General features: G+C 54.8%; 18 protein-coding genes across 44 annotated transcripts; 12 read left to right on the top strand and 6 right to left on the bottom strand.

Moving 5' to 3' along the window:
• Positions 1-3,606: 3,606 nt before the first annotated feature.
• FGFR1 (fibroblast growth factor receptor 1) lies at positions 3,607-34,826 on the top strand. Of its 7 annotated transcripts, XM_076358906.1 has the most exons (18): positions 3,607-3,654; positions 10,747-10,955; positions 20,829-21,092; positions 21,865-21,948; positions 22,491-22,666; positions 24,639-24,762; positions 25,547-25,737; positions 26,465-26,615; positions 29,030-29,233; positions 29,823-29,967; positions 30,142-30,263; positions 30,398-30,508; positions 30,653-30,843; positions 30,988-31,110; positions 31,282-31,352; positions 31,893-32,030; positions 32,629-32,734; positions 32,850-34,826. In XM_076358906.1, exons 2-18 carry the CDS (start codon positions 10,865-10,867, stop codon positions 33,024-33,026), a joined length of 2,469 nt encoding a protein of 822 aa, XP_076215021.1. In that variant the 5' UTR covers positions 3,607-3,654; positions 10,747-10,864; the 3' UTR covers positions 33,027-34,826. The 7 variants fall into 7 exon arrangements, with proteins under 7 accessions (XP_076215021.1, XP_076215018.1, XP_076215016.1 ...); XM_076358903.1 differs by lacking the exons at positions 3,607-3,654; positions 26,465-26,615 and adding an exon at positions 27,321-27,465 and having other exon boundaries at positions 10,803-10,955; positions 29,030-29,226; positions 29,822-29,967; XM_076358901.1 differs by lacking the exons at positions 3,607-3,654; positions 26,465-26,615 and adding an exon at positions 27,321-27,465 and having other exon boundaries at positions 10,803-10,955.
• Positions 34,827-46,011: 11,185 nt separating this feature from the next.
• LETM2 (leucine zipper and EF-hand containing transmembrane protein 2) lies at positions 46,012-53,983 on the bottom strand. Its single transcript, XM_076358830.1, has 10 exons — positions 53,861-53,983; positions 52,643-53,099; positions 52,342-52,485; positions 51,869-52,003; positions 51,212-51,415; positions 49,865-49,984; positions 49,134-49,244; positions 48,904-48,990; positions 48,087-48,161; positions 46,012-47,440 (listed from the first exon to the last, which is right to left on the bottom strand). The coding sequence occupies exons 1-10, from the start codon at positions 53,905-53,907 to the stop codon at positions 47,390-47,392; spliced, it is 1,431 nt and encodes a 476-aa protein (XP_076214945.1). The 5' UTR covers positions 53,908-53,983; the 3' UTR covers positions 46,012-47,389.
• A 1,191-nt stretch (positions 53,984-55,174) lies between these two features.
• NSD3 (nuclear receptor binding SET domain protein 3) lies at positions 55,175-106,442 on the top strand. Of its 8 annotated transcripts, none has more exons than XM_076358925.1 (24): positions 55,175-55,191; positions 68,013-68,740; positions 72,396-72,464; positions 72,921-73,080; positions 73,527-73,681; positions 74,509-75,012; positions 75,828-75,954; positions 79,939-80,039; positions 82,477-82,522; positions 83,120-83,250; positions 83,817-83,945; positions 84,632-84,758; positions 85,161-85,358; positions 85,962-86,132; positions 90,398-90,547; positions 92,891-93,047; positions 93,632-93,834; positions 94,307-94,419; positions 95,248-95,517; positions 99,026-99,142; positions 99,534-99,675; positions 100,251-100,357; positions 100,727-100,931; positions 102,538-106,442. In XM_076358925.1, the coding sequence occupies exons 2-24, from the start codon at positions 68,057-68,059 to the stop codon at positions 102,777-102,779; spliced, it is 4,308 nt and encodes a 1,435-aa protein (XP_076215040.1). In that variant the 5' UTR covers positions 55,175-55,191; positions 68,013-68,056; the 3' UTR covers positions 102,780-106,442. The 8 variants fall into 8 exon arrangements, with proteins under 8 accessions (XP_076215040.1, XP_076215042.1, XP_076215043.1 ...); XM_076358927.1 differs by lacking the exon at positions 55,175-55,191 and adding an exon at positions 59,178-59,298 and having other exon boundaries at positions 85,164-85,358; XM_076358928.1 differs by lacking the exon at positions 55,175-55,191 and adding an exon at positions 59,178-59,298 and having other exon boundaries at positions 90,524-90,547.
• Positions 106,443-108,604: 2,162 nt separating this feature from the next.
• Positions 108,605-114,191, top strand: PLPP5 (phospholipid phosphatase 5). Of its 4 annotated transcripts, XR_012997054.1 has the most exons (8): positions 108,605-108,678; positions 108,975-109,083; positions 110,535-110,625; positions 110,859-110,922; positions 111,698-111,822; positions 112,221-112,391; positions 112,741-113,051; positions 113,662-114,191. XR_012997054.1 is itself a non-coding variant. In XM_076358815.1 (7 exons), exons 1-7 carry the CDS (start codon positions 108,605-108,607, stop codon positions 112,908-112,910), a joined length of 804 nt encoding a protein of 267 aa, XP_076214930.1. In that variant the 3' UTR covers positions 112,911-113,540. The 4 variants fall into 4 exon arrangements, 3 of the variants coding, with proteins under 3 accessions (XP_076214930.1, XP_076214933.1, XP_076214931.1); XM_076358815.1 differs by lacking the exon at positions 113,662-114,191 and having other exon boundaries at positions 112,741-113,540; XM_076358818.1 differs by lacking the exon at positions 113,662-114,191 and having other exon boundaries at positions 108,622-108,678; positions 112,260-112,391; positions 112,741-113,540.
• Positions 114,130-126,438, bottom strand: DDHD2 (DDHD domain containing 2). The gene is made up of 18 exons (XM_076358814.1): positions 126,390-126,438; positions 125,963-126,171; positions 124,450-124,640; positions 123,502-123,591; positions 123,010-123,130; positions 121,859-121,948; positions 120,525-120,660; positions 119,669-119,877; positions 119,452-119,522; positions 119,144-119,263; positions 118,835-118,930; positions 118,192-118,320; positions 117,930-118,085; positions 117,747-117,849; positions 117,498-117,662; positions 116,828-116,990; positions 116,392-116,510; positions 114,130-115,824 (listed from the first exon to the last, which is right to left on the bottom strand). Exons 2-17 carry the CDS (start codon positions 126,162-126,164, stop codon positions 116,420-116,422), a joined length of 2,133 nt encoding a protein of 710 aa, XP_076214929.1. The 5' UTR covers positions 126,165-126,171; positions 126,390-126,438; the 3' UTR covers positions 114,130-115,824; positions 116,392-116,419.
• A 2,943-nt stretch (positions 126,439-129,381) lies between these two features.
• BAG4 (BAG cochaperone 4) lies at positions 129,382-135,071 on the bottom strand. 2 transcript variants are annotated; one of them, XM_076358842.1, is made up of 4 exons: positions 134,988-135,071; positions 132,637-132,897; positions 132,022-132,264; positions 129,382-130,892 (listed from the first exon to the last, which is right to left on the bottom strand). In XM_076358842.1, the coding sequence occupies exons 1-4, from the start codon at positions 135,069-135,071 to the stop codon at positions 130,389-130,391; spliced, it is 1,092 nt and encodes a 363-aa protein (XP_076214957.1). In that variant the 3' UTR covers positions 129,382-130,388. The 2 variants fall into 2 exon arrangements, with proteins under 2 accessions (XP_076214957.1, XP_076214958.1); XM_076358843.1 differs by lacking the exon at positions 134,988-135,071 and adding an exon at positions 134,448-134,629.
• Positions 135,072-135,233: 162 nt separating this feature from the next.
• On the top strand, positions 135,234-138,709 carry LSM1 (LSM1 homolog, mRNA degradation associated). Its single transcript, XM_076358844.1, has 4 exons — positions 135,234-135,328; positions 135,777-135,845; positions 136,832-136,947; positions 138,196-138,709. Exons 1-4 carry the CDS (start codon positions 135,283-135,285, stop codon positions 138,364-138,366), a joined length of 402 nt encoding a protein of 133 aa, XP_076214959.1. The 5' UTR covers positions 135,234-135,282; the 3' UTR covers positions 138,367-138,709.
• Positions 138,710-140,399: 1,690 nt separating this feature from the next.
• LOC143170564 (G protein-coupled receptor kinase 5-like) lies at positions 140,400-149,817 on the top strand. The gene is made up of 16 exons (XM_076358965.1): positions 140,400-140,497; positions 145,470-145,565; positions 145,714-145,826; positions 146,714-146,791; positions 147,024-147,124; positions 147,197-147,289; positions 147,378-147,441; positions 147,517-147,657; positions 147,736-147,926; positions 148,011-148,048; positions 148,245-148,334; positions 148,429-148,637; positions 148,719-148,856; positions 148,938-149,075; positions 149,170-149,301; positions 149,402-149,817. Exons 1-16 carry the CDS (start codon positions 140,446-140,448, stop codon positions 149,519-149,521), a joined length of 1,794 nt encoding a protein of 597 aa, XP_076215080.1. The 5' UTR covers positions 140,400-140,445; the 3' UTR covers positions 149,522-149,817.
• A 961-nt stretch (positions 149,818-150,778) lies between these two features.
• STAR (steroidogenic acute regulatory protein) lies at positions 150,779-156,459 on the top strand. Of its 5 annotated transcripts, none has more exons than XM_076358800.1 (12): positions 150,779-151,125; positions 151,220-151,314; positions 151,610-151,751; positions 151,929-152,058; positions 152,163-152,245; positions 153,489-153,661; positions 154,266-154,379; positions 154,665-154,792; positions 154,874-155,032; positions 155,632-155,816; positions 156,006-156,099; positions 156,193-156,459. In XM_076358800.1, exons 1-12 carry the CDS (start codon positions 150,902-150,904, stop codon positions 156,298-156,300), a joined length of 1,635 nt encoding a protein of 544 aa, XP_076214915.1. In that variant the 5' UTR covers positions 150,779-150,901; the 3' UTR covers positions 156,301-156,459. The 5 variants fall into 5 exon arrangements, with proteins under 5 accessions (XP_076214915.1, XP_076214917.1, XP_076214918.1 ...); XM_076358803.1 differs by having other exon boundaries at positions 151,017-151,125; positions 153,485-153,661; XM_076358802.1 differs by lacking the exon at positions 151,610-151,751 and having other exon boundaries at positions 153,485-153,661.
• Positions 156,460-157,038: 579 nt separating this feature from the next.
• ASH2L (ASH2 like, histone lysine methyltransferase complex subunit) lies at positions 157,039-177,116 on the bottom strand. 4 transcript variants are annotated; one of them, XM_076358796.1, is made up of 17 exons: positions 166,943-167,063; positions 166,537-166,606; positions 165,463-165,608; positions 164,573-164,661; positions 164,111-164,205; positions 163,881-163,976; positions 163,558-163,653; positions 163,244-163,319; positions 162,525-162,542; positions 161,054-161,147; positions 160,463-160,680; positions 160,074-160,241; positions 159,525-159,718; positions 158,998-159,090; positions 158,545-158,643; positions 158,184-158,243; positions 157,039-157,724 (listed from the first exon to the last, which is right to left on the bottom strand). In XM_076358796.1, the coding sequence occupies exons 4-17, from the start codon at positions 164,643-164,645 to the stop codon at positions 157,617-157,619; spliced, it is 1,488 nt and encodes a 495-aa protein (XP_076214911.1). In that variant the 5' UTR covers positions 164,646-164,661; positions 165,463-165,608; positions 166,537-166,606; positions 166,943-167,063; the 3' UTR covers positions 157,039-157,616. The 4 variants fall into 4 exon arrangements, with proteins under 4 accessions (XP_076214911.1, XP_076214913.1, XP_076214912.1 ...); XM_076358798.1 differs by lacking the exons at positions 166,537-166,606; positions 166,943-167,063 and adding an exon at positions 177,018-177,116; XM_076358797.1 differs by lacking the exon at positions 162,525-162,542 and having other exon boundaries at positions 166,943-167,062.
• Positions 168,599-171,709, top strand: LOC143170600 (nodal homolog). Its single transcript, XM_076359026.1, has 3 exons — positions 168,599-168,887; positions 169,504-170,294; positions 170,393-171,709. Exons 1-3 carry the CDS (start codon positions 168,599-168,601, stop codon positions 170,543-170,545), a joined length of 1,233 nt encoding a protein of 410 aa, XP_076215141.1. The 3' UTR covers positions 170,546-171,709.
• Positions 177,117-177,535: 419 nt separating the features above from the next.
• On the bottom strand, positions 177,536-185,234 carry EIF4EBP1 (eukaryotic translation initiation factor 4E binding protein 1). Its single transcript, XM_076358847.1, has 3 exons — positions 185,023-185,234; positions 179,355-179,525; positions 177,536-177,945 (listed from the first exon to the last, which is right to left on the bottom strand). Exons 1-3 carry the CDS (start codon positions 185,168-185,170, stop codon positions 177,914-177,916), a joined length of 351 nt encoding a protein of 116 aa, XP_076214962.1. The 5' UTR covers positions 185,171-185,234; the 3' UTR covers positions 177,536-177,913.
• A 14,019-nt stretch (positions 185,235-199,253) lies between these two features.
• On the top strand, positions 199,254-201,617 carry ADRB3 (adrenoceptor beta 3). Its single transcript, XM_076358747.1, has 2 exons — positions 199,254-200,548; positions 201,578-201,617. The coding sequence occupies exons 1-2, from the start codon at positions 199,254-199,256 to the stop codon at positions 201,615-201,617; spliced, it is 1,335 nt and encodes a 444-aa protein (XP_076214862.1).
• Positions 201,618-204,986: 3,369 nt separating this feature from the next.
• Positions 204,987-206,522, top strand: LOC143170478 (nucleoplasmin-like). The gene is made up of 5 exons (XM_076358822.1): positions 204,987-205,158; positions 205,388-205,470; positions 205,580-205,699; positions 205,978-206,071; positions 206,437-206,522. The coding sequence occupies exons 1-5, from the start codon at positions 205,095-205,097 to the stop codon at positions 206,520-206,522; spliced, it is 447 nt and encodes a 148-aa protein (XP_076214937.1). The 5' UTR covers positions 204,987-205,094.
• A 5,565-nt stretch (positions 206,523-212,087) lies between these two features.
• On the top strand, positions 212,088-214,948 carry LOC143170555 (prolactin-releasing peptide receptor-like). Its single transcript, XM_076358939.1, has 2 exons — positions 212,088-212,628; positions 214,315-214,948. Exons 1-2 carry the CDS (start codon positions 212,216-212,218, stop codon positions 214,946-214,948), a joined length of 1,047 nt encoding a protein of 348 aa, XP_076215054.1. The 5' UTR covers positions 212,088-212,215.
• Positions 214,949-217,554: 2,606 nt separating this feature from the next.
• Positions 217,555-232,631, top strand: RAB11FIP1 (RAB11 family interacting protein 1). 2 transcript variants are annotated; one of them, XM_076358823.1, is made up of 6 exons: positions 217,555-217,936; positions 220,892-221,334; positions 221,820-222,615; positions 223,596-225,935; positions 227,256-227,361; positions 229,378-232,631. In XM_076358823.1, exons 1-6 carry the CDS (start codon positions 217,584-217,586, stop codon positions 229,594-229,596), a joined length of 4,257 nt encoding a protein of 1,418 aa, XP_076214938.1. In that variant the 5' UTR covers positions 217,555-217,583; the 3' UTR covers positions 229,597-232,631. The 2 variants fall into 2 exon arrangements, with proteins under 2 accessions (XP_076214938.1, XP_076214939.1); XM_076358824.1 differs by lacking the exon at positions 223,596-225,935.
• An 842-nt stretch (positions 232,632-233,473) lies between these two features.
• BRF2 (BRF2 general transcription factor IIIB subunit) lies at positions 233,474-236,954 on the top strand. 2 transcript variants are annotated; one of them, XM_076358854.1, is made up of 4 exons: positions 233,474-233,627; positions 234,299-234,358; positions 234,712-235,033; positions 235,978-236,954. In XM_076358854.1, exons 1-4 carry the CDS (start codon positions 233,474-233,476, stop codon positions 236,687-236,689), a joined length of 1,248 nt encoding a protein of 415 aa, XP_076214969.1. In that variant the 3' UTR covers positions 236,690-236,954. The 2 variants fall into 2 exon arrangements, with proteins under 2 accessions (XP_076214969.1, XP_076214970.1); XM_076358855.1 differs by lacking the exon at positions 233,474-233,627 and adding an exon at positions 233,689-234,020.
• A 401-nt stretch (positions 236,955-237,355) lies between these two features.
• On the bottom strand, positions 237,356-268,207 carry ADGRA2 (adhesion G protein-coupled receptor A2). The gene is made up of 19 exons (XM_076358852.1): positions 267,987-268,207; positions 259,294-259,365; positions 248,132-248,203; positions 247,956-248,027; positions 247,574-247,645; positions 247,300-247,463; positions 247,010-247,223; positions 246,492-246,656; positions 245,687-245,888; positions 245,448-245,597; positions 245,152-245,313; positions 244,746-244,955; positions 244,468-244,669; positions 243,997-244,205; positions 243,729-243,856; positions 241,594-241,717; positions 241,260-241,405; positions 240,979-241,068; positions 237,356-240,689 (listed from the first exon to the last, which is right to left on the bottom strand). Exons 1-19 carry the CDS (start codon positions 268,205-268,207, stop codon positions 239,495-239,497), a joined length of 3,870 nt encoding a protein of 1,289 aa, XP_076214967.1. The 3' UTR covers positions 237,356-239,494.
• Between the last annotated feature and the right edge of the window lie 1,722 nt (positions 268,208-269,929).

Raw genomic sequence — 269,929 nt, 5'->3', positions numbered from 1 at the left:
TTGCTGCCTCTTGATGCTGCATCTGGGAGCTGGTGCGTGGAGGTGGGTGGCAGAGGAAGGCCACCCCACAGCCTTGGGTTGGCGAGCAGAGGCAGAGGTGGGCAGCCTGACAGTGCTGAGCGTGCAGACATGGAGCCTGGAGGGTGTGTGTGTGCGTGTATGCGAGACCCTGCGCAGGGATGCAGATGGGACGGTGCATGTCAGGGTGTCCCTGCAGGCAGGGTAGGAGGATGCGTGTGTGCCAGAAGGTACCACCCCTGCACCCTGCCCCACGCTCGGTCCCATGCTGTGAGAACAAGGAGGGCTTGCAGGCAGGCTGTGAAAGCTGCGGAGTCCCCGGGGAGCTACTCCCCAAGTGCCTTTGTTCCTCCGCAGCCAAGACAAAACCCTGCAAGCCCCAGCCTCACAAGCCTCTTTCTTTCTCTGGCTCTTTTCTGTGTCAGGGCAGCTCTGCAGTGTCCCCCCGCTTCCCAGCCACCTCCCTGCCACTATCCCAGACACAGCCACCAGCCTGGGGCAGGACCGCATGTGGAGGCAGGGTCTGGGCCATGGTTGCACACTGGCCATCCCAAGGCCAGGAGCCCCTCTGCTGGGATGCAGACCTTCCCCTGAGATGCAGAGGGGACACCTCCCCATGGTGTCCATGCCAGCCTGCCGTAGGCCTTACCACCTCCTGTCTTTTCAGCAGCAGCCGGTTCACTCTCCCAGGCAGAAAGAATTATTTTTTTTAATTGAGAACCTGCTGCTCCCACATTAGGAGCAATGCCCATCAGCAGCACAGGAAAACCCCCAAGCTCAGCCTGGGGAACTGCAGCACTATTTGGAGGAGGCAGTGGTGTGACCAGAAGCAGGGGAGCCGGAGCGGGACAGCCTGGTGACTGTTTGGCTTCCTCGTCCTGGCCTGGACACAGCATTCCCATGGGAGCGAGCTGCCCCAGCCCTGCTGCCCATAGGGTTTCAGGTGGGATTTGCTAAACCAGCACAAAGCCCAGGATGGGCACTCCAATTTCCACGGCAGAGCTGAGCACCGGGCAGTACCCGATGGCACGGTAAACCTCCCTGGCTAAGCTGAACCTGTGTGTTTGATGCTTCTCCCCACCGGCTGGTGCTTGCAGGCTGTCCCGGGGACTTGCCCGACACATGGTAAGTTGTTCAGCTGTTGTGGTAACTGAGACCTACTTTAAGTTTTTCTTAATCCTGTTCTTGATTAACTGCAGCTAAACTGAAACAAGCCTAGGTTCATGTGAAATTAGCATCTGCATTGCCTCGAAATTGCACCACCAATGCAAATGCGTGTGGAAGAGCCCAGCACATCACCCCCCTGGTCCAGGAGGAGGGCCACGGGCCGGCAGGGGCTGGTGCTGCTTGCTGCTGCCAAGGCACAGTCCCCCAGCCCCCTGCCCGTCCCTGCAAGTACAGGCAGGCAGTGAGCTCCAGCTTGGTCCTTGGGGCCCTGTTGTTCCTCAGTCTCAGCCACGGCCCTCGGCAGTCCCCCATCTACTCTGGGGGAGCGTTCGTCTCCCTGTTCATCCTGGAGGACCTGCTCATGCTCCACTTATGCCACCAGATGGTGACAGCTCATGGTCACTCCTGTGCTGAGCCCCAATGTGATGCTGAGGCCAGGGATGCAGCCAAATCCTTCAGCCTCCCAGGAGCAGGGATGGTTTTCCCCATTTTCTGCCATTTGCAAACACCTTTACTTATAAAGGCCTAAGAACTTGTGTCCCGTTAATGCAGTCAAGCAGATAACTATCCCCAAGGAACAGCAGCAGCAGAGGTATGAACCTGTCCCCTTTCCATCACGAGGGTGCAATCCTATAAGGTCCATTTCAGGGCCAACGTTAATAAGTCTGGAACAAAACCTCAGTGGGAGGCACAGCTGCTCTGGAGGAGAGCGTGGTCAGGAGCTGCTGTGCAGGGCAGCTCCCCCAGCTCATATGGGTGCCCAGCCAGAGCCCCGGCAGCCTTGCTAGCAGGGCACCTTCAGCACAAAGTGGCCTGGCTCCCGGCTGTTAGGCGATGAGGGGACAGGAAAGCAGGGCTGGGGGTGAGCGGCTGCCTGGGCCACCCCAAAGGTGCATGGGGTGAGCTGTGCTTGTGGGGGGCCGGGGTTGGCTCTGCTGCCCTGATGTCATCAAAACTCTCCCCATGTTCAGCTTGCTGGGAGAATAGTGTCCCAGCAGGTGTGTTACCTTCCCCCCTTCTCCCTGTCCACACATCTGTAATCCTGGAAAGAAAATATTCAGTGGGTCTTGGCATGGCAGGCTGAACAGTTGCCTGAACCAGCAAGAGGCTGCTCCTGAAGATGGATGCCCAGCATTTGGTTCAAATATAGCTCTGGTGATTGACAGGGCTAATTCAGTCTGTCCTCTTCCCTGTTATAACTTAATCGCTTACACATTGCCTCGCGCAGGTCTTTCACTACCAGCCAGAGATGTCTTCATTCTGGGATGCCCTGACTGACTTGGAGGCTGACTCGGGGCTGCTCCCGTGCTTGTGCCTCCTGCACAGAGGCTGAACTGCCCTGCACCGTCTGTGTTGCCCTGAGCCAGCCTGGCTTTGGGGGAGCTCGTCTGAGCTGCACAAACTGGGGCTCTGTGGGGTGGGCTCCCACATGGGAAAGTACCGAAGACAGGCTGGGTTCACTGGCCTGGCAATATCCCACCTTGCTCTCTGGCTTGGGGACCCAGTGTGGTCCCAGCTGGGACTGAGCAGAAGGCACACGTGCTGCTGTGCACGTAGAGAGTTTTTGGGGTGCTCTGTGTTAGAGCTGCTGTGTTCCTGCTTCAAACCTTGGTGGAAGGTTGCCCGATGTACACAGCCGGGAAGGGGCAGGGACTGCAGCAGCGGTGGTTCCTGGATGGCTCCTGGGAAGGATTTGGGTCTGGCAACTCTTTAAAAATCTGCTCACAGAAAGTGGGTACCCCGGGGCCTTGCTTTGCAGAAGGGCTAGGCTGGGGGCTCTAGGCTGCCCAAAGCTCTGCCCACACCTGCTCCCTGCGTGCTGCTGCCTCTGGACTGGGTGCTGGGCAAGGAAAACAGTGGGGTGCAGGTGATCCCTTTGCCTCTGCCTGCGGCACGGGGCCCGAGGCTTCCCCGGTGCAACCAAGAGCAACAGGGCGAGAGGTGAGCATCACGGCGCGGCGAGTGCCTGCTACGCGCAGCCTGGGCTGGTTTCGGGGTGACAACCGCCTGCAAAACCTAGTGGGGACTCCCGGCACCCCAATGGCGGGAGGCTGCCGGCAGCGCAGCCCGGGGGCTCCGGGCGGGGGGGGGACGGGGGACGGAGGACGGCCCCTTGGCGACTACAAGCCCCATCAGGCCGCTGAGGAGGAGGAGGACGGAGGGTGGGAGGAAGGCGGGGGAGGAGCCGGGAGGAGGCGGTGGGGCGGTGCGGGAGCGGCTCAGTCCGGCGGCGGCGGGCGCACGGCGGGGACGCGGCGGCGCGGGCAGCGGCAACGGCAGCGGCGGCCGTCGGGGCGGCCGCGCCTCCGGGAGCGCCTCCCGCCGCCACCTCGGGGCCGGCCCCGCCATGGGGCGGCCGCTGTGAGCGCGGCGGCGGCGGGGCTGCGCCTCTCGCCCCGGCCGGGGCTCCCCTCCATTGTTCCCGGGAGCGGCGGGCACCGCGCCGCCGCCGCCGCCCGCGGGGCTCCGGTGAGTACCGCCGCCGCGCTCCGGCCGGGGCTGCCCGAGGCCGGGACCGGCACCGCGGCGGGGAGCGGGACCGCGGGGCATCGCTTTGTGCTCCGCGCGGCTGGCGGCGGGGGCCCGATCCGGGACCTGGGACCACTCCCGTCCCGCGGGGATCCCCGGACCCCCCCGGTGCGCCCGTCGCCCGTGGCGGGGCCGCTTGACGACGGCCCCGGCTTGCCGGCACCGGGGAGGCTTCGGTTTGCGGGCGCTGGAGGTTTGCGGGCACCGGGGGGGCTCCAGTTTGCGGGAGCTGGGGGTCTGCGGGCAGCGGGGGGGCTCCGAGTTGCGGGAGCCGGGGGTTTGCGGGCACCGGGGCGGTCCGGTGTGCGTGTGTCGGGAGCCCCGGTTTGCAGACCCCGGGGGCTGCAGGCAGCGGGGGCCCCGGTTTGCAGCCGCTCCGCGGCCGGAGCCGCTCGGCGGGCGGCAGTTTTGAAAGGCGGCGGGTCCGAGCCCGTCCTTCGGGCCGAGCCGAGGCTGGAAACCTCCCCGCAGCCCCGGCCCCGGGGCGGGCTGGGGCCCGAGACCCCTCCCGGCTGCGGGGGAGCCCGGCCGGGGAGCTGGGGGTTGTTTTCCGAGTTGCTGCCTGGCCCCTGTTCCCGAAAAGTTGTAAAGCGGGAGCCTCGCGGCTTCCAGAAGAAGATGGAAAAGGAGCTGGGTTTGGTTTTGTTTAAGATTTCGGATTCTGGGGCGTTGAGGTGGTCACCGAGGATGGAGGTGCTCGGAATAACGCGGTCCTAGAGTTTATGTTTCCCTTTGTGTTTGCAAGCTGCCCGCGGGGCGGTGGGGGACTCCGAGTGCCTCCTTTATCCAAACTCTTCGCGGGTCTCTAGGAATCGCTCTCGTTTGTACATGGCGAACGCGCAGGGAGTGCGGCAGTGGCGTAGCGGCTGGCTACGCGTGCGATGCGATAGTTATCTGCTGGGCCGATGTGCGCAGCCCTCAGCACCGGGGTGGGTTTCGGGTGGCGTTTTTGATTGCGGCGTTTGTGATTTTTGCTGTTGGGGCCGTGAGCCGCGGTTGCAGCCAGCTGCAACCTTGTGTGAGGCAGGAGCAGAGCTGGGAGCAGGGGCTGCGTGTCCATGTGTAACGTGTTCGGGTTACACCGAGGAGCACTGAAGCCACCTCGCGATTCCCTTCTCTGCCCGGATTGTTGAGTTACTGCCCCGTGTCTTGAGTGTCACGGCTGGCTGGTGCAGCTTCCTTCCCGTCAATGTTTAAACCTTAACAGTGCAGTTTGCCCAACTGCTTGCATTAGTAAAACAGATGGGCTCGGAGGCTGCTGGTCTGCCAGGGTCCCAGCCAGAGTGAAATTGGGATTTGTGTTGAGGCGGAGGCGGTGATTTGCTCCGGCTGGAGATCTCTGGGTGCTGACCAGCTGGATGTGAGTGTGCGTGCAGAGGAGTGGGGGCGCAGGGGGGCAGCCACCCTGCCCAGCCCTGGGGATGCTGCAGGAGTGCGGCCCCCGCAGACCGCTCTGGCTAGCAGCCATTTTCCCCACACAGGAGCACTTCCTCCCTTAATCTCTGTGGTGGCTGGCATGCACTGTTGCCTTTTTGTTGTGTTGCTCAGAGAGGATTAAAATAAATAGTCCCTGCCCTGGCAGGGCGAGGGCAGGAGCAGCGCTGTTCCAAAAGCATCCCACGTGTGCATTCGTCGGCTCCGGGCTTTGCTACGTGCGAGGTGCCTGCCATGGGAGCGCTGCCTGCCCCAGCCGTGCTGGGAAGGAGCTCAGATTGCTTTCAGGTGTGAACTGGAGCTCCCTGTTTATTTATCTACCTAAAAACGTAAACTGAACTAGGACCTGTATTGCCTCCAGCCCCAGCTGGTTTCCCCCTGATGCTCTGGCCCCCCAAGCCCTGGCTGCTAGAAGGGGCCACTCGACTGGGGCTGGGTCGCAGATGCTCATCCCATCCCGGCAATTCAGCTTTCTCCCACACTGGGGACCTTCTGCTTCTGGACGTGAAGGCAAATGTGAACAGTTGGGGATATGCGTGCTGGAGAAGTGTGTGTCCTTCTCCTCCCAGCAGCTTTCCTTGGGGGAGCTGAATGTAGCGAAAAAACCCCATTCAGCTCCTTCCCAGGCTGGATAACAAGCCTCTGCCTCTTCCAGGGGATGGCAGGCTGTGGTTGTGTCCCAGTGTCCCTGTCCGGGACCAGTCTGCTGCCAGAGCAGTCAGTGGTACCAGCCCAGTGGCGATTTTCGGGTACCAATGAATGCTCTGTAGGTCTGAAAATCAAGCCCTCGGGTAGGGATCCCTGAATTTGAGGATGCTTCTTAAACTGAACTGGTTTTACAGAGATCTGTGGGTGAGGCTGGGCCTTTCCCCATCCTTCCTGCCCCACATGACAGGCTCCCCTGCCGCTGGATGCCCACAGTGTGCAGTGAACTCAGTGCTAGAGATACCCCGGGTAGCTGTAAGGCCTTGCAGCAGGCTGCAGCACATATGGCCGGGAAGGGTTAATGCAGTATGTGTGCTGCACAGTTGGATATTTATTTTTCCAAGCATGCGTCTGCTTTAAGCATTATAGTTTTTCCCTGTAGTTATATTTGCAGTTGTGTTTGCTTTTTATTTCAGCAAATACTTGGTTCCTGACCTGAGCTGCTGGCTGGGGCAAGGGAGCGCTGGGCGAGGGAAAGGCTTTTCTCCGTGTTGCCCACGAATTTTGCCTTTGGCGTGCCCTTCTTCCCCAAGGGCGCCTGGAGGGCTGCTTGTGTTGAGCCTCAGAGAAAAATTGAGTTTCCTTTCTGTATTTTGGAGCTGGAGTGCATCTGTGCCAGGCAAGGTCTCACGCTGGCAGTCACCACCTCTCCACCCCAAGAGACGTGTGGCCCCAAGCTGTGTGCAGCCCCCCACCCCGGGCTCCTGAAGCCTTGCAGACCTGGGAGCCGAGCTCAGACTCTTCTCCCTGTTGAATTTGGCCTTGCCCTGTTGTTTTTCTGCCTGCTGCGTTACACGCTGGTTGCTGGCGCCGAGGCACCCCAGCGCTCGCCTGCCTCCGGGACGCTCTGATGTGGTGGATGCTCCACAAGCCAGCTCTGCTCCAACGGGGAGGCGGCGGCTGCGTGAGCGGAGGCAAAGCTGCCCCGGTCCAGAGCCATCCCAGCCCCACCGAGCCGACCGGCAGCAGCTACCCCCCTGTCGCAGCCAGCAGCACGAGCACACGGAGCCTGCTCCTGGGGGATCAGATCAGGGGCTCCCCTGCGGGACAGCACGGCATTGCAGAAAGCCCCAGGCTGAGCCTGGGCTCTGAGCCCCGGGTGCCCCAGCCACGCACCCTGCTCCGGCACCAGCTCCTGCCTTTGGCTCCTTGGATGCATTCCTGGGGATGAGCTGTGGGACGGGAAGGGGCTTCCCCGCTACACTCAGCTCAGAAATTTTCAGCGCAGGCTGCCGCCCGAGTGTGGAAGGTCCCGTCTTGTGCCGTGTCTCTGGGACAGCTCAGCCTGGTGACTCACGGGCATGGGAGAGGCGAGAGGTGAAAGTGCAGCCCTCGGTGTTCCCGAGGACAACAGGGGAGACAGATTGCATGAGGCTGCTTCTCACGAACGCACGGGCGTACAAAGGCGGTGTGAGAGCATCTTCCCCGACACGCGGGTGTGCAGGGAGCGTGTGCCCCTGGGAGGGTGCACAGGTGGGCACAGGGGTGTCCGTCACTGCTCCGAAATAGCTCTGTGGGTGTGATGACCAGTTGTAATTGCAGTCTCAGAGGCAGGTCTCCGAGGGGCAGTTAGCCCTGGCTCCTCTCTTACTGCTTCCATTTTTAGTTGTTTGAATCCACCCCTGAGCAGTAAATTGCAGTGTGCCAGGGCCGTGGGTAGCGGGGACGGTGCCCGGCAGGAGCCGGAGACCCACCCTGCTCAGGCTGCCATCCTCCCGAGCAAACGGTTTCCTGTTGGGATTTATATAAAAGCTGTATAAACACAGAGAAGAGCCATGCTGTTGTTTGCACAGGTAGGAGCACTCTCCCCGCTTCCTCGCCTCCTTGCCGAGCGGGCGCAGAGGAGCCCCAGGGGGGCAGGGGCAGGCGCCGTGGGGCTCCCCAGGCTCCCTTTTACCTTGGGAAGGAGGGAAGGGTCTGTGCTGCCCCATCCCTTTAGCATCCACTCCTCTCTGAACACCAGGATTTCCTAGGGTGCTGCTGAGCCTGTCCGGGGGGAGCAGGCAGGATGCTTGGCTTGACCCCTGTGTGCAGGATGCGTCCCTGTCCTGCACCTGTCTGCCTTCTAGCAAAGCCATAGCTGCTGCCACCTCCCTTTCTGCCCCGGGGAGCCGAGCATTGGTCGTGCACTCCCTCTGGATCTTGGCACGTGTCCCTCCCTCCCTCCCTCTCCCTCCCAGTGACTCTCCCAGACGTGGGGCAGCTCTTCACTGCCAAGTGATCCATACGCCATGGAAATATGCTGCTGTCGAGCCCCTGAATCAGCTGGAAGGCGCCCGCTCCGAGGTGTATCTGGAGAAGGGCTTTGCTGTGCGCCGAGCCAGCACTGACTCATTTTTCAGGAACTGCTGCTTCTGGAGGCGCTGCGCTCCCCTCCCTCCATCCCTCCCTCCCTCCCTCCCCTCGGCGCGGGGCCGGCTCGGGAGGCCCACGCAGACGCTCCCCATTAGGGCATGTTCCGGGGGGCATGTGCTGTCGATAAACAAAACCACTTAGAGACAGAAAATAATTTCCAGAAATACCAAAGACTTTTTTTTTTTTCCCACAAAGAATTCCACCTCCCCCTTCCAAACCCTGATAAATTGTTAACATTCAATAACTATTTTAAAGCGTGCTGCCTGGCGCCTGGGAGCGCTGGCGCTTGGAGATAACGCCAGTGTTTGCTGGGTGCCGCTTTTCTCTGCCCGACTGCTTGTGTCAATACTTTGGGTCCCAAATGTTCCTGCACCAGCCAGAGCCAGAGCAGTTGGGGCAGGGAGGAGGCAGCCGGAGCCCCCAAACCTGCACCCCGGCTGGGTTTTCTTGGGCTGCAGAGGCTGCTCAGGATGTCTGAGCTCCCCGGGCGGCACCCAGCGTTAAACAGGAGCCCTGTGGGGCTGGCGCTGGTGGCTGCTCAGCCCATTCCCAGGGAAAAGCCAGCACTTCGGGCAAGAGGAGCGAAGGGTCTCGCTCCCTCGCTGGAACAGGAGAGGCGGTGGCCGGAGCTCCGACGGACCAAGTATGTGGGGAGGATGAGTAGTGGCTTATTACTCACTACAATTATTACTCACTGTTTTTAACAATGCATGCTTTAGACGTCTTACGGCGAAAGGAAGCACTTGTTCACACAGCAGGTTGGGAACGGCTCAGCACGGGACTTCGGGGAGCACGAGTCAGTGGGGAGAGGAACGGGGTGAGCTCAGGATACTCGGCAAGGGCTACGGGGCATGGAGGTACGGCTGCACCCTGGGGAGGTGCTCTGGCCTCTGGCTGCCAGAGCCTGGAGGAGGGTTTCGGGGATGGTATCATCCTGTCCACACCCTGGTCCTTGCACTTCTGGAGCATCTGCTGCCAGCAGCACCCTGGCCGGACCAGCACGGCCGTGCTCGGGTTGTGCAATTAACTGGGCAGGGATCTCGCCGGCAAGCTCTTCGGCAAAGCCCAGTAGGACAATTAATGACGACCAGTGTCAGGACCTCCATCCCAGGCTTCTGCGGAGTGGCAGATGTGTCGCGGGGGTGGAGTGCAGGGGTTTGCTCGCATCCATACTGCTGGGAACAGTTGGCCAGGGGCGGCTGGGCTTGGGCTTTGGCTCCAGTGTCCCCCTCAAACGTGTTTTGGCAGAGCTCCACGCTCCTAGTGTGGCAGGAAGGAGGGACAGTCAGAGGGAAGGAGGGATGAGGGCCGTAGAGGGCACATCCCCGGGGCACCCTGAGCTGGGATTGGGCTCCGCTGGGTCTCCCTGTGCCAGAACCTGGCTCTGATGTCTCCCTGCACGGAGCGGTCCCCTGTCAGGGGAAGGGGATGGGGACCCGAGGGGACGGGTGGGCTGGAGAGCCTGGCGTGAGAGCTGGCAGGGATGAGAGCGAATTGCAGTATCGGCCGTGGAAGCTGGGGGATTTCTCCCCAAATGGCCGCTCCGAAAACAGCTGTCAGTGGAAAGAGATCTGCCGCACGCGGGAGCGGGGTGAGGTGCCGGCTAACCCCTTCAGCTCCAGGAAGGCGTTTCCATAGGGGGTGGCTGCGTGCATGCCCTATAGATCCTATGGGGATGGAGGGGGCTGGGGTTTGCAGCAGGATCTGCTTCGCCCGGGGGTGCACGGTGACATGGACAACGTCAGATTTTGGTCTGGATACATGGAATTTGCCTCAGCGAAGCCTTGGGTCAGCCACAGCGGAGCAAGGTGCTGCTGGTCCTGGAGTGCCCGGGGGTCCTGGGCTGGGTCCTGGCGCTGTCCAGGGCGTTTGGGGCAGAAGATGTTGTGGAAACAAGGGAGAGAGGCAGGAAGGCATTTGCCTGCAGGTGTGTTCGCACAGGGGAGAAGTGGCTTTTCAGAGCCCAACAGAAACATTTCTTCCATCCCACGGAACTTGTCAAGATTTTGAGATTATTTTTCATCTGAGCAAAGTTAAAGAAAACTAAGAAATTTGTGGGAGCTGCCACACTGTGATGACCCAGCTTGGGCCGAGGGGGTTTTTGTTTCAAAAATTTTGCAGCATTTTGATCTTTATGGGAGTTCCTCTTTTCAGCACAAACTAAGTGCAGGAAGAGGAGAGCAGAAATCTCTCTTTCTTTAACCGTAGTTTGAAAATTTCTCCCACCGTTCTGGGAAATTTTGCTGCATTCCATTCTGCTTCGCCAGCGGTTTTACTCTCGACACATCAGCGCTTTTATGCAGGAAAACATAACCCTGCCAGTCAGCGCTGGGTCGCTTCAGGCTGCAGAGGGGTCTGCGGGGACCTGCCACCATGGGTTCGGGGACATCTCGTCGTCTGGGCTGGATGCTCGAGGAGCATCGCCTGCGATGGCGAGCACGTCCCACCCGCAGAGCTGTGCTGTGCACAGAGGGGGCTGGATGGTGGGATGTGGGGATGCATCTCGCCCTGCCCTGACTCTGCTTTCCTCGTTCGCAGCTCGGAAGGGCTGACGGCCCGGCGGAGACCCCCCCCGCGCCCGCCCGGGGCCAGCCCGGGGTCCCCATGGAGTGGGAGTTGCGGAGCCCAGTCGCCGAGCAGTAGCCGCAGCAGTGGGATGTTTACCTGGCGGTGCCTCATCCTTTGGGCTGTGCTGGTCACAGCCGCGCTCTCAGCTGCCAGGCCGGCCCCCACCCTGCCCGACCAAGGTAAGACGAGCAAACCACCACGGCCGCGCCGGGGAGCGCCCGGCTCCCTCGGCCTTTGCGTTTCTCTTCTGGCGATAAGATAGCTGGTCTCCCTTGCAGGAGAGGCAGAGGCTGGTGCAAGGTCCAGCCGCAGGGGCTGCTGCGGGGGCGCGGGCGCGTCTCCCGGCAGCAGCACGGTGCTGTGTGGCCGCCCGGGAGCTGCTGACTGGTGCCAGTGGGGACGTGGTGCATGTTGTCTGCTGAGGGCAATTTGCGTGGGCACAAAAAGTGCGTGCACGGTTCCAGCGTTGCCCGTGGACGTTTTAAACCTGGAGGGAAATTGTGGCAAAACCCGACGTTGTTGGTTTGGAGAAGGATACAAAGCCCTGGGGGCTGTGTCCCCAGCAGGGGGGTCATTGTGTGTCACGGCACTTGCTTCCCTGTGATGATCTGCAGCCCCGAGACGAGTGTGAAGCCTTCTCCCACCCCTGCTTGACACTGGGGTGATCCTGGGCTCAGCAGGTGGGGACGAGGATTTGGGTGCAGGGTACCGGTGCAGGCTTTGCCAGCTGGCAGCGCGTGGGATGAACGCACCCCGCAGAGACCCCTGGGGTGCTCCAGTGTTGCTTCCAGCTGGGGAATGCCCACGGGGCTGGGTTCAAAGCCAGGTCTGCCTCAGGCAGTTCCTGCAATCCTGATCTCTGCACCGTTGTGAGGCGTCGCTGGGGCTGGGGAGCACAGCCGCAGATGAGGGCATCCCCCTCGCTTTTCATCACTGCTTTCCCCTAAAAGCCTTGCAAAGGCTTGTGGCCCGCGACGGGCAGGCTGGGGGTTTGCTCCTGCCGCAGCCCTGCAAAGCTCCGGAGCCCGGTGGCATCCCGAGATGCAGTGGATGGGCTGAGTGGGTCACCTGGCCCTGGAGACAGCTGGCCCCGATAGAAAGCACCGCTCTAGCATTTCAAAGCCTTGGCCTTCCCCTTGGTGAGGCAGAGAATAAACAGACCAGGCAGCGCCGTGTAGGACTTCTGACTTACTGCCTTTTGGTTTTAATTACCCAAGAATGTCTGGTCTGTGGGGTACTGCTTTTCTTTTTAAGGCTCATTCCCCCTTCCCTCTTCCTCCCACCAAAACCCTGAGAGGCTGATTGCTGGTGCTGCCGGCACAGTCCCGGTGCTGCACGGTGCCCCGTTGAACAGCCTCGCTCCCCGTGCCCGCGGTCCCTTCACGGCTCAGGGCTTGGGACAGGGCGGGAGCTGGCACCAGCAAGCAAACTGCGCTGCGGCTGGTGTCCCCACACCGGCCTCGGTGGGGGACAGCTGGGTGGTCCTGGCTGGAAGCATGCCATGATGCTGTGGCCGGCGGGCTGGGGTGAGTGCCTCTGGTCCGAGCAGCAGGTACCCTGGTCACAGATACATCCCATGAGATAGCTGGAGCTGTGCGTGGTCCCTGGGGAGCTGCAGGCTCCAGAGAGGAGCCCGGGCAAAGCATCACTCACGGGGACCATCTCCGAGATTTTTCCATTGGCATGCTTACTCCCTGCTTCTGTAAATAACGCAGCTGACAGTGGTAAACATGTTTTTCTCAGGAGATTGCTCTTCCTGGAAGAGGTTTCCTCACAGTGTTTGGGGTAAGGATGGCTCTCATGCCGCCGAGAGAGTGGTGCTGGCAGCCTCAGCCCTGGCTATCACGTTGGGAAAGCTGTTGGGGTGTTCAGGCTGAGGGCTAATTTGAGCAAAGGTGGGTTTCAGGGTGCTTAAGGAGCTCTGCAGCCCCCCGAGGGTTTGGGTAGCAGCATCAGGCGGCGGCAGTGGAGGAGGAGAGGTTGGAGAGGAAGGAGCTGGTTCCTCGCCAGCCTCATGCCAGGGCTAACAATAACCTCTGGAAACGTTTCCCGACATGGTTCTCACCAGGGTGGCCAATTAGTGCCACAGCAGGAGCCTGGCTGGGGCAGAGTCCGTCCCTTGGCTCTGGGGCTGGCTGGTGGGAACAAAATGTTCCTGGCAGGACATGTGGGATGGGTAGAGCCGGTCCTGGGCCAGGACCCGCAGCCAGGGCCGCGCCGCCGGCACCTTGCAGGTCACCGGCCAGGGCGGGCTCCGGATCCAGCCCTGGGGGAGTTTGGGGTCCCACGGGGTGTTCATGGGGGCTCAGCTCCCATGCTGTGGGGCATCATGTCCCCGAGGCTGGGCTCACTGTCGTTCCCCTTGCATTGCCACCGGCTCACGAGCATCGCCTGCGCCGGCCGGGGGGCAGCAGCGGCCGTGCTCGGGTCCCCTCCGCAGCAGAGGCAGCAGCTTTCCCGGACTTTGTTCTGGATGTTTATGGGGTTTCAGTTTACTCCCAGTTCTGAGGCAGCTAAGCTCCCTTCTCAGGGCGTGAGTAATCCCCCGCGCCCGGCCAGCGGCCCCTGCCTCGCTGCAGAGGAGGATTTTCAGTTGCTGGCCCGCCTCTCCTCGTGGTGTGGGGAGGGGGCTTGGGAACTCTGCCTTTGTCAGGGGCTCGCTCCTGTTACTCAAAAATCTGCAGCAAATAAAATATTAATGGGCACTTACTGCATTTTATAGTTACCTAAATTTGGAGGTGGTAAAAAAATCCTAGTTAAGAGGAAAAGCCAAGAAATTTCCATGAGCAACCTCCATCACCCTCCCTCACAAAGCCAGTCTTTGTCTTCAGGTTAAATAGAAACCTGCAGAAAATTGCCGAGGGGATTTTTTTCCTCTCTTCTTGTCTGCTATTGTCCTTGCGCTGTTCAGGCATTTCCACCCACTCGGGGTCTGCCTCATCCCTGCCTGGGGAGTGCTGGGGGTGCAAAGCAGCCAAGCAGGTTTTCGTGGGGAGCCAGGCACTGCCGTGTCCCAGGGAGGGGGTCCTGCCTTGTGCAGCTTGTTTTGGGGCACGCTCAGCCCCAACAGCCACCCTGGTGCAGCAAATACTTTCCCAGGGGATGCATCTGCCCTCCGGAGTGGGGGCGGGGGTTTGTAGAGGAGCCTGGGGCTGCAGCCCCCCACCAAGAGGCTCAGGGTCCCCGTTGGGGCAGGGGGCGGAGGGCTGCCCCATTTCCCGGTGCCGCTGTCCGCCCAGCTGGTCACAGGCTTAACCTCCCCCCGGCCCCATCTGCGGGGCCAGCGGGGGCCCTGGCTCCCAGGGAGCAGGGCTTTGTTGTGCCGGGCTCATCCAGGGGGTCTTGATCCGGACCCAGCGGAGGCCAAAAGTCCGGGGCCGGGAGAGTGCTCAGCCCGGGCACCTCTGGGGACCTCTGTGAGCATGGGGCTGTGCTGCCTCCTCCTCTCCCCAAAACTCTCTCAGTGCTGGCAGGAGCATTACATGTGAACGTGGAGGCTGTAATCTGCACCACCCACCCCCCCCCAGCAGCAAAGATGTTTGGGGCTCTTTGGCACAGCTGTAGCCTGGGACATGCTGTCACCAGCCACAGCATCCCTGGAGGTGGCACAGCGAGGGTCCTTGGCTTGTCCCCGCTGCTCCCCGGGTGGACTGCTGGCCCTTGGCTTTGTCCTCCCCTCCCCATTTCCCTGCTGTCCAGCCCCCCCCACCTTGTTTTTGCAGCTCTCAGTGTCTCACCACCCCTTGCCCCAGGGGTTCAGGTTTGGAGCAGCCGACTCCTTGCTGGAGCCCCAGGAGCAGCTTAGAGATCCCCTGCCAAGCCATGAAGCCTCCTGCACTTTTGCTGTTGATGGCAGCAGCCCAGGATTGTTACCGGAGCTCGGGGGGGGGGCCCCGCAGCCCCCACGCGCACCTCCGAGCCCTCCTTTCCCCCAGACCCCGATTGCTGCAGCCGCTCTGTCCCCAGCTCCCTGGGGCATCGCCGTGTCCTCTGGGGCATCACGCTGCTGGCCTTCCCCTCCCAGCCTGTTGAGCAGGCATTGTTCCCTGCCTCCCGCCTTTCCACTCGGATGCTGTCACTCCGGCCCTTAATTGAGGAGGAAAAAAAGAAATATGAGTCTTTGGGAAAAGCAGCAGCACTCTGCTGGAGCCTGGGCTGGAGAGCTGCCCCATGGTGAGCGGAGCCACGTGAGGGGGGTGCAAGGGGGTGTCCGTGTGTCTGGGGGCTGGCTGGCTGTCGAGCCCCCCCATGTGCAACAGCCCGGGGCTGCTCAGAAGAGATGTGGGGAGAGGAATGCAAACTCTGCCTGCGCTGGCAGTGAGCCAGGGCCCAGGCAAAGCCAGCGGTTATTGCAAAAAGCCATAGGCACGTGTGCGGGTTGGGGTGTTTGCTTGTGCCCCCTGGGATGGGCAGGATCCCCGGCTGTCCCATGCCTGGGGGGAGCCGATGGGTGAGTGTCTGTGGCCCGAGCTGCTGCCCCAGAGGGTTCCTCTCTGCTGCAGAGCTCTGAGCGTGGCCGGGGGTGTCCCCAGGGGGAAAGGGGTGGATTTATTCTGACAGCTTTGCAAACTACCAACACGCCTGTTAATTAAGTGCTGCTTCATTTGACGTGCAGGCTAGGAAGAGCGGGAGTGCCCGGAGCAGTACATAAATCTCCCTCTCCCTGCCGGAGGAAGCATCCGGGGACCAGAGGGTGGGGAGAAGCCCGCTACCTCCTGGGCTGGCTTCGTCAGGAATAGCCGGTGGTGCCTTGAGCCCCCCAAGGAAGAGCCAGTGGTGCTTTGAGCCCCCCCAGGAAGAGCCATGGGTGCCTTGAGCCCCCCATGCTTGCCTGCTGGCATCTCCCTGCTGCAGTCTTTCCCCAGGGAAGGGGAGCCAGGGATGTGCATCGCCCCGAGAGCAGCCGGGGTGCAGGGATGCTGCTGGGAGCATCCCCCTCTCGGGGCATTCCCCCCCCCCCAGCGCAGCCCAGGCTGGGGGGGGGCAGCAGGGCGAGGAGCTTTTTAAATAAGAAAGAAGCCAATCCCTGCGTCCCGGTAAGCGCTTCCTGTTGGGATTAGCGGGGCTGCCGGGCATGTGTGTGCTTTTTCTTCAGGAAATACCTTCGGAAAGCCCCGCTGGGGTCTCCAGGGCAACCGGTGGCCGTGGCCCCGCGCCCCCCGCCCGCATTGTCCCCGCGCCGCTTTGTTGGCCGCTTTATTGCCATCGCCATCGACGGCACAGCCCGCGGCTACCGCCGTTCTGGGGGGCTGCACGCTGGGCTCCTCCACCATGTGCATGCACAGGCCCGGGGGGGCATGGGCTGCGTGGAGAATGGGGGGGCGAAGGTTAATCTGTGCCGCTTCTCTCCCCAGGGCCGCTGCCCTGTGTCCCTATCCCCTGCCATCCCCGGTGGGGGCCAGCCCCGGGGGAGCCGGTGACAGTTATATGCACTTGGTGACACTCTCCATCTGGCCGGCGCTTGCCAGGCTCGGCTCCGTTTTCAGTTCCATTTCAAAGCTGGAATAAAGTAATAAAACCACCGCGGGCTGCTCTGGCCGTTGGAGCGTGCATCTACTTTTCGGGCTCGTTTGAAAGCGGAGGCACAATCCACCAGGGCTGGAGCTGCGCCTCGCCCAGGACCTCGGCGCTCCCCACGGGCTGTAAGCACTGCTGTCCCCAGTGCACCGGGACAGGACGGGGCTCTGCCCTGCAGGATCCAGACCGGGAAGCTGGTGCTGCCTCCCCAGCCTGAAGAGTTTAAGTTAAAAAGGGAACAGCAGATAGCTTAGATGTGCCAGATCTAATGTGTGTTTTGCTGCTTTCTCCAGGCAGGTGAGCAGCAGGCGCTGCTGGTATTTTGTTTGCTCTCCACCTTGGCCATTGCCCTGTTTTGCTCAAAGCGGGCTGTAAGCACCCCTGCAGCCACGCAGCTCCTGGCTGGTGCTGCTGCAGCCTGGCGTTGCTGCAGCCTGGCCGGGGAGAGGAATCCCACCCGCCGTGGGGATTGCCCAGCGCCGACCGACCTTTGTGTGATGCTGGGAGCAGGCAGAGCCTCGCTGTGCAGCGCGAGGGCAGGCAAGGGCCCGGGGAGGAGAGCCAAGCGTTTGTCTGGCTGATTAAACTTTTGCTAACGTGGCCTGCTCGGGGCTTGCTCACGCCCCCGATGGGAGCAGCCGGCCGCGCTGGCGGCTCTGCAGAGGAGCTGCACCTGGTGCCTTGGTTTAGATTACAGAAAAGCAGAACCTATGAGAGAGATGTTTCAGGCTGATGGAGTTCAGTGATCAAACAGGCTCACCCTAATTAACATACGTGGAGGGTACGCTGGTAACACGGCTCACGCCACCGGCGGCTCCCAGGCAAGGGGCAGCCCGGGACCACACTGCTCCTGATGCACCGGCTGCGATCCCTGGTTTTACAGAGAGGCTGCATTTCCAAGGGGACTTCTCTGCATCAGCTGCCGCATGACCTGGGCTGCCCCGGTGCCAGCAGGGCTGTCCCGGCGGCCGTGGCGCTGTCTGCCTGCCAGGGCTGCCCTGCAGCACCATTGTCCAAGCCTGCGCGCTGGCCCAGCCCCGCTCCCGCCCGGAGGGTGAACTAACCTGGACATGCTCATTAGCCTGTGAATTCGTTTTCAGGCCGTTCCCACCATGCTGTGTTTTCCGCCTTATCCCTGAGTGCCAGAGATGTGCTTTGGGTTACCAAAGGGCAGGATCCTGCCTTGCCCTCTGCCTCCTCTCTCCCGTCCATCACACTCGACGCCTCCGTGCCTCCCCGGTCATGCTGTTAATGCAAAACAGGCTCTGACTCGGAGGGGCTGGGGGAGGGGACTGCTGCCTTTGAAAGGCGATCTGGCCACACGCCGGTGGACCCCCAGCCTCCGCCGGCCCGGGCTCCTCGGCGCAGCAGAGCCCACGGTTCGGTGGCCTGAAGGAGCGGTGGCACTTGCACAGGGTGCCCGGGGACCGACGTGATGCTGTGTCCATGGGAAGGGACCTGCCTGAGCCTGGGACGCTGCTTCCTTGAGCCCCGGCGTCAGACTGGGGTGCCTCGAAGTTTTCCCTCCCTCCAAAGACCTTTTCTACCCCCAGGCCACCTCCTCCGCAGTCTGCAGGTCCAGCTGAGAGGTGTTTGCGGAGCACGGGGCTGGCAGGAGCTTCCCTCCCTGCGCCAGCACGGGCAGGTTTTCCTGCAGACCTTTCTGGGCAAGCTGATGGGCAGGAGCCCATGGTGGTCCCTAGGGGAGGCTCAGTGAGGAGGTGACTTGTACGAGCTCTTGGACCACAGTAGTGTTTTGCTGCCTAGAACTGATCCTGCACTGGCCCAGCATCGGTTCAGTTGCAGCGTGGTAGGACCCCACAGGTCCAGCAGTGCCCGCCGCGCCTCGGCACCGTGGGATGCCAGACCCCGGACCTGCACGTGGCTCCTCATGTGCCAGTGTGCGGGTGGCCAAGGACAGGCAACAGGGACATCCGTGGGAGGTAGGGGTCCTCAGCAGCTCCAGCCACCTTCTGCAGGTTATTCTGTTCGATAAGGAATGTTGGTGCGTGGGGAGGGGCAGACCTGAGCACAGGGGGGGTGGAGGGAGCGAGATAAGGGCAGATATGTCTGTGGCTGCAGCTCCGCGTTTCATGTTGGTTTGGGTTTTCGTGGCTGCTGACCTTGCTCTGTTTGAGAAGGGAATCAGGACGGACAGGAGGACGTTGTGTTACTGAGTCCCTTGGTGTTCAGACGGACGGCGACAGGACATCACTGCTGTATTGTGTTCCTTGGAAGATGCCTGTGACTAATCACTTGAAACACAAATCAGAGCTACTAGAACTGTCCTGCGAGGCTGCAAGAGAAAACCAGGGGGAAAACAGGATTGCAAAAGCAAGACCCTTCCCCCGCCACCTAAGGGACTCCCACCAGTCTTCACCTTCCACATTAAAACGCTTTGTAACCTCTTCCTGATGGATCTGGAGCCCTGGCTTTTGGTCTTCTAGCAGCTGAGGAAAGTGAATTCTTCCCCAGCATGCTGTTTTCCTTCAAGTGCTAAGCAAAAGAAAAAGGAGAAACTCTCAAGCTGCTTGTAGATGTTTTCCCCATGAAGCTTCTCATCAGTACGAGAAGAAAAGTGGCCAGAAAGTGAAGTGCGGATCACGATGCGGTAAACGAGTTTCTGGAGAGCTGAGCTTTCACTTTTGGCAGTACGGAGCCGCTGGTGGGTCCTGGGAGGAGTGGTGCTTTGCTGATGGCCCCAGCCCCTTGCTGCCAGCCTGTGCTCCCTGCCTGCGCTGGCTCAGCTCGGGGATGTTTGACCAGGAGGGTTTAGTGCAGGCAGAGCCCCTGTGCTGGCTTTCGGCAGCTGATGGGCCCAGGACGAGCTGCTCCACGGCTGTTCAGGGGTGTGTGCGGAGGAGAGGGGAAGATGTTGCGCTTGTCTGGCTTGGTGGGCACCAAGAGGTGAGGGTGATAACGTGTGTTAGTTCTGCAGGGAGACAGCCCCTCCAACGCGCTCTCGGATGTTGTGGGTGTTCGTAATTAGTTGCTATTTTGCAAATTGCCACACTCCTCGCTGGGGGCTGCGTGGGTCCCAAGGGAGAGCTGTGGCTTTGCTCTTGCCCCCATGGCCAGAGTACGGTGCCTGCGGGCTGCGTGCCCGCTGAGCTCCTCGGTCTTTGTGGGGGACAGCCCTCGAGCCGTGGATCAGCTGAAGTTTGAATGTTTCCAGACCATTTCTGCTGGGCTGCCTGCGCAGGGTTTGTTGGGATTTTCCAGCCCCCACTCTGGACCCCTATGATACAGAACAGTTACACTGTGGAGACCTTCGGCCGTGCCCCACATTGGCTCTTGCCCTCAGCCCGCCCGAAGCTGGCCTGCCACCGGCCCAGAGGTGCAGTGGAAATTCCTTCCAGGATGCTGCTGAGCAGCTCTGGCCCCCGAGAGCAGCGTCCGCAGCAGCGCCGTGTGCCCTTCCGTGCTGCTCCTGCAGCAGCACTCGGGACCCGGAGCCGTGTGCACCAGCCCGTGGTGTTCGTTCCTGGGATGATGTTCACGCTGCATCCGCCCTGCACCGTCGCAGGGAGCCTCAGCGCCCACGGAGCTGCAACAGCCTGAACCCTTCCTCGGGCTGCGAAATTTGAAGAGATGGTTTGAAACCCAGTCGTCTGCACCAAGCCCAGGACCGAGAGAGCTACTCGTGCACCACCACGGAGGGTGGAGGGCAGCGCTTGAGGACGGAGCTGTGTCTGTGCTACCAGGGCCAGAGGAGAGACAAGATCACATAGCAGCGGGATGGAGAGAAAGGATCTTTGTGCTGCTCACACAAATGTCGCATCGGGGAGCAGCTGCAGCTCTCCCTGCCCTGGGTCGCTGCGAACAGGAACGCCGTGGCCGGCACCTGTTTTGCCGGAGCTCCCCTGGGCTGACCTTTCCCAGCCATGCCGCTCTTGCAGACCCTTGCTCCCCTGCCTGCTGTCCTGGCACAGCCCCCTCGTCCCCTTGGCCTTCCTGCCCCTGCCTCGAAGCGCTCTAACCAGGGCAAGGCATGGGGACCCTGGCCCGCTTCGCTGGCTGCCCGCTCATGGTGGTGGGGATCCTGGGACCCCTGCGCAGTGGCAGAGCCGAGCAGGGATTTGGGATGCTCCTGGGAGAGGCCATATCCTGCCCAAGCAACTCGTGCTGCCTGGGATGTTTCAAGTTGCCCGTTTCTCCCCCATTTCAAAACCCCTGCCATGGCACGCTCCCTCTGGGCCGAGCAGTGCTAAGAGACCGAGGGGTGCGCAAGTGCTTTTGAACTCCCCGGCCACCGAGTGGGTCCTACCATGGGGATGAAGCGCTTGGTGCTGCTTTGGGTGCTCGCAGCCTCTGCCTCTGCCTCTGCCTCCCCTCCTCTCTGCAGCCACCGCCGCCGGCTCCCCCTCCCCTGGGCTTGCTGGGGCAGCTGGTCCTCGGTGCTGCCGCAGGAGCATCCCAGCAGCGCATGTTGCCTCATTAACACAGAGCCGCAGCAGCAGCAGCAGCATGGTTTCCTTTGGTCTCTATTTCTTTTCTCCTTTTTTTTTTCTTCTTCTCTCTCCTAACTCCTCCAGTTCTGCCCAAAGCAAAAATTGAAGTGGAGTCCTACTCGGCCCACCCCGGTGACCTCCTCCAGCTGCGCTGCCGGCTGAGGGATGACGTCCAGAGCATCAACTGGGTGCGCAACGGCGTCCAGCTGACCGAGAACAACCGGACGCGCATTACCGGGGAGGAGGTAGAGGTCAGGGACGCGGTGCCCGAGGACTCGGGGCTCTATGCCTGCATGACCAACAGCCCCTCGGGAAGCGAGACCACCTACTTCTCCGTGAACGTCTCAGGTTCGTAGCGGCCCCGGGCGCGCAGGGAAGGGGCAGCCCCGGGGCCGGGCTGCGGAGCAAGGAGCAGGCTGCCTCTGCACGCCTTTGCATGCTCGCTGGCACGTGCACCGGCCATGCGCGGATCTGTCAGGCTGCGCGGTGAGTTCGGGGCGGACCTGCGATTTGGGGGTGCCCGGGGGAGTTACCGGCACAGCGCAGTGACTTCCCGCCTGCTGCGGTGCAGGGAGAAGCGGCTGGAGGTTGTCGCCTGTTTGTCTGCACGGGGCTGGGTGGGCAGCAGGGCTGCCCGCAGGAGTGGGCACGCGCTGGGCGTGAGCCAAGGTCCACTTGGTGTTGACGGGGCGCGAGGCTGGAGAAGAACGAACGCTCGAGGTTGGGAGGTGTCTGCCGAGGCTTGGGGCGTTTCTGTGCCTGCAGGGTCTTGGCTGCTGCCCCAGAGGGGTTGGTGGCACCAGGCACGGGGCGAGGAGCCGTGCTTGGACACACGGCGTGGAGCTCTGAAATCACCTCTGGGGGCAAATTGCTCCATGATGTCCATGGGCTGTGAGCACCGGGACAGCAGGCACTGTCAGCCCTGGCTGTGCTGGTGGACATGCACAGCGTTCACCTGGGATCCCCACGCCTCCCCACCGTGCATCAGCGCTGCCCTGCCCCAGCCGCCCCACTGGGCACAGTCCCGTGCCACCAGCCCATGATGCTCCGGTCCCTGACTGGCCCCACTCAGGAAGGGTCCATGCACGAATGTTCAGCTGGGACATCTCTTCTCTTGCAGATGCGCTCCCCTCCGCAGAGGATGATGATGACGAAGATGATTCCTCTTCGGAGGAGAAGGAGGCGGATAACACCAAGCCAAACCGTATGTGCAAGATGGGTTTGCCCGTGGTGCTGCCCTGGCCTTTGCGGGGGGGCAAGGGGAAGCTGGGCACACTTGCAAGCATCGCCCAGGGATGGAGAAAGGCAGGCAAGGATGGGCAGGGGCTCCCGCTCCAGCCCAGGGCATGCAGCGGTGGTGAGGGCTCGGCGGGGGGAGCAGGTCTGGGTGCACCCGGGCAAAGCAGCCTGGTCAGAGCTATGGGATGTGCTGGCACGGCTACGCTGGGGTAACTGCTGGTGCAGCCACACATGCTGAGCGTTCACCTCGCAAAGAAAGGGCCTCGCAGGGCTGCTGTGACGCCGGGATAACACCCCATGTCCAGGAGCTCCCCTCCCTGTCAGAGCTAGGGTCAGCTGCCTGCACCTCTCTGGCTTCCCAGCTTGGCCCTGCCCTGGGCATCCTCAGGGTTAAACCAGGAGCAAAATGCTGGAGCTCCCTGTGGCTGAAGCCCCAGCGGGTTTGGCTGGTGGGTTTCACTGGGAGCCTGTGCCGGCCGTGCTGAGCACCCCCACTCTGCTCCCCAGAGGCCATTGCTCCCTACTGGACCTATCCCGAGAAGATGGAGAAGAAGCTCCACGCTGTCCCCGCCGCCAAAACGGTGAAATTCAAGTGTCCGTCGAGCGGGACGCCCAACCCCACGCTGCGCTGGCTGAAGAATGGCAAGGAGTTCAAACCCGACCACCGCATCGGGGGGTACAAGGTACCGGAGCTGGGGGGCCGGGGCGGTGCAGGGCAGCACCCTGCAGAGGCATTGGGGAGGCAGCCCCTGGCCCTGCCTGCGCAGATGCTGTGGGCAGTTGCTCTGGGCTCAATCCGGCTGGGTGCAGGCTCTGCACACCTCAAGGGGCTGGGGCTGGAGGGCTCGCTTTGGAGCAGCGCGGGGAGGGGGGAGGATCAGGAAGGGGCTCTGCAGCTTAAGAGGCACCGAGCCCCCTGTCCACACAGCCCCCGGCGGGGGCAGATGGGCCCCTCTGACATTCCTGTTGCAAAATAGCCTTATGGCAGTGACCTGCTTCTGGGTCATGTTTGCACCAGCTCAACCTCTGGGGGAGGGGGCAGATGAAACCAGCCTGCCTTTGCCAGCTTCGCCTAATCCCCCTGCCGAGGAGAGGGGGTCTTGGCATCCCCAGCAGGCACGGGGGCTCCCTGGGGCTGCAGGGATGGACGGGACCCTCCGTTGCCCAGCAGTGGTCAGCAGGAGCTGTGCCAGCAGCCCAGGGGTACCGGCTTGGCAGGGAGGGTGCCCTGGCCACAGTCGCTCCCTGAGCTGGGCAGGCGGCTGCAGAGCTGCTTCCCCAGCACCCACAGCAGGTCCAGGCTGCAGGTCCTGCCTGGGCAGGATGGGGGCTCAGCTTTCCCCTTTTCACGTCCCCAGTCTCGCAGTGGGGTTGCTGCTGCTGCAGAAGAGCCCCAGCAGTGGGACCAGCATGCCAGGACCCCCCCGAGCTTCTCCCCTCCCCAAAGGAGAGAGTGGACCGCACTTCTCCAGCATCCGGGGCTGCTATCGTGCTGGTGGCAGCTCCAGCCCAGGGACCCCCCCGGGTGACCCTATGAGGAAGCACCATCCCCTTTTTTCATCTCTCTCAGATAGTTTTCTGGAGCGGGGCTGCAGCCTGTCCTGGGCTCGTGCCCCTCGGCGGGCATCTTCTGGGGTGGGACCCCCGAGCCAGCCCGGCTGGGTGCTGCGGGGCCACAGCTTTGGTCGCTCGCTTGCCACTGAGTCATGAGCCGTGTCATGTAACTGGGATCCAGCCGTGGCCCTTCGTGCCGCAGGCTCCAGCCAGGTGCCAGGGACGTGCAGCAGGAATGCGGCCACGTCACGGCTGTCAGCTCCGTGTAGCACATCCCGGGACACACACGCAGGCTTACGGGAGGGGAGGAGAGGGGCTGCTGGCAGTGCCGTGGCTCCCCAGACGGTGACAGCGCGGTGTCCTGGATAGCTCGTGGGGCTGAAATGCGGGACTGAAATAACCAGTTTCCAGCTGGGAGGGAGGAATGCAGCCGCCCCGGCAGGGAGCAGGGCTTGGGGAGGTCCTGCCAGGAGGAGCCGCAGTCAGAGCCGGCAGCGGCTGGGCGTAGGAAAACCGTCCCTGTGCCCCGTGGCCGGGAGGGACCTGGGGAGCACTCACAGCCCAGCTGAGCCACCGTGACCCATCCCAGAGGAAACGTGCCTGGTCAGCAGCACCCACAGAGGTGTCCCGCGTGCACGGTGTAAAACGCCCAGGCTGCACCCTGCCCGCTGACCGGCATGGTGCCCTCTCACCGGTGGGGCTGGCCGTGGGGAGCAGCACAGGTCCGAGCCCCAGGGCCAGCCGGGGGAAGCGGCTCTTCCCGGGCTGCGGGAACAATGCCGGTCTGTTCCCTCCACACGCTGGGGCTGCCGGAGAGGGGTGACCCTGCACGCCGGGCGAGCCCATCATGCTCGGCTCACAACATCTGCTTCTCGGCGCAGTTGGCTCAGTGGCGAGGCTGTCCTGGGACAGCTGGGAGCAATTACAGTCCCTCTGTAGGAAAGGGGAAAGGTGACCTCAAAGGGAGATTTATGTCCTGCCTGTATGGCAGTTGCCGAGGGGCTGAGCCAGCTCTGACGTGAATGGGAACGAGGGCTCGAGTGCTCCAGCCCACCGGCGCTTTGCACATAACCGGCTCTGTCATCATCCCCGTGCCCCCAGGTCCGCTACGCGACCTGGAGCATCATCATGGACTCGGTGGTGCCGTCTGATAAGGGCAACTACACGTGCATCGTGGAGAACAAATACGGGAGCATCAACCACACCTACCAGCTGGATGTCGTGGGTGAGGAGCGCAGGGCTGGGAGGGCTTACCCTGGGTCCCCGTCCACCCCACCCTCCCTGAGCAGAAATGGGTGCTGCACCCTACAAAGATGGGGATGGGGAGCGCTCACGGGGACGGGGCACACTCGCTGTCCCCACAGCCGCCCACCCCGGTGCACATCTCTGCAGCGCAGCGGGTTACGAGCAGGTGAGGAGGAGGGTTCACCTCAACCTGTTCTGGGGATTTTTGATTGTGCTGGAAATAATTTCATAGACCAGACAGAAACTTTTTCTAATCACCTTATTAGCCATAATTCCCAGCTGGGAAGGCTGGTCTGAGCAGTTCCACATGTGGAGCTGCTCTAAATGCCAGTAAATGAACCATTAAAAATGTGATTTAATTTGATTACACTGAGCAAACTGAAGGGAACAGTCAGCGAGGTGAACAAAGGGGTTTGTTAATGCTGACTCACCACAGTGGCAGCCGCTTTGTTAACGGCCGGGGCCCTCGTTAGGTTTGTTTGACCTCTGACCCCCCTGAATAGGTACTGACGTCCCCGCACCGGGATTTCACCTGGCCCCAGCCCCAGCCCCTCCTGGCTGCTCTCACCCCACTGCGGGGGGGGCGCTGGGGAAGGGGACGCCACGGCTCTGCCGGGTACATCGGTGCCCACCCCAACTGGGGGTCCTCATGCATGGGGGGGCTGCAGGGTGCACCCCTGCGCAAGGCAGGTGCTTCCCCATGGGCGGGTGGCCGAGCACCCCGAGTCCTGTCATAAGGTGCCCTGTCTCCCCGGGTCCTGCAGAGCGGTCCCCGCACCGGCCCATCCTGCAAGCAGGGCTGCCTGCCAACAAGACGGTGGCCCTAGGCAGCAACGTGGAGTTTGTCTGCAAGGTCTACAGCGACCCCCAGCCCCACATCCAGTGGCTGAAGCACATCGAGGTGAACGGCAGCAAGATCGGCCCTGACAACCTGCCCTACGTGCAGATCCTGAAGGTAAAGCCACACGCCAGGCTGCCCCAGCCCCCGTCCCTGCAGGCTTGCCTGTCCCGTGGGGCAGGAGCAGGGCAGGGGCAGCCATGTGGGATGGCAGCCGCACTGCCTGGCGGGCGAGAGGAGCCGCCTGGGGCTGGGGACCACTGGCTGGCAGCTGAGCGGCCTCGAGGCAGCGTCGCCAGCCTGCCCCGCTCCACACCGGGGTGCCCTGGAGGAGCACGGGGTGAGAGGTGGGCAGGGAGGGCTGCCCCGGCTCCTTGGCCGCATACAGGCAATGCAATCCTTTCGAAGCCCTAAAGGCATATGCTGTGGGGCTGGGTGGGCTAGCCCGGGGAGCAAGCACGGTGCTGGAGGTGGGGAGCTGAGCCCCTGATACGTCCCAGCGAGAGCAGCTCCCTCTACGCGCCAGTGGTCCTGCTCACAGCAAGCGAACCAGCTGCTATGCAAATCCCCGGGGCGCGCAGCCGTCCCCAGCTATGCCCCTGGCCCCCGGGGTGCACAGCCATCCCCAGCCGTGCCCCTAGCCGAGTTGCCGGGGAGGAGCAGGATTACAGCCCCATGACTGCCCCTGCCTCCCGTGGCCCCCCCGTGAGCAGCCCCATCCCTCCCTCCCGGCAGTGGGTACCGGGGGGGAGCAGCCCCCGCGCCGGCAGAGCCGGTGCTGATGCTCCGGGCGCTGCCGTTTCTGACTGCGTCAATGTGACTCCATGTTGTTGGTCTGTTCCAGCACTCGGGGATTAATAGCTCTGATGCGGAGGTGCTGACCCTGTATAATGTGACAGAGGCGGAGAGCGGGGAGTATGTTTGTAAGGTTTCCAATTATATTGGCGAGGCCAACCAGTCTGCGTGGCTCACTGTCACCAGACCTCTGGCAAAAGGTAATCGGAAGAATGCCCGGCAGGGTGTTTCCTCGGACCGTCAGTCCCCGGCGGTGGAAAACAAAACTCTGGGCTCTCTTGTTTCTGCTGTGTTTCTGGTGCGACAAGCCATGGAAAAATACTCAGCGGGGCCGGCTAAGTTTTGTGCTCTGTGTATGTGTGCGTCCCGGTGTTTCTTCTGTGCGCTTCCCACCCCGTCACGCAGACACTGAAGCGGTGTGCCAGGACTGCCCGGGTGCCTACCGGGTCCAGCACCACTGAGCCCGGGTCCCTGCGGGCGCTGCCCGCGCCTTCGCACCCAGCCCGGGCGCCCCATCTGCGCGTGGCTGGGGACGGCACGGTGCTGCATCCCCCGTCTGTGCTGCCCTCCTGTCTCCGTCCTCCTGTCTCCGTCCTTGTGCCTCCCTGTGTCGTGCAAGTCAGCCGGCCGGCTCTGCCTGAGGTTTATTTTTCCATGTAGCCCATTGCCAGCATGTTCAGATGGGCAGGACACTCAGTTTGGTGAAGGGTTTTTAACCAGCATCTCCTTAGGTCCGCCTGGATGAGTGGTCATCCTGAGGGTCTCTCTAGCAGGTCTGCAGTGGTCTCTGTCTGCTCCCCGGGGGTCTGGCAAATGAGACTGGGCTCTCCCTCCTCTCTGGCCTCCTTCCCAGAAGATCTCATGTCGTTTGCTTCTCCGTTTTTTGCTTCCATTTTTCCTTCTAGACGGCTGGCGTTAACACAACAGACAAAGAAATGGAAGTCCTTCACTTAAGGAATGTCTCATTTGAGGATGCTGGGGAGTATACATGTTTGGCGGGTAATTCTATTGGGATCTCCCATCACTCTGCATGGTTGACAGTTCTCGAAGGTATATAGTCCTCTTCCTCTCCCTTTCCTCCCTCCTTTCCAACGTATGCATTGCGGTCCGGGAGAGAGCGCTTCCTGGCCCCTGCCCACCCGGTGCTGGTTAGCGTGCAGCAGGAGAGCTGCAGGGCTGCTCTCTGCAGCTGGAGCGAGACGGGGCAAGCATCCCCCTGCTGTGTGCCCCCCTTCCACCCCCCGATTGGGGTCTGCCCCCCTGCTCTCTCCCTGGCCCAGGCGATGCATACCCAGGGGAACTTAACCAGGGGCTGCTCTGCTGGAGCAGGACGGTCCCGAGTCCCAGGGCAAGGCCAGCGCTGCCCACACAGGGGGGCACGGAGCTCCCAGGCAGCAGCGGGGTTTGGGGGGGTGCTGGCAGCGCTGCCTGCCTGCCTGCCAGGGAGCTGGCCTTGCCCTGTGGCACGGGACCCGTGCCGGGGCTGTGTCGCTTCTGCTGCGCTGCTGGGGACGGCTGCCCCTGTCCCCATTGATGCTGCTCCTCGGGCATCAATGCTGCACGGACCAAAGCCTGATAACAGCAGCCGGGAAAGTTTTTGGGGTGCTGCATGGTTGCTTTCCAGCCAAAAACTTTCCCCGTTATCAGCCAGTGCTTTTTCAGCCGGGTGTGTTCGGAGGTGGGACAGAAAGCTTTGACTCCCTCTTACACCTCTCTCTGAGGCTCTGTTCTTTGGGAGGGGCTGCCAGGGGGGATGCAATGGCAGCTCCCACCATGCCAGATTCACCACGGTTTGCGGCCGCGCTGGACCATGCCATGTGGCTGCAGCTGCTCTGAGCTGTTCATGGCACTGCCACCTCCTCTGCCACCGGCGGCCACCAAAGCGGGGTCTGCCCCATGGCATGGCGGGGATGGGACCTTCCTCCCCACCAGCCTGGGGGTCCCACGGCAGATCGCTGCCAATGGAGGTGCTTCTGGCTGCTCTGCCCCAAGCTCTCCCCGGTCATTATCAGTAACGCCTGGACTCCCACAGCCCCAGGCACTGCTGGACAGCCCCCTCCATCCCACCGTGCTCAGAGTAATCCCCGGACCCCGAGGGACTTGCAGCTCCGACTGTGGGCAGGGCACAGCAGCTGGGAAGGGGACCCATCCCCAGGGGTGCCCGCGATGCCCCATCCCTGCGGGGTGATGGAGGAGAGCATCCCCAGCACAGCCCTGACCATAGAGCTCCGCTGCCTCGGCGCAGCCGGCGCTGCTGTCCCGCACAGCCCTGGCCAAGGGGACACGGGCACTGTCCCCCCCACTTCACACCTTTCTCAGTTGACCCCTTCCCAGCCCAGGGCCCCATCCTGCCCCAGGCGCGTGCCTGCGGATGCGGCAGAGGCATTGCCCAGCTGCAGGGGTGAGGAGCCCGGGGGTACGCACAGGCCTTCCCCGCCGGATTGGGCGGGCAGCCCCCCTAGTCCCTGCCGCACGCTGCACCAAGGCCTCTGGCGATGCAGAGCGTGTCCCCATCGGGCACGGGGAGGAGCCGGGGGGGCTCCCCCCAGCACCGCTCTGCTCCTTTGCCCCGGGCAGGCTCACGGGTGCTAACACCCTGTTCACACCGACCCAGCTATTGAAGACACCCCAGCCATGATGACATCCCCCCTCTACCTGGAGATCATCATTTACTGCACTGGGGCGTTCCTCATCTCCTGCATGGTGGTGACCGTCATCATCTACAAGATGAAGAGCACCACCAAGAAGACAGACTTCAACAGCCAGCTGGCCGTGCACAAGCTGGCCAAGAGCATCCCCCTGCGCAGACAGGTAACAGAAAGTAGAGAGGGGGTTTGTTTGCACCTACTGCCCCTTCTGGGGGACCTGCCCTTTTTGGGGGGAGTTTTCTGGATGAGGATGTATGGGGGGAGACCCAGGACCATCTCGCCCTGCTGCACGTGCCACCCTCTCCAGCCTTGTGCCCGTCCGTGGCGCGGGGTGGGGACCATCAACGGGCTCTGCCCTGGACTGGCAGTGCAGCGAGCAGGGGGTGCTACATAGCCCCTCCTCGTCCCCTGGTCTGCGGGGCTCAGCGAGGGTGATGAGGAGGACCAGAAGGATTTACAGTGATTTGATGTTCAAGCAGAAGAGCATATTTTACACACTGAGGAGACAGGAGGACTCCCAGGCTGTATATTTTGTGGTATCAGCATGCTGGAAATTAATTAAAAATTATTTAGTCCGGGTTCAACGTGGAAGCAGCGCTGACGGGGCCCCACGCCTGCAGGCAGCGCTGGGGGGGCAGCAAGGGAAGGGGGCTGCGGGTTGGGGTGCGAAGGCTCCTGGTCAGCATCTCCCTCCCAGCGAGGGCAGCCACCCACGGCACCCAGCGCTGCGTGAAGGTAACCCACGGTCCCCGCTGCAGGTGTCGGCCGACTCCAGCTCTTCCATGAACTCAGGCGTGATGCTGGTCCGGCCCTCGCGGCTCTCCTCCAGCGGCACCCCCATGCTGGCCGGCGTCTCCGAGTACGAGCTCCCCGAGGACCCGCGCTGGGAGCTGCCCCGGGACAGGTGAGGTCCCAGCCCTGCTGGGTGCGCTCTGCCCCAGGGACGAGCTGCTGGAGCAGCCTGGGTGGGAGCTGGGTGAGGATGGCGGCACCGCCGATGTCGTTTGCCAACGCCAGCAACCAACCTGCTTCCCCCCACGGCCGCTGGCCCCTGCGTCAGGGTCTCTCCTCCCGCCAGGCTGATCCTGGGCAAGCCTCTGGGAGAAGGGTGCTTCGGGCAGGTGGTGCTGGCAGAAGCCATCGGCCTCGACAAGGACAAGCCAAACCGTGTGACCAAGGTGGCGGTGAAGATGCTCAAGTGTAAGCGGTGGCGAGAAGTGGGGGGGGGGCCCGGCACGATGCCACAGCCCTGGTTGGGGCCAGGTGTGTGCAACGTGGGGGTACCCAGCCCAGCCTGGCCCCCCCGCCAACCGCTGCCTTCTCCACTGCTTTAGCCGACGCCACGGAGAAGGACTTGTCTGACCTCATCTCTGAGATGGAGATGATGAAGATGATTGGCAAGCACAAGAACATCATCAACCTGCTGGGAGCCTGCACGCAGGATGGTGAGGGCGCGTGGGCGGGGAGGGGGCGTCCCCTCTGCCGCCCCTCCGGCTGCCGTTCACACGCTGGGAGGGGTCTGACCCTGCACCCACGGGGACAGGAGCCCCCACTCCATGGTCCAGCTGCTCATTCTGCTGTCCCTGCAGGACCCCTCTATGTGATCGTGGAGTACGCGAGCAAAGGCAACCTGCGGGAGTATCTGCAAGCCCGGCGGCCCCCCGGCATGGAGTACTGCTACAACCCCACCCGCGTCCCCGAGGAGCAGCTCTCCTTCAAGGACCTGGTCTCCTGTGCCTACCAGGTGGCCCGGGGCATGGAGTACCTGGCCTCCAAGAAGGTGAGGAGCTCCTGGGGGGCCGTGGTGGGATGGTGAGCCCGGTGGCTGGGCTCGGGGGGATGCACCCTTCCCTCCCAGCCTGTTTCATCGTGGGGAACCATCTGGGGGCTTCAGGGACCACCTGACGGCCCCGCGCTCGGTCAGTGCATCCACAGGGACCTGGCGGCCAGGAACGTCCTGGTGACTGAGGACAATGTGATGAAGATCGCTGACTTCGGTCTGGCCCGTGACATCCACCACATAGATTACTACAAGAAGACGACAAACGTGAGTGGTGGGCGAGGGTCTTTGCCGGGGTGGGCAAGGGCAGCAGCACTCTCCGTGCCGGGCATGCCCCAACCCGCGCTGGCGATGCCACGGGTGTGCAGGGCTGCCCCCCCCCAGATCCCCCCACTCCCTGGTGGCACAGAGCCGATGTGGGGCTTTCTTGTGTCCCAGGGTCGCCTGCCGGTGAAGTGGATGGCCCCAGAGGCTCTCTTCGACCGAATATACACTCATCAGAGCGACGTGTGAGTAGCGGCTGCGGGACACCTGCTCCCTGCCCGGCTTTGCATGCGATGTGCTGGGTCAGGGGGGGGACGGGGAGCCAAAACTGCCAGCACAGGGGGAACCCTCGCTTGTCTGCTGGGCGCTCTGCTGTGAGCTGAGGGACATGGCCCTTCTTGGCCACCCCGTCCAGCAACGCTCTTGCTGCCTCCATCGCTGCCAGCATCTCGCAGCATCTTGCTGAGGTCCCCTCCCGCCCTGCTGCATCTTGCGTAGCAGCGCCCAGCGCCCGCTGGTGAACATGACATGCACCGTGGCGAAGTGCACCAGATGTGATTCGTCTTAATTTAGTGAAAATATAATTAGCATCAGCAGACAAAATATTTTTAATCCAAATTATATTTGGCAATGGGACTTGTTTGTCTTGCAGAGCAAATCAAAGCTGTTTGTTTGCTGGGAGGGACAAGCACTAACTTCTAACTGTACCCAAAGCTTTGAAGTGGGGGTGTCAGCTCCACGGGAGCCGGGTGCCCCAGCGTCTGCCCTGTGTTTGCCCCGGGCAGGTGGTCCTTCGGCGTGCTGCTATGGGAGATCTTCACGCTGGGTGGCTCGCCCTACCCCGGCGTGCCAGTCGAGGAGCTCTTCAAGCTGCTGAAGGAAGGTCACAGGATGGACAAGCCCAGCAACTGCACCAACGAGCTGTGAGTGTGGCGCTGGGCCGGGGAAGGAGGGGGGGACGCTGGCACCCCAACACCCCCTGCCCGGCCGGGGATGGGCACCACTTCCCCTCCCTGCGCCCCCGGAGCCGGGGCTGCAGCGGCAGCACGGGGTCGGGAACCTCTGGGTGCGACCGCCCGGCCCAGGGCGCATGCAGGTGCATGGGGGGCGGGGGGAGGACAGGCAGATGTTCAGAGTTACTTTCCCAGCAGTTCCCAGCCCTGCAAAAACATCAGCTCAATCTGTTTGCAATAATCAACATCTCCCTTTGTTATTTCTCGGCAGGAGTGAATCCCAGGATGACCCCAGAGCAGGGACTAGCTTAGCTCCCCATACATCCTCCTCCCGAGACAGCCCCGCGCCCGTCCCGGCGCCTGCGGTCGGGAGGGCAAGCAGGGAGTTCCCTTCCTTCCACGCAGGGGATTAGCCCTAAATCCCTGGAATGGCGTCTTTGCTGGCTGCGGATCCCAGCCCGAGTGCCGGTGGCCGTCCCTGGGTGCTGCTCTGCTCCCGTGGGTGGGGGGTCCCCAGCCCCAGCCGCTCGCTCCAGGCTCAGCCCTCACCTCCCCTCTGCCCACCCAGGTACATGATGATGCGGGATTGCTGGCACGCCGTCCCCTCCCAGAGACCCACCTTCAAGCAGCTGGTGGAAGACCTGGATAGGATTGTGGCCATGACCTCCAACCAGGTAGGAGAGGTGGCAGCCATGAGCCCCCACCTGCACCCACCCTGCCTGGGGCAGGCGCTCCCGCGGGGATGCCGGGTCCCCTCCTGAGCCCATCCTTGGGGTTCATCCCTCCCAGGAGTACCTGGACCTCTCCATGCCGCTGGATCAGTATTCTCCCGGCTTCCCGGACACCCGCAGCTCCACCTGCTCCTCAGGAGAGGACTCTGTTTTTTCCCACGACCCTCTTCCAGACGAGCCGTGCCTTCCCAAGTTCCCCCCTCAGCACACCAACGGCGGACTGAAGCGACACTGAGGGTGGCACTGCCAGCAGGGACTGCCATGCCGTGCCCGTGCCCGCGGGCTGCCGGCGGATGCTGCCTGCGCAGCCCGGTCATGCTGAGCTATTGCAGAAAGGGTTCAGAGACACAACCGTAGCATCTCACGTAACCAAACCCACCCACCTCTCATGCCAGCTTCTCCTGCCGCCTTAGTTGTGAGCTCTCTGCAGCCCAAAGGTTTTGTTCTGGTGTTTTTTTGGTGTTTCCTTTTTCTTTTTAAAAAAACCTCTTTTCCATGAAGTCTGTGCTTGAATATTTCCACTTGGTTAAGCTGAAATCCTCTCCTGTGGGCAGCGCCCAGCCAGGGAGCCAGCCACCCTTCCCGGGATGGCATGTCCTGGCAGGGCATGGAGAGCCGGGCTTACCTGCGACTTGGAGAACTCGCTAAGCCGAGGCCAGCGCCGGGTTTCTGCGGCCACGCGAGCTGGGGAGGAGCATCGGTGTGCCAGAAGCCTCGCTGGCATGGCCGGCCGGCGCGGGAGTCCTGCCGGCGCGGCGCTCGCTGCCCGAGATGCTCTGGGGCTGGTCCCGCAGCTCAGCAGTGCCAGCACCGACGGGCTTTGCTGACCAAACCCCTGGTACCTTGGAAGTGGGAGGTGCAGCGTATACATGGCTCAGCACTGATAGTAGAGGCAGCCAAATACACCAGTGCTAAAAACGAAAGTCCTGTGTACATAGCTAAAAATATGTATAAATATGAATATATATTTACATGTCTTTTTAAAAGGGTTGTTACCAGAGATACACCAGTTTGGTAGTAAGGTACTAGTGGCTGGTAGATATCAGTTGCTATAAAAAAAAAAAAAGTTCATATATTTTGCTACTTTTGCTGTTTTTATTTTTTTAAATTATGTTCTAAACCTATTTCAGTTTAGGTCCCTCAATAAGAATTGCTGCTGCTGCTTCAGTTTTATATGGGGTTGTATTAAACAATAATAATAATGTGTTGATGCCTTTTGGGAATACGTTGTCATTACGTGCCTGGCCTTTCCCTGGCCCCTGCGTCCCCCTGCACCCCCCCGGGCTCTGGCGGGGCTGGGGCCGGGCACCGCTTGCCAAGCGCCCGCGGCACCATATTGGTGTGTGGGGTGCCGGGGCATGGGCGTGCCCTGCGTTTTAGGCAGTGCCGGTGAGGGGTCGGGACGGTGCCCTGGGGAGGGGGCTGCAGCCCCTGTCCTGGCGGTTGGCTCCCGTGGGAAGAAGCGGGGGTCCTGTGGGCCTCTCGCAGCCCGCTGGTGTCACGTCGGTTGCATGCCGGCCCCCCCGAGGCACCGGGACACCGGAGCGGTACCATGTGGCACTAACCCCTCCAGCCCGGCTCAGTGCCTGGTCCCAGCCCCGCTGCGCCCCGGCCGGGGGACGCGTGCCCTGCGCAGCCCCCACTCCCCGGACGATGCCTGCCAGTGCCTTACCGGCGCCCGGGGGAGCATCTTCGTCCAGGGCACTGTGCCCCCCCGGCTCTGCCCGTCCGTGCCCGCCGGTCTCCATCCCAGAGGCGGTTGCGGTGCCTGGCTGCCCAAGCTCTGCTCTGCGGAGCTGGCACCGGTTTGCTGTGCCGGGGAGGATGGGGCATTTCCCTGGCCGGGGGCAGCCGCCGGGGAAGGGACTGCGCGTGCCCCCATCCCTCCCTGTCACTGGCGTTGAGACTCCAGAGCCAGGACGCTATTACTTGAAAGTTTATTTTGCCTTTGTATGGAGAAATATTATTTGTTGTAAACTCTTCTGTAATGAATCTGGAATTCTTGTAATTATTAAAGACTTTAACCGAGACTTTACAGCCGTGGCCCCATCCCTGGGTGTGGGGGGGGATGCTCTGGGCTGGTGGGCGATGGGGAAGGGGCTGTAAGGGGTCCAGGTGCTAAAGCTCATCCAAGCGACCGGTGTGGGAAGGCAACGTTCAGAGAGTAGCAAGGAATGGCGGCTGGTTTTGTGGGAGCTCTGTTTTTCATGGCTTCAAAATTCCCCATAAAAATATTCTCCCCTTCAACAACCAAAAACCATTTGCCTCCTTTTTGCTACCAGAATGACGCACGCGCAACTGTGACAGTGTCAGAAAGCGTCGCCTGGCGGGTCCCTTCCTGGGGACGACCCACCTGCCCGCTGATGGACCGGGTCCCGCTGGCCCCCAGGCGAGGACCCTGCAGAAGGTGCCGCCGTCCCTGTGAGCCCCCGGCGGGGCTGGGGCGCTGGGGGTCCGGCCGGGCAGCCCTCCCCTCCTGACATAACCACTGCAGCTCTGGTTCGGTCTCTCCACTTTTCCTGTCTTCTTTTCTCCTCCCAGGACGGAGCCGGTGCCAGCCCCAGCCTGTTCGCATTTAAACTTGACCTGCTGCCTCCAGAAACCACTGGCCCTGTGAAAGGCGTTTCATCACCTGAGAAGCCCCGGGGCGGTTAAAGATGCTGCTGAGGACCCTCAATTGGGGCATCACGGGGGCATCCTGTGCCCCACGGCCCCCCGAGCTGCTCGGGCATGCGGGGTCCGGGCGGGGGTGCCGGGTGGTGGCTCACCCGGAGGAGGCAAGAGGCTGCCAGCCCCTTTAGCGAGTACTTCAATGGTTAAGATGAAACGGCTGCAGAATCACCAGCCTCACCGGCCCTTTTAAAAGCATCTGCTTGTTGCTATTTCCCTGTGTAAATTAAATCGATCAGCTGTGCTCTGCTCCCCCTCCCCCCCCTCCTAAATTAAGTAGAGCTTTTAATCAAGTGATTTATGTTGAATTCACAGTCCTAGATTAAACTTGCAGCCCAGGCAGCCGGGAGTGGGGGGAGTGGGGCTGGGGGTCTCCATAAATCACTGCTCTCCCTGGGACTGACTTGGCAAGGCGGCGGGGAGAGCTGGAGCTCGTGTTTACATCATCAGAAACTGCTGCTATCACAATCTTCTGCTCATTTCCTGGGGTTACCAGGAGGGCAATTAAATATGATAATAAGCAGAGCGACTCCAGCAGCGCTGCTAATGCGCACTGCAGGGCTGGGGAAGGGATGGGCACGCACAGCCGGGTGCCCTCTTTGTATCCCCTCGGGGACCCAGTACCCCGGGCATGGATGGTCCCTCCCGCAGAGCCCTGGGGGTGCTGCGCTGCCTTTCATCAAGCCGAAGCCCTGGAGGTCTGCAGGACGGTGCTGCCTGGACGCTGGCCCCGGAGCAGGAAGATCTGGCTCCTCTCTGCTCTTCCCGGTACAGCATCCTCTTCACGTGGGCAACTCCAGGAGATGGAGATACCCCAAAGCTGGCGTCAGCACCCTTCACTCGCAGAGCCAGCACGCGGGTGGCCCCCACACCGACCCCACACGGAGCAGGACCCCGAGCCATCAGCCCTGAGGGCAGCAGCAAGCCCGGGACAAGGCTTCAGGAGCTCATCCTGCAACCCTTGTGCGGGATGCCCTGGCAAGCCCCGCTCAGGGCTGCACGGGGACCTGTGGGACCAAAGACGTCCCCATCACCCAGAGCTGCTGGGTCCCTGCCTGGGGGGGTGCCTGCGGCCCCTCCAATGATGCCTGCGGCCCTTCCAGTGCTGCCCAGCACCAGGCCCTCCCCGCTGCAATTGAACTGAGGTGGTGGGTGGGACGGGGTCCCTCGGGAAATGACCCCAAAACAACGGGGGGATCCGGAGTCGCTGCCCGTGGGAGCCCCCCGAGCGGGTGGCTGGGGCCGTTGGGCATTGGTGGCTGCCGAGCACTCAGCCCACGATGGCATGTTTGGCTCTCACAGCATCCTTTGTCTCTTCCACTCCTCGCCTTCCTCTTTCTCTCCTTTTAAAGCCCTCCGGCTGTGCAGGACCGAGACAATCTCTTGGCCCCGGCCCAGGACCTGGCTGCTCCGCTCGGCGCTGAGCTGTGCTTTGTCCAACTGCCAGCCATGGCAGGAAACCTTCTTTGCAGTTCCACCTTGACGCAGGGTCCCACGGCCTGGCTCCCGGAGCACGGCTCAGCAGGTGCGTGGGGAGTGAAACCCCCCCCTCGGCTGCCCCTCCGCCCCGCACATCCCACCCAGCTGTGGGGTCAGTGCTGCCGCAAGGCAGCGGTATCCAGGGGTCCGGCTCCAGCCCACCCCGGCCACCCACAGCCCGGCGATGGGCCGGTGTCAGCTGAGCAAAGACGGAGCCAGATGTGCGCAGCTGCAGCAGAGGCAACAGGCAAGGGGGCACGCAGCTCCCTCCAAAACCCTTGCTGCGCCTTGGAGCTGCAGCAGCTGTGTGGCACCCTGCTCCATGCGGTGCAGGCAGCAGGATGGGCAAGGCAGACCCCCCGCCACGCAGGCAAGCGCAGTGGGCAGAGGGGTGCCAGCAGCCCCCGGCACTGCCTGGTCCCACGCAGCCCCTCTTGCAGCGCGGCCGATGGCAAGCAGAGCAGGAGGGAGGTCGCGGCGGCGAAGCCGGGGCAGCTTTCCAGCCGTAAATTGCTTCCTTGTGAGGGAATAACCCTGCCCCCCCCTCCGAGAGGCGGGGGACTGCCGAGCAGAGACCGCGACCGCGGGAAGCTCAGCAGGAGCAGGGCCATGGCCACAGCCCCCAGCAGCCATCATCTGCCTGGGGCTCAGGGCGGCACTCCCCAAAACCCCGGGGATGTCCAGGAGTAGACACCCCTTCACCCCCTTCTCGCAGTCTCATCCGTGGGGTGGATGCTGGGCGTGGGGTGCTGCTAGGCAGGGGCAGAGGAGGGCAGGTCTGGAAGGGGCCGCTCGCACACGGGGGTCTGTGACTGTGCCCAGCCCTGTGGTGGCTGTCGGTGTCCTGGCACGCGTCCCGACCCCGGTCACACCGTCCGCTCAGGCCCTCCCGAGGTGGGAACTTGGCACGGCTGTCAGCGAGGCTCCCCTGCTGCACATCACCGCACTGACAGCTCGCGCACCAGACCCTGTCAAACACCACGGATCGGCTTCATTTCATCCAAACAAAACATCGGTTATGAAACGGGGCAGCTGCAGACAATTCCTGCTCCTGTCCAAGCCCTGCCACTGTGCGGCGGGCTCAGAAGGGATCCTGCACCCTCCACACCCCTGCGTGCTGCCTCGCTCCGCACTGGCCTCGCAGCACAGCTCCGGGATGGGATGCTCCCAAATCCTGAGCGCAGCCCGTGCCGGGCCGGTGGTGGCACCGCGGCTCAGCTCCAGCTGCGGGGGGAAAGCCCTGCAGCACGGGCAGGGGACGAGCATCCCCCCAGCATCCCTGTGCCGTGGCCGGGGCTCCACTGGGTGCAGCCAGGGCGCGTGGGGGTGCAAGGATGGGCAGGGGTGGGATGGGTCCATGCCTGGCAGAAAACCTGGGGACGTTGCCGCCTGTGCCCCGTAACGCTCCGCGCAAGGTTTGGCTATCGAGCCCTTGTTCTACATTACTTTAAGCTGGTGTAAGCCTCCGTCTCCTTTGTTACAAATTTATAACAGACAGAAAGCCTGCTAGGAATGCAACGCTCGAATACAGGAGGCTATAAATCTCAGCCTTTGTTGTGCTTGGGCCTCACTAAATCAGTGCTTTTCCCTCTGAATATTAATCTACTATGAAAGTGCTGACCAGTGCATCTTTCCCCAACAGCTTTCTGGGGAAGAGGCTGACGCAAGGACCAGGGCTGGCTGTGGCACGGGAGACGTTTCCAACCAGCATCCAGCAGAAATCCCCCATCTCCCAGGCAAGCCGCTGCCCCCGCACCGGCACGGCATCCGCTGGCGGGATGGCGGCAGACATGGGTCCCGCCATAAATCCCAGCTCCGAGCCGGGAGCAGCGATAGCGTGGGGATGCCCGGGGGAAGGATAAACCGGCAGAGGAGTCGGAGCCGAGGGGAGGGCTGAAAGGTGTTTGGCACTGGCGTGGCTGGAAAAGCTCTCCCCACGCCAAAGCACACACGGCCTTGGATCTCTGCAACGTTTAATTTGCCCGATGCTCAGAACAGAATCCAGTAATTTATGGGGCTTTGCTGGGTTCGCTTCCTCCGCTCGCTCGGGGGGGGTCATGTAGCAAAACCGCTGACTCTCCCCTTTTTGTGCCTAAACCACTGACTTTCCCCTTTTTGTGCCTATTGGGTAAGGGGGTCCCAGGAAGGCGCCTGGGGACCCGGCACACCGGGCAGAGCTGAGACTCGGGCATGAGCTGCTGGCACCCGCAGCGCCTGCAGGCTCCTGCCGAGGGTCACGGGGGACCAGAGCTCCTCTCTGCAGCTTTGCAGCACAAATCCACCCGGGAAGGACTTGCCTCTCCCAAACCAGGGGCCAGTTGCCTGCCGGGGGGGGAGGAGGTCGAGCCCCATCCCCCCGGAAAGCCCTGCGGCAGCCAACGGCCTGCGAGGGCTGGGGGGAAGCAGCTGGGAGGGTGCAGGGATTTTTGGTCTGAAAATGTTCTTTTTTCAGAAATGTGTAAGTGGCCCAGGACTGCTCTGGGTTCGTCCACCTCTGCCTGGCTCCAGTGCCAGGAGAAGGGAGGGTTTGCTCACAATTTGTGCTCACCTTCAGGCTAAACACCGAAGCTGGCGACCCTGCCGTGCGGCTGGGGGTCACCGTGGCAAAGCCTGGGAAGAGCAAGCCCCAGCTTCCAGAGCTTTCTAAATTAAAAACACAGGAGGAAAACAGACACGAAGCGACCCCTCGCGCACACGCCAGCGTGGCGTGGTCACAGCAGAGCGCAGCCGGGAGGAGAAGGCTGCGGGGAGTACCTTCATTCACCCTTAGCTCACCCGCAGCCGGGCGGCCGAAGCGCAGCACCCAGATGATGCCGCAGGCTCCCTGCCAGCCCCTCTTCACTCTCCATCTGCAAAACCTCTCAGCAGAAGAATGTGCTGTTCCCTCTGCGGCAGGCGCAGGCTGGCTCTGCCTTCGTCCCGCCCAGGACACCCCGCCAACCTCCTCCTCTCCCTCCGCCTCGAGCAGGGGCTGCCGGGCAGGAGCATCCCAAGGGAGCTGCTGGGAGCCGGCATGGGGTGGGTGCTCAGAGAGAGCAGGTAGGCAACAGGGACAGCTTGCTGCAAGCTTGCTGCGAGCTTGTTGGGGCTGAGCCGAGCCCCAGGGGCTGGGTTCCCACCATGGCCCTGGGTGCCAACCGCTGCTTCCCATGTTAATTACTGTTAATGACCATAAAACCAGCAGAGAACAGGCCTCCTCATGCTCCCACGCCTCGGCTGAGTAACTTGCAGCTCCTGACACCCCGGTGAAGCTTCCAAGGCTGCGGAGCTGAGCAGCTCACCTGGATCTTGGGTTGCCCGGAGGAAACATGTTGTGTTTAAGCCCCCCGTTTAAGGATGGCAGCAGTGGGTGAGTTTCAGACGGCTGCAGGGCTGGGGGGACGCCTGACCCCGGCAGACAGACCCATCCCCGGCCAGAAGGCATCTCTCACGCAACGCGGCATGCTCAAGTGCTGCCGGACCTTTTGGACAAACCTGCTGCTCCTCTCTGGGCTGGTTGAGCCCAGCTGGCAAAGCAGCCGCCGAAGGAGCTATTATCTGATCATTTCACCTCAAACTTCCCTAGGCGGTTGCTAAACACTGCCAGGAAGAGTTCAGCTGGGTTCAGAAGTTGGAGCAGTCGCAGGCCTGGAACACCGGGTGGGAGAAGATGACTTCCCTCATTATCTTGTATTATGTGGTATAAGATGTTCTCCTAAGATGTATTTAAGGACTATCGGAGTGGCAGTCTTTCAAGGGAACATTACCCATTTGCAGGAAATTAAGGGTATTATCTCAGTAATTTTCTGCCTACCTCTTGCACCGAGACCAGAAAAGCCCCTGACAATTTGAAATTCAACTCCAAATTCTCCAAACACCCTGAAAACTTTCCAGGCTGCCAGAATAACGTGGTGCTTGTTCCCCGTCCAGGCCTGCCATCGCACCGTGCAGAGCTTGGCGGTGGGAGGGGATCCCACCCGAGATGGGGATGCAGAGCGGCTTGGGGGCAATGTGGGCTCCCCAGGTGCTGGCTGGGCTCTCTCTGGGGCTGGCACCCCCTTCCTGCGAGCCTGGCAGGGCCAAAGCAGCCCTGGGAGGGGGGCACGTGTCTTTGCCCCTCCACAGCCAAAGGGTTCGCTGGCAGAGCTTGTTCTTCCCCGGCTGACTCCCAACTCCAATCTGTATCAGGGCAGGAGCAAACAGCCTCCCTGGGCGCCGGGAGCTGGGGCAGAGAGGTCTGCGGCGCTCAGCAGCCGGGAGAAAAGCCTTTTGAGTGGCCACGGGTGGATCTCCCGGTATGCCGGTCCACCAGCTGCGTGGGGCAGATCACTGCAGAGCAGGCTGAGGGCTGGGGTTTGAGCATCCCCAGAAAGGAGCATCCTCAGAGGTACAAGGCCTGTGGAGCACTTCCGAGACGTGCGCAGGGGCAGGTCTGGAGCAGCCCGTCCCCAGGGACTGGGGCATCAGCCTGGGGCAGCCCCAGCAAGCCCCCCCCGTGCTCCGAGTGTGCGTCGGCAGGACGGAGCCATTTCCCTCTCCCTCTCCTCTGGGGGCAGGAGCACCCGGGCGCAGCCCCCCATTTGTTGGGTGACCCGACCCGTGAGCTGTCGGTGATTTGCACCTTGTCACAGCCCCGCGCTGCCCCCCGGGACCACCGTGCTCTGAGCAGGACCCCTGGCAGGGGGGGGTGTCTCCTCCAGCTCCTGGGCTGGGCGCACCCGAGGATGCCGTGCCCCCCACACCGCACCGCTCCCCCACCGTCTGCAAAGCGGGAAGGGTTCCAAAAGCAAAGCCCTGCTCCCTTGCCCGCCCCCGCAACCCCCTGGCTCTGCCAGAAGCCCCTGCAGAGGCAGGGCCGCCCCCGCCCCCAGGGAGCCCTGTGCTGGTGGGCGGAGGGTGGGTCCCTTTAAACCCGGAGCAGGAGAAGGGCTCCTGCCCTATAGCCGCCCTATGGCCTGCAGCCCCCGGAGCATCCCGGGCACCACCGGTAAGTGCTCCCCGGCTCTGGGGCTGCGTGCTCTTGCTGTTATTATTATTGTTCTCTAGGGAATGGTTTATTTTTTGCATAATTGAGGCTGTGAAATGGGCTGAGAGGGGTCTTCTCCCCGCAGCTGCTCGCTCCTGCCTCTGCCCCAGCAGCTCAGCTGCTGGCAGCAGGTTTTCTCTGGAAGTGTTGCTGGTGAGCTGCCGCTGTTAACTCCCATTCCTGGCTGTTGAGAAACTCAGTGCTTGGCCCTTGCCTCTGCAGAGGGCTGTGGGCACGTGCTATTACTCAGAACCCTTGTTCCCAGGGTCAGGTGTTCAGACGCCCCAGACAACTCTGCTTTAGTGACTCTCCTCCCTGTAGGCAGGTTAGAAAACAGGACAATGTTGATTCTACAGCTCCAGAAGCAAGGACAGAAAACCCCCTCCTTCTCTGTGCTCCCGTCTCTCCCTAACAGCCCTTATCGGGGCAGTGTGGCTGACGCTGCCCGGGCACACAGCTGCATGCAGCCTTGACGCTGCTGCGATGAAGCAGTGAATATTCCTCCCTGCAATCTGTGACCAGGTGGGCTCAGACCTCCTCAGGTTTGCAACAGAGTGTTTGTACTGGTTCAAAATCAGCTTTTCCAAGCCTGTCCCTGTTGGATTGTTTACCCCAAGAAGCTGATGTCCTGATCCGGCTCAGCTGTTAGTGCTGCTGGCATACCCGTCCGTGTCAGATGCAGCGTTAAGGCAGGGGAAAGATGAGCCCGTTGCTGCTGTGCAGAAGGTACCTGCCAGGTTCTCTTGCTGCATCAGGCAGGCTTGCTTCCATGGGCTGCGAGCACAGTAGTGAGGAGCTTGGTGAACTGTTAGGAGGGGGGGAAGCGTGTCTGCGTGCTGGTGGTGCTTGCACAGGGGCTCACTTGGGGGGCCTGGGGCAGGGCACGGCACCAGCTGCGGCGCAGGCTGCAGGAGCAGCGACCGGGTGGCGATGCCCATGTGTGTGTGGGAGCCTTGGGGAACCCATCTCCAACGCGCCTGTGCCCCATCGATGCGCTGCCCTGGGGGGCTGTGGAAGGGGCAGGAGCAGGTGGGGAGGCTGGGTCGCAGGCAGCATCTCCCCACTGCCTTGCCCTGCCCGTGGGCGGCACGGCAAAGCGTGGGGCCAGCTCTGCAGCACGCACGTCCGAGTGGGTTTGTTTTGCCTCTGTTGGCTGGAGCTGGTCTGGATGCAGCGCCGGGGTCTGAGCTTTGAAGCTCAGCTGCTGCTGCAGGCGCAGAGAAAACAGAAACCTATGAAGTCTGGTTGGTGCTGAAAACGCTTCATTACTCTGCGCTAATGAATGGCTGATTCTGGGAATTTGAAATTCCTCAGCCGTGATGGGTGCCTTCAGACGAGCTCTGTCGAGAGGGTGTTTCTGGGTAACGCTCCCTCCTGCGGCTCTTAATTGCCCCTGGAAATAAAAACAGTTTCTCAACCAAACTTTACCTTCCCTGACGCAGACGTCGGCTTGTTATTGTAGGGTTGCGTGCAAGGACCATGTGCTGCTCTGTTGTTACAGGGCTGCAGCCAGCTCTTTCAAATGAGAAAGGGCTCACAACGCGCCTTGTACATGTGGCTTTTATGCGTTGCTTGGGGAGCTGGAGCTTGAACCCAGCAGGGCTGTTGGCTGGGTGTGAGCTGGAGGAGGGAAGCTACACGCGTGGCTGTCCCCCCTCCAGGCTGGCTCAGGTGGCCCCAGATACTGGGGAGCAGTAGGAAGAGCAAGCGAGATCCCAGTGCGGTTCCCAGTATGTCTTGTCTTTACAGGACCCGAGTGTTTTTAATAGTGGTTGCCGAACATCACTTATACCTGGAGCAGGATCCTGGCGTAAATCCGAAGGGCTTCGCAGACGGCAGTATCTGCACGCAGGATGTGCAAGGTTTTGCATCTATTTTTAAAGGCTTTTGCAGGTTTACGTTTGGCACGCGCGGCCTGGGCCTGGCCCTGCGGAGCCCCAGCTCTCCAGCGATGGGCTGGCAGCCCTGCTCGCTGCTGCGGGAGAGCCCGGGGGGGGAGGATGCACCGGCCACGGGGACGCAGCTGGGCGAGCACCGTGCATCAGCAGCGGGCCGGGGTGTTCCCAAACGAGGGGGTTTAGCGCCGAGCAGCCCGTTTTGGGGCTCTTCGGTACAAGAATTGGGCGGTGCTGCTATCTACCGGTGGGAAGTGGCACTGGCCGCACCGGCGGCCCGTGGCCGTGGCTCGGTGCGGGACCAGCCCTCCCCACGCGTGCTCGGACGGGGGCGATGGTGGCCGCCCCGCTCCCGGCATGTGCAGCTGGCAGAGCCCGGAGGAGCCAGGCGCAGCCCGGCCTCTGCTTCGATGCCAGCGACGGTTTCCAGCTCAGGGAAGGCACGGGCTGAGGTTTATCTGTGCGACTCGCGCGTAGACTTAATTACTTAACATCGTACTAGAAAAACATGTCCCGCGGTAATAGTAATGTAAACTATTGACCGCTGGCAAAGGACGGGGGTTTGGGGCAGCGTGGCAGAGCTGGAAACCCCGTCGATAGTAATGGAATTGTTGTATGTATCTGCTAGTGTGGGACAGGGATCAATTCCCTCCGATTGCGTTAGTATTAGCTGAGCCACCCGTCCTACAGAGACGGCTCTCGAGCTGCAGTTAGGTATTACCACCGTTTGCAAACAAATCGGGGGAGGCCTCCAACCCTGGCTCTGTGGCAGTGACCCTGTGGTGAATGGTACCTGCTTTTCTACTTCTCTTGACGCTGCACCCACGAAAGCACACGCGCTTACTCTGGCTTCTGAATTGACACAGCAGCTTCAGTAAGTGACGCGAAGATAACGAAGTTCCTGAATGCCCTGCTTGGCTGGAGTTGTCTGAGTCCCCACAGCAACAACTTACTCAAGCTTATTTCACTGCCACTTCTTTTCTTTTGCGCTTCAAGAAATCCTATCCACAGTTACACTGAGCTTGTTCATAGAATCATAGAATGGTTTGGGTTGGGAGGGAACTCTAAAGGTCATCTAGTCCAACCCCCCTGCCGTGGGCAGGGACATCTTCAACTAGATCAGGTTGCTCAGAGCCCCGGCCAACCTGACCTGGAATGTTTCCAGGGATGGGGCGTCCACCACCTCTCTGGGCAACCTGTGCCAGTGCTTCACCACCCTCGGTGTAAAAAATTTCTTCCTTATATCCAGTCTCAATCTCCCCCCCTTTAGTTTAAAGCTGTTCCCCCTTGTCCTCTCTCAACAGGCCCTGCTAAAAAGTTTGCCCCCATCTTTCTTATCAGCCCCCTTTAAGTACTGACAGGCTGCAATAAGGTCTCCCCGAAGCCTTCTCCTCTCCAGGCTGAACAACCCCAACTCTCTCAGCCTTTCTTCATAGGAGAGGTGTTCCATCCCCCTCATCATTTTCGTGACCCTCTTCTGGACCCGCTCCAACAGGTCCGTGTCTTTCTTATGCTGAGGGCTCCAGAGCTGGACGCAGTACTCCAGGTGGGGTCTCACCAGAGCAGAGCAGAGGGGCAGAATCCCCTCCCTTGACCTGCTGGCCACGCTGCTTTTGATGCAGCCCGGGATACGATTGGCCTTCTGGGCTGCGAGCGCACATTGCTGGCTCATGTCCAGCTTTTCATCCACCATTTACCGTATCAAAAAGTCGAACTTGCCTCCTGTCTGTGAGACGGTTTAGTGAACTAGCCTGGCTCTGCAAGCCCAGTTTGTGTGCTTTAAAACAGGGAGACTTTTCCCTTGCATAGCTCTTCCCACTTACCTTGAATTCAGGAATTCCATCTCGCTGTTTACACGCTTTAGCCACAATACAGAAATTACTTGTGTTCTTTTACTTCTGCACACTAACCTCAGTGCTCAACACCAGTGAAATCTTGCACTGAACAACATTTGTACTCAGCTCTTCAGGGGGTGAAATGCTTTTCTAGACAAAGCGGGCTCTGCAGATGTTAGGTCACAGTTCTGTTCAGATAACAGCGACTGTCAGTGTGATCAAGGAGACAAGGCTTCTGTTAGACAGACAAGTAGCCAAAGGCTGTTCTGTCTCAGTCAGCAAAGTAATGGCTACCAGCAACATCTCATCTGTGCTACACAGAGGCAGGAGTGACACTTGAGCAAGGGGGTTATTTTATTGAAATAACATTCGTTCTCATTTACTAACCACCAATTAAATACAAATATTCAGCATTGCATACTGGCTGCACTAACAAGGCAGGGGTGCAGGTACAGAACTAAGAACACAGGACAACGGTAGCTGCCTTCTGCAAGCTGTTTCTGCGCTGCTAGTAAGAGCCTGAAGTCACATGTTCCAAGTCTGATAACACCTGACCTTGAGATGACTGGCTTTTTTTGAGTCGGATTGTTCTAAAGGCTGTCTGACCTCCAGAAAAGACATTCCATTCTACTTAGCACCAAGTCTAACTTTAATTTTACAGTAAGTATAAATATACATATTTAAAATCCATAATGTGAGTAATTTCTGAGCATTTATGTAGGACAAAGTAAAAAAATTAACAAATGCTAAAAACAGCTTTTCAGTATCCTCCTACAGAGTCTACCAAAAAACCAGTCAACACTGGAGTGTGTGAAGAATCACTTTGTAAAGTATAGTAAGTCTGAGAGCACTTGCTGATGTGTAGTTCTGAGCCTGATAAGGTTTAACCAAGTCTTACACCGGACTTGGGAAATGTGTGTGGGTCCCCAGGTTGCTACCTCACATGACCCAGCGGGATCCTAAAAATGCAGGGCTCTGCCTTCTGTAACAGTACCTGGCACCTGCTGCGGCTCTTACTGATGAATGCAAACGCTCACGCAGTGGAAGCTGTCCTCTTCGCGGCTCTGCTCTTGTCCAGCAAGTTCCTAAGTCTTTCTGAACGGTTACGTTCACCCACGCCATTGAGAGTGCTGGTCCTCCCTTTGCTGTGGTTATTCTCCTTGGTACAAATGGGACCGTTAACTACAATGGCTACACGGGTCATTCTGTGCACGAGTTATTGGTTAAACTACGCTAACTAGGATCAAGAGCTTGAGCTTGTAGAGCTGCGGCAGCAGGGCAAGCTGCAAGCCCTGGATATGTGGGGATGTTCCTGCAGAGGATTTCAAACTGCAGAACAGGCTTTACTGGACTTCCAGCCTAGCTCATTCTGCGCCGAGGCCTTTATGACAATGAAAAGCTGCCTTTCCTAAGGTTTAAGAGCACAAACACCTGGTCAGTAACAGCACAGACAGTAGCATCATTATTAACATATTTACAACATAAGTTAAAATGGCGGGGGTAGGGGATCCAGTACAAACGAGAAGCCGGTGCCATCCAGACAGCCTCAGCACGGCCTAGCTGCTAACACGCTTGGAACAGACGGAGAGGCCCCTGAGGGCTACTGACACCTTTTTGTGCAAAGCAGCCTCCTGGAAAATCACTCTTCCCTTTTAAGGGGGTGCAGAGATGAAAGCTCTTCTCCTCCCGTTAGACAGTCCTTGCTGGCTTCAGGCTAGACTCCGTTGGCGCCGGCCTTGCTGCTCTGAGATGCTTCCATTTTAGTCTAGGTGTAAGAGAAAGTTGCAGATTTTAGGCAGTACCAATACAAATGCTGCTTAAAATTCAAAACCTTTTGTGAAGAGGGTATCTTCCCATTTAATACAGGAGGCCGCTCTGGAGAGTAACAGCTGGCTAAGAACAAAGTTCTTCAGGGTAAAGGAGCATTCTCCTGTCGATGAAAGTCAGCCTGGACTCCCAAACTTGCCTGAAGTGGGCATCCTAGGTGTATACATAAGCAGCTAAATTGAAATAAAATAGTCACAGAACGAAAATGGGCGAAAGAAAAGGCAAGTCACTGTAGAAATACTTTTACAGATACAAAATGGCACTTAACACTATGGTGGTTCTGACGGAAGGCACGTCTATCCTAGTGGTCCAAAGCAGATTATTAAGGAGGAGTTCAAGGAAAGGGCATGCTGGTAATTCCCCACATTTGGGGAATCTGCTACCTTCCCCAATTTGACTGCAGTCTCTCAGTCACATGTGGTATTTTTGTATTTAACAGCCCTCAATGCAGTTCTCGTCCACAACTTCTCCAGTCGCTCCTTGAACTTAACATTCACAACATCTTGTAGCACAAATTTCCACAGTTTGTAAGTTGTGTGAAGAACAATCTCCTTTGGAAAGTCTAAGAATTTTGAAAAGCTTACCTCTCGTGGGGGAGGCTTCACTGACACTTCCGAGACTGGCAATTTCTCTGTTGGCTGAGATACAAATTCTTCATTCTTTAAGGAAAAAGCAGCTTTAAGTCACAGAACCCTCTCGGAAAACAAAGCTCTAGCTAGACCCTGTGCAGTCCCTTCTCCTTTCTGAAAAAGGCTGCTTCCTGCAATGCATGTTTATGTCGGCATTTCCATCATTTCCCCAATTTAACAGAGCTATTTGGAAATATTTCTAGCAGTTGACGCAATATTCTCCTTGAATTTCTGTTGCTGCTTTTATCAGCTTGGACTAATCTAAGGAATTCACTTCTGCCTTATGCTGAGAACCATATGCTCTGGCTTTCTTACTCTAGGTATTTTGGCTCCCTTTGTCCTGGACAACTCAGCCCAAGTTCACTAGGAGAGCTGAAAACAAGTCACCTTTAACTGGCTTCTCCGAGGTGAATGTACCTGGATTGAAGTCTCTGTATTTATGTGAATACAGCAACTTAGAAGCTTGTGAGTGCTCCTCTGCTGGAAACCAGTAACACGGTATTGAATAACCAGCTGTTTCCAGCAACAGGACAAGATGTGCCACAGCAGATCTCTGTACCCTTTCATCGTCTCTTGAGTCAGACTATGCAACTGTGAGGCTTTCAGGCAAAAACATGTACACAGTGCAAGAATGCACATTGCTTACGTGCTCTGCGCAATGGTGTCGAACGCTGTTTTTTGTCTGGCTGTGGAAAGGTTTGTTCACACGCTCTTCCCAAAGATTACAGCACTACACACTCTTTTTCCTACTTGTAGACTGCTATTTTCTAACCTTTCTTCCCTGTACAATGGGGGCAGGATCCACTAGGGTCTCTTGACCTTCAGGAATGGATGTCATGATTTCAGCAGTTTCATCTCTCTACGGAAGAACATATAGTTCAGTACAGTTATGACTTCAGTCCACTTGGAGGATCAAAGAACAAGATTCGTGTCACAGTGCTTCATTTTTATAATGTGTAATGGTTAAACTATTAACCTGAAAGTTTTATTCAAACAGCTCACCTTATTTTGTGGAACTGGAACAGATTGTGGCTTTACATCTATTAAGTACAAGGCACGGGAAAGCAGGAGCAGAGAAGGTGGAACATTCTCTTTTAAATGCAGATCCAGCCACTGTTAGAAGAAAACAGAAGGAAAAGTTATTTCATATTGGCTCTATGTCAGTACTTTTATATAGCACTCTTTGTCCTTAAAGATCTTAAAGCTATCTTGAGTTTGGCTAATACAGTTTTAAGTTACCACAATGAGAAGAAATAGTTTTGAAGAGTTAAGAATACCACATGGAATACACACTAGAGAGGAAGTTTCCAGCTACTAGTGAGGTACCAATATCTCTACTGACAAACAGCCAACAGTGAAAGCTAAGTACTTTGACTTATCTACAGCCTATCTGAAATACAGCACCTACAGCAGTTATTTGTATCTGTTTGAATGCTTATAAAAGACTAGTGTTGGCTCTACTACAAGTCTTGGCTCCTTTAGAAGCTTAAAACATATTCTGCCCCCCTGCTTCATCTTGCTTCTAGCTGGCCCTGATGCTACTTGGTTTTCTCTTTAGTCTAAGACGTGATCTGGATACTTCATGCCTTAAAGCTCAGCTACACAGGTGAGGATCCAGCTAGAAACACTTGCATGAATTCTTGGTGAAACTGTGCCTGCTCTATCTGAACACCGCACGCCGTTCTGTCCTAGGAGAAACCTTGTCAAACGAGACCAGACCAGAGCGTACTCGCCTGTCTGAGCTGTTCCTTTAGTTGCTCCTCTGAGAGACCCAGTGATCGCATTCCTCTGGCTCTGCATGCGCTCTGCAGTTCAGACACGCTCAGGCCGTTGACTCCTTCCTTGGCAATCATCTGAAATGAAAAGGAACGTTCCTATCTAGGCACAGAGTAAACCAAAACCCCGATGTACTTGATGACCTTGAGCCCAAGAAATGTCTGTTTAGGTAAATGTGCATAACGTCATACCAATACAAAGATGAGACAGAAGTGACTTTGTAGATAATTCATTCTGTCCTTGAAAGCTGACAGTCTTCAGCTACAGGGGATGAAAAACTTTGATCCCGATTATTTTGTTTTTCCCCCAGCTACTGGGAATTTCACTTTTTCATGTGATCCTATAGGTTTGGAGAATTCACCCAAAGACAGGTAACCCTGAGGATTGTCAAGGCTGCAGGCTTTAAAGCTGAACGTGTGGTTAGTTGCACATGCCTTTCAGAACTGGCCACCTCTTACTAGCAAGAAGTTTTCCGGTCTTTCCTCTGTGTCGTAATAGGATTCTTAACACCATTTCAAATTACAGTTCCAAGACAATCATGAAGCGTAGGCTGGAAGGGACTTCTGGAGGTCCCCAGTCCAACCTCCTGTTCAAAAGGGGGTTAAAAGTTTCTTTACATTGCTCAGCCTTTTCCATTTATGCTTTGAGCCTCTCTAGGGATGGGGATTTCACAACCTCTAGACAACCCGTTTTCCACTGTTTACCCACTCACCGATTATTTTCCTTTTCTTATCAAGCTGGAATTTCCCTTGCTGCAACTTATGACCATTACCTGTTGTCCTTTCATTATGCACCTGCAAGTCTGGTTCCATTTTCTAAATAACCCCATTAGGCAGTTGAAAACAGCAAGCAGATTATTCCTTGGCCTTCTCCAGGCTCAATAAATCCAGCCACTTTATAAACTAATATAAACTCATGCTGAGTTCAGTTGGTTAAAATCTGGTGTTTCCATAAAATATTTATTCCAGAATTGGAACCTCCCTTTTTTACAAGTTAGTATGACTCCAGAATAAAAATATAAGGGTGTTCTAAACAGTGACAGTATCTGCAGTGCCACACTTGTTAGGGTTCCCCAAAGGCAGCAAGGGCGCAGGAAGGTGAACTCCCATTCTGTTTTTCTCTGGAAGCTCTCATGGGGAGAATCCCACTCCCATCAATATTAAACTTCACATCTGAGGACGGAGCGTGGGCAGTGACACACGCCTTATGTAAAGCAGGCAGTCTGTGATTCAGAGGGCGGAACTTGGGATTGTGAAAAGCGTGCATTTCACCAAAGCAGTACATCTGTGCTACTTTAAACTTACTTCATCATCTGCCTTGATAGTTCTGAGTCTCAGCAGAAGTTGAAAGCGGAGCAGATTGTTGGTGCCAATGGGCTGCAGCTCAAGCAGTTTGCAAAGAGCTACCAACTGCGGCCGTTCCAAGTGTTCCAGGGTCAGCTCATCCTCAAACAGCTTGGAGAAGCGTACGATCTCTTGGGTACTGGGCTGGTGGCCGGTGTGACGAATCTAAACAAAGCAGAGGCATCAGGGCCAAAAGCCAAACTAAAACAGAATCACAGTTTGTGAATCCCCTTCCCCCTCTAAGGAAGAAGCCCTTCCTGTTTCTCACACTGGTGTTCCCGTCTCTCGATGGAAAGAGAATGACATAGTTAAAAGGCCAAAGTGAAACAGTGTTTTTGAGGGGCAGCTTAAAGGATTTCAGAGGGTAAAACTTTCACTGTTGTTCCGGGATGGAAATGCTTGTCTGTACAGATAGCTCTGACAGATGGGGTCAAAAGCTAGCGTCAGGAGGGTATTAGCTGCAAGAGGGTATCCAGTTAACAATAACAACTGACAGGACAGCTCTGTGCAGTCAAATCTCTCTGCAAACTTTGTACAAAACCCATAGTCTCTGCCCAAAACAACAGCACTAAAGCTGGTGTAAGTAGGATAGCTGTCATCCCCAGCACAGCCCTTTACCTGGTGTACGTAAGAAGAGAATTGTTTTCCTTGCCCTGTATCTGCTTTGTTCCTTTTGGCCATCTCTGCAATGGTCTCCTGCAGGAACTTTGCTAACTCCAGCTTTGCATTTAGTTTCTTTTTCTGCTTTTCTTCCTTCATTTAGGAAATAAAACATAATTAGAAATTCCACTTGAAAATCAGAAGGGAGGGGATTCTGGGAAAGAGATGAAGTAAGACTGCAGTACTGAAAGCAAATAGGCTTTGGTTACTGTGGAAAATGAAATTGCTGTGCACTTTCCTACTGATCACAGTGCAGTCTTCAAATTCTGCTGTCCTGTCTAGGAACAAGCTGGGAATGTCTGACCTAGACGTGTGTGCGAGGCCGATACTCATTTACAGCAGCAGGCAGGAAACAACAGCTCTTTATGCAGTTGTACAGATGTTCTAATGAGCTGGAGGACACAGTCTACCTCTTCAGAAAGGACACAAACCTTTTTTGACTCAGTCTCAAACGTCGAGGGCAGCATTTCAGGAAAGAGTTTCAAGAATACAGGTAACAGAAATTCCATGAAGGGGACAATGACAAACACCAGGAAGGGAACCAGCCGGAAGAGATCTGCGCAAGTTCTCAGCAACTGTACAGAGAAGAGCACAGCAGAAACTATTATTCAACCCGACAAAAAAACGTATGTGTTCCAGAGAAGTGCGGAAACCGAGCGGTTAAACTTCTTTCATTACAGTAAGCCTCTTAATGCATCATTTTAGCAAGGGGTTCGTACGTCTGGCACTTACCCTTCGTCTCTCCCTCCTAGTGAGGACCTGACCATGCAGCAGCCTCCACACCATCCTGGCAGCCACCTTAGTGTCAATCCAAAGCAAGTGGAATCCATTGTAATAGTGTTTCAGTTCATCCACGATTTTTTGGCGTAAAGACTTTTTTCCCACGGGAGTCTCTATGACTTGTTTTGTTGGAGTTTTAGCAGGCTTAGTGCCCTGGTTTACGGTACTTCGGTGGGGCGGAGGTTCATCTCGGAGCTCCTGACGCAAGCAGGCGGACGTGTGAAACGTTTGCCCAACTTTAGCTGGTGAGTGAGGTAGGCCAGCGCCCAACCGCGCGCAGGGCAGCGATGGCTGGTTTCCCGAGTCTCTCACGCAAGTCCGGTTGAAATGAGAATCCACTAGTTGGACAAAAGCAACTGCTGGAGAGTATGGAGACTTGGAGTGCGCAAGAAGGTGGGAGCCTCTGAAACTGGAGAGGTATTTAAGCAAGTAATGGTGCATTGTGGCTAAGGTACCTAGGTGTTACACACAAATTAGCGTTCTTAGTGCCAAATTAGTCTCGTGAAATCGATCTTGTGGCTGCCTCAGTATCTGAGATTCTGATCCTTCAGCAATGGACAAAATATTGAGAATTTGTCCCATGCCAACGACGTTTCTCTTGGGGGAGAATAACTCAAGACTTCAGGCCGCCCCTAGGAAGCCCTTCTACCAGCTGCATTGGCTAAAATTTGCCAGTTGCAAACAAAGAAAAGCCAAAGACCCTTCTCCTCTGACCAAGCGTTTGGAACAGAGTTCTCTGTATTTCCTGCCCCGTCCCTCCCCCAGCAACGTCAGCTGGAAAAGACAGGCTGCACGCTGAGGAGAGGCAAGCGGTCAGGTAGCTTGAGCTGTTACTTATGAAAGAGCTAAGAGCTCACAGACCGCTATGCGTTATGACAACTGCCGAAAGACATAAATCAAGCTTTGTACTTCTCATGTTTAGCCCGGTACTCTTTTGGAGAGTTACTCTCGTTTAAAGCATTGATATCGCACCCAACGCGTGCGCTGGCAAACATCGGAACAGCGCCAGTCACCTTAAATAGATCGCGGAAGAAAAGCGTTAGCGTGCCAGGGAGCCTCCTTGCTCCCTCAGGTGCGATCGTCCCCAGCCTGCTCCATCTCCAACCCACCGCGAGCAACAACAGGGACGCTGAGGCACGGAGCACCCGTAGAAACCAACCCGCGCCCTACCTCGGCCTGGCTATCGCGAGGAGCACGCTGCAGCCGCAGAAGGCCATGGCGCCACGGGAGTCACCGGCTCTGGCTGGACGTGGACAGCGGAGGGACCCTCATCTCCAGCAGCAAGGGCCAGCGGCCGGGGAGCCTCGGGGCGCGGGCGGTGAGCGCTGCGGCCCGCCGTGCCCTGGCAGGACCCGCCAGGCCTCTGGCACATCACCTTCCCGCCCGTGCCGCTGCCGTGGGAGCGAGGGGAGGCGTGAGCGGGGGCTGCGGGGCGGGACGGCCCGCCCCGGGCTGGCGGGGGGACGGGGCCCGCCGGCTGACGAGGCCGCACCGGGGCCAGCACCCGCGGGTTCCCCACAGGCTCCCCCGGCCGGGCCGCGCCCCGGCGCCCTGGTCCCTCCCCGCCCCCCGGCTGGGCCGTCCCAGCCGTCCCGGCCCCGCTGCCCCTCCCCAGGGCCGGCCCCGGCCCCGGTCCCGCCCCGCCGGCCCCGCTCACCGCCGGCCGCGCTCCCCGCCAGGGGCCCGGCCGCGGCCCCAGTCCTCCCGGGCTGTCCCATCGCGCCCTGCCCGCGGCGCTCTAGCCCGGCGGGCGGCCCTCTGTGGTTCCCTCTCCGTCACGCCATCGCGTTGCGTCACAGCCCCTTCGGCCGGAGCCAATCGGAAGGCAGGACTGCGGCCCTGCCGGAGGCCACCCAATGGGAGCGGGGCGGGGCGGGGCTTGACCCGAGGCGCCCTCAGGAAGGGCCGCTCATTGGCTGCGAGGGCGGCAGCGGCGGCGGCGTCCGAGAGGGCGGGCCTTGAAGGGTGATGTCACGGGCCGGTGCGTGACGCCATCGCGAGGCGGTGGGGCTGCGCGTGACGTAAGGGAGGGTGAGGAGGGGTCGCGCTCGGGATCGGCCTGGGGAGACGGGAGCCCCGTGACAGCGACCGGGGCGGCCTCTGGGGTGAGGCCTGGGGTGAGGCCTGCGGCGGGGCCTCCTCCCCGGCCCGGTGCACGGGGCAGGCGCGGGCCTCGGGGCCTCGGGGCCTCCCCCCCCCCCGGCCCGTGGGGGCCCGGGGACCCTCCGTTCTCCCACTCGCCGTGGTTCTTCTGGTTAGTTTCTGCCCCGGCGCGCTGCCGGGATCGGCAGCGCTCCCGCCCCGGCAGGGAGGCCGGAGGAGCTCCGCGGGTGGCCTGCCTTCACCCGCGCCTTTTCGTTCTTCTTCAGGTAGCGCCTGGAGAGCGGGCGAGAAGCCGGGAGCCATGCGCGGAGACGGGCTCCTGGCCGGAAGGGACTCTCTGGTCCTGCTCCGCGCGCCTGCTGCATCCCGCGAAGCCTTGGCTCGAGGCCCGGCGAAAGGTAGGAGAGCCTGTTAAGCAGTTGACGCGCTCGCCAGCGTCGTTTCGTCGGCAGCCGCGTCGGACGTTGCCTGGCGCCCTTAGAGGGTTTTCAAAAGGGACACCGCCGCCGGTAGTTCAGCGGCCCGCACTGTCCAGCGAAACGTTGATAGCATCCCTTTGGGTTTTTTTTGTATGGAACAAAACTTTGCTTTTGCGTGAAAGGTCCCCGTTTAAGTGATTGCAGTTTGTGTCTATATATAGAGCAGAACATACCCTGAGCAGCTGCGCGGACGACGCGGCATGTAGGAGTAGAGTCTCCTTTTGCGTGTTACCGCCTGAGAACAGCTTTGCATGGAATTAGGTGTCAGAAGGAAGTTTCAAGCCCTGAGGTGTTTGAGACAAATACTGCGGGTCGGCGGATCTGATGAAACGCGTAGGCAGCTGGGGAAACGTTCTCGGTAGGTGACAGGAGACTTGGTCTCTCGAAATGTCTTCTGTGTTTGAGAGACTGGGGGGGGGGGGGGGGAACATTTTATTGCCCGCAATGAAAAAGGTTTGCAACCCTTTGGCAGCTTCGCTAATGGGTGCCTAAGCAGATGAACAGTATTTAAAAAAGTAGAAAATAAAATTGGGAAGGATGGGTAAGAAACGGGACAGAAAGCTCACGAGGTCTGCCAGCAGAGCTCTCGGCGCATTGCTGTGTTTTCCATCGGTTGGAAAGCACATTTCCCATAAAGGGCCGGTCTCCAAGTCCTCTAAATTCTGAAAAAAAAAACCCCACCCCACCATTAACCCAAATACTTTTTTATTGTCAAAAACATTTCTGCATTGTTAATGCGGACCATGTAATAGTACAATTTAGTTCCTGTGTGCTTTATTCTGCCAGAGTTGGTCCTGCTAAACCACGTCCCCCGGGTTTGCAGAGAGGGTTTTGTTTTGGTTTTGTTTTTTCCCTTGGGAGAGGCTCTTGCTTGAGGAAGTGACAGAATAGGAAATTAAAACTAGATGAGTAGGCAAACGCAAACTCCTGTCCTCTGAACCCAGCTCAAGAAGGTGTCCTTTGTTCATCACGCTAGCGTGGGGGATCTGCGTTACCGTACCAGCGCTCCAGCTTTCAAGAACTTGGAAACGCTGATTTTTGTCTCCCCAGGGATGTATTTCAATGTGAATTTGTGAGATGGCTCCTGAGACAGTGCAGACCAGAGTCGGTTGGATGTGCTTATTTACCTTCTAGTTTTCACGGTGTTCAAAACTGTGACTTAAACATGTTTAGATTATGTCTTCAAGAGTTTTTCCTGCAGGAACGAGGGCTAGGCGCTCCTGTTTCAACGAGGACTGATACATGGCTGCTCCCTCGCTGTGTTAAGCGCTGGGCCTGTGGGAAAGTCACTAAAGCGGTGAGGGGTCAGAGCCCCCCCTCGACGCTGCCTGCTTAAAGCCCTGTTAGAGAGCTGCAGCTTCCGCGCTGCTGTTCGGAGCCGTTCGGAGCCCCCTTAGCAATGCCACCCCTTCTTTTTGGGAACGGCACCGGGCACAGAGCCTTTGTCTGGGAACAGGCATCGGTTCTGAACCGTTCCGAAACACACAGGCAGCACGATGTGGGGCACAGCTTCTGGAAGCGATTAGCGCGCTGCATTTAAAGGGGAACATCCTTCAGGGAGAACACAGCACCTCTTTGATTGTCCAAGAATATTGTTTTCTCTCGCCTATGTCTTCGGGGTTATTGTAAAGCACGCAAGTGTGTGGCGTATAAGGAACGCTGGGGCCTGTTACTGATGGAGCTGCGGTCGCTCGCTGGCTTGATCAGCGTGCGATGATCTCCTGGAGCTGGAAGTGCGGAGTCGGGGTCCCGAGTGCCTGCAGAGCAACGGAAGCGCTTGTCCGAGGGCTGGGGTCGGGTACCCGGAGGTTCATCAGCGCAGCCGCGCGGTGGTCCCGGCAGGGGTGGCGAATTACTGCGGCTGGGTGTGCTTCTGGTAGCTGGTTATATCTTGTAGTCCCTGCGCGGGGCAAGCAAAGCGGCGTTGTACGTTTCCCCGCACGGATCACGCAGCCTTCCTCGGGGGCCGGGAAAGGTGAAGCTGCTGTGGCGGCGCTTCCCTCGCCCGCGTTCAGCTTTAGCTCTGCCCGTAGTTTCCCAACCGACAGATCGTTTCTGGTAAAAACTATCAGGAGCAGGAAAAAGTAACGCAAAAGAAAACCGAACAGGAGAAGAATGGAGGAAGAACCGTAACTCCTGTCAGAACGTTCATTAGTGTCAAAAGGAGCTGGAAAGCAAATAGATTCTCATCCCTTGACTGCTTCAGCTGCGGGAACGTCGGGACCCCCTGTATATTAATATTAACCTTAATGCTTAATATTAGGCATTTAGAATTTGCAGAAGGGAGGAGGAGAGAGAGAGAAAGCCTCTTCTAGGTCACCTTCATTTTTGGTGCCTTATTGTGTTTAAGGAGGAGGAGAATCGCTTTTTAAATTCAATTTATTACGGCAATTCCCACCCCACACCCCCCCACCGAGACAAAAAACCCGCCTCCTCGTTGTGGGCTCCGAGCCTCTGCTTTCTGGGCAGTGGGAAATGCTGTGAATTTGGAAATCGTTGCTCAGTGACTCGTAAAGCTCGTGTCTCTTCAGCTTCCTCTTTCACGTTGGGTCATGTCTCTCTCTCTACCTAATTCTTCTTGTTTTATTGTCTGACTTTTTTTTATTTTCTGGTAACAGACGTCATCTTATCTTCCCATCTTGTTTACTTTCCATTCTCTTGTGCTTTTTTTGCTTTCCATTTTCCTTTTTTTTTTTCTTGCATGTTAATGTTTTTGCTGCAGGAAAGATTTATTGTGTGCGCTTCAGTTGTGTTCTCTTCCGCAAAAGAAAGACTTGAGGGTTGTGGAGGAGGGGAATTAATTGCAAACATCTCAATGCACGATTTTTTCAGCCAAAATAGGATCAGAAACTACTGAGGATGACAGCATTTTCTTTCTCGATCCAACCCAGGCGCCAAACCTCAGGAGCTAGGCCTGGGCTCTGCAAGGCACGTCACGATCTCTCCGGCAGAATTTGGTTTTTTCCCAGGCCTCGCGCCGCCCGGCTGCAATGAGACGCGGGCGGCGCATCCCGGCCGTGCCGTCCCTGCTTCCTAACAGCGCTGCAAACGCGCGGCATGGTTTGGTGGGGCGGCTCCAGCTGCGCAGCCGGGTCGGTAACGCCTCGGCACGCGCTGGGCTTCGCAGGAACGCGTGCCCGGCGCTCGGTGCCGGCCGGCGTCTTCGCTGCTCAACCCGCAGCCGTCGTTGCGCCGGTAGGCGCAGCAGGGCCAGCCGGGGCCGCCGGAACCGCCGTCCTCTCGCCACCTTCACCTCTCTGGGCTTACGCATTGTGTGCTTGGCTAGCAGGCGGTACGCTTCACAGCTTTTCGCGGACGCCGCAGTCAGGCTGGGCTACGCGGAGCGATGGCTCAAGAGCGCGCCGTCGCCGTCCCCGTCCCAGCGGCTGGATTACCGGGGCAGCCGGCGCGGGTTTCATTGTGCCCGGGACGCGCCGTGCGCCCCGCGGGACGGTGAATTTAAACGCCTGATGACTTAGAGCGGGTTGACGACCGCGCTGACCGCCGCGGCGGCGCCCGCCCGCCTCGGCCCCCGCCCGCGCCCCGGGCCCGGCCCGCCGGACTACATCCCCCGTCGTGCCTCGCGGCGGGCGCCGCCCGGGCGGCCAATGGGGCGCGGGGGGCTGTGGCGGCGCGTGCGCGCGCGCCTGCGCGGTGCGCGGCGGCGGGGGGGGGGGGCGGGGGCGGAGGCGGAGGGCGCGCAAGCGGGGCCGGGACCCGGGCAGAGCGGCACGGAGCGCCGCCTTCCCCCGCCGCCAGCGGTCGCCCGCGCCCGCCCGCGCCCCGCCGAGCGCCTCCCCTTGGCCGCACCGGCCGGGAGCGGGCGGTGGGGGGGCGGGCGGCCTCCCGGGGCGGAGCCCGGCGCCAGCGGCGGGGGCGCGGAAATCGAGGCCGGGGCTCCGTCGCGGCCTGCTGCTGCGGGAGGAGGCGGGGAAGCCCGCCGCCGCCGCCGCCCCCGCCGCCGGCCTTTGTCTCCGCTGGGCTGGGTGGACGCGGCGGGGGCAGTTAGAATGGAACAGACTGAAGGTAAGGGCGGCGGGCGGCCGCGCTGGCGGGCGGCGGGGGCGGCCGCGGCGGCACCGGCCCGCCCGGGCTTAAAGGGGCCGCGGCCGCCATGTTTGGTGCCGGCGCTGCGGCGGCGGCGCGGCCCCCGGGGCCGCCTCCGCGGAGGGCGGACGGGAGGGGGCGGTGGGCCCCGGGCCGTCCCGAGCCGAGCCGAGCCGACCTGCGGGCAGGGCCGGGCCGGGCCGGGCTGGGCTGGGCGGCGGCCCGCCGTCTCCGTGAGGCGCGGAGCCGGGCCGCAGAGGGCCGGGGCGGGCAGGGCTCCGTGACGCCCCACGGGACCCGCTCGCCTGTCCCACCCGGCTGGGTTTCGGGCAAGCGGCGGCCCCCAGCGCCTCCTTATTCCCCCCTTCGGCCGGCGGGCGGTGCCGCGGCAGGTAACGGGAGAGCGCCCGGGTGTCGGAGGGGGCCGGCGGGGGCAGCCGGTCTCGGCGAGCCACAAAACCTTCTGGTGGGGAGAAACTTGGGGTTAGAGCCTGCACCGCGCTCTGCTGAAACGATGCAAAGCTGTCCCCGTGGCCGGACCGCGTACTTGTCGACTTCTCAGATAAAAAGGTTTTCAGTGCATGCTCTGAAGAACTGCATATAAGTGAAGGATTTGTTGTTTCTTGGGGTTTTGTTTGGGTTTTTTTGAGGTACTGTTGCATTGTACTCTACTTTGTTCTGTGTCTCATTCTGCTCTTTTTTGACTGTCAATACACTCGACAGTTTTAATACAGCTTTAAGGTTTTCAATTTGTTGCTTGAAAAAAAATCTGAATGATAACATAGCTCTATATATACCAGCCAACCCAAAAGACAATGTCAAGTAGCCTATAATCATAGTTGAAGAAAAAATTGTAGCCTGTTTTGATGACTGTTTAGGTCTTCCAGTGGCTTACTGTAGAGACGCACGGAGAATGTTTTGGCAGTTAGATTTAAAAAAAAAAAAAATTAACTGCTTGAAAAGATTTTACTCCAAAAAGTGAGCATGTGCTTTATGAAGTTACAGACTAAGAGCAGAGGATGATGATCAAAGACTGTATGTTTTGTTTTAATACAACCGTGTTTTGCATCTTTCAGTTCGGCAAGTTTGCCTGAGTTTGAGGTGATACACATGAGAGATGTTGCAGTTATTACACTGGTTTTGATACGTGAAAGAATGTCATCACTCTTACAATATTTGGTATTGCCACAGATCTGACTGCTGGTTTTACGTGAATATCAATCCGTGACTCTCCCTGAAGAACAAAAGATTTTCCTCCACATTTCCTATTTGAATCCTGAGGCTCTAAAAACAAATGAGTACTCTAAGTTTATTTTCAAGACAAACCACTTTTCTCTTTTTTTTTCTTTTCTTTTTAATGCATAGCATTTTCTTTGCTGCTGTCCGAGTTGTTTCTTTCCGTGTCACCATGGGAAACTTCTTAAGAGTGGCCTTACCAAAACTATATTACAGACATGACTGTTTCTTCTGGCATTTAAAAAAAAAACAAACCACCTTCAAAAAGGTATACAGGGAAGTAGTCAGCCTTACCACATGCTTTAAAGTTTGTCAGGAGGCCTCTGATTCACCATCAGTGTCTGCCAGAAGAGACTGCTCAGTCCCGCTGAAGTCAGTAGAAATCCACAGGCTACAGTTTTTCTGCTAATGAATCTACGTGCTGTTGAAAAGCTTGGCATTTTGTCTTAATGTATGTAAATAAAACTTTCCATGCGTGATTTCTTAAGGGCAGCCAGAACAAAATGGGACAAAGCAGACTGCAAATACTGAATGCAGGAATCAGTAAGAATAATTATTTTATTTCTGTCTACAGTTCATATAATTTGAACACCACAGGATGCTGTTACAGTTGATAAAGGCAGCCCCCCAGGTGATTTTTGACATGACTGTAGAAAAAGCGTGGGTATGTACCAATGAGGACTTGGTGGCAGGTGTATATGCTCAACTTCAGCAAAAGCCAAGTTCTGTATTTCTCGTGGTTCCAGCTAGGCAGTCTTAAGGTTTTGAGAGGAGGAATGGAAACACGACAGAAGTTGATTGCATCACTTAAAAATCCTGACCAACCTAGCCTGTTCCAGTCAAACAGCTGTCTGCTTGTAAAACGCGTATAGCAGTGAACACCTATTGAGAGTAGTTGCTGCGTGGACTAGACCCTTGAGATGACCAGTACCAGCGCAGGTTAGATGCAGGCATACATCGGAACGAAACAGCGCAGAAAATGGCAGTAAATGTGTGTGTGGTGACTCGGGTAATGAAGGGGTGGTAAGACATGAACAGATCTTTGAATCTCTCTGATTTAGGTCTATGTGGACAGGAGCTGGGTTGTTGCTTGTGTGTAAAGATGGCCTAGAACAACTGCTTTCCAGACTGTTGATAGAAAGTCCAGCTCAGGGTGATGAGGGAGTGACACTGTTCACTGAACATGTAAGGCTGACTCAAAGTACTGCTTTTTCAGCTCAGTCAGTGAGCCAGTAGGACAGTTTCTGTTCTCACAGCAGATACTTTCCATCTATATAAAATGCTTTGCCTCTAACAAGTGCTAACCCCACTGCTTTAGGCGGGGCCACCCACGTGGTGGTTGTCAACAGAAAAGGGTAAAATTAATTCAAAAAGGTTTTGTGGAAACTCGGTTTAAAATATGTGCATTCTACACTTTTTGTCAGTAGGTGTTGTGTCAGCTCATCACTGTGGTGGTAGCCAGCCTCAGATCAACAGGCATCCCTGCTGGCCTGGGCAGGGTTCGTCAGCTGGTAGCAGTGGGCAGAAGGTGCACAGAACCCCGTGGGCCTCAGTCGTTCAGGGAAAGCGCTGTCGTTTTGCACTGGCTTCTGGCTGCCTCTGGCTAGGTACCAGCGGTTTCTCCGAGTTCTGCATCCATCAGGCTTTGGAGACAGTCCTCCCCCCTCGTGCTTGGGAGTTTTTACCTTGGGCTCCTGTTCGGTGATGAATAGTGGTGGGTGCTTCTGACACTTAGGAAATTTCTCTTGCGCATTGCATAGTTACTGTATCTTTTCTCACTTTTTTTGAGCTCTTCCTGATTGAGCAATAATAGGGTGGATAGATGCATGTTTGTGTATTTTATAGGTAAGTCCTACTGTGTTGCTGTATTTTGTGCAAACCTACAGAGCTCCCTCTTTGGGAGGAAGAAAAGCTTTCATCAATAATAAATGGGGTCAGCAGTGTTCAGAGTTGTTTGATAATCTGAGAGGTCAGTTATTATTTAGTCTACTGCAGCATGAAAGTGATATTTGAGAACTTTATAAGTATCTTGTTTTCTGAGAGTGAGGTTGCAAAATACTCATGCTGAAAATGGCTTTAGATAGGTGCAATTGTTGGTGAAAAATGTGAACCCAGAGGATTCCTAATCTCTTTGAAACTTTCCCATGTTTCTCACTGTTGAAGGTGTAACTGATTTTTTCGAGTTACACTCAGTCAAGCTAAGCAGCTCGGGACAGGGAGTAAAACAGACTTAGTGTTAATGTAAGAAAGAGCACTGTAAGACCTGTACTAGGTTGACCTACCTTATCTTGTACTGCTTATATTTTTTATTTAATTTATTTTTTCCTCTGATACTTTGAATTGTGATTCTCCCGTGGGCAACATGAAAATATTTGCTCAAACGGTGTCCACGTGTAGAGTCTCAGTGTCTGTAAACAGTTGTGTTTTCCTGCTCGGTCAGAAGATCCTACAACCGTGGGAAAGCACAATTACAGAATGCTGGCTACCCAGTTTTAGGGAACAAACTCTTTTTTTCTCATTAGGAAATTCAGTTGCAGTTTTGAAGGTATCATTGATTTCAAGTTGTTTCCCAACTGCTATAAAGTATCCATTTCCTATAAACCTTGAAATAATAAATTGTTTCTTTATCTGTTGGTTGAGTTCCAATGTCATATCAGTGCAGTATCTGTTATAGGTCATATTTGGAAACTAAATTCTACAGCTTGCAGGAGGCTGATTCTGTAATTTAATAGAGTAATCGCTGTTGTAGTGGGAAGAATTTATTCTGAAATACTTTCCTGAAAGATCAACACGTATCACTGAAAATCGCATTCACTTGTGGTTGTAGGTAGTGTTCCTCCGCTGAGGAAGGATGGGTATGACTCTCTTGAGCCTATTGATATTTCAACGACAATGGGGTATTCTTTGCGTTAGAACTTGGGAGTGACTTTTACAAAGTAATCCTTCCTTAGATTTAAACATTGAGATTCCTATATGTTCAGGGTTCATCACTTTGTTCTGTTATTTCGGTAGCTCCGGGGGCTGTCCTTTCACTGTAACGCAGCCCAGATGCCGCTTCACTGGGTAGCAACTGAGAAATGAACAAACCAATGCAGAGTTTTGGAAAGGAAGAAGGGTGGGAAAACCTGGGTGTGTTAACCGTGATGACAGCAAAAGACTCGGAAGGAAGAAGCACTCGATGATGTAAGCTCTGTGGGAGGAGAACAACTTCTTGTGTTTTAAGACTGTTGAGAGTAGCAATTCAGTGAAGCAATAATCCTTGCTTCTGCAGCCTGTATAGGAAGACAATGAGGCCGGTGTACAAATTGTCCTGGCATGAATTATGAAGTATAGGCTAGCATCGAGGTCTGTTTTATACAGGTGAGCTCCAGAAAGGAATTACTTTAAAAAAAAACAAAACAACAACAACCCAAAACCTATTTTCTTTTATTGGTTACTCCTAAATCCAATGTAAGTAGAGTGTTTTGAAGTTCACTAATCCACAACTTCTGTCACGTAATAAAATGAAGTACACCGATGACTCTTCAGTTAGTGCCTGCGGAAGCGAGTGCATTGACAGCTTTGGGCACTGTCACAGCTGGGGACTGGCTACTGTGAAGAGCGATACAGCGTGGGCAGACTTTGACCTGGAGGGCTGTATGTGGGGGAGATAAGAGGGACCAGACACCGTCACGCAGCTTTTGAATTCTGTTAATACCGTGTCTGGATCTCATTAATACCACTTTGGTGGGATAGTTGTACCAAGATATCAGCAGAGAACTTCTGCTTCTCAACACTAGCAAAACTGCATTTTTTGCTGCTACACCTTATTTCAGCCTTTCTGAGAAAAATAAGCTGTCCTGGCAAGAGCATTCTTTGTCTGTGTATGTGTAAGGACTTCTGCTGGTTATGTTGATCAAGTATTGCAACTTACTGTAGACCCAGACGGACGTGACCGTGACGAGAAGCATGTAGTGTTGTCATGGCTTAGTGCTCTAGCCTTGTGACAGGGAGTTCTTCCTATTAGGAACAGGGCTGAGGCTCATAAACAGTCTTTGTTAAATCACTCAGCAGTCTGTAGATCATCAACTTTCGAATGATGTTTGTAGATGGAATTAGAATGGGTGAATATGAATAGCCTAATACAGCACATTGTAATTGGCCAGATATATGCATGTAACACCCCAGAGAATAAATAAACCTTTGAGTCCTAGTGAGATGCTGCACAAAGTGGTTTGGTTTATATCCCAACTTTTTCAAGTGTGGAAGCTCTTTTAAGGAAAGACTGAAAGTTGCCAGTGTGGTAGAAAAAGGTCTGCTCTTATTTCAAAGAGATGGGATAGGGTAATGCTTTTTAGGGCAGAAACCTTTTGCTTGGGCTGTTGTACAATTTCAGTGCTTCTCAAACTGAAATGTTTGGCTGTGGATTGTATGAACAGCTTTCTAGTGTTGTGTATGCGGCCTCACCTGATGTTGCGGCTCAATTTTAGAGAAGTCTTTAAGGAAGATTTAAGTGAATTCAACATACCAGGCTGGCAACAGATCAGAATTTCTGTAACGTCCGCAGCGACGTGCCATTCAACTGCTGCCAGAGGAATGAACTGGATAACCAAATCATGTAACCCACAGGTCACAGTAGTAGGAGAGAGGGTTTTTTTTTTTCTCCCTGATGCAACAGTTGAAGCACAAGTTCTCAGTCTGTACTTGCTGAGTTGTATGACTAGAAGATGGTTATACAGATGTACAGTCTTCTGAATGTAAATATCCATTGCTGATTTGCAAACGAGGGTTCGTGGAGGCTCGAAATCTGATGGTGTTGGCTGGAGGAGGATTAGTTGTTCTGGTAGTGGCAGTGAGGTTTTTTCCTCTTACACCATGAGATACTTGCTTGTTAGAGGAGCTGTACTGTCCAGTGAAATGAGTGGTCTGCCTCGGTATTTGATATTGTAAGGCCAAAGAACCTGCACCTGGGGAAAAAATGTCTTTTAAACGAATTATCATCCTTTCTCTTCCCTCTCAAGAGAGAAATGAAAAGCGTTAAAATTATTTTACCGCATCAGATTAGCATCTTCCAGCAGGACCCAAAACTTACAGTTTCCACTCTTAGTCAGACTTATAAGCAGGAAAACATAAAGCATAATTATTCAAATGCCGTGTGACATTAGCAAAGTTATATTCTTAACGAAGCACAGAATGTTGTGTAGTTTCTTGTTTTATAGAGTTTTGCTTTCTGCAGGTTGATTTTTGCTTTTTATAGTTCTGGTGTGGCCACACCAAAGTTTGGGTCCCAGCGTGATATACTTTAACAGATCCCTTATTTAACATTCTGGTGCTTAGTTCTACTAAACTAAATGGATGCTCTTACTTTCAGAGTATTTGGGTAAAAGAAAGTGATTTAATTGTTTTTAAAAGAAAACAACAACAGTAAAAAACAGGGAAGTCGAGAGTAATTCTAAAATTTCTTGAACTATTTCTGCTTTGACTCTGTCCATCCAGCAGTGGATGTGCCAGGATGACTGAAGCGCTGTTGCTGCTTCTCAAGATAAGGGGTTTTTTTTAAGTATTCAGAAGAAAAAAAAGATTGAACCTGGTTTTAGTAACAAATAAAAGCAGCCTAGGGTGCAATTTCTTACTAGTGTGAGAAATCTGTTTGCTTTTCAGTTTGGCAGATGTAAAGTAACAATTAATTGGTAAATAGTACAAGCAGTCCCACTTCCTCTTCCTAGAATGGGTGGTGGTTTTGTGTTTTTGACCTTGATACGCAATCCCGCTTGCTCCATGTGCTGTCCCTCGGATACGCTGTCCCCTCAACAGTAACATTTTTGTGTTGGCTTTGTGGCTGATGTGCAGAGAGCTGCTGGAGAGAAGAGATGGTTTTACAGCCACGAGATTTAAAAGTTACTGCAATTAGTGAATTTTGCTGTATAGCATTGTGCTATTGTTTTCCCTAAGTCGCTTAATTACAGTGACAAATGTGCCCCCAGTTGATTGCACGGGGCAGTAAAGATGAATACAAACATCAATATAATCTGAGTATGAAGTCCACAAAACATAGAGCAAAATTCTGGTCAAGTTCTTGCTTGTTACTGTTATAACTTCAATTTCTTTTTGCAGTCTCAGAGGAGGGAAGTGTTCTTAGTGTTTTGAAAAATATTAGATAAGGTATTGAGATGCGTTGCATTTGGGAGGGTGAGAATTTAATGTGGGCAGGGTTATATGTGGATTCTTATTACGAGAAGTATCTGTGGGATGTGTTAATGTCATTTCAAACCCTGACCAAAAGGGCACAGCAACCCTCCTTTATGCCTACACAGAGACAGAATAAATAATACAGAGCTATGTTTACTTTGGAAGGGCTAAACTGACCTTGCTTGGAAGCAAACTTGTATTTCTTACCTGAAGTTTAGGTCACTGTATATTTCTTCTTGTTGAATATCAGGATTATTTAGGTGAATGCAAAAGCCTTCTCTGAGCCAGTAGTTGAGTTTTGGAAATCTAACTTTGATTTAGTCTGATTTTGGTGTGTTAATTTGCAATGGAAAATTGGAAGTGTGTGTGACAGCTTTCTTGGCTGTAATTAATTCTGTGAATAACCTCAGGTTTTGGAGATCTTTTGATGCTGAGGCTATTTTCTTTCCCTCAAAACCACGTAGTGTTTAAGCCCTAAGTGTTCAATATTAAAATAAGGCGGAGGGGCGGGGAGTGAGGAGAATAACCCGCCTCGCTAGCTGCTGAGAGCCAACGGGTGCAAACTCTGCTCTGCTTTTCTGGTGAGAGAAGAGGTTGGGAAACCCCATCTGAGGCTGTCACACCATCTGAACTGGTTTTCCCAGCAGCTGAGGTGGAATGACCTATTCCCTTTAATTGTGCTATTGTTCAGAAAAGCCCATGGCTTAGGTCTCCTGCTGGCCTAAGAGATGCTCATCTGTCTTGAATTTTAGCAAGGAGGCGGGGAGGAAGGGAAGAGGTTTCTCTCTTGTTTGAGTGGTCTTCCTGTGGTTTTTCTGGCTTGTTCAGTTTGCAGTGACTATGGTGTAGAGAGAACTTGGTCTGTTCTGTATGCTTGACGGTCAAAGTCTGCTATCTTACTGCTTTGTGTTAGAATAACACTTTCTAGCGCCAAACTAGGAGGGCTGTAGAGAGTGGTTGGAATTTTAGCACTGTTATTCTGACTTTGTAACACTTGGGCTCCTAGTTTTTAGGCACTCGTAGGTGCTTATAACATTTCTTTAAGTGTCTTGGAAAAGAAGAAAGTGGTCGTGTAAAAAAGCTGTTCCACAGAAATGTGTAAAGAGCCCTTTTTAAAGATTCAGTAATACCAGTCCCCTTTAAATCCATGAGAGGGTGGCTACTGAATGGAGGGGGGGAAACTGGTCTTTAGATCTCCCCCCTCCCCCCCCCCCCCCCAACAATTTAATTTGCTTAATTTTTATGTTTTGATTTACACTGACTTCTTATTTCCCTTCCCCCGCCTTTAGGCCCTATGAGAAAAAGGGAAAGCTAAGGATGCTGGAGCAGAACAATGGATTTCTCTTTCTCTTTCATGCAAGGGATCATGGGAAACACAATTCAGCAACCACCTCAACTCATTGACTCAGCCAACATCCGCCAAGAGGATGCCTTTGATGCCAGCAGTGACATTGCTGAAGATGGTGGACAAACGCCATACGAAACTGCCCTGCAGCAAGGCTTTCAGTACCCTACGCCCACGACAGAGGACCTTCCACCCATCACAAATGGCTACCCACCAACAATCAATATGTACGAACCTCAAGCCAAATACCAGACGTACAGTCAATATCCTAATGGTTCAGCCAATGGTTTTGGTACAGTCAGAAACTTTAGTCCCCCAGAGTATTACCAAATGGAAAACTCTAATGCAAGGCCACACGAAGTTCTGGAAAAACCTTCCCCTCCACAGCCGCCGCCTCCACCACCACCTTCAGTTTCACAAACGGTGATTCCAAAGAAGACTGGCTCACCAGAGATCAAATTAAAAATAACCAAAACTATCCAGAACGGCAGGGAATTGTTTGAGTCCTCTCTGTGTGGGGACCTTTTAAATGAAGTACAAGCGAGTGAGTATGCTAAGGCGAAACATGAAGGGAGAAAAGAGAAAAGGAAAAAAAGTAGCAAGCATGACTCTTCCCGATCGGAAGAGCGCAAGTCACACAAAATTCCAAAATTAGAACCTGAGGAACAAAATGTAAGTGGAATAATGGTTTCAGCCATCTGTATACCTGATATTGTTGATGGAGTATGCGTCTTCAGCAGTGTTTTTCCTTACGTTTTAGTTTGTATACATACTTAAGGTCATGAGGCTTTATTTACTGGTCAGATACTCTATATTAGGTTGCTAGGAACTGTATTTCTAGGACAACACAGTTTTGGTGAAAAGACTGCATATGAAAAATGAATGTTAGAAAAGGTTATATAATATCTTTTAATATTGTTTGGTGTTTTAGCATGTTCAGAGTTTGCTACACTTTGTTGTACAGTGTTGAAGATGGAGCTTTTGGCCAAAAGCATACAAGCATACACATTCCTAAAATTGCCTCTGAAAATAATGCTGGGTTATTCAGTGGAAAGCCGGGTTACTTGGAGTATTCAGCACTGCAGCTTTTAATTAATTTTTGAAAGATATTCTAAATAACATGGTGACGTACAAAACCCAAGAGCTGTGTAGCATATGTAGCAGCCAGTAGAAATTAGTATTCTAAAACAGTAGGCAAATTAGAAGTACCAGTTGACTCTGCAAACTTTGGGAAAATTCAACATTGATGTCTGTTACCGTTTCTGTCAAGTTTTAGAATATGGTTGTACATATACAGGGTGTGTATATATATGTGGTGTTTTAACTTAGATTCCATGAAGTAGAGACACAGATTACTGGTCTTCGGTACTCTCAGCCATACTTTTTTCTTCAGTTTTCTAAGCCACTTCATTACTTCTGTTTCCTTTTCTCTTGCTTATTCTTTCCAACTCTGTGGTACTGGTTTCTGTATTTCCCAGTTTGAGGGGAATGAGTAGCAGAGAGGGGTGGCGAGTGTCAGGAATGAGGAAGTTGCCGTATCGGGTCAGGACAGAAATTGCCCAGCTCGGGCTGGGCTGGGCTGTTACGGTATATAGCTGAGTTTCTTGTAAGTTCCTGTGAAACCCCTTGATACTTACTGCTTTTGGTAGGTGTGGGAGAAGATCCTGTCCTGTAGGGATCAGGACTCTGATCTAGTATAGCAGGTTCATATGCTTGATGTATTATTATTGATGTTGTTATTTTTAATGGAAGACATGCTGATTTCTCACACACACCCCTTACAATATTCTATTTTATTTACAAGTTTTATAACTGTTATATCTCCCTCTGGTAAGTGGACCTCTTCCAGAGGTCAGGTTGGTGATGTATCAAGATTTTGAGCTTCTACTATATTTAATTACCATAGTTGACTCTAATGAAGCTCAGTAAGATCTTAATAAACATTGTAATCCAAACTTGAAATGGACTATCCAATTAAAATACGAGCCATCCGTGACTGCATTTGTACATCATTTTCTTGATCTTGGAAATGGTGTTTCAAGCCACTTTGAAGTGGCTGTAGCAACTGACATGTCCAGCTGGCAACCTGCTACCAGGAGGCAGTTATAATGGGAAGGCAATGCCCTGAATGGCATCTCCCTTGCGCCTGCATTATACCTGCGTATAGAGGTAGGAAAAGGGGTCTGTTCTCATGGTCAGCTCTCTGCTGAATGCCTCTGCTGCTCGTATGTTGTTCGTCCGCCTGTCCTTTGTTTGCTGCTGTAATCATACGTTTATCCACCAGGTTTCACTTAAATCAAATCTCAGTGAGTTTGGTTCTTTGAATTCAGCTAAAGACACAGTCTTTTATCCAGGCTTTCTCCCTCTTCTCCAGACTTCCATCACCCCCACATCAGGCTCTCAGTTTTGCCTTACCATTTTGTCCTCCCTCTTACCAGGGATTCTGATTCTACCCTTGAAGCTTCAGCTGTGCCTGTCCCTCTGTTTGGCTGGTGTTACTTGGTTATCACGAGAACATAATCTTCTGTCTTTCCCAGATTGAACTAAAACCTTGCCTCTCAAATTCTAAGTTCCGAGTCATATGTGTCATCTAGAATTCACCAGAAATCTTGGTCTTGCTTTTGTCCTCCTTGTAGCTTCCATTTCCCTTTCAAAAGGTGCTGTTGCAATAAAATCTCTCATGTTATTTACCCTTGTTTCAGACAGCAGCTCACTCTGACATGAACAGGATTTTGTGCTAGTGGGTTTCATTATGAATTATCCAGTGCAGTCTCAGTTTCGTCCTCCCACCATTTGGCTTTCCACTGCACAATTTCATCTTCATGTACGTTCATCATGTACACTTTCGTCATCTTTAGTATGAATGGTATGAGACTTGTAACTTAGGATCATCTTAATAGGAACAAACAAAACTTCTGGTACAACAGTTGTTTTACACTTTTATACTCAGCATGGCTATTTGAAAGTAAGGTGATCTGCAGTAGTTTCCTCATTCTGGCACTGTAATCTCTGTGGAAACCCACTGACTGTGGGGTGATGTTCATACTTGAAAGGCTGATTTGAAATGAAAATTTTATTAAAACATTGTTGAACTTTAAGCTCTGAATACTTGTTTTAAGAATAAGTTGCTCTGCTCGTTAGTTGTATCCTGCAAGGAGCTGAAAGTTTGTGATCTGTATAATCAGTTTGGCTCTTCTGGCAGAGGTGAAGTTTCCACTAACTCACTGTAGCAAAAGAAAGGCAGGAGTCATTGCCGTGCTTTCTGCTGTACCAGGGAGGAATGATTCCTGCCCAGCAAATATTAATACGGTCAGTCTTAAAATGCTCATTTTCTACAGACAGCTCTAAATGAGATACTGACCTATGCTAGAACTGAACATCATCTAGAACAACAAAGGTTACATGTGTGTTTCCTAGTTTCTCTGAGCTGAAGCATGCAGTATTGACTAACATGGGGTCTTTGTTTTAAATGCACTAGGTGTAATTTGGATTAACAGCATTATTAGTTTCTCACTGCATGTGTCTGACTCCTTTTTGCTGCTCTTTGAGTCATTTGACTAATGACTTCTCAGCTGTAGTAAAAGCAAATGTCTGGTCTCTGTCTCATTAGATAGCTCATGGCCCACCTCTTATCTTCTCACCTGCTGTGTCATCACACTCCCTATCATGGCACTCCACTGATGACGTTAGCTTCTGTTCAGTGGTGATCCCTCTTCTGTCAAAACCTTTTCCTGTCCTACTCTGCCAGAATAGACTGCATGTGTGCCTCAGCCTGGCTTATAAATGCACCGTAGGCTTTATGTTGTTGACTTTTGATCCACCAAAATATATTTGTCAACTATATGCAATTTAACATCGATTTTACAATTTTCATATTGTATATTTAATATGATTTTTGTAATGTAGTTTTTGCAAATAACTGGTATACAGTGAGACTCATCACATTACTATGGATGTCCTTCATATGTTCTTCTCTGTTTCTTTGAAGTTGTATATTAATTTAGTGGAAAGTTATTTGGGTTTATTGTCCCTGAGTGTACGTTCTTCTATCACCTGTTATAGGAGAACATTGTTGTATGTAGGTGTGATGGTAATGTAAATAGTGTAGGGAAAAAAGGTATTTTTTTTATTGTGATGCTACTATGTTTTGAATTGGGCGTAAGGAGTCGTCATATTCATATTTTCTGGGTTCATGGTTGCCCTTCTCTCTGCGAATTATTTTTCCTGCCTGGTTTCATTATTATGCTTTTTTTTGTTTGTTTTACTGTCCCCTTACCTTGTTTGTGTTTGTTTTCCTTTTTTCTCTTCATTGTTACCCGTTTCCTAGAGACCAAATGAGAGGCTTAGCACGCTATCAGAAAGACCAAGAGAAGATACAGTGTTGGAGGAAACCCCGGTTAGTACATATACTAATTAACACTTTTTGAACTACTAGTGTGTTACTATTTTTGGACTAATTATTACATGGGTGCTTTAATTTGTCAGATAAATCAGTTGCCATTTCTTTGAAACTCTTATTAATCATTACTGCATCAAAACATCTCTCGTACTGTATTTATTGCTTTATTTTATCCCAAAAGTAATGTTCTTAATCAACTTATGAAGCGGAAACTTTTTTGGGGTGGTGGTGGAGGTTGCTGTTGTGTGTCTTGGTTTGTCAGTGACTATCTTCTGTAAATCCTAGCTGTATGTAACTCCTTTCTGTCATGTTTCTAAGAAATGTTTATCTCGTGTTAGATTATCAAACGTCAGGGATACTGAGTGAAAAATAACAAGTCCCTGTGGATAGCATGTGCAGCTCTAAGTGCGCTAAATTGTCTTCTGTGGCTTTAAGCTTACATTTTCTTTGTAGGTCCAGCAGTTCTTGCCTTCTCTTCCAACACAAGTCACCCGTGACATCAAGTTTCAGGTTGGCGATCTGGTTTGGTCCAAGGTGGGAACATACCCGTGGTGGCCTTGCATGGTTTCATGTGATCCACAGCTTGATGTTCATACCAAAATTAATACAAGAGGTAAGGGAGGAAGATCTTTGCTAGAATATATCAAGTGTCTGTAGTTGTTCCTTTATTAAAAATATCTTATCTTTGAACTCCCTTTGCAGGATGAATTCTGCTTGTGTATATGCTAAACAGGACTATTCCTGAAATGTATCAAACTAGTACTTACAAAATTACGTCTACAGATGAGCCTGTGCAAACTAGGCTTGTGCACAGATGCTCCCACTTTTCTCAAGTCAATGTATGTATGAGAAGACACTGATAAGTGTGAGAGTGTTCAGTACGGGCAAGGTATACTTATCTTCCCATCTTAAACTGTTCTAAATCTAGGCCCATCTTGCTTCTAAACTTTAGCTAGGTACTTCCACCTGCAGGAGTCGAGTGATGTGGAGGAGGAAAGCGTAAGCTAAACGAGCAAAGTGATGTTGATAAAACTACTGACTAGAATTTTTCATTTTCAGGTGCCCGTGAATACCATGTTCAGTTTTTTAGCAACCAGCCAGAGAGGGCGTGGGTGCACGAGAAGCGGGTTCGAGAGTACAAAGGACACAAACAATATGAGCAATTATTGGCCGAGGCTGCTAAGCAAGCCAGCAACCACTCTGAGAAACAGAAGGTATGATGAGCACTAATTGTGTAGAGGGTTATCTACAGTGCCTGTGTAAGTGAAACTCTCGTGAGGCAGTTCTGAAACACTGTAGTACTTCACCCTGTAAAGGGTTGTCTGCATTTCACTGGCAGAAGTGTTTTTCGCAAAGACATGAAAATGTCTCCATACTCTTACGACTTTCATGTGAAAAGGCTGATAGCTGAACCTACTTTGTCGGTTCCTCATGATGGTAGTCATCTTGGGCATTGGATATAATTTTACATCTGTATTAGAATATTAGATAAAACCGTGCCTGTCTGTTCACTATTAACCTGTTCTTTGGAAAATACAGTTTTTAAAGGACACTCTTCCAGCCCCTGATACTAGTGGATATGTTCTTTCCCATTGCTTTATTGGAAAGGAAGTGTTAGCTACAGGAATTACTTACTGTGTAGATGGACTACTTCAGTCAATATATATGCTAATCAAAATATTGATGTGGAAGGAAAAGAGTGTTTATAGAAAAAATAAGGAGGATTTAAAAAGTAGATAAATTAGGATTAATTCTGTGTCTCATAACAGAATTACAGGCTTGAATACTGCCTGTTCTTGTCTTCAGTGAAGTTGTAACTCAGGGTAGACACTTTTAATTGTGATGGTCATATGATCCAGCTCGAGTGTCTGCTTCTACTCTGAGCAGGGGATTTGCTGTCCACCTTTCAAAAATACCTTGTAAATGGAGAGCAAACTTAAATCTGCTGCCTGAGAGATTTAACGAACCTCAGGATTGCATTTTAAGTGCTATACATGGCAAAATCTTCAGTGTAATTAGCTGCTTGTCTTTGTTCCTTAAGATTCGCAAACCAAGGCCACAAAGAGAGCGTGCTCAGTGGGATATTGGTATTGCCCATGCTGAGAAAGCATTGAAAATGACACGGGAAGAAAGGATAGAACAATACACCTTCATTTATATAGACAAAGAGCCAGAGGAGGTTTTGTCAAAAGCCAAAAAGACTGCTGCTTCTAAATCAGAGACCAAGAAGAACCGACGACCGAAGCCAGCATTGAACACCCAGCCAGAACATGCCAACGTGGTAGCAGCATCGCCTTCAAATGCTGAGGTGCGAAGACAAAGCCAGCGGAGGCAGTCAAGTGTGGAAGAAGAGGAGCCACCTCCTGTGAAAATCGCATGGAAAACAGCTGCAGCTAGAAAATCCTTACCAGCTTCAATAACCATGCACAACTTGGATCTTCAAAAATGTAACATGTCTCCAGTTGTTAAAATTGAACAGGTTTTTGCCCTTCAGAATGCTGCTGGGGATGGAAAACTCATCGATCAGTTTGTTTATTCCACTAAGGTATGTATTTTGTGTAGTGACTCCTCTTTTGTTACTAAATTATTCCAAGTCTGTCTTACTGTGGAGCTTAAACTTGTGTCCACCAAGCTTTCACAATACATGTTCCTTTCATTGGAGAGATTAAATCTAACAAAAGACAGGTGTGACAACAGAATTTTTAGTGCACTGAACTCTTAATTTCAGTGCATCCAAAAGTCTCTGGCAGTAACCATTTTGACTGGTGGCAGAGGAGCTCCCTACAGATGGTCACATTTTTGCTCATAACACATTCAAAATATTAAAGCTGTTTAATTCCAGCTTCCTAGTTGAAATAATCCATAAATTCTCTGTAAATCTTAAAATCAGTGGATTTGTGGGAAACAGGTAAGATGACAAAACTATTAAAAATGTATTAAAAAGTAATAACTACCTTTTGTATAACAGACTTTTAAAATGAGTTCTGCCTCCTAGCTTCCTTCAGGTGCACAGCAGCTTCTCACAGTCAGTGTAAGGAAAAGGTTTAGGACTATTTCTCTGCCTCCTTCTTCTGCCTCTCTACCTGGAGGGTATTTATTTCATCCTAAGCATTAGAGAGAAGGTAATGTTTAGAAAAGTCACTGGAATATTTTTTTTTTCCTTGTGTGTAAGGGGAGATTGAGAGGGATGGAAAGTTCTGCAAGGAAGCAGCTCAGTAGTAGATACCATCATGTGTATGTGTTGCATTGAAGAGCGTTGAATGTTTCTGTTGTGAGACTTAGGAGTAGATCAGTGTGCCCGTTAGCAACAACACACGCGTAAATAGGTTAAGAGAACCTTTTCTTCTTTTTCTTTTTAAGGGAGTTGGTAACAAAACAGAAATAAGCGTCAAAGGACAAGAGAAACTTAATTCTTCATCAAATCAGAGAAATGAAAAAGGAGCGGTGCAAAATGTGTCCTCTCCTGAAACAACTTGTGGGTCAACAGGTAGGCAAAATTGCAGAATCCTTGTCTGAATTTTAGCAATCTAGAATTTAAATTCAAATATCAAACCCAACATTTTCTCATTAGTTAAAAATGATTATTAACATCTTTCTGTTTACATAATAGTTGTAACAAGCATGGCTAATATAACACATGATGAGCCCAGATGCTTGAGAAACACAGGATGTCTTTGTGATGGGATTAGCTGGTTTGGCTTCTGAACTTTTAGCATCTGCAAGTTGCAGTATCTAAGTCAACATATTAGAAGGATGGATGCCTTGTGGAGAGCAGATGGCAAGTTGTTTTAGAAGACAACGTAGTGGAGGTGTGTTAGCGGAGTATTGTAATGGCTTTTGGCACCAAATGTAAAATACAACAGCTGGGATCAAAGGAAGAGAATCTGGAAGTGGCATAGTTCAGTAAGGAATGGCTCTGAATCGGGTGCTTTCCTAGACTTTGTTGTTGAGTTCCTGCATGACCTTTGTAAAGGATAGTGATTTTTTTTTTTTTTAAACTGCTTCAACTAGCTCCATCAGCAAAATGAGGTAATGCTTGCCTTCTGAAGGCATTTTAGGGGCCCCATCATAAAGCACTAAGTTTTGAAGTATTATGTCTGAGGGAGAAGAACCACTGAAGCAAATAATGGAGCTTGAGACTGAAAAGGGAAAGCCTGGAACAAGTTATTTGAAGTTTAATTTGTAGTACAGTAGTAGAGCAGAATGAGAAAGGTAAACTGGATGAGTGCTTCCTAGACTTGGAACAGAACAACAACATTTTTTTCATGTTTTGATTTTTGAGAAATAGCTAATAGGAAGTCTTCCAAAGGGATTGAGCTTTTCCCCACCAGCAGAAATTTGTTTGTGGTATGTCCTCTCATCATCCTGAAGAGGAGACAGATACCCTTTGGTGAAAAGATGGAGGTTCCTGAAAAGAGACAGTTTTGAGTCATCCTAAACCAAGAGCTTTTCAAGTTCCTCCAGTCCCTATAGTGACTTCTGTTTTTCAACCACAGATTTTCTACAGGCCATGTAAAATCCATTAACTTCTGCATGTTTGTTGCTGTGCTTGTAATCATATCCTTGGTATAGCCTCAAACATACTTAGTTTTACATTTGGTATGTAAAAGTAAATTTTAGATTACAGCAGAGCACCTTGATTTTCTCTCACAGTACGATGTACAAATGCTCATGGTATGGAAGCAAAAAAAGATGGAAGACTTATTACAGTACACATGCTAAAAACTCCTCTTTTCTTCTTGAGAAAAATATCTCATAATGTTGCCACGTGTCACTTCTGCTGTAACTATCCGTCTGTTTGGTTATTTCTCCCTTTCCAAACGTAAAATAAATGAGATTCCAGGTCAAAAATCTCAGTGGTCAACATCCATGGGATCACTGTCCTCTGCAAACACGCTTTAGTTCCTGTACTTGCATAGTTTTTAGGTAGGCTTATTTTTATATACATTGTTTTATGGACTGTATTTGGGGACTTTACAATACAGGCTGAGTACTCCGGATATTCTGGTGCGAGTGGGGTGTTCTCTGGTGTTGTCGACAGTGGTTCTTCTTTCCGGTTTTAGTTGCTGTAGCTACTTCAGTTTTTTCAATCAGTTGCGACTTTAATTGCCTTGCAGCAGGAGAGGTGATCACTGTTTTGTTTCTCTCACCTGGGAACTAAAGGCTTCACCTTCACAATGGCTCTTCAGACGTAGGGGGGTGAGAATTCTGAGCCTCTCTCTTTTCATTTTCTTAGGTTTTTTGGATACGTAAAACTCCACCTGATAACACCCTATAGAGTGCATGAGCTTTACTTCAGTATACACTCCAAACAGTCACTTTCAAAGCCATTTCCAAAGTCCAGACAGTTATTGGTCCCCTCTCATGGAACATAACTGCGAAGTCCTTTTTTCAAATTTAAGGTCACCGGAACTTCAGAATACCTTTACGGTAAAGTATTTTACAGAATGGCTCTGGGAGTCCTTATTAATAACCTGCAGTTAGATATACAGAATTCCATAATGCTGGGAAAATAATTCTGTAACTTGAAATCTGATAATAAGAGAACAACTATGAGAATTCATAGTGCCTCTGGTCTCCACATACAGCTGAAACAGGATTAACCTGACCTGACCTGGCCAGTAGTGAGGTAGATTGCTGGTCTGAAATCTGTCCTGAAACTCTGGATCAAAATACGCACGAAGACGGGATAGGAGCATTGTGGAGGTGATGCACTGGATCCTTGGAGAGCGGGAAGAGGAAAAAGTGCCCGTTGCATTGATCAGTATTGCTTTCAGCCAATATTAGATGCACTGATTCTGTAGTTTCTCCTCTGATACAGGGCTCGCATCTTATTTGCCTTACTACAGTGGGGCAGCGCAGGGAGAAAATATGTTGTTGATTAAATGAACTGTTTGGTCACACTTGCTCAAATTTACTTTAAGCTGCTTCAGAGAATTTTGGCTGAACACAAAGGTGACAAAAGATGGCCCCTAGCTTTAGTGTTGACATCCATCATAGTTGTGTGTGTCTCTCAAAGGATGTGGCTCATTGGAACCAAAAGTTGCACGTGTGCTAACATGAAGGATGTTGAGCTGAGTTATTAATTTCTGAATTATTAATAACTCACTGCTATTATTAATTAGCTAATATGCTGTAAAACTTTTTTCCCTCGAAGAAAAACAATTATTTTTTTTTCCCCCCTCAGAAGTACAGTTATTGTAAAATGACAACTTTTTCAAGTGGAAAGTTTAGTTACTGAGATATTCCTGAGCCATGCAACCTTGATAAAAATGCTCATCCAATTAATCAAGATGAATCTTCTTTTTTTTTTTTTTTTTCCCTGGAGTCCTTTTGAAAAGCTTTCTTTCAGTGTCTCATGAAAGCCTGCATATCTCTCTAGATATTTTATCTCCTAACAAGAAGACGCAGGTTTACAACTTCTAACAGTATATCTGTCTGGCACAGTAAGCTAATTCTTGGTCCCAAGAGTTTGTATTTTTGCTTGGAAGAATATGAAGTATTTTACATTCATGTCGTCTTTTGGTGAAACACCCAAATCTGAGAAACAAGAATAATGCTTCACAACAGATAATTGTAAATCTTCAAATTTCAGTTTTCTGTCAGCACAGCTCTAAGTGTGTACTTTGTTCCAAAAGTTGCACATGGTGTTAAGTGTCGTGTACATGTTTCTCAATATGCCCTTTTTGGAGGTACTGCAGCATAGAAAGGTCTTCTGATTTTGCCAACCTTAGTTGTCAAAAACCCAGCAGCTCCTACTTCATCTCTTGAAATATCATAACCTTCATTAATCTGGGTTTGTTTTCCATGGTAATATTTTCAAAAACTTGTTTTTCACTTTCATTAATTATAATAACACATGATGATCACTGCTTCTGTTTGTGCTGAGTTTTCCTTCACCTCTCGAAATCTTTAGTTGAGTGTTCAGATTTCGTATTGGTGGCACGTGTTACAGCGTGGTTCTGGCTCTAAGTTTTTGTGTTAGCCAGTTCTGAGAGAAGGCTATCCCCCCACAGAGCAGTGGCACAGAACTGGTGTTTTGAGTGAAATCTTGGAAGCTGTGTTTTGCGTCTTAAATTTCTAGCTTATTTTAGTTCAAGAAGTTGATTGTGAATACCTTCCCAGAAACACCAAAGATGGACTGTTTGCTTAAAAATTAACCAAAGTGAAGACTGTGCTTGAGAGGTGTGTTATGAAAATCTGTTTGCCCTACACTGGATTCCAGCTTTTTTTTCACTCTGTTACTAGTGTCTTTTTCTGAAGCTGATCTGTCTGTCTATGGAATCAGAACGTGTTGTCTGCAACCACAGCACTGGTTGGCAAATAGCTTGGAACTGAATTTAAAAATAAAACATTCAAAAGAGGAAAAAGTCTTGGTTTCGTTACTTTATCTGTTGATTTGGTGTTGAACATCTTGCTGTACCTCTGAAATACAAGGAATCATATAATGGAAACCTTTTTCCTTCTTCAGGTTCTGTAGAAAAGAAGCAACAGAGAAGATCGATTCGAACCCGCTCAGAGTCTGAGAAATCCACTGAAGTTGTGCCAAAGAAGAAGATCAAAAAGGAGCAGGTTGGCTTCCTCCATGTAGAGAGTTAAAATATATTGTATTCATAAATGTTGTGGCTTATATTGGTGCCTTTTTATTTTTCTCCATTTTTCCCCATCGGGTTTCGTTTTGGACTATCCTTCATGAAATCCCCTTGTCAATACCATTGCTGTGACTCTGCTACTGGCATCTTCACAGTATCAGTCAGGCTATGGAAAATGGGAACTCAATGATGCAAGACTCCTAATGAACCTGCCATGTTTACTTTGAGATTTCTGTTATGAGCAAATGATCTTGTTTCAGTAACTTCTATTTGATGGAATTGCCACCAGGTTCCTTCCTTTTGCTCTTGATTTAGCTGCTGGTTTGTATTGAGGTTTTGTTTTTCAAATGAAGTTAGACTGATTAATCTGACCACTTTTGAAAATGGACTTTAAGAATGATTTAACTTAAAGATGAATAGTCAGACTTTTATGTTGGCAGACATCAGCAAAACAGATCTTCTGGGATATACGTTTTTTTTTTTCCTTAAGTAGATCTAACATGTACAGGGCATTCCTTTAATCTGGATGTCAGACAGACAAATGTTGTTGCTTTAAAAAAATTATAAAAAATTCTGTGTGGAAATGAGTAGGAAAGTTCAGTGGATGGACATTAATATTAAAAACTGAATACACTTTTTTAACAAGTTTGTCAAAGTTGTTGGTTCTTTTCCTTACATGGTTGATTTTCCCTCTTCAAGGGCCTCTCCACTTGAAACCTGAGAATTTTATATAAAATGTTTCATAGTATAGCTTTTACCAGTGAGAATTTTTTAAAAGGGACAGTCAGGCTAAAGATTTATATGGGAAGGGGAAAAATTGTTTTTATCTCTTTTATTTTAATTTATTCTTTACCCTTTACGCTTTGTTTTTGCACTTCATTCACTTCAGAGATTGAAAGTGGACCCAGTTGCTTTTTTTTCATATTTTTCTTTTGATGCCATAGCATTTACACCTGTGTTCAGCAGAAGAATGCTCTAACTCTAGAAAGTTTCTTGCTGAAACTTTAAAGCAACTTAAATGTTGGGCGTAAGATACCTGACGTAGTCCCTTAAGCCTCTTGTCATGAGGTGTTGCAGCCTCCCTGTTTTCAAATGAGTTCTTTTATGTTTGTAAATGTTTCTTAATTTAACAAAGGTATAAGAACCAACAATATGAACTTCATGGATCCCAGTTAGCTTTGCTTGCTTATATTATCTAGCTAACTAAGACTATGAACATTAAAGTGCTTTTCTCAGGAAAAGTATATGACTAAAAATTAAACACAGATGCACTGTAATGCGCATAACCTTGAATGTATTAAGTTATATTAAAAAAAAAAAAAAACTTACTAACTTCTTACAATTATGCAACAATATTTGTTACCCAAAGTCAAGTTTTCTTGCAACTGATTCCCAAATTAGTCTGCAACAACTTGGTATAAAATTATAACTGGAACGAGTACAATTAATGGGAAAAACAAAATGTTAATGCTACTGTTACAGTGAATAGTGGAGAAATAAAAGTGATTGTTTAGATTTTATATTTGTATTACGAAATGTATCCTATACAAATCCTTCTATTGTATGTTTTTACCTATTGTACAACAAAATAAAATATTTTTTAAAAAAATTATAGAATAATCCTTAAATATTTACTAAATGTGTTTCTACATGCATATGTAACCACATTGTAAAGAAATAACTTGTAATTCTTAACCTTAAAAACAGGATTTTAGGCAACAACTTTCTTCTATAATTATTATACAGTCACCAAATTCTCACGTGTTACATGTACATTGGCAGAACAGTTTCTAAACTTATCCTTCTGATATAGGATCGAGAACTTGAACCGCTTTTGCAAGATTGTAAACTTGTCTGCTTAACTGTATACTGACATTGAGTTTCCAGCTGTATAGAGCCCTGCAATGCTGTGTGCCAAGTCCGTCTCGCCATCCCTGGGCGCCTTGCAGCACTCTATACAGAGAGAAAGTCTGTTCCCAGGAGCTCAAGAGTGCATGCTTGGTGGAAGTGCCTTAAATGGCAATGCATTAAGTGTCTCACTAACCCGAGCGTCATACCTGTTAAGGGGAGCTTGTGCTTACACAGGTGTGGGGTTTTACAAAAGCATCAGGGTTGGCTGCCAAAACGAACCCCGCTCCTGCCTGCTGGACACGGATAAAGCTTTCCTGTCATCTTCATGCCCAAAGGGAGTGATTGGAAAGGACCTTGCTAGTGCACGTATGGCTGCCTTGTCTCCTGGTACTCAGCGTAGGCAGCTAGGATTAAACCCAACAGGACAAGAAGGCTCACACTAAGAAGGGGATGACAGACTACATCTGAGTTCAGAGATGCTAATCGCTTAAACTTAAATGTTTTCTTTTTAATACTAGGGAGAAAAATTCCTCTGGTTTTAACTATGGATTTTCCTATTCAAACAGGTTGAAATGGTTCCACTGACAGCAGTGAAGACAGGATTGCAGAAAGGTGAGTTACATACGAAAATAAACTTTATTAATAATAAAGTTCCTGGCTCATCACGCTTCAGCGATGGCTTTCGTTCTGCGTAAACTGCAGAGGTCTTAACGCTTTCTGGTGATGAACATGATAGATGCTGATCTTAATTTCTGTTGTTGAGGGTTTTCTGGGGTTGTGGTGGTGGTGGTGGTGTTTGTGCACTGCTAGTTGGAAAGATAGCATTTGTTAAGGTGCTGTAAGCACATATTATACGTCCTCCTTCTGGACATTTCTTAATTTAAAAAAAAAAAAAGTCTTTGCTCAGCCATATTTTAAAGATGAATGATGAAGAGGTAATCTCCTAAGGGTTTATCCTCTGTTGTAGACAATTTAGTAGCTTCCTCCACTATGTCAGCATGTTCAGAAGTTTGTCAAAAGGTCTTCCTAAGGTCGTTTTCAGTTAATTAGCTTTTTGGGAAGAATTAAACTACTATCAAAGTTGCAAACTGAAAATTAAGGCTAGCAAATAAAGTGCAGTTTCAGGCTGTCTCTCATCTTTCCTTTATTAATTTTAAGCAAAAAAGTTGAGAACATCTATTAAAACTAATTTTAGTATGTTGTGTTAAGGTGCCAGCGAGATTTCAGATTCTTGTAAACCTTTAAAGAAAAGGAGTCGTGCCTCAACTGACGTAGAACTGACTAGCTCAGCTTACAGAGATACATCTGACTCTGATTCAAGAGGACTCAATGATTTACAGGTAAAGGCATATTGTTTCTCACAGGGACTTGTTCGTTTAATCTGTCAGTATAATAGGCTTTTCAGTATTGCTAAATACGCGAACGCTGTATTTTCTACAAATTTCATGTCTTTTATTGTTTAAAAAATAAAGCCTCATCTTTTTCTTTCTAATCCCCTCCATTGTATTGATATTAAAAAAAATACAATCTTTCTTTACAAATTTTCCTACTTCTTTGTCTGGCAAAACATTGGTTTAGATCACTGACTCGGTTTGCTTTTTGGAAGGTTGTTAGATTCTCTGGGAATTGGGAGATGCTGCTGTATTTTGGTGTAAAATTGAGAGGTGCCTGGAAAAAGTAAAATAGATACCTTGATGGTTTTTCGCTTGTACAGGTAAAAGATATGTCAAGAAGGCAGCACTCCTTGTATCATTGTAATGAAGTTCAGCAACTTTCAAGGACCTTTGTATCTCTTGACATATCGAACGATCTTTTAATCGGTGGTGACTTAACTATTTTTTTTCCAGAACGTGGCTGTCCTTTGAAAGTGTCTTGTTTGAGTGCCTTGGATTTTTCCTCTTTGTAGGGTAGTTTTGGAAAACGTTCAGACAGCCCATCAGCTACTGCCGATGCTGATGCTTCTGATGTGCAGTCGGTAGACTCTAGCTTATCCAGGAGAGGAACTGGAACAAATAAAAAAGACACTGTTTGTCAGGTAAATGATGGTACTGTAAAGAAATGAATACTAAAGATGTATTATCCATTTCTGTTAGTTTGCGCTGACAGACTCTTCAAATTGCACTACTTTGTTTTAACCATGTCTCATAATTCAACATCTCAGATAAAATATCAAGGCTTTTAGGAGTTTTTATGCTCTGGAAATGATTCATAAGCCCTCCTGCATGCTAGGAAGCTCAAAAGCTAGAAAGTGGCGTCTAATCCCTACCTGCTAGCATAAGTAGAAAAAGTAGATGCCATTTTCTGCTCTGTTCGAAGATTTCAGATGGTCTTTCAGGATAGGGCAGAGTGAGAATTTTCCAGTATTTTGGAGAGAAAATCCTGGAATCTTCTGGCTGGTTTCCTGGTCGATAGTAAGGGAACAAGCTGCTCTCGCTCTTCAGGTGCGTGGGAAAATGAGGAGTCCAGATGGATCCTGTAGTGCCTCTCCTATCTCTGTCCAGGCTTGCGCTGTTACGAGAGCAAGATGCAGAAAGTGCTGGGATTGTCTTCAGCCCAGAGACTTATCAGGTCTGCAGTGGGTTGTAGGCCAGCTCTCCTGCCTTATCTTAGCTCTGAAGAGATTTCAGCCCGTTTCTATTCTTTGTTAAACATCTGGTAGTCATTTGCATTTCAGTATGTCAGGTACCCTTTGTTCTTTGACGAGCTGTCTGTTTGTTTAAGATCTGCGAGAGCTCTGGTGAGTCTCTGGTGTCCTGCGAGGGCGAGTGTTGCAGTGTCTTTCATATGGAGTGTCTCGGCCTGAAGTCAATGCCCGATGAGAAGTTCATCTGCACTGAGTGTAAAAACGGTGAGTGTGTTCCCGTGTCTGAAAAATGGGGAGGGATTTCCCACTTTGCTGAGGAGCTGTGTGCTGGTCAGAACAAACTGAGATAGTAAGTTTCCAGGTTTTGGGAGTGCGTTTGGGTTATTCTATTTCTTTTTTAACCTCTGAGGCCAGATTCTCATTTTCCACTTAGCGACTACCTGGTAAGAAAAAAAAGTAATAAACTGTTTAGGGTTTTACTCAGAATAAGGGACTTTCTGTGTTAACAGCAATTGCATAGTTATTGTGGATTATAGTAACCAACTTACCTGTTTGAAGGGAAGGAGCCTGTGTTGCTCAAACCAGTGTAACTGTTTTTTTTAACAACATCTGTATCTCAAAGACTTGGCCGTTACAATTGGGCTTCCTTTTTCCTTCTTTTGCAAGGAGAACATACGTGCTTTTCATGCAAACTTCCTGGCAAAGATGTGAAGCGCTGTTCCGTCAACACGTGCGGTAAATTTTATCATGAGGCCTGTGTTCGCAAGTTTGCCACTGCTCTGTTCGAGTCACGAGGATTTCGTTGCCCGCAGCACTGTTGTACTGCCTGCTCAATGGATAAGGATATTCATAAAGCAAGCAAAGGTGAGAATAATAGAGCTGGCTTTGAACAGCAGGAGGAAACTCAAATGGCGTCATCACAATAACAATGAATATAACTCTACCCTCTGTAATGCAGCGTGCAGCAAGGAACAAGGGTTTCCTTCTTAATGAGGTCATTAACTTAAATCTGTTGTGGGTGGGAAAACAGCTAGCAGCCTGAGATCGCTGTCTAAGTATACCTGGATCTGCAACATCTATGTCATCTTTTGTTGCTGGGTTTAATGGGAGCCAAGGGTTAGAAGTGCAAGGCCAAGGAATGCTTTTTTTTAAAAGAGAGTTGGTAGTGGCCTTTAGAACAATTATTTTTCAAGAAAAAAAGAATCCTTTTAGAAATTAACCAAAATATTTAAACAAAACAAGTAGACTCTAGAATGATTAAAACCATGTATTTTTTCTTAACAGAGTTTTAAATTGAAAGTCAAGAGGTAACCTTTGTGAAACTTTTTTTTTAAAGATGTAAATGTTTCTTTTAAATCTAGTACTCTGATTGGAATAAAAATCAGCCTTGCATCTGTCTGTGGTGACTTCTACCATATCCTGACTCCAGGGTGACACGGTGCATTTTTCTGCATTTATATTAAACAGGTCGCATGGTGAGATGTTTCAGATGTCCCATTGCCTATCACTCAGGAGATGGCTGTATTGCTGCAGGAAGCTTGTTTGTGTCATCCCACATTCTCATCTGTAGTAACCATTCCAAAAGGAATCACTCCTCATCAGCTGTAAATGTAGGCTTTTGTTTCGTTTGTGCAAGAGGTGAGCACACTTGTTTTTTTTCCCCTGTTTTATAGTTCTTCTATGGTCACTTGTGCAGTTTAGTCATAAAAATAATGTATTTCATAAAGAAAAACTCCCTTAGGGCTCTCTGGGATTTAAATGCTGCCTGTGATTATTTTTTTTTTTTTGGTCAACAGTTCTCATGAGACTTCCACTTGCTATTTTGGTCCGTAATATTTGATATTCAGAAACAGCGATAGGTACTCAGAAGGCCTACTTGTGTTGCCAGTAGGAAAAAGTGGATGTGAGCCCCAATTCCAGCCATTGCAAGCTGAGAATGGATGCTGTGTTATTATTCACTGTCTGTTAAGCAGAAGGGGATTCTCTCACCACTCACAAACTTAAAACTGTTTAAATTTTTAAGGCTAAAAGGTAGGATTTACTCATGAACTAGAAAAATTCATTTTAATTTGTAACTACCATCACATTTGAGAACTTTGAAAGAAAAGCATTTACAATACTGTATAAACAAGTTTCATGCTGGGATTTTCCATATGCCAAAGTTCTCTTTTTTTCCTTTTTTCTTTTTTTTTTTCCCCCCCCCACTTGTTACTTTTATGGCTCTTAAGTCACTAGTGTTCTGCCAGATAGCAGGTTGAAAAGTTTTGGTGCATCAGGTGTTTTAGTCGCACAATGCAAAGATACCATTATTCTCTCAGATTAATTGAAGTGACACTGTTAGGCGTTTGAATAATATGTATTGTACAGTATTTCAGAAGTTTATGTTGGATGTATTCTTTTCAGTAGCTTTGAAAGTCACTAATAAGGAAGTGAAAATGAGATGAGTCCTGAAGTGACTTGTTTTCACTTGTGTTCATTCAGTTGGAGGTTTAGTATGGGAAAGATTGCCTTGAATTTGGAATAGCAGAGTAGTAATTAAAGACCTTTGAATAGGAAGGGAAGGATGGTGCCAGAATAATTTCCTTTCTACCTCTCTCCTTTCTTCCCCTTTCCTCATTTCCAAGTAATTTAGGAGCCATCACAAAGAATCAAGTTTATAATAAAATAAAAAAAAAAAATCCAGAAGCTCAGAGAGAAACAGTAAGTTTTAGAATGAGCCTTAGAAAAGCTCCTCTGAATGTGTAAAAAGATGTTTGCAACATGGGTCAGTGTTTCTCCTTTTGTGGGCTTATTTAGACATTTTGGGGCCACCCCAAAACAGGATATGCATGGTGTGAATCACAGCAGCATTGCATAAATGTACACGTGCAAATTTGACATTGTATGTGTCTTTATGCTCTTTTGGTTTAGGTTTTTAGGTAGCCTTATATATGTTTTGTGTTTAATTTTGGTTGATAGTATTATTACACGTACAAATGCACAGTCTGAACAACAAAACCAAACCAGTTGCTGCGTCTTTGAAATAGAGCTAGCTGAAAATGTGTGACATAGCATTCTGTTAGCAGATCGATGCTTTGGAGCATTCTGCATCAGATGCTAACTCAGAGAAAAATCAATACCTATCCTTCAACATTATTAATTTAACCAATAGTTATGTCCAAAAACCCAACATAAACACGCGGAAATAAGTTGTTTGTTTTCTAGAGCTAGAGTAGAATCATTAAAAACAATTTTTGTGGTAGGTAGAGCAGTTCCATAATATTTTCAGCACTTTGGTTTTATGTTTTTTATCTCAGTTGTCCGGAGTCAGTCTGGTACCAGGATCAGATATAGGTTTATGACAGAAGAGTTTCTGTGGATCTTCCCTGGTTTGAATGTCAGATTAGAAATGTCTCTTGGCAAGGTCCAACGGTGGCTTTAGTCTGCCCCTGTAAGTATTAATGTGAAGAATTCTGTATGGTAGGATGATGTCTTGTCCTGCTACTCTGCTCCTGCATGAGGTAGGTCATAGGATCTTAGCCATTAGAGAACTGTGCTGATGTGAATGTCGCTGATCTCAATTATAAAAGCTGTGTTTGTACTAAGATGTGAATGGAAAGCAATGGCAGGCTTCTGCCATTGGATTTATCCTAAATATTTTGTTTTCTGCCAATTTCAAAACACTATTAAGCTGTAGTATCAAAATACATTGCATGATACAAACCAGCTAAGTAAATTTCTTTGAAGTTATACTTCAACCCTGTGGCCAGCTACTACAGATGCTTGAAGCTGACTTAAGATCCAAATATCATAGAAGAACCTACTCTAGATTGTAAATCTGCAGTAGTTTGTTACAGATACATATGAAGGTGAATCTCCTTGAGAACTTTTTCTCCAAGTTTTGGCTACTTTGTGACACAAAGGTGTAAAATAGAGGCCTCCTACTTCTCTTGGGTAGAACCTATTTAAAAGCTTTATGAAAAGGAATACCTGCTATTTGGCATCCATCTTAACGTATATGGCACAGAAACCAGAATTTAGGAGTAGGATTCCAAAACTGAAGGGAAGTAAGGGAGTCTTATGCTTGCTGAAGATGCAGACCTGCATTTATTTCTAAAAAATAAATGAAGTGCAGAAGAAAATTGTCATGCTTTTTTTTTTTTTGGGGGGGGGGGGTCCCATTTGACATTGTTTTAGTAATTCTGTTTATACCTGAATCTAGCTTCATCAGAGATGAAACTACAGAAGTCTGTATTTTCTTCTGGCAATATAAGTAACCTCTGAACCCCAGCAGTTGGAATTTCCTGTCCTGTGTATTCACTGAGTCTTAGTTACGGGAACTTGAAAAGTTACAAACCACTACCACTGACTGAATCCTCTGTATTTTACAGCAACTATGTACTTGTTCTTCTAGAAAATTTTTGTGGGGTTTGTTTCTACTAGGCGTAGCTGGAATCAGGAGCCAGTGTGCTTCACCGAAGAAAGATTGTGCGAGGTTTACATTTAGCAAACTCCCCCGGATGGGTTGAATTGAGTCCTGTCTAGTCATATGTGGTCAGCGTGAGGGACAAGGTGAGGACAGCATCTGTGGCAGGAGCACTGAGAGTACCTGCTCAGAAAGAAATGGGGAACTGAATGCTTTAGAAATACTTGGGCATCTGTATGTGAGAACGGTTACGTAATTAGTTTTAGCTGATATCAGAAGGAGAAACTTTGTATTTAGATGCAAAACATCACTGAAGTGAGAAAATGTAGATGAGACAGTCTATAAAAGATACAAACTTGCTTATCACGAGATACTTGAAATATGGTATGTTTTAAGACTTCTCATTCACCTTCCTGAAATACCCTTCATTAAGCACATTGTAGTTCACATAATTGCATGCGTAGGTCATACTTGTTTTATGAATCCTCCTGAGGACGTGCTTTCCAGGTAGGCTGACGCCGTTCTCCTTACAGCAGTTTTTTAGGCACCCCAGTTTGAAAGCTTCTCTACAGCACTCAGCTCTGCGGGTGTCCCACAAGGGAAGCAATTGGCGGCTATCTTGGTAGCTCATCTTTCCTGCTTCTTTGGGTCTCAGTTGCTCTGCTCTTCCCATGAATTGCTGGCCAAATGCTTCTGATCTGTAGCTATGGGGCTCTCACCTGGGCTGCCTGGCTCTTTGGAGCAATGAGGAAAAACTCTTCTGGGTGGAGAAAGACAGAGAAATGCAAACACATCGTTTGAAATAAATGCATATAGGAGAACAGAGTGCTTGACTGCTCCAAAGTGTTTAATTTGGTGGCTGTGGGAGGGCAGGGTTGGTGGAGCTTTACTTCAAAACAAATGGCGTAGGGCAGAACTTTCATCCGTTCTTTCCCCTCTGGTGCCTTGCAGAATAACTGACCCCCCTTGTTATTCTTTTCCAACACAATTATAAAGGCAAAACACTTTCATAGATAAGATCTTAGAGGTAGATTTGTAGTAAGTGGGATGGTGAGTTCTTGTATACAACGTCTGCTTTTTCAGTTTGTAGCCCCAACTAACAGCATGACCTTTGATGCAGTGACCATCATCCCCAGCTTTTCAAATTAGCTTTTTTCATTTGGGAGGGAGGGTGGTTCACACAGATTATAAAATTGGTTGCTTTTCTTGTGCTTTTCTATAAATGCACAAATTAAGGGTAAAAGCACAATTGAAATTCCACTTAGAAGCAGCTTATTCATCAGATTTTTCCAGTTACATTTTAATTTAGTCTCTCAAACACATAACCTCTTTCTTAGTCAAGAAACTTTCTGTCAGACTTTTCTTTTTCTTCATTTTATCTTTTTTTCATTCACACATAAATGCATTAGAGGTGTTCATTTGATTTATTTTATTTTCTCCTTTATGGAATCATGGGTAGTTTCATTGCAACTCATCTCTTTCTGTTTGTTTCGTATAGGGTTGGTAGTGCAGGATCATTCAGACCCCCTGTTCAGTTCATATGCCTATAAGTCCCACTACCTACTGAATGAATCAAATCGTGCTGAGTTGATGAAATTACCTATGATTCCTCCTCCTTCGTCAGCTTCCAAAAAGAAATGTGAGAAAGGTAACCAAAATAGTTTCTTTCTCTTTAATTTACTTTCGCTTTTTCTATTATTTCTCTCTCTTGAAATCAAACAAGAAATGTCTGCTTGTCAAGCACCACTTATTGCTTTTCAGTAAACTTCACTCATTGATTATTGTGAGCGTGTGTTCTTGTTGTTGGCAATTTTTTTTATTACAAAAGGGCTTAAAATAATTACTGTCGCTAAATTCTCCTTGAAAGAGGTTAAATCACTTTGTATCTGGCCTAGGCTATTCCAGCTTCAGGGAAGCTATTTACACAGTAATGAGAAGAGGTGGCAAATAGAGCTTGATATTGTTGCAGTTCAGTACTTACCAGGATGATGTAAACAGCTTCTTAAATTGATTTTATATGTGGAAGAAGAGGGGGGATGTTCTGTTTCAGATCTTTTAGGTAGCTTATGCAGAGCCTGAGAGAAGAAAGGATTTTTCAGGTTGAACGCGGGTGGGTCCTGTTGCCATCCAGAGGATGTCCGAAGGGGGAAGGCAGCCAGGTTTTGCCTGCGTATGTGTCCATTAGTCCCTGGGCCTCGTGTTCCACCTCCACCAGCTTGGGACAGCCAGTGCTCCTTCCCCTCCTCGCAGGACGGGTACTCGCTTTCTGAAGCAGTGCTGCGTGTAGGAGTGGCAGGAGATGCTTTCTGTCCTGTGCAGAAAACGCTGCAGCTCCGGGAGAGAGAGATCGTTTTATTCTGGTGTGGGTGGTGCTGTAGCATCTCAGAATACCTTATGGGGAGATAACTGTTGTCTGTATAAAATACTCAGATGTAATATTTTATTCCCCACAGAAATTTGATTTCCCGAGAGTGTTCAGAAACGGTGCCCAATTAACCATTCTAAAGTTAGGTTATTTTGAACGTTGCTAGATTGATGGCTTTCAGTAGTTCCTGTAATTCCTGAAAACAAAAATTATTTTGAGCCCTCTGCTTAGCTTGAGCAATATCTTACTAATGCATCCTGAGAGCAGTGTTGGTTTTTTTTCTTGCTTAGCACTGAAAGTTTTGTGTTTGATTTTGTTTGATTTTTGCATCTCTTGGCATTTTACCATGTTGGATAATGTTTCAGTAATTTACACTGGGTCTGTATTTCCTCTGAAATAACATTTGCAAAAAAATATTTTAAAGGTTAAAATTTTATTATGGATTTGGGGAGCTCTGGAAAATCCATATGGTTGGATTTTATTGTTTTTAGCAGAGGAAATACAGTATTGGTCATGCAACTGATTTGTTTAAGGAATGCTTATTGTGACATGCAACAATCAATTAATGCAATGACATTTTTGAAAGTCTATAGGTGGACAAGATTTTCTGATAAATGTTTGAAAGTTGCTATTCACACTTCTTTTGATATTGTGCTTGAAAATTGCTTTAAATACTCTCAAGTCTCTCCCAGATTTTTCATCTGGGACACAAAAACTTGTTAATTTTTTAAAAATTTATATATCTATAAAAATGTGTGTATATATATTTTATATACTTACATATATAAAATATTACAATATGTGTAATGTATCAAGTCTTATTGTATGAGCTGCTTTGTTTGCTGAGGGTGGCTTAGAGATGTGCTGTGGCTCTCCACATTTAATACATCTGCCAAAATATAAGCCAGCCAAAACAACTTTTGTCCAAATAAGTGTAAACTTCAGAAATTAATGTTAACCACTGCGCTAAGATTTCCTTTGTGCACAAAAGGAACTTTTGGGATGGGGACAACTTGTGTGGTGTCTCATTCTGCATTATGTACTGTGCTCATACTGGTAAATTTCTTTTTGTGGAATAAACAGACTTATTACAATTCTTTTATAACGTCCTTGGTACAGAAAAGCATTGATCAACCTATAGGCTGCGGGGTTTTTTAATGCACACTAACTGATTGCAGAGGGATTCAGTCATAACAATGTTGATTGAAAAAGTGTTTCTTAAAAATTTGGTTATTTGTCATTGTTTTGGCTATCACCAAAGAAATAAACCAAAGTTTTGGCCATCACCAAAGAAATGAAAGCTAACAGCACTGCTTTCAGATGCAGTGCTTCCTTTGGGAATGTTGTTTGTCCTGCCAACTTACTTCATGTTTAAAAAGTACTCAGCCGCTTTTTTGTGTATCTTTGATGCAGTTAAGAGTCACAACTTGTGCATTATATGATTGCACTGCACCATCTTTTTTAACCAACATTGTTAAGTTTGACTTGATCCCTTTCTTTTGCCATTTTCTTCTGTGAGGCAAACAAGAATGTAGAATGGATGATTTAAAATGAATGTCAATTGCTATGCATAGGGGGAAGCAAAACCTTACTTCTATAAACCAAGCAGGGTTTCTTTGTTTAAAGGTGGAAAACTGTTATGCTGTGAATCCTGCCCAGCTTCCTTTCACCCTGAGTGTCTCAACATAGAAATGCCTGAAGGATGCTGGAATTGCAATGACTGTAAAGCTGGCAAGAAGCTACGTTACAAGCAGATTGTTTGGGTCAAGCTTGGAAATTACAGGCAAGTTTGCTATTTTTGTTTTTTAATGCTTTGGGTGTTTTTAATGTACTATAGAATTACAGGAAGATAAAGCAGCTCAGTCTTCGTAAACAAGAACTAGAAATACAATAGTTCATCTACTTTGTGTCCGACATCGACGTCGCCCTTTAAATTAAATTCTCCTGCTTTTTCCAGGCAATGATGGATACTTGATTGCACTTACATTTGCTTTGTAGAGCGTAATAGAGAGATGGGAAACCAGGGGCTGTCTGATAGAACCAAGATGGCCTAGTTTGTGTTTGCTGTTAGTCACCTGCAGGAATACAAGCATTTGTAGGTGATCTTAGAAGTCCACTCTTGTGCCACGGATGTTCTTACAAGGCTTTTCCAAAATCTGGAATAAGAACTTTTCTTGTGTTTTGCATGGTGCTTCCCAAGTATTGCTAAAGGGAGCCTTGACTGCATGAGGAAGGAGTTAATTTCTTTAAGAAAGGAAAACTGGCTTTTATTTCTCAATGCAGTTAGGCAAGCTCAGAAGCTAAGGCTATAGTTCAAGGAACTCATATTCTTCTTTTTTTTTTTTTTTCTTCTCCCCTACTTTTCAGGTGGTGGCCAGCAGAGATCTGCAATCCCAGGTCTGTGCCTCTCAACATACAGGGCCTCAAACATGATATCGGGGACTTCCCAGTATTTTTCTTTGGTTCACATGACTACTATTGGGTACACCAGGGCAGAGTTTTCCCTTATGTTGAAGGAGATAAAAGCTTTGCTGAGGGGCAAACTAGTATTAACAAGACCTTCAAGAAAGGTAAAATCAAACAAAGTTTATAGTGGTTTATGACAAAAATTCCACGTGTTTGTGTCTCCATCACCACTTAACCTGCATGGGAATATTATGTGACTAGTGTTCTGTGTTCACATAAAATTGCAAACATTGTGTAGATCCCTTGACTGCAGATAAAAATATGTTTCTTTAAGTGCCTACTCATTGTGTATTGTTGTGGGCAAGTTCAATTCTTCCACAGACTGGGAAATGTTAAGATGGAGCTTGGGCTCTGCTGCATGGGATCGTTGTTCAGTATCTCCGTACCTACTGAAAAGCACCTGATGATAGATTCATGATATACTGCAATAACTCATTTTTAGCTTGTGTTTTTGTTTATAGAGTTCTATTCCTAACTTTAAAAAAAAAAAAATGAAAAATGTAAATACATACATGTATATATCTGATTAACAGCAGCTGGTGCTAATTGCTTTCTATTTTGAACTCCCTTGCGCAGCACTTGAAGAAGCGGCAAAGCGCTTCCAGGAGCTGAAAGCACAAAGAGAAAGCAAAGAGGCATTAGAAATTGAAAGAAATTCAAGGAAACCTCCACCTTATAAACACATTAAAGTGAGTTGGCTTCTTTCTTTTCCTGTTTTTATTCTGTGCATTGGTAAGCTATGTATTTAAACCAATATTTGCAATAGTTCAAGCTTAAGGAAATTCAAATAAATAATTTTGCTCTTCTTCTCAAGAATCTTTTGTTTTGTCTTATAGTACCATAAAACATTCTTTTGGCAGAGTATTTGTGAGAGAGAGTTAACGGTTGAAGAACAGTTTCACCTAAGGTAGAATTTCGCAGGTTGCAAGCTCATGTCGTGTGTCTTAGATACATGCTGGCTATTACTAAACTTTGTTAACACTGAACTCAATATTAGTAGGAATACTGACTGTTCATCCTACTGCAGAGTCTAACTCCTGCCAGCAGTTTTGGACACATAGGGCTTGGTGTTATTTCTTTAATGTTTTTAGATTTAGTTGGAAGAAATCCCAGTGATGTACTTGATAAACTTTGTGTGCTTTGAGTTCCTGAACCAGTAATTTTACTGGGGAGAGACTCATGCTGTACTGTCTGGAGTCATGAGTTTTAATGTTCTTCACTTAAATTGCTGACTACTGGCTTCTCTGAACAGTGTATGTCCCCAATTAAGTTGGTAGCTGAGTGGCAACAGATGCCGTCTGTAAAAGTGCATGCATGTGTCTGCTTCTGAATTGCAGGAAGTATACTTGTTGTGACACACTGTCCTTCAAAAGGGTCTAGAAGAAAAATAATGACATAATCGTTAGTTTCTTGCCTTCTCGTGTCAGTTGATAACTGGCCTCTAATAAAGCTGCTGAGTTTGTGTTCTTTGTGCGTTGTCATCTTCATTTATTCTTTTTTTTTCCTTTGTTCCACAGTCCAACAAGGTAATAGGGAAGGTTCAGATTCAGGTAGCTGATCTGTCAGAAATCCCTCGCTGTAACTGCAAGCCATCGGACGAGAACCCCTGTGGCCTGGAGTCGGAGTGTCTGAACAGGATGCTGCAGTATGAGTGCCATCCCCAGGTGTGCCCAGCGGGAGAGCGATGTCAGAACCAGTGTTTCACCAAAAGACTCTACCCTGATGCTGAAATCATAAAAACTGATCGACGTGGATGGGGTCTCAGGACAAAAAGGAGCATTAAAAAGGTAGAATTACAAAGGACAAAGGTTGTGATAGCCATCAGTGTGGTTTTATGTGAAAACACTGCAACTCTTGAGTACGTTAAGTGAATGCATACAAAAATTTCAGCACTTGCAAGTAAATGCTTTGTGTTAAAAGGACATGAAACTTTTGTAGGTGGAACTGTTTTGACAGAAGCATCTTAACCTTGATACTTACAGAAGAAAAGCTAGTTCCAGGTGATTGTGAATTTGTGAATTCTGTTTGTGGAGGGAAAGAGCGTGCGTGTGTTTTCTCATTGCCTACTGGGCAAAAGAGGAGAGAGCGGTCTGGGAAAACGTAGTCTGAATGATGGTTTCTTTCTCCAAATAAGGCCATTAAAGATGATGAAATATTAGAGGGCTGGCAAAATAAGTGGCCTGTTTTTTCTGTGGTTTTTTTTTTCCTTTTCTTCCCCTCGTCCTTATCATAAGCCAGCAAATGACGATCACAAAATATGAGAGAACCTCAAAGGGTGGGTGGAGTCAGCTTGAATTGTGAGCCCCTTTTCAGGGGGTTATTCTTAAGTCTTTCCTTTTGCCTTGCCTTTTTACGCTGTTACACAGTGACATGCGGACGGCATTTTCCCGTTAGCGGGTTGCTTGGAGTGGGGGAGTTTGCGGTATTACTCTTACAGACGTCTGGTAACGAGTCAGCTTTCTCACCTTCCTGGCGTTCAACTCTTCAGCCTGGATTTGTTTCAGAAGAACTCGCAGGGGATTAATGAAACGCTTGAGGTGATCAGGCTGCATTGGACAACAAACTTTAAAGGTTCTTAGAAGTTCAAGAAGGCAGAGAAGAATAATGAAGATACAGAGATTTCTGTTGATGGAAATGACGCTGCTATTGTAACAAAAAGCAGCAAGGACTGACTAGTCTCAGGAAATGTTACGGACTTTGGCTTAAATACTAGAATGGCTGGCGTCTTTGAGAGTATTCGTGGGTGCAGTCAGTGAGGTGGGGGAATGGGAATATTCTTCCCTGACTGTCAGAAAGCCATTGGATGTGGATCACTCTGGTTTTCCTTGACACTGTATTGCTGCACACTGTATTACTGGGGATACCAGTCTGGGATTCAGGTGGGATACGCAACGGTTGATATGAAAAAACAAAATCTTACACTTGCATATCTAAGTGTGAGAATCCTCGTCTAGCTGGATTGCAGTCTTGCTGTACTTCGAGGCAAGCATGAGGATGATTGGCCTGGATTTCACCTCTGCTTTAACTTGCCAGGCAGAGGAATGGATCTGATGGACGGATGTGTGTTTTGCTCTTACTCATGCAGGCTTCGTTGTTTCTGAACAAGGAGATGGCTGAGCATACCTGAAGAGAAGAAGATGCAGTTATGGCCACAGATGGGATTGGACACTTTAAGACTTCAGGACAAGTTGTTTTTGTCATGTAACCCACATCCTCAAGACTCTGCTCTAGAGAACTCTTTTTGCTCTTGGTTGCCTTCGTATTTTCTTCAGTTTGAATTTGCACTCGTCTAGCAACAACAATATCCTGGAGCTTCTCATCACGAGGAAACAGGCTGTAGTTATGGTGGACTCGAACTTGATGTGAGAATTACACTGCTCTGCTTTGTAGAGAGAAAGCAGCTGCTCTGCAGGCTGGAAATTCTGCTGTGACGTTTTGGATTGGATGATCGCTTTGGGATGATGTGTTTAGCTTCTGGTGTAATCAGACAGTCTAGAAAAAGCGAGGGGATCCTGAATTGATTCTTTTACCATTAAGCAGTGTGGTATTTAACTGTATGCACAGGTAGTGTGTAGGATAATCCACTGAAGAGGTCCTGCAACATCAAGATGAAAGCTTTGGGCTTACGTATAGTAATTTCAACTGTGAATTCTTTGCTTTTGTCCATTTTTACCAGACATCTACCTCCTTGGCTTTTTAAAATGTAGTTTACAGTCTCTAAAAATCTGAGATAGAGAAATATTACGTAGTGGTTTGTGACAAGCATGCATGTGAGTAGGGTGATACTGGCGATGTTTTAACAGACCAGTTTCAGTGAGGATGCTGTTAACCACTCCATCGGTTATAGGTGGAAACTTCTGACGGCATTTGGGACTTTTTTCAACCTGTTCATACCTGACTGATTTGACAAGTAGCTAGAGGAATAGTGGGGGGGAAAGCTGTGTTTAAAAACCTTTCAATACACTACGACTATTCCTGGCCCAAATACCTGGTGAATTTTTATAGCAGGTTTTGGGTTGTTTTATAGTAGAGTTCCTGTGAATTTAATACACAAAATTTATAAATGCATTTGTGTCCTGTAAGAGCTTTACTGAAAACTGTTGGTGGTTCTGTTGAATTGTCCAGGTGTTCCCAAACACACAGGCTGAACTGAAAGCAACTTGGCGGTGAAGGGACTTTGGTTTTTTCCCTTTGATTTGGGCTAAAATTTTCAGAAGCATCTAAGTGATTTTTATCAAGTGAATATACGTTAGATAAGACTCAGACTATTCCAAACTGTAAATTGGTCTTAACGAGTGCCGGGCTTCTGAGTCACTTAGGTCACTTACCTCTCAGAAACGTGACCTGAATTGCCTGATTTCCACCCTTACCCCTTTCATTTACCACTTTCTTCATTCATGTTTGGGTTGTGACAGCCGCGGGCGAGGGCATGCCAGGACAGGCATTATTGCCTGGAGCCCCGTCGCATCCTTCAGGGCATCTCGGAAGTCGCTTGTCCCGGCGACTGCCCCGAGCGTGGCTGACAGGGTAGCGCTTGTTAACATGTGGGTACTGTATGTTACAAGATTTTTTTTCTTGAAATATCAGGTGCTTGTTGGACACTTGAATTTGAGTATTTCAAATAGCTATTTTTAACAGTGTTTTAAACCATCAGCAACTGGCTGTCTTGATAAAAGTGATGCTCAGAGTGCTGAGTGTTGACTCCCTTGTATCAAGGTATCAATCCATGTCCCAGCTCTTCTGAATTCCCTTGGTTAAAAGTTGGGAACACGCTGTTGGCCTGGAGGGCTACTTTTAAACATGTTTTTTAGCGATTAATTTTTTTAAATTTGCAATTTTTGTATAATTGTGTTTCATTAAAACTTCGTTACTGAAAATGTTCTGAGTTTATTGACTATTAAAAGTACTAATAAAAGTGAAGTATGTAGTGAAAATACTTGCCATTGTAATAGACTCCTAAGGAAACATGAACTATGAATATTGTCTTACTGTCTTTTATAAAAGAAAGCATGAAACTTTAAAGGATTAGAGAACTGACAAATATGGCTTGTGTAGTCAATACAGAAACAGTGCTTGGCTCTGCTGCCTTTTTATTTTGAGTGGGCTTATTGCTTAGACGACAAATACCTGGTGCACATACTCACGTCTTGCCTACTAGATGGTTAAAGTTTAATGCTTTTTGTGATGATTAGAGTATATTTTTATAGGAAGTGCTTTTTTCTGTGCTGCTTCCCTTTATCATCGTAAGAAGTAGTAAGCATGGATTTCTTATTTTTGTTTTCCTTTACTTTTCAGGGTGAATTTGTGAATGAATATGTTGGCGAGCTGATTGACGAAGAAGAGTGCAGATTGCGGATCAAACGTGCACATGAAAACAGCGTAACCAATTTTTATATGTTAACTGTAACAAAGGTAAATATTATGTCTTGTTCAATATAAACTGTTTATGGTTGAAAGTAGGGGCAAAATGCTGGCAGAAGCATCATTCCATGTTTGATGTTATCCTCCTACCGACACCTGAGTGATGGTAGGAGGATAACATCTGTGTTTGTTTTTAATGGAATGGGTGAAGAGATGAAACAGCCTGTATCTTAGGTTACGCGCTCTGTGCCTATTTCACTTCTGTAAGCACAAACATTCAGACACTTTTTCGTAAAACTAACTCTGCAGGGAAAACTTACCACTTTTAACTAATTTAGAATAAACATATTTTTTGCTGCCTTAGCCATTAGTAGTCACTTGTCAGCAGGAAACCTTTTTTTGTTTGTAAATACTAAATATGTCTTTGTCTTTTTATTTGAAGGACCGGATAATAGATGCTGGCCCAAAGGGGAATTACTCTCGTTTTATGAACCATAGTTGTAATCCAAACTGTGAAACACAGAAATGGACAGTGAATGGTGACATTAGAGTTGGACTATTTGCTCTTTGTGATATTCCTGCAGGTAAAAAGATGGCACTATTTTGCATGTATACTTTTGTCTTGAAATGGCTAAGTTCCTAACTTGGCCATGGTTTTCTCTGGAGTTACTTAATACCAGTGACGTTTATAGGAACTTTGTCATTCATTGGAGTGGAGACAAATATTTGGCTTCCAGTTTTAGCAGGGATCTTATAGTTAGAAATAGTTTGAAGCTGAAAGCTACTGTTAAAGCTAACTACAGGGTTTGCTGCTAGGCACAATGTTAACCCTGTGTCATGTAAATGCTTACCATAGTGTTGATGCTTTCACCGATACTTGTCTGGTGTGGTATTACCTTTCCACGTTAAGTGTGTTACCTGATCTGTCATTTTAACTGGGTCTGTATGATAGTGTAGCTGCTACTTGTGTCTGATCTAGGCAGAATTTGCTACTTTCGAAGTTTATGAAATCGATGCACTGCTTCAAGCTTGCTCTTTCAAAACATGTTGCTGCTAGATCTCACAGACTATGAAGAGATAAATGCTAATGAAATGTCATTGTCACAGCCTGTCTTTCCTCAGTGCCTGTGTGGGTGAATTGTTTTTCTTTAAATTTTAGGAATGGAGTTAACATTCAATTACAATTTGGATTGCCTGGGCAACGGTAGGACCGAATGTCATTGTGGAGCAGAAAACTGCAGTGGTTTCCTAGGAGTGCGTCCAAAGGTACACGGATGAAAATTGAAGCTTCGCTTCCCAAATCCAGAGGTCTAGTGAGAGTAGGGCACAGAGAGGTTTTTGTTTCATTTAACTTTTTACTTTAGTCTATGTAATACTTTCCACCCTTGAAAGTCTCTAAAGATTTTACAGTTATGCAGTGTACTGCTGTTGTGTCTAGGATGAAGTTAATTTACCAAATTGTGTTAATTCAGATACATGTGGATGGGCATTTCTGGCTTTCATAGCTTAAAAACATTTTTGAGTGGATTTAATTTAAGCATAGTTCATGCAAATAATAACCCAAAGTTGATTAAATTAATTTTAATGCAAGGGGTTTATAAAGTGACTGTATGCTGTGATCTTTGTAATTGCTAGACAGCATTTGCAACGGCAAATGAAGAGAAGGTGAAGAATGCAAAATTAAAGCAGAAGAAACGGAAAATAAAAACAGAACAGAAGCAGATGCATGAAGACAACTGTTTCCAGTGTGGAGATGGGGGAGAGCTAGTCATGTGTGATAAAAAGGACTGTCCCAAAGCATACCACCTCCTATGCCTTAACCTGACTCAACCACCTTTTGGTAAGAGCGATTGTATGGCTTCCTATTCATCTTTTCCTTCCTGCAGCAAGACAATGTTTGAGCTGAAATGCAGTATTCATTTACATTAAATGCAGCATATTTGCTTTTGCAATACCACTCATTTTTAGAAATACATCAGGTGGCAGTGTTCCTAAATGAGAACCGATGGACAGAGAGGCATTGTAATACTTTTTAATGTTCTTTTTGTTGCATCTCTTTCTTGGATCAAATTTCCTCTTCTTATTTTGATTGAAATATAAGCAGCATCTTGATGTGCGCTCGGTGACCTTGGGACATCAAGTGATAGTTCAAACCACTGACATAGCAAGCGTAATGTGTAGGGCTCGATTAATGAGTAAATGTGTTTAAATTATGTACTGTATCCTGATGGCACGTATCTTCCATTTGACTTTTTCCATGTTAAGGCATAGCTTTTTGTAGCCAGGGCTCAAATTATTCAGCAATACAACATCTTGATCCAATTGCAGGATTTTGTAAAAGTCCTTATCTCTTTAATCTTCCCAATTTCCAAAGACTTCAGTGAAAATAATTGGAAATGCAGATTAGTCTATGATTATATTAACCAAAAGGCTGCCATGAGTGAAGTTGAATCTGTCATGTGCCTTTTCAGCTTACTAGAAACATGGAAACTATCCTCAAAATAGCTGATTTGCTAGAGAAAGAAATGATAGCATCTTAGCACCAAGAGCAACTTGAGTTAGGTTTTTTTGTTTGGCTTTGTTTCTCTTTGAAGTTTGGGGCGGGGGGGGGGGATAGCCTGGCCCAGATAGGCTAGTTACAACTTCATTAGAGGTCTGGAGTCCCATCTTGGTGCTATTCTCGCTCTTCGGGATGCAGGTCTCGACACACTGTAAATGCGGTGCGTCATTTCCCTGTGAAGGAGAGTGCTCCCTGTTTCTCAACAGTAACCCAGCCAAAAGGGACTTCAGCGAGGCTTGGACACAGCAGCAAGAAGCTTTTGACTTTCCTTTTTTGCCATGTTCAGTATACCTTTGCAGTCTGAGAGTTCAGCACATGGTCATACAAATGCATGTCTGAGTGGTTTGGGGGATCTGGGGTTTGTTTATGCTCAAACATATTTTTACACAACTTGTTCTTCTCTGAGCCATTTCTCGCTTATTTTTCAAAACTAATGCATTCAGTCTTCTACATTAAAGTAAACTGCAGTTGAACTAAAACTTAATTTGGAGATACCCATCTGAGCGAGTACTGTGTCCAGGTCAATAAGAGATGCTCACAAATCAGAAAAATGTACAAAACAAACTCTCCATCTTGCAAGGACATTTGGTGTCTTGATGCCCAAGGAGGTTGATCTAACTATTTTAAGCTCTGGTTATGCATGCAGCAATGTTTTGAGCCAAGTGAGGCCTAAAAAATGCAAAGTGACTAAGAACTGTTTCCAGTCAGATTCTTGTAAATGAGAAGCAGAAGTAGCAACTACAGTAAGAGCTGATTTTTCTGAACTTTCTTTGCATTCATCTGAACAATTACAACATGGAGTAAGGGTTAAAGGCCAGTGCTGTCCCCGAAATGCACTAATTTCAGCTTCCTGTCTCTCTCTTCTCCCTTCCCCTCCCATCCTCAGGAAAGTGGGAATGTCCGTGGCATCAGTGCGACGTCTGTAGCAATCCTGCAGTTTCATTCTGTGAGTTTTGCCCTCATTCATTCTGTAAAGATCACGAGAAGGGAGCCCTGGTGGCATCAGCGTTGGATGGCCGTCTCTGCTGCTCTGCACATGACCCCAAATCTCCTGTGGCACCTGAGTACTGGAGCAAGATAAAGTGCAAATTGGAACCACAGAATCCTGTAGAAGAAGCAAAGGAGTGAATTTGGTTAAAAACAAACAAGGGAGGGGAGAAGAGGGGCAAACAGGCGATGAACTTGAAGAGACTGCTATGACACATTCAGTCTTTGTCATCGGAGCCGTCGTGTGTGAACTGGGAACGGGACCATTTAATCTTAGCAAGCAGAAGCAGGCAGTGGTGTTTGTTTTTTATTGTTTGGTCTTTTACCCTTGAATGTGCTACAGCAGCTCTTACTGTTGGAAACCAGAAAGGTCTTGGCCTTCAAAGAAAAACGTAGACCTTTTGACAGTGAAAAGAAAATTCTGTTTAAAATGTTCTCTGAGTGTAGAAAGCAAAGCATAGCAACATATTTATTTATTTAATTTTTAAAGGGTGTTGAAGATCTGGTTTTGATCAGTCAACGTGTCTTTAAAAACAAAATAGCAAAGCCAATGTAACTTTTATGTCTAGTTTATGAAAAGAATAAAGCCTCCCCACTCTGTGTAACATTGAGATGCCATAAAGACAGATGTGGGTTTCAGACCAGGTGACCCTGAAATGCCTCCATTCCAGTACTTATTTTTAAAGGCATTTTGAGAAGGTAGGTTATATATCATGTTAACTTGTGAATATTATTGAAAAGCTTTTCCTATGAGAAATCAGGTGTATGATTTCTTGGAAGTGCTTGTAACACGAGATCTAGCATTGTTTAAGGAGGGAAGAAATCATGGTTCCTTGCTCAAGAGCTATAATCGGTGTTTGCAGACAGGTGGAAATTCAGAAAGAGCTTAATTGCACGATGGTAATTTCTTTATCCCGCCTAATTTGGAAAACCTTCGTAGTTAGGAGAGCCTCCTGGCCTCGGTCACATACTGCAGCACACTCAGAACTGAAGTCTTAATCCTGCCAGTGGGAGCTCTGCCACTGACTTCTTTAGATGGAGGATTGTTCCGTGCACATGTATTTGTCATCTGCCAAATCTGCACTTGTTTTATGGCAATTATATTAGTGTGATTCTTTATTGCCGCCTTCTCAGACTCCCTTTAGCTTCAAAGGAAATTTGAGCGCTTAAGGAATCCAACCCATGTGCATGTTTGTTTTGATTGAATGTTTAGATTTTTTTGCTGAGAGAGATCTTCTGACTTTAATCTTCATTGTTAATGGAGCTAAGAAAAATCTCAGCACTTCTTCAATGAACAGGGTATTTTCTGTCTGGGTAACGGGCCGTATTCGCAGCAGCCAACTTCAGCCTCATGAGACAGCTCTCTCTTGGGTTTCTTCTGTTAATCGGTAGAGAGACAGGCTCCTTCAGTGAGGCTTTTGAAATGGCTTAGGTAGGCTCCTGCTCCAGATTTTCTTTTGAAAACCTATCCTCCTCCATTTCTTGTGCAGGGAGCCTAGGGGGACTAGTTTCCCCAGGCTGAAGTTAGTCTTTGGTGAATCTTCTCCCCTGGCCCCCCATCTTACAAAGCGCTGTGCATCTCCCCCTGCCCTGATACAGTTAGAGCGTACTTTTGACTTGTATACCGATATGAGCTAACTTCATGCTAGCTTTTTGCTAATGGGTATTGAAAACAATCCTGAATGAAAAGAATTGTGTTGCTGGCATCTGGCTAAATTAAGCCTTTGAATTAAGAATTAAGAACCTTATCTCTGGAAAACTGCTTACATAAACCTACAGGAACACGGTGACTTCTCAGTTCAAGAAAGTAGTAGGCTGAAAAAGTACATGTGGGATTTTGGAACATGTCTTCCCTCTGGCTGGTGTCCTTCTCATCCTCAAATTTATGTACGGGGGGGGAATTTTTTTGTGTGCAATTGTAAAATTACAAAATACACTACAGTCTCTTTAAGCAGCTGCTGTGCCATTTAACTGATCCGGCAGTTCATCTTCTGAACGGTCTGCAGATGCCTTTCCTACAAACTTGTGGGTGTCTTGGGTGGCATAACTGTGCAGATCTCTCGTGGGTCAGTTTATGGTACAGAGGGCTAATGGGCTCTATAAAGCACTTCATCTTGTGGTCCGTACTACAGTGAATGTCTGAAACACTACTCTTGCTTGAAAGCAGTGCTATATTTTGGTATTTTTTACAAAAAAAATTTACAAAAAGGATTTTATTTTTCTTAACGTTTTGTGTGATAAATGTCTCTTTTTAAGCTCTTACTGGGGGTGTTTAACCTTTTCAGAAATTCCAAACATAGCTCTTGCTACAGTGTCTGTAAGGCCCGATGTGTTTACTTTATATTATTTATTAGGCTTGGTAACGTTCAAATTGTTTTCTCTTAGAGCATTCTGAGTATTGCAAATACGCTGTCGTGTGAGGGCACCTACACGCTTTTTTCATTCTGTGTCCGTGGTGGCTTCCTGACCGGAGGGAAATGGTGTGGTAGCACCAGAACGCCCTCACGAGTGTTCAACGTGGCAGGGAGCAGACGAGAGCCACGGACCATCGGTCGCCACGTGAGACGTATTGCTGTGACGTGCCGGTGCGCCGAGTATCGCAGAACATGTGAAGGTTCACAGAAGGCTTAAAAACTTGTAAAATGCTGTGAATTGAGGCCTGCTGCTACTCCTGTGCCATGCCACTTGATGTCTTGGTTAACTTTGTTTTCAAACTTCTTACAGGTGCTCCTTTTTTCCACCAAAAAAAGATTAATAATAGCTAGCAGTGGGGCTTGGACTTAAAAGGGAAGATAGGAGATTGGTTTATAAGCTTGTACGTACTTAGGAACAAAAAGTCTGAACTGGATTTCACACTATTGGAGAGAAGGTGAATCTTTCACGAAACGTTAACATTCTGAGATAAGAAAATACCTAATTCAAGGTATCTTGGTAACTGTAGGGGGTCTGTTCTATATGCCAAACACATAATGTTAAAGTATGCATTTTAACCACATTTTTACAAACGGAATAGAACAATAATGCAATTCCTTTGTAAGGAAAAGATTTAAGAGCTGTGTTTTGATAATCGGCATCAGCAGAGGGGGAGTCGGCTGCTGGTGGTCTCTAAATTTGCGTGGTCTCTAAAATGAGATAAGTAATACTGGGCAGTTCGGTCATTCCATGCTGAGGCCTGGAAGAAATCCACAGAACTGCTGGTGATTTCGGTTGAGGACTTAAATCTGCTGTTTAAGACTGTCCGTTGTTCCTTAACTGGGATGCACCATCACACTTTTCCCTTTTGTTTTAAATTTTTGAGATAGCACCACGCACCCGACTCCAGCTCTGTCGCCTGTGCGCTCTGTAGCATGCGGTGTCCGAGTTGCTCTGCAAAGTTAACGGGATTTGGTTGTTTACTGGAGCTTTTACTCTACAGCTCGCACCGTAGCACAGCGCAGGCGTTCTGCAGACCATGGCCAAACGGCGCAATGGCTGGTTACTACCATTTTCTCCATACATGGTGCAAGCATTAGTTATTGTAGCTTTCAGATTATTAGGATAGACTTGTCCTGTCAATAGACTGTTGAAGGCGTTTGCAGCTCAGGAAGGATAATGTTAAAGGCAATTTTGTGGGCAAATTACCTTCTCTGGTCACCACCATGGTCTTAGAGAATCTTTTAAAATGGAGTAATAGGGCTGGAATGTTTAATTTTGGCCTTTCTTCTAAAAAACTTCTTGTATCTTAATTTCAGGATAGAATGGGAAAGACACAATTACTAGACATGATTAACAGTGAGCATAAAATCTGTATATATTGAAACTTTACAGAGATATGTGGGTGGGGTGGGGGAGGAGGGTGGGAGGGGGGATGTCCAACGCTGGTACGAAGTAGTCACTTTAACATTGAAACCTCTGCCTCATTGAATTCAGGGTTTAATGTACTTGAAGCTCTGCAGTTCCTTATACAGCTTTTTTTATTTATACATAACTTTTTTTTGTATACTACATTGAAAATGTCTTTGACTTCCCTGAAGTTACTTTCTGCTCCCACTGTACAGTGAATCTATGGCAAATGGGAGAGTTTTTCAAAGCAGCTGTCTCAGACTTGTGTGTGTTCAAGAAGTGTGTTGCATGAGAGACGGCAACCTTGGAGTCATGCTGTCCGTTTGCTTTCACTTTTCCATCAACTTTCCCCTACCATTTATCTTTGTGTAGCAAAAACATTTGCACTTACGATACACTCCTACACTTTGGATGTATTCACAATGTTGTTCTGAGGAAAAAAGGAGAAAAAAAAAAAAAAGGGAAAAAAACAAAAAGGAAAAAAAAAATATCTGTTTCCTATTCTGTTCTATCCCTGAGTGGCAAGCTCAGGTCCCTGTTACCCCTGTGAGGGGCTATCCCACTGCTCCGGAGAGAGGGGAGTTGTTAAGCTGAAACTCTGCCTGTGCTTTGCACAGAAGACTTCTGTAATTAATGTGAAATCAAAAAGGGAAAGCGCGTATGAATTTGCCAAAGCCATTCGCTCACTCACTGTTTCTCGTGTGGTACTAACTGCCGGGGGGGGGGGGGGGGTTCGCGTGCCAGAGAGAAGCGAGCTGCCTTTCCTGGCGCTGTCTCTCCCGGCTCCAGAAGGCAAGGCGGCCGTGTGGTGGTCCTCTCCAGACATCCTGGCACGGCCGGGCACCGGACCCCTCCGAGCTTTTGGGTTATAAACAGGCTGGTTGAAAAAACATTTCCTCGTCACTGGTCGAGCTGTATCTCATTTCTGGTGTCACTTTTCCTTTTCAAACCAACCGATCGCGTTGCCGCAGAAAACAAGGTGATGACTTACCGTTTCAGCTGGCTGGTAATAAGGGTTTTTGTTCCGCATAGGGGTGTGCGCGTACCTGGGGTTGCTGTGAGAAACCAAACCCGTTTGTTTCCACGCGAGTGATGTTGCACAACACAGATACCTGCAGATTCCGTTTCCATTCCCATGTACTCTTTATCTGTAAGGATGACCTTTGTAGAGTCGTTATTTCTGTAGACTTTGTTTATCTGTAACAAACTTTGTAGATTCTGTGAAATGTTATTTTAACGAAATCACTCGAGTCTTTAATAGCAAAGCATCAATATTCACTGAAGTCAATATCTTAAGAGTTTTTGGAAGTTGACTAGAAGCTCTTGACACTAACGAAGTAGTGTTAAATTTCCCTGGCGATGTTCCACTGGGGCATTACTGTATTATGACTTGATGTTGCCGCATAGACTTTGAGATATACGATATTTTGGGGGTTTTGTTGTTCGGCCTATGTTCTCTTGCATAGTGTGAAACCTGTAAAGCTTGGTTAACCTGTATATAGATAGCTTACTGTCAACTAGTTATAGCGTATCTAGAATTGCCTGTAATATTTTAGCTTCTTACTGAATGTGTGTGATGGTAGGAACATATAATTTTTGTACATTATATTTACTGAGATGTTGCCTTTTTTATTTTACAAATACTTTGGAATTCAGATGTGTTTTTGCTTCCGTGAGGATTAATTTGGAAAGGTTTTTAATGACATTCCACTGATTTGAACTTTTGCTTGAGGTTGACTTCAATAAATCGTTCTGAATGTTCCGACGACGAAAGCCTCGTCCATCCCTCTCGCTGGCCCGGCAGGGCCCCCGCTGCCGGGGGAGCGCCGGGCTCCGCGGACGGGGGCGGCGGCAGGACCCCCCTCGCAGGGTGGAGGCCGGGGCTTGCGAGGCCGGGCCCGCGGCTCTGCAGGGGCTCGGCTGCTTCGGAAAGCGCCGTCCCGTCCCTATCGCCTCCTGCCGCAGCCGCCGCTCCCCCTCTCCGGGGCCGCGCTCCCGAGGGAGCCGGGCCCCTGTGGGGGGACGAGGGGACTCCCCGCCCCGGGGCTTCCCGCTCCCGCGGCGGGGAAAGGAGGGGCCGGGCCGGGCCGCTCCGCCCCGGGGGGGGGGGGGCGGCGGCGCCACGTCGGCGGTGCGGGGCGGCCATGCGGCGGGCGGGCGGCGCGGCGGAGCTGGCGGCGGAGGCGGCGGTGCGGGCCCTGCTGCTGGCCGCCTTCGCGTGAGTGCGGGCGGGGGGCGGCGTCGCCCCGCGGCGGGGGCTCCTGGGCCCGGCCGGGCGGCCTCGGCCCGCCCGCGCCCCGCGGGGCGCGACCCAGGCGTTGCCGGAGCTCGCCCGGCCCCGGGGGCAGCACGCCGGCAGCCCCGGAGCGTCTCAGCCCTCCCGGGCCCCCGGGTCCGCGTCCCCTCCCGTGCGACGGGGGGAGGCAGAGCTCCCGCTCGCCCGGTCTCTCTGAACCGCAGGTTCTGGGCGCAGCCTGCCCAAAATCTGATTTTCTTTTTCTCTTTCCTCTCCAGGGTCATGGAGTTTTTGCCTCCGTTTCAGCGCGTGGTACAGCCTGAAGAGATGTGGCTTTATAAAAACCCCTACGTAGAAGCGGATCATGTACCCACAGTACCCATGTTTGTAAGTTCAGCGGTTTCCTGTATTTACTTAGTCTTTCCTCTGATTGCAAACTATCCTTTTAAAGCAAAGCTACTAGCTAAAAGGCTGTATTGCGAATACCGGTAGTTCTTAATGCACGTTACTGAGAGTGCATTATATTATTGCAAACTAGACAACATTTACAGTCATTTTTGTCATTTATTTAGGCTTTACCACCCACGGTTGTCTTTGGGGTTTTAACTAAGTTTATAAAAACTAGCGGGGACTTTTCACTGTTGTTCATAATCAATTTCACGTCCCGATTACTAGGACCACAGAGGACAGCACATCTCTCGTTATCAGGGAACACTTTGCTTTAAAATAGCTATTTTCAGCAAAGTTTTATTATAATTTTATTGTGAAGATGTTTTCCCTAGGTCTCTAGGCTCTGTTAAAAGGGTTTGATATAAAACTGTAAGTGTTGGATTTCAAGCGGACAACAGTCCGTTAAAGGGGTTGTCTCTTCCTCTGAAGCAGGGGTGTTCGGTGAGATGCTGTGGCTCCCGGGTTGGGCAAGCATCCACTTTCTTAGCAAATAGCACTTTTGATTTTCTGCAAGAGGTAGGCACTAATCATTAAAGGACAAAACCTTGGTGTAGCGTTTGGATTTGGCGGTGTAAAGTACGATGTATGCCGGACTTCAGGTGGTAGCAGACTCCTTGGGAGCCTGTCAGACACACTGTGGACGTCCCCGGGGTGAAATCCCACAGCAGCAGTCGCCGCTGAGATGTTGTGAATGATAACTGGTTTTCTCTGAATCAGCGGCTCCTGTATTTTTTGCTGACAAGCGGCATGGGTGCTGCTGACAAAGAGCTAATCCTTGTGCTTGCAGGGATGGGGAGAGTTGAGGTGCTGTGGCTGATACTGTGAAGGGATACCCGCAAGCAGAAGAGGAGGGAGCTGCAGGCAGGAGTGACGTGAAGCCAGCCAGAGCAGCGCTCTCGTGCCAGAGGTGCTATTTGAGAGCTTGAGGACGTGCTGGGCTTTTCTCAGAGGAGGGAAGGCTCTGCTGCTCTGCTGAGCGTGTGCACTCAGTGGGCGAAGCACGGGAAGGAGTGGGATGCAGAGAGGGGCTTTTTAGTGCACTGCATTATTTACGCTGCCTGGGTGTTTTTTTTTCTCATGCATCGGTACAGACAACGTCCAGCGACCCGTGGGCTTGCTTTTGTACGTGAGGCGCTGCCACTGGATGACAAACGGGAGGAACAGCCATGCTCTGGGGAGCACAGGGTTAGCCAGGGTTTGCTGCAAATACAGCTGGGGTTGGTTTTGCTTTCTGATGGAAGCGTAATTGCGTGCGGAGAGGACAGGTTGCTGCTTGGCTTTGGGGAAGGAAGGTGTAGCCTCCTTGAGCAATTGCTGTTGTGTTCTGGTGAGAGTGCTTAAATCTGCTTTGGTAACAGACACCTAACAAACTTCTCATTTTGTGGCAGTTCATCGCATTCCTGTCTCCCTTATTGCTCATTGTCCTGGCAAGGGTGTTCATGAATGCCGACCGAGAAGACACGCGGGAAGCCTGCCTAGGTGAGCTCCTTCTTATCCCAGAGAGCTGCAGCCCCCCGAGGGATCTGCCCTGATGCTGTGGCTGTGAGCCAGGGGCCTCACAGATGAGTCCTTTGCTCTTGCTGGGGCACAAGTGTTGTGCCAGGGCTGTGTGGCTCCAGCTGAAGTTTGAGCACTGCCTGTGCCTGAATGTGCCTCCAAGCTGCACATTCAGGTGGGGGTGATGCTGACGTGACCTCTCTGCTCTCTCCTAGCTGCCAGCCTTGCTCTCGCCCTGAATGGGGTTTTTACAAATGCCCTGAAGCTCATTGTGGGGAGGTGAGAAACTGGCTTATTCCGAGCTGCGCCGTACAGGGAGGGGAGGCACGTCTGCGCAGTGGTAGAGCTACAGGAGCAGGAGCAAGGGCCAGAAGCTGAGGTTGGACATACTCAGCCTGGAAAGAATGTGTTTTTTCTAGCTGTAAAGACAATTAAATATTAAACCAAACACTGGCGGGGACCTGCTGTCTCCGGGCATCATTTAGATGGGCTCGTTCAGGCCTGTGCCAGGGAGGAGCACTTTGGCATGCATACAGGGAGCGGATGGGATGGTTTCATCTCCCCGAGCCATGTGGTCAGGGTAGCAAAACGTTACCTGTGCCGAGCTGCAGCCTGAGAGGTTTGCTCCGGTGTGCCCGCAGGCTGTGCAACCAGGGCGTGTTGAGGCCGCATGGAAATTCGGTTCTTGTAAGGCATTTTCTCCACTGGGCTGGATGGGGAGGATCAGCACAGTGCTAATCCCCAGGGGCTAAACCAGGTCCTGCCTAAGCAGCAGTGGGGCCAGTGAGGGTGTGCTGCTGCAGCCTGGTTCTCGTCTGCCGAGCCCTGCCTGCCCAGGCAGGAGTGGAGCTGGGTGCGATGCTCAGTTTTGTATTTCTCGCAGCCTGGGTCGCGCCGCCTTCCCTTTGTGCAATGGAGGGAGCTGTGCAAGGTGGCTGGCGACTGCATTCGGACGTGGGTGCTCCGTGGGAGGGCTGGGTGCTCGCATGTCTCCTGAGCACAGTGCTGGGAGCACTGCACGCCCGAGGGCTATGTGCTTTGTTCTCTGTTGTAGACCACGGCCGGACTTCTTCTATCGATGCTTCCCAGACGGACGAGCAAACGCGGAGCTGGTGTGCACAGGCGACCCTGGCATAGTGACTGAGGGACGCAAAAGCTTCCCCAGCGGACACGCTTCGTGTAAGTTTTCTATGTCCCCTACCCACTGCAGCCCCAGACAATGAACCGTGGTGAGCAGAAGTCCGTGGGGAGAGCAGCTTGGGTTTGCTTTCATGCACCCCATGGCTTTGGCTACATTCACTGGCCTGCTTGGGGGCCCCAGCTTTCCCTCTGCAAAGCAGTGGGGTGACAAATGTAATCTGAAGCTGTCTGTAACTCCTGGGAGGAGGGATGCTTGCCAAGTACCAGCTTCTATGGCTCCTCTGTCGCTCACGAGCTGGTGCTTCCCTTGGCTCGTGTGGGCAGGACAGATGTCCTCCTTCAGCCCCTCCACTGCAGCAGGGGAGAGGGTGAAGGTCTGGCTGAGGGCCCACAGCAGAGCCCGGAGCCATTTCTGAAGCGACATGCTTCTCTTTCAGTTGCCTTTGCTGGTCTCTCCTTCTCTGCCTTCTACATAGCCGGGAAGCTGCGCTGCTTCACTCCTGGCCAGGGAGGCAGGGCTCTGCGGCTCTGCACCTTCCTCCTCCCACTGTTCCTCGCCACCCTCATCGCCGTGTCCCGCACCTGCGACTACAAGCACCACTGGCAAGGTGGGTCGGCGTCTGCCTCCGGACCTGGACGGGGGCCACGACTGGGTGCCCTGAGCGGGGGCACTCTGAGCGTGGGGAGGGTCCATGTTGCTGCAGCGGAGTTCAGAGCCCATGATGGCAACTTGGGTTTTTTGATTACTCCTCCAGTGGTAATTTTTTTGCTGCCTGCAAGGTGATGATGCCTTTCTCTTTGTTTTTGAAATATATGCCAAGCTCAGTTTTATAGCCAAGGGTCAAGTTGCCGATCCAGCCCAGCTCTGAGCAGGCTGAAAAGCTGCCTGCTGGAGAATTCACTGACGAGGATTGGGAGGGTAAAGGGAAGTTATCTCTCCTCTGGTCTTGCCCGCAGATGTGTTGGTTGGTTCAGCGATCGGCTTCGTGCTTGCGTACCTCTGCTACAGGCAGTATTACCCTCCTCTGATGGACTCCATGTGCCACAAACCATTTCTGTACAAATCCAAACAACAGCTGGTGCACCAAGAAAAGCCTGCAGCTTCCAGCTTTCACCTAGATATATAGCGATGGGCTCTGTCCTGCCGGCACCTTTCCTGCTGCTCCTTGAGTGCTAGGACAGGAGAAGGCTTTGGGGAGGTTGGTCTGCAAGAAGTGGCTCAAATGAGGATGAACCTGAAACCCAGGCAGGCGTTCTTTGCAGTGCTGGTAAGTTGTCCTGCTCAGGGGTCAGGTGTTGCTTCATTAACCAAATTTTGTAGACGTCCCTCCCTTCAGGCCCGCTGTGAAGCGAGCGAGGCACTCGGTGTGCAAGCCTGTGGGAGGACAGCCCAGGTACGAAAGGTCCTGAAGCAAGAAAAATGTGACAATCTGGTGTGCCCCGTTCAGTGGTTGTTCTTGTGTCCAGTCCAGAAGGCGCCATCAGTCATCTCCTTTCAATCCAGCCGAGCTGTCCCATCTCTTCTCATGAGAAGCGTACGTTGAAATGAAGTGCAGGACCTGCTCCTGGCGCCGGGTTTAAGTCTGTCTTTTCAATCGCAGCTGAGCTAATTTGGAGTAATGAGCGCGAGGTTGCAGTCCTTAACCATGGATTAAGTGGGGGAGAGGGAAGATGAAACTAGCATGATCGTTATTTGTATTATTGTGCTAGCCCTGATTTTTTCTAATTTGCCAAATAAAGGAGTTTAATTTTTTTAATGAGCTGTGGTACTAAAAGCTTTACTTCAAGGACTGGGTTTATTGCTGTATAAACCATTTCCTTTGGTGTATCTGCAGGGGTTTCTAGGTGGGTGTTTATTTTGTATTTCTTTCCTTGCAGCTTTAATACAGTTGTAAAGAGATGACAATCAGCAGAAAATGAAATGGTGTCTGAAAGCATCCCTTCAGAGGTGCTTGTTTCTCTACACCGTGGTTTCTTTTCTCAGACAATGGAAGGGTAGAGTGCTGCTGAGAAATCCAAGGCACAGCTGTATGGCAGGACTGTTGTAAGTAGTTATTTGTCACTAGTCTCCTCCATAGATAAGTGTACTCTTGATCAAGTGTACGTACATGCAAACAGCAAAGGCGAAGCTGTAGCAGAGCGAGGCACGTGTGCCTCTGCCAACCTCAGGACATGACAGTAATGAAAACACCACCCCATCGTCTCCAGTTTGGGCCACGTAAGCCCTCTATGACCCTGCAACTTCAACAGAAGCTACAGAAATAGCTTTACTTTCCCCTAAAATTGTGCACATGTGAATTCTTCAGCCCCCTCCCCTCCCTCTCCCCCCAAACATGGACACACCACAGTCATCTACTTATTTATTTTGGCTTTTACTGGAAAAGACATTAAATAACATTTAAAATGTATTTAACTTTTTTTTTTTTTTTACAAAGTGCATAACTTAAAAAGCTGATCATGAGAGTGTCCCGTGTTAAGACTGTTCCTTTTCCTACTCTTGTAGGAGACACTTTAGCAATCAGTAGTTCAGGCGCCGACTGAGCAGCATGTCTGTTTCTGCAGTCAGGTAAAAGAACAGCTTCAGTTCCTTTGGGGTGGGAGGAGGGTTGTAGGCTGCAAACAAAACCTTTCAAATAGTGCAAATAATGTAGTACAACGGAGGACAAACAAACAGGCTGTGGAAAAAAGGCTCCTTACCCCATGCAGGGCAAAAGTCAGTGGGAGGGAAAGTGGTTTGGCTCTTTCCGAAGGCTGTCACGGCAATGACCTTACACATCATGGAAGGGTCTGCCTCTGCCTTACCCCAAAGCTCCAGCCTCAGCCCAGCCAGTGAGTCAGCCTGGGGGGTTTTGGTCGCAAGGGGGGATCACCGGAGGCTCTCTGGCCCCATCCTCCCTGGAGCAGAGCTAGCACGCCACAGGCACCTGCAGACTGAACTGCCTGCAGAGCTGGTGTCGTTTCTTCCGTGGGGTCATTGGGGCACAGTGTCCAGAGCCTACGGATCTGAGCTCCGACTTCGCTGGCTGCATTTTGTGTATTTAAAACCAAGAACAATGACGAGCCTGGCTGGCATGAGGCCCCTGTAGCCACGCTGAAAGCAGCAGCAGGACGGTAGTGTTGCTCCATGCCCCTGCAAAGCACAGGAGGGCTGTCCCTCCAGGCCTCCGAATTGCCTGGGCGCTGCTGAGGAGCAGCTGCTTTCCCCCAGTATAGCTGTGGTTTGATCTGGAGGTGAAGCCTTCCTCCTGTATAGTTACACCTGGCCACTAGCTTGGTCCCACACAAGATGCAGGCAGTGCCTCAGGGAGGCCCTTGGTTTGTTGGCCGCCGTGGGCTGGGTGAGGATGCTGAGAAGTCACTACAGCAGGCAGAAGCACCTGGGTCAAGTGCGCACAAACATGCCGCTCTCACAAGTTGTTTTATGGGGCAGTCCTGCCTGGCACGGCTCACGGGTGCACAAACCATGCAGCAGCAATTCAAGGAGATGAGAATGGCTGGTAGACACATTCCTGCTCGCTTAACAGCAGACGCCTGTGCCCTGGGCTTCACCTCCCAAAGACCGCAGTCCTTGCGCCTGGTGCTCTGTGTTACGGCAGGGAGAAGTCGGCAATCTCCTTTGCTCGACAAGGCTGCTATAGCTCTCTCCACGCTACGTGTTTAAGGCTTTTATTCCTCAAGGTCACAAGCTGCGAGTTTCCTCACTATGGCAGGAGCAGAGTCAGGCCCTCGATGTCAGTTCCTAGCCCAGACAGCTAGTCTGCTTCCGTGCTAGAGGAGCTAGCGTGATAACTTACAAGGTGGAGGGTTAAAAGTACATGTTGCCACAGGGAGTCACCGTGCAAGTGCTGTGTGTGCTTGAGCGGAAGTGTTTTCCCTTGATATTTTTTCCCCCGCCCCTACCCAAAATGGAGGAAAATGATCCTTATCTCCAGGTAGCAGCAAGTACTTGGGAAGCAGCATGCGGGGAACACAGCAGCAGAGGAGAGAGGAAGGCAGAGAAGAAATCTGGACTTTCCTGGTGAGTACTCGGTTGAACTGGATCTATGAAAGCAAAAGGAGAACATAAGAATAGCTGCACTAGGGCGGACCAAAATCCACCCAGCCCCGCCTCCCGCACCCAGCAATTACCAGCGTTAGGCTTTGAGGGCAAGAAAACATAAGGATGCGCCTTACCCCTAGTCTACCCTCGGCCAGCAATTAGCAGCAGAGGGTGGAAGCACCCCTGCGAGAACCGCAGGGTCCACACTCTGGTTCGCTACCTGTCTACAAGAAATGTTTAGCCTGGGAGGCTTGGGAGTACGAGCACACAGCTGGTCGTTCCCTTGGTGGACCGAACTGATCGTAACCGTGCACAGTTGCTGCTACCCTTATCGTCAGCAGCAGCAGTTTATTAGCTCTCCTCGTGTCTGATAGTGCTTATGTGCAGGGTAAGAGGAAAGAAGCCAAACACGCTGACAGGCCAAAGAAAAAACCCGACACAAACTCCTGCCTTAGACACAGCGCTGTAAATAAGGAATATTATTCCCTCAAAGGGACTGATGTCCTCTGAGCTGTCCTAGGAAATGCGGAAGGAAGGTGTAGGCAAGACTACCTCAAGGCTTGACTTACCTCAAGCGGCCAGAACAGCACAGGTTGGTCATTGGCTTCCTGGCAAAGGTTGATCCAGTGTAATACCTTGTGTCTGGTAGATCTCCTTCAGAACCAGCAGAACGGTGTCTTCCGACTCCCTGGAGGAGGAGGACATGGGAATTAGAGGGGGACACTTCCCCCTGCTCTGTCAGGACATCCATGATGGTTATGGGATAGATGCAGTGCTCAGCAAATGCAGGCAGTACTAGACAAGGAGAACTACAATGGTCTCCTACTACAATGGTCAATGGTCTCCTTCCTCTGTCCCTACCCACCTGCTGTGCCTGCATTATAGGCAGGAGCATATCTTGTTTACTTAGTTAAGGCTTTTCTTATTACGTTGGCTTTAAAAATGATGGCGTTCTGCTTACATCAGACAGGAATTTGAAGCTTTGACGGTTATGCAGAAGCTTACCAATAGCAGAGATGCCCTTGTAGCGCAAATAAATACTCATTAAAGCTCTCTATTGGCTTCTCCTGCAGCACGTAGTCTATGCGATTCCCTCCGTTCAGCCTCCCCACATTAACGAGGGAGGCCTCTTCCTTCACTGCTGCGGGGGTCTCGTCTGGCTTTGTGTCTTGAAGGAATGAAGAAGAGCAATGTGGTTCAGCCAAGGGGTACCAGCAGCCATGAAAGTACAACAGCATCACCGTGCCCACCCTTTGCCCCACCGTGGGCTCTTGCAGAGGAGAGGCAGCTTAAGTGCTCGGTCCTTCCCCCCAGGGCTCTCTCTTGGGAAACAGTATTGCAAGAGACAGCTAGAGAAGGGTGACAGGCTTGGCAGGCTTACAAAGTGATGTGGTGTGCTGAGACCCCCAGGAGGCCGTTACTGACCAGGCAGGTTGCCTCTTCTCCCCCTTCATCAGGTAATAACAGGGGAAGGCCACAGTATTTGGAGAGCCAAGGGCATCCGCAGCTCAAAGGCAATCCCTTTGCTGAGCACAGAAAAGGGCAGCAGCGCCTGGGTTTGATGCCAGGTTGGACACCTCGCTGGCGTGGCTGCAGGGAGCCCGAGCGCGCTGCTCAGTGGGCAGGTCACAGTGCTGCATCCCCGGCTCCCCACCGCCCTGCGCGCACCACCGACCTGGCTGCTTCTCCACACCAGCCTCTGCCTCCGCTTCGGCGTCGGTACTTGCCGCCTCCACGGCTGGCAGCGGGGCTCGAGTGAAGGACTGCCAGGCTACCCGCAGGGACCCCAGCAAGTTGTTTTTCAGGTCCACGCTCATGCGAGTCAGCCCTTCTTTCAGCTCTGAAAGGCAGGAGGGGTCGGTGTCAGGCTGGGGGCTGCAGCAGCTGCACAGGGCAGGGGGAGAGGGGCTGCCCTTTACCTTACCTAGGTGCATTCTCTTCCTGCCTTTGTGGTGAGGCAGCAGCATGGGCTCAAACTCCAGATCTGGGACGATCATGGGCTCAATCCTGTACGCCACCGGGTCAAACTGTACGGAGGAGGGGGACAGTGAGCCAGGGCTCATGCTCCACGCGTCTCACGCAGGAAGGCTCTGGTTCTTATACCTACAGGGTGGAAGATGTTGAAGAAGCCTTTGCAGGTGGGCAGGCTGTAGTTTGGGTTGATCCGCTTCACTCCTCGCACCGTGAGAAACATCCCGATGGGAGACCCAAAAGCAAAGAAGATGGTGGGCTTGTAGTTTAGCTGAGGATAATTTGCCGAGACCTAGGAGAGAGGGAGATTCGGATTTGTTTCATGAGACAAACTCCATGCTGGTGTTACGAGCACCTCATTGTTGCAGTTAGAGCACGGTGCCAAGCTCGGTAGTTACCTGTCCTAAGCCAACATCCCGGTATTGGCAATTCCTGCCATCATCTGTGCTGTCCAGGTCATGCTGAAGTGGGGACCCAGGCTCCGCTCTGCACTCCCCGCTGTGCCCGGGAGCTGCTGTGCTCTGGTCCTGCAGCAACACAACCGGGAAACCCTGCTAGCAAAGCTCCTGCAGCGAGCCCACACCACGGCCCGTCCTACCCCCCGTGAGCAAGTACAGGAGGCAGCGAACTGCCCGGCATCCCTTATCCTCCAGAACCAGGGCAGTCTTGGCAGCACCATCCTTCCCCAGCCGACCACCTCTCTAGCTGGCATCACTAACTTCAGCCTCTACCACCATTAACAAGTCCTCCTGCTCTGTGATCACCCTTACAGGCCATGGGATAAAGTGACCCTGCAGTAGGGTAACACCTGTAACACCAGTGTAACATGCAGGAGCAGCAAGCAGCTCTGTCGCCACGGCCAAACACGAGCCCGTGAGAGCCGCCTGAGCAAGGATGGCCAGGAACGAGGAGGTCGGGGTGCTCAGGGACTGAGTCCTCGCATCCCGGCTAGCAGGGTGACCCTAAGTGGTGAAGGCTGGTCCTTGTCTTGAGAGCGATGGGATGTGACCTGGATGAACACAAGCCATGCAGAAGACAAACCTGCATCTCCGTCTTGGAGCTGATGTAATGAAGTATCTTCATTCTTGGTCCTAAGGGAATTCCCATTTCTTTAAGGTTTTTCTCTGTGCACAAGAACTGGAAAATAAGCAATGCAGATATTAGTACAGGAGCAGAGAGGTGTGTGCGGGGAGGTATTTCTGCTCTCTGTAATTCTGTTCCTGCGGCACTCCTCAAGAGACATTTCATGTGCGAGTGACTCAGTACCAGCAAGAAGTGCACAGGGCGGGAGGACTGGGAAGAACAGCAAAGAAGAAACACAAGAGGCAGCAAAACAGGAGAGCTCCTTACCAGTGCTTGCCTGTCCATTTTCTCCTTCTCAAAAACATCACAATATTCGGACAGCTCCAGCTTCTTCAGGATTTCTTTTACTTCCTCAATACCCCTGTTGCTTGAGGTTGTCCTGGACCCCTGTGAATAGAGCCATTAGGGATCATGCTTTTTGCTCACTCACTTTCTCCTGTGCATTTTGGAGACTCTCCCCCTTCCCCAAGCAGCCGCAGAAGCAGGAGGTTGGTGTGACGCTGCACCGGCACAGCTACCCGTGCAAGTGCTGCAGGAGTACCCCACGGGTCCAGAGGCTGCCGGACAGCGCGTACCTCTTCGCTGTGCTCGTCCTCCTCGGGAGCAGCCTTCTGGTTCGTCAGGAGATCAAACAGAATGAGCGACCCTAGAAACCAGGTGCAGGCAGACAGAGCATCAGCATCTCATCGGGGAAAAGCCCCGAGCCATCTCCTTTCTGGGATGAAAGACCGGTACCCTCCCTGCTCCCACAGTACGGTGACACTCACGGGACCCGCGGGTGAAACCCCTTACCCAAGCTGTGCCCTGCAATGGAGACCCCCCCTTTGAAGAGCGGGTTCCTCTGCAGGAAGAGCTGGTACAGGCGGTTCATTTCGGACGCCACCGTGTCCACGATGGTCTGGCAATAGGTGGAGCTGTTGTAAAAGAAAACGTCCAGGATGGTGTCGTTGATGAAGTGACGAAGGCGATTGATGCTCGGCAAAGTGATTCGCTCCAGGTCACTATGGGGGGAAAAGAGGAGAGAGGGAACTGCAGTTAGAGGTGCCAGTGAACCCCACCACGTTTCTAAGGCAAAATATAAGTTCAGAGAAGGATTGCCTCTGTCTCAAAGGACGTGTGTTGTTATCCAGACCCTCAGCTCATGCCAAGACCGAAGGTAGGGCACGGCCTGTGTGCTCTTACGTTCCAGGCAGGAGAAATGAGCGTGGTCTTTCTTCCCCAGGAGCCTAACCTGCTCTCTCCCCTTCCTAGGGCACTGCAGAGCAGTGCTTGAGTGCAGAAACTGGGTACTCAGTTTCCAGAGGCCTTTAGCAAGGTGTGGATGTCCACGGTCCCTCCTGATATTAGCCAGGGAAAGGCAGAAGCCTTTTCTCTCCAGCTGGATGCTGATCAGAGCAGGCACCTGCTGTGCTCTGCAAAACAGGGCTGCGAAAAGACAGTGGGGACGGGGTCTGGCACGGAGGTGCTCTACGGGACCTCGTCTATCCTGCTTACCCCTGCATGCTCACAGCCTTAAACACTCACAGCTCTCCCTTTGCCTGCAGCGGCCACCAGAAAAAACAGAGTTTACGCAGGAGGGGGCTGTCTGTGCGCTTTGCCACTCCCACGGACACTGGCACCGGAGGAGATGGCTGTCTGGGACACTTACACGTCCACCCCGGTGGAGTGGAGGGAGCTGTGCCAGTTCACAGGTAGGAACTCCACCCGGCCGATCTGCTGCTGCTCCTGGGCTTTCTTGAAGTGCGCTTGCAGCATGCTCAGGGAAACATTCCTGAAGTCATTCACTGGAAAAGAGCACGAACTCTTACCGAGATCCACCCGGCTACAGGGCAAGCCTGCTGCACCAACAACACTTAATAAGATAAAAGAAAAGATCATTACCGGGGAAATCCCACCAGGGTCTTTAATCTGCTGCTGCTACCCTAAGACCTTGAATCTTTAACTACAAGATCAGGGGAAGGCTCCATGTCCTTACATGTGCGTTTACTGGATTTCACTGTCCTAAGCCTCCTTTCCACATGGGGAGGGCTTTAACACAGCAGTCAGGATAAGAAAGGTACTTTTAGGAATTTAAAAAAAATAAATCTGTTGCGAAGATGCATGTGTTAGAAAGGGAATCCTAAGGGAAGAGATGAAGTTGAAATTACTTCAGTTCTCAGGGAGAAAGGCTCATTTCCTTCATTTCAAATGGTCAGCAGCCTTGAAAATAGTTTCATCAGATGAACATACAGAATAGACTGCATTAAAGCAAAGGTATATTTTATAGGAACTAAAGGCAGTCTGCTGTGAAAAATCTCAGCTCCCTTGATTTCTATGAGTTAAATCATGTCAGGCTTCCAGGCAGTTTCAGTGATCACCTCTCCTACAGAACTGAAGCGCTCTGAGCAAATAATAATTAACAGGTCAGATCAGAGTTACTTGGTTTAGTACCCTGTCTCAAATATTGATCAACAGTGGATGCTTAGAGGAGTGTGTAAGACAGCAATACTTCTTGCACGCTTTCCTAACCTCCGGGCATTTGCAGCTTGGGGATTTCCTGAGCCAGAAGCAGCATTCCTGGTTTTGGTCCAGAATCACCCCAGAGGCTGCTGGATGGGGTGTTGCCTGTTAGACTTCACCCAGTGAGATTAACCTGTAGCAACAGACTGAACAGGTTACTAATTAGTTTAGCAGGTTTAGACAGTTACTTGGAAAATCTGTATCCGATTTGGGAAACTCACTATTTTGAGCAGCAGCAGAACACAGTGATGAAAAGTGGTTGCCCAAACCTTTTCCAGATGGTAGGATTTAATGGGTTAGTGAGCGTTGCATTCACGCTCCCCACTGCAGTCAGCAGATTTGACCGTGTGCTTGCCAGCGTGAGTGTCGGGATGGACTGAATGCACTCTGACAGTGTTTCACATTGTCCGTGCAGATGAGGGTTTACTGGCTCCGCTAAAAGCGGCGTATGGGAAGAGCACGCCGGCCGGGCTCCACACCTACCGCACTGGACGATGCTCCTGAACCGAATGTCGCACGCTGGGCCGATCCCGTGCACCACGAAAACCAGGTGATCAATTTGCAGCGGCTCTCCTAAGGAGGAAAGAAGAGTTCAGAGCACAGGCCCTGCGGGAGACATCACTTAACGGGGAACTGACCCGCTGAAACCACATGCTCTGCAGGAGAGTGGAGCCTCCCATACTCACCTCAGCCAGGTAAAAAGACCTTGAGTTAGTGCCTGGATTTTATGCCTAAAGGGTAGTGGGATTTCTCACGTTTCTGAACTGTTTGTCCTGCTAAATTCAGCTGCCCACCCTGGGATGGATCCGGATTGACAGGACAGTAGAGAAAAGCGAGGCGGCTCGTCCCCCCTTCTGTCACCGTTCTCACTTCAGCGGGAGTGGATGGTCCTCGCAGTTCACACCCACCTGGCCATGGGGCACGTTCAGCACAGGAGAGGCAGGACCAGGAGGACTCGGACCAGCTGCCCTGTGCCCAGCCTGCTCTGCTGAGCCACCCAGCCCCGGCGTAGCTGCATCTCTCGGGTAGGCACCAGGTGGAGTTATGTCTTGTTCGCTACTTCCCACACACTTTAGTTTGCATACGTACTTTCCTGAAGGCATGCACGCATGGCAAATGAAGGGGTTAGATGGGAGTAACTGCCTGTCCTCACCACGGGGACAAGTCCTGAGGCCTGACCGGGAGCTCAGGGACAGCTGGGAGGGGGCAGAGCTGACACACAGCTTCAGAGACGGGGAGAGCACGTGCGCCAGAAAGTCACCTGCATGTAGGTAAGTGATAAACCCCTGTGTCCTACCACGGAAAGAAACTCCTCCTTTACGAACGTACACGCCAAGACCTCAGGGGTGATTTCAGGCACTACAGTGCTTTCAACAGCTCTGGTCTCAGTGCAGGAGCTGGAAGTGCACCGCCTTCTCCCCATGTGTCTGCCTCCTCTGCGCATTTGTTTACGCTGCAGGCTCTGCTGCTAGGAAGGTTTCTGAAAACCATTCAGTTCCTTTCGGCACAAAATTTTTAGATGTGCCCTTCATTTAAAGGATCATGGAAGCTTCTGTCAGTCTTTTAGAGAAAACAGGTTGGAAAACAGACCCTATAGCTTTGGATGGGTGGAAGGGAGGGAGAAGCGAGCTCACCATTGGGGATCTCGGCAGCGATGTTTTCTACTCCTCTCTTCACAGTCCGAGGTCGACCTTGTTCCGTAGGAGTTGAGCCCCAGTCATCGGAGGTGGCAACCGGATGGTAGTGCACCATCAGCTTGTAAACAAGAAGAGCCTGTCATTAAGCTGCACTGCATACCACGGTTAAGCAGAGGAGAAATTTTGCTACAACAGCTGGTAGGTGATACGCGGTGGTACCAGACCGCAATGTTTAACAGCGCTGGTACGAGCCCTTTGCACAAAGAGCATGAAAGGTGTGTTGAAAAGAAACGTTAAGGTGTGAAGCAGACTCTCTGCTGGCATTGCCCTCTACTCTGGCGCAGGTAGGCGAGGGGAATGCCGTTTGGACAGAATTGATTTCTCAGCAGACGTGGTTAAAAGAAACAGCATGACGCCAGAGCATAAAGACAGGCCCTCGAGAGAACTGAAGGGATGTCCTTCCTGGTCAATACACCAGGCCCTCCTCACCTTTGGGTTGTGCAAGATAATGATTTCCCTGCTAGGGGACTCCAGTTTCTTCTTCCACTCATCCAGGGTTACAGCAATCATGTAAGCTTCCTGAGGAAAAGAACACCCTCTGTCAGTCAGCTGAAGGTATTCCATGAATATTCAATCACTTGGGACATTCCCCACCCATTTTACGGTATCTCTTATCAACACACTTTGTGAAAGAGGCAGAGAAATCAGCCAGGTCAAGCTGGAGGAGCAACAGGGTCATCTGAGTATCACCTGCTAGAGACTTTCCAAGAAGCCCCCACTTTAATAACAGCAGCAGACTTCCCCATCAATTTAGAATGGTATTTTTTCATACTTCAGGTTATTGTAAAGATGTCTATTTTTATACATAAATCTATATATCTCTACATATATATCTTTCCAAAGAAAAGTCTCCAGCCACTAACAGTACAGACCACTGAAGTCTCTACATAGCGTTCAGTGGGTCCCTGTAACGATGATTTCTCTTTCTTGCATTCACAACTCCCTTGGCTTTGGTGAAACTATGAGCATAGTGAGGACGATTCTCACAAGGAGAGTCAAACTGAAGTTAGAGCAGACAGGGTCAGGAAAAAACAGACCAAAGCTGCTGGCGCGAGGCTGCAAGCAAGGCCAGAGCCGCACGGCATGCCGAGACCACCCGGGCACTTAAACGTGTAGCAGAAGGATGCTGACGCGGGCAGGAGGAAGGGGAGGCCGCCCAGCTACAGCAGGCTGGGAGGGAGACAGTGGCAGTGCTTACAGTTATGTTAATCAGCTGCGAAAACGCCACACCAAAGCCTCTTTTGAATTCATGTCTTCAGGCACGGCTGTGGTGCCAGTTGCCCCGTACGGAGTTTGGGACATCGGGGCCAGTATTTGACAATGAGAAGCCAAGATGCTTCTCGGCAAGATGGATACTACCAGGAAAGGCGTGTTTACCTCCAGTTCTTCGCTGAAGGTCTCCGAGTAGGGGATATACTTATTGTCCTTGTCTCCCTTGTAAAACCAGGTGCAGCGACGTACTTCAGATACCTCCTCCTCCCAGTACACTGCGACACGCTGCCTCTTCTTCAGATGCACGTCATACCTACCCCCCGACGTTGGGACAACCAGATCTTCTTTGTCTCTCCCTGCAGGAACCAAGGCCTGAAATTAATCGCGAGAGGACCAGAAAGGCATGCTACCAGAAAGCTGTATACCACGCCAGAACAGAGGGATGAGACTGGAGCATCTTCTGCGGGCAGCACACACGGGCATGTATGAGCAACAGCAGTAGACACCAATGTTCTCCGTACCCAAGCACAGAGAACAGCGTCGGCAGGCATCCTAGGAGAGATGCCCCAAGTCAAACTTCCCCCAAAGGCAGAAGGTAAGATGAAGGCATTAAGCTACAACTTATCTTCCTCTCTAGTTCAGGCACAGGCTTACATGGACTCTTCCTGCCTCACTGAGATGGCAAAATGTGAATTTGTGGCCCTGGGAAGCGCATTGCTTAACGGTAGAGGTGCGGGTCTCCGGGTCTCTAAGCCATTCCCCTCTGAAGCGGAGAACTCTGCATAGATCCCAATACGGACTTCAAATTCTGTTTGTTCTGCTGCCTTTTTGGTCTGCCCGCTGGCCAGGCTGCCGGCAGAGCGCCCCGTGCCAGGCTGTGCTCGGCTCGGCTGCCGCACTGAGGACCAGCGGCACGGCCTCTAATCCGAAGCTTCCTGGGAGAGGGAGGACGGGAGCAACCCTTGGGCAATCGGTGCTCTGCCCGCGGCCGTCGGCAGCAGCGGTGCTTTAACCGCAGTCCTGGCAGCGGGTTGCACAGGCAGGCGATGCTCGGCAGCACGAGGGCCTCATCGCAAGTGGTGCCGCTCAGAGCAGACCCCGCCGCTTGGGCAGCACCCTCCGGGAGCAGGCAGGCAGGCAGAGCACCGCGCGTCCGCACGGGAGAAATCTCCCCAGTGGAATTTCTGCCATCCTCCTAGCACTCCCCCATCCACGCCAGAAGGGTGCTTTGCAGTACGATTGTATGTAATTTAGAGAATATATCAAATGAATGAGGTCAGACCATTCAATGCACCCAAACAGCTTAGCTGTTCATGCGTTTACAGCTCTAGGAGTAGGCACATTGCCAAAAAGAGTCCCAATTTAAAATTCCCAAGGGAAAATTTTGCATCCCAGGTGGAAGCCATGGATGTGTTCAGGGAACTTCCCTCTGATACCCGGACAGTGTTTCCCTAGAGCACGCACCTGATGCTCTCCCATTGACCTTACCAGGCCAGGTCCATATAGCGATTTTGAGAGCAGGGACTAGGTATTTAAAATCGAAGGGCAATTTAAAAACAGAAATGAGAGGAGCTGAAGGCGAGCGGTGCTGTGAAATCCCCCAACCCGTGGAGGTGGATGGAGTTTTATCTGCGGCTCCTGACGGGGCAGCCCCTGCCCAAGCATGTTTTCACCCTACCTGAGCCGTGAGCCTCTTCCAGCCTCTCCGAGTCCTGCGTGCTGAACGGGATCCATCGCTCCCTGGAGTCCGTGACCTTGCAGTAAAACCAGTGGGGAACAACCGCTTCGTATCTGTTCGCGGCGTCCAGCTCCGCCGCCTCCGAGGCGGCGGCCGCGGCGGGCAGGGGGGGCCGCGCCTGTTGCTGCTCCTGAGCAGACATGGTGCTCCTGCACAGACGGCGGGAGACGCGAGTGGGTGACTTTAAAGGGCCTCAGAAATGCTTATTCCGTCTCAATCGAAAACGCTCCCCCAAAATCCCCGTCTGCCGCGGCGGGTGCGCCCGCCCGGGCCGGGGGTCGCGGGGGGACGGACCCGGCAGGCGCCCCCCCCCCCCCCCCCCGCACACGCGTGTCCGCGGGTGTACGACTCCCCCCCCCCCCGCAACCTGGCTGGCTGCCGGCGCGGTCCCCGCTACCGAGGCGGCTCCTCCGGCGGCGCGGCGCGGCCCGGGCGGCAGCGCAGGCCCTACTCCCGGCCCCGGCGACCGCCCAGCCCGGGGCGGCGCTCCCCGGCCGGCCCGCCCCGCGCCCGGCCCCGCCGCGGCTGCCGTCACGAGTGGGGGCGGGCGGGGGAAGGAGCGGGCCCCTGCCCGCAAAGCCTCTGCCCGCAGCCCTGCCCGCAGCCCCTGCCCGCAAAGCCCCTGCCTGCAAAGCCCCTGCCTACAACCCTGCCCGCAGCCCCTGCCCGCAAAGCCCCTGCCTGCAACCCTGCCTGCAAAGCCCCTGCCCGCAAAGCCCCTGCCTGCAACCCCTGCCCGCGGCCCTGCCTGCAAAGCCCCTGCCTGCAAAGCCCCTGCCTGCAGCCCCTGTCCGCAAAGCCCCTGCCTGCAACCCCTGCCCGCGGCCCTGCCTGCAAAGCCCCTGCCCGCAGCCCTGCCTGCTGCCCTGCCCGCTGCCCCCGGTGCACAAAGCCCCTGCCTGCAGCCCCTGCCTGCAGCTGCAGCTCTCGGGAGGGTTGCGCAGCCCTCGCAGCCGGCAGCAGCCCGAGTGGATCCATGCCCAAATGCCATCGCAGGCAGGCGATGCCAGCGCTAATTAGAACTCTCCAGCCTAAGTCTTGACTTCAGGCTGGTCATTACACCCCTAAGCCGGATGCGGGCGGGCGGGCAGGGGTGTGTGGTGTCGGCACAGCATCACCGGGAAGCACGTGCCTTCGTGCCAGTTGCCTCCCACGTGCGGTGTGGACGAACACTTGGGCATAGAGCACTCTGCAGCATAAACCGCAAGACACTGATTTAATGTTGTTTTTTTAATCTTTCTGTGCCCCTTTCGCCTTAGCGGAGATTGAGAAACCCTCCTCTGACAGCGGGTGCTGCTTGCAGAAGCGACAGGCAACCCTGGAATAAGAGTTTGGTTTCTGTAGAGACGAACCCTGTGATAGACAGACATGCTTTCTAATTTGGGATTTTGTGATGTGGGTGGATGCTGTAGATAAACCAGTTGCCAGGAATTGTCATCCCAGTGCTCACCTCCCCCACAGCAGTTACTGGCTAGGCAGACTGAATGGCCAGAAGTGCTGAAATCCTCAGTTTTGCATCTGTAGAGCAAATGGCTGCAAACCTTGTCCGTGCAGCCTTGCCTGCGCAGGGCCCGCGCCAGCTCGGTGCTGACACAGCTCCTGCCCGTGCCTCTGCTGCAGCGTCTTTCTCCTTTCAGATTGCCATCTGAGCTGTGACCCACTTTGGTCCTGCTTTGAAGGAGACGGGAGGCGGCGGGGACGCAGCGGGGATGGATGCGGTTATGTCAGTGGGAGTTTTCTGCAGGCTGTGGTGTGGAAGGTATGCCCTGATCCCTGCTCTCAGTTCGGGTCAGCTTTGGGGGAAACACGTAAAACCCACCATCTGCCCGAGGGACCCAGAAACATCATACACAGCCACGTCTTCTCACAGAGCTGTTCAAATAACCAGCCCCGCTGAAATGACAACCTGCCATTTCAGCCCACTTTTTAATGTTCTTTCACGCGCTTTTGACTAGAGGTTTACATAATTCTCTGCCAAGTCCTTCCCACATGCGGGGACTTAAAACTCCGGAAGAGGAAATATTGTAAAGGAATACGTTACCTTGATAGGTTCAGCACCAAAACACTGAAGAAGAAACCCACCTCCCTCCTTCCTCCCAGATTTTGTCTGGCTCGTATGCCACGCACACACTTTCAGTTTTTCTTACGGACAGATAAAGGTATCATTCTTACCACGTCTCCACAGAGGGAAACCTTTGTCCCAGTCCACAGAGCACTGGTGATACAGCAGCTGAGTGTACATTTTTTTGTTCTCTCCTAGCTGTCTGCATTGCAGTGCTACCGAGGTTACAAGGTACCAGGATTGCTCCACGCTCCTCCTTGCACAGCTAGAACCTACTTACCCCTTTTCCCTGGCAACTGACAGGGGAGGGAAATGAGCGTTAGAGCAAACAGGATGCAACAAACAATACAGTTTTGTTCCTGATGCAATTCTTGCTACTGAAACAAATACAAAGAATAAAGTTTCAGCCAGCTCCACGGATTCCTAACTGAAGCTGGCTGCTGGCTGCTGCTTTTCACGCACCTGTAAGCAGTGACTTGCTGCAGCGCCTCTGCTGATAACACCACGTCCTCAAAAAAGCAGCAGGGCTGACGCATCAGTGCCCTGTTTGTCTATTGCCACCTTACTCAAGTGACGGCAGCAGAAAGAGCTGTGAAAGCCCATCAGTGGCGGGGAGGGAGACCTGCCCTAGGGTTCTGTGTGCAGTATAGTAACAGGGCATCAGTCTGTTCATTGTGATCTGCTTTATCTCCCGGTACAGCCACCGATCCTCAAAAGTCAGATTTCAACGCTGTATCCGAAGCACGGATAGCTTGGCCTGGCTGCTCTCTGCCTGACAAGAGGACAAAATAAAATAGCAACCAAGCGTTTACCCGTCCCAGAACATTCAGCTGTCTCCTGGCTCACCTTGGACAGGGCTGTTTTTGCAGGCTGACCGCCACACGTGATCACGGACACATCCAACGAGCTGCAAAGGTCAGTCCCATGCACACAGCCCCGTCTGGGAATGATGTGGGATCTGCCGGGTGCCTTCAGGACATCGGCTGGCCATCAGCCCGCAGAGCGCACGGTCAGGGCACTCCCAGCCTCGGGTGTGCCAAAGACCCCTTCCAGACCCCTTCCAAAACACGGCCACCGGCCCTAGAGCCACGGCTGAAGGCTCCTGGAGCATCTGCACTGCTTGGGAGGCAATGGGGACCACTGGACCGCGGGGCACCCCCCAAACAAGCATTCTCGGAGGTAACTTGCTGCATTTATCCCTAACCTCGGCCGATGAGGCAGCCTGGCTGGTGTTTTGGTCTAAGTTACACAACCTTGCCCACAACTTCTTTTTAAAGAAAAGAGACTTTGAGACGTCTTAATTACAAAATAACATTTAAAAGTTGTCAGGGTTTATTATCTTGTCACACACAGTAATGATCCACTTAACGTGTTGTAACCAGAAGGTTAACAGTAGGCTGAGCCGTTCCCTTCCCCTCCATATTGTACAGTGCCACGAGTACGGCGTTGCAGTGGAATGCAAAACTTGCAGTATGTGGAAGTACCTTACAATTAAAAAGTGGATTTTTACCCAAGTGACCTGGAAAGCGTTTCAAAGCATCCTGCCGTTTCGGGTTGCTCTGCTCTGACATCGTTTCTCTGCTTGTACCCGTCCTTTTCAGCGCCAGAACTGAGATTTCCAGGCTGTGTTCCCGTGCCCACGGGGGACACCACGGACTGGCTCTTCACGACAGAGGAGGAACAGCATGACGTGACATCCGCTTGCATTGACTGGGCTACCAGCGTGGTCCCTTTCTGCAGCACTTCAGTGTAGCTACTTGAGTGCACTAAAACCAAACAAAACCCCACGACGACACACAAGTTTTTATGGTGAGGAAGCTGAAAATACACGCAGTGACTGACAAGCCCAGAGTCTTGGTTTGTGGCTGCACGTTGCAGTACCGTTGTGACCACATCTGACAAGTGTTCCAGCTGTGGCTGCAGGAGGCACCTATAGATTGGGCCTGGTTTGGGGAATTTTGTACAGTGATTTTCTTCCTGCTGATGAAGAGGATGCAGATCCCCACAGAGACCTCTACAGCGTAAGTACCTCGAATGGTTCTGCTTTTCCAAAGCCTGGAACGAACAAACAATTCAGTTTGCTGCTTAGACCTCTCTTAATTTGTCCATTGCCAAGTTATTTGTTGGGGCTGGGCTTCTGGGTTGGGGTGGGGTTTTTTGGTGGTTTTGTTTTGTTTGTTTTTTTAACTCAGGGCTTATTGCTATTCCATTGTCAATAGTGCGTAGCAGAAAGAGCTGAGATTTAACAGAACTAAAACTCTTTGGAACCTCAACAACAGGCTGTGTGTTGTGACTGATGCGCTTTCACAATCCCTTTCTTTCCAGTTTTTCTAGTATGGCCTGAATTCTGTGGACGGACTCTTTCCTGGCCTGCCGAACACTGTCCTGGCCACCAGTCTCGATGGAATCCAGTTCCAACAGCAGCTTGGTCAACATCTCCTCCAGAAGCCGGTAGGATTTATCTGTCTTTTTTCCTACAAATTCATCCACCTCTTGCTCCAGCTGTTCAGCCTCCCCCATAACCTGGAGGATTCTCTGAATCTCTGGCTGGATGGCTGCAGAATTTGTTGAAGGCTGGTCACCAGGTTTAAAGCCAGCCTCCCGGTTCCCAGCCAAAGGCTTCCGAGATGCACTGTCGTACATTTGGGGCTGTGCGCTGTACTGCACCTTGGGGTTTGAGGGGGATGGCTTGGCGTTGAGCGGAGTGGCTGGCTTGTGGTCATTCATTGTCCCAGAGTGCTGGTGATTGACATCAGAATAGTAGTTGTGTAGGTTTGCACTTTGCTCAGGTTTGTCGTAAGCAGTATCCTACAGTCAGAAGGGGGGAAAAAAAAAAAAATCTTTTAAGTGCATTTCCCTTAAAGCCAGGTTTTTAATCTTGCACTCAAAAGGCAGGCAAGCAGGGCTGAGGGAATTGGGCAGCAGGTGACACCGTGACTGCCTTGAGGTGTGCATGCTTGGGAGGACAGGGCAGACCGGATTAGGCATGACATTACCAGGGATCTGGGCAGCATTTTCGAGACTGTCACACACCGTGATGTCGTAACACATGACGTCCCTGCGGGCTGGTACCCTGTGTCCTGCCAAGCGGGCTGGTTTCTGCAAGAAGTCCCAAAAAGGGACGCGGGACCCATGCTTCAGTCCCTGGCCGTTAAAGAGCAGATCCCCAGCAAGAGGCACATGTCTAGAAGAAACGGCGCGAGCCACTGAACGCTCGTTACCCACGAATAGGGAAGATGCTAAATAGGTTTCAACACGGTCCCATTTGGATATTCTGGAGGAGAGACTTCTCCGCAGCTAGCACACCTTTGAACCGTTCCCAAAGAACAGCAGCCCCCACCCCTGAACCCACACATCCCCCCATCAGGGCTGCTGCCGCACATGCCAGCGCTGCTGCCTGGGGACCAAACCTCTGGAGAGTCATTTGACTCCTGATCAAACCCAGAGGAAGCTGAGATGAACAGACCCCACCAAATGCATCCTTTCCTTAGATTTTTTGCTTAAAACATTCCTCAGCAGAGGATGACTGTGCCCAAACCAAGCACTTGTAGAGGAATACCAGAGTCTGCAAACTGACCCGCAGGTTAGTCCCACACTCTACAGGAGGATTTCTGGCAGCGTTAGCTGCTTGAGAGAAAAGAGTTGGACAAGCGAGACAAGGTCTGACCCGTTTCAAGACCTGCCCTGGGACATCTGGTATCTCCAGTACCTTTCTGGAATTACAGCCGTGGATTTTGGTTTTCTGTATGCAAACAGGAGATTTTGCTGGCAGTACTCTGGATACCTGCTGCTTTGTTTCTGCCTAAACTAACTGTGCTTGGCAAAAGGGGCATTCCCAGGAGACAGAGGCAAGCTTTGAGGAAAGCTGTATGATCTAGGAGGTCTGACCGCAGCCGGGACCCAGCCCAGGCACATGCTGTAGAAGCATCAGCTGTACCTTTGAGTCCCACGCCGGAGGGTGGGAAGGAGCTCCGCTGCCAGTCCAGGATGGGTGCGAATCGGAGACAAACGGGTTCCCGTGTGCCGAAGCAGCGGGCCACGCGTAACGCGGCTGCACCCCATAGACGGTGGGGGGAGCCCACGTGTCTTCCAGGGGTCTGGGCTGCGGCGGAGGCCCCTGTGGCGTGACCCCTGGGTTGTTGTCTCCATATGGATACTGTGGGATGGGCATTCCCGGGGTCTGCAAGAAGAGGGGGAACAGACATAACCCCTGGAGTCGTTCCAAGCACCGCTCCCTCCAGACAGCCCTGGGAACAGCCGCGGCATCAGGCTTGCTGCCTGATTCCTGCTTTCCTAGCCCACAAGCTTGGATTCTCTGGAGAATGGGGTGACCACCAGTTTTTATAAGAATAAAACCAGGCAGGGCAAGCTGCCCAAGGCACAACAGCCATTAGGACCCACGGATCCATCGGAGGAGGCACTGTGGGCTTTCCCTCCGCTGGGGCCCCATAAAACAACTTCTCGTGCCGCGGGAACTTCAAGCCCAGCAGCTGCACTGACACCAGGGCCTGCCGGGGCTGGAAATTGCTGTGGCCGGTGCCTGGCCTCTTACCTGCGGTGGGGAGTAGCCCGGAACCTGCTGCCTCCTGAGAGAGGACCCTTCGGCGGGGCAGTCCGGCGGGGCGTAGCTCCAGGGGGGAGCAGGCGACGGGGGCCGGTACATGCCCGTGGACTCCGCAGGGTAGGGTGTCTGCGGGAGCCCGGAGCAGTAGTACCCCTGTGTCTGCGGCAGGCCGGCGTAGTGCGGGGCAGCGCCGGGAGCTGGAGGGTACGGGGGGCTGTAGGCTCCGTTTGCGTAGGGAGAGTCCATTGCCTGGGGAGGAGGGAAGAGCAGAGGAAAGGTGATGGGACACAGGGCAGAGGGGCTCCGGTCTGGCCCAGCAGCAGCCCGGGGAAAGAGGACTGACCCTTCCTGCAGCGTTTAACTAGGGGATTCCTTCGTCCCCAAGCTGATTTGTCCCAGTTTTAGGTTTTCCTGCTCTAACGTGGCTTTCTGTTGGCCACTGTCAATAAACGCCTGTCTGCCTCACACTTCGGTCCCACTGCCCTCGCAGCACGCTCAGGGAGTCGGGCAGCGTCAGGGGCATTACAGGGGGATAGATTTGCCCGGAGCGTGGGAAGAGAGGGGATACACTAAGCTTGGCCCTGCTTCACTCAGCTAAGCTTTGGTCAGAAATACGCGTACAATTCTTCGCAGCAAGCAGCCCTTACGAGGTTCAACCACGTCAATGTAGTCACCGACTGGTGGATGAAAAACACTCCAGGAAAGTTCATTTCCTCTTTCAGTTTGCAAACAGAAATGGTGCAAGCGGACGAGACGAGATCTACCAGTTCTGGGGCCCGAGGAGCCGGGTGTTCAGATCAGCGAGCCGCAGGTCGTGCTGCAGCCGTGGGAGCAGTCGGGTTTGAGAACTTGTCGTACGAAAGGTCTGTACGTCCAGAACATTTGTGAGAATGTATCTGAATACATTCAAGTAGTCAGTGTATACTGAACGTGAGCTTCCATCTAACCACAAGGGCGACAATTAAGCGTTAGGATTTCAGGAGCTCACGGATGACTCCCTGTAGCTTTGGGCAAAGCAGTTTTTTGCCAGTGAGCTGTTTCACGGAGGAGAGATTGTATCACCTGCGTGCCAGGATTTATGAAAGAGCCGGCTCAAACCTACACGTCCCGTAGGATCAAAACAAACCACAGTTATGTCTGGGCAGCAGACAACCTCTCTGGAAAGAGTAAAGCCTTTCCCTTCACACAGCATTTGCGCAATGGCCCCTAAAAAAAGCTATTGCTGCAATAAGAAGGACAAATAACAGATCCCGGGAAGAGCAAATCATGGGACCGAGGCGCAGCGGGACCGGCAACGCTTTTTCCCCCCCTCTGCCCCGAGCTGCCGCCCTGGCGCGGCCGGCTCCTTTCCACCGGTGGGGTCTGTCGTACAAATGCCGCCGCTCACGTGGCTGGCATCTTTAGCCTGCCGTGCCTTGGAAGAGGGGGACGTGGCAGGGATTGGATCCTCAAGCCCCACACTCACACCGGGGGAGAGGCCGTTCTGTCTGTCGGTGAAGGGTCGGTCAGCCGGGACCGGGACACGTCCTGGCCGGCGATGCCCAGCTCTCACCAGTCATCTCGGCAGCAAACCAGCCAAGGATGGCGGCGTTTCCCCGGTGATCTCTTTGTTAAAATGCATGCCCTAGAAACGTCACCTTGAACTCGATACGAAGGTAAAACTTTACCACGTTCGTCATTTTATGTATTTTTCTCCAGTTAAACACCTGCCCAAACCCCATGGGACGGGAGAGCAGATTTTTAACGCAAACGGACCCTTTCGGAAATCGAGCTACGAGGGCTGAGAAAAATAAACAAACCAGGCTTTAGGAGGCAAGAGCCGCGAAGATCCGGACAGCACGTCACGGCTCGGTGACGTTTCCCTGCGACTCGGGCCGGGTGTATTTTGGCTGTATTTTTGTATTATCGGAGCTGGCCCGCAGAGCCGGGCTCCGTCCTCCCACCGCCGCCTTACCCGGGTGGCGGAACCGTCCCGGTCGCGTCTGTAGGGTGGGAAACTCAGCTGCCCGTTAGCGGGGGGAGCAGAGACCAGGGCTGCAGCGCTGCCCTGCCCTGCCCTGCCCTGCCCTGCCCTCCTCCGCGGGACGGCCCCGGCGGGCAGCCCGCAACGAGGCGGCGCCCGCCCGGCAAGGGCCCACGCCCCGCGCGGGGCTCTGCCCCGGTCCCGCTGCGGGCCGAGGGGACGCAGACCGCGGCTGGCCCCGGCCCGGCCCGGCCGCCCCGGGGACGGACAGCGGGCGGGCTCCAGCCCCGGTGGCTCGGCTCAACGGCCGGGATCGGGGCGGCCGTCCTCCCCCCCCGTCGGCCCGGGCCCGGCCCCCCGCCGCCCCCGCCGTTACCTGCGCCGCCGTCGCCGCCGGCGGGCGGGGGGACCCGGGGGACCACGGCGGGCCCGGCTCGGCGGCGCGGCCGCGGAGCTCCATGGCCGCCGCGCCTCCCCGCCCCGTCCCGCCGCCAATCGGCGGCCAGGCCCCGCCGGCGCCCACCAATCAGCGGCCGCCCCGCGCGCACGGCCGGCGCGGCTTAAAAGGGCAGCGCCCGGGTGGGCCCCGCCCCGCGGCGGGGCGGTTCCGGGGCGGCGGCGGCGGCACCGGCGCATGGCGGCGCTTCCGCTGGGGGCGGCGCGGCGGCACCATGAACTACATGCCCGGCACGGCCAGCCTCATCCAGGACATCGACAGTGAGTGCGCCGCGGTGCCGGGCCCTTCCCGCAGCGGGCGGCTGGGGCCCCCCTTCCCCGAGGGCACCGTCCCCTGCGGGGCGGCTGGTCCCCTCTGTTCCCCGTGGGTGCTGCCCCCCGTGGGGGGGTTGGACCCCCTGCTTTCCCCGGGGACCTGCCCCCCGTGGGGCGGTTGGAGCTCCCGTTCTCCGTGGGTGCCGCTCCCCGTGGGGCCGTTGGGCCCCCCTCTTTCCCCCGTGGGGCGGCCGGACCCCCGCTTTCCGCAGGGGAAGCACCGGTCCCGCGTGGGGCTGCTGCGGAAGGCGTCCTCTCTCCCCTTCGCGCTGCTGGGGCAGTTAACCGTACGTCGCTGGTTTCCCCACGCTGTATGCTGGGGGGGTGGGGAGGGGGGCGGTGTTAATGCCCACGCGTGGCCGTGGCTGACCCTCCCACTCTCCCTCTCCCGCAGAGAAGCACCTGGTCCTGCTGCGGGACGGCCGGACGCTTATCGGGTACCTGCGCAGCATCGACCAGTTCGGTACGTCTGCGCCGGGGGCAAAGCAGCCAGGGGGGCTGCTGGGGGGCTGCAGAAGGCTTAGGCCGGGCTTTGGACGTGCTCCGGTGCCAGCTGTGCGCGGGGGCTGGCGAGGAGGAGGAGAAGAGGCCCGTGGTGCCCATTCGCATGAGCTGGGTGATGCTTACCGGAGCAGCTCCCTTCCCAAACGGTGGCTTAACGGTAAAGAGGGAGTTTGGGTTTGGTGAGAGTTCCCCGTCTCGTGGTCCCCGCTTAGTGCAGCGGCTGCACCGCCTGCAGTAACGACCCCACCGCGTGCTGGTCCTGAGCAGGAGCGCGCATTTCCTTGGCTAAAAACAACATGAGTTTTAAAAGAAATCAGTCTAGTTGTGCGTAGAGTGACGTGACCGCAGGTCGCGTTTTTAGAGCGTGTTTGTGTTGTGGATTAAGCACCCGCCTGCGTGTCCCCCCGGACTTGGTGCTTCACGGAGACTTCTCCCAGAGCTGGGTGCTTTCCCCGCTCCTGATTGCGTCCAGCATTGATGCTCTGGCATCCCTTTTTGGGCAGAAATAGCCTGAGACATGTGCAGGTGATGTTTGTGCTCACGACCAAGTGCCTTGGTCCTTGCCCAGAACCTGCAGCACCAACAATGCCGTTGTCTTCTCTGCTGTCGTCGGCACGTGGTGCTTGGGTGGGCTCGGGCCCCGGTAGTCAGAGCTCGCTGTCCTGCCTGCCCTGCCTGCGGGAGCCGGAGGGCAGAGGCTGCCTCATGGCACGGGAGCTGCCCCGCTGCTCCCGAGGTGCCGCATCCGTCGCTGCAGCCGCTGTGTTTCAGCCGGGGAAACGGTCGATGCCTTCGGTGATCTGGCTCAGAGAACCCGCCGAGAGGTGTGAAAGCACCGGTGCTGTCGCTGCTCTGGGTTTTCTGCCTGGCTGGGATGAGACACTCTTTATAGCTAGAAAACACAGCCAAATATGGATTATTTTCTCTCTCTCTTGATCGCTGCAGCAAACTTGGTGTTGCACCAGACTGTGGAGCGCATCCATGTGGGCAAGAAGTATGGGGACATCCCTCGAGGCATCTTTGTTGTGAGAGGCGAGAACGTTGTTCTGCTGGGGGAAATAGTAAGTAAGCGGCTCCTTCTGCCTGCTCTCTGCCTGCTCTCTGCCTGCTCTCTGCCGGCCCGGGGCAGCGGCTCCGCTGTGGTCTGGGACTGAGCTGGTGGTGTTTGCGGTGACGTGACTCCAAGCAGCACTGCCGAGGCGGACGCTGGAGCTGGGTGTCCATCTGCCTGCTGTGAAATACGGTCACTGTCCCGTTGGGGGGGCTGAAATTTGAGCCCCCTCCCGGGGCTGGTTCAGGCTGAACCGTCGTGAAAATGCCCCGTGTATCCGAGAGCGGGGGGCAGAGGTGCCGTCCCGCAGCTGCAGCTCCTCTGGGATGACGTGAGTGGTAAAGAGCAGCATGTGGAGGGAGATGTGGGGAAGCCCTGGCCTGTGTGTGGCATTGCTGGAGGGTGTCATTAGTGGCTGCCTGTGGGGCTGTCACCTCCCTGCTGGCTTGGCACCAGGGGACACCATCTGGGATGGGCTCGGGAGGAGTCGAGCGCTGTCTCACTCCCTGTTTGCTTCAGCCCTTTGGGCTGAGCTCAGCCCGGCTGCTCCCCGGGAGCCCCCTCCCATGGACAGCTGTCCCTGCTGTCCCCGGCTGTCCTGGGGGTCCCTGCCCGCATCCCCACCCATCGTGCACCTCTGTTTTGCATCGCCTCCGCCTTTTGGTGGGAGTCGTGGAAGATGCGCGGGCACTGCGGTCCATGGGCCCTCGCCTGGAGGAAACTGTCCTGCACACACAAATCTGTGACCATGACCCAGGGGGAACCTGAGCATTTACAAGGCCAAATCCCCGGGCTGCCTTCGAGCTGGTAAGCCCAGAGCTTGGGAGGCAGACCCTGCCGCGGGTCGGCTGCTCACCTCGGGAACCGTCTTGCTCCAGCAACTTTGGCAAGAGCGATGGAGCACATCGTCCGTGGCGCAGCGGTGCCCGCTCTCCCTGGGAGCACAGAGCCTGGCCAGGCACTTGTAGGAAGCGCTCGGACGTCACCGAAGCCCAAAGCACGTGAGAGGGGTGTGTGTCAGTATCCCAGTGGAGACACGAGTGCAGATCCACCCCAGACCTTCGGCGTCCCCGCTGGCTTTTGGCCCCTCCAGACCGGCGCTGCCCTGGCTGGTGAAATGAGCTCGGCAGAGGCGACGTCGGCCCGGCCCTGAGCTGCCCCGCGGGCAGAGCGGTGCCCGGAGCATCCCCTGAGCAGAGCTGCATGTCTCAGCTGCGGCGGCTGCCTTGCGGTGCTAAACGGGCTGTTTCTCTTGCAGGACCTGGAGAAGGAGAGCGACACACCTCTGCAGCAGGTCTCCATCGAGGAGATCCTGGAGGAGCAGCGGGTGGAGCAGCAAGCCAAGCAGGAGTCGGAGAAGCTGAAAGTGCAGGCGCTGAAGGAGCGGGGCCTCTCCGTCCCGCGGGCGGACACCTTGGACGAGTACTAGATGTGCTGCCCCTCGGACCTTTCCTCCGCGGCAGAGTGAGGGGTGCTCCGTGATCCGCCCACGTGTGGGCAGATCTCTTTGGAAAGGCAGTTTTTATTTTCAGATTGTTTTCTGTGGCACAGATAACTGTAAAAAAAAAAATCATGCCTTTAGTTTCTCCTTGCGGAGAAGGAGGAGAGAAGGCGTTCGGCTGCCCTTCGAGGTGGCCAGGCGCGCTGGGGAGCGTGAGCGTTTGTGTTCAGGAGGCAAATCACTTGGTCCTTTGGGTTTGTTTGCTTTTTCCTCCTCACATGACTCTGGGTGAGAGTTTTCCTTGATGTGTAAATAAATCCTTGATCTCAACAACGATGGTTTTGCCTGTGTTCAGGTCTTGATGCTTTCCCCTCTCTCGGGATGACCACCCTCGTGCCAACTCTTGTCCCCACCAGGCACTGCGTTAGGGGGGAATGGGACCCTCGGTCCTGCTTCTGGGTGGTCTTGCTCCAAGGAAAAGCTTAAAGATGTGGCGCGATCCCTCCCTCCGGGACGGGGAGCAGAACCCGGGTACCCCCCACACCCCAACAAGGGCCGCCGGCTCCCCCCAGCCAGGCTGTGGCTGCTCCCCTGCAGCTGAGCCCACTAATTACCTGCTGATGAAGAGCTGCCGCAGCTGGGCTGGCCCTGCCACACCTGGGGCACCGGTTGCACCTGGGGCACCAGCAGCCCCTCTGCCTCCGGCAGCGCCTCCTCGCCTCGGTGCTTTGGAGGAGCTGGTGCGGCTGTGACAGGTAGGAGAGTCCTTCGTGTCGAGCTTGTCCCGATGCTGTTCGGGGCGTTCGGTGATGGCGTCGGGCAGGGGCCTTCCTGTGCTGCGGCGGTGGCAGTAAGCGGCGGAGGCAGCGGTTGGTTTTGGGTTGGCTTTGGGCAGCTGCCAGGCTGTGGGAGCCTCCTGCGTGCAGGCAGGAAAGGGCAAACCTCGGCGGCGAGCGGAGCGGGCTTCCCCTACGAAACCTCTTTCGGTTCATTTCCCCGCGAAGTCAAGCGCTCTCTCGGGGAAGTGCCTGTGCCGTGGGGGGAGCCCGAGGGGGTCCCCGCGAGTGGGTTTTCTCTTCCAAAGTGGCTCATTTCTTTGCAGGACAAGCCCTGCTCCGCTCGCCGGTGCATGCACCGAGCTCAAACAGGTCTGACTGCAGCCCTCCTGGAATGCAAACAGCCAACATAGGCAGGGCTGGCCCCCCTCGCTGGCTGGGCAGCCCAGAAAGGCGTTTCCCTGCACCCTGCAGTGTGGGCTTCTTGCTTTTGGGGAGAAAAACGCATCTTCCCTGTTGTGTTCACTCGTGTAGGCTTGAGTGGGATGTTGTGAGTTTGGTGGTAAAAAAGGCGTAAACAAGGAAATGCAATTTCTTGCTTTAACAAAAACAAACAAAAAAAGGCTTTATGGAGACGGTGGTGGCTCCTGCAGCTGGAAAATCTCCACCGGGAGGAAACGGCTTTTTTGGTTTTGTTGTTCTGCCGCTCCTGTTCTTTGGGGGGGGGGCAGCGGGGTGTTTTGGGGTGAGGGGGGGATTGGGGCAGCGATGCTTGCGGTGGCTGAAGGCGAGGGCTGCCCCGGCAGCGGCTGCCCGGCGGGGGGGGTCCCGTCCCCGGACTCAGCCCCGTGGTGCGGCTGGGACGGGGCTGCCCTCCCCGCCGGTCTGGGGTCTCGTTTCTGGGGGGCTGGGCGGGAGGAGGAGGAGGAGGAGGAAGGCTGCTCTGCTGCAGCCTGCTGTCGGGGGTCCGGGGTGGGTGCCCCCACCCCCATGGGGAGGTGCAAGGAGCTGGTGCTGCCCGACCCCCAAACCGGGGGGGGTAGGGGGGTGAGCCCCAAAGTGGGGTGGGCGCTCCCGTGCGGCGGGGCGCGGCGCTGCCCCTTACATAAGCCCGTGACGCCAGGGGGCGGCCCGTGACGTCACGGCGGTGACGCACCCCCGGAGGCGGCCGGTTGCGGCGGGAGGCGCCCGGACCGCCCCGCGCCGCCGGGCCGGGGCAGCGCCGCGCCGGGCATGGTGTGCGGGCGGCGGGGCTGCTCCGCCGCCCGCTGCGCCCCCCCCGCGCCGCGCCATGGAGCTGGAGAACATCGTGGCCAACACCGTCCTGCTGAAGGCCCGCGAAGGTACCGCGTCCCCCCCGCCCCGCTGCCCCGTCCCGGGCTGCATCCCGGTCCCCGTTCCCACGCTGCATCCCGGCTCCCCTCCCCACGCACCCTCCCTGCATCCCCCTCCCAACGGGCGCCCTCGGCCCGGGTCACCCCACGCAGCCCCCCCCCGTGGGTACCCCGGGACCCCTCCGTCCGGCGTGGTGGGAGGCCGGGTGGGCTCATCACGGTTGGCATCGCCGAGCCTCCGGGAGGGGACGGCTGCCCCGCCGCTGTACCCGGTGCTGTGGGACGTGTCTGTCCGTCTGTCCCACCCACCCTGCAGACCCAGGGACGCGGGGCAGAGAATTTAAAAAGCGATTTGGGTGCCATTTCCCCAAGCGGTGCGTGTGCCAAGACGCCCCGGGCTCAGGACGCGGGTCAACCGAGAGCTGCTCTGTCCGTCCATCTGTCTGTCCATGCCAGCAGGACGTGTCTGGCGTGGACGGGGCTCGCGCGAGCAAAACTTTGCTGGTGCCAGGACGGCTCGGTGCAGGCCTGAGCGAAACGGGCGCTGCCAGGAAAAACACGGCCTTGCCGGTGCGCCAGCGGAGCCGGGGTGGTGCCGGTGGTGCCGGTGCTGCCGCCCCAGTTTGAGCCCTGCTGGCAGCTGGGGCGAGGCCTGGGGGGTGAAAGGCTGCGGGCGTCTGCGCCCCTCCAAAAGCGGGGCTTGGCACGGGCTCCCGGGGGAGCGCGGGCGCCTTTGTTTGCTTTTGGTTTCCTTTGGAAAACCGGCGCCCTCGTCGCTAAACCTTTGTGACCGAAAAGCAAACAGCCCAGAGAGCCACCGGTGCTGGCGCAGCCCTGCAGGCGAGGCGGGGGACGGGGCGGCTCGGAGGTGATCCCTTTTTTTTTTTTAAATGCCTGTCTTCTAAAGGTTTCCTTACCCCCATCGTGGTTGCCTCCAGCAGCACTGGAGATGCCGCGGGGACGGCTCACGTGCAGGGGCCGGAGAGGTGCTGGTGCCCTCACCGGGGAGGGAGAGGTTTGGCATCGGGAGCTTGGAGCGGCTGGCCGGGCATTCGCACCAATGCTCCCTGCTCGGGGCTGGACCCTGCTCCTGTCCCATGGGATGCACGATGGCCGCCCACGTGAGCTGCAGCCTCGTCTGAGCCGGAGCTGGAGAAGGGGGTTTTGGCCTCGGGAGCGAGGGCGAGGGGGGCTCTGCCCTTGCGGGTGCCAAACGGGTTAATGCCGGTGTGCGACGGCTGTGAGAGGCGCCGGAAGCCGGGAAGCAGAGCGGGACGAGGGCTGGGTCCCGGCCAGGCAGCCGCTTCCCTCCCTGGCGGCGTGGGGAGGACCAGAGCCACCTCAGCAGAAAGCTGATACCCCGCCAGCCATGGCTGGGGGGTCCCCACGCTTGGGGGTTCAGGCCAGCCTTGTGCTGGAAGGCACAGGGGGCTTGGCGAGGTCCAGCCCCGGCACCCCGGAGCAGCCATCGCCACCACCTGTAATTGCATTTGGCCAAATTCCTCCATCCTCAGGGTGTGCTGGGGGGGCTTGGCCTGGGCAGGCAGCCCCGCACCCCCGGTGCTTTTGGGGGTGCTGGCAGCAGCAGTCCCGTACCACGGGCAGTGTCAGACCCGGTGTTTGGACGTGGCGTGGGTGGGTGCCAGCACCGGGCTGGGCTGTGGGTTTGGGGTCTCTGTGGTTTGAGGGGCTCCCTGAGCTGCTGCCGCCCGCTGTGCCCCTCGAAAGGGCCTTGCTCTGCTGCAGGGCCCCTCGCTTTGGCCTCGTGGCCCTTCCTGTGACATGCTTGGGGGCTTTGCCCCCCGAAAGGTGGTCTGGGGGGGCTGGTCGCCCCATCTGGCCCTACGAGGGCTGCAGGGGTCTCTGGCCAATCGGACTCCCTGAGCTTTGTGCCCAGCTCTCTGCTGGGGCCGCTGGAGCTTTCGAGGGAGAGCTGATATCCCCGAGGGCTCCTAAAGCTCAGGGAGCCAAAAGGGCTTGTTCGCCTGCGGAAGTGCCCAGGATAAAAACCCAGGAACGTGCGGGCACGGAGGAGATAACAGGCGGTGAGTAAGGCTTTATGGCTCGCTGGGGCAGGGGCAGCCGGGTCCATGCCTCACCAGGCATCAGTGCCATCTCACCGCACACTGGCTGGTGATGGGGGACCTGGGGGGACATGCCCCTGCCTGCCACGGGGCTTTCGCTGCCGGCAGCTGTGTTGGTGTAACACACCTCCCCGTGTGCGCCATGTCATTTGGTACGTGGGCTCCTTTCTGCTGAAGAATGGTTTTATTTTGCTTTCAGCAGCTTTTCTGGTTGCCACGGTCGGCTCGGCGCCGGCAGCGTCCTCGTGGGGTTTTCCGGCATGGTTCACTTGGGGGGAGCTGGGCCGAGGTGAGCGCCGATTTCTCATTTTGTCTTTCCTGCTGCGTCCTGCTGCCTGGCAGGCGACTGGCTCTCGTTTGTACAGGCAGGGAGCAGGCAGCGGTGGGATGCCCCAGCACGGCTGCTGGCTGCTCCCCGCATGTCCTCTTTCCTGGCTGCCCTGACCTTGCAGAGGATGCCGCGGGAGAGAGACTGGACGCCTCCGGGGTGTCCCCGTCTGTGCTCTGCTGCCCAGCACCAAGGGGTCCATGCTGGTGGGGGGGTGGCTGTGCCCAGGCCCCCTGCCCTGCCTGCAGCCCCACGCCGGGCCAGGAAGGGCTGCCAGCCCTTCGTGCGGCTCCGCCGGCTGCTGGGATCCGGCTCCACCCTGGGAAGCCGAGGCGAGGGCAGGGTCGCTTCCGCAGGGGGGCTGCGGGCAGCGGTGGGGGACGTGGGCTGGGGTGGTCCTGCCCCGTGGCGCGCTGGGGTTGGGGCTTAGTGCCTGCACCTGCCCGGCCCCGCGTGTGCCCTGCCCGCAGGGACACGTGCACTGCCTGCACGGGTGCGTGCGCTGCCTGCAGTGGAGATGGCAGCGATGTCTCCTTTTCTGGCTGGCGTGGAAAGCCGCCTGGGCTACCATGGCACGGGGAGGGCCCACTTCACAGGTCCAGGGCTGTGGGGTGCAGCCTGATGCTCTGGGATGAGAAGGGGGAGCTGAAACCCCCGGGAGCAGCCATGTGCAGCAGGAGCAGACTGAGCACTCGCCAGAGCTCCCGCCTCCCCGGGGGTTTGTGCTGGCTTGGTACAAGGATTGTATGTATCTTTTTTTCCCCCTTTACCTTGGGGTCTTTGGGTCTCACACAGGCTCTGGCTCCATGTCCTGGTGGGACTCACGTCTCGGCTTCCCTCGCTGCAGCGACCAGCTGGGGTGGGAGAGGCAGTGGTGTCTGGGGTGCTGGGGAGGGAACGGGATGGGTTTTGCTTTGCCCGAGCACACTACGGATGGAGGAGCGGGTCCCACTCTGAGCCCCGCTTCCCCTTTGCCCTGGGGCCTCGGTGGGAGCTGGGGTGGCTCTGCCACAGGTTGGTTTTGGTGCCGTTTCACCCGGGGGACGTGGTGGGGAAGGGACATGCGTTGGGGACATGGTGCTCTTTGCCGCTCACCCTGGTTGTGCCGTGCCTGGCATGCTGCAGGGGGGACCAGACCGGGGAAGGAGGATGCTGCAGCAGGAGCCTGTATGGAGGCAAAACACTTCTGACTTGAACCTCTCTGTGCGCTCAGCTCCCCTCCTTCCCACCCGGCCCCCAGCAGCACCGTCCCAGCCCGCAGCGAGCTCCGGCAGAAGCCGGATGAGAGCATGTCCCCGGGGCTCAGCCATGACGAGCGTTAATTTATTTTTATTGCCGCAGCAAACAAGTTGAAATTTGGAAGGAGTGCCGTAAAGCGTCGGGTGGTGCGGGGTGCCGGGGGCTGATACCTGCAGAGTCTGTGGAAGAAGCAGGGAGGGAATTGTGTGGGCAGCGTGCCGCTAAGGCTGGCCGCGAAGCTGCAGCCTCTGAGCATCCCTGCGAGGTCGGGGCTGCCTGGGCCACCCGTGTCGGATGGCTCCTGGGGTGGGCGGAGGCTCCTTGCCTGAGCATCACCCCTTTGCCAGCCACCTGGGGGACTCCAGCCTGGGCACCATGGGGCGAGGGGAGCGGCTGCTCATCTTCCTCAGCCACCGAGTGCTCAGGACCCTGTGCTGCCGGTGTCAGGGTGAGCAGGGTGCCTGGGGACCCGCGCCCTCTCGCTACCGAGGCTGCTCCGCTGGCTGGCGTGGGGCTATTCCTGCTGGAGGAAGCGAGCCGATGACGGCAGGAAGCTCTGCCCGGCCGAAACGCCAGCCCCGACAGAGCCCAGCACCACGGCGTCCCACGGGCTCGCCTCGGCGTCACCGGGGCTGGCGGCGGGGCGGTGCTGGCCGGCCACCAGCTCAGAGCCGCGCTGATGTCAGGTCCCTGCAGGGATGACTTCACGCGCCAAGCATCCGCCCGCGAGTCCGGGAGGAGCGGCTGCTGCTGTAGGGCCATCCCTCTGCCCCCTCCTCGTCCCTGGAGAGTCCCCATCCCCGAGGAGGCAGAGGCCGGGCTGCTGCAGCCCTGTGTGCAGGACGAGCGGCTCGGTGGGGAGATAAGGAAACCAGATGTTTGCGGGATGGAGCAACACAGGGCCGCGGCATTGTTCGGGGAGGAAGCCTGCACCCGCCATGCTCGGCCTCTCCCGGCACCGGGCGATGCCAAGGGGGATCCCATTCCTGCCCTGGAGCAGGGCTGGGAGCCGTGACCGGGTGGGGATCCCCTCGGCTGTTCGGGGTGAGGGTCCCCTCAGGGGTCAGAGCCCTCTCCAGGGCTGAGGGCGTGTTTTTCCCACGTGACTTCAGAGTTGCCCAAAGCCCCAGTGCTGGCTGTGTGCGGGTACGTGTGTGAGCAATGGGTTTTGGGGACCAGTAGTGGTGGGATGGGGAGAAACCCCAAACCGGGTGGCTCTGCAGGACTGGGCAGGGGCTCTGCCGCCCCATTCCCCCCATTGCCGGCCGGGCCGGGGCAGTGATGCCCATCCTGCCAGCGTGACCTCTTCTCCCTCTCCCCCCGGCTGCAGGAGGTGGCGGCAAGCGGAAAGGCAGGAGCAAGAAGTGGAGGGAGATCCTCCGGTTCCCACATGTCAGCCAGTGTGATGAGCTGCGGAAGGGCTTGGGTGAGCCGGGGAGGGCTCCGGGAACCGGCAGAACTGGCTCACGGGTCCCAGCACGGCACCGGGTCACGGCCGTGCTGGGGGCACAGCGGATGCGGGGCCACGGCATGTGCTCAGTACGGTGCGTGGCACGTCCCACCTTCCCTTGCAGAGCAGGACTACGGCAGCCTGTGCCAGAAGCAGCCCATCGGCCGGCTGCTTTTCCGGCAGTTCTGCGAGACGCGGCCGGAGCTCCTGCGCTGCATCCGCTTCCTGGACGCCGTGGTGAGGGACCCCGCGGGATGCCACCGTGCAGGCTCTGCTCGGGGACGGTGACATGCAGAGGCATTTTCCCGAGATGGGGCTGGTCGGGGTTTTGCTGAGTCCCATGGCAGGTTTGCAGCGTGAGCCCCAGGGCAGTGGCTGTGAAGCGGTACCCGGGGGGCTGCAGGGGAGGCAGAGACCACCCCATCCCAGTGCGCTGCGGGTTTCTCTCTGGGTTGTGCCGGAGGAAGGGGGCTCTCTGTCCCAGCAAGCTCAAAATGCTGCTGGAGAATCCATCCACACCTGCTGCGAGGTTTACCCCGGTGCCAGGAGGTTTCAAATGCTGGCGAATGGGAAACACAAGCCTCATAAAATGACCCGTGTTTCCCATTACTGCGTGGTTTGTGTCAGCACTGGGTGCGTGCCCTGCACAGCGGGGTCGGCTTTCCAGGGCTGCCTGGGAAGCCGGGGGCCTTGGGGGGAGCAGCCGGAGCCTCTCGGGCGTGCAGAGACCCAACAGCCATGGGGGCTGCTAATGGGAAACACGTGCCTGTAAAACAGTCCCTGCTTGTGCCGGGTCTTAGAGCTCTTGCAGGACATTTTTTTCCCCCTTTTGAATAACTAGAGCTGCCCGGGCTGCAGCAGGCCTGGGTCTGGCAGCCCACTCCCCTGCCCCCCTCTGCTACCTGCTGCGGGGAGCAGTGTGGGGGACCCCCTAGGGCTGCCAGCACCACCGTGAGCCCCCGGTGCAGGCAGTTGCCTGTGGCACGGGTGCAGACAGCTCCCTCGCCCCACGGCCGGGGCAGATGTGCCTCGTTTGGGGAGGCCAGGGGCTCGGTGGGGGGCACAGGGCAGAGCCGTGCCTGGTGCCACTGTCTGCAGCACCCTCCTCTCCCCGGGCATCCCAGGCAGACTACGAGCTCTCCCCGGATGAGAAGCGGAAGGAGATGGGGGAGGAGATCATCTGCCGGTTCCTCAAGCAGGAGGTGAGTCCCAGGGGGCTTTCCCCCCGCCAGGCAGCCAGAGCAGGATGGGGCGAGGATGGGATGGGAGCAGGGGCAGTGGCGGGGGGCACGGGGGGTCCCTTGCTGGCCACAGAGCCACGTCCCTGCTCTCCGGGCATCCCAGTGGCACCCATCGCCCAGCTGGGATCATGGGTGGGATGCGGGAGCGACGTACCTGGGGTGTGGGTGTGCATCCGTCTGCTCCCCTCGGCAGTCCCTGGATTTCCTGCCCGAGGTCGGCCAGCCCCACGCCAGCCGGTGCCTGCAGGACCTGCAGAAGAGCCCCTGCAAGGACCTCTTCAGCAGCTGCCTGCGGTGAGTGCCCTGCCCAGGGACGGGCGTCCGGGGGGGCTGCGGGCAACACCAACCGTCCCCTCTCCCCTGCAGCCCCCTGCACGAGTACCTGAGTGCGGACCCCTTTGCTGACTACCAGGACAGCATGTATTTCGACCGGTTCCTGCAGTGGAAGTACCTGGAGAGGTGAGCTGGGGGTCCGGGGGGGTCTGAGGGGTCTTGGGGGTGTTCTGGGGGGCGGCTGGGCTGATGTGCCTGGGGCTGTGCGTTTCAGGCAGTCGGTCACCAAGGACACGTTTCGGCAGTACCGGATCCTGGGCAAGGGTGGTTTCGGAGAGGTACAGCCACAGGGGAAGGAGGGGGGGGCGATGGTGGGCTGGCAGGGGCTCACCCCGCTGCCATCCCCCCCCAAGGTGTGCGCCTGCCAGGTGCGGGCCACGGGGAAGATGTACGCCTGCAAGAAGCTGGAGAAGAAGCGGATCAAGAAGCGGAAAGGGGAGGCGATGGCCCTGAATGAGAAGCAGATCCTGGAGAAGGTCAACAGCCGGTTTGTGGTGCGTGTGGTCCTCTCCTGGGGGGCCGGGGAGCGGGGGGGGCCGGGGCCAGCGCTGATGGATGGGGTGGGCGCGTAGGTGAGCCTGGCGTACGCCTACGAGACGAAGGACGCGCTCTGCCTGGTGCTGACCATCATGAACGGGGGCGACCTCAAGTTCCACATCTACAACATGGGCAACCCCGGCTTCGAGGACGAGCGCGTGGTTTTCTATGCGGCAGAGATCTGCTGCGGGCTCCAGCACCTGCACCAGGAGGGCATCGTCTACCGGTGAGCGGGGCGTGGGCACAGGGCCAGTGGGGCGGCTGGATGGGACTGCTCCGTGCTGAGCTGTCCATCTGTCTGTCCCTGCAGGGACCTGAAGCCGGAGAACATCCTGCTGGATGATGATGGTGAGGAGGGAGCTACTGGGTCTGGCTCCACCCCTGCTCTTGGCTTTGGGGATGAGTCTTCGCGTGCCTCCTGGGGGGTCTCTGGCTGTGTTTTGGGGACAACATGCAGCGATGTGGGGTGGCCCTTCCCTGGGATGCTGCCCTCCATGCAGGGCACCTTCCCTGGGACAATGTCCTCACCCCCTCCCTGCCCCAGGCCACATCAGGATCTCCGACCTGGGGCTGGCTATCAAAATCCCCGAGGGCGAGACCATCCGCGGCCGCGTGGGCACCGTCGGCTACATGGGTGAGCGTGGGGGGCTGCACTGGCCGGGCTGGCCCGGGGGTCCCCGTGCCACGGCGTGCCTGGCCGCTGATGGGTTTGGGGCCGTGCCTCGCAGCTCCGGAGGTGATCAACAACGAGCGCTACACCTTCAGCCCCGACTGGTGGGGTCTGGGCTGCCTGGTGTACGAGATGATTGAGGGGCAGTCGCCCTTCCGTGCCCGCAAGGAGCGGGTGAAGCGGGAGGAGGTGGAGAAGCGGGTGCAGGAGGACCAGGAGCTGTACTCGGACAAGTTCAGCGAGGATGCTCAGGCCATCTGCAAGATGGTGAGCTGGGGAGCGGCTGGTCCCCGCGGGGGTCGGCGCTGGCTCTATCCCCCCGCCGTGACCACCCGTCCCCCTCCCCAGCTCCTGGCCAAGGACCCCAAGCAGCGGCTGGGCTGCGGGGCTGATGGGGCGGCCGAGGTGAAGCGCCATCCCTTCTTCAGGGCCATCAACTTCAAGCGCCTGGAGGCCGGCGTCATGACGCCCTCCTTCGTGCCGGACGTAAGGGGCAGGGCAGGGGCGGGCACCCGCTGCGGGGGGCGAGCCCCGCTCCCCCCGCTGACAGCTCTCTGGCTCCCGCAGCCCCGGGCGGTTTATTGCAAGGATGTGCTGGACATCGAGCAGTTCTCGACGGTGAAGGGTGTCAACCTGGACCAAACCGACAACGATTTCTACGCCAAGTTCGCCACCGGCAGCGTCTCCATCCCCTGGCAGAACGAGGTACTGGGGGCATGGGGCACAGGGGGGGTCCTGCCCTGCTGCAGCGCCGCCGGGGCTGCCCATGCCTGTCCCCCCGGTGACCCAACCCCCCCAGATGATCGAGACCGAGTGCTTCAAGGACCTCAATGTGTTCGGACCCAGCGGGACCCGCTCCCCCGACCTGGACTGGAGGCAGCTACCCGAGCCCCCCAAGCGGAGCCTTCTGCAGAGGCTCTTCCGACGCCATGTAAGAGATGGGGGAGGTATTTTTTGGGGGCGGGTGCCCTGGGGTCTCCCTGAGACCCCCCTGGCTCACTACCTGCCATCTGTCTGTCTGTCCCTCGCAGCCGGCCGACTACACCATCGGCACCACCATCCACCCCCCCAACCCAGATGCTGTGAACTCGCACCCTCCTGCGGCCAACTCCACCTGCCGAGCCCCGGCACCGGCACCAGCACCATCCTGACCCCTCCCACTGTCCCGGGGGAGCCACCGGGGCCGGGCAGCCCCCAGCCCACCCTGTGCCCTCTCAGGGTTATCTTGGACCGGCGCTGGGGCTGGGGTGTCCGGGGATGCTCGCGGAGGCGAGGCAGGATGCTGGCGCAGATGGATGCGGGCTGCCGGCACGGGCTGACGTGCCTGGGCAGGGGCTGATGGAGGGGCACTGGGGCAGGAGCAGAGTCTGCCCGGCCCCAAGACTGGCAGGTCCCCAGCCACCTTTCCCCCGGCCCCACGGCGCGTCCAGCCTGTTCTTGGGGGCTCCTGCTGCAGGACCACCCCCACCCACCCTGCCCCGGCCGCTGCCAGGGGAAGGGGCCAGGGCAGGGACCTGTTTTTGCTGCGTTTGAGCCCATTATCTTATCGCCAGCTCAGTACGCGACCTCTGCGGGCGTGGGGGGGCTGCGGGTTTATCTGCGCTCTCCAAATAGAAACAAAGGCAGCCTTGGAGCGGGGGGTGCCCCTGGCTCCCCCTGGCCATGCTGCAGGGTCCCCGCAGTGGGAGGGATGGGGTTACCCCGACAGAGCCCACTCCCAGAGGGGACACAGCCTCCCCCCTCTTGCTCCGGCCACCACAATGTGAATCGGGCTCAGAAAAGGGAATTTTCTCCAATGTGGCTGGGCTGGGGGTGGGCGTGGGGTGCGGGGTTCCCTCCACCCTCACGGGACAGCTCAGCGCAGCCTCGGGGTGTCCTAGCCTTGCCCCGGGGCTGGTGGGGTGCACAAGGGCACAGCACCCGTGGGGCTGGGTGTGCAAGGGGCAGCGAGCACGTGTGGGTGTGGGGGGGGAGGCAGTGCACGTGAGCGTGCAAGGGACAGTGCACATGGGTGTGCAAGGGGCAGGCAGTGCACGTGGGCGTGCAAAGGACAGTGCACGTGGGTGTGCAAGGGGCAGGCACTGTGCATGGGTGTGCAAGGGCAGTGCATGTGGGCAGGGGGGGCCGTGCTGCAGGTGAGCGTGCTGCGAGCGCCCGGGCCCCCATGCCTTTTGGGCCCCGGTGAATCTCTGCCTCCGGCACCTTTGGTTTACATTCGATCCAGTTTTGTACATTTGTAAACAGTTGTAAATGTTTGTACGTTGAGCGCCTGGATGTACATTTTTAACCTAAAAGCTGCAAATAGAGCCGCGTGGTGACTTTGCGTGGGGATGTGGGGGGTGTTTTGTGGGGGGTGTTTCATGGGGGACAGGGGCTCAGTGGGTGCTGCGGGGGCCTTTGTGGCTGTTTTGCCTCCCCCAGTGTTTTCTCCCTCCTCCTGCCCCCACGGGACATGGGTGGGAGGGTGCTGGGTGCCTGTCCCAGAGTGGGGCTGTGCCATCTTCCCGGGTGTCCCCTTGCTGGCATGCAGGATGCAGCCGCGCTCCCCCCTTGCCCCCAGCACCCTCAGCTCGGCAGGGCCCAGCTCGGCACCATCACCCAAGGGTCCAGGTGGGTCCGGGCAGGTCCAAGCTGTGGCCTGGGCCTCATCCTGCCCTGACCAGGCGAGCGGTGCTGGAGCACGCGTGGACTCAGCCAGCCAGACCAGCCGTGCTCCCTCCTGCCCCGATGGAGAGGCACCTTCCTGGTGCCCAAGGTAGGTGCTGGGACCCAAATCCCGTCCCCGATGCCTGCAGCACCCGGTGCCATCCCCGGTGCCGCGGGAGGGCTGCCGTCCCTTCTCCTCGCAGGCTCAGCGGACGCAGCAGGCAGCCCAGCAGCACGGCAACAGCGTGGGACCCCCAAGGGACGCCCAGAGGAGATGCTGAGGTGGTGTTGGGAGCCGGTGAGCGTTAGGGGGGGGGTCCCAGTTAACCAGACCTTCCTGAGGGGCCCGGATGCCTTTTTGGCACAGCTTCCCAGCAGGCTGTGGGTCTCTGTGTGCCGCTCTGGGGACTGGCCGCCTGGAGAATTTGCCTTAATGTGCCATGGTGCAGCGTGACTGTCCCTACGTGTCCCCTCCTGAGGGGCACAGAGGGGCTCGTGCCCCTCCAGCCCCCCCAGCCCGGAGCTGGAGGAGTGGCTCTGCCCAGGCTCTGTTTCGGTTCTTCACACAAACAACAGCACGTCCTTGTGCCAAGGTCTCGTGCCCGGGAGCGGCTGCTCCATCTGGGATAACAGTGGTCCTGGCCGGTTCGCAGCCAGCGGGTCTCCCTGCTACCCATGTCCCCGGTTCTGCGTCCCCTGGCCAGGGTGCTCCAGCTGCCTCACTGGCAGGGCAAGGTGAGGGGCCGGGGGCTACGCACCTTGCCAGAGGGTCTCACCCGCTCTCCCTGGGCACCACAGACCCGTCGGTGCTCGGCGTGCATTTGGCACGAGCACCAGGCTGCGGGGTTGGGAGCTCCCAGCAGCGGCTCAGGGATTTCAAACCCTCCTGATTTTTCCTCTCCCCACGTGCAGGCGTGTGGGGACCGGGTGGACAAAGCCCAGCCCAGGGGGAGAGGTGCGGCAGGGACCTGGGCATCACGCCTGCGTTGGGACTGCAGCACTGGTCGGCGAGCGGGAGCACGGCTGTGGCGGAGATTTCCCAGTAAACATTTGGGAAGGGGATGGCACAGCTTCTGGCTTCCTCATCGTCCCACCAGCACCTCCATCGCCGGCGTGAATGCGAGGTGTCTTTTCTTGCACATGAAGGAGAACAGCAGCCCCGGCGATGGAGAGGAGCCGTCCTGGGGAGCAGCAGGGCCGGAGCAGCAGGGACTGTTCCCGGATGGCAGGTAGGACCCAAATCACCTCTCCAGGGGCTCAGCGGGCAGGATGGGGGAGGCGAGGGGCTCCCCGGGGCCGAGCTGCCGGCACAGCGAGCGGCTGACCTCCCCCTTGGCCAAGTTGTTGCAACAGCGGGGAGGAAGGTCAGGTTCCCCGCAGGAGGGTGCAGGGGCTGACGTCAAAGGAAGCAGCTGGTGATTCACGGGTTCTTGGGAGCGCTGGTCTCTGGGGCCGTAACTCATCCCAGAAATGTCATTTCATCCTTGAGTGTTATCGCTGCTCTGCCGTTGCCCACTGCTCCCAGCCCTGTGGCAGATAAACCAGCCTCTGGGGGAGGTACGGGGGCTGCCCCTCGCTCCCAGCCCCAGGCTCAGCAGCTTAGTATACTTAATATTCAACTTTATATAGGCTGGAAGACAGGCTGTGTTGGCGCGGGGCTCTGTGGGGCAAAAGGGAGGGCTGCGCGCTGTCCGAAACATTCTTGTCCATGCGATGTGCATAAAGCATCCCCAGTGCTGCCCTGCCGTGCACAGCCATCCCAGGTGCCCGCCGGTCCCACGCACGTTCTCGGGTGCCAGCAGTGCTGGGAGGTCCCGCTCTGCCTGCGGGGTTTGGCCTCGTGCACTGGGGCTTTAACGTGCCACCACAGCGAGGGCTCTGCGGTGGGGTCTGGTCCCAGGGCAGAGGGACAGGCTGCCCCGTTCTTGTGTCCGGCGTTAGCTGAGGTTGGGCTGAGCCTGGCTCCGGTTATTCTGGGGTGGTTGTGCTGTGAGATGGTGTTGTCCATCGTTATCCGTTGTTATCTGTTACTGTCTGTTGTTATCCACCATTATCTGTTGTTACCTGTCAGAATTGATTGTTATCCGTTGTTATCCGTGGCTGATGATCCGTGCAGGGGCAGCCGTGCCGTGGACCCCAGGTCCATGTGCAGCGCGGTTTGCCCCTGGCACAGGGGTTGCCCGCAAAGCACCGTACGAGCTGGGCAGGGAGGCTGTGCCTTGGTCTCCTGCCCTCCTCTCGCTGCGGGAGCTGCCTGTGCCCCCCGTGGCTGGACTGCGGGTGGGGGCTGGCCGGGCTCCGTCGTGCCAGCACGGTGTACGAGCATGTACCCGCCCATGTGCGTGCATCTGCTCGCCGGACGCGCTGGCGGTGACCCGCGGCCCCCAGCAGATGCGCGAGGAGCTGGGTCTGGCCTTGGCCCCCAGGGCCCTGCCGTAAGTGATGGCTCTTATCTCCCTGCTGACAAGCCAGCATCCTTCAGCGGGCGTATTTAAGGCCGAGCGCCCGGAGGGCCGGGGCAGAGGAGCGCTCGCCACAGAGACGTCCGCCCGCAGCCCACGGCTCCTGCCTGACCAGGGAGATGCTGCCCGCGACGTTCAAGCTCTGCGCCGCCATCTCCTACCGGCACCTGCGCAACATGACCGGTGAGGGGCCAGGGGGCCGGGACGCGGGGCTGGGGGAGCCCCTCTCCGCGGGCTGCCTGCAGTGGGCAGCGCCAGCAGGGCTCACAGGGTGGGAGGAGGCTGGAGTCTCCGGGGATGCTCTCCCCACCCCATGCCCTGTTGCTTTCTGGGTTTCACGTTTTACTGTCTCCACCACCCATTTTGCCACCAGACCTATTTCTGGGGTCCGAGGGGGATGGCTGTGTGCCATTGCTGAACGCGGAGGGTAGCTATAGGCAACACTCCTGCTGGCTGCGAGGATTTTGTATTCTTGTACTCCATTTCCTATGGCCTTTCCTGGGCACCCGCATGATTGCTCCTCGGTATTTTTACGACTGTCGTCTGCTCCTCGCGTGCTGCGTGGCTCGGACCTGGAGCAAAGCCCAGGTTGTGTAGGACAGCTTCTGTCCCAGAGCAGTGCAACGGCAGTCAGCTGCTCTCTGTGCCTGTAGGGGCTTCAGCGAAGGTAGCAGGTAAAAGGAGGCAAGCAGAGGCTTTTTCAATGTTGCATGTTTAAATTGCAAAAAAAAGAGCAAAGCCCAGCAAACCCTCTGCAGCTGGTGAGTAACACGCTCTCTGCTCTCAGGTCTGAGAAGACAAGCCGCTGTCGCCATCAGCCAGGAGCTGAGCAAGCTCGCCTGCCGTGGCACGGGACCCAGCACGTGGATTAACCAGGTTCGCAGAAGGAGCTCCTTGTTCAGTAAGTGACGGGCAGATGGGGGGGTCTGGCCCTTTCTGCTGGGTGGTGACTGTCACGTGTCAGGGCTCGGGAGAGTGGTTGGAGGAAAACCTGCTCGTGGGTCGCCTGTGCTTTTGCTAAACAAACGGCGAAGGCAGGCAAGCGGTGGGAATTGAGTTTACTTCCCCAATCCCTGGGCACGGAGAAATGTATTTGATGTAGATAAAGCTTATCTGGTGTTACGATGCGTTAGTCAACTGTGCAGTGTTCTTACGCTCGCTCCTGTTTTTGTCCGATCCCGTGCAGGCTCAAGGCTGGAGGAGAAGCCCTTCAGCGAGATGGAAATGTCTTACATCAAGCAAGGAGAGGAAGCCCTCCAGAAATCGCTCAGCATCCTCGGGGACCAGGACGGCTGGAAGACAGAGACGGTGGTGGTAGGTGCTCCGCTCTGCAGCAGAATGACATGGTCCTCCTGTAAATATTTGTGATGTTAATTCTGCCTTCCCCTCTCCCAGGATAACGGAGACAAAGTGCAGAGCAAGGTGCTCCCGGACGTGGGCAAGGTGTTCCGACTGGAGGTGGTGGTGGACCAGCCCCTGGACACAGTGTACAGTGAGCTGGTGGACAACATGGAGCAGATGGGAGACTGGAATCCCAACGTCAGAGAAGTCAAGGTAGGAAGCGCATGTCAGACCTGTCTCAGCCAGGGGTTCACACACGCGTGCTGCTTTGTCTGGCGTCAGAAGGGCCAAAGAATCGCTTTGCCCATCGCAGCAGGAGCACGGGGATTTCTCCACACGTTCTTCGGGAAATGAGAAGCCAGATTTTATCTTGTCTGCTCCCTACTGCAGGCGTAGAGCTTGTTCTGCAGTAATCAGATTGCTGCTGCAGCAGAAGTGACTCTGTAACAGCTTGTCTGTGGATGGAGGGTTGTGTGCTACTTATTCTGTAGGGAATGCCCTCGCGAGGTAGCGGGCCAGCTCTGTTAAATTTGTACTGTTACTGGAGGAGAAATAGCACGGTACCCCGACGTGCAGAGAAGAGCATTTTGCTATTCCACAGGTTGTCTGGAATAAGAGAAACACCTTCCCTTTTCAGGTGTTGAAAACAAATGTTCTGTATTCTGGGATGAAGAGCATATTTGCAATTTTTCTCACTATAAGCATTGAGTTTTAGTAAGAGCGTGTATTTGAATACACAGTAATCAAAGCTAGCTTTTAGCTATGTTTGCAGTAAATACCTCAAATTAACATTTTAATTCTAAACTGTCTAGATTCTCCAGAAGATTGGAAAGGACACAGTCATCACCCACGAGAAGGCGGCCGCTACCCCCGGTAACATTGTCGGACCACGGGACTTCGTGAGCGTCCGGTGCTCTAAGAGACGTGGCTCCACCTGCGTCCTGGCCGGCATGTCCACAAAATACGGGGCTATGCCAGAACAGGAAGGATTTGTAAGGTAATCACCTTTTTTGCATTCACTTACAGGGTGTTTAATGAGTCGGATTCGCACACCAGCTTTTAGTATGGGCTCAGAGTCATTAGGTTTGTCTCAGTAGCAGGAACTGCAAAGTGCTTCAGCACGGCTGTAATTTTGAGGCGAAGTCAGACGTTGCTTTCTAACACGTGCACTCCTGTCCTCTTACAGAGCTGAGAACGGTCCCACGTGCATGATCCTGCGCCCGCTGCCCGGCAGTCCTTCGCAAACCAAGCTAATATGGCTTCTCAGCATTGACCTGAAGGTAAGTTCAGTTCTGCAGCAAACATGTCCAGGTAGAAGCAGGATTTGCATTCGAGGCAAGTTCCGCTCACGGGCTGTATCCGCTCCCCTCCAGGGCTGGCTGCCGAAGACCATCATCAACCAGGTTCTGTCCCAGACGCAGGTCGACTTTGCCAACCACCTTCGGGAGCGGCTGGCCCGGACGGTGGCCGTGAACTGCTGACCGCACGGACTAGTGTTGTAATGCTTCGTTCAGGGGTAAAGTAGGGAATCTCGTAATGGGGTAAGTCAGGCACAATTTAACTACAGCCTGTGCTAATTAGCCAAGGCCCTTAATAGCAGACACCACTAATTAACACATAGTTTCAATAAATAAATAAAGCTTTATTTATTTATTGAAACTGTCATTAGTGTGGCCGCAGGGCCTGACTGGGCCAGTGGAGCAAATGCAGGACTTCCCTCAAATTTTTGGCCCTGCATTTGCATAACGAGCGTGCACTGGCCCAGTCAGGCCCCTGCACCCTCCCTAACGAATTAGTTTCAATAAATAAATAAAGCTTTAATTAATGGTATCTACAATTAAAGGCCTTGGCTAATTAGTTAGTAGGGAGGTCCTGGAAACCTGACTGGGAAGGCAGGAGGACCAGCACATGCTCAGAGGCAGGACTTAACCTCCCATTTTATTCTCCTCCTTCCCCCAAAACAAATGCAGCACTTCCTACTTACTTACCTAAAACTTTTATTCCCTTCTCCCCCCAGTGCAGCAGCTCTAATTTATTTTTGACAAAGTGTCAAATTATTTATTCACTGAAAGCTCTGCAACGATGATCATCGGCAGGAGGCCCTGTATAACTTGTCAATGCAGTGAGCAGGAGGAGATCTTCAGCTTGAGAGATCTCTAAAGCGTAGCTACTCTGAGTTTAAATCTCATTCGTAACAAGTCACAAGACAAAAAAAAAAGTAAGAGTTAAAGCCTTTATTTTTAAACTGGTTTCCAGTTTGTGGGGAAAAAAATACGGTTTGGACAGAAGCCCAAATTGTCTTACATGCAGTAGTCTTGTTACAACACAATCCTTCTGGCTGGAAGCTGTTGTTTACAATTAGCCAAAACACAGTTGCGCAGAAGTGTCAGTGTTGCTTCTGCAAGTGTAATGCAGCAGGTAGGTCCAACTCCAGCCTGCTCTCACTGAACAAATGACCGTTACAACCCAGGTACATCACATGAGAAGTTACCTCAACACAATACTTGCTTCTTCAGCTAGCTACACGGTAAGAGTTACTGAAGACTCCAAGAGATGCCCACAAATACAATATATACCAGAACTGCATTCACTTAGACTCCAGCATAGTGGTAGGGCACGACTCTTCAGCAGGTAATGAATATACATTAACGCCTGCCATCAAGAGCTGCGCTGGCTTCAGCTTGTTTGTTTGCTCGTTGGCTGATTGCTCTGAGTGATGCATGTTCCTCTATAATAAAAACCACTTGACTGGATACCCACTGTGTCATTTTCGTTACCGCTGCGCCGCCTGCTTTGTTTATGGCTCCCAGGGCGGACTTCGTCTTCCGTCAACTTCTGTCTCTACGTGATACAGTACATCTGCCAGCGTGTGCTCCACGACAGCGCCCCAGCCCATGTCACTCATCTGCAAAGGGCACGAAAGACAGTTAGCTCGAGTCACGAAGCACAGGCTCAGGACAAAGAGTGACTAGCCCTGTTGTACAGCAGCATTTCAGGACTGTTTCCCTCCTGAAAACATTGGGGGGGGGGGATTTCCAAGTGTTTCCTTAAACAAGAATTCATCCCTCTTACTGATAAAAGAGGCTAACACAGGCAAGAACAGGGACTTTAATCTGTCAAGAGGAACAAGACAGCATCTACTATTTAGTTAAAATTTAGCTAAGTTATTTGTTAGGCTATCTGTCCTTAAATATTTTTAAATGCAATCCTTTTGGCTACACTATCCAAGTACAAAGACTGAAGAGGACAGATACAGGCTTGGTAAAAATCAACTCCCACCACCACAACAAAATCTCACCCACCTTCTGTTTAAATACTGTGAGGCTATCAAAGTGTGGGGTAAAAAGCTTCAGTTATTACTTACTGGACGATAAGTGATATCTCTAGGTGGATACTTGAAATACGGCCCAAAGTTTATAGAAACCTGTGGAAGACACATTTTTTTGTTAGATCCAAAAAAACGGGCAAGTTTCTTTAGTCTGCAGTCCTCATCCCCTCCTGCTCCTGAGCCTACCTGCACCCCATGCAAGACCACATGAACAAACATCCTTGGCAAGAAATGAGAGCGTTCGTTCAGCGGTTTGATAGTTACATCACACAAGTGAACAGCAGCATTGTTCCAGAGTTGCTTCACTTGCTTGACACGCTCCCAGAGTGCCCACGCTCTATGCATTACTAAACCCATGATGGACCTAGGAATTATCTTTCAAAGATATGTTACTTACTGTGCAGCCTTTGTACAAAGAAATAGCAGGAAAATAAACTCCTTCAAAGATGTCTTTAAAGGCAATTCCTTGGCTGGCACCATTCTTGAAGAATATTATCTGAAAAGAAAAATGAAGAGGTTTTTTCCATTGATGCTAACTTTCATGACCTTAAACTACAAAGCAATCCTCAAGAGGCAGTTTAACCTACGCTCCCCTTTACCCGATGCCAGACAATTACTTAAGTGACAGCAATAATGTTACAAGCAAAGGGCACAGCTGGTTTGCTGAGTTCACATTTATTGTTGCTTTAATAAAAGCATTCTTGTTTTTGATGAAGAACTAATGATGACTGGCCTCCCTTTGTGCTCATTAAATGCAAGTGATTAATGCATACAATAAGCCAGTCTCAGCAGGCTCTCCACTCTCCCTGAAGTTCCACACCCTCCACCTACCAACGCCTAACTTACTTACCTGGCTTCCGGGTGCTTGCTTTAGGCTCTTCTCTGCTTTGTCCACAAAGTCCTTCTCTTCAAAGTACAAGTAGCTTTTGAATTTGATCAAAGCCTGAAATATTAGAAAACAACCACTTCAGAAGTAAGCCAAAAAACTGTTACCTTTAGTGACACGTTAAAGAACGGCAGACCTACAGGAGCCCTGTTCTGGGATAGGCGTGCCTGTTGTGTCAGAGTACCCTTGAAGAGTGATCCACACATCTCAAATATTTGAGAACCGGGAGGGGAAGAGAAGATGAAACGAGATGTGGGCAGTCTCGTTCAGCAGTCCATGCAGAGGCTTCCCTTGCAGAACCTCTGGGTGGTTCTGGGTATTTTGTTGTCTTGAGATCAACGCTTTGGACCTCTCCGCTATGAACCACAGTGGTACCCAGAGGTAGGATGGAAAGGATGCACTCAAAGGGGGCAAAAACGAGGCTAGAGCAACCTGTTTTCCACTTGTCCACCTAGCCAACACTTAATCCGATAGTGAACTCCACACCTCACCTTATCTTTGTAAGTGTCAGGCAGTGATTTGGCAGTCTCAGTATCTTCTGGAAGACTGATGTAAAATCCCAGTATATCACCCTGTCCATAGCCAGATGAATAGTGTTTCCCTATCGACTGGTGAAACTTTGTTCCCTTTTTGCTGCGCCAGGAGTAACTGAACTTGTCATATCCCAGAGGCGCCTGGAGGTTCCCTGCGGAAACCAACGTTTCTTCATGAACATGTGTAGCAGGAGCACCTCTGTGTGTCCCACTTCAAGTTTTGGAACAGTAATTACATTCAGTTAACAAATACGACTGCCATTAGTACAAACGCATTGACTACAGTGTTAAGCAAGGCCAAGCATGCAACAGCATAAAGGATCCACCCGTACTGCAGTTCTGCACAGTTCAGATCACCTGCAGGAAGAGTTTCCCCTTAAGAAAAGCAGCGAAGAAACGGGCAAGCTGAACATGACTTACCCTCCTTAGGTCTAAATTACTGGGGAAAGAGATCTAGGAACCAGCTGGAATCCACTGCTAACAAATGTATTTGGTAAAATTATTTACCTAATGGCTGTGACCAGCCTAATCTGGCAGCTGTGTCTGGAGGCATCTCATCCATGGATATTTCGAAGTACCACGCTCCTTTCCGCACTCCATGCGAGGCTCGTACCATTGAATAGCCCTTCTCGCCGATAACAGTCAGTCTGTCATCAGAAATCTTTAACTGAGGAGCTGTGGTAGATCAGAGAAGATGGTACAAGCGGTTCATTTGTGATTTCTGATGTGCGGCGATGTCAAAAGGCAAGTGAACATACAGGAGTGGATTTAACATTTGCACCCCTTAAAGCAATTATGTCTGAAACTTCTATAACCGGTAACGTGAGGTTACGGAAGATGGCCCCTCGTAAGAGGAGCTGGCTATACAACTTGCATACGATTAGCAAGCTTTGTACCTCGGTCGTGCAGTGCTAGGAGGACTCGTTCATACAGGCAGGCTCTGTAGAGGTCCCCAGGAATAGGCTTTCCTGCCCAACAGTCTAGCTCCAGTTTTTCTGGGTCAGGTGCGTGGGGGTCAGGCTCAGCCAAGATGTAACGATATCCATCTTTATTAAAGGGGTGTTCCAAAGGGTAACCGTGGGGTGGTAAGCGCTGAGCGGAAAACAACGGGTCACTGTGAAACACAAAAACTACAGGTTGGCATCTCACAGTGGCTACGGTTCAGTCACAAGTCAACCCAGGACAACCTCTTACAGAGCTGTACCTGCAGTGCTCACGGCCTGCACACCGCTTGCTTCCAAGAGTCTGCGCGAAATGAGCGTATACTCATCTATATCAAATAATTTCTAGCATGTGAACATCGATATCCTATCGAACCCTATCGATAACATCACAGAGTTACGGCATGATTCCCCATAAATCTACCAAGGGCAGAGACAGGCGGGAGGCAGCTTCAGGCATGAGAAGTAAAGCTGTCCCCCTGACTAGCGTACAACACCTCGCTACAGATGCTCATCACCGTGCCACCGCATCATCTTTCCTCTTACCTTCTGGTTTTCTTGGCTGTTCCCGTGGTCCCTCCGTCTTGCTGCTTGCGCTTCGCTCCCCGTCCCTTCCCACTGCCTCCTGCAGCAATTCCCCCTTAACACAGAAACCACGGCATATTAAGCAGCTGATGATCAGAGAGAGCCCGTGAGCATGGAATCTCCACAAACAGAAAGGGGCAGAAGCAGCCAAATGAAAATCAGTTCACGAGCTCAAGTACCTTCTTCCACAGTTACGAGTGAAACAGACCTTATTGAAAATGAGCATAGCAAAATCCAGAGCTTTTATGTAGCTTCTAGTCAACTTTTGAAATGTCTAAATTTAGAGTGGAAGCTAAGTGAGATTTACCAACAAAATGAGCTCAACTCGAGCTTTTAAGGTGAGAATTAAGAATCTTTTTTGTCATCAAAAGATCTACAGACAGCAGCACTGGGATCCACTTCAAAAGCATTATTATTTGCTTTCATGGAGATTCCAGTCACAGTTCAAATTTATTTCTGCAAAAGTAGCAGAAAACCCAACCTAGAGCACACACTATCTGAGTTTAAGCAAAGTCATCCCAGTGACACACTATGCTGGAGAAACACTCTGACACCAATAAGCAATAAGCACTTAACATTAAATTTCCATCTATAAAATAAAATACACCTAAGTTGAGGAAAAATGAAAAGCAACAGAGGTGTTTCTCTTCAGTATTACCAAAATCAGTACTACGATTGAACAGCGTATCATTTCGTATCACAGCACCCAATTTTTACTCATAAGTAAAACTATAGTATAGGAAAAGCTACACGTCAAATGTAATCACATTAATATCAGTGTAACATTTTAATACATTAAATTTTATATGCATGTTACCGTTACACTATTTCAAAAGAGATCACTGTTGATTTACAAGGAAAACTATAGAATTTTTTAATGTACTGTAGATAAACACCTTTACAAACCGCATATTGTGTCGTAATTGAAAATAGTCAGCTTTTAAATTATCAGCATTCCCCTTACGGTGCAAGGGATTCAAACCGTTGAAGGAATACCATATTCTGCACAAACATGACATGATCTCAACTGCACTTGCTAGCTTTAGTGCAGATAAACATTTAGGCTCTCCAGTTCGTGATTGTTTAGGCAAACAAGTAATGACAATATCATACCAGCTCACAGATTCAGACCACTTATTTAGGCATCAAGATTTAAAACTACAATAATATCAGGTCAAATCATACAAAGTAAAAACAAACATAAGTGAAAATAAAACTTTAAACCAGTCAAGTGGGGCAGAATATGATAATTAAAAGCTTCTAACTGCTAAAGATTAAAAAGTGAAATTGTTGTTTTGTATTAAACTATTATTGCAATCACATCAGGGCGCGCTTTTGACTTTTAATTGACTTTAGCTTCTAAGATAATTGAGCAAAAAAGCTTTGCAAACAATAATACTTAAGTTTTAGAAGCTGAAAGGTAAATATTCACCTCCCAAAGAGGCTCCACCTGTAAGAACAGAAGTGGCACCACATATTTGTCAATCTTCCAGAAATTAAATAAGAAACAACCAGTGCATGAAATTGAGACAACGCGGCCTTAGGTATCTATAACCCTGTTTTAAAAAGCCCAAAACACCTCCTGTTAGGTACTATTTGAATGTGTTTAGTACAGAACGGTGTAGCCTTGCACACAAAGAAATCTCATTGGCAATTAATATGACTACAGTAAGATTACTGTAAGTAATCTCAGCGAGCTAGGCAAAGCTGTTAGCACAGCTGTCGTTCCGCAAAAAGGAACGACAGGAAAATGCAAACAGTGATTATAAGGAATAATATACACCTTCCCCAACTACTTTCCAATCTCAGAGTGAGAGAAACAGAAAATCTGAACAATACAAGTAGGTAAATTAAAACCATTATGGAAGAAGACTGACAAGCCCAGCTTTCTTGCAAGCATCTTGATTTAGCTGGCCGCCATGAAGAAAAGCGCTGAACCTTCACAAGAAGGTAAAAATCAATCTATCTCTACAGAAAGGCATGGTATGACTGGCTGAACGTGTTTTGAACATAATAAGCATAACTTTGGTTCACACGACAGGTTTAAGTGCAGCATCTCAACCGACGTAACTGCACAGAGGCCCAGCTATAGGACTGGGAAAATACAGCTTAGTCCCAAATATTCCAAAACCGCCTAATTAAAGAACTTGCCATTTAAGCTTCCGCTTGTGGATACAGCATTGTTCTGTTTCTGGTTATCATATGCAGGACCAATATTGGCAAGATCCTGAAAGAGATAAAAAAATCTGATGCATAGACTCGGTCAAACTTACCACTCAAAGCCTGAACCCGGCACTTCCAGCTGCTGGAGCACTCCAGCGCATCGCTTGGCACAACGCAGGCTCACAGCGTGACTTGGCTAAGTTCTGCTCATTTGACTGAGTATAAGCCACCGGCAAAAAGAAACCTCCCTCCTTCCTCCCAACTCCCCACGGCACACTTTCCTTCCATCTCTAGTCACATACTTGGTCTAGTAGCCCAAATTTGGGGTAATCTTCTTCTGGGTCTTTACTCCCTGGGTCCGGATGCTCCTTCACCAAGAATACATCTCTTTCTTTACACTAAAATAGAGAAGGAGTTTAAGTTACACAGGGTAAGATCATATCAAGTTCATTAACAAGTGTTTAAATCATAGTATTTACTATCAATATGTAGTTGGTGTACATACTACATAAGAAGTATTAGAATCTTCACCATTTAGCTCTAAGTCCAGACCTCAGCAAACACGACAGCAGACAACTGTACCATTCGCAGAAAACCCTCCATGAATTTAACTCCAAATATTTACCATGGTTTTGACAATATTATTAGGCCAAGTCATTTTCCCAGGTCTCTGTCGAGTTGTCATACACTCCCAGTATTTATCAATAAATGGGATAATATCCTGTAAAAAAATAAAATAAACTTGAGTCTTAACAGTGTGGGTCTGAAAGCCTCGCTGCCAGTATTTGTTCCAACTTGCTCTTCACTGAAATCACAGCTTATGTAAATCCGTGATGATTTTTGTAACAGCCATACCTTATCTTTTGAGAACATCGTTTTCGGGTGCTCATCTTGTGTCCTCGACTGCCACGTTAAGTTGGCCAGAGCACTAAGGCACATTTCCTTGAGATCTTAAAAAGTAAGAATATACCAGAGCTAGAATTACACTTCATGGGGAAGATCAAACATACACCCGTGTACACAGCAGTTACTAACCACACAGCAGCCACGCTAGCTTGAGTAACAGTAAAACCCTCACAAGTTCTGTCCTAACTCAGCAGCCCTCGCTAAACAGAAGACTTCCACCATCTTAATAACTAACTTACTAGCAAAATGGCAAAGCATTTTTAGAAAAAGCCGCACATGCTTGTTGCTAATATAGGATTTTTTTGGTCATTTTTGAAGAGCTTCAGCAGAACCCTCCCACCGACTTCAGATAAAATGAAGCCACTAGGGTTATCTTGCACAAAATGTCAGCGAATGTGCTTTTACACTTACTTGCTTGTTTTCTTAAGAAATATGTGTTCCCACTGTGATGGCAAACATTGCAATGGAAACTGTAGTTGGTCATGAAAGGCAGACATGATCTGGAAAAGAGCACGCTGATTTGTAAGTTCTGGTGTACACCTTACTTGCTACATCAGGTTAAGAAATTAATTATTCTTTACTACATTGGGTTAAGAAGTTAATTATTCCAGGTTAAGAAATTAATTATTCTCTCTCTCCAGAACCAGAAACATCTTGCAGGTTCAATTATATTTTCATCCAATTAGGTTTATCTGCGCATCAAGAAAAGCCACAAAGCTTTTGAGAAAAGTGTAAGCAAGCTAAGTGTCATCTTCTTGTTTTAGAGAAGTCCTGAAATTCATTCAGCAAAATAAGAGACAACAACCCAGAAGCTCTGGACAAGGAGCTCCAGCTGAATCAATTAATTTTAATTGGAAGCCTAGAGTACTTTTTAGGGACAAAATGCAACCAAAAGAAGTTAAGTTTTTAGTAAGCCTAAGGTCAGTCCCACATAGGTTCTAGAAAGCAAGCTGAATTTACTTTTCACTTACAGGAAGATTTTGTTTTTTGTTCTCGCCAACTGAAAGTGTCTGTTGAATTCTCTCTGCTTTTCAAATAACGTTTATAGGCCTCTAAGGCACTAAGTCCAAGGGTGGCTCTCACAGTCCTGAGGTCTGGACAAAGATTTTTTTAAAGTTGAAATGTACGAACATGAACACTTCCTGCTGTGTTGGGTAAAGCTTTTGTTATTTACATAACACACCGGTTTCCAGGTGCCCAAGGACCCGGACAGGGTCCTGGTCCTTAGGAATTTACACTCTAAATACTTCCATTTTTGCTAACCAAAGTTTCATGCCCAGCATGAACCTGAGCTTACGTACGTAGTGTCAATGCCAAACGTGTCTGCTGTGAACCACTTTGTACAGATTCCACACTGCAGCTCTATCTCTCCAAGCTGCCGTCCGTTCTCTTCATCCACTGAGCCTGCCTGAGCATCCAAGACTTCGGAGCTGTCCCCGGCAGCTTCCTGCAACCAGAGCAGATCAGCAAACTTGGACTGGCTTAAAGATTGACTGAATCAGACAGGAAAGAAGTTTTGTGCAGTAACCTGTCAAGACAGGAGAATTTAGAGGGAATAAGTTTTTTTTTTCCCCCTAATACACAGCCATGCTGCGAGCGAGCGGGAACTATTCCATAGATTCAGTTAGTTAGAACTAGTCAGATGGGTGAGGATTTAACTTCCAAAATAATCCTTTAAAGAACTAAAACTGGAGCTAGCAGGATAGAAACTCCTTCTCGCCTGAGCCACAAGAACATGTTCAGATTTTGTTTTTTGAATAACTACCTTCTCACCTTCTATGTCATCATCTTACCCCGACTCAGTAATCTTGGAAAACTGAGGATGCTTATTAGTCCTAAAACGTCAGGCATCGCCAGACATCTGTTTGGTAAATAGAAACATCTTATATTCTGAAGAAAAACTCTCCACTTGCCCTTTTTCTACACCACGTACAACCTGTGGCTATCTCATGCCTTCGCACCTCCCCTGCCGTCTGTGCAAAGACACCAGATCGCTACCAAATAAGAATCCTTTGGGAAAACGTGCTGGTGGTGAGCAGGACAGGTGAATGGGAGGAGGGAGAGGTGCTCGCAGCCTGGTGAAGAGGCATCCCAAGGATAAGCCTCAACCTCAGCCTGCAACGACCCACGAGAGGGAAGGACAGTCTCCGAGTCCAGGATCCCCAGCTCCCGCAGACCCGCGCAGACCCCACCACGAGGGCTGCTCCGCTGCAAGAAGCGAATCGCGGCGCCGGGCGGCCAGGCAGCACCCTCGCCGAGGGGCTGCGCGTTCAGCTTCGGGCGCTCTCGCGTTCTCCGCCTGCCCCCGCTCCGCAGAACTCGCCCCCGTGGCCTGGGCCTCTCCCAGCGAGCCCCGGCTGCCCGCCGCCACCTACCAGGGGGTCCTTTCCGTTGGCGGACTCGGTCTCCAGAGCTGCGGTGACATCGACCAGGGCGGCATCCCCGCTGCGAGAGCAGAAACGAGCTCCTGAGAGGGGGGGCCCCCACCTCGGCCCCGGCGTGACCGTGGCGGGGCGCAGCCCGGCCCCGGGGCCTGGCGCGGACCGGGCCCTCCCGGGCAGCACGGGCCGGGGACCCCGGGCACCCCCGGCGCCGCTGGGGCAGAAGGACCACCCGGAACCCCATGGCTTCCCGGGGGAGGGGGCGGGGACCCCCCCCCGGTACCCTCACGGCTTCCAGGGTAACGGGGAGGGGGGAGAGGCCCGCCGGCACCCTCACGGCTTCCAGGGCTGGGGGGTGCGGGGAGGAGGGGCTTGGGCCCGCGGGCAGGGAGGGGCATACCCGGCCTCGGCGTCGGTAGCGCCCGGTTCGGGCGGGGCCGGAGGCTCCGCGGCGGGAGGGTCCGGGGCGGGCTCCGTACCCTCGGGCGCGGGAGCGACGATCCCGGCCGCGGCCGCCGCTGGCGCCGCCGCCATCTTCCCCCACCGCCCCGCTCTCGCGAGAAGGCGGCGCGCGCCGCTCCCGCGAGTCTCCCCGCTTTAAAGGGCAACGGTGCCGGGTGGGCCCCACCGCGGGCGGGCGGCGGAGCGGCGCCACCTGCCGGCGGCCGCCGGGAAGGACACGGCGGCGGGGGGAAGGGGAAGCCGTGGCGTCACCCTGCCCGGCCGTGACGTCACCCAGCCAAAGCCTGGGAGCTAGGTGCGGGGCTGACTTGGGGGTAATACACCCCACGTCAGCACACGTCCCCGCCGGGGGCGGGCCCCAGGCCCCCGGCGCCCGGCGCCCGGCAGGGTGGGGGGATGCCGCCAGCAGCCTGCGGCGCCCGTGGGCTCCTCCCTGACACCGGCCCCACGCCGGGGGGGTCCCGCGTGAAGATTTAGCGCGTTTCCCCCCCGAAAGGAGGAGCGTCGCCTCGCCAGCCGCCGCCCTGGGAAACCCTCTCGCTGGGAGGGCCGGCGGCGGCGGGGCCCCCCCTGCTCGGCTCCTCACACCTCCGGGGCCGGGCACAGCTGTGCCGGCGACTAACGCCCAACCATGTGTCCCCACGGCCGCTCTCGCTCGCTCTGCAGCACTAAAGGCTCATGGCCGAAGGGTTCGCCCGTCGCATCCCTCCGCCCGGCCCAGCAGCACCCCTGCCCCAGCCCCAGCCGCATCGGTTCCCCCGAGGCTGGTCCTTGGGCAAGGCCCACCCAAGGACGGTGCCGTTCCCCCCGCGCTGGCTCCCCCCCCGCACCCAGCGGTACGAGCCCCGCTGTCCTGTCCTGCACCCTGTGCCCTCAGCGGGACGCTCAGCACCCTCTCCCCTGGTCCTGCTCCCGACGGCGCTGGGAGAAGGGGAAACCAAGGGGGGCAGAGCCCCTGCCTGGACGGGGCTGGGGGAGTGATGGGGATGATGTCCACGGGTACCCCAGGTCCTGGTCCCTTCTCCAAGGAGCGGGACAGGATTGCTGGGGGGGGTGGGGGTGGTGCTGGGGCCACCCGTCCCCAGGGGTCCCAGGTGCCGGGCAGCGCAGGGTGCTGGGGACAGCAGCGTCTCCGCACAGCGAGGGGGTGGCCGCCCCCGCCGGCAGGGCAGGGCCGGAGAGAGCTGGTGGTGGGGACGAGCCCAGGAGGGATGGAGGGAGGGAGGGACGGGAGGAGGAGAAGAGATGGGGAGATGGAGATATGGGGAGATGGAGGGATGAGGCAGGGATGGATAGGGCTGGAGGCAGGGAGGGAGGGATGGGGAGAAGGAGGGAGGGAGAAAGGGAGGAACGGGAGAGATGGAAGTGGGGAGGGCTGGCGGGGAGCAGACGGGGGGTGGAGGGGAGAGAGGATGGAGATAGGGACGGAGGGAGGGATGGAGCCGGGGACGGAGGGATGGGAAGAGGGACGGGGAGAAGAGGGGAGGGAGGGCGGGAGGGGGCCGGGGCCGCGGGGAGGGGGCTGCCGGGGCCGCCCGGGGCGGCGCTCGGGGCTGCTGTACAAATAGGGCGGCTGCGGGCGGCTCCTGCAGCCATGCGGGCCCCGCTGCGCTCCGCGCCCGCGCTGGCGCTCTGCGCCCTCGCCCTGCTCCGCCTGGGCTGCGCACCCACCCGCGCACCCACCCGCGCACCGACCCGCGCACCGACCCACGCACCCACCCGCGCACCCACCCGCGCACCGACCCGCGCACCCACCCGCGCACCCACCCGCGCCGCGCCCCGCGCCCCGCCGCGCTGCCCCCCGCTGATGCTGCAGCTGCTCCGCGCCCCTCCCGCCCCGCTCCGCGCCGCCGCCGCCGCCGCCCTCAGCCTCTCCCCGCACGGTGAGTAGGGCCGCGGCCCCGGGCATCCCTGTTCCCGGGACCCGCACTGTCCCCGGGACCCGCACCATCCCCGAGCACCCCCGTCCTGGGACCCGCACTGTCCCCGGGACCGGCACCGTCCCCAGGCATCCCTGTCCTGGGACCAGCATTGTCCCCGGGACCGGCACTGTCCCCAGGCATCCTTCTCCCCGGGACCGGCACTGTCCCCGGGACCGGCACTGTCCCCAAGCATCCCTGTCCTAGGACCCGCACTGTCCCCGGGACTGGCACCGTCCCCGGGCATCCCTGTCCTGGGACCAGCATTGTCCCCGGGACTGGCCCTGTCCCCAGACATCCTTCTCCCCGGGACCCGCACTGTCCCCGGGCATCCCTGTCCAGGGACTCACACGGTCCCCGGGACCGGCACTGTCCCCGGGCATCCCTCTCCCTGGGACCGGCACTGTCCGGTGCTCTCGCTGGCTGTCGGGGCTGGGGGTGGATCTGGCTGCTTTCCCCCAACCCTCGGGCTCCCGCGACAGGGACCGTGCCCCGGCAGCACACGAGGGCACCGTCCCCTCCGGCGCTGGCACTCCCCGGCAAAGCCGGCGGTCCTCTCACCGTGCCCCTTGGGTTTCAGGCTCCCTGCAGAACGGCTCCCGCTGGGCGCTTTCCTTCGACATGTCCTCCCTCTCCAGCAGCCAGGAGGTGAATCTGGCCGAGCTCCGTGTCCGCCTGCCGGGCTTCTCCCCAGCCCGCAATGTCTCCCTGGACATCTATCACAGCCGGCGGCGAAGGTGCCGGGGCAGTGGGACCTGTGCCCACCAGCTCTTCCTGGGCACCGTGGCTGGCAGCCCCTCTTCCACCCAGGCCTCCTGGAAAGTCTTTGAGGTCACCAGCCTGCTCCGGTCCTGGCTCCACCAAGCCATGGCCCCTGCGCACCACGGTCCCACAGGAAGGGAGTGGTGGGAGACGAGTGGGTCGGCCACCCCAGCCACCGACTCAACGCACTTGCCCACCTCGAGCAACGCTGGCCACAGGCAGCCAGCCCTGCCCCAGGACATGACGGATGGAGTCCTGCTGCTCGTCTTCTCCAGGGACAAGTCTCCGGGAGACCACAGCCTCATCAGGACAGCCGAGACCTCCAAGCACATCATGCGTGACAGCAGCTCCCAGGGCACGGGGACCCGCCGGCATCGCAGGAACAGGAAGGAGAAGCAAAGGATCAAAGTGAGTGACGCTGCCGCTGCCGTCCCAGGGGAGGAGGGCAGGTCCTTGTGCAGGAGGGTGGACATGATGGTGGATTTCGAGCAGACCGGCTGGGGCAGCTGGATTGTCTACCCCAAAAAGTACAACGCCTACCGGTGCGAAGGGCAGTGTCCGTCACCCGTGGATGAGACCTTCAAGCCCACCAACCACGCCTACATACAGGTAAGAGGGGGTTGCTACCTCCGCTCCCCCCACGCACCCCTAGCCCCACTGGCCCGCAGCAGGGGGCGATTCTTTGCCCTTCCCGTGTCTCCCCACAGAGTTTGCTGCAGCTCTACAAGCCCAACCAGGTGCCCTGCCCCGCCTGCTCCCCGGTCAGGATGAGTCCTCTCTCCATGCTCTACTACGAGAAGGGTGAAATCGTCGTCCGCCACCACGAGGACATGATCATCGAGGAGTGTGGCTGCAACTGAGACCACCTCATCCCCTGCTGGGAAGGGGCACATCTCTGCCCAGAAAGTGGCCCTGAGGACTGGCCGCCCAACCCATGACCAACGCGCAGACCGGGGCATCACTGAGCCCCCGCCACCTCCGAATCCTGCGTGCCCATGGGTTGGCGAAGCTCTGGCTGTGCCAGGGCAGAAGGAGTGGGGTGCCTGGGTGTCAGTGGCTCTGCGGCACTGCATGGCCGCAGTGCATGGACGGATCCAGGCTACGCACGGGGAGGGCCGTCAGACACCCCGCTGCAGCACCGAGGCGGTGGGTGCCTGACGGCTGCATTTAGCCAGGAGCCACGGTGCTGGCGGCCGGTGTGTGCCGGGGCAGCCGAGGGCTGGTGCTGCTCCACAGAGGCAGGAGCCGGGGCGCAGGGCTGGAGCCACGGCAGCATCGCTCCCTGCCATGACACGCTGCCCACGGTGACGCTCCTTTCGCCCGCGATAGGTATCACTGGTAGCTGTGGGCTCTCGGCAGGACACTGCAGCACCAGTGTCCGCCCACACTGAGCATCTGCACCGTCGGGATTTTCAATCTCCCCCAGGGTTTAGGCATTTCTCTTAAGACTTCTATTATATTTCTATTAAAACTCTATCAGATTTCTATTACAATTAAGCCAAGTTAATGTGTTAGCCCAGTGTCCAGAGCCCCCATCCGGCAGCGCCACGTGGGCAGCAGCAGGCAGGGGTTCATCTCAGCCTGCTCCTGCCCCGAGCCGCGGGGCTGAGCGTGGCCCTGGGGGGGATGGCCCCTGGAGGAGCTGGCCCCTGGAGGAGCTGGCTGGCAGCAGGCAGGGAGGCAGCAATCTCCATCATATACGCTCCTCGCCCAGGACTACGCAGGGAATGATGCAAAAGACCTGGGGCTCCAGCATCCCTCTCCAAAGCATCATCCGTTCACCAGAGAGGGTTTGCATGTTCAAGTGAGGTGCCCCTGGAAACAAGGCAGCCCCGAGGTCGGTCTCGGTGGGTCTGAGCCCCCCCCCCAGCCCTCCTACCTGCCCTGAACGTCTCGGCTCATGTGCTGCTTTCCTCTGTAAAATGACGGCTTTGCTCAAAATTTTTCCACCACTTGCTGGATGGGGCGGTAGTGAAAGGGTCGTGGTTGTATAACTCATCAATAAATTATGTATATTAAAAATGCCTGGTAGATTCTGCTGATTTCCACAGCCCGTTTTTGCTGTCAAATGGTCTTTTAGGGTGCAATTCCCTCCAGCTCTCTGTGCATCTGCTGCACCCAGAGGCTATCCCTGCCCCGGGATCGTCTCTGGCTGCAGCCTGCTCTGTTACTGCCCGGCAAAACCAGCAATACCGGGCGGTAACACCCAGAGCAAGTGGGCTGCTACCGTAACTTGCTAGAGCAAGGGGGTCCCCTCGAATGGTGCAAAAGATGCTCAACGGCTCCGTGAACAGGAAAGTTGGCGTGAGATAATGAAGACGGTGTTCCCTCCGTGATGGGGGGGTTGCTGAAGAGCAAGCCGGGAAGCACCTGCAGGCGTTGAAGAGGAGGGCTAAGGGGATTTTCCACCTTTATTTACCCCTTGGAGATAAGGGGAAGGGCCATGTTCTCTAATAGCAATGGCTTTTAAGCCACATGCAGCAGCCGGTGCAGGCAGCTCTCCTTTGGGTCACCCACCCGAAGGGGTGATGGGGCTGGGAGCCGGAGCAGAGCTCCAGCCCCAGATGATGGCCCAGGGTCTCGAGTTCCCCCGGGGATGACCGTGGCCAGTCCTGGGGAGGGGGCACTCCTCCTGGGGCAGCAAGGGTCAGTCCCTGGGTTTGGCCAGGCTCACCCTGTTGCAGCCCCGGCCGTGGGTCTGGGCTCCCCCAGGCTCACAGCTGCCTCCTCCCACAGCCGTGGACGGGGACACAGCTTACACGTGGGGACCCACCGCCGGCCCCCGGCTACATGCGGCGGAGGGGATGAGTGGGACCGCAGGCATTAGGGCTGGCAGCGGGTGGCCCCGGGTGGCTGTGCGGGATGGGGCCATCCCCATCCCTCCCCTCCTGGGACCAGCAGCACCGACTCCACATCCCTGGCCCAGCCTGATTATCCCCAATCCACATCCCAGCCTGTGGATAAACAAAGCGTGTCTGGTTCCCCCCCCCCCTCGCAGACCCTCCCCTGGGCCGCTTACATATTCCGACAGCTTCACACTGGGACCATCCCGTCATTAGAGGGTCATTTGCAGGAGCTGTCAAGGGTGGGCGAGGGAGGTGTGGGGCTAACCCCTGGCAGGAGGCAGATGCGCGCAGAAATCTGGCGATCCGGGCTCTTGATGAAATAAAATTAAATTTTTTGGCCACTTCCTCCACAGGTTTGCTACTCCCTCTCAAAAACTGTTGTCACACCAGCAGCAAAGCCAAGAGGTTTCACTCTCTCACGCTCACCAGCTCCTCGCCCCTCCCAGGACACCCCCTCGCCCTCCCCAGCCCCCCGTGTCCATCAGCCTTGCTGGAAGCTGTATCTTTGTGATCTCTGCCCCTCCATCAAGCCCGTTTGAAATAGAGCAGCGGGTTCAAAAGTTGTCGTGGGGCAGGGGGAGGCAGACAGCCGTTCCCTGGGAAGAGCCGGGTGGAAAAATAAAGGCTGAGATTCCAGGGCTGTAAGGAAAACATCAAAGTGTGGACGGCTACAATAAAGCTGCACCGCCGTGCTTAGGCAAGGCATCTGCTAGGGAACCCGGCTTTGCAAGGCTTGGGCTGTGAGCGGAGACCTAATCTCTGAGCAGAGAGCGCTCTGCTGCCTGGCCCTTCTCCTGCCCCAATACACATCAGCTGCGTGACAGAAGGACCCCAGACACGCAGGACAATAAAGCAGGGGGACAGCTCCAGCTTTGCCGCGGGCTGCCTTCCTGCAGGCATCGCCAGGCCCCGCGGACAGCACCTTTCCAGCGACTGGCATGACCCTTCTGCATCCCGGGGCCAGAGGCTGCTGGGGCAGGGACACTGCGCGGGCGGTGGGACAGCAGGAACAGGACACGGAGGCTTTCACCCCACTCCTGCTGCACGGGCAGGGAATGGTCCAGCTGGCACGCACAGCCAGACCCTGCTCCTGCCTCCCCACTCAGAGATGCTCTTGTGAGCCTCACCTGGGCAGAAGGGACCGGTTTTTGCACCAGTTTCTCAGTGGGAGTTTTGCTGCAGAGCAGAAACCCTACAGCGAGCGCTGAGGCAGCGGAGCCTCCTCTCGTTGCCCTCCCAAAGGTGTCGTGGAGCTGGCAGGGTCCCTGCTCTAAAGGACTGGCTTGGCTTTAGCATCCTTACACATTGGCGTGGAAAGGATGGAGCCTTCCCGATGCAGGGAAGGTTTTCTGGCAGGAAAAGCGCCCTTGGCTGTAATGGGAGCGCTACCTACTGATGCTGCAAGACAGATGCGAGCAGCGACCGCTCGGGGAGCACTGGAGTATGGGGCAGCCGCAGTCCAGCTGGGATCAGGACAGGGACCTGCGACCCTGCCTGCCTCCCAGCTTCCCTCCGCTGTGTGCGGGGCCAGACCCTGCAGCCTGCACACTCCCTCCCGAATGCAAGCAAGAGCAGCGTCCGCTGCACTGTGCTGTACACGCAGGGGCTGCCAGCGATGGCAGCAAGTCGCAACCACCACCTGCCTGTGTGTGAGCTGCTGCCCGCGCCTCGGGAGGAGCAGCACGCGGTCAGGGAGGGAAGATAGGCACGGTTTACTTTGGACGCATGAGGACAGAGCGAGTGAGAGCAAACAGACCGAACGGCTTATCAAAGGCCCAGGGTAATATTTGTACAAACAGTGGATTAAGGCACTAGCTGGGTCAGGCAAGTATTGTTCATCCCTTGACCAGGACACGGAGCGGGATGCAGGCACGCTGGGCACGCTGCACTGCCCTGCTTGAGACAAAAAGGGGCAGGGACAGAAAATGCAATGACAAAGCCAACACTTGTCCCTCGGACCTCCCCGGAGCATCCCAGCTGTGCGAGGCAGCCACCCACGGCTGCCTCCCCTCCCGCCGTGCGTGCAAGGGCAGCCACGCAGCAGCCTGCGCTCGCCTGGGGGCTCAGCCCGCAGCAAAAGCAGCTCCTCAGCCTGTTAGTGCAAGTGCTGGGGGAGGAACAAACCCCGGCCAAGCAGGGATCTGGCTGGGTAACACTGAGCTGCTCCTTACATGGCTTAGGCGAGCATGGAGCATGAATGCATGCAGGAGACGGGTCCAAAAACACCCGTCTGAAGGATGTGGCACTGGCTGGGGGTGTAAGGGAGGGAGGCGAACTGCAAAGGACCGGAGCAGGGGATGCCGAGACCGCATGGTCCCATGCCACGGACGGAGGAGCTCAAGGCACGGGCTTGGGATGAATTGCACCAGAGGAGATGTACACGAGTGCCACGTCACTGCATCACGCGTGCACAGCTTTGGTAGCGACTCGCTCTGCCCCCAGCGACTGCGCTGATGTGCCCATGGCCCCAGGGCCCCGCACCGGGAAGCCAGCAGGAGCCCTGACCCTCCTGGATGCCCTCTCGCACCTGGCCGGGTGCTTCGCAGGGTGCTCTCCCTCTCTCTGAATTATCAGCTATGAATTGCTGTCGGAGGCACCTGGTGCTTTGATGCTCCCCCCAGATCTACATAAGCACGCAGATACCGATGCAAAGCTGTTGCGGGCATGGACAAAATACTTAGCACTTAAACACTTGTTACCCTCTAGTATGGGGGTGGGAGGGAACAGAATTTAAAAGCATAGCTTGCAATAGCTGACACTCACTCCAAAAAAACCCATGCAGTCACTTTTGTATCGACATAAAAACCCAAGACCACGAGGCTCCCGTCCACATCTGGGCCACTGCGGGTCAGAAACTCACGGCAAAAAAAAGCAGCAAGGCTGAAATCAGCTTGTTTCTCCCCCGAGAGCCGCCTGGATGTGCAGCCCTTAGCTCGGGACGGCACCACGGCGGGGGCCCCCTCCGAGAGGGGCCCAGGACAGTGCTGCTGCCCGGGTCAGCCGGGGTCACCGGCACCACGTCCCCCACCGAAACCTCACCCCCGAGTAACTGCCCGGCAAAGGGAGCGGGCGCAGAGTGAGTGCTGCTTTGCAAACGGCAGCCCTCGGCCCCTGCCCGCCGCCCCGCGCCAGCCCAGTGCCGCGGCCGGGTACGCCCGAGCCACGCGGGCAGCCTGCCAGAAGGACGAGCACTCGGCAGGGCCCGGGAAGCTGCACAGAAAGCCCTACCGTTTGCTTTAAAGGTAGCTAAAGCGGGTGTTATAGCTGTGGAAGAGTATTTCAAGAGAGTAAGAGGGGTAAAACCCCATCCCGTGCATAGAGCTCCTTTTCCGATGAAACCTATTTGCCAAGGGTTACATCAACACAACGCTTTCCATTGTAAACCCACGCTCAAGCAATAATTAAAAACATTTCGGTTAGGACAGAGCAGGGAAACAAGCTTCAGTGCTGAGTGCGTAGACTTAATTATTGCAAACACCCCACAAGTCTGTCATGGCTTTTTTAGTCTACCCTAAAGTAACCGGCTTTGCACAAATTAACATCAAGACGGTAAGCTTTCTTAGAACCAAGTATTCTGCTGCCTTCCCCAAAAGCAAAGCCGGAGGTTGCTGTGACGTGTGGTGACCGGAGCAGGAGGGCTCCAAGGACACGTGGATCTGAACTGCTGCACAACGCCGTCAGCAACACAACAATCTAGTAGTGCCATTTCTATCGGAAAATATTAATTTAGCAAGACAGACAAGTCAGTGGCAGCTGCAGGTCACAGCGCGTATTCCAGCAGCCACAGCAGCTCCTCTCTAAACACGCACCGTAACAAAACCCAGCAACTGGTATGGAGTTGCAATACTGATAAAGTGACACCTGAGAGCAATAAATTTGAATCTGTTCCCATTAAGGTTTCAGAAAAACACTTAATCTTATCTTAAAAAAAATGCAAGTTTATCTGCAGCAATTGCTCTGTCTCTGTTTCTTCTGTTACTCATTATTAAAGGCTTGCATATCATAATGTCACTATTTAGCTTAATTAGCAGATATTTAAATGCTATCTACCAAGACTGGTTTGAACAGACACTCATTGTCTTTTAGGAAGTCTGAGGTTCAGGCCGTGTCCTAATATGCATTCTCCTCCTTTGAGATGCCTCAACCACCAACACCACAAGATGCCACCAGCAGCAGCATCTCTAAAGCAGTAACGCTCTGCAACACACATCTGTTGAACTGCACCGGGGCTAGGAGCGTAGGCGCTTTCTCTGGGGGCTCAGGTTGAACACTCCCACAGTAAAATCACTTTCTCAGACGAAAATTTCCCTCTCAAAACCGATCAGACTTATTTCTAACCTACCAGTTAAACCCCCTCTTTTCCAAAGGTCGATGTGAAGTCTTAATCCCTGCCCACCGAGTTATGAAAAGGAGAAACAAGTATAAAGAAGCACGAAAGTCTCAGCGTGGATCAAAAAACCAGCAGAAAACATCGTTAAGCACTCACTTGCATGCTGGAAGAGATCCGCTCTTTTGGGAAGCCGGAATTGCAGCAGGGAAGCTGGAGGCTCAGGTTGTTCCTCGGCAGGGCAGGAGAAGGCAGCTCAGAGCCAGGGACCCCGGCTGCAGCGCTCAGCTACAGGTGGCTCCTCTTGAACTAATTTCAGCTGCTCCCACGTGCAGCCTGACCCAGCCCTGCCCCTCCCGGGGATGGCAGGAGAGGGAGCTCAGACACCTGCACCACGACCTGGCAAAAGAACCAGCTGGAAACACGCAGTGGACAGCTTTTGCTATTTCTGGAAGCAGACCCAGAGCACACCAAAACTTCCTGCAGTGACCAGGTGTTGCACGTGGGACATACACAGATGTTTTGCCAAGAGGGCTTAAGGCATCTCAGCCTTTGCCTTTCAGGGGAAACCCAAAAGCGCAGTGTTTACCTCAAGGCTATACACAGGACCACCCGATCGATTTTTCTGCAACAAGTCGGTAGTTTCTTGCTGGAATGAATAAAGGACAGATGCCAGATTTATTGCATTAATCTCCATACCAGGAGATTCAATGATTTTTATTTCTCCCTTACATTGCATTTCTGTAACTTTTACAGTATTAAAATGATTAACAAAAGCATAAAACTGGAAACAAAAACAATCATTGAGAGTGTCTCCTCCGGCACTCCAAGGCCCGTCGTCAGCAGGGGCTGCGCTTGCCTCGTCGCACCCACACGGAGAGGCTGAGACTCAGTCCTTGTCACAGGACACACTCTGTTCTCGGAAGGGAAGAAACTGCCTTTCCCAGGAAGCAGGAAGGCACTCAAGGCATGGGCTACTTTTAAGCCTGGCTGGTGGGAATCCTCAAGACAAGGTCCTGGTTCTTCACTGGATAAGCACTCTCAGGGCACATGCTTTAGATGTCCATGTCAAACTGCTCTTCCTCACCTGTTGAGAGGGACCAAAAAAAAACCACACGAATGAGTCCTCAAAGTTTCACATTAAATACCAAATATTTTATTGAAGAAACAGCTGTCAGCTGTGCTTCAGAAATGTGGCAGTTCCGACTTAAAATCTGGATTCAGGCATCAGGTTTGGTATGAAAATCATCTTGTACAAGCAAAATGTAAGCTCTGCCCATAGAGGGGATGTTACTCGCAGACAGACAAGGGCAGAAGCAGAGAACGTGCCCTTTAAATAATTTATTTCTACCCCTGGATTTCCTTGTAAAAAGGAATGCAAAGAATAATGTTGATGACAATCACTGGTATAAACTCCTGTTACCAAAGACGCAAATGCACATTTCACAACTCCTCCCTGTACAGCTGTTACCGCAGCTCACGCAGTTTGACAGGATGCCAACGCGAGCAGCGATGGTCCGTTCCTGAGGACAGGGCTTCTCTGGAAGAGTCACAACCAAGCCGGCATCCAGCACGCAGTCTGCATTTCAGTTTGCCAGAGAATCCAGTGAGCCGCTAAAGGTCACAACAGCGTGTAATAAAAAAACATTAAGCAATATTGACTCTGGAAAGATTTTGCTTAGAGTGAGCGTGGAAGCCAACTAATGAGCATTCAGATCTTTATTTTTAGAGAGAAGATAATCATACTTGGTAGTTTCAGGTTGCTTCAAGAAGTAATCTCACATAGCTTTAAAAAAAGCTGTTCGCGAGCAATACTTGCTCATTTTGCTACCGCAGGACCTTTAGCGTCGAAGTGCACAAAGTGGCCGGTGACCTCTGTCCTCCTGTGGACTAACCTCTACCTCGCCACCTTATGCACACCTGCAAGCTTCTGCTGACCCCAGTGAAGACCGCAATGGATACTGGATAACTGATATACACAAATCAGGTATTACATCCTAGCTACATAAATTGAGCTCACTTGTACACCAGAAGCCTTGGTGTCAAAAAAAGGCAGAAGGAAGTTACAATTCAGGCTGATATTAAACCCCAAGCAAATCCTACTCTGAATTGTAATCGGATCTTTTTTCAAAAGTGGGAAGCAGCTGCAAAACAGCCCAGGATAGAGGGAGGCAGCAACAGCTGCACCCGTTCTCTCACCACAGGACTATGAATCCAACAGCAGTTTCCCCAAATGCTAAATTAGTGAGAATAAAGTGATTATGACAAATTACATTTAAGCAATTGAAAAAAACATCACATTACTGGGGACCACAGCAGAACCTAATAACCATGCGAACCTAATTACCCCATAGCATCAAGCACACTTTGGTTTTGCAAGAAGTTATCAGAGTATTAACCATAGCACACAGGGATCTCCTGGCTCCAGTCCAGGTGTAAACTTTGGTATTTCTAGGAACCAGCAGTGCACTTCACTTCTTTTTTCCATACACTCACCTGCGCTCACTTTCTCATCACAGTTTCGGACATGGTTGTTCTCAGTCTTCAACTCCTCCACGTTTGGGCTTGTAACACCTGGAATGTCCGGAAGGTCAGAAGGTGGTGTTTTGGCAACTGGAGAATCGCGGCACTCCATCAAAAATTTACGATCATAAATAATCCTGGTACCTGGAGGGAGAGAACAACACTGTCAGTTTTCAGCATTTTAATGCATGAAACACAGCTGGGCCATTTTCACAGCTAGATGTGTAAAACAGGAGTAATTTAAAATGATACCTTTTATTTAGCACTCACTCTGTTCATTCTGTGCTACCTTACAAGGAAGCCAGATACAATTAACACTATCTGCCAAAAAAAAAAAAGTATGAAAGAGTCAGGTACCCAAGTAATAGCTAATGCTACTGGCCTGCGCACAGAGAGAACAAGACTCTGAAGCCCAGACCGACGCGGCATGCGATAGGTAGAAGGGGCTGGATCTAACTCAAGGTCACAGCAAAACCCAAAGAAACAGTAAACTGAATTTCCTTTCAGCTCATAAACATAACGGGCTTTTCTAAGTTGTCCGGGGCTGAGAACTGTAGGCAGACACAGGTCCACACATCAGGTAATAGGACGTGGCACTGCCTCCTGCTGTCACTCTGAACGTTGCCCAGCAGAAATTCCTGCCCAGGCATTTGCTTTTGGGCACCAGGTGCTGGCTGTCCAGCGCGGTTACACAGACCTGTCAAAAGGCTTGAGCACAGGGAGTCGTCAGTGTCCGTCTGTTTTCATGGTTAACCAGACCACATCCTACTCTCCCTGCCCTGCGTGGAACGAGCCAGCTCCAGCGCGTTCCAGCGATCCTCCACAGGAGCAGCGCTCAGCTCCAGGCACGGATTTCTAGGAATACCACTGGACTGAACAGCCCGTTCCTTCTAAAGGAATTGCATTGGAAAAAGCTCAAAAACCACACACAGAAAAGGGATCCCTCCAAACAGACCGCAGCCTTAACCCAGAAAGTACTGAAAATCAGTTTGTTCTTCCCTGAGGAGGCCGCCTGCAAACCTCCTCTCTGGATCAGGCCCTTGCTGCTCTGTTCCTGTTCCAGCAAGACGGAAAGGCAACTTCTTGTGCACTCCCTGAAAAACTTTAACTAAAAATACACATGTGCAGGGAAACAAGCTCCCATTAACATCTGTCCGGGAACATTAAACTCACTTTATTTTGAAGCATGGCTATAAAATAATGTAGCTGGATATCATGTTTCAAGAAAGTTCTGCTAATGAGCTCCCAAAACGCTGGAAACCTTTTCACTAAAAGACTTTGGATTTGAGTTGCTTCACTAGATCCAAGGGGAGATCAAACCCGATTCAGAACTGTGCTCTCGCAGTCAGCTGGATTTGAGAAGGCAGGCGGCTAGTCTGCGAGTTGAGTGTTAAATTCCTGGGAGGTTCACAGAGGCGAGGACGGGGCTTCCTAGAACTGCAGCTCATGTACCGAGTATTAGGAGCACAGTTCAGGCGGACAAGAGCTTCCATGCCTGGTTCACGTTCCTCTGGCAGTCACATGCCCAGAGCTTACGAAAGCAAACGCCCTGCAGACAGCCGGAGCAGGACACCCAGCCATGGCTGTCAACAGGCACAGCCCGAGGCCATAAATGGGCTCCTTCCAACGTGTAAAGCTGAGTTAGTAGCAGTTCTCCTCCTGTTGTAAGGGAAAGTATTTAGTATGAAAGACTACACCCCATGGGAACTGCTCTGCTCCCTGAAAGCCCTGGTTATACCACGGCTTCAACACCCGAGTGCCTCACTCTGCAACTTGGAAAGTCCGGATGAGAATTTGGCTCGCTTTGAGTATTTTCATCAGGATGAAACACTAGGTTTGAAGAAGTTTCCAGTACAACACCCCGTTCCTTTCCTGCTCCCTGATGGAGCACAGGCACCGTGAGCTGCGCTGCTCTAAGAGCCATCCCATCCCCACTCAACGAGCCAACACCTCCGTGGCCGAGCCAGCAGCGCCGGAGGCAGCTCCCTCTGCAAAAGGCACTGCGAGCACCAGCAGATCGCCGCCCACCCTGCGTTGCTCACGGCAAGCGCCACAAGCACTGCCGCTGGCCGTGCATCTCGGCTCGTGACAGATCAAGCTGCGGGGACTCCCCAGATACCACTGCACGTGGGCTTTACTTAAAGACAGTGTGTGCGTGTGCCCTCGGCAAGCGGGCGAGGAGCCAGGAGGGGCACAAAGGGAATACTGAGAACAGACTACGCTTAAAGGTCACACATCACCTCTTACACACTCCTCCGTGCTTCTTCATACTGTTGTGGGGGGGTTTTTTTACCACTGCTGACTGCTGTAAGAAAAACAGGTACTGCCTGTGCTGGCAGAGGACAGGGAATTTCTTCGTTCCGCCATCCCTTCCAGAGGGGATCACAGAGCTCAGAGACCTGTGAAGGTAGCTGAAAAAGGAAAACCAAGTCCTTTCCTCTGATTGCTGGCACCAAACCAAGGCCCAGAAACCACGGCAAAGCTCTGCTTGCTCACATCAGTCCCACGGTGGGCTGTGCCACTCCCCTGCTACCGGGACTAGAGGGAGAATGCTTTAGAGCATACTAAGACGTGACTGTCTGCCCTCCTGGGATGGGCCCCTTTTATCCAAACTGTATTTTAGGGTGTCACTTCAACACTTCTGGAGACTCAAAAGCAACCTGCTCAAGAACTTCATCTCAGTGTTGTGCACAGTGAAAAATCTTAGGAGGAAAAGCTTGTGCATTTGACCGCAAGCACCAAAGCCAGACCAGAGTAAAGGTGTTAACGAAAAAGCTGATCTACAAGTGCCTGACAACTGCAAAAGCACGTGTTCCCTACTCTTTCCAAGTCAATAAACTCGCCTGTTAGATGCACATAACTCAGCATACCGTAGCTGTGGAGCACCACCTTTTCAAAAGCCTTCGGTCACCCAGCACTGCTGCTGTGGGTTTCTAGCTCTAGCACCGAGCCCTTCTCCCATCACTCACATCCCCAGCGCTGCCCTACAGCCAAAGGGATGACTTCAGAGATTACAGCCCTTAATTCTTCTCTGAAATTAGTCATAGGTTTTGCATGACAAACTTGATTTGCTTCTTTCTTCTGATTCTTCAGATTTAACCCACTGTTTTGCAGGAAATCTCAGACTTTCTTCAGTGGGCTGCATACGTTGAACATTTTCAACAAAAGGACCTAAAACAAGTGCTCCTGAAACACAAGATTATTTATTTTTACAGCAGTCAGGGCTTACACGCAAAGGAGTAATGCAAAGTATTCTGCCTGAATCGGTGGATACAGGGGTTAGCAGAAAACAGATGAAGAGGGCCCGGCCCAGGAAGCAGAGAGGCTCTCCGAGTCCACGCTGGCGTGGCCCTAGCGCTCTTTAAAGCGACACTTTAGCGCATTAATCTGGGGAAGTTTGCCGTGAAATGTATTGATAATGTTTTCATGAGAGCTCTTCCAGACTGTACAGGACAAGGAATTCTTTGCAATAGTGGCCACGAAGGCAGACCAACAACCCAAAGCTAACACCCCCTCCCCCCCCCCCCAAGTCTTCGGGAGTTTTAGATCATTCCTCCTTTCAGCACCCGGATCCAGCACCTGAAGGCAAACAGCCAGCGCCTGCAGCTGGGCCTCGGCAGCACGAGCTGTCCTCAAACGGGCTGGGGACAGGCTAAAGCACCGTGCAGTCACAAGAGCGCCGTGGATTTTGCCAGGTGCGCACACCCTAACAATAAACACCATTTGCATTTCTCCTCCACACTCTAGACATTCATTAACTCTCCAGAGACAAACAGCGATGATAATCCTGGAAGGCTCATTACGCTGCACAGCGCTGTTAGTTGTTCGTTTCTGTTCTGTTACTCCGAGCACATGAATATAGCTGAGAAAGCCATTCTCATTCTCCTCTCTTCCACGGCATAATTACTGCAAGTGCTATTTAAGTACTTCAGTCATTTGCTGCTTTCAGAGACAAGAGAACATATGGCAAAAATAACACAAGAATTTCAGTTCCCCAACCAAGCTTTTCTGCACAAACACAAAAAAAACAAGTGAGTCAGCAACGCTGACTTCCCCCTTCTCTCTGAATTTTAACCCCTGAAATATTGTGTTGTGCAGAGACCAGTAGGTCTGAGGGACGAACAAAACATCATCCACCGCCTCCCCTTTAGCTTGTTCTTTTGGCCGAACTTCAAGTACAGTTTCATCGTTCCTGCTGCTCACATTGATCTTTCGTGTAGCAGCATGGGGGAACAATTCTTAAAGGTATGGAAAAAAAATTAATCTCAAACCACTGATCAGCGGGAGCGCAGGCAGCTGCCGTAGCTGGAAATACACACAACTGATCTGGTGCCCGGTGTCATCACCTGGAACAGCAGCCCCTTGTCTCAAGAGCCAAACTACTCGAAATAAAGAGACACTCAAGCAAGCGATGCGGACGCAAAACCTTTCAGACGGACGAGCCCTTTGGGGAGCTCTGCAGATTACGTCCCTGCTGTCGTACGTGGAGACAGAAGACGCATGAGGTGTAGCTAAGACACGTGCTGAGCTTACAGGTTGTGTGCTTGCAGCCCCCCTTAGCTGCCTCCACTCTGAGCAGGCAGCGAGCACGGCTAACTCCCACAACCAGTTTATTCTTCTTATTTGAAGATCAAATCCCTAAAAGATGCCACTCCTGGTAATCACATGCAGCGCAGCTATCGGCTGCACGAGACTCGCAGCAAAGAGGGAACCAGCCCACCCTCTCTTTGCGGCAGAGGAGCACTGTGCTTTCAGAAGTTCGAGCAACTTGGGACAAGACAAAAAAAAGGCCCCGGGGTTACTTACTGCCAGAGGAAACAGCAAATATTAGAGATTAGAATTAATAAGTAACCCAAATTGGAAGTCGGGTTTGCTCCCTGCAAGGCCACCCAGGGGCGCAAACAGCAGCCTTGCTCCCCCGGGCAGATGCTGTTCCGCTGCTCCGGCTCTGGCGCGCTCTCGGGGAGGTGGAAGCCCCCTCTCTCCCTTGCTTTCCCTCACAGCACAGCAGCGGCCAAGCTCCCGGGGAAAAGCCCGGCCCTGCTAAGCCAGACGCCGGCCCGGGGCGCGGGGACCCACCCCAGCCAGCACACGGGGCTCCCGGGTCGCCCCCAGCGCCGCAGCAGCCCTGAAGTGCAAACGCCCAGGCTGCTGCTGCCCGAACGGGGGTCCCTCCCCACACAACACCCGCGGAACAAGAGCCCCCCCCCCGTACACCCCCCAGTCAAAGCAGGAGCCCCCCCAGCCAAAGTGGGAGCCACCCCCCTACCTCCCCATCTGAGTAAGAGCCCCCCGGGACCCCGTACAGCCCTCGGGCGAAGCAAGGGCTCCCCGACACCGCCGCCCCCCCCCCACACCCGCGGACGAAAGGAGAGACCCCCCCCCCTTTCCCTGCACGCCCCCTTGGTCAAAGCGAGAGCCCCCCCCCCCCGAACAGGAGCCCCCCAGCTCCCCACACGCCGCCATGCCCACACGAGGGCCTCCCCCCGTAGCCGCCGCCAGGGCAAGAGCCCCCCTCCCCCCCCCGAACAAGGGCCCGTTCGGTTCCCACCGCAAAACCGGGGCCGGCCCCCGCACCCGAGGGGCTCCCGCTCGAGCATCCCCCCCGCAGGGAGAGGCCCGGCCCCGGCCCGCCGCTCACCGCCCGGCGTGGTCCCGAAGACGGTGCCCCCCGGCGTGGTGCTGTAGTCGCCGGGCGGCAGCGGGGCGCCGTCGGGCAGGGCGAGGCGCTTGCCGGGGCCCGGGATGTCGCGACTCGGCGTCTGCCCCTGCCAGCAGCGGCCCGACATGGCGCCGCGGCCGGGACCGGGGCGGCGGCTGCTGCTGCCGCCCTGCCCGCCCTGCCCGCCGCTTCCGCTCCCGGACACGCCCCTTCCGCCGCGGGGCGCGACGGGAAATACCGGGGGCGGGGCAGGGGGCGGGGACGAGGGCGGGGTTCAGGCTGAGCAGGGGCGGGGCCTAAGGCGGGGCCGAAGGCGGGGTTCAGGCTGAGCAGGGGCGGGGCCTGGGGAGGCGGGGCAGGGGGCGGGGCGCCCCCGGGCGCCCGGCGGGTCCCTGTGCCCCCCGGTCCCGTTCCCCCCTCCCCGGTCCCCCAGCGCCTGTGCCCCCCGCTCCTGGGGGGCGCGTTGTCCCCTGGCCCCCCCACCCCCCCCGTGCCGTGCACCCAGCGCCACGCAGTGACCCCACAGGGTCCGCAGGGGGATGCTGGCAGCGCTGCCCCCTGCCTCCTCCCGACGGGGGTCCCAGCCCTCTGCCCCCCTCCGGGGGGCCCCCCCCCCCCGCTTAGTGACCCCCGCCTGCCCCACGCGGGGCGTGCAGCCGGGGTGGCCGCTCTGGGAGGTCCCGGGTGGTCCCGGTGTGAACCCTGCGGGGACAGATGTCAGCCCGCCTGGGTGGCAGACCCCCATCCCAAATGGCTCTGCCACCTCCGGGGAGGCAGGGAGCAAACGCGGGAGGGGCCGGGGGGGCCACACAGCGTCTGCACACGTGTCCGGCACCCCCCACGCCGTGCCCCCGAGGGGTGCTGGGGCGCACCCTGAGCAGGACTGCTCCGGTCGGGGCTGCCCGGGCCTCGGGGCAGTGAAAAAAAAATAGGTTTTTTCTTACAACTTTATTAAATAAGACATTTAAAGAGAAGCTGAAGTGCAGAGGGAGGACAGCAGGGTGGGTTGGACTCGCTGTGCAGGAGCCCCAGGCTGGGCGGGGGGGAGAGCTGGGGTGCCCAGGGACGAAGCCCTGGCACAAAGCCCCTCCGAGCATCCTTGGGCAGGGCAGAGCCCCGTCCCCCTCGCAGGACCACCCTGCTCACAAGTGTGACGAGTGCCAGCAGCTCAGCCCTGCCTGCCGGACGGAGGGAGAGGGGCTCCCTGAGCTTGTCAGAAGGGTGGCATGGCTGGGAAGGGGGCCGACCCCCACCAGTGTCCCCGCTATGCCAGCCCGGTGCTTTGCACACAAGGCAGCCGATGCCGACCCCGCACCGTTTATAAGCCGAGGGCCTGACCCTGCCTCTGCTCCTTGTTCTCCTATCGCAAGCTGCGCTACCCGCTCGAAAAAGCCCTTCAGCTCTTCCTTGCCCCCCCAGCAGCGACCGCAGGGCTCTGCTGACCCGCGCAGGGACACAGGTCCGATGCTGACATCTGCTGATGGCAGGGAAACAAGGAGCCAGCATGGAGGCGAGCACCGTTTCGGCAGCGTTTCGCCTGCATTGAAAAACCATGGCAGTGGCCGGGGCTGTGGCAATGACGGTCCCTGGAAAGGGGCTTGAGCTGCTCTCCTGACCCAGGCGGTGGTGGGACGCAGCCGGCCCCTGCCCTGCCCGAACCCCGCCATCACCCCGGCTCCAACAGATGGAGCTCGGCTGCCGCACGCCGCGCCGGACCCTGGCCCAGGGCCTGCAGCTGGGCAGAGCCAAACCGGCAGCACCTCGCTGCCTTCCCTCCTTCCCTGCCTGCTTCGACCCACGCTTGGCTCAGGCAACCCCAGCCAGCCAGGGCTGAGGCAGCTCCCGCGGTCCCCTGACCACTGCCCCATCCCCGGGGGATGAAACCTCATCCCTGCAGAGCCATGGTCCAGCCCTGGGGCGCTGGGGGTCCCCGGGGGGCTCCGAGCCCTTTCTCCAGGGCAGCATTTGTGTGGTCAGGGCAGCGGTCTCCTGCCAGGCTGGGGGATGGAGAGGGGCATTTTGAGGGGTCTGCTCCCCAAGGACGCCCGGGACCCCGGGCAGGCTGCAGTGCCCCCTGAGGACACCTGGGACCCCGGGCAGGCTGCAGTGCCCCCTGAGGACACCTGGGACCCCAGGCAGGCTGCAGTGCTTCCTGAGGACCCCGGACAGGCTGAGGTGCCCCCCGAGGACCCCAGGACCCCGGGCAGGCTGCGGTGCCAGGCAGGCAGCCCTCACCCCGTGCCGGCTGCTGAATCGATTACCGAGCGTTGGGGCAGGAAAATAACATATCCGGCTGTGCCGAATGACATCAGCAGTGACCCCCAACCCAGCGAGGCGTCCCGCCACCGAATAACAAGGTCCACTGCCATTTCCTCCTCCTTCTCCCAGAGAATGGACCATTATGGGGTCAAGGAGCCAGGGGGAGGTCAGGGTTTAAGGGCACATCCTGGCTGGGGCAGAGCAGGGGGCCACAAGTCACCACTTCATCGGGGTGTCTGCCCTCGGTGCCTGGGGGACCCCCGGGTCAGGGTGTGGGCAAGGACTGGCTGCAACAGTAAGTGTGGGGGGAAACCCTCCGCGGTGTTCAAAATCCCATGAAATGCCCCTTCTGGAGATGCCCCTTCAGGGGACCGGACCCTTTCTGTCCTGCAGGGATGGCTTCTCCACACCGTGAGACCTGCAGGTGCGTTCCCATCGGGGGGGGCTCCAACGCGGCACTCGGGGTACCCAAGAGACCCTGAAAAGCTGCAGCAGAGCCGGGCAGCGCAAGACGGCCAGTCCCCATCCCAGACCGAGGATGCGGATGCTCAGCTCTCGCTGCCTTTCCTGAGCTCTGCAGAGCTCCAGCCCATCGTGGAGAACACGCTGCTCTCCCGGGCTGGCAGCGACGTCCTTCCTGGACTGTGCTGATACAATCTCCCCTGCTTGGAGAGACCTCCCCAGAAACCAGCTGGCACCGAGCGAGCCGGTCCGGGATACACAGCCCAGAGCCCTAACAATAGCCTTTCCTCCTCATCCGTCTCTGTCTCCCATTTCCCACACAGGCTGGAGATTAAAAAAAAAGCAAGAAGAAAGAAAGGGGAAACCACCTGGACCCAGAGCCAGGGAACAACCAGCCTCGGGTAATAAATCAGTGATGCCTCGGGGGGGGGCAGGACCCCTGTGCCGCCTGTTGCTGGGACGTCCGGCATTTCTCTGAGGTTCTGTGCATGGGAATGGCACCAACAACCACCAAGAAAAGAGATGAAGGGGGATGTGGGGACCCCAGCCCCGCCACGGCGTCACCATCCCAGCACCTGCCAGAGCTCGGTGCTCCTGGCAGCACACAAGGGACCAGGGATGCTGCTGGCCAGGGCATTCATGAGATGCTCCCAGGCTGCCAGCTCTGCTGCCCTGGTGCTGCTTGCCCTGTGCCAGCAGGCAGGGAGGAGGCATCGGGCCCTGGTGTTCGCCTGCCCACGCCACCAGCACCTGCTGGTTACAGTATGTTCATCTCTGGGGCATTTTATCTGCCCTTTCCCTGGGCAGCTAACAGGGCTGGAAAGCCCTTGGTCATCCTCATGTGATACTGGGTTATCGCCTTATTGCCTTCTAAACCGGGAGCAGAAGTGTTTCTCGTAGGTATCGGTCTCTTCACCCGCTCACCAGCAATTGCAGTGTCTTTGCTACTGACCCGGTTTAAATCACTTTTAGCTGAGCAGGATTGGCTGTTTGTAAAACACTTGCTCCTCTAGCAGGCTCCCAGGAAGGGAAACCTGTCTCGTGGCTCTTGGAAAGCACATCTTACAAGTCACGAAATACTGAAGTTTGCATTGCACGTGCGACGGCCAGGGGCTGCCGTGGGGAACAGCCCCCTTCTCCGCGGCCCTGCGGCCCCTGGCGTGAGAGCAGCCTCCGGGGACGGGCAGCGAGGGGCAGTTCCTGCCCATCCCCGGCTATCGCCGGTGGCACTTCCAGCAATACTAACCAGGCTGCTGATTACAGGAGGGTTTGCTGCAGACAGGAAGAAAATAAACTGAGGGGAGGATAAATTTCTGCATGGTGGGCAGCGGGGACTGGCGGCTTTCGTCTTGCCCCATCCATCATCTCCCCGTCTGCGTGGATCCCGCAGGGGAGGGCTCGTCTCCAGCCCAACGCTGCACCCCGGCTCTCCCGGGGCTGGGATACCCAGCTCCAGCCCCACGCAGGACAGGGTGATGGTGGGTCCCCGGGTGCTGCTGCCCATCGTGGCGACCCCCCGGTGAGGATGTCCCTGTGCCTCGGCATTTCCACCCCATCCGTGTTTACATTCCCCTCCGATTGCCGGCGGAGATAACGACAAACCCATATCCACTTTGCCCGCCCAAGGGCTGTTTGTGCAGATAAAAGTTGCCCCCGGTAAACAAGCCCATCCTGCCCGTGGGAAGTGCACCTCCGCCCTGCCCGCAGCCCTCGGGGAGGAAAACCCTCGCCAGGGCTCGGCAGGACCGTGTCCCCCAGTGTCCCTGTCCCCTGGTTGCGGGTCGGGGCTGGCACTTGCCGGGGGTGCTCAGCACCCCAAAATGCACCCCTGGGACGTGCCGCCTGGTTCATGCTCTTGCAAAGGAAATTTGGCAGAGGCAGGGACGTCCCTGTGGGCTGGCACAGCGTGGGCACACGCCCGCCACCGGTGTCTGCTCGCACCTGCACCAAGCTCTGCCCTGGACTGAGAGGTTGCAGGGGCTTTCCTGTGCCGGGGGCTGGGGGTCTCTGGCTGCTTGCGGGGGGAAAACCTGGCAGAAATGACTGCAGGGGGGGAAAACGGAGCAGGGAGAGCAAATGGCACCGAGTCAGACTCCCGGGAGCTGAGATGCATCTCTGGATCGGGAGGGAAGCCTTTGCCTGTTGGCTGCAGGCTCACATCCGCGCCCTTTGCATGGCACCCGGCATCCCTTTGCCACGTGCCAGCGTTCGCCCCTTCCCACACGTGCTGGCTGGCTCCAGCTGGCTCCGTAGATGGGGCTGGAAGATGGCCTGGATCAGCAAGCATTCGTGAGCAATCCGCCTGCCCTTGGGTGCTGATCCTGGGCTCTTCCCTGGGGCAGAAGCAGGCGAGAGGCAGCACGGTTGGACAGGCTGCGGAGAGGACACAGCTCCCTGCACAGCCACCCCAGCTGTGGGGTCCCAGCACCCGGAGTCCCCTCACTGCCCTCACTCATGCTTCGAGTCGCTTCTGGGAGCCAAAAGGCCCATGTGCCAGTTAGGAAAAAAATATTTATCGGACCTTTCCTGACCTCAGAGGGGCTTGGTCCCTCCACCAGCCCAGCAGCTCCTGCTGGCAGGCTCCCTGCTCTTACAACACCCTGCCCTGCCCGGGCAAGCCACCGCTGCCCTTCGCAACCACAGAAATGCCCGGGACGGGGAAAGGTTTTCATTCCCTGCCTGCACTGAGAGTAACCTGCCCTTGGCAGCCTGGCTGCCCCGCGGCCGTGCCGGATCCCGTGTGAACTGGGATGCTCAGGCAGGTCTGCTGCAGGAGGTGAGGCTGAGCTGCCAGCGCTGGTTCTGCCTTCCCCTGAAAGTCGGGGTTTGGAAACCGGCTCAGCCTCTGCCTCCTCTTCCTCCTCCTCCTCACTCGCACCTCCCTGGTGCTTTCGCTGCAGCCGCAGGAACTCCCCATTCATATTCTCGTCTCTTCCCACCAAAGGCACCCAGGAGTCACCGAACAACAAGCTGCTTGCAGTGCTTATTGCATAAGTGTAAAAGCTGAGCTCTGAGCGTGGTGTGAACTGGGTACCGATGGAAACACCCACCTACACGGCATGCCAAGAGAAACAGCCGGGCTGAAGGTGCTGTGGGTGCTGGAGCTGGGCTGGGAGCGAGCCAGGCTGTGAAAGATGGCTCTGGGCAGCGACGAGGGCACCTGGAGCTGTGAAATCTTGCTCAGCTCCCAGTCTGGGGGAGGGAGTTTCACCTGCCAGGGCAGAGGGACCCGGAGCCCCTCGCAGCCCTGGGGGTCTCCATCCCGGTGGGCTGGGCAAGGGGACAGGGTGCTGGGGCAGCCGCTTCTCCCAGCGCCTGGACCCGAGCTCTGGGATGCAGGCTGCGGGGAGGAACCTTTTCCCCATTTGCTTCCCTCAAGAAGGAGGTTTCTGAGAAACGCCGGGGAGGCAGGAGGAATGCACGGGTTAAAAATAGCCGCCATGGCATGAGAGCCACCACGGAGCCCAGGGCCAGAGCCGGAGGGGAAGTGCCTGACCTCCTCCTCCTCCTCGTTGTTGTTGTTGTTGTTGTTGTTGTTTTCCCACCCTGCAAACAGCACCGCGGGCTGGAAGCAAACACAGCCCGGGGGCTACGCAAGCAGCGGCGAGCCCTTGCACGGGTGCAGCGGGTGCAGGGTCAGGCCCAGGAGGGGATCGGAGCACTGGGAAGCGGGGATGTGGTTAGGTGATGAGGGTACAATTTGGAGCTTCAGTGGATGGTGCCCGGGGCAGGGAAGGGGGCAGAGGAGGGGCAGGGGGATGCCGCCGTGGGCAGCACCAGGGGTCTGACACCGAGGCGGCACATGGTGCTTTGGCCGGTGTCCTGTGGCCGTGGCCAGGCCGGCAGGCAGCTCCTCCTGGGGCTGCTGATGCTCGCTCCCTCCCCGCCAGCACGGGAGCAGGACCTGTGCCCCCATCCCTGACCGGCTTTGCCCAAAACAGCCTTTTCTCCCCAAAGCGGGGCCGGACCCACACCCTGCTGCCCCGCAGCTTGGGGCAGAGGTGGGGAAAACCACAGTCGGGATACTCCTCTCTTCCTTGGAAACCTCTGTCTGAAAGCACAGCTACTCTCAGATGTTATTTTTTCACGACAGTTTCTACACTTTTTGTGAAATACGTACCAATGTTATTGCAAACTTCTCCCTCCTTCCCCCCCACCCCGTTTTTCTTTAGCAATAGCTGCAGGAAAACCAGAAACGATGGAGGAGGAGGAGTGAAAACGTCTGTAAAACCTTTGCAGATGCTGGTGGCAGCACAAGGACTCTCACTTCTCCGGGTACCTGCGGCTGGAGGGAGATGGGAAATGTTGGAAACGAAACCCTGTTGCGAGGTGTGTTAAAAATGTCAGAAATTTGGAATAACTGCCCGCAGGCATTGCTCTTGCTGCTGCTGCAGGCTCTCCCTGCAGCAACATGGGAAAGAAAACAGCTTTATTACGATTTTTTTTATTAAAAATCTGAAAACATAATTGCACAGGGATTTGGGGGACAGAAGAAGGACCTGAGGTTGCTTTAGTGTAGCCTTTGACACTGGCTGGGTTTCAGGACCTCGATGCCCCTTTCCCTAATTCTCACAACGCTGCTGTAGCCTCGGGAAGAGCCGCAGCCCCAGGATGGCGAGCGGCCGTGCCTGGCTTTGGTGCTGCCTGCTCTGGGCAGGGCAGGATCGGCCCCGGCAGTGAGATCCGTGCCTCCATCTCCTCTCCAGTGGGAAGCAATGCTGCTCACCACTGCAGGGGGTAACAAGCCGCATTCACCGTGCCAGGTTTCCCACCCCTCCAGCCCTGCCTGTCCCCCCAAAGCCACCCTGGGGTGCCCCAGGTGAGGAGAATGGATCCCACCAGCCTTGCCCAGCCCCATCCTTCGCCCCAGAAGGCACCACGGCTCCCTCCGCCGAAGCTGTGTGTCCGTAGGGCAAAACACTGTGGGAACGGGCTAATAAACAGCGAATCGAGTGACCTCAGCCCTGCCTGCAAAGGCAGCCAGCAGCGGGCTTTGACCTTCTCGGTACCCAGGGTACACTTTGCCTCTCTCATCATTATCGATGCATTTGCTCCCAGGAGCTTCGGTTGGGAAACAGGATGTGAGCGTGTGAGATGGCCGCTCGCCCTCCCAAATACGTGGGAGCTCGGAGCCTGCCGGGGTGCTCCCGTCCCTGCCGCTGCGGGAAGCAGGGCTTGCCCTGAGCCGGGGTGGCAGTGCCGGTGCTCGTCTGCCGGCCAGGGGACCAGGATCACCCCCTGTGCTCTGCCGCGGGCTGCCGGGGAGGCTGCGCTAGGGTGGCAGCCAGGTCAAAGGAGCTACGAGATGTGTGATGGGTTATAAGCTGCCCCAGATGCAAAGCACAAACCCTGCTTAAACACCCATAAAGGTGATATATATGCTGCCCTGCAAAGGAAAACATGTTTCCCTTTGCAGGTACGGTGGGGTACTGAGCATGTCTTGACTAACCCAAACTCTAAAACCAGCAGCTTGCATGAGAGTCAGTGAAACAGCACATTTTTATTATTTTTTATTGTTCTGACACAGAGAATTTTTCTCTTCCTGCCACTGCCTGTGCCGGAGCCCCGGCTGACACGATGCTACGGCTCCCAGAGCTCCGCTTGCATTTACAGGGGGAGGAGAGTTTATATAGAGCCAAGAGTTTATGTACAGCTTCCTCCAGCCTTCCTGGGACAGGCAGTACCCAGCGGGTTAAAGCTTCATCACAGTGTGTTTATGTGCTGACAAGGAAACATGATGACAGATAATCCCAAACAACTTCAAAGCAAGATTCGTGAATCCGATATGGAAACTATTCCTAAAGTCTCAGTGTGGAGAGCCCCAGACTAATTACCACTGCGGACATTAAAGGCAGAGCAGGACCCATTGCCAAAAGCCCAGTGCCTGGCCTGGCACCGTGCCCACCCTGCCAAACCCCGGGCTCTCCCCCCACACCGCACCGGGCGGCCAAGGGGATTTGGGGTAAAATGATGCTCCTCGAGCAGCTCTTGCTTAGGCAGAGGGTAGAGCGTCACACGGTCCTCACCGACCTCCTGTGCTGTTCCCAGATGTCCCCCGTGGCCCTGGGTTGGGTGGGCAGGGTCTTCCCTGCAGCCAGGACAGCCCCGTCTCACCCCTCAGCTACACCAGCCTGCCCGGCAAGAGGGGGTTAATGCTGAACCGGGATGCAGCCCTCTCCACCTGGGAGGCATTTAGGGATTAGGGAGGGAGGAATAAAAGAGGCTGGGGAGGTGGTAGCAGCCAGCACTATGGCAGGTAGCCTTGCAGGGGCTGGTGGCTTGCTCTGGTGCAGGTAGGGACAGGGTGTGTGGCTTTGTGCTGTGGATGGCTCCAAGCCCGGGTGGGTTTGCTGCAGAGCGGGTGTCTCATCAGCCCCGTGTAGCGTTGCAGGGTGGTGTGGGGTCTCTGGGCAGGGCTTGCTCAGAGCCCTTGTACAGGTGTGGCTGTGGGGAAGCTGTGGGGTCCTGGGCTGGTGGGATTTACATGATGTGGATTGGCAGCTCTCAGCAGTGATAGTCCTGCCTGCAGGGCCTGAGCCTGCTGCCCTATACCTGCCTGGGTCCTTCCCCAGAGAGTTTGTGTAAGTAAATTGTATCTTGAAGCTCTTGAGGACTTTAATGGCCACTCAGGCTGCTCTGGCCAGGCTGGGGCATGTGAGCCGGGAGGAAGGGTGCTGTCACATTCCTAGAGTGTGTGTGCTTTCTTGGGAAAACCTTTTTTGGAAACCTGGTGGGAGAATGACTGCTGATGAGGCTGTAGGGGTGCGGTGCCCATCCCAGAGGTGCTGGGGCTCGTGGGTTTCCCAAGTTGTGGTGGTGAACCTCTCTGGCTGCCCTTGCCCTTTGCTCTGGGCTGGGGACTTGTGCCAGCATGGCTCTGGCTCTGAATTCCATGGACAGGCAGCACTCTGCAACACAAGCCTGGCTCAAGAGGGGCTCTGGCACCACCTCTTACTGGTGCAAAGCTGAATTGCATCTCTCTGGGCGCAGTAGTGCCTCTCCCTTTCTCTGTTCCCTGCACCCATGCTCCAGGGAAGGGCTGGGGGTGGACAGGCAAAAACCCTCAGATGCTCTGTTGGCAGTTTCAGTGTAATCACTTGCTGCACTGGGTTTGCTTTCTGACCCTCTGCTGTGATGGGGAAGCTGAGGAAGGCTGAACCGAAGGGGAAAGCAATGAGGCCCCGGGGAGAGAGGGGGATGCCTGTGTCCCTGCTGTCGGTGTGCCTGCAGCGGTGATGGCAGTGAGCAGCAATGCCGCTGTGACTCCTGCTGTGTGCTGGTTTTTATTGCTTGTTCTGTAACGACAAGTATGCAAACAGTGTGCCAGGGGAGAGAGCAAGAGTTCCCAGCTATAAAAAGCTTTTGGTTTATCCTAGTGTGGCATCAGCCTGGCTGAGCCTTGGCAGAGCCTGAATGTGATGCATTTGATGATGCTGGGAGGCAAAGCTGGCGCTTGCCTGTTGTTGCCTGGTCTCGCCTCTCCTCCCATTGAGCCTCAGGCCCTCCTTGGTGCCTGCCTGCCCTCTCTGGGCCCAGCCAGTTTTAGTGAGGTCACAGATGCAATTATGAATTGAACATGAGAGATAGAGGATTAAAACTGTGTTTAATACCTGAGGTGGCAGGTCATGGGAGCTTGGACAGGGATCTGATAGCTGGTACCCTTTTCCCTGCCAGCTGCCGGTGCACAGGCTCGTGCACCACTTGCCCAGGCTGGCCTCATCTCTTGGGCAGATGGAAATGATCCATCCTCCCTTGGCCAGCCTCATCGCAGTGCATATCTGCACAGGCACGCTGGCGTACCTCTGGTTTGGACAAGGTCTGGCTCTCCAGTTTGCAGGTGACAGGGTCAGCTCCACCGTGTCCCTGGCTCACTTCGCAGCCCCAAAGCATGCTGCAGCACTGACACCGCGACTGACACCAGTTTGTCACCCCTTGGGGTGCGTTGTCCTTCCCCTAAGCAGGCTGGAGCCAGAGCTCATGTCTGCCAAGCTCCTGTAGCCGTCACAAGCTCCCCTCCATCTGCTAAGTGCCAGGCGCTGATTTATCTGCTTTACACATCTGGGATCATGCCTCACCTACACCCTCGGTGAGGGGGATTAGTAGAACCAGAGCTGTACGTGTGAACCTGAAACACTTAATTAGGATGTTGTGTGCATGCAGCCTGGTTGGGGTGGATAAGGCTGTGGGACAGGGATTAAACAGTGCAGGGACTTTACATCCACTTAAGCAGGAGTGCCAGCATGTGAAAACTTTGTTTAAGATCAGGAAGGGTGATTTACACCTGACATGGGCTCAGGATGCCAGGGCTGGCCAAAGCAGGCTCCCCTGGCCCTGCATGGGGGGCTATGCTGGTGCACCAGCTGGAGAAAGGTGGGCTTGTGCCCAGCTGTCTCTGAATGATCCCAAGTTGTTTCCCTGGGAATCCACAAAAGGCTATTTGAGCTCCTTGCAGGAGAAACACTAGCACGGAGGAAGCCCCTACTCCATCCTCCCCTGGTCTAAGGGATGGCTCCTGCTCACTGCCAGGGCAGTGCTGGGCATCAGCGGGTGTCGGGGAGCCTGATGCTGCAGGCTGATATGCAGCCCCTCGCCCTCAGCACCACCTTCGGAGGAATCCAGGACCTTGCAGGCATCTTGCTTTGGTGCTAGGATCCATTTGCAGGTGAAATTGCCCTGTGATGAGGCATCCTCCAGGAGCTGCTAAACACCCTCTGCAAAGAGCTCCACAGCTGCTACTTGAGCTGTCTCACCCTTCTAATGCTGTGACTAAGCAGACCCTGTGCCCCCTCGGATCCTGTTTGAGACCTCCGTGACCAGGCAGACCCTGTGCTCCCTCGGGTGTGTCTGGGACCAGCTTGGGCATCTGTTTCCTGTCTCCAAACACATCCATGGGCACCAGAAGCTCCATGTGCAAGGAGAGCTGCACTGCTCGTTCCCTGCATCCCAGCTCTCCCCAAGCAGGGATCTTCCCTAATCCATCCTGACTCCCTCTCTACGTATAAAGAAGTATTTTAAAATATCCATTGTTTACTCTGTAGCAACAGCCAAAGGAGCTGCTCTGATCCATGGCATAAACATATTTTCCCAGAGTTTTCTAAACAGCCACTTGACCTGCTGGCCAGCACTTTCCTGTAGGGTCTCCCTGGGGCCGGCTCTGCCTCCCCCTGCCCGTGGCTGCGCAGGTAGGGAGCCGGGCCAGCATTTCTGGCCTGTGGCAGGGACAGGCAAGGGGAGAGGATGCTTTCCCTGGTGCCTCAGCCCTGGGCTGGAGGGTGCAGCTGGTGTCTCCAGCACCACGGGGGCTCAGGTCGGGGCTCTAGAGCAGAGGGGGTGGGGGTCAGGGCTGTGTGAGACCCAGCATCTCTGTGCTTCAGCTTTTCCAGCTGTAAAACTGGGACAAAGATATTAAGCCACGTTACTTCCCTTGCCTTGATGAAATGCCTGGGACTCTCCCTTCCTCTCCCCAGTTGAGCTGGCTCCCTGGGAAGGGAGGAGGGGTCTGAGATCTCCTGTCTGGGAGTGGGAGGAAAAGTCTCATTTAAGTGCCTGAGCAAAGGCATCAGAAGTGGTATTTTGGATGCCTGCTTCGGCACCTCGAGAAAGCCTGGCTGTTTGTCCCACCACGGGCAGCATGTCTGTCTGTTACTCACTTTGGATGCGGTGGGAGCGCTCCCCTCCAGGGCACGTGGTGTGGAGATGGTCTGAACGTGCCGTGAAGGACCATCTGCAGGAGAATACACTGTAAAACCCCCGGGGCTGAGTCCTGCAGCCTTTTTGGTGCCCAGGAGCCAGCGCGCAGCCCAGCTCTGCCTGGTGGGTGCACGCTGGGCTGCTGGGGAAGCAGAGGGGAGGATGGGGAGCGGAGGCGAGGATGGGGAGCCACCAGCCCCTGGTCACCCAGCAGGGTCATGATAGAGCCGGGCATCCTGCCCCCGTGCCCGGCCTCTGCCAGCTCCATAGAGCCAAGCCCAATTCCCTTGTTATCCATGGACATTCCCACAGATGCTCTTGCTTTATTTTTCGGACACAAGATTCAGCTGCAGCTCCATGTGCCGACACAGGCTGAAGTTGCATGTGCAGCCATGTTAAAAAGCCAGTGACTTCCCTGTGCACATCTTGTTTGTGCCATGTGCCATTCCAGCGGAGGGACAAATCGCCCTGTAAATAGCAAGTCCAGGGCTCAGTCCAAGCCAGCAGTTAATGCCAGAGCTGGGAGCTAAAAGGGGTTGCATCAAGCCCTCATCTGACTGCTTTGAAAAACCAAAACAATCTTGTAAAGATCAAGCTTGTAAAAATGGGGCTCTGTTTTGCTAGCTCATGAATGGGAAGAAATGCCAACTGGATAATTTTTTACACGTATTTTTTTCCTCTTTGTCAACATTCCCCCATTTGGCTGAAACTTCAAAATGCCATATTTGGAGAGTGCCTGTCTTAGAAGTTCCAGTATTTGTATAAATAGCTGATAGTGAAAAAATTACCCGTTCTGGAGTCTGCTCAGGGGCCCTCAGGAGGAGCGGAGCTGGGGGCAGCAATGGGGCTGAGGCTGCTGGGGCTCTGGAGCAGCCAGAGTGCCTTCCAGTCTGAGGTGCTGCCATGTGTGAGTGGAGAAGGAAGTGTTTGGGGGTCTCCAGAACACCAGCACCCACCCAAATGCAGGAGGGGGAGCAGCAAAGGTCTGCCCGCTCTCCTCCATCAGCTGGGGAAGGGGTTTGGGCAATAAATGTGGAAGTGAAATAGTAACTGTGAGATGCCCTGGATGTCAAGAGGGGTGTCATTGCCCCCACCAGGGACAGCCTGTCCTGCCCAGGGGAGAGCCTGAGCACGGCGAGGGGTGTACGGAGAGGGGCACGTGGTGAAGGACACGTAGCAAAGTCCTGGGGTGCACGGTGAGGGGTTTACAGCAAGGGTGCAGGGCGAGATGCTGAGGTGTGCGGAGAAGGACTGGAGCACACGGTGAGGGGTGCACAGAGGGAATGAGGGGTGCAGGGAGAGGGGTGCACAGAGAAGGACCAGGGCGCATGGCGAGGGGCTGGTGTGTGCATGGCATGGCGCAGGGTGCGTGGAGATCGAGGACGGATGGTGTGGGACCGGGGCGCACGGCGAGGGGCTGGAGCGCACGGCGAGGGGCGCACGGACAGGGGCTGGGAGGCAGGGGGAAGGGTGCACGGCCAGGGGCCGGGGCGCACCGTGGGGATGCCGGGGGGAGCGGGACGGGCCGCGGGGTGCCCGGCCGGGGGGAAGGCGGTGCCGCAGCCCGCTCTTCTTTCATTGATCTCCGGAGCGGGGCAGCCCGGGGCCGCCCCGCGCCTTTAAAGGCTCCTCCTCCCAGCAGCGGCCCGGGGAGCGCCGCGGAGGGGAGCCCGGCCCCGCTGCAGCCCCGCCGGTCCGCCCCGAGGGCTGCTCCGGGCTCCGGCGGCCGCGGGGAGCGCGGCGGGGAGCGGGGTGCGCACGTCGGGGGTGCAGGACCCGTGCCCCCCAGCCCGGCCGAGATGACTCCCCTGCCCGCAGGCAACGGCAGCGCATGGGGGGCGGCAGCGCTGGGCAGCGGCAGCAACTGCAGCGGGGCCGCCAGCCTGAGCTGGCAGTGGGCGGTGGGGACCGCCCTGACCCTCACCGTGCTGGTCATCGTGGCCGGCAACTTGCTGGTGATCGTGGCCATCGCCAAGACGCCGCGGCTGCAGACCATGACCAACGTCTTCATCACCTCGCTGGCTTGCGCCGACCTCATCATGGGCTTGCTGGTGGTGCCGCCAGGGGCCACCATCCTGCTGAGCGGCCACTGGCCCTACGGGACGATGGTGTGCGAGCTGTGGACCTCGCTGGACGTGCTGTGCGTCACGGCCAGCATCGAGACGCTGTGCGCCATCGCCGTGGATCGCTACCTCGCCATCACGTCGCCGCTGCAGTACGAGGCGCTGGTGACCAAGGGCAGGGCGCGGGCCGTGGTGTGCCTGGTGTGGGCCATCTCTGCCTTCATCTCCTTCCTGCCTATCATGAACCACTGGTGGCGGGACGGGGCAGACGAGCAGGCGGTGCGCTGCTACAACGACCCGCGCTGCTGCGACTTTGTCACCAACATGACCTATGCCATCATCTCCTCCACCATCTCTTTCTACGTGCCCCTGCTCGTCATGATCTTTGTCTACGTCCGCGTCTTCGCTGTGGCCACGCGGCACGTCCAGCTCATCGGCAAGGACAAGGTGAGGTTCCTGCAGGAGCCCCCCAGCCCCAGCTCCAGGAGCGGCCGACGGAGACGGCCCTCCCGTCTGCTGGCCATCAAGGAGCACAAGGCGCTCAAGACCCTGGGCATCATCATGGGCATCTTTACGCTCTGCTGGCTGCCCTTCTTTGTGGCCAACATCATCAAGGTCTTCTGCCGGCCGCTGGTGCCGGATCAGCTCTTCCTCTTCCTCAACTGGCTGGGCTACGTCAATTCAGCCTTCAACCCCATCATCTACTGCCGCAGCCCCGACTTCAGGAGTGCCTTCCGCAAGCTGCTCTGCTGCCCACGCCGTGCCGACCGCCGGCTCCACGCCGTCTCGCAGGACCTGCAGCACTGCCCCTGTGCCTTCAGCCCCCGGGGGGGCCCCTCGGAGGACAGCAAGGCGGCGGCCCCCGGGTGCCCCGGGGAGGATGGTGAGGCTCGGGGCAGCGGCAGCAGCAGCCGCTGCAGCAGCCGGACAGAGGAGACCAGCCTGTCCCAGGGCAGCAGTCACCGGCAGCGGCCCCTGGGCGAGTCCCAGTCGCAGGGCACCCAGACCACGCTGTGCTCACAGCTTGACGAGTAGGTACCCGCAGGCACTCGCTCGGGGGGCTCCGGGGGACCAGCCCTTTGGGGTGTGACCGGGAGGGCTGTCGATGGTGGGGCTGTGGTCTGACGGTGCAATGCAGAGCCGGAGGGCAGGCAGACCCCAGAGCTGGAGAGCAGGCAGTGCCCGGGGTGCATGGGAGAGGTGCTGGGGTGCGGGGCTGGGAACCGCTGCCCTCTACCTTTAGGTTCCCCTAAAACCTCGGCCCCTCCACTGGGCTGCAAAACTGGGGTCCCAGCCCAGTCCCGCCTTGTCCCTTCCTGGGGAACACCCCAGCCCGCCAGGACGGGGTCTGCTGTTCCTGGGTAAAGAAAACGCTGGTGGTGAATAGGGAAGCAAACCAGCCGAACACGAACGTGTCCCAAAGCCTGGGATTCCTCCCCTTCTCCCCCGACTCCCACTTTCTGCTGTTAAAGAAGGAAAATGTGGGGAGCCCCTCTGCAGTGAGGCAGCTGGGGGCTGCTGTCACCAGCCTGGGCTCTGCGGTTTGCTTTGCCCTCTGACAGAGTGTAATTCTGGGAAGGGAATTTATTTCATCGCTCTCCGTCCCTCGCTGCCGTCAGCCCTGTGGACAGAGATGGGCTTTCCAGAGCTGGCAGCCCTGTGTGAGGGCAGGGGGCTGGCAGGGATGCCTGTGCTGTGGCTCTGCCCTGCCAGCCCCCTGCCTGTGCCCTTATGTGGATTAACACCTCCTTCTGCAAATTACAGGGTGGTTCTTTTTCCCCCCGAGTTTTTTATTAGTATGACAACATTTGAATTATTCTGATTACTGTGGATTTTAACCGGCTTTCTCTGGTCCAAAACCCCTCCTGATGCCTGAAGGCAGGAGAGGTTCCTGCCAGCACGTGCAGGCAGAGCTGCTGTCAGCAGAGATGTGCAGAAAGAGGTGCCAGAAAGTGTTTCCTGAAGTCGCGCGTTTTGAGGATTCATCCCTCCTAGGAACACAGGATGGTAAATCGTGGGAAAGGTCTGGGCTCTTCACACACTGTGCTCTCCTGTTCAAGGTTTGCCGGCAGAGAGACATCAGTGGGTCCTTCCACCTGACTGGGAGCAGCCGAGAGCCGGGAAGAGAGTGAGTGTTCTTCCCCCTCGGCCAGCGCTGCAGCGGGGTCGGGGCGATCATCCCTTGCAGCGTCTCCTCTGCCCGCTTTGGCCGCTGCCTTCCCTGGGGGAGCGCAGCCTTTGGCCAGCCCGCTTTTGGGCACGTGAGCCTGGCGTCAGCCCGGCTGTCTGCTGACACCTCCCCGCCTGCCCCGGGATGCTTTAACCCCCATCGGGGCGGCTGCCTCTGCCGCGTTGGCTTACGGGCTGCTGGAGCTCCAGACCTTACGCATGGTGCTTTTTGCCCAGCTCCAGTCTGGATCCCCCTCCGTGCACGCTGCTCCTCTTTCTCCCAGGGCAGTTGCTTTGGGTCCCTGTCCTATGCAGCTGTGAGGGTTGAGCCTGTTGGGTGATGCTGCGTCACATCCCACCCTCTTCTTGCAGGGCCGGGCATTGCGAAGGAGATGGAGGAGCGGCGCTGGGGGCGACGGCGCTGGAAGGACCCTCCAGTGCAGGCACCGACCCAGAGAGGAGAGGGGCTCTCTCTCGGGAGCGCTTGCGGTCACAGCAGGGCCCGAGCAGCCGGCTCCTCCGTGCTGTTGGTGCTGGAGAGCTGGAGCCAGCTGGGAAAAAGCTCCCGAGCCGCTCACCAAGAGGCAGCACAGCCTCGGGGACATGCCTGTGCTCCCCGTGCAGATGGGGGACGAGCTCCCACCCCGGGGGTGCTTCCTGGCGTGGCTGGCATCGGGATGCGTTGGCCAGTGGCTCTGCTCTCCCAAAGGACCCTGTCGTCCTGGGCTCGGATGGGTTTTGGACAGTGCATCAGGAAGGGGAGAAGGGCCTCCTGCAGGCACGAGCCCTTTCCAGGATCTCCACTCCATCCCTGCCCCAGACGCTGCATTCCCAGGGCTGGGTGCAATCCCGGGAGCTGCAGCAATACCTTTAGCAAAGGAAAAGCACAAGGGAGCAAGGGGAGCTCCGAGCAGGGGGGACTGGGCAAAAAATGTGAATTATGCTCTTGTCAAATCTCCTCCTGTTTCTCCCTCTCCGTTTGGGGCAGATGTCCATGTTTCCGTGCCATTCAGGGATGGGGGGTGTTTAGATGAAGCTGGAGAAGCAGCAGCGGGGTCAGGTGGGGAGAGCGTTATAGGAGGGTGGTTTTCATCCCGAGGCCCCTGCACGCTGGTCTGGGTACGTGGGGCAGTGGGGTGAGGGCAGGGAGGTGATTCGCTCTAGCTTTAAAACCAGTTTGTGCTGCCAGCGTGGTGGGAAGCAGCGACAGGGCCAGTCCAGCTCCTCTGTGCATGCTGCAGTGTGAGCAGAGCTCGGGGTGTGTGTACAGACGGGCGCTCGCGTTCGTGGCTGTGCACATGCCACGCTGCCGCTTGTCGACTTTTGGGGATGATGTCGGTTGTAAATATGTCACGGTGACTGTAAAGTTTTTGTCCTGTTTTGTCTCCCCCCACCCTCTGTGTGAAATAAACCTCTGGAACTCTGCGATGCCTTTGAATCTGTGCCAAGCAGGGGGATGTTTCTTCCACGTGCCCTTCCCGAGGGGCTGCCCGAGGCTCAGGGGTGCATCCCGGTGCATCCCCCTCCTGGGCTCCCGGGGCTGTGGCCGGCAGGGACTGGCTGAGCGGGCAGGCAGGGAAAAGCTGTGCCCTGGGTGTGCCACGGTGCCAGCCCCCAGCCCTGCCACATCTCCCCGCACCCCGAAAGGGCAGGCAGAGCCTGGTGCTGCTGGGGCTCCCTGGCAGGCAGGGGTGTCCCTCCCCAGAGCCGGGCACAGCACCCGCCAGTCCTGTGCCCGGCAGAGGAGCTTTGTGCCCCCCAGGGGTTTGCCAGCCTGGGAATGCACCAGAAAGTAGGCACCTCCACCCCGCCGTAAATCAGGAGTTTTCTACCAGTGTGAACATTTGCTTGGGAGAGGCAGAGACCTGTGCCGGGACAATGCCCGGAGCACTGGGGCACCCCACGCACCTGCAGCCCCCCCCCCCCGAGCTGTCCTGGCCACCTCATCCCTCCCCGGGAGCCCGTGCAGAGATGCCACCTCCTGGTGCTGGGGAAGTCCCAGCTCCCACATGGAGCCTGTGGGGTCCAGCTGCAGCCCCAGGGACCGGGGTGCCAGGGGTTTCCCCTGCCAGGATCCTCCCTTGGCACATTTTGCTTTCAATACCCAGCAAGGATGAAATCACTAAATAAAGAGAAAAATGCAGCTCTCGGTAACTGTTTCCATTTTAGAGCTTCAGACATCGGTTTGGTGGCTCTGATGGCTCTTGCGGGGCTGGTCTCTGATCCCTGCAGCTGACCCCAAGCGCAAGCAGGTCCTGCGTGTCCCCCAGCCCCCCCATGGCCTCATCGTCCCTGGGGTACCCTCAGTGACCCGCTGAGGGGACACAGTCCAACACCAGCCCAGGAGCTGCTCTTTAGCCCCCCAAGAGCCACCGTGTCAATGAATAACTTTCCAAACCACAGGCAAACCCTGGGCAGGGGGTGAAGGGGGGCTGTCCCAGGGAATGGGGGCCCCCAGGTCTCTGCCTGTCCCACTGACAGGGCTGGCGTCCTTGTCTCCAATCAAGCTAAAGTTTGCTCAAGCGGAGCTGCTTCTGCCTTCAAGCTTAATTGTTTGCTGTAGGTCCTCCTGGGGTGTGTGCCGTGATGAGGAGGGGGTGGTGGGTGCATTGGTGCCAGCTGGGGGGAGCCACCCGCCCTCCCAAAGCACCTGTGCTGCATTCCCAAACTGCACCTCCCTCAGGGTCACCCTTTTCTTTATTAGCAGCAGGTGCCAGATGTTGGTGTTCTTTCCTCTCCCAGTGCTGCTCTTCCTGGCTGGGTATGGGCTGCTGGGCAGTGCGTGGGGAGGGATGGACATGGTCCCCCGGGGCTGCTGCTGTTTGTGGGGCAGCACAAACTGGGGCACCTCTGACACCCCAGTTCCTGTGCTGGGTTGTGCTGCTGGGTTAAACACCAATGCTGGCAAAGCGCTTGATGCTTGTGTGGCATTTAGAGGCCTCCACGTGCTCTCTCTGGACCAAATGCTTCCCCGAGGCTTTAGCTGCTCTGGTTAGCCAGCATTGCTCTGTGCTGGGAGGATGCACTGACTGTCCTGTGCTACCTTTACTTATGGCACTCCCCTGCTGCAGGGAGGCTGCTCGTCCTCTTAGAGCTGGTTTTGTCTGTAAATGCATTTAACTAGCTTTTTCTTTCCCCAGGGGATGCCTAAGTGGCTAGGTGGTTTTAGTCTTCACTTAGCAATGCTATCCTGCCCAGGGGAGGCTGGTCCAGCTGCTATCCTGGTGTGAGCTGCCTGCACGATGCTGTCCTGGCTCTGGGCTTTTGGGACTGGAGAGTTTGCTCTCAGTGCTTCTAAGTCATGTTTCCTCTGTGTGTTTCTGCTGCAGAGCAGCCGAACGCTGTTTCTTCTGGTGTTTGTTCCACCGGAGCAGGTTCCTGCTGCCAGTGTTGGATCTGCTGTGGAGGATGAGCAGCTCTTCTCACTTCTCCAGGTTGCTGTCAGAGGAGAGGCCCGTTGCTGCCCTGTGGGGTATGGAGCTGCATGCCCTGGGGTGGCTGGGTGGGACCTGGTGGCAGGAGTGAATGGGGGGACAGTGGCTGTGCCCTGCAGGCACCCAGGGCGGGTGTGCATGGGGTGTGTTTTCCCCCTTTCTCATGGTGTGTGCACCCAGGAAGGCCTCCCCTTTGTTTTTGGCTCGCCTGAGGCTTGCACAGGGGGAGCAGCACATGCGTGCACAGATGATGCTGTGTCCCTGCAGGCTGCCAGCTGAACACAGGCACCCGGAGCTGCATGGTGCAGGAGGACGATGACTTCTTGGAGCACCTCGTCCTGCTGAGAACAGTGAGATCTGAGGCTTGCCGAAGAGCCCGTCGGAGCAAGCCTGTACCCCAGCAGTGGAGCCAGCTGATGGCCGGGCTCCCTGCCACAGGGTCTCTGCTTGACTCTGCAGATCTGCCTGGGGGCCGAGGCCAGGGATGAGCTGCACGTGGTGGCCGTTGATTCAAAAAACACATATGGAGACCACAAGCCGGTGCCCATCGCAGCTCTGCGGACCTCGGTGCTCCCCATGGTAAGGGCAGCCAAACACCTGGGGCGCAGCCCCTGGCTGCGGGGTGAAAATTTCACCCTGGGAGCCTGGTCTCCACTGAGCCGTGGTCGAGGCTCTGGGCAATGCTGGGGGCTCCTTCCCGCTCTGGCCATGTCCATCTGACTGCCTGCAAGCCCCTCCCTGGTGCAGAGGAGTTGCTTGCCCTGTGATGGTGCTGCAGGGATTAACATGGGCTGCTGCCCACCTGGGCTGGGCTCGGGGGGGGGGGGGGGGGAGCTCTGAGCTCTGACTCTTTGCAGATCAGCCTCAAAGGTCTGGAGCTGGTCCCTCCTGTCACCTTCGTGCTCAAGTGTGGAGCTGGACCAGTCTATCTCAGCGGGCAGCATGTCACCCGTGAGTGCGCTGGGCTGCAGGGCCAGGGCAAGCGTGTGGGCTGGGGGCTGCACTGGGGATGCTCCTGGGTTCCACGGTGGCTTTAGTGGCAGCTGGTGCCCTCAACAGGGCGGCTTCGCCCTGGGGATGGAGGGATTGCTGGTCTGCGGGGGGGATTAGTGCTTGTTTGCATTCGTGGGCTCGACACGGTGGTCTCTGCCGGCTCTCTCTCAGCCTTTGCTGCCGCGGGGTGGGATGGTGTCCCTGTTCCCACTCCCAGCGTGGGGTGGGGTTGCTGGCTGTGTCTGCAGCCGGGGGGGTTTTGCCTCCCCTCAGCGGGTCAGGGCCACCCGCTCTCGCTGCAGCCCTGCATCTCCTCTTCTCAGTGGAAGATGATGCTAAGTACGAAACCCACGAGGAAGAGCTCTTGGAGGAAGACATAGGTGATGAGGATGATGCTAGAGCATCATAGAATAGCTGCAGCTCGGAGAAGACTCTGTGGCTCTGGGAGTGGAGCTGGCGTGACGGTGATGGTGGGGACACCCTGTGCCGGGATGATCTTTGAATGGGACGGATCCTTGCAGGGGGACACAAACTGTCTGGGCTTTGGATATCATCCCTTGTCTCCTCTCCCTGCCCTCTCTGTTCCTACCGTGCTCCCAGAAATGCTCTTTTTTTCCCCTCTTTTATTGCAATAACAATGGGAAAGTGCAAACACCCTGGAGTTAGTCTGGACTGTGCTCTGGTGCTCCTGCGCCAGCCTGCTCTCGCATGCTGTCCTGTCCTTGCTGCCTCCGGTGGCTCCCTGCCTCCTCTTGGGGAAAACTTATTCCACGTGTGCAATTACCGTGATGCTGTGGGTCGTGCTGCTAACCCATGGGGCTGGGGGGCTGGGGAACCCAGCGAGCAGCCCCTGGGGAGCTGCAGGCTGCTGCTGCCTGCTCCCCTGCCTGCTGCCCTGCCCTACCTGCTGCCAGGACAGGAGGCTCAGGGGCTCTCCCAGCCCCAGCGTGTCTGGAGGAGGAAGGCTGCACAGTGCTCTGGCTCGGGGCTTGCATGTCCATGTAAGCTCAGCCACCCCTTCTGGGGGAGGACACGATGCTCTGAGGCTGAGGTGATTGTGCCCCCAGCCCCTCACAGCCCTGGCACCAATTATCCTGCACGCTCCCTTCTAATGGTCCTCCTGTTCCGGTAGGAATTGCTCTGACCATCGCCTGTTCGGATCAACAGGACAAAGTTGTGTTGCCATCTTCATGGCAGCCCAGGAAACGCAGCCAAAAGCTGCCCAGAACAAGCAGCCGCTGAAATAATATAATTAAAACTCCTAATTGAGAAAATTGCCCAAATCCATTATATGCATGATATTAGCTGGCAGCGAGGTTGACTTTTAAAGAGGAGCCCTGAATCTGCAGGGAGGGTGGGCTGGGAAGGGAGCACACGGGTCTTTTTTTATTTTCCCCACTTATAATAGAAAAGGCCACAGAGATGAGTTGATTGGCACTTGGAGGGAAGATTGCTGTCATCATGCTGTAATGGCCTGGGAGAGGCCAGAGATGGGCCGGGGTGAAACCAGCTGCCAGCCCTGATGGGCTGCAGCCTGGCAGCGCGTCAGCCACCAGCGTGGGCTGTGGCCGGCCCTGGGCTCGGGGACGCAAGGGGACAGGATCGCAGGGTGGTCCCACGCAGCCTTCGCCCCGGGAAGGGGTTTCTCAGGCATCACCTCCCGCAAGTCAAGTGTGCGCCCTGAGCCCCTTCCCCGCACGTGGGTTTGACGTGTGCCCTGGGATGGAGAGCAGAAAGCCACCGCTGTGCACAGCCCTGAGGTCTGGGGGTGAGAGAGGGGGGAGAGGAGGGAAAGAGCAAAACTGTAATGAGCAATTAACTCATCTGGCTCTTCTTTGCCCTTGCCTCGCTCCCAGCACACAAGACTGTGTGTGCTACTTCTGGAGAGAGGGTCAGAGCCACAACCATTGCATTTCTCATTGAAACAGGTGATTCTGGCTTATTTTCCCCACTGGGATCAGCTCCGGGACCTGTCTCTGGTCGGAGCTGGTCAGTGTGACAGTGTATTGCCAGGGAGGTGAGGGCTCTCCCTTGCACCCTGCTGCCAGGGCTCCTCGGGTTGAAGGTGCCTCGTGGGGGCCAGAGCGTCCTGCGTGAGCCTGGGGGCGATGCAGCCCCCCTGCTGCCCATCCCAGAGGTGTTCTGCAGGTGCTGGGTGCAGGCAGGGGTGCCAGCCACAGAGGAGCAGGAATAAAGGCTGATGAATTCATTGCTCCTAATTCCTCAGGCAGGAATGAAATGCGCTGTTAATTGGAAAGCTTGCTGAATGCCGGCTGCTCGGCATGATCCAGCAGCTGCACTAAGACATCTCGCTGAGTGCGGATTAAGCCCTATAAAGAAATCCAGGAAGAAAAGAAACACAAAGCGGATTAAGGTCAGTGCCAGTGAATTTGCACAGTGGCCTCTTCAACTCCCAGTGCGCGTCAGGGAAGCGCCTGGCAGCGAAGTGCACAAAAGCTGCTGTGGTGCTGGCCGACTTGCTGGTGCCTTCCCGAGAGCGGCAGGAGCCTGGCAGCGAGGCCCTCCCAGCTGACCCCTGCATGCAAGGACTAACTCCCCGGTGCTTGCCGGTGTGTGCACGGGGACAGAGCTGTCACCCCGCATGAGCCGCAAGCCCCTTGCTGGAACCTGCTCCGCAGGACAGCGTGCACGGCCCCGGCTGCAAATGCAGCGTGGGACCCTGGAGAGCCACGGCCCGTGGTTGGAGCCGGCGTAGCACCGGCAGCGGAAAGGGTGGGTGCTTGGGGAGATGCTCTGTCCCCCTTCCCACAGCCCCTGGCAGTGGTGCGCTTGCCCCGTCCTGCATCCTGCACAGCAGCATCTCCTGGAGGGCTTTGGCATAACCATGGCAACTGCCAGGTAATTAATAGACAAGTCTCAATGCCATGGAGACAAAACAGGCACAAACAGAGCGTGCTGGGCGCGGGGCTGCGTGCCTGCCCAGCCACACGTGGAGGGCCCCGGTGCAGGATGCGGCCCCTGGGCACACTGTGTGCAGCTGGTGCTGCGTCCACCCAGCCGGCACCGAAACGGGCTCCGTTCCCCCCCGTGGCAAGGACGTCCCCTCGTCACCCTGCTGCGAGGGTGGCACGTGGCAGCCAGCGTCCCCTGGGCAGGACGGGGCTCTGCACGTGCGGGGCATGGAGAGGCAGCCCCGAGCTCCTCGTAGCGTTCGTACGTAGGATGGCTGCCAGCCTGTGACACAAAAGCAGGACTGTCCGTTGGGTGCCTGGTGGCTTAAAGACTTCCTTTGGAGAATGACTGAGAAGAGTTTTGGCGGAGAAGGGGGATGCGAGGATGACATTTTAATGCAGAAGATGCTCCCGTTAGGCTAAAAGCTGCTTCAGAGATTTCTTTCAGGCTAACTTGTTCCCCGGGAGTTTGTGGGCTTTGCAGAGGGTGATGGGCACGACAGTCCTGGGCTCAGCAATAAGACAGCCCCGAGCACTCGCAGCATCGCAGCCTGGCAGGGCTGGAAGCTGGTTTTGGATGGCTTTGCTGGGTACCCGGTGCTGTGTAGCTCCAGCTGTGTGCACGTCCTCCAGGTGTTCACGCTCATGCCCTAAAGCCCGGGGGAGCTGTACGAGACTCCCCAGGGAGCCGGGGCTCACCCCAGGCTTTGCCTGTGCAGAAATGTTTGTGCCTTCCCCTGCTCAGGGGCCGTCCCACACCTCCATGGGGCACAAGTCGCAGCCTCTCCTGCCTTTTTGCACGAGCACCCGATTAATAAATGCAGGAATGCCTATTTATTTTGTGCGTAAGTGGCCAATTATTTGATGCATGAGTACCCCATCAGTTCACTCACGAGCACCCAGCTAATTGCATGAGGGGTGAAATAGTGCAAACCTGAGCACCCAGTGAGTGCACGTGTGAGCACCCCATTAATGTCCTTGGGTGCCTGGTTGGTGTGGGTGCGTGCCCGGCTAGCTCTGGTATGAACCCCCGTTATCTCAGGAGTCCGGTGCTGGGCAGAAAGGGCAGGGGGAGGCCTGAGCCTGGGGACAGGAGAGGCATTTCCCCAAATACCTTTCAATTATTTACATTTTCTGCTGCCTCAACACCCGTACCAAGGATGAGAAGCTTGTGTTAATTGCAATAAATTAAAATAAGTCAAACTTCCCCCAGTTGAGACTGTTTTGCCCCGGTCCCCCTCCTTGTCCAAAGGGTCGGGAGGGCCGGATCCGGCCCCGCTCCGGGAGCAGGGGCAGCTGCAGCAGACAGATGGGGTGCACGGCCGAGCCGCCCGCCTGGGTAGAGCTGGACCGAAACCGCCGCGGTCTCGCCACGCCCCGGCAGCTGGTGAGAGGGGCACCGGGGGGGTCTGCTCCCCTCTGCATCCCTGGGGCAGCCCCCGAGCAAGAGCCTGCCCAGCCTGCGGGAAGGCAGCTGCCTTTAAATGCTGCTGGGAGGCACAACTTAATTCTTTGCTGCAGGTGCTTCATTTGGAAAAGTGGCCCTTGGTTCAGGGACGCATGCGGGGCTGAGGATGTATCTCAGGAGGAGGCTTCTGCACACGGTAATTTATTTACAGGGGATTTTTACCTGCTGATGCTCAGCTGGCAAAATCCCTCCCCGAGCAGAACAAAGAGCATCGTGGGGCTGGCTGTGGGGGGAGGCGGTTGCACGGCTTTGGATTCAGCAGCAAACGTTTGCTAAGAGGGACTTTATTCTGAAACACCTCTTCCATCTCCGAGTGCATCCTTTGAGGTGGGGTGCCTTGCAAACACGTGGGGTGAAGCAGGTAGGGTGCATGGAAGTTGATCTAAAAACCCGGTTAATGCAAATTCAGACTGTGGAGCTTTTGGGGGGCTGCTGAGATGTGTTACAAAACTGTGGCTGGGTGCAGCTTTCCGTTGGGTTACCCTGGGGACTTCCAAAATCTGCTGGGTGGGTTTTGGTCTTACTGTATCAGGTACGTGAAGGCTTCAGGGTGGAATAACGGCTGGCACAGAGAGAAATAAACAGGGTGGCAAGTCCTGTGCTGTGAAAGAGTGGGAGATAATATATGGAAATAGCCCAGGAAATTAAAGTTGGACTGCAGCGGGTGGTGAGATGATTCAGTGGGCAGGAGGGAGGCAGGGGATGCGGGAGCAGCCCGGGAGAGAGGGCTGCACCGGGCAGGGGGTCCCAGGGGTCTGGCAGCGAGCACTGTGTGCCGGGGATGGGAAAGGTGCTGCTTGCGCTCCCCCGAGGCCGGCTGCTGGCGAGGGGCTCCTGGCAGGACCCAGCTGCCCGCGTGAGGCAGCCCGGGCAGGCAAGGACCTGTCTGCCAGGACTGATCTAATTTTTGCCCCTGAATTTCCTCCTTGCCCCCCGCCCCATTCCCTTCGCAGCTGATTACATGAAAGCGTTGCTTTCGGCAGGACCGTGCCAGGGTCTATGAAAATACCTTGGCTGAGCCCCCTGAATTAGAGCAGCAACGAAACCCAGGCTGGCTGCTGCCAGACAGCGTTTGAGGAGAGCCTGGTTAATCTTGTTAGGGGGATGGATGAGCGGGGTGCAGGCACATGCGGCTTTGAGGCAGCGTGAAAGTAGCAGAGCATCTTTATTCGTTTAGCTATTAATGTCCTTTGTTATTTCCAGAAACATTAGGAGCTATTTTCTGGCTCAGCTGCCGCTTCCCTTTTCCTTCTGCCAGCAGCTGCCCCTCCGTGCCGGCTGGGCTGGGGCAGAGGCAGGATTGCTGCAAATGCTTCATTTAAAGGGTTGTTGATGAGGCCAGTTTTCGGTAAGTGCTTCCTCCGAGCCCATGGTCAGCCCCGCTCCTTTTCTCCTTCTCCTCTTCCCCCCCCCCGAGCCGTAACTGCTGCTGAGCCCGGGGCTGCCTCTCCTTCCCGATGCAGGGCTGCTAGCCAGCATCACCCCTTTTCTGAGCCTGATTTTCCATTTCTCCCCCCAGGAGCCTGCAGGACGAAGCCGCTGTCCCAAGGAGCCTTGCTGGGTGCGGGGCAGGGTCTTGCACAGCTGCGGGGGAGGACAGCCACAGCAAAGCTGTGACAAGGAGTAGGATGCGCACCACGGACACCTGAAACCTGCGACCGACGGATTTTGGTGTGCCGAGGCTGGCCAAAACGAGGGGTTTCTCAGGTCTCAGCCGCAGCCATGGAGGCTGATGGGGACAGGGACGTGACCAATGCCACCATCTACGAGCTCGCCCTGCAGAACCGCTCCAACACCAGCGCGCAGTTCACCGGGGTGCAGCTCATCCAGTCCTTCAAACCCCTCATCATCCCCTGCTACGCCCTGGTCGTCCTCGTTGGCATCTTCGGCAACTACCTGCTCCTCTATGTCATCTGCAAGACCAAGAAGATGCACAACGTCACCAACTTCTTCATCGGGAACCTGGCTTTCTCCGACATGCTGATGTGCGCCACATGCGTGCCCTTCACCCTGGCCTATGCCTTCAACCCCCAGGGCTGGGTTTTCGGGAAGTTTTTGTGCTACTTCGTCTTCCTGATGCAGCCCATGACGGTCTACGTCTCCGTCTTCACACTCACGGCCATCGCAGTTGACAGGTAAGCGCTGGCGGGGTGGATGGTGCAGGGGTCCGGGTCTGTCCCCCCCGTCCCCCCGAGGCTGCTGCTTGCTCGGCTCAGGGTGTTGTGTGCCCAACACTCAAAATTGGAAAAGGAAAAATCCAGGGGATCTTTGCAGTCTCTCTGCAAGCCTTTTCTTTAGCATCAGGACTCGGCCTCGGGTGGAGGAAGCGTAGCGGGGGTGTTCGGCTGGCTGCTATTTTGCATCGGGAAGTGATGTTGTGCAGTTTCATGCTTGCCTCTATGAAGCCACCTCTACTGAAATCCAGACCGCCCACGGCCAGGTCTGTGCTCCCGGCAGGCACGGCTCTCACACAAGGGCTGTTGGAGTTTGTACCTTGTTCTTCATACTTTGCTGGATAAATTTGCACCCAAATCACGCTGTGTTCTGGCTCCCGAGTGGAGAGCACTTGTACCTCCCTGAGTGTACCTGGGCAGGGGATGACAGGGAGTAGTTTATAAAAACCGTGTTTCCATAGAGATCTCCTCTCATAAAAGATGCTGCAAACCTCACGGGGATGGGTGCGATGCCGGCAGCACCTATGGCAGCGCTGGGAGTGCCTCTTGTGCTGGTTTGCCCCCGAGGGAGCGTGGGGCAGGACCACGATGGGAAGGGCAAAAAAAAAAAAGGGAAGATTTGAGCAGAATAGCTGAGAAAGCCTGGACTGCTGGCAGAGCCGTGCTCCCCTCGCCGGGGACTTGAGATGTCCCCAGGAGTGCTGGCGTTGTTCCTTTCCTCTTCAACAAAGCCCTTTTTTGGGGGGTGAAAACGATTTGCTTATGTTTCTTCTGCTTAAGAGGCAGCCACCAAGTTATACTGTCCTCAGCGTGTTCACAAAATGTCATTGGGATTTATCCCAAATGGATGATTTCAGCCCAAATCCTCCAGCTCCAATGGGGGGGAAGGACGTGGCCGCGCTGGTGCTCTGCTGGTCTCGGACTTCAGCACGAGCCCTCGAGCAAAGCACGCGCCGAAGAGCTGTCGGTGCTTTCCTCTGCACGGGCAACATGGCTGTGCATTGCACTACCAAATAGTGCAATATTAAAAGTTGCAATACGAATCGTTGCAATAGCAAACGCTGCAATACCAAGCAGCAGCCAGCGCGGGCTGCCGCGGAGGGCAGAGCATTTAGTACGTGAAGGAGCTGCATAAAATCAAATTACGGTCACTGAAGATACCTCACTGGCAGCTCACTTAGGGCAAGCCCTTGATCGTAAGATGAGGCAGCGCAGAGAGGAGTGGAAGATGCTCAGGGGAGGAGGAAGTAAAAGAGGAATTGCCAGCTTTTATTGTTATTCACTCAGTGCTGCCTGTGGTCCTCAAGGCAGGTCCAGAGACAGGCTGCAGGAGGGATGCTCCGTGCCCGGCCCTGCCAGGCGCCCTGCTTCCCAAAACAGCAGAAGCGACCTGGTGCTTCCATGGGCCCCATGGCAGGGCAAGGGGGACGCGGTCGTCGCCCCTGTCCCCAGCCAGCCCTTTCCCAGCAGCTGCTCCCGCAGCCGGTGCGGCTCTGCCTCCCGCAGCCCTTCATGTCGGCCCTTCTGCCTTCGTCGAGTGTCCGGGAAGCGCTGCAGGGGTGGCCGTGGGTTTCCCGGGCTGCCAGGGGGCTTGGGCTGCCGGGGAAATGTTCTGGGGCTCGGGCTCCCCCATTTCTCTCTCCACAGGTACTATGCCACCGTGCACCCCCTGAAGAAGCGCATCTCGGTCACCAGCTGCATCTCTGTGGTGGGAGGCATCTGGCTGCTGTCCTGCGGGCTGGTGGCCCCCGCCATCGCCCACACGTACCACGTGGAGTTTCGGCAGGAGGGCTTCGCCATCTGCGAGGAATTCTGGATGGAGAAGGAGACGCAGCGCCTGGCCTACGCCTACGGCACCCTGATCGTCACCTACATCCTGCCCCTCTCTGCTGTCTCCCTCTCCTACATCTGCATCTCGGTGAAGCTGAGGAACCGCGTGGTGCCTGGCCACCCCACGCAGAGCCAAGCCGAGTTCGACCGCCTGAGGAAGAGGAAGATCTTCCGCCTCATCGTGCTGGTGGTGGCAGCCTTTGGGGTCTGCTGGCTCCCCATCCATGTCTTCAACATCATCCGGGATATCGACATCAACCTCATCAACAAGCACTACTTTCTCCTCATCCAGCTGCTCTGCCACTGGTTCGCCATGAGCTCCTCCTGCTGCAACCCCTTCCTCTACGCCTGGTTGCACGACCGCTTCCGCGGGGAGCTCCGGAAGATGTTCGCCTGCAAGAGGAAGATCATCCCTGCCAAGAACTGTGGGGCTGCCGGCGGCGTGCTCTGAGGCTGGGGTCCTGCTCCCCAGACCCTCCATGGCTGTGCGCGTCGTCCCGTGCACGGCAGAGCTTTCCCCGCTGCCAGGGGGTCAGGGATGCCCATCCTGCCCATGGGACCGGAGGAGAATGGGGTCCTCCTGCCTGCCCAGAGGTTTGCAGTGCTCGCTGCAGCATCCTTCCCTACGCCTGCCCGGCGTTGGGGTGCTCGGCTCTGCTCCCAGCGTGCCCTGAGCTCCCTTTGCCTCCAGGACAGCAACCGGCATGAGCAAAAATGCATTTGCTACAGCTTTTCCCTGCAAAGTCACCCCAGCCGTCACCAGCTGCATACCGATGGCCCTGCCAGCCCCAGCAAAACCCGTCCCTCCCACGAGGGTCCCAAAGGCAAACCTGCACCTCCCCGGGGGGCACGAGCTATGACCACACAGGGCTGCCCTCTCCCCTCCTGGCTGCGGGCAGCCCCCCAGAGCAGCACGTGTGGCCCAAGGGCCATCCCCGTCCCCAGGGCTGGCCCCGGGGCTGGCTGCTCCCCAGCACGTGCTGCTTGGCGGGTCACCCCGAGATGCTGCGGTCCAACGGGCTGGTGTAGCCTCATGCCGAGGCTGCCAGGCTTCGGAGGAGGCAATGGGGGGACGAGAGCATCGCCAGCATCACTGGGTGCAGGGAGGATGCTCCTGGAGGGCAGGAGATGATGGGATGGGATGGGATGGGATGGGACGGGATGGGATGGGGGAGCAAAGCTCCTGGAGGACACAGTGCTCAGCCCCACGGGAGGGGCAACAGGCTGCATGCTTCGCTTTGGGACCTCACAGTGTCATTATTCTAAATTAATGAAGGAAATGGGCCTGCAGGAGTGAGAGGAAGGGGTGAAAAGCATTTCGCTGGAGTGACGGCTGTAAGTAGCTGCCCGTTTCATTAAACGAATCACATGGCTCTCATCACATTGGGTGTTGGAAATGGCATTTCTCCTGCGAGATTGTTTTCGGAGAAGCACCAGTGCTTTTCCTGCAGCCTTGGAGCGGGCGAGGGGATGGAGCTGTCGGCACGACAGGTCAGCCGGCTCGGCCCTGCACCCCCCTGCACGCCCCCCCCCCTCCACATACACCGGTCACCCTACAGCCCCCCAGACCGCACGCCCCCCCCACCTGTACCCCTGGGCATGCACCCGCCTGTACGCACAGGCACCTGTATACCCCCCCAAAACACCTGCACACACTGCCCTGTGCAGACACACACAGCTCTACATGTGCACAAAAACACACACCCCTGGACACACACCCCCCTCGACACACACACCCCTCGACACACACAGCTGCACACACACACACCCCCCACACACCTGTTTGCACACCCCTGTACATACATGGACACCCCCTGCACATGCCACACCCCTGTACATACACCCCTGCACACACCTGCACATGCCACACACCTGTACATACACCCCTGCACACACCTGTACATGCACCCCCCTGTACATACACCCCTGCACACCCCTGTACATGCACACCCCTGTACATACACCCCTGCACACACCTGTACATGCACACCCCTGTACATACACCCCTGCACACCCCTGTACATACACCCCTGCACACACCTGTACATACATGGACACCCCCTGCACATACACCCCTGTACATACACCCCTACACACCTGTACATGCACACCCCTGTACATACACCCCTGCACACACCTGTACATACATGGACACCCCCTGCACACCCCTGTACATACACCCCTGTACATACACCCCTGTACACACGTGTACATACACCCCTGCACACCCCTGTACATACACCCCTGTACACACCTGTACATACATGGACACCCCCTGCACACCCCTGTACATACACCCCTGCACACCCCTGTACATGCACACCCCTGTACATACACCCCTGTACATACACCCCTGCACACACCTGTACATACATGGACACCCCCTGCACACCCCTGTACATACACCCCTGTACATACACCCCTGCACACCCCTGTACATGCACACCCCTGTACATACACCCCTGTACATACACCCCTGTACACACCTGTACATACATGGACACCCCCTGCACACCCCTGTACATGCACACCCCTGTACATACACCCCTGTACATACACCCCTGTACATACACCCCTGCACACCCCTGTACATACACCCCTGTACATACACCCCTGTACATACACCCCTGCACACCCCTGTACATGCACACCCCTGTACATGCACACCCCTGTACATACACCCCTGTACATACACCCCTGTACACACCTGTACATACATGGACACCCCCTGCACACCCCTGTACATGCACACCCCTGTACATACACCCCTGCACACCCCTGTACATGCACACCCCTGTACATACACCCCTGTACATACACCCCTGCACACCCCTGTACATGCACACCCCTGTACATACACCCCTGTACATACACCCCTGTACATACACCCCTGCACACCCCTGTACATACACCCCTGCACACACACGTACACACCTGTACGACCCAGGCCCCGCCCCGGTCCCGCCCCCTGCTCTCGCGAGAGGGGCGGGGCGATCGGGCGGGGCGGGGGCACACCGGGCAGCGCACCGGGCCGCGCCGCTCCCGTTCCCGCTCCCGTTCCCGCTCCCGCTCTCGCTCCCGCCGCCATGTCAGGCCCAGGCCCGGGCTCGGCCCCGGCCTGGGCGCCCACCCATGTGCAGGTGACGGTGCTGCGGGCGCGGGGGCTGCGGGCCAAGGCGGCGGCGGGCGGCGGCGGCAGCGACGCCTACACCGTGATGGCGCTGGGCCGCGACAAGTTCTCCACCTCGGTGGCGGAGCGGTGCCAGGGGCAGCCGCTCTGGCGGGAGGAGGCCACCTTCGAGCTGCCGCCGCCGCCGCGGCCCGCCGCCCTCCGCCTCACCGTGCTGCACCGCGCCCTCGTCGGCCTCGACAAGTTCCTGGGCCGCGCCGAAGTCGACCTGGCGGCGCTGCGGGCCGACGGCGGCCGGCGGCACAGCAGGTGGGCCCGGGGCGGCGGGGGGCCTCCGGGGAACCGGGGCCGGGGGCCGTGAGGGGACCTCTGGGGACACGGGGCGGGGGCGCGGCGGCCTCTGCGTCCCACCGGGGAGGAGGAGCGGGGGGGGGGGGGCGGCTCTGTGCCCCACCGGGGCCGGGGAGAGGGATGGGGGGGGGGGGGGGCCCTCTGTGTGGGGACCTGGCTGGGGACCTGTGTGCCCCACAGGGGACTGGGGTTCTGGTGGGGGAGCCCTGTGTCCCGTGGGGACCCCTGTGCCCCATAGGGGTGGGGGAAACCTAGCGAGGGACTGCTGTGCCCCAGGGGGTCCCCTCAGGCCCCGCGAGGGCCCATGGGGTGACCCCTCGGGGCAGGGTCTCTCCTGATGTGGGCCAGCCCCCCCCATAGCTCCGGGGTGCCTGCCCCCTGGAAGGGGCCAGGGGTTCTGGCACCTGCGGCTGCCGGGCCGGCCCGGGGAAACGCGGCCGGTGCTTTTTCAGCCAGTCCTGCCTCGTGCTTGGCTTTGATTTTTAAACATTTACATGCGAGTGCTAACAGCGTACGCTGGGAACAGCCAGGCTGACCCGAGAAACTTAATGTATTTGAAATGCCTTCTCCTTCCGACAGGGAATGAACGCAGGCTACAGCCAGCTGTTCATGTATTTTTCTTAATAAATACTTAGCAGAGCCTAAGCATGTGTAAGAACAGATAATTCGGTGTTACACGGGCTGGCTTCGCTGTTGTCAGCAGGACACCGAGCCAGGAGACTAACGCCGAGTGCCAGCTCTGTGTCATACTTGCTCCTTTGAACATAAACACTGGGGCGGTGCGCTGAAGTCCCAGGGGTGGTTGCTGGGAGGGTTTTGCTGGGAGTCAGCAGCCTTGTAATGTGGCTTGAGATGGCCGGTGAGTCACCTTCCTCTTCTGGCTCACCTGAGCAGATCCAGGTATTAACACCGGCTTGGCCAAAGCTGAGATCCGCGTCGTGTTTCTCGACAAAGCCGTCGCCGCTTGTGAAGCCTTAATTATAACGTGGCCGTCATTAAGGTCGTGTCAAGCGCTAATGTGTTTACACTGCGGCGCGTGATGTGCCTTCAGTCAGCAGAGTTCAGGGAGTCAGCCCTGGGAGGCGAGCGACGCGGGTCCTCCCGGGCTGGTTTCTTTGTGCCTGGGCCAAAGGAAAATACGGGGGGGGGGGGGGACACGGACCCCAACTTCGATGCTCCTGGGAAAAATTCTGATATTTCCAATTGTTAATGTTGCCCCCCCAGCCCTCGATTTTCTGTTTGAAGGCTGTTTCTTTTGTCATCACTTAGCTGCCGTGGTGACGTATACCTGTAAACGGCTGGTTTTATTTGGAAAATAAATGCACATTGATTGACAGGCGCACACTAACATAATAAATGAAATTAATAAGATTTTATATTTTGTAGTTTTGGGGGGGAGGTTGTCAGTACGTTATTTACCTTCAGCCGCTCTGAGGTGGACGTCGTGGTGTGCTTCTCAAAGCGAGGGCCGTGTTTCGGTGCTAAGCTGCCTTTCGCTGAACGCACAGTTTGTATTTTGGATGCTGTTCGAACAGGGCCTGCCTTTTCCCCGGGGCAGAGTGTGCAGAATGAATTGTTGTGGCACCGTACAAATGCAGGATGCTCCTAGAAATCACGCGGTTCGGAACAAAAGTGCCCAGTGCTGGCTTGCGTTAAAGGCAAAGGATTTGCGCTTCCCTTGCTGCTGCCGCTGCGGGACTGCAGCTTTAGGGACCTGACAAAACCTGACATTTCCTTATAAAATCCCTTCCCTGGTAACTTGTAACTTCAGGTCTGAACATCGAACTGCAGCGTGGTGCTTGAGCATTCATTTCCCTCTAATGTGTTTCTCTGTAGCAGATTTCTGAATTCATCTCCTTCAGTTAATGCTCATTAGTTTTGAATTTTCTCTGAAGCAAATTGTCTTTTCCCATTCCCTTTCGTTGCTTCCAGTGCACCTTCAAAGCAATGCAGTGCAAATTTGATGGAGAGGCAGATTTGCATGCTCTGTTCGCTTCCTTTATTTTCATGTAGCAGCTGGTGAGGAGGAAGACGCCGGCGTTTTCCCGGCGGCCTTTCCTGTCGGTTCTGTGGAGTTGGGAAGTCTGCGGCTCCCGCAATAGACAAAAAAGTATTGGTGCGCAGTGCTGATAATTTTCTTTGCTGACCCTAATGGGATTTGAGTGTCATTGAGTGGTAACTGAGCACATGTGGTAGAGGCGCGCAGATGGTGGCTTTGCAGTTTAGGATAACCTGAGCGCTTACTTAATATGCAGTGCTTAATGTTCTGGAGCTGCATTTCAGAAAGGGATAAGGTTCCGTCTGTAATGAATGTCCTTCCTGGTGCACTCCAGTCACGAGCTCGTGGAGGTGAGTGGAAATCCCCAGACGGTCTGTAAGGCTTGGTTTGGCTCTCGTCGTGTTGATTAGGGGTTCCTTAGCTTAAGAGGCATTAAGATAGCAACTGAAAAGAAGCTGGAACGAAAGGTATGAGGGCGTGGGGCGTGTGTGCAAGCTCTCTGGTACCAGTTTCAGCTCTCTGAGGCTGCTGCTTTCGCACCCACTTCAAAGTCCTAGCCTCTGAGAATTTCTTTCGGGAAGCCAGATAAAAGCACAGAAGAGAGTGGCTGAGCCGAAATACAGGAATTCCATGTTGTGTTTCTTTTTTTTTCCCCTTCTTTTTTTTTTTTTAACCCTTCCTGGTCTGGGTTTTAAAACAAATTTTACTAATAACTTTCTATTCATGATAAGAAATGTTTTCCTTGGTACCTGGCCATATGATTATGACGTACTTGTAAGATTAAAGGCTTTTTTTTTTTTTCCCCCTTCACTGTAGGCTTATTAGGTTTTTAAAACATAAACACCCTCTGTTGTTCTAAATTACCCATGCCTCTCAAGAACTTGTTTGTAAAAGAAATCTCCTTGTTTCTGCAGGTGGTACAAGCTTCGCTCCAAACCAGGGAAAAAGGAAAAGGAGAGAGGGGAGATCGAAGTGGATATCCAGTTTATGAGGAGCAACTTGACAGCCAGTATGTTTGATCTGTCCGTGAAAGACAAGTCTCGCTCTCCCTTTGGCAAGCTCAAAGACAAGCTCAAGGGGAAGAGGAGCAGTGGCCTTTCCGACACGGCGTCGGCGATCATTCCCAGCACGACTCACTCCCCCGCTGACAGCGAAGATGAGTCAGTTGAGAAGGAAAAGAAGAAATCAAAGTTCAAAACCCTGTTTTCCAAACCTGGCCTGCAGAAAACTTCCCTCTCCCAGTCCATGTCAGTCCTACCGACGCAGCAGCCCGTCACCGAGAGGGTTCGGCTTCGGCCCAGCGACTTCCAGTCGCAATGGGACGATGAGGAGTCGGAGACCTCTCCAACCTCAGAAAGTGAGTATTGGCACTCACTGCACTCATGAAGCACAAAGCCTTTCTCCAAAGGTTTGCTTGCACTTTTCACACTCTTTAGAGTACTAGTTAAATTCTTCTTACTGAACAAATCCGTAGAAAGTCACTTCTGTCCACTGTGGTGGGTATGCACGTAGGACATTAAGCTTAGCCGTGAGCATCTACCTTGGGATAGCATAGAAACTGTGGGGCTGTGTGAGCAATGTCTGCACGTGTTGGCGGTGCAGCTTCGCAGTAAGTGATCTGTGGTGGTTTTAGGTCGTTGAACGGTGTGTGTGATCTGGTATGCTGAGGGCTGGCAGTGGTAGGGGACCCAGAAGGTTTGGAAGTGGCTGGTATAGTCACACTTGCAATGTTTCTGTTGCTGCGATCCATTAATGACTGTGAAGCACTGAGGTTGTCAGTAGCGAGTGTCAGAGGAAGGGATGTTCTTGCATCTTGAATTTCTCCCTGCTTATTTTTTCCAGAAGCCTTTGGAAATGCCCTGGAAGAGAAGTCCTCTCCCTCTCCTGTATTTAAATCTCGTAAAACAGCAACTTTAGACAGCAGGCAACTAAACCAAGTAACCACTGGCCACACCAAGAAAGAAGGGCTCTCTTTATTCAGTGGCCTTAAATCCAAAAGCGATCCTGTTTCCAAGTCTAGTCTGTGTATCAATGGCAGTCACGTTTATATGGAAGAGAGCACGATGAAGGACAACACTCCAGCCTCTTCCCCCTCTCCTCACAACTTCAGGAGGAAGCAGCTCTTTGCTTCAGAAGAGAACCTGTCTTCCAGATCTACTAAAGGACCTGAAGAGACGGGAAGAACATCTCCTAGTCATGCTTTCTCTGGGTCTGCATCCTTGGAGACCTTTAAATCTATGACTTTGCCGTCATACAAATTGCTTAGCAGTGAAGAATACCTGGAAGCCAGTGTTCCTCCAACTGTCGAGGTCATTAAAGAGACCAAAAAAACAGACCACAAGAAGTCTGCCTTGCTCTCTTTGGTCACAGGGAAGAAGGAAGCAGTGAAGACCATCGATGCTGAGAATATTCCCGACAGGACCCTGCAGGATGAGGAAAACAAAGTTCCAGAAGAGAAGAGCGAACAAGAGGCCAAACATCTTGAACTTCCAGCAGATTTAAGCAGAGGGAATTCTTCAGAAGATGGTCACCGCGCAGAAGACGTCTTTGCAAATAAGCAGCCGCTCAACCCTTTTGAGGAAGAACGGAAACCTGAAAAAGCTGCTGCGCCGGCGAAGACCAAAGCTGTCAAGCCCAGGTCAGTCGTGTTTGCTTCAGAGGTTGACATAAATAGCGACGTGCAGCGGTGGTGGCAGGCTGTAACTAGGCTGCTTCCTGCCACAGAGCAGCGCTTCTCAACCTGGCATCCTGCGTGCGGCAGAAGCGTGTTGCTCTGCAGGGTACCTGGTGGTTTTAAGCTGGCCATTGGGCCCTTTAATAACAAATAACAATTCTGAGTTCTTTCTCGGTATGAAAAAGATTGATATAGGGATATTCCTTAGAAGTGATGCTGAAATAGTGGTTCTCTGAGTGCAGGCATCTTTGTAGGGGTGATTTTTCTTGCTGGCTCTTTTGCAAAAACTAACATTCTTCTGAGCTGTGCGGCTTGAACACACCCAGGGGCTGAAATACCAGTTCTAACATCTCTACTTTTCTCTTCTGTATTTGGTTGTGGTCTTCAAAAGTGTTAATCTTGGAGCTCTTCTGCTTTTGGCATTGTTCACAGCAACGTGAAGGACGTTTGTGTGAATTTGTACACGAGGCTTCTTTGGAAATTCTGCTCCTTTATCCTTCATATATATATATATATATATATATGTATAAAAAAAACCCCAACTGTGTTTTTATATGTATATGGGTGTGTCCTACTAATAAGGCTACGTTTTGTGTCTGTCTGTAACTCCTTATTTTCAGTGCTTCTCATGTTTAAATGTCTTGCGTATGAAGTATCTTACATACTAATAAAATTGCTTGGGGTGCAAAAGACGAGATAGTGCTTAAAAGCAGCCACCGCAGTAACCTGTGCAAACTCTACGGCAGAAGTGTTCTGACATAAATTGAGTGCTTTGTAAAGACACGTTTAAGTATGTAAAGTCTGTCAGATAGGCTCTGAGGTCTCTTGCAAGTATAACTCATCTCCAGTGTTAGGAGTTGATGGAGTCTGGTGCTAAAGCTTGTCTGTTCCTGCCTCGTGTTTCATCTGCAAGTGACATGCGAGTTTTTTGTCCCTTTTTGCAGACTGGGCGTGCCTTCAGAGGAGGAAACCAAAGCCACGCTTCCTACTCTTGCACCTGATTCCCTTCCTGCTTTTCTTTCTGTACACCGTATCAGTAGTGACAATAATCCTTTTATTTCTAAAACAGGACAAAAAGTCAAAGTGCCAGACTCTGAAAACATTACTAGTTCTCCTGCATCTATTACTTCTCCTCCTCCTCCTTTTGCTGCAGAGCTTTTGAATGGCAAGAACCCCTTTACTCCTGAGTGGGACAGGACATCTGCGGCCCTGGATCCTGAAGGCATTGCCCGTTTCCCTTCGTCCCATCATCTTGCAGCTTCTGTTTCCAAAATACCTCTTCCTGGGCAGGTCTCTGGTAGTGCTAATAATCCTTTTGCTTCTGAGTGGGGGCAGAGCTCACAGGGCCATGGTCCTGAAAGCTCTGATAGGTGGGCTTCCCGGGGTCTCTCTTGCCCGCCCGCACCTTCTCTCTCCTCTGATTGTCATTTTAATGACAATAATCCCTTTGTATCCAAGCTTGGCTGGGAACCAGATGCGCCAGGTTTCGAAGCTGTTGCTAGTTCTTCCCCTTTCTGCCTTCCTTGTGATGAAGACCGTTTCTCGGCAGAACACCCTGCTGAGCTGAAACGCTCTGGTTGCGACGCTTTAGGGAGCTCTTCAGATGTGGCTTCAACTAGTAATGTCAAAGCTGTATCAAACCCTCTCGGCACCCTTTCTGACAACCCTGGTCTGGCTCCAAAGAAGCAGTGCGATTCTCCCCAGCTTCAGGTTGAGACTTCTTTGAAAAGAAGTAAGCTAGACAAGAGGAAATCTGTGTTCTTTCTCCTTGATGGATCGGAGGGTGTTACGTCAGGTGATGAGGGTTTGGGTGGGCAGGAAGGCGAAAAGCAGTGCTCTGATTTCAGTGAAATGTTATTGACAGGTTCAGATGCAACAGGAGAGCGAGCAGGGTTTGCTCGCGAACTGGAAGCAGGGTGCTACCCATCGTCAAAACTCTCTAGTGACAGCACAGGTCCCATCCGAAACAGCGAGACCGCCGTTCAGGGTGGTGTGGAACTAGGTGGTGTAAATACTGAACCCTGCACAAAGGATGGTAAACGCTTCTCACCTCTCTCAAAGTGTAGTAATAGCCTCTTGCCAGAGATCGGTGCTGAACAGCCACCTTCCCCCGAGAGTGAGCTGAATGAGAAGCAGGAGATCTTTGGTGAAAAGAGACGAGAAGAATGTGCGCCCACGTTAGAGCCCCAAGCAACTCCAGTTGATAAAAATGACTCATTTTCTCAAGTAGGATCTGCCAAACCAACCTTGGGAGCTTGCACGCTGTCCCCTTGGGAAGCCGACGTAGGGAGGGCTGGCAGCGAGGTGTTAGTCACTCCAAAGCCAGCACCACGGCTGTCTGTAATGCTGAAAAAGTGCCCACCAGTTTCTCAGACTGATGAGTTAAGTGGTGATGTGCCTTCTTCAGGCGATGGTGTAAAATCTGCGCCTGGGCTCCCATTACCTAATGGTAAAGCCTCAGATGCTCGTGGGTGCCTCCCCCAAAGTGGCTCATTAGAGACTATCACTCCACCAGTGATGCTCAGAGATGACAGCAGTAATAGGCATTTAGAAAATGAAGGTGATGACGATTTATTTGACTGTCTTACACATTTAAAGTCTGCCATTCCCGTTACTGGAGACCGAGGTTTGAAACTGGCCAGTCTTCCAGTTATTCCGGAGGGAGGCTCCGATGATGAGCTGCTGGGTGACTGTCAGGAGAACCATGGTGTCACTGCAGGTGATAAAAACGTTTCAGAGACTGGAAAGCAGTCCCTAGATTTAATGCCTTTGCACGAAGAACTGAAAGAGCGCTCTGATAGCTCTGCTGCAGCCCAAGTAACCTCGGCCACTCCAGGAGGAGGAGGAAGTGCTCCTGGTACTTGTAAGCCAAGCAAACCACCCGTGCTGCCTGCCAGAGTAGATGTTCACAGTGTCAATAACCAGGTAGCTGACTCAGGCTTAGGTATGACGTCTCATTCCAGGGAGCGTAATAGTCATTTTGAGAAACAAGGACTGAAAATAAGTGTAGGTGTTGGGGAGCGTGCGGAGTGTGACTTCTTTGAGCCTTCTGTTTCCTCTTCCTCCCTGTCAAGTCCTTCCCAGCCCTTCTCTTCCTCTCATTCTCTCCCCTCTGACACCCCAAGTCGTAGAGCAGAGTCTCCGAAAAAGCCAACAGCCGAGGGCTTCGCAGATAAAGCAGGAAATTCTGGCAAGAAGAAGCTTCTTCAGGCATGGGTTTCACCCTCTGAAACATATCCTAACCAAACTCAGCAGAGTGGTGAAACCGTGTCTCCTAAGCACAGGTGAGAGAATATGGGAAATACACAGAAGGTATCTCAGTGCTGATGTGAGCCTTGCTTTTTCTCCCTGTGAGCGCAGATCTGTCTCTCCAGCTGCAGGAATTTACTGTGCTTTGCAGTGACGTGGCATTGTACAGACTTAACTTCCTCCGGCCCGTGGATTTGCCGGGGCCTGGGTCCTGTCATGCCAGCGTAGGATCATTGCTGGCACCAGATGAGTCTGTATAGCTATTAAGGATGCCCAGAGCACTCGAGGGGACCTGCCATTCATCACAGTGCTACCTCTTAGGAGAAATGTTAGGGAAACTTGGTCGCAGTTTAAGAAACAGGGTCATTTCATCAAATTGGGGAAATGGACTGCAATTCATCCATTTTTCATAAATGGGAGAATGGTCACAGGAGGCCTGATAAACTGGGATGCTTCCTTTCCTGGCTGAACCGGCCTCCTGAGCCTCGAAGTGAATCGCAGCAAGCGATGCAGCTAAAGCCTCTCTCTCCCAAGAACATGTGGCTGCTTTCCGGAGCTGTCTGCAGCTAAGATGAGGCACTTAAGGACATGGTTTAGTGGGCACGGTGGTGTTGGGTCGATGGTTGGACTCGATGATCTTAGAGGTCTTTTCCAACCTCAATGATTCTATGATTCCTCCTGCCTGCTGGGGTACTGTTCTCCGAGGAAGAGTGCCGCTGACCTGTCAGCCCTCAGTACTTTATCTGCAGAACTCTGTCTAGGGTCTAGGATGCTTCTGGGCCGGCATTTGCTGAGATACAAGTAAAATTTTCTTCCTGTATTAAAATTGGCAATGTAAATCCTGCTCAAGCAAATGAAGATAGCACTTTTTGGCAGCTTATGGCGTAAGTTCAGATTGGAAAAGGCGTACTATATGCTTGTCCCAGGATAGTAGGAGTATTTGATACGTTGCAAGAACCACAAATATGTTCTCATTAGGAAAGTCAGGCTCAAATACTGGTGCGTGAGAGATCAGAGTAACTGCTGCTGTGTACTGCCTTCTTGTGTAGACGGACCTGGCTTTTCTTTTGTGACATACCATTCAGGATGTATTTCCCTTGTTACTGCTGCTTTATTTCCAATGCCTTAAGTCAGTAAAGATAGTAGAAAGAGAACTGAGTATACCTCTAAAAAGCCTATAGCTTAGACAGAAATGCCTTGTCTTCCCAAAGCTGAATCTCTTATCTCTCTGGAGATAGAGAAGGGTAGGGATTTTTCCCAATTTCATGCTGTATTTGTTTTTAGTCTGAAGATCTGTGTAGTGCTGGTGTTATGTGTACTGCCTAAATAGCATAAACCTTTTTTTAATGTTGCAGACTCCATCCTGTGAAGCCAATGAATGCCACAGCAAACAAGTCTCAAAGTAAAAACCTGAACGTCATCAGCACTATGAATGAAAAGCTGCTGGAGATGAACGTGAAGGTATGGAGAAAAGCGGCACTTTAAACCAAAGCTTAAGCAGTAAATTGAAAAGAGTTTGTGTGTTTGGGCTAGTTTGCCTAGGCTCATATCTCATATATCCTGAGCAGAAAAAGAACAGTGGTTATTAGACCGTGGGGGGCCTGAACTTTCCTTTTTTCAGTCCCCAAAGGTGGGGACAATCTTTAAATATTTTTCTTTCCTTGCAAACTGATCTATAATGGAATTGGTGCCTCTTGTTTGCGGAGGGGATTCTCAGTGGAGAGGAGCGCGGGGTGCCCTCTGACTCCCCAGAGGTGAGCGGGATGTGTGTGAGCCATGAGGTGGCTGTGACAGGAACGATGGGTGACTCGCGGGCGGTGCTACCCCTGGAAGATAGTCCCGTTGGTGACGTGTGGGAGCTGCGTAACTTGGATCTGCACCGAAGACCGGACGAATTAGTCGCTGTTTACTGTCAGACGTGATTAGTCCCCAAAGCTCATTTTCACCCTGAAATAAGTATGTGGCTCTTAAAGCCGAGAAGGTGGGAAAAGTAACCTCGGGGTGGCTGTTGCCTTGTAATGTGTTGCATTAGTATCCTGTGCAGGTTGAGAGACCAGGCGCCTGCCATTAAAGCACAGCTGCTTCCTAAAAGCGTAGCTGTGCAGCTTGCATAATCACTCAGATTTAAAGGAGCTTTTTGCATAATCTTGGACTCAAAAGAGACCTCCAGGCTTGAGGCACAGCTTAAAAGTCATGTTGATCAGAATGGCTAGAGGCATCTCGGGTCAGCAGGGCAAAACCCTGGGTACCGTTATTGTCTCTAAGGGTTTTTTGGGGAAAATGAAAAGTTAGTACCAAAATAACTGTAGTGCCTCCTTCTGGTGTAAATGGAAAAGAAGAAAATGCGAGTTAAATGATTCAAACGGACACGCTGCTATTCTGAACGAGTTGAAAACTTGTAATTAGCATTCTGGTGTGGTGCTCTGATTCCACATAAGAAATTATGCTTGAGGTAGTCACGCGAGCCTGTTGTATGCATACGCCCTGTGAAAGAAAAGCCTGGGCTGGCATTCTGGTGTAGCGTCTGAGAAGGTAGCTGGAGGAGTTGGCAGAAGCTGCTAAGTACCCGTCCAGTTTGCTTAAGGGTTAAAAGCAGAAGAGAAGCTGTGTTGTGATGTGTTTTCACAGTGATAACTACAATAAGAGGGAAGTGCCAAAGGCCTAGATGGGTGTTTCTTGCTGTTTAACCTGAATTTGGCTTTCCCTAGTCTTTGGTCTGTTTTAAACAGTAGCTGTCCCAGCGCTCGTCTATAAACGGTGGTAGTTGATGGTGCGTGGCTGTAACTTCCATGCATCTTCGCTAAGCTGGATGGGCTGCTGCCTGGGGTCAGCATGACATTCTTTCAGTGTAAACTGGAGAAGAGTTGAATTACAGAACTGACATTACGCAAAGATTTTATGCTAAAACGATGGCCTGCTTACCGTCTGTCTCGCTCTGAGCCTGCCTTCTGTTCTGGAGAAGACTGCCTAAGCTCTGTAAATTGTGTTGCTGTGCCATAAGTAGCACGCACTTACTCTGAGGCAGTTGCTCTTTTTTCCTCCAAATATTTTCAAAAAGCTATTCTGCATTCTGGAAGTGCATGAGTAGAGACAGTGTTTTGTATGAATTTTTCCAGGCTGGGTTTGCTAATGGCCCAAAAGGTGCTTTGTAGGAGAACGCTTGCCTGGCCTGCCAGCCTCTCCCTGTCGTTGTTAGTGCCTTGGCCATTGCGCAGCTTGGCCCTGGGCAGCCTGCTCCTCTCGATAATAAAGTGCTAATGACTGATGTTCCGAAATGTCGTTTGGGTGGAACTTATTTTTTAAAAAGATACGAAGCACGGTAATACTTTTGAAGAGCAGCTGTGGTTCTGCAAACGCTGTGTGTGAAGTTGTTCATTGGTGCTTTAAATCCCACAAGCCAGCTACCAGATACCGTTCTGTTGCTATTTTGAAATGCCGGTATGTCTGTAATGACCCTGCCTTTCTTCTCTCTCGAAGAAATATGATCCTTCAGATCCTGCCTATGCTTATGCTCAGCTAACACACGATGAGCTGATCCAGCTGGTCTTGAAACAGAAGGATACAATTACCAAGAAAGATCTCCAGGTGCGTGAGCTTGAAGACTACATCGATAACTTGCTTGTCAGAGTCATGGAAGAAACCCCAAACATTCTTCGTGTTTCAATGTCTGGAAACAAAAAAGCTGGAAAGATGTAAAAGCTCTCGGGACGTTGGTTGAACAAAGGACTGAATTCCCGCCAGTGGGGTTTGATTAATAAGGAGACGATGTGAAGTAGGTGGTACCGGTTGTGCTGCCCACAGAAAATGACCTCTTTCCTGTTTCTGCCTTGAGCAACTCTCAGTTTGATTAGTAGTTACATCAGGTCTTGTGTATGGAGTCCAGAGGTGGAGTCAACTTATCATATTTATTTTTTGGTTTCTTTCCATTATTTGGGAAGATTTGTTCAGGCATCTAATCCAAAGGCTGATTGCGATAGGAAGGGTGAAGGGGCTTTGATGTGTTTTGCTTGCCAGCAAGGCACTGGTGATCCTTTTATGAAGACTCTTTTAATGGTTTGGTTTTGTAGCGGCTTTGGTAGATCAATTACTCTTCTTTCCATATCTTAAGTTGTAGTGCAATATAAAATCTTGTACAGTAGAGCTTGAGGATTTGATTGTTTTTAAAAAAAAAAATATTAATAACTACACTGGAGAAGTCCAAAGATGTGTGCTTCAGACCAGGGCTGTGCGGGCTGTATTTTAAAAGTAATTAATGCCCTAAAAGTCGAATGCAAGTTAAACCTTAGATTGGAAAGGAAGAAGCAAAGCTTAGTTAATCTCATAAAGTACATATTGTTTCAAAGCAGTTCTCCAAGGGGAAGATTTACAGGTTTTTTTGGTATGGGAAACATTGAGATGTCATGGTACGTTTGTCTACCATGGGAATGGTAGTAATGAATTTGGGCCAAAGGTGCATTTTAAATCAGAAGCTGTTCTCTTATAGACTTCAAATTCCTGATTCGAAGGTCGTTCAAATGAGGGGAGGCAAAGGTACGCCTGGTTTCTGTTCTGTAGCCTTAAATAGGTGAGGATTTCACAGTATGCGTGCGTGGCCCCTGTCTCTTTCAGTATGGGAGTTCTGTGACGATTTTTCTTTTACGCCATTGCAGTTTATTAAATTTAAATACCTTGGATTTTGGAGCTGGGGCTTACCTTGGAACGACCTTCAAAGATGATCAGTCTTACAACGCTTGCTTTCGTGCATTCCTTACACAGCCAAGAGAGGAACCAAATCGCCCTCCCCTGGAGATGGGAGCAGTCACAAAGCTAGCGCTCAAATCTGATTTGGTTTTCTTTGTGACTTGCTGCTCAGAATGCAATGAAAATTTTATGTAGCTGAGAAAGAGTGCTGGTTTTGCTAGACAATCGATACCTCAGTCTGCTTCCTTAATGTGTGGCTGCTTTGCAGCTCAACAGACACAGGTATGTTCTCCTCCCCATCTCATCGGACAGCAAATAACAGCAGAGCGCTATCGAGCAGCCACCGCAAGAGGCTTCCTCCACTGAAAAACTAAATGTGGCTTTTTTTTTTTTGGCAAGCTCTTGTCAAAGATCAAAAAAATCAGATGCCTCTTTTGCATCTCTGGGATGTATCAGGGTTGCAAGAGTCCGTACAAGGCTTAGAAGAAAGTTGAAATACCGAAAGCGTGGGTGGCAGAGGACCAAAGCTAACGCTCCTACCTTCGGAAGTTGAAAGGGTCTATTGGGTCGCTCCTGGCTTAGCTCGAAAGGGGGGAGTTTCTAACTCAATTTTTCTACAGCAAAGCACTTTATTGAGGGACTAGACTAGCTGGATCAACTATCAACCTGTTAGTAGTCTGCTTGCTATTTTCATAAAACACTGAAAACTACTGGAGACTTCTCAAATACTGTATTTTTGTAGTGAAGAGTAGTTTAATATATTTGCCTAGAGATGTGTACGTTTATTGGAAAATTCACAAAATGCTGTTAATTACCTTTTTATTACTGTAAACTGACTAACTACCAAAGTCTGGAGCTTTTCTGACAGAGCTCTCCTTCAGGGGAAGCTTGAGTTGAAACAAGTCTTAAGCGTTAAGAGTCTTCTAAGGCTTCAGGTACTTTGTTCTAATTTTATTTTTATTTGAGCAGATGTCTTCAGCGAAGGGGTTATTTCTTTTCTACTGTACCCTCTTCTGTGAATGAAGGGTCTGAAATGCAGAAGGTCTTAGCGGCATCTTCAGCTCTTGGCTGGTGGTTTTAATTTTGAGTGGTACTGGGTGGCCTTACTGAAAACTGCTGCTGCTTCTCGTGCCTTGAAATAGTGAGGAAGATGAAGGATTAACTTGTTTCCTCCTTGTGCCTCAGTGGATCTCTGGAAAGAAACGGTTGCCTATACCTCACTAATAAACTTGTCTTCTAGACTTTATTCCATGGCTTTCTGATGTTCTAGGTCAGAGAGTCAGAAAAACTGGTTGTGCCTTTGAACGGTGACTTGAACGGTTCAAAAATGGTATTATCGGTAGTCTTAACTGGACACGTGGGAAGCAAGGCTGGACTCTTGCTTTTTGCTGGCCTCATTTTAAAACAATATGGGTACTACTGAGTCTCTGGCTGCTGAAGGCACCACGGTGCTGTGCGCGATGCTTTTGGAGCATGGATTTTATGAAGTTCGGATCATGTGCATTCCTGTTGGCAAGAATGTGCATCTTGAAGTTACATGCACAGAAACAAAGCGGTAATACGCGCTCTTAGCGGTCTCTGTAGAGATGAAGCCTAAAAACTTGTAATATCCTCTCCTGGCAGCCTTTTTTGCCAGTTACAGCCGTGGCCGTTGAGGTGGACGCCGGGGCTGAGGTTGTTCTCTCCGGTGGTTGCGTGTGTTGAGCCTCCTGCCGGAGCAGCACGGGCGCCGCTGCGGGGTCACGGTCCCGCAGCAGCCACGCTTCAACTTCCGTGGCCGTGAAAGCATCGCACAAACCTTGTACCTCAGTCTTTTATTGGCAATACTAGTTAAAGCCTTTCTTCGGCGTAAGGGGACTGGCATTTTATGTCCAGCAAGGTGCTTTACCTTGACTTTAAGGGCCTTAAGAATCAAATGTATTGTTTTATTATTGAAGGATCTGAATGTATTTTTCCCTGTTTATACTGTCTGCTTTTAGCCTGGGTACCTATTTGTTTTTGAATGCCTTTTGGTTTCATGGAACACTAAAATAAAAATACCTGAAATCCAGTGTTCTGATCACTTTGTCTTTTTTTCTGAAAGAGCAGTTTCAAAAGGGCCTCATCCCCTCCTCGTGACCAGCTCTGCTGCCTGAAACTCCTCATCCTCAAGGTATTTTCGGGCTAGTTCCATCCCTGCAAGCTGTCCGTGCAGGAAGTTCATGGTAAACACCTCGCAGGGTGGGGAAACCTGATGGACGAGCTCATCCGCATCACGAGAATCGAGAGTTTCTGTAAAGGGGGAAAAAAAAAAAATAAATGGTGTGAAAGGTTCTTGTCCAGGAGCCAGCTGAATCACCCCAGTCACAGCGCTGGTTCCCCCGGACCCTAATTGTAATGGCCCGCAAATTGTGGGCAGCGGATGAAAAGGGAGGAAATCAGCCTCCTGCTGTCTCGGGGCCATTTAGCCCCAAACCTGTCTGCGCTGCGGGAGCCCTGAGTGCTGTCGTCGCCCTCATCCTCCGCTGGTAATGAAAGGCAAATGGGGGGGGGCACCCAGAGCCCCCCAGCATGTTGGGGCTGCAGGGAGGGACGCGGCTCGGCCCTGACCAGGATGATGAGCTGCGGCTGATGAGTCTCCCGAGGGGAAGGTTTTTATGATTTCGCGGTTCCCCGCCGAGCGAGGGAGCGCGTTGTCCCCTCGGTCCCTCTCCCCTCCCCTCCGCGGTGCCCGGGAGCCGCCGCCGCCTGCCCGGGGACGGTGGGTCCGCCCGGGCGGAACTCGCGGGGCGCGGAACGCGACGTGCGGGGGCGGCGCCTCGGCCGGGCGGACGGCGGGACGGACCGCGGGCGGCGCCGCTATTGGTGGGCGGCGGTGCGCCCGCCCTAGCGCTCCCCCTGCGCGGCGGCGGCGATGGCGGCGCGGGGCAGCTGCCCCGGCTGCGGCTCCACGGCGCTGGTGGAGGACGCGCACTACGCGCAGCAGCAGCTGGTCTGCGCCGCCTGCGGCTGCGTCCTCGCCGAGGGGCTCCTCACCACCACCTACGCCGAGGAGGAGCACCTGCGAGGTGCGGCCGGGCCCGGGCCCGGCGGGGCTCTGCCCCGGCGGGGGTCACCGGCGCGGCTGGGCGCGGGGCGAGCGTCCGGGGGCGTTTGGATTCGGCCTGGTGCAAAACTGTGTGTGAAAAGCCCGCACTGAGCGTTCTGAGGCGGTCTGAGGAAGGAAGCGCTCCCCGAGCTGCCATTTTAGTCGGCCCAGGGGCCGTTGTCCTTCCACGCTCTGCCCGCCCGCAGGTTTCCTGGTGTCGAAAGGCCCCTGCGTGGAGGGCAGTGCTGGGCGCTGCCGGGATTAGGCCAGCCGCTCTCCCCCTCTCTCCCTAGGCAAAAGACCGGCATGGTTTTTCCATTACAGGGCCAGACCGACAGCGCTCCTCTGCCAGGTTTTAGGCTTGGAACCGGTGGTGAGCTGCTCTTTGGCATTTAAATCTCTTGTAAGTGTAGTGGGGTAGCCCCGAGGCTGTTTGCTGGTTCTGTTTGTAGAGAAGCGATGGCTTGAAGGGATCCTGCTCCTCACTATTACTTAACCTGTGCTGCCAGCTCTAGTCTGGTGGCCTCAAAGACCCGTCAGTTCTGATAATTGAAATCCAGTACCATGGGCATCTGGCTGCCCAAAATCTAAGCGACACTGTCCCCCAGAGTCACTGCGAGACTACCTGGCCTAACACTGGCTGTTTTTCAGAGGTGGCATATTCCCAGAGCACTGGCCAGAAAGAGCAGCTGAGCCGCTGCCTGCAGCGAGGTAAGAGCGTGCCGTTCGGTTTCCTTCACACCCCGGTTCCCCCTTGCTGCTGCTCCAGTTTGTTTAACACGTTTCTAACGCTCTCTGAAATGGTAAAAGCCTTCGGAGCTGGCAGTAAAGCATGAAGAAGGCAGTTAGTTCTGCGTCCAGCCCGTGCATGCCTTCAGCAAACTGCCTCACCTGCACCAAGGGGCTTGGGGGATCTTTTCACGCTGTCTGCAGGGCTGCAGGAACTGGGCTGCTCTCGCGCCTTTGCCTGGGGCTGGGTGGTTGCTGGCTGCAGTGTAATATTGAGGAGCGGTGTGTATCGGAAGCTGCTTGAGCTGATCTTTAAGGGTGGTGTCTTCTCACAGGGATCAGGCGGGTCCAGGACCTGTGTAAAGTCCTCCAGCTCCCGACGGTGTTCGAGGAAACGGCAGTGTCGTACTTCCAGAGAGCTCTGCAGCACCCCTCCTTCCACCTGGTCAGTCTGGAGAAGAAGGAGCTCCTGGGGGGCTGCTGCATCTTCGTCACTTGTCGACAGCACAACTGGCCCCTGACGATGGGGACGATCTGTTCCCTCCTTTACGTGAAGCAGGAGCTGTTTGCCAGTGTCTACCTGAGCCTTCAGAAGGAGCTCGGGCTCTCTGTGCCGGCCCTGAGCCTGGGGGATCTGGTGAAGACACACCTGAACAGGTAACGGGGCCCCTTTCAGCCATTTCAGAGTCCCACGTTTGACACCGTGGGTGGAAAAGCTTCTGAAACGCAGCCGTGGCCAGGGCAGAAGTCCACAAGCACACACAGGGTGACCTGTGCTGTTGCACGGGCACGTTGTTGCTGAGTGCTCTAAGGCAAAACCAGATCAACTGGAAAAGTATTCCCTCGGACAGTTCGCAGCCCTGCATGCTAAGGGGGGGCACATTTACCGAGAGCCCGCTAGGTTGGGTGGCAGTACTGGTGCAGCAGCATCTGAAATTCGTGATCTGGGAGTGCACTCTGTTGTCCCTCGAATGACAAACTTCATCGTGTTCTTGCTCCATCCAGTGACCGTAGTACAACAGAGTAGCCCCGAGGTGGACGTGAGCAGCCGAAGGAGCAGGACTGGTGTTTGCTGATGGGCCGGGGGCGATGGCCCACGTATGTGCTGGGGTTTTTACAGACTGTGATGGCTTTTTTGCCTCCCTTGTCACAGCCTGGGCTGTGATTCTTCTCTTCCTGCCCCTTTCTCCTCAGTTTGGAGAGTGGGCAGTGCAGCACTTAGCTAGGTAACACGAGCAGCAGCCCATCGCAGGAGCAGGGTGTGCTCATAGAATCACAGAATCATAGAATAGTTTGGGTTGGGAGGGACCTCTAAAGGTCACCTAGTCCAACCCCCCTGCCGTGGGCAGGGACATCTTCAACGAGATCAGGTTGCTCAGAGCCCCGTCCAACCTGACCTTGAATGTTTCCAGGGATGGGGCATCCACCACCTCTCTGGGCAACCTGTGCCAGTGCTTCAACACCCTCAGCGTAAAACATTTCCCGTTTGTCCTAAAGGACCTTACTGCAGCCAGCTCCCGCCTTCAGCTGGATTACTGAGGCGCTGCGTGGTGAGGCTTCCCTGTGTCCTGGTGCTAACGATGGGCTCTTTGCTCTTGCAGCTTTCGGCTGTTCCAGCACGCAGCCAACGTCCCTGCCCCGTTTGTGGAGGACAAGGAGAAGATGGTCGCCCGAACAATGCAGATCGTGGAGCTGGCCAGCGAGACGTGGCTGGTCACCGGCCGTCACCCCATTCCCATCGTCACGGCCGCGGCCTTCCTGTCGTGGCAGTCGCTGCAGCCCGCCGCCCGCCTCACCTGCACTTTCGCGCGGTTCTGCAAGCTGGCGGGTGTCGATCTGCCGCCGCCGGCGCACCTGAGGCTGAAGGAGCTTCTCGAGATCCTCCTGAGAATGGCCTCCCAGCTCGCTTGGCTGAGGGTGTTTAACATGGACAAGAAAACGGTGGTCAAGCACATCGGGGACTTGCTGCAACACCGAATTTTCCTGCTGAAAAATGCCTTCTGCCTGGAGGATGAGGAGGAGCAGCGTGCCGTGGCCCCGGGCGAGGGCTCCCCCGGCTCTCCTCCCGCGGCAGGAGGGGCAGCGCAGGAGGAGGGCTGTCCCTCGGAAAGGAAACGCCAGCATGAGGGCGGCCCGCGGCCCTTGCTGCCGCCCTGCCTTATCAATCCAAGGAAGAGACTGCGGACCGCAGCCCCGAGCGCTTCGGACTCTGCCATCACCGGCGACGAGCCCATCTCCGACAGCGAAATCGAGCAGTACCTGCGGGGCCCGGAGGAGATCCGGGCCTTCAGGAAGGCCAAGGCCTGGCCGTGAAGATGGTTGTCGCCGGCGTGGTCCAGAGGATGGTGCTGCCAGAGACGCCGGGGCAGCAGGGACTGTGGGACCAAAAGCATGAAACCCGACGGTGACGGAGCCATCGAACACTGCAGGGACAGTTGCCCAAGGGAGCGGGGTCGCGGGGAAGGAGTGGGCCACGTCCTCTTTCATGTTCTGGATGAAAATGGGGCTTTTTATAGAGTGACTGCTTTGGGTTCTGTTACATTTCTGATAGAAATAAATACAAGCGCAGGTGCCAGGACCGGTTTCTGGATTCTCTCTCCTTGCAGCCTCTGGTAAAAGGTGTTTTGGTGAGTCCTAGTCCTGCGGGGCGGCGTCACGAATGAGTCTGGTGAGCCCGTGGACTTACAACGGGGGGCGACGCCCAGGGGAAGGTCTCCAGCACCTTCACTGGCGCTGGTTTTCCGTAGCGCTGCTCCGGCTTTTCTGGGGACGGTTTCACCTTCTCATGCTTCACCTCCTTTGACAGAATGGGTTTGTGAGGGTCAAGGAGAAACCTCGACTTGCCGAGAGAAAACTACCCCATCCTTGGTTAAATAAGGGATGTGAAGCTGCTGGAAATCCGTGGCAAAGGCGCAGCTTTGGACGGTGTGTGCACAGTGCTGCTGGCTGCTCGCGGCAGCGTGCTGCTCGCTCAATAAAACGCGAAGTCTGTGAGAAATAACAGTAGATGTTGACAGATTGGCAAAATCTTTAATATATTAAACAAAACATATCTGCTAGAAACATTCTATTTATATAAAAATGCAAAAAGACCCCTTTAAAGACATTTCTTTGGCATACTTTCCCCTCCCTCCCCCACCTATATTGCAAGAAGCTCTCTGTTGATATGTCATTTGCTTGTAATGTAAACAGACCCAAAAAAAAAAGTGTAATTAACAATACAAAGCTTTTTATATAATACTGTCACAGTGCAGCAAGCATATATAACAACTGAGCATCAGCAAGACTGTGCAGGCTGCGGTATCGACAACAAGGATTTAATTTCTATTAAATACCAGGTGTAATGAGACGTGCTTTAAGCCGTCGGTTGGGCAGAGAAGTCGAGGCAGGCGGGGAGCGGCAGAACCGCGTTAAGCCCAGGGGTGCCCCAGCCCCGCGGGGTGAGGGTTCCCCGAGGGTTTCTGACGCCGAGACAAATCCGCCACTGAGTGCTTCTTCCTTGTGGCTCCCCCTCCCCGCCGGCCCCTGCCCGGTCCTCGCGACCCCTTGGGAGGTAGCTAAATAATGAAACCCATTTGGACGCACGAGAAAACTGAGGCGGGGGGGAGGCTGGAAAGGGCAGAGAAGGCACCAGGCCCCCATCCCACCTCTGCATCACTCTTACGGCTGCGGTCGGCGTCAGCTGGGCTCAATGCCGGACGAGGGGTGAAATACAGCCCTGGCCCAGCATGGGCAGGGGGCAGGCAGCAGGTAGCACTGTACTGTACCAGCACAGGGCTGGGGTGCTCCTTGCCCAGCTGTGGGGTAAGCGACCTCCTCTCGTTGTAGGAAACCTTCAAGACCTGGCAGGGGAAGGCTCCCAGAGCCTGCTGCTGCCTGCAGTGTGGTGGGTTTTTTTTATCTGCATGCTAGAAAAAAGGGGGACTTGTTTTTAAATGGGGAAAAAATAAGTGCTTATCCAAGTTCCAGCCCTTTGAATGCATCATGTGAACTGTCCAAGGAAGGTCCCTAATTAATTGGCATCATTCTCCCACTTTCCCAGGAATGGCCCCTGCTCCCCAGCGCTTTCCTCTTGTCTTACACGAGTGCGAGGCTGGTAGCCGGGGGGGTTTCTCTGCCTTCCTAAGAGCAAATCCAAGTATTTTCTGAGCATGCACCCCTGGGTTAGGCTGAGGACCTGCTTTGGGTCTCTGCCCACGGCTCGGCTCTTTGGTGCTTTGGCAGAGAGGGTCAGTCTCGGCTCTGGCATCGGCACGGCTCCGCCAGCCCAACCCATTGCATAGCTTACACCTCCGAGGGCCTGGGAGCCTCTTCTGGCCGTGATTTTAGTGTCTGGCATTAAAACAGTGCAGACAATCGCCTCGCCTTGGAGCTGAGGCTCCTCTTACCTTGTGCTTGCTTTGCAATATGGCTTTTACTTTGGCAGCCGCGTAACCCACAGGGCTAAACGCTGGTGTCTAACACACACGGATAAAAACTTTTGCATGTAAAAACATTCAGACGGAGAAGCTGCTCTCTGACTCTCTCAAAAGCAGCTTGCTCAGGCTGGGGTCACACAGGCGTCGGCGCTACTGTGCCTGTACATAAAGGGCGCCCGGTGTGGTCCCCTCGGCGGGAATATTGCAGTCGCGGCACGAGCGGGCTATTGCCAAAGCGCGCGGGGGCATGCCCGATCCCAGAGAACACTGGTCGGTAACGAGACACTCGCATCACTTACTGATCTGTCTATACATATATACATTCAATAATATAGCTTTGAAAAATAGACATTTGTTTCCTCTGTATATTATAAAATAGCATTTAGGATCAGTCTTAAGTGACATGCAGGAGTGATTAAAGTACGGCTGCAATTCAGGCTGCTGAAGAGCAAGGATTGCCTTTCACCTCGAGACCCCAGCGCCACTGCGGGAAGCTTTGAGCCTCCTCGGGGGGACGGGTCGGGCTCGGCATCGCCCTCCGCCCGGGGTGAGCCAGAGCCCCCGGCCGCGCCGTCTGTCCCCACTAGTGCATGTGGCGATTCCTGCAGCGTCGCCTCCTCGCAGGCGCCCCGAGCAGCTCCAGCTGCGGCTCCCAGAGGAAAATGCTGCGGCGCTGCGGCTGTCCGGTCCTTCCCCACCTTTACACGGTGGTTTCACTCTTCCAGAGGCCGGTCTTCATCCCAGCCACGCTGTCGGCACTGGCCAGGTTGATGTCGTACTTGCTGCCCTTGAGGCCACCGTTGTGGCTGGCCACGTTGAGCGGGTAGGACCGGCGCTTTGCCTCCTTCTCGGCAGCGTTGGCTTGCCGCAGGTTGTCCCTGCTGGCACTCCTCCGGCGAGCCTCGGCGAAGTCGGGCGCCCGCCGTCCGCCGTCACTGCCTTCCGAGTGGCTGGGGGCTGTTTCCCCGTCCTGGGGGGCCCGTGGCCCTGCACGGCTGCTGCTGACGGGGCTGTTCCTGCCGCTGTGGTAGCTCTCGGAGTGGCTGTTGTGGAGGCTCCCGCTCTCGCTGGAGGGATGCTCCGAGGAGGGGCCCCGCAGCATTTTCAAGCGGTGGTGCTTCCCGTCCCGGCACTGCTTAGTTCTGCCCCGGTGGTTCCTGCGGCCGTGGAGGTTGCTGGCGTGCCTGCCGGCGGTCTTGCCATCGGTGGGGTCCGGCTCCAGGCAGGCGTCTGCCTGGCTCTGGGCTACCTGCAGATTGGTGAGCTTGCAGCGGCCTCCCGCCGAGCCGGCGCTGCTGGGCGAGGAGGAGGAGGAGGCGCCAGAGCGAGCCACCTCCGGGTCACAGCCGATGAAGACCTGCGAGCCGTCCTCCGGTGCCAGCCCGGGATGGACGTACGCCTGCATGGGCAGTGCGTTCCTGTAGGAAGGGCAGCAGGAGAACCAGGAGTTGAGGACGTCCTGGCGCCGGACGCAGTGGTGGATGAAGATGAAGAGTCCCAGGGCCACGGCGGTGATGCCATAGAGGCAGCTGAAGATGATGTTCAGGTACCAGCGCTGGGACACGGCCATGGCACCGAATGTCCACAGGGCGATGTACAAGGTGTGGGTGGTCACCAGCGCCCAGAATTGCACCTGCAGAGAGTAGACGCCGTCCGCCTCGGGGCAGGGCGGCCCTGAGTTCAGCGTGACCGAGATGGACCCAGAGTCCGTCAGGAGGTCGCCTGCACCCCCCAGCCGCAGCGGTGGCTCCAGCGGCTCAGGGACGTCTTTCTGGTGTGACGGTCGGCACTGGAGGCTGAGCCCAGCGCAGAGGAAGTAAATCCAGGTGACAAGCAAGATGAAAGCCACGGGGACGTAGAAAGCCCCCAGGCTGGGCCGCCACACCAGCCAGCAGCTGTACGGGAGGAAAGGGGCTTTGATGAGCAGACCTGGGTGCCTGCACAGCCGGCAGCCACGTGTCATGGTACTGTGATGCTCAGCACCCCTGCCCCGATGGCACAGGCTCTGCAGAGGCGTGCTGGCTGCCTGGCTGCTTCTTTTCCCAATATATGGATAGCTCTTGGGAAAAAGCTCACCGGCCTTTCCCAAGCTTGCCTGGATTCCCGGTGCCACCAGTTCCCCTGCCCCGGCAGAGGGAGGCCACCCGTTTGGGGAGGAAGGCATGGTTGAGCAGGGACACTTACTAGGGGTTGTTGTCATGGTAGTTGTGGATGTTGACGGCTGCTGTGATCCCGCAGATGATGAGGGGGATCCCGCCAGCGATCAGATAGAACCTGCACGGGGGGGGACGGTGTCACCGCACACCCGGAGCGAGCCCTCGAGAGAGAGCACGGCACGGCTGTGGGCGGGACGGGCTTCTACGGCAGAGCAAGTCCTGCTCCAGCCTCTGGACGTGGGGCAGGGGAAGCTCCCGCAGCTCTCCGCTCCCCTGCAGGGCCGGCGCGAGGGGAAGGGCTGTTAGTACCGTAGCATGGGTCTGGGGGCCGGTTGGGACGCATCCCCATCCAGCTGCCGCGGTGCCTTCCAGGTCGCCTCCTTGTAGAGCACTCTGGCTTTCACCGCCATCCACAGCAGGGTGGAGAGGGAGGAGTAGTGCAAGATGATGCCGACCTGTGGGAGAGAGGCGATGGTCGGGAAGGGGGAGTGCTGCAGACATGGCTGCGTCCCCTCCGGTCACCATCCTGCAGGTCTCAGCAGAGCAAAACCTCACGGTGCCGGGCTGCCCAGACTTGCTGTTTGCAGAGCAGCCCCGGGCAGTGGCAGCACGCGGTGGCCATCCCCTCTCCCCTGGTACCTACCGCTTGGCAGACGATCAGGTAGCCGGTGAGGGTGATGCCTCCCGCGAAGACAGCGGCCGTCATGGCGATGTGGAAGCAGAGGTTAAGCAGCATGTGCCAGCCCTTCCGCGGGATGAGAATGGTACTGGAAGAGAGGCACAGCGGGCGCCCATGAGGTCCTGCCTGGCCGTGAGCGGGACAGTTATTTGCAGCATGTGAGAGAGCCACAGCTCCTGCCGGCACAAATCCTGCCTCCACTGCTCTGGAGGGATGCTCCGACACAGCCTGTCCCTGGCCAGGCAACGGAGCGCGGCTGATAAAGAAGCCATACACGTAAGAGCATGCATGTGGGCAAAGGACTTCTCGTAGCTGCTGGCAACGTGTCCATCACGGGGCTGTCAGCAGGGAGCCACCGGTGCTGGGACACGGAGAAGGGGAGGGCAGGAGCCGGGCTGGAGGTAAGGGATGCTCTCCTGGTGCCCCTGGCTCTGGGTTGTTCCTGGCTTTGGCTGGGCAGCAGTCATGCTTCCAGCGCGAGATGTGGGCTGATAGCGCTGCCCGGCTTTGCTGGTGTTTGCTTCACTTATAGCAAAAGGAATGGCTTGACCTTATATTTATCTAAATAAGTACTTGTTCAGTGCTAGATATAATAATTATTATTGGGTTCTTCCAACTGGGTAGTAGTTAGATGTGGACTGATAGTGTTGCTTGGCTTTAACTGTTAATACTGGTTTCACTTATCATAAATTGAATGGCTTGGCCTTATATGTATCTCATTAAGTACTGTTAAGTATTTGATATAATAATTACTGTCGGGTTCTTCCAAATAGGTGATAGCTAGATGTGGACTGATAGTGTTGCTTGACTTTTTGTTAGTGTTTGTTCCACTTATAGTAAGGGGAACAGTTTGGCCTTATATTTATCTCGTTAAGTACTTGTTAGATATAATACTTATTACTGGGTTCTTCCTGAGAAACAGATAATAGATTTAGCTAACAATGTTGCTTGACTTCGTTAGTGCTTGTTTCACTTATAGCAAGAGGAATGGTTTGGCCTCATATGTATCTCATTAAGTGCTTGTTAAGTGTTAGATATAATCGTTCTTGTTGGGTTCTTCCAACAGGGCAATAGATGTGGACCCAGAGCATTGCTTGGCTTCGCTAGTGTTTGTTTCACTTACAGCAGGAGGCTCTTTCTTTGGCTTTATGTGCATCTCATTAAGTACTCGTTAAGTGTTAGATATAACTATTTCTGTGTTCTTTTTGCTTTAAAGAAGGCAGCTTCTTGGTAAGTGGCCTGCTGAGGTGGTCTCACTCTGACTCGTGCAGTGACCTGCATCCTGGTGGGGGGTGGAAGGGGGGCTCGGTGTTTACTGTGGGGCAGTGAGGGGCTCCTGCTGCACCTGGGGCTCTGAACAGGACCCGCTGCCGAGCGTTGCTCGCTGCTGCCTTACAGGGGTGATGGAGGAGCGGTGGAGAGCCCTTGGCCCCGGAGGGGGCCCAGCACCAGCCTGGGATGAGGCTCTGGCAGCACGGCTGGCCCTGCTCCTGCCCTTTGCTAAGTGCCCTGTTCACTCCGTGCCGGTTGCTCATGGGGCACTGCTTTTGTAGAAGGAAGGCCCTCCCGCTCCCGTCCAGCCACCACTCTGCTGCCCACTGCCCCACTGTCCCCTCGCCTGGGGGCTCGTTGGCCCCGGGTATGGGGGGACCCCATCCCTGAGCTGCTCACCATTTCTGACCCAACAAGGTCTCAGGGGGTCTTCACATCCACCCTCACAGTCTCACTCACCTCCTCCATGCCTCACATTGCAGGACAAGACACAGCCAACCAGCCCAAGGCCCCCATCACCATAAAGGCAGGACACATCCAGCCATTGCCCCAAGATGGGCTCCTGTGGCAGCACTACTTGCCTGGCAGCACTTTCCTGAAGGGCTATCATCTCCTGAAAGCCCGTGCCCTTAAATGCCATGTCCTAGAGGGCCATCTCCTGAAAGGCCATCTCCTGAAGGGCCGTCCCCTGGACGGTCACCCCTGCACACCTTCCTCCTGGCCGTTGGCAGTGCCTGGGGAGCTCCTCCAGCTGCCCACAGAGACGTCCACCCGAGCACAGCCCCTCCAACCGTCACCGCGGCCAAGGCTGGCGCCAAGACACTCACCCGTGGTTGACGATGTAGGTGATGATGGTGGTGAAGAGGCAGAGCAGCAGCACGGCCGTGCAGGTGTACATGGCCGGGTGCAGCACCTCCACGGCGCCTCGTGCCTCGCTGGGGAAACCGCTCAGCTCCTGCACAGCAGAGCACAGCCCGTCAGACCCCGCGCCACCCGTCCCCATCCCCCTGTCCCACCCCACCACCCCCCTACAGCCCCCAGGCTCCGCACCCCCTGAGCAAGGCTCCCAACCCCATTGCTCACCCCCCCACCTACCATGAGCACAGCCACGTTGCTGAGGTGCCGGCAGTGCAGGGAGGTGACATTGGGCTCCTGGGCGGCCAACTGGCAGCCCTCGGCGCTCCAGCCCCCCATACCTCCCAGCACCTCGAAGTTCCAGTACGCGGCCACCGGGTCTGCGCCCTCCCCAGGGTGCCGCAGCGACACAGCCACCGGCTCCGACAGGTTTCCCACTCCGCAGCCATCTGCAGCAACAGAGAAAGGCGGTGAGCAGGGCAAGAGACACCCCTCTGCCTGCACCCCCAAAGGAGGCTGGCCACGGGGGACCCCCCACTGCAGCCCATAGGCACGTTGCCACCTCCCCATGAGGACCCCCAGGGATGGCTTTGCTCTGCAGGAGCACCAGGGCACACCCCAAGGAGCCCCATGGAGCCCCATGGAGCTCCATCCCCCAAGAAAAGCCCCACACAGGGCACCCCAAGGCCCCCGCCAACAGGCAGCCCTTACAGGTCCCAGCGTAGATGACCGGCGTGGCCACGCTGCGGCGCTTGCCATTGTCAGCCAGGCGGGAGGAGTTGCCCGTGCTGCAGAAGAGCTTGCCGTTGCGGAAGACCAGCAGCTGGAGCTTGCAGTCGGCCAGCGGCGCGGCCGGGACGGGGCTGGCGAAGAGGCTGGGCGGCAGCTGGATGGAGGCCAGGGCGATGCTGTTCTGCGGGCGCACGGTCGCCGGTGAGCAGGGGTAGCCCCCCCACCCGGCACCCCCCAGTCCTCTGGCTTACCCGTACCTTGATGTGGAAGCTGGTCAGGGAGACGTTGGGGCGCCCCGTGGTGCAGCGCAGCCTCAGCTGCTGGTCGGGCACGGGCTCGGCCCCCCGCTCAGCCGGGGGGGGACGCCCGGCTGGACTCCCGTCCCGCCGCTGGAAAGCCACGCAGCTCAGCCCCACGTAGCTCTCGGGCTTCACCACGTATGCCTCGAAGGCGATGTTGCGTGAGTTCTGCCAGGCACAGCGCCACAGGGCGGCCATCAGCCCCGGCACGGCCAGAGACCCCCCTCTGGCATGGCCAGAGAACCCCCAGCATGGGCAGAGACCCCCTGGCACGGGCGGAGACCCCGCATCAGCAGCTCAACGACCTCTTCCTCCCCCCTCAGCCCCCTATCTCCAGGCAGCCCCCCCTTTGCCCCCCACTCACCACCGCCATGTGCTGGGAGTTGCTGCTGAGTGTGTGGGCGGCGATCTTCTCCAGGGAGCGGACGATGCTGGTGCAAGCCTTCTCCTCCTTCTGCGACATCCATAGGATGTGGTCATCCACCAGCATGATGTTGCTGGCCATCTCCACGATCACGTCCGTCAGCTGCGAGGACAGCAAGCGGCTCTGCAAAGAGCTACTGCCATCCCCAAGCGGCAAACACCCCAATTCATGCTCTTCCACCCCAAAAATAACTGGCAGGGCTGGGACAAGCAGGGGACAGGAGAAGCGCTCCTTACCTGCTTGATCTGGTCCACGTAGCCAATAAACTTCTCTATCATCTGGGCCACGTAGAGGACATCAACCATGTCCGAGAAGTTGGCCGCCTCGGCCGTGTAGACACGGAGCTGGTGAGCCAGGGTCAGGGCGTTGGAGGCGTTGATGGGCATCTGCAGAGCGGCACGGCCGCGGGGGGATGGTCACCGGCTGCGCCTGGTCCCCCCAGCACGGCCGAGCCCCCCCCGGCCCCCCGGCTCACCAGCACGAAGGTGTAGAGGACACGGGTGATGTCGTTGGTGTAGAGGCAGTGGGAGTAGTCGCCCTCCTCCCAGCGCCCAGCGCGGTCGCAGCGCCGCCATGCCTGCTTCTCCACCGCCGAGCCCCCGCCGGCCGGCCCCGCGGCGAAGGGGTACTGCAGGCAGGGCTGGTAGGCGGTGATGCCTGCCAGGGTGCGGGGCCACCTGCGGGCGCAGACACACGGTGACCGCGGGGCACTCGCCACCAACAGCCCCCTCCTGCTGCACTCCCCCCAACCCGCTCCCCCCGTGTGGACCATGCCCAGCACCACGCCACGGCCTGCGGGCACCGCAGCCCCCAAATCCCAACAAGCCCCTGCCTCCCCTTGGCTCTGGGGGGACTGAGGGTGATACTCCCCAGAAAGCTGACCCCCCCACCCAGTCCCGTATCCCACTCAGCTCGGCACAGCACAGAGGGAAGCAGCGGGCGAGGGGGGGGCACCGCTAATTTAAGCCACATTGACTGTACCAGTAATTTATATTCCATAATGGCCCCCCGGGGTTACGGTGGGCGCCCGGAGCCTTTCGTCTCGTGCCAGAGAAATTCCAACACCTCTGCTGCTGGAGCCGGGCTGCGCCGCCGGCACGGGAAGCCCTTCAAAGGCGCTCGAGCTCCCCGCGGCCGCTAATCGCTACCAGACGCCTGGTCACCTGTGGCGAGCCCCCCACCCTGGCACGCACCGCTCATGCTGTATGTGGCATGCACCACGTGCATCCCCCGTCCCGCTGAGACACCCACCCCACGGCCACGCCACCGCCGGTCCCTACCTGAAGTCCCCACGATTGTTGGTGACCCGCTCGGCAGGGCAGTAGGACGCGGAGGTCTCCAGCACCACAATCTCCACCTTCTTGCTGACATTGCCCTGGGAGGTGGAGACAGCGCACTCCCACTCGCCGTTGGCGGAGACGTGGATGTTGGAGAGGATGAGCTCGCTGCAAGCAGAGGGGATGGGCTGGCACGGCGGGTCTGCCCCACAGCGAACCCGCAGCAGCAGTCCCCCAAGCTTGGGGGCATGGGGACACACACCATGAAGCACAGGAGGTGCCCACACTTGGCGTCCCACCCATGGCACTTGGTAACCGCAAACCAGCAAGCCCTGCAGCCACGAGTGTCCATCCCCATCCCCATCCCATTTCTATCACCATCCCCATCTCATCTCCATCCCTGTCCCCATCCCACCTCCATCACTGTCCCCATCCCACCTCCATCACTGTCCCCATCTCCATCTCTATCCCTGTCCCCATCCCATCTCCATTCCATCTCCATCCCTGTTCCCATCCCTGACCTGGTGATGAAGGTGCAGTCATGGATGAGGCTCTCCTCCACGATGACGCCCATCCGCTCGTCCTCCTCCACTGGCTCGCGGTTGTGGTACCATCGGATCTGGGTGCTGTTGTCCAGGTAGGTGGCGGTGCACTGGAAGGGCAGCCGGTCGCCCTGGAAAACCACCTGGCGCAGCGACGGGATGAGGTGGTGGGTGTGCAGCTCTGGGGTGCCCGCTGTGGGGGACACAGCCGGCCGGGTGAGCCCATGCCCCCGCCCGCCGCCGCCGCCCCTGCCCCGGCCCCGGCTCACCGCAGCGGAGCTGGCTCTCCCGCGCACTGCGCAGGGGGAAGGCGTGGAGGTGCCGGGGGTAGATGCACACCGTCCGCTCCGAGATCTGCGCCGAGCGGTTGTGAGCCCAGGGCAGCACCCAGCGCAGGTTGCAGTCGCACGTCAGGTACTCGGTGGCGAAGTCCCTGCAAGGGCCGACGTCACGGCGCGCCTGCGGGGCCAGGGCACGCCACCATCCCCGAGACCCTCCGGCAGGGAGCCCCGCGGGTGCTGAAATCCCGGGGCACAAACTCACACGACTTTCAGGGAGGGGAGCTCGTCGAAGACGCCGGGCGGGAGGCTGGAGAAAATGTTCCCGGACATGTTCCTGCGGAACAGGAAAGGCGTCGTGGAGGGGACCGGGGACCTGCCAGCAGAGGGAACACCTCCCAGGCCCCTTGCTGTGCCCACACACCCCACCACGGCACCTGACGAGGGTGGGCACGGGGCAGCCGCAGCCTAATGAGCCCCCATGCCGGACGGAGGCAAAGGGTAGGAGCCAGCCTCGGGATGTGGCATGGGGACAGCCCCGGAGTGCAAAACCACCAGCAGTGCCCCGGGGCACGGGACAGCCCCGGGGGCTCCTCTCGGGAGCCAGGGGACAGGGCTGGCCAGGGCGTCCCCACGGAGCTACTTACAGCCTGAGGAGGTTGGGGAGCCCCTGGAAGACGCTAGCGCTCAGACAGCCGATGCGGTTGTTGGAGAGGTCCCTGCAAGGCAAGCGGAGGGGACGTCAGGGCTGGGGACGCCCCGCTGTCCCCGCTCCACCTGGGCCGGCCCCGGGTGCTCCTGGGGGGGCTGCGCTGGCACTTACAGACGCTTCAGCTCAGGGAGGCCAAGGAAGGCGCCCGGCTGGACCGTGCTGATCAGGTTGTTCTTCAGGTCCCTGCGGGGAGACAGACACAGACCTGACCTCAGGGTGTGCAGCAGGGGGCCCGGGACGCGTCCTCTGCCCCATCCACAGGAGACCCAGCACAGCGGGGACAGGGACATGAGCACACCCCGATCCCCCCCCCCCAGCCCCCATCTCCCACACGTGGGTTCCTTGGCAGCCCCAGGCGCTGCAAAACCCCGCGCAGGAGCCTTATTAGCACCTTTCCATCCCATTTCCCTCTCGTTATCCCTCCAAAGGGTGCAGGGAAGGCGTGAGGCTCCCCGCTGCTCACGGGGGGGACTGTGGGGATGGGAATCTCACTAACGGACATTCCTGAGTTTGATTTTAATGAGCAAACACTGTACCACCTGGCATGACAAGGCACTTAAGCAGAAAACAACGGAGAAAGGAATGTGCAGCTGGAAGGAGAAAAACAAGATAAAGACCATGAGGGCATTTCGCAGGATCAGAAAGAACGGGCCAATCTGCTAGAGCATAGATGCGCGTGAACACAAGGCTATAACCTATCTGCAAGCTGCAGGTAGCGCGTGTACACTTCTGCTTGCTATAAAAGATGCTAACAAAGAGCAATAAAGGTCTTTGGTTGCCGTGTCTGCCGGAGTCCGTGCCGCTTTTCACCCCCACAAATGGCGCCCAACGTGGGGCGAAAATGCTGGAACAGAGCACCGGTGGGGAGCCAGCTGAACGAGTCACAGCCAGCGGGAGACAGAGCAGTCTCAGGAAAGAGCTGGAGCCGGAACTTTGAATCATCGCCTCGTCGGAGCAGAGGTGAGCAGCTGGGAAACTTAAAATGGGATCGCAACTAAGGAGGAGGAATCTATACTATGTACTATTAAGAAGCTGTTAGAAAAGTGTGGAATTAAGTATGATGATTATACCCTCCGCCTATTGCTTTCATGGCTAAAACGAAAGGGAATTCCCCTTGATTCGGCTACTGCTTTTAACGGCGAGCGGGAGACCCGCTACGGGGCGCGGGACTTGCTCAGTTAATGGGGGAGGACCCTATCAATACGCCGTAACTGCAGGCATGGCTGGCGCCTGAAATTTTAAGACAATCAGCAGACCTTGCGTTTCAAGCAATGATAAAGGTCCCTGATACAGGACGACCGGTAAAATCTTTTACTAGCATTAAGCAAGGGACCAACGAACCTTATATGGATTTTATCGACAAGCTCCAAGAAGCTATTCAAAAACAAATACAAAATCCTGAAGCCAAAGAGGCATTGCTTATGAAATGGGCTATAGAGAATGCCAATGAGGACTGTAAAAGAGTCTTACAGACATTGCGAAATCCGACCATAATAGACATGCTTGACGCGTGCAATCGTGTGGGTTCAATTACACATAAGAATGAGGTTTTTGCAGCCTGTTTAGCCGCTGCCTTGCGTCCCGGTAACAAAGCGTGTTTCCGCTGTGGAAACTCGGGGCATTTTAAACGGCAATGTCCTGAGAATCCTGTACAGAAGGGAGGATCGGAAGGAATTCAGCAGCCCCCTGGTATTTGCCCGCGCTGCCGCAAGGGGAAGCACTATGTTAATCAATGCCGGTCGAAATACAATCTCCGCGGTCGACCCTTGTCGGGAAACTGGAAGTCGAGCGCGAGGTGGGGGCGCGCACCGACACAAATGCCACCCCAAAATCCCCAACCCCAAAACCCCATGAGACCTCTGTCTCAGCAGGCCTGGATCACCTCAAGGCCAGAACCATCGGCAGTGTCGGAGTGGATGTCTCCACAGCCACCAATCTCTCTATAAACGATCAGACTGTGCACAGGGTGCCCCTCAATGTGAGAGGCCCCCTTGGCCAGGGGCTGAGTGCCCTATTGGTGGGGAGGTCCAGTGCTACTATGCAGGGTTTGTTTGTGTTACCTGGGGTTATCGACTCTGATTATACGGGACAGCTGCAAGCGTTGCTATGGACCCCCTCTCCTCCAGTATTTATTCCAGCTGGAAGTAGGATTGCACAGCTAGTTCCTTTTAAGAGTATGGTTCGTAATCGGGATCCTATTTCCCGGGGAGCTGGTGGATTTGGGTCCACAGGTGAACCAAATATTTTTTGGACTCAGCTTGTCCAAAGAACTCAGCCCACTTTGACCTGCACTCTAAAGAATAAAGGCAGCAAACCGGAACAACCGGTAGTGAAGGGAATGATAGATACAGGGGCAGACGTTACTATCATCAGTACTGCAAAGTGGCCTGGATCATGGGAAACCATCCCGGTCAACACGGGGCTAGTGGGAATCGGAGGCCTGTCAACGTCCAGGCAGAGTGCCAACTTAATACAGATTGTAAGCCCAGAAGGACAGGTTGCAACTATTCGACCTTTTGTGGTTCCTGTGCCGTTAAACCTGTGGGGACGAGATGTCTTGAGCCCTTGGGGACTACTGATTGGCACTACTGATCCGCATCAACATTTTTAGCGGGGGTCACTGGCGCTCGGCCCACCGTTCGACTCACATGGCTCACCGATCAGCCAGTGTGGGTGGATCAGTGGCCCCTATCACAGGAAAAGGCCGACGCGTTGCAAACGTTAGTGGACGAGCAAGTGAGTCAAGGACATCTGGTTCCCACCACCAGCGCCTGGAACACCCCAGTGTTTGTTATAAAAAAGAAAAGTGGTAAATGGAGACTTCTACATGATTTACGGCAAGTAAATGCCGTGATTCAAGATATGGGGACATTGCAACCAGGTATGCCTTCACCGACATTGATACCTCGTCAATGGGACATTGTGATTATCGATTTGAAAGACTGCTTTTTCACGATTCCCTTAGCGCCGGAAGATGCTCCCAGATTTGCCTTCTCTCTCCCAGTTGTAAACCATCAAGGGCCTAGGCTGCGATATCATTGGACGGTGTTGCCCCAGGGCATGAAAAACAGTCCCACAATATGTCAAATGTATGTTGCGCGTGCGTTGTCGCCCATAAGAAACAAATATCCTGACTTAATTTGTTATCACTACATGGACGATATTTTAATCGCCGGACGAGACCCAAAGGAACTCATCACAGTTATGAAAGATACGTTGCAGGGGTTAAAGACATACGGCTTGCAAATAGCTCCTGAAAAGGTGCAAGTGCAAGCCCCGTGGAAGTACTTGGGGTGGAAGATTTTAGAACATACAATACAGCCCCAACCCATAACCTTGCAATCTAACATTAAAACACTGAATGACTGGCAAAAACTAGTAGGGACTATCAATTGGGTGTGCCCATTGCTGGGAATAGATAATGACATGTTAAACCCACTGTTCAAGTTGTTAAAGGGTAATCCTGAGTTGACATCTCCACGAGAATTAACGACAGAGGCCAAACAAGCGCTACAAAAAATATCACAGGCGCTTACCGAAAGGCAAGCACAATGCGTAATTGAAGGATTGGGAGTTAACTTGTATGTCCTAAATCAGTCCCGACAAGCAGTGGGCCTCTTAGGCCAATGGGACACCAAGGGTACCCAGGATCCCTTAGCCATCATTGAATGGGTATTCCTGCCGCATCAAGCACCAAAAACGATAGTGACAAGGGTGGAAATGTTTTTGATGCTTGTGCGAAAGGGACGCGCGTGATGTTTGGAATTAACGGGCACAGATCTTAAAACAATTTATCTCCCACTGACTAAAGACCACCTTAATTGGTGTGAGGCTAATAGCCTAGAACTACAGATAGCGCTGGAAAACTTTAAGGGACAAATTCTAATTCACTATCCATCTCACAAATTATTCTACCTTAATGAGGAAATTAGTATAATTCCTGAATCGTTGAGTAAGGAGGTACCTGTCGAAGGACCCACCTTATTCACCGATGGATCAGGACGAACAGGTAAGGCAGTTATAGTGTGGTGTGAAAAAGGGGAATGGAAACATCAAGTTCACCATGTTGTAGGAAGTCCTCAGCTGGTGGAAATATATGCAGTAATTCAGGTATTTCGCCAATGGGAGATGCCATTAAATTTGGTTACTGATTCTCAGTACGTCGCCAACGTTGTCAGGCGCTTGGAAAAGGCTTGGCTCAAAGAAGTTGATAACGAACCAGTGTTTTTAATGTTCAAACAGGTATGGGACTTGTTGAATCGCCGCGTAAACCCGTATTACGTGCTCCACGTGAGGAGTCATACCTCTCTCCCAGGGTTTATATCGGAAGGGAATGCGCGAGCTGATCGTCTCGCTGCCCCCGTATGGACAGTCCCTGTACCAGACGTTTCTACACAAGCCCGATTGTCGCACGAGTTTTTCCATCAATCTGCCCGAATGCTGCGTCGACAATTTGGGTTGACTTGGAACATGGCACGAAGTATTGTACAAATGTGTCCTGACTGTCAGCAATTAGTTCCCATACCCCAAACAGGGGTAAATCCCCGAGGAGAAAAGGCCCTACAGATTTGGCAATCCGATGTTACTCATATCGGAGAATTTGGCAAACAAAAATATGTGCATGTTTCCATCGATACATTCTCCGGAGCTCTATGGGCGACCGCAGAGACCGGAGAAAAAAGCAAAGATATTTTACGGCACTGGAAAGGGGCCTTTGCTGCTCTAGGGGTTCCACACCAGATCAAAACGGACAATGGGCCCGGGTACATAAGCGCAAAGACGCAGGCCTTTTTGGCACAATGGGGCATTCGACATATCACTGGTATCCCTTATTCCCCTCAGAGCCAGGGTATCGTTGAGCGGGCTCATCTCACTCTCAAGCAGCTACTACAAAAACAAAAAGGGGGAATGCTAGGGGAATCACCGCAAGCCCGCCTCCATAAAGCAATATATGTGTTAAATCATCTTACAATAAGGGAAGACAGGACAGCAGTTGGCAGCCCTAACACGGTAATAGCGAGACACTTTACATCTTGTAACTCAGCTTCTCCAGCAGGAGAAAGGGCTCGGGTGTGGGTCAAGTCATTGGAAAATAGCCAATGGGAAGGCCCTTATGATCTTATAACATGGGGGAGAGGATATGCTTGTGTTTCCACAGATCGTGGACCCCGGTGGATACCTGCCCGCTGCGTTCGACCGTATCTGGACAAGGAGCCCAAGGAGCCCACAGATGCATCAACGGTTTGAAGTAGATTACTGGGACTTACACAAAGTATCTCATTTGATATTCGGGGAACCACCTAGTGGGCCAGGCCGTGCTGGGGTATATAGGGGACCAAGTGGGTTGCCATTAGCCGTGGACTGGGAACACCAGGCGGCAGAGAACAGTCAACTGGATAATCGAGAGGTGACAGGAATTCCCTGCCTCCAGTGTCCCGGATCAACACATCACGCATGGACTTTGTGCAAATGTGATAATTGCGAAAGAAACCGGTATTGTCACTCTCAGTTCCGGGCAGGAAGGTGCACAAGGTATAAAGGGAATACCACTGGGAATGCCGAACCACAGAATCTACAGCTAGTGTGTGGGAGATCACATTGTGTCCCCCAGCTGTGGACTGTGTGGGAAACGGACTGGGAAAGTACCAAACGACAGTGTGACAAACGACTTGGGTGGAAACGGAACAAAAAGAGAACGTAAACCATGACGCCAGCATGGGGGGGTGTCTTGTGGCGAGTATCACTGTGTGCGGTTGCTGCGTTATGGGCACCCTCACAGCCGAAGGAAAATGTTTGGGTAACTCTGGCCAATCAGACAGGACAGGATTCCATCTGCCTGTCGATATCTTCCCCCGGAACCCCTTTTCTACCTGCCTAGTGGGGCTTCCTTTAGATAATTGGGACTTGGGCCTGATTAGTCCTTTCAAGGAGGCCTGCGGGGGGGGACGACACGCCACTGACAATTGGGATGGATGCCTACCACATCTTAATCACTTGCCAATAGAACCTCAGGAACTCGAGCTATTAGGGTCCATAAAAATGGATTGGTGTTTGTGTTTCAATTATTCAGGGGCCAATGTTTCCTGAGCCTGGCCTGGCATTGCCTCTCATATTAAAGGGGGGCCGTGTTCGTTGGGAAGATTAACTCTACTAATGCCAAACACATCTATGATCCTAGACCACAGAAGGAGCACCCCTAAGATGCGCAGTAAGCGCAGAGCACATGCCTACACTTCACAATGTGATGATGCTGTCGACCTATGGAACAAGAACACTATAGCTGCGGTTGCAATCTTGGCTCCAGGTGTCGCAGCAGCAAAGAGTTTGGTCACATTAAATAAATTAGGATGTTGGCTAGCAAAACAATCAAATGCAACCTCTGAAGCACTAACGGGATTATTAATGGATGTAGATTCTATACGACATGCTACTTTGCAAAATAGAGCAGCGATAGATTTTTTGCTTTTAGCGCAAGGCCATGGGTGTGAAGAGTTGGAGGGAATGTGTTGTATGAACCTATCTGATCATTCGGAATCAATTCACCGCAGCATTCAGATGTTGAAGGAAGGAGTACAGAAGCTAAGAGTGGAAGACCCCTGGGACTGGTTGGATAAATTATTCGGGAAATGGGGTCTAAGTGGCTGGTTAAAAGGACTAGCCAAGCTAGGAGGGCTATGCTTAGTAATGTTCCTTTGCATCCTGGTTTGTGTGCCATGTCTGTTACAAGGTATGCGAAAAATGATTGAAAGATCTGTTTCAGCAGTGTTTCTAGTAAAACAAAAAGGGGGAGATGTGGGGATGGGAATCTCACTAACGGACATTCCTGAGTTTGATTTTAATGAGCAAACACTGTACCACCTGGCATGACAAGGCACTTAAGCAGAAAACAACGGAGAAAGGAATGTGCAGCTGGAAGGAGAAAAACAAGATAAAGACCATGAGGGCATTTCGCAGGATCAGAAAGAACGGGCCAATCTGCTAGAGCATAGATGCGCGTGAACACAAGGCTATAACCTATCTGCAAGCTGCAGGTAGCGCGTGTACACTTCTGCTTGCTATAAAAGATGCTAACAAAGAGCAATAAAGGTCTTTGGTTGCCGTGTCTGCCGGAGTCCGTGCCGCTTTTCACCCCCACAGGGGACGCCAGCCCCTTCGCACGCTCCAAGCGTGCACCGTGGAGCATTGCAGGCCACGCGCACGCCGGTGGTGCGTGCCGTCCCCTCCTGCACAAGTTGTTTCCAGAGCAGCCGTATCCTGGCAGGTTATCACCTCCCGCACACGGGATAGGAGCACGCTGCAATTGCCAGCCCCAAAAGGGCTTTGCGGCCCGGAGGAAGCTCGTTTGGTTTATTAGCCTGATTGGAGGCACATATCTAATCAGAGGCACGCCAGGCGTGCGCTGGCACGGGGCGGCTGCCGGGCCGGTGGGGAGCTGGGGAGCACCGGTGGCTTTGGCTGCTCCGTCCAGCCCCGGGGACTGGCAAGGCGGCTCCTGCTGAGCACCGGTGCTGGCCGGGGGAGGAAATGGGAACCACATGGCAATGCCATGTTTATTTATAGCAGGCTCCACGGTACTCATCGCTGGGTTGCCCGCAGCTCCGTGTGCGGCCCTGGGGACACCCCGTGAACCGCAGCCCCTGTTTCAAGGCCACAAGCTGGAGCCTGGGATGGGGGAGCGGTGCAAACCCTTCCAGCAGACCTGGGGGTGCAGGTGGGCGTGGGGGTCCCACCGGCGAGACGTGAGGGGCCATGCAAGGAGAGGGAACATGGGCAATGCTGCCTGCACACCATAAACACACGGACATGCTTTCCTTCCAGGCTAAAACACCCAAGCGGCTTCTGCGGGTCCCCAGCTGACCCCAAACGAGCGGGGCTCAGTGCAGGGGGGTGGACGGCCCCGTGGTGCAAACCCCAGGGAAGGGAAACGCGGTGTGACGCCTTCCCAGCCGGCATCATCCCGGCCCCGCTCAGCCGACACAACAGCTCTGCCCACGCCTGCCTTCCCTGGCCATCCCTGACGGGCAAAAGCGTGTCCTGGCATGGTGATGGCCGGGTGCCCGGCCGGGTGTGCAGGCAGGTGTGCAGGCAGGTGTGCAGGCAGGTGTGCACAGGGGCCAGGTGAGCGGCGGTGCTGAAGGAACAGCTCCGCTCACCTGCACCAACACCGCCAACACCCGCTGCAGGAACAGCCGTCCTGCAAACACCCGTCCTGCAAACAGCCGCCCATACACGCCGAGGGAGACCATCTGCGCCAGCCCCGCTCCCCGCCGGGAGCCAGCCGGAGGTCCCCAGGGACCCCCGTGCCCCGGACACCCACCCAGCACACACCACCAGCATGGCCCGCAGTGGTTGGGGACGCAGCAGCCAAAACACAACCGCTGCCAAAACTCAGCACCCCTGGCTCTGGCCAGTGTGCAGCTGGGGGCTGGGGGCTGCAGGGGACCACCGGCCAGGGATGGGACCCATTGGGGACCATGCTGGGCCCTAGGGGCTCACGGCCAGCCCGGCGCATGGCCTGGCGGGCAGCCTTCCTCGCTCAGTCACTTCCTCCCCGCTGGCCGGGGGCCCGGGGCTGCTGCTGCTGATTTATGATAAGGCTCTTCTCTCCGCACCGCGGTTGTTTGCCTTCGCGTTTCCGCTGGTCCCGAGCCCCCTCCTCCCCCTGCCCTGGCGGGGTGACGTGCTGCAGGCACCAGAGCCGGCAGCGGCACGGTGCCACGTGTGCACGGGGACCCCCCCATCGCCACATGTACACGGGGACCCCCTGCCACCATGCATGCATGGGGACCCTGCAAAGCAACTGCCTCCTGCCCTGAGGCAGCGAGCCTCGATGCACGCAGCAAAGCCTGGCACAGAGGGCCTGATCCAGCCTGGTGCAGCCACAAGGAGCCCAGCACCCCAGGGCTGAGCCCACAGCCACACAAGCAGCTCCCTGTGCACAGCAGCACCCATCACAGTCCAGTGTAGATGGACAGATGGACAGACTCCATTCCTGTCACTGCTGCCACCTGGCCAAGCCCCCTCGCAGCCCAAAGCCCCAGGGTGGGAAGCGCTGGCCCCGGCGGAGGGCAGGATGTTCCCAAGCGGGGCTGCGCTAATGAGCACGGCCACCCCGGCTGCATACCGGCCCCGCTCAGACTCATTAATCTCATTACGCCGCTACAAATCACCGGGGATGCCAAGCTGCAAGTCCGGAGGGGCGGTGGTCCGTGGGGCACCCTGCACGCTGCTGAGACTCCGGGAACGGGTTTCCCCCCATCATGTTGGGACACTGAAGCACCCACGGCAGGCAGCCAGGATGGACAGGGGCCCCACGAGCCCCAGGACGAGAAGTGAGGGGCCCCCAGAGCCCCTGCTGCGTCCCCGCCGTGCCAGCATGGTCCCTCCATGGGGCACGTCTACGCCGCGGCCCCGAACCAACCCGATGAAAACAATTATGGCTCCTGTCGAGAGCAATCAGGCGCGGCGCGGTGCGATGCTGGCCGGCCCGGGACGGGGGAGTGCTGCCCACGGCCCCCCCAGACATGCTGGCGCTCCCCCTCCGACCCACGCGGGGTTTCAGCACAGCAGAGGTGAGTGGGAGGTGATGTGGGGCAGCTGCTCTCCCAGAGCACAGGATACTTTTAGGGGGACCCCAGGCACCCCAGGGGCTGCAGAGCCGTGGTCCCCCTGGGGTGCCACCCCCCCGCTCCACCACGGCCCTTCCCAGCAAGCGCAGCACCCGCGGCGGCCCCGGCTGCTCCCTGCCCGTGCGCACGTTAATCCCTCCTGCTAATGAGAACTCGGTGCCAGGAGGCAGGAGGAGGTGACCCCATGCCTGGAACTGCGCCGGGGAGGGCTCGGCCACATGGGACTGCAGGGACACAGGGTCCCCAAGGTGACTGCTTCCCTCTCACCCCTAACAGTCCTGCAGGGTTTTCCACGGCTTTAAAATCCCAAACCAGTCCCAAGGCTGTGCACCAGACTCTGCGTGCTCTGTCATGCCTGCTCCTCATTCCAGCGCTATGCACCCCAAACGCAGCGCCGTGCACCAGGCACCGTGCACCACGGGGTGCCTGCACCCCACCCGATGCCGTGCACCCCATGCACAGCGCTGTGCACCGGGTGCTGCCCAGGGGCTGGCACCCACTGGGGGATGCACGTCCCAGAGCAATGCCACGAGTGGGCACTGTGCACCCCAGGCCCCGCGGCGCGGCCCCGCAGCCCCCATGCCGGCCGGAGCAGCTGGGCTCCGCTGCGGGTCGGGGCAGGTGCACACTCTGTAACTCGAACAAGATCCACGTTAATAAATGCTCCCTTGTTCAGGCTAATGAAACGCAGGCGGTGCGGGTCCCGCTGCCCCTGGGGAGCCCCCTCTCCCCCCGTGAGCCCCCCAGCTGGCAAGGCCGGGGCTGTGCCGAACCCTCGGCAGGGCTGTAACCCTCCCCAGGCCCGCCGCCAGCCGAGCACACCAGTGCGGCTGCAGAGCGGCACAGGCAGCGCCTGGCCCGGTGGGTCACCGAGCCCTGGGCACGCTGCCTGCCCCTGCCTGCGCTCTCCGCTGACCTCACCTCCCTGCTGCCCTGGCCACCCACCCCCTGCCCATCTGCACCCAGAGTGATGCCACGCGGGAAAACACCGGGCCAGGAGCTGCAGGGCAGGGACCCCACAACCCCTGCCCCAGCCCCCCGGCACCGCGTGCCACAGAGGATGCCCAGGGCAGAGGCGGGCTGCGGTGCACAATGCCCGCGGACGCTGGCAGCCGGGCCACTGTCACACCGGGTGAGCGTCCCGCAGCGGGAGCCCGCCTGGCCCTGCTCGGCGCAGGAATGCGCGAGACCCTCGTGGGGCCACGGCAGGGAACAAAACGCCCTCAGTGCGCTGGTCCCCGCGCCTGCATACCTACAGATCAAACCCATATGGGGGCCATAAATCTCCCCTTATTACAGCTCCCTCCATAGAGATGCCTTTCATGGAGAGATAAGAAAGTTGACTTTGTTCGGGGGGACAATGTCGCTTTTCATACCGGCCCCCACGGAGTGTGGCCCCCCCCGGTGCCTCCCGCCCCGGCGCAGCTCCTGGGGTCCCTGGGATGCCCGTGGGTGCCAGCAGCAAACCCTTCGCCCCAGTGCCGGAGCCGCTGCAGCACCCGGGAGCGACGTCGGGAGCAGGACCCGCACAGCGCTGCCAGCACCCGCCCCGCTCACACCCCATGGAAGCCCTGCCTGCACCCCATCGCCCGCTGCTGCCCGCCCCTCCTGCCCCAACCCCCCAGCCGCCCGCCAGGCACTCACAGCTTCTCCAGAGCCCGCAGCCCGAAGAAGGAGCCGTTCTCCAGCACCGTGATCTTGTTGTTACTCAGCAGCCTGTGGGAAGAGCAAAGGGAGAGGGGCAGCCCCGTTACTCAACCTGCCGGGCAGCCCCATCCGTGCCCCAGTGACCTGCAGGGTGCTGGAGGGGGAGTGGGGACGGCCAGACCCACCGCAAGAAGTGGCAGCCCCGGCTGTGCCGCCGGGGTGGTGGCGATGGTGAAGTCTCAGGGACAGGCTTGCACGGCCGGGTGGGGACATGGGATGCAACGGCCATGTTGGGATGCCGTGCCATGATCCACATGCATGGCAGCACCGGGCTGGAGGTGCCTGGGGCCGTGCTGGCTTTTGGGGCATTGCTCCTGTACCGGGGCCTGGGTGCAAGGAGCTGCACATGCGAGCGACGAGATCCCCACCCCAGCACGTGCACCAAGAGGGCACCCCAAGGACTGGCAGCCAGCAGGGGACCCCATGGCACCCTCAGCTCTTGCCCCCCACCAGCCTGACTACCCTCCGGTCACAGCATCACGGCCGTCCCAGGAACCTCCCAGCGCTGAGATTTTATCCCAAAGTAAACAGCTTTACTGGCCAAAGGGGCCCTTGCGGGGTGACAGGAGAGGGAGGGAGGGCACAAGCACCCAACAGTTCAGCCAGGAACTCATTAAAGCACGTCAGTGGCAATTAGCAGAGCCAGACCCCGGCCTGGAGACGGGAGCTGGCTCTCGGGGACCAGAGGTGCTTCCCCAGTGCTCCCAGGCGTCTGCATGGGCACCGGCGATGCTCCCGCTGGCAAACGTGATCCAAAAACAGAGGGGAGGCAGCCGCCAGCGGGGGCCGGGAGGGCACCCTGGAGCCCTGGCCGGGGGAGAGGCGCGGGGGAAAAAAGGGCTCATTGAAGGCTGGAGCCGGGGCTGTTTACACACGGGCAGGCTCTGCAGCCGGGCTGAATGGCGGCTGTGTGCTGCAGAGCTCCGTCCCCTCCGAACATCCAGCCTGCGGCAGCCGCCACTGGCCGTGCTCAGCTCTCCCTGGCTGGGCTCCCGTGCCGGGGCTGCCCGGGGAGCAGGCAGGGCTGGGACCCGGCTCGGGGGGCTGCGTTGCAAGCAGGGGCAGCTGCCAAACCCCCGAAGGGTGGTGGGGAGGGAAGGGTTGGGGGCAGGCAGCGCAGCCCCCCGCCCTGGGCCACATCCTGTGCTAATGAGGAGCCGCCACCGGGCACCACCGTGTCCGCAGGGCCCGGCGACCTGGCCAGCGGCGGGGAGCGGAAGCGGCCGGCAGCCCCGCCAGCGTGCAAATTGCTTCCACACGCTGGCGGCCAGAGCCGCCACAGCCAGGGCCACGTCTCGCCCTTTCCTCCCTGCAGGGACCCCGCTTTCACGGGGCTCGGCTCGCCCCAGCACAGCAGCAGCGAGCATCGGTGCCAGCCGGCGGCAGGCTCAGCCCCGGGACCCTGCCTGGAGCGGAGGGCAGCAGGGGTGCTCCCGGAGCAGCATGATTCCCAGAGCAGCCCTGGCTCTGGGGCACGGCAGCCCCATGGCACGCCTCGATTCCCCGTCACGGCGTCAGCGGGGGCTGTTGCTCAAGGCCGTGTCGGCCTCAACAGCTCCAGAAGGTTTTAATTCCAGCGGCAGCAGATTTCACAACCCAGCAAAGCCTCTGCAGGCTGCGCACGCATGGGGCAACCTTGGGGGCTCCCTGCTAAAGCAGGGGTGAGCAGAAACCCCCCATCTTGGGGGCTGAGCCGGGGTGCACGCTGGACCCTGCTGAAACAGCCCTTTGGGGCCGTGTGAGCTGCAAATGCAGAAACCAGACGAGTGCATGAAACTCCGGTCTCAGACCTCCCGTGTTTGGCCCCACATCCTGGCCTGGGGCAGCAGGAGGGTCCCCGGCATGGCCAAGGACACGTGGGCAGGAGGGAGCCGGGCACCCCGGGCAAGCTGGACCCGTCTGTGCCAGAGGCTCCCAGGGTGTGGGCTTTGCAGGGGGTTACAACCACGAACGTGCCACCAGCACGGCGGGCAGAGAGCAGGCAGCCAGCTGCCTGCACCGGGGGGCCAGTGCACTGGAGAGCTGCGCCCAGCTGGGAACGCAGCCCCCGGCCGCCCCCAGGGCTGAGCCCGAGCGCCGAGGATGCTTGCTTTTGTTTGCGGACCCCTGGGACCATCCGCGCCTCTGCCACAAAAACAGAACTCCCCGCCTTAAAAGGCAACGCACCCGCGGCCCCGATGGGATCGGTCTCTCCTGTGATCTGCAGCCAGGCGGCCGGGCCAGCAACCCACCCGCCGACGGCCGGGAAAGCAGCCGCGGGACGCCTTCCCCGTGGCGCGCTTCGGCCGATGGCGAAGCCACCCTCGGAGCCGCCGGCCCCTCGGGACCGGCCGTCGGGGAGCGCGGGAACAGCTGGGACCCCGGCACGGCGCGGGGGGCACCCCGAGCCGCAGGCACTGCCTGCCCATGCAATGCCCCGCTGCTCGGCGCCTGGTCTGCCCTTCCTTAAAGAAAAGAGGTCCTTGACCAAAGTGAGTGTTTGGCGCACAGAAATTGCACTCACAGCAACGATTTGACTGAAAGTTTTCTTCCTGAGAAAAACTTTTTCCAGGTAGCAACCCTGGCTCTTCTTTTCCCCATCCTGTAGAAGCCAGCCGGGTCGTGCTCCCCTGGCACAACTCACATCCTCAAACATGGTTTTATTTTGTTTTTGCTGTTTTTATGGATATTATGTTCCAAAATGTTTTCCTTTTTTTTTCCAGGAAGTTCCCATCAGGCTCCATGGGACTTTCTGGCCCTATGCATCCGCAGGCGGCAGAACCGCGTGCGGGTCCCCGGCACTATCCCCTTACAGGAGATTAACTGAGAAACCCCAAAATACGATGGAATAAGTATGCCCACGAGGCCACCCTCACCTGGCACACGGGGGTCATGGGCGAGCAGCCCCCGAGCTGCCAGCCCCCAGCCCTCGGCACGCGGGACCGGGGCTGGACCTGAACCCCTCGGCCAGAATTCAAACCCCAAGAGCTGCCCCCGCTCTCGCACCCGGCTGGGAGGAGGGATCGGCTGGGGAGGGAAGTGGATGGGGGTCTGGAAGCAAACCCCATTGCCCCCCAGTTCCCCCAGCTCGCTGTGGCCAAGGTGGCTCTTGCTGCTGGTGGGCTGGGGACTGTGCCAGGCAGGGGTTGCAGCGGCTCCCCGGATGCTCACCGAGGTCCGTGCGGGGCCGGGGGTGCATAGGGGATGTGGTGCCCCCACGTCCCAGCCATCCGCAGGCTTGGCAGGCCATGAAAGCACAGCTGTGCTCCTCAGGAGCCATCACTCGGCTGTGCCTTGGCTCTGGACCAGGCTGGGACTCCTCACCTCGGCAGCACCGGCAAACGCTGCGGCAAGAGGTACCCCCCCCAACCCGGACTCGGAGCAATGCACCCGGCGCAGTGCGGTGGGAAGGGCTGGGGACCCCGCACACACCCCCAGCCCTCGACACCCGACTGCCCTCACGCCGCTCCAGCATCCTCCTGCCCAAAACGACGCCTTCAGCACACCCAGCCACCCCAAGACCCTCTGGCATCGTGGTGCATGGGTAGGTGGGCTCCCGTCGCCCACCGGGGACGGCCCCGCCGCCGGGACAATAATCGGCTAATTGAGCGATGGCTGGAAAAGTCTCTCCAGACAATGTGGGGATTAAGGACGGGAGCGTCGAGTCAAACGGAAGCGATGGGGGGATGTGCGGTGGCAGGCAGGAACGGGGGCGGCCGGGTGGCGGGAGGGAGCCCCCCGAGGAGCATCTTCCCGCCCCGGGGGGGAGTCAGCCTTGGAAGAGGTTCAGCATCCTCACTCCAACCCGCCTGCGCCGGGGCTCTCAGAGCTCGGACCCCGCGAGGCTGCAGGCAGGGAGATCGAGAGATCCCTTCTTCTTCTTTTTTTTTCATCTCAAAAAGAGGAGCCAAAAGCGAAAAAAACAAGATTGTTTTTTCAAGCGTGCTGGAATCCACTTGGATAAATAACGGCTCCAGAAACTGGGCTGCTGAAACAATAAACTTCCTCTGGACCCAACCAAAAAAGGACGCGGGGAGACGGTGGCTCCCCGGCCCGGGCAGGCAGGGGAAAGGCACAGGCAGCGGCACGGAGGTTAATAAGGGGGGGCCGCGGTGGGGGCGGGGAGGCCGGCTATGCTTTGCTCTCCAAGTGCATTAATTCAAAGCATATGCTCGCAGCAGATACGGCGCAGGCTGCGCCCCAAGCAGAGCTCGCTGGTTTGCAGAGGGATTTTAGGAAGAGAAAAGAGGGGCCCCAGGGCTGGCGAGAGGTGCTGAGGGCTCCGACACCAGGAAGGGCTCTGGAAGCGGCAGCATCCCAGGGGGAACCCCACAGCTCCCAGCCCAACAAGGCTGGAGACCCCTCGACCTGGCGGGGGCTGCCCCCTCCCTGCTTTGTTTGGGCGCTCGGGGGCTCTTCCCCTCCCCGCGACGTGCCTGGGGCGTTGCCTCCAGCCTCGCGTCACGCCAGGCTATTTCGGATGGCGAAAATTATTGTTCCAAACCTCGGCTTTTGTTAGCACAGGAAAAATAAGCCCCGGAGAGAGGGCAAAACCTCCAAGCTGGCACGGGGCAGCAGGGCTGGGATGCTCCGATGCACCGGGCACACCAATGCACTGCGACCCACAGCCCCCCGAAAAACCAAACGTGCCGGAGCTGCAGCCCAACAAATGACAAATAAAAAGCTGAAAAAGGTTTGGGAAAGAAACCATCTGCAGGGCCCAGCATAAACCGGCCTCGGAGAGGGGAGTTCAAGTAGAACTGGAAATTGGTCATAAGTCAAAGCCCTCTATTCCCTGCAGACAATCTGTAATTTCAGTGCAATCAAGCTGTGCACATAAATGAGGCCTGTGCTGGGATTCCACATCTGGAAGAGGTTTGGGCTCCCGCCCGTGTGACAGCAGGGCTGGCCATGGCCGGCGCGGCTATCTGGGTCTCGTTAGGGATACAGTGCTTTTTCCATTAGGCGATTAGCACAGGGGTCAGCTGGAGGGGGAGGGAATTAAAGCCTTGTTAATACACATCTGCAGAGCCCCGGCACCTCGCAACCACGCCGGAGGGACGTCCCCAAGAAGTGCCAAATCCCCCAGCCCTGAACCACGGGAAGACCACAGATCCGGGAGCCTGGACCACGATGGAGGGGCTGGGGAAAGTGCTGTGCCTCGGGCTGCATCGGTGCAAGCTCTGCTGAGACAGCCGCAGCCGGGCGAGCTGTGCAGGGCTACGAGTCACAAAGGGGTGACAAGCCAACCTGTTAGGGTTGGCATCCCTCCTTCCTCCCTGCGATGAGCTGGGGACAAGAATTAACCTCTAGGTATAAAACGGGGTGGGTGTCAGAGAGCACATGCCTTGTAATGTCTGCTGGGGTTGCACGGGGATAGTGCACCCCTGTGAGCATCATCCCACTTGCCGGACCCCCCACATGTCCCCATGCCAGCTCCATGATGAAGGCAGCACTTCTGCCTGCACCGGTCCCGGCAGGCCGCTCCGTACCTGTCGGTTGCGGGTCTCCCCACGGCACGAGTTTCTCAGGTAGGATCAAAGATCGGCGGGACACGGCCAGGACAGCTGTAGATATTTAGGCAAGGACTGAAGCACCCCATCTCCCTGTCCTGCCACCATCGCGCAGCTCAAGGGGTTCCAGCGCCACGGCCCCGGGTGTCGCACCCACCACCAGGATGGAGCAGGGCCACCGGTTCCCAGCACCCCCGGCCGCGCCGCATCTGTTCCCTGCCACTGCGGCTTCCCCACATGGAGTTAATTTTTGCAGCTCCACATATGTGGGCACTGCCTGGGCTCTGGTTTGCTCCCTCCCAAAGCAGCGATCCCTGCAAGGGGCCAAGGGAAGAGAAAAGGAGCTGCGGCTCTGCTTGGCAGACAGCTCCCCATGAGAAACCACCGCGTCCCCTGGGACGCCACGGCCGAGCCCGGCACTGGCTGCAGGGCAGGTCCCCGGGGCCGCGGGCATCCCTCGCCTCTCATCCCCTGCTCTGCCCATCCACAGGCTGCGATGCCAGCAAGCCTTTCTCAGGCGTGGGGGGTAAATAAGCAGCAGCTGCCACGGAGGCAGCCTTGGATTCCTCAGCACAGGCCTAATAATTAAAGATAAATAAAGAAGTAAACCAAGAGTGTGGGAAAAAGCCAAACGAGAGCCGGGGTGAGGGACCAACAGGGCGGCAGACCTCCTCCGGCCACCCAACCTCCTCCGGCCGCCCAACCTCCTCCGGCCGCCCAACCTCCTCCGGCCGCCCAACCTCCTCCGGCCGCCCGCGCGTCCCCAGCCATTGCCTGGGCAGCCAGAGCTGCGGCCGGGACAGCAGCAATCCCGCGTCGGCAGCCTCCCCCTGTGCACAGCATCAGTGCTGCTCGTTAGCGCTAATGCACGCCTGCTTCCAGGCCAGGCTGGACGAAGACTAGAACAGGGCTCTGCTTTTAAGCGTTATTCTGCACAAAACACACCACGCGTTTCCTGCGACCGGGGCAACACTGATGCTGAGCATCCCTGGGGCACGGACGGGACCTGAGCATCCCGGAGGCATGTGTAGGAGCCTTGCTCGGACCCAGCTCACCCACAGGGCTCAAAATTTGGCTGTCCCCAGCAGGGTGTCCCCCGAGGCACGTGCAGCCCTTGCCACGTGCCCGGGCCCTGCTGCCTCCTCCGCTCCCTGCCCGCACCCCAGCGGCTCCAGGAGACGCTCCCGAAGCTGGAGCCTCTGGTTTTGATTGTTCCATCTGGAAAGGGTTTAGAATAAATCATGTTTACTGCGCGAGAGCAGAGCCCAGGGTCACCGCATATTTGTAGGTTTCTGCCTACGCCTGTAGGTTTCATGTCACGTTTTAGTGGGATCATGTAATGCCCTAATGCTTCTGCACGGTCATCCCGGCACCGCCGAGGGAGCCGGCCCCGGCACAGATGGCTCCAAACCCCCCTGTCCCACCAGGCAGAGCCCACCTTGGCCACTCCGCCGGCATGGGGCTACAGTGGGGCTCGACTCGTGCTCAACATTGCAGTTACACTCGCTCACGCTGGAGAAAGCACCAGAGCAGGCCACTGATCGGATGCTTTTCCCAACACAAATTGACAAAGGACTCGGACGTCCCTGTGGGTCTTTGCAAGGGGCTGACATATAAGAAAGGGCCGTAGGAGGAAAGACATGAAGAGCAAAGCCTGCCCGAGGAAGAGTGCGACTGGAGAGCCCAGCCTCCACCTGCCCTGCAGCCTCCCAGCGTCCCCCACCAAGGGGAAGCTCACGACAAACTCAGTGCTGTTGCACCAGGATGATTTATGCTTTTATTACGACCACTGCACTTCAGACCCTGCTCATGGCGCCCACTCAGCACAGGCACGTATCACGACGTGCTCCACGTGCACGATGGCCGGGCAGGACGGTGGCATCGGCTGGGTCCCCTTCGTAGCCACCCCATTTTCACAAAGTGGACATCACCACCCCAAAACGAAGCCCCCTTGCAGCCAGCGGCACAGCACATAGGAACTGAGAGATGCTTTAGAAATAGCAGCAACTCCAGCGCGCGAGCAGACACGCGGCCAAGTGGGTTCAAGCACGTGAAAGCGGATGGGACCAGGAGCACGGCAGCCCCCAGCCCAGCCCTGCGCAGCCCCAGTCCTCCACAGAGTCCAACAAAACCCACCCGAGGAGCAGAAGGTGGGGAGCCGAGGCCGTGGGCACACTCGCGTGGGCAGGCAGGCAGACAGGGCCACCCTTGCAGGACGACACTCGGGGCGAAAGCGACGTTCCCTCCAGCAACGGCGCTGCTGGCCCTGCTCTCCAAACCAGATTTTAATTCAAACGTCTCCTCCGGAGTTATAAATAAACCCTGCAATCTGCTGCTGCAGCGAGCAGGCGCGCCGGCTGCCAGCGCCGGCCGAAACCCCAACCCTCCCCGGCACCGAGGGCACGAGGAAGCTTTTAGGGAGCAAGCGGCAGCTTTAGACCCTTTGCACAAACCCGAAACCCACTTACTGCTCCTGATCTCTTTTCAGCAAATATTTCCAGTGAGAACAGTCACTTTCAAACAAAAACATCCTCCCCCAGCACTCAGACAGCAAACGCTGCGGAGGGAAGCGTGGAGAAGGAGCCCGTTTCCTGGATTTCCAGCTCACGTCCACACTTTAAACTCATGCTGCCGCCGCGCCGTGGGGAGAGCGGGGTCCTTTCTGTTATTCTATAGCCGCAACACCCCGCTTTAATGCAATTTAAACAGTTATGCAGAACCGAACAAAGCTTTTGTTGGTGCAGATTCACTTACTAAGTGAAAAAATAAGTGAAAAAAGTAACTGTCTGCGCTGCGCTCCCCGACACTGCGGGACTTTGTCCCCCGTCTCCCTTGTCCCCGCCAGCACCTGCCCGCCCGTGGGAGCGCAGCCCCGGCCGGCTCCGGGGCGCGGCCGAGGACCCGCGGTACCCGCCGGCGTGGGGCGGAGCGGGGGGTCTCCCCGCTGCGCGCTGCTCCAGCCCCCCCGGGGCCGCCGAGCGGCACGGAGCGGGCTCAGCGCCACCCACGCGTGGGCTCCCATCCCGCCGAAGGCGCCCCGGCGCTGCAGATGCCCGGCCGGAGCAGCCCGGGGGCGCGGGGCGGAGGCGGGGGGCGATGCCCGGAGGCGGGGGGCGATGCCCGGGGCGCGGTACTCACAGCGTGGCGGTGCCGTCGGGCAGCAGGCGCGGCTCGGGCGGCGCCGGGAGCCCCCCGCCGCTGCAGACCACCCGCCGTCGGGGCGCGGCGGGGCCGCCGGACGCCTTGGGCCGCTCGGCCGCGCACTTGCAGCCCAGGCTCTGCGCGGGGCAGCTCCGCGCCGCCCCCCCGCCGCTCAGCGCCGCCGCCAGCAGCAGCACCAGCGCCGCCGCCCGCCGCATGGCCCCGGCCCCGGGCGACGGGCTCCGGGCTCCGGCTCCGCGCCCGCCGCCGCCGCCCCGCTCCCCGGGGCGGCTCCGGCGGCGCCGCCTCCCCGGCTCGCCGCGCTCCGCCGCCGGCTCTGGCACCTCCCCCGGCCCGCCCCGCCCCGCCCCGGCCCCGGCCCCGGCCCCGCCGAGGGCATCGGCTCGCCTCCCCCCCGGGCGGGAGCCTGCGTGGGAGAGAGATAGAGTCCCCCGTGGGCCGGAGCTCGGAGTGGTCCTGGAAAGCTGGAGCCTGCGTGGGAGAGAGATGGAGTCCCGCACGGCGCAGAGCTGGAGCCCCCGCGGGCAGGGGCTGGAGTTCCGTGGGGTCCCACAGGACCAAGAGCTACAGCCGCCGTGGAACAGAGCATCCTCCCAGAGGGCGAGAAGCTCCAGTCCCGCCTGGTCCCGAGCTGGAGCCCTGGGCATCAGCAGGGAGGGCTGGAGCCCTGCGTGGTCCATAGTGCACGTGGTCCATATGGGCCACGATGCGACGCCTCACTGTAGCGTCCCAGCTGCGACAAGTACAGGGTGCTGTGTCCAGGGTGGTGGCACACACATGGCCCCACCAGCCCTCCTGCACGTGGGGGCTCTGTGGCCTCCCACTGCCTGCCGGGACCCCACACCACAGAGGAACCCCCTGCACAAACTCACACAGTTCACTTCATGGTCACGCTGCTCCGTGCCCTCCTGGCCTCCGCTCCACAGTTAACACTCTTCCCTTCTTACCTTCCCTGTTTGCTTCACTGGTTTTCACGCTAAGTTCAATATTTTCCTTCCCGCTCCCCCCTCCCACGTCCCCGCTGCCTCTTGCGCTGCCCCCGTCCCTCTCTTCCCCCCCGGGGCTCCGCTTCTCTGAGGCCATGGCTCACTGCAGCTTCAAATCAAAAGGGATCAAAAGCAGGCAATGAAGTCTCCAGGACCCCGCACCAGGGAGCGGAGGAAGAGGGTCATGGAAGGATGACAAGAGACGGCTCTGGGAATGCGGTTTCTCTCCAGGACCAATAGTTCCTGGAGGGGAAAAGAAATTTACTCCTTTCTCCAAATAAATACATCTTGCTGTGGCGGTGGGCGTCGGAAAGAGAAGATACTCATCAGCACACACGCCCAAGCTGTGTCCACATGCGCTTTTGTTTGGGAGTGTAAGCAGCCCAGGGTCCTGCACAGCTCGTTAGCCGCTTAACCAGCGGTTGCCTTGTTTCTCCAGCTCTTCCCTACCCTCATTCAGCCCTGCCCGGGCACTCACTGCCTCCCGCCAGGCAGGACCAAGGACTGCAGCCCCAAGAGCTCTTCCGTGGCCAGTCACACCCCACACAGACCTCCCACCCCCTGGCCCCGGTTGGTCAGCCATAGGACCCCAGAGCCCTGGAGACCGGCGTCATCTTGCTAGTAAAAACCACAACAATCAACAGTATCCCCTCTTTTTTTTTTCTTTTTTCCACTGAGCAAAATTTCCACTGCAGAAATTACCCTCCTGTGCTCAGCGCTGCAGGATGCTGATCCCAGATCCTGCAGCTGAAGCTGGAAGAGCAACAGGAAACCGCTTGTGTCCAGTATCCGCTCAGAGATCCTGCAAGCATCTGCACAGTATGAAACCCCTCCCAAAAACCAAAGTGGTGAGCTGTGCCTCCCACTTTAAACACTGCAGAAAGCGAGAGTGGTTTTCCCTCCTTCTTCTAGAGAAGATGAGCCTACAGGCTG

This window comes from Aptenodytes patagonicus, chromosome 24, assembly GCF_965638725.1.
Source record: "Aptenodytes patagonicus chromosome 24, bAptPat1.pri.cur, whole genome shotgun sequence".
In the NCBI taxonomy this organism is placed as follows: domain Eukaryota; kingdom Metazoa; phylum Chordata; class Aves; order Sphenisciformes; family Spheniscidae; genus Aptenodytes; species Aptenodytes patagonicus.
This window is presented reverse-complemented; position numbering and strand designations above follow the sequence as displayed.

What these genes read in the sequence shown, in the direction of transcription:
- BAG4 (XM_076358842.1), bottom strand. Translation starts at nt 135,071, where the DNA reads ATGGAGCTCCGCGGCCGCGCCGCCGAGCCGGGCCCGCCGTGGTCCCCC. An exon ending in CGGGCTACTCCCCACCGCAG is followed by an intron (nt 132,265 to 132,636) that starts GTAAGAGGCCAG and finishes CTCTTCTTGCAG; the next exon opens with ACCCCGGGAATGCCCATCCC. An exon ending in CTCCGGCGTGGGACTCAAAG is followed by an intron (nt 130,893 to 132,021) that starts GTACAGCTGATG and finishes TTCTGACTGTAG; the next exon opens with GATACTGCTTACGACAAACC.
- ASH2L (XM_076358798.1), bottom strand. An exon ending in AATTTGGGCTACTAGACCAA is followed by an intron (nt 163,320 to 163,557) that starts GTATGTGACTAG and finishes TATCTCTTTCAG; the next exon opens with GATCTTGCCAATATTGGTCC. An exon ending in CTGACACTTACAAAGATAAG is followed by an intron (nt 159,091 to 159,524) that starts GTGAGGTGTGGA and finishes CTAATATTTCAG; the next exon opens with GCTTTGATCAAATTCAAAAG.
- LOC143170555 (XM_076358939.1), top strand. Translation starts at nt 212,216, where the DNA reads ATGGAGGCTGATGGGGACAGGGACGTGACCAATGCCACCATCTACGAG. An exon ending in ACGGCCATCGCAGTTGACAG is followed by an intron (nt 212,629 to 214,314) that starts GTAAGCGCTGGC and finishes CTCTCTCCACAG; the next exon opens with GTACTATGCCACCGTGCACC.
- LOC143170478 (XM_076358822.1), top strand. Translation starts at nt 205,095, where the DNA reads ATGAGCAGCTCTTCTCACTTCTCCAGGTTGCTGTCAGAGGAGAGGCCC. An exon ending in GGACCTCGGTGCTCCCCATG is followed by an intron (nt 205,700 to 205,977) that starts GTAAGGGCAGCC and finishes GACTCTTTGCAG; the next exon opens with ATCAGCCTCAAAGGTCTGGA. An exon ending in CAGCGGGCAGCATGTCACCC is followed by an intron (nt 206,072 to 206,436) that starts GTGAGTGCGCTG and finishes TCCTCTTCTCAG; the next exon opens with TGGAAGATGATGCTAAGTAC.
- LSM1 (XM_076358844.1), top strand. Translation starts at nt 135,283, where the DNA reads ATGAACTACATGCCCGGCACGGCCAGCCTCATCCAGGACATCGACA. An exon ending in CCTCATCCAGGACATCGACA is followed by an intron (nt 135,329 to 135,776) that starts GTGAGTGCGCCG and finishes CCTCTCCCGCAG; the next exon opens with AGAAGCACCTGGTCCTGCTG. An exon ending in GCGCAGCATCGACCAGTTCG is followed by an intron (nt 135,846 to 136,831) that starts GTACGTCTGCGC and finishes TGATCGCTGCAG; the next exon opens with CAAACTTGGTGTTGCACCAG.
- RAB11FIP1 (XM_076358823.1), top strand. Translation starts at nt 217,584, where the DNA reads ATGTCAGGCCCAGGCCCGGGCTCGGCCCCGGCCTGGGCGCCCACCCAT. An exon ending in GACCTCTCCAACCTCAGAAA is followed by an intron (nt 221,335 to 221,819) that starts GTGAGTATTGGC and finishes TATTTTTTCCAG; the next exon opens with AAGCCTTTGGAAATGCCCTG. An exon ending in ACCAAAGCTGTCAAGCCCAG is followed by an intron (nt 222,616 to 223,595) that starts GTCAGTCGTGTT and finishes CCCTTTTTGCAG; the next exon opens with ACTGGGCGTGCCTTCAGAGG.
- PLPP5 (XM_076358815.1), top strand. Translation starts at nt 108,605, where the DNA reads ATGCGGCGGGCGGGCGGCGCGGCGGAGCTGGCGGCGGAGGCGGCGGTG. An exon ending in CTGCTGCTGGCCGCCTTCGC is followed by an intron (nt 108,679 to 108,974) that starts GTGAGTGCGGGC and finishes TTTCCTCTCCAG; the next exon opens with GGTCATGGAGTTTTTGCCTC. An exon ending in TACCCACAGTACCCATGTTT is followed by an intron (nt 109,084 to 110,534) that starts GTAAGTTCAGCG and finishes ATTTTGTGGCAG; the next exon opens with TTCATCGCATTCCTGTCTCC.
- LOC143170600 (XM_076359026.1), top strand. Translation starts at nt 168,599, where the DNA reads ATGCGGGCCCCGCTGCGCTCCGCGCCCGCGCTGGCGCTCTGCGCCCTC. An exon ending in CCTCAGCCTCTCCCCGCACG is followed by an intron (nt 168,888 to 169,503) that starts GTGAGTAGGGCC and finishes CTTGGGTTTCAG; the next exon opens with GCTCCCTGCAGAACGGCTCC. An exon ending in CCAACCACGCCTACATACAG is followed by an intron (nt 170,295 to 170,392) that starts GTAAGAGGGGGT and finishes GTCTCCCCACAG; the next exon opens with AGTTTGCTGCAGCTCTACAA.
- BRF2 (XM_076358854.1), top strand. Translation starts at nt 233,474, where the DNA reads ATGGCGGCGCGGGGCAGCTGCCCCGGCTGCGGCTCCACGGCGCTGGTG. An exon ending in CGAGGAGGAGCACCTGCGAG is followed by an intron (nt 233,628 to 234,298) that starts GTGCGGCCGGGC and finishes GCTGTTTTTCAG; the next exon opens with AGGTGGCATATTCCCAGAGC. An exon ending in GAGCCGCTGCCTGCAGCGAG is followed by an intron (nt 234,359 to 234,711) that starts GTAAGAGCGTGC and finishes GTCTTCTCACAG; the next exon opens with GGATCAGGCGGGTCCAGGAC.
- EIF4EBP1 (XM_076358847.1), bottom strand. Translation starts at nt 185,170, where the DNA reads ATGTCGGGCCGCTGCTGGCAGGGGCAGACGCCGAGTCGCGACATCCCG. An exon ending in CTTCGGGACCACGCCGGGCG is followed by an intron (nt 179,526 to 185,022) that starts GTGAGCGGCGGG and finishes CTCTCCCTCCAG; the next exon opens with GTACCAGGATTATTTATGAT. An exon ending in TGATGAGAAAGTGAGCGCAG is followed by an intron (nt 177,946 to 179,354) that starts GTGAGTGTATGG and finishes CCCTCTCAACAG; the next exon opens with GTGAGGAAGAGCAGTTTGAC.
- LETM2 (XM_076358830.1), bottom strand. Translation starts at nt 53,907, where the DNA reads ATGGCCTTCTGCGGCTGCAGCGTGCTCCTCGCGATAGCCAGGCCGAG. An exon ending in CCATTGTACAGGGAAGAAAG is followed by an intron (nt 48,162 to 48,903) that starts GTTAGAAAATAG and finishes TTTTCCTTAAAG; the next exon opens with AATGAAGAATTTGTATCTCA. An exon ending in TGAAGCCTCCCCCACGAGAG is followed by an intron (nt 47,441 to 48,086) that starts GTAAGCTTTTCA and finishes TCTTACACCTAG; the next exon opens with ACTAAAATGGAAGCATCTCA.
- ADRB3 (XM_076358747.1), top strand. Translation starts at nt 199,254, where the DNA reads ATGACTCCCCTGCCCGCAGGCAACGGCAGCGCATGGGGGGCGGCAGCG. An exon ending in CTGTGCTCACAGCTTGACGA is followed by an intron (nt 200,549 to 201,577) that starts GTAGGTACCCGC and finishes CTCCTGTTCAAG; the next exon opens with GTTTGCCGGCAGAGAGACAT.
- FGFR1 (XM_076358906.1), top strand. Translation starts at nt 10,865, where the DNA reads ATGTTTACCTGGCGGTGCCTCATCCTTTGGGCTGTGCTGGTCACAGCC. An exon ending in ACCGCATCGGGGGGTACAAG is followed by an intron (nt 22,667 to 24,638) that starts GTACCGGAGCTG and finishes CCGTGCCCCCAG; the next exon opens with GTCCGCTACGCGACCTGGAG. An exon ending in AGTACCTGGCCTCCAAGAAG is followed by an intron (nt 30,844 to 30,987) that starts GTGAGGAGCTCC and finishes GCGCTCGGTCAG; the next exon opens with TGCATCCACAGGGACCTGGC.
- STAR (XM_076358800.1), top strand. Translation starts at nt 150,902, where the DNA reads ATGCAGCCGCGCTCCCCCCTTGCCCCCAGCACCCTCAGCTCGGCAGGG. An exon ending in CAGAAGGAGCTCCTTGTTCA is followed by an intron (nt 154,380 to 154,664) that starts GTAAGTGACGGG and finishes GATCCCGTGCAG; the next exon opens with GCTCAAGGCTGGAGGAGAAG. An exon ending in CCAACGTCAGAGAAGTCAAG is followed by an intron (nt 155,033 to 155,631) that starts GTAGGAAGCGCA and finishes TAAACTGTCTAG; the next exon opens with ATTCTCCAGAAGATTGGAAA.
- ADGRA2 (XM_076358852.1), bottom strand. Translation starts at nt 268,207, where the DNA reads ATGCGGCGGGCGGCGGCGCTGGTGCTGCTGCTGGCGGCGGCGCTGAGC. An exon ending in ACTCCCAGCACATGGCGGTG is followed by an intron (nt 244,956 to 245,151) that starts GTGAGTGGGGGG and finishes TGTGCCTGGCAG; the next exon opens with AACTCACGCAACATCGCCTT. An exon ending in ACCTGATCGTCTGCCAAGCG is followed by an intron (nt 241,406 to 241,593) that starts GTAGGTACCAGG and finishes TCTCTCCCACAG; the next exon opens with GTCGGCATCATCTTGCACTA.
- LOC143170564 (XM_076358965.1), top strand. Translation starts at nt 140,446, where the DNA reads ATGGAGCTGGAGAACATCGTGGCCAACACCGTCCTGCTGAAGGCCCGC. An exon ending in GGGCACCGTCGGCTACATGG is followed by an intron (nt 148,335 to 148,428) that starts GTGAGCGTGGGG and finishes CGTGCCTCGCAG; the next exon opens with CTCCGGAGGTGATCAACAAC. An exon ending in CCATCCCCTGGCAGAACGAG is followed by an intron (nt 149,076 to 149,169) that starts GTACTGGGGGCA and finishes CAACCCCCCCAG; the next exon opens with ATGATCGAGACCGAGTGCTT.
- DDHD2 (XM_076358814.1), bottom strand. Translation starts at nt 126,164, where the DNA reads ATGTCTGCTCAGGAGCAGCAACAGGCGCGGCCCCCCCTGCCCGCCGCG. An exon ending in AAATGGACAGGCAAGCACTG is followed by an intron (nt 118,931 to 119,143) that starts GTAAGGAGCTCT and finishes CTTATTTTCCAG; the next exon opens with TTCTTGTGCACAGAGAAAAA. An exon ending in CAGGAAGAGAATGCACCTAG is followed by an intron (nt 117,663 to 117,746) that starts GTAAGGTAAAGG and finishes CCTGCCTTTCAG; the next exon opens with AGCTGAAAGAAGGGCTGACT.
- NSD3 (XM_076358925.1), top strand. Translation starts at nt 68,057, where the DNA reads ATGGATTTCTCTTTCTCTTTCATGCAAGGGATCATGGGAAACACAATT. An exon ending in CACCTTATAAACACATTAAA is followed by an intron (nt 94,420 to 95,247) that starts GTGAGTTGGCTT and finishes TTTGTTCCACAG; the next exon opens with TCCAACAAGGTAATAGGGAA. An exon ending in ATATGTTAACTGTAACAAAG is followed by an intron (nt 99,143 to 99,533) that starts GTAAATATTATG and finishes TTTTATTTGAAG; the next exon opens with GACCGGATAATAGATGCTGG.